Genomic DNA, 288358 nt, shown 5'->3' on the forward strand with positions numbered 1-288358 from the left:
CGACATAAATGAAAGTATAAATAGCATCGTTAAGCTTAAAAAAACAAATAAGCTCTCTGCTCAGACAAAATGCAGAGCTTAAAGATGACTGTCTAGAACATGATCGATACAAGACACATTGGGGTCTGAGGTTTATTGGAGTTACTGAAAAACCTGGAGAAAAGCTCAGGGAGACCGTCATTGAAATAATTTCCAAAATAATCCCTTAACCAGTTGCAAAACTGAAAAACATAATTTTGTCTTTCTAGACAAAGTTTGGAGAGAGTCAAAAGATGCGGACATCTGCAGGGAATTGGGCATTTGTTTTGCTGAAGATCTATGTAAACAGATAGAGAGAAGCGAGCAAGACTGTGGCCATTGCTGAAGCCAGGAAGAGGGGTAAAAAAGACTGATGATCATTAGATAACATCCTCCAGTAAGGTTCAACACTGAAGAACTCAGAAATACTCAAAAGATCTAAGATACAGTGGCTCTCAAAAGTATTCACCCCCCTTGGACTTTTACAAATGTTATTGTGTTACAACATGGAATCAAAATGGATTTAATTAGGAGTTTTTGCCACTGATCAACACAAAAAAAGTCAATAATGTCAAAGTGAAAAATAAAATCTACAAATTGTTCTAAATTAATTACAAATACAAAGCAGAAAATAATTGATTGCATAAGTATTCATCCCCTTGAGTCAATATTTGGTAGAGGCACCTTTGGCAGCAATTACAACCATGAGTCTATTTGGATAAGTCTCTACCAGATTTGCACATCTGGACACTACAATTTTTGCCCATTTTGCCAAATTGCTCAAACTCCGTCAAGTAGGATGGGGACTTTGGTGAACAGCAATTTTCAACTCTTTCCACGTATTCTCAATTGGATTGAGGTCCTTGCTTTGACTGGGCCACTCCAGGACATTGACCTTTTTGTTTTTAAGCCACTCCAATGTGGCTTTGGCTGTATGTTTGGAGTCATTGTCCTTCTGGAAGATTAATCTTCTCCCAAGTCCCAAGTCTCTTGCAGACTTCAGCAGGTTTTCCTTCAGGATTTCTCTGTACTTTGCTCCATCCATTTTGTCCTCTATCTTCACGAGCTTTCCAGGCCCTGACGCAGAGAAGCATCCCCATAGCATGATGATGCCACCACCATGCTTCATGGTAGGGATGGTGTTCTCAGGATGATGCTTGCGCCAAACATAGCGCTTAGTGTTGAGGCCAAAAAGCTCTATTTTGGTCTCATCAGATCATAGAATCTTCTTCCACTTGGTCTCAGAGTCTCCCACATGCCTTGTGACAAACTCTAGCCAAGATTTGATGTGAGTTTTTTTTTCAACAATGGCTTTCTTTTTGCCACTCTCCCATAGGGCTAGTTTTGTGAAGCACCCAGGCTATTGTTGCCGTATGCACAATGTCTCCCAGTTCAGCCGTGGAAGACTGTAACTCCTTTAGAGTTGCCATAGGCCTGTTGGTGGCCTTCTTGACTAGTGCCCTTCTCACCCGGATACTCAGTTTTTGAGGACGACCTGTTCTAGACAGATTCACAGTTGTCCCATATTCTCTCCATTTCTTAATAATGGACTTTACTGTGCTCTTGGGGCTATTCAATGCCTTGGAAATGTTCTTATATCCTACCCCTGATTGGTGCTTTTGAAGAACCTTATTCCCGTATTTGCTTTGGATGTTCCTTCGTCTTCATGATGTAGTTTTGTTAGGAAATGTACTAACCAACTGTGGGACCTCCCAGAGACAGGTGTATTCTACCTGAAATCATGTGAAACACCTTAATTGCACACAGGAGGACTCCATTCAACTAATTATGTGACTTCTAAAGACAGTTGGTTGCACCAGAGCTTACTTAGGTGTGTCATAGCAAAGGGGGTGAATACTTATGCAATCAATTATTTTTCGTTTTATATTTGTAATTAATTTAGAACAATTTGTAGATTTTATTTTTCACTGTGACATTATAGACTTTTTTGTGTTGATCAGTGGCAAAAACTCCTAATTAAATCCATTTTAATTCCATGTTGTAACACAATAAAATGTGAAAAAGTCCAAGGGGGGGTGAATACTTTTGAGAGCCACTGTATAAGAACTTTGAACTTCAATTTTTTTTGTTTGTTTGTTTACTTCAAAACGATAAAAATTAATTACTGCTTTGATTTCAAAAGAAAGGTATAATATACATACAGTATGTTTCACTTGCTGTTAAATATCATTTTAATTAGATCTTACATTCAAAAATATGGATCTAAGGGGCTAAATACTCATTCCCGAGGTCTACGTTAATACATTCTATTGAAATCTTATTGTTGGTAAAAATGTTCAATCTTAAATCCTCTTTATTTTCTATCTCTTAATACCAGGGGCCTTAGAAACAGCACTAAATGTAAGGTATTTTTTTTTTATTTTGTAAGGAGCATCAAAACTCAAATAGTTTTTTGTTACAAAAAACTAATTCTACTGTACTTATGTAAAATTCTGGAAGTCTCAATGGGGTGATCAAATTGTATTTAGCCATGGTACTTCTCATTCATTGGGACTTGCTATATTCTTTAAATGATTTTAAGGTACGATTATTACTAATAAATGTGATTGTCACTGGGAGGCAGTGGTCTTAGATGAAGATAGGATTAATCATATTCTGATTATTATTTATGGCTTTAATAACAGAACCAAAAATAGAAAGTTAATTTTCACTATAAACTCCTCAATAAAGGATTGGATAAATATTTATTCAACTAACTGTATTATAGTAGCTGCTGATTTCGATATTGCACCTGATGAATGGTTGGACCGCTTCCCTTCTAGATATGAGTCTCACTGTTGTAACCCTCAATAGGGTCTGTGATGAATTAGGTCTTGTAGACATTTGGAATCTTCTTCACCCCCACACAAAACAGCTTTCATGGTTCAACTCTATTAATAACTGTCATAAATCTAGAATAGACTACTGCCTTCTAGTTTGGTTAAATTAGTCTCTAAATGCTATATTTCAGCCTCTCCCATATCTAATCAGTCTAGTATTTATCTCCTTCTTATACCACATAGCCATAAAGAATCAACCTTCAAATCTTACTGGAAATTTAACTGCAATTTATTTAAGAATGAATCCTTCTGTGTTCATATAAAACACCATTTTAAGGGAGTTTGCACTGAACATAATTTGCTTTCAGCTGTTAAAAAATGAGATTTTTTTAAATATCAAATTCGAAATCTAGCTATCAAGTTTGGTCAAGAAATAGCTAAAAAAAGAAAAACTAAGCAAACTGATATTATTGTGAAAATCACCTATGCAATCAAATTGATCTAAACAATGGAGATAATTCCAAAAGAATGACGTTACAATCTCAACTAGATGCTTTCTCTAAGGAAAAAGCCAATCAGGCTTTTATTTGTTCAAGAACTAAGCGGATCAAAAAAGGGGAAAATAATTCTTCAAATTTCTTTAATTTAGAAAAACAAAGGCAAAATAAGAAATCCATAAATTCTCTCGTTATTGATAAAATAAATGATCAATTCAAAGTGGATAATGAAATCTTTAATTTTTATAAAAACTCATATAATTCAAATCTTTCTTAACCGATCCTGATTTTTTTGTTTTGTTTATGTCATCAGTGGTACTATACCACAAATCGATGAAAACTTAAAAAATCTAACCGAAGCAAATCTTGAAATTTGAGAATTAGATCAAGCAATTAAGCAGATCGCTATTGGTAAAACCTGGCCATGATAGGTTAACCCTTTACAGTCCTATGTTGGACCAGGTCCGACATTACAATTTTTCCTTTCCAGTCTGATGTCACGCTGAATAAGTGGGCTGCAAAGGGTTAAATACCGAATTTTATAAACATTTTTGGTTTGATATTAGATAACGTAAGGATGAGGATGCAATCCCAGTTCTCTAAAAGAGAAAATAACCATCAACTAATGGGTATCGCCGTCAGGTGATAGGATTATGCTGAGCTTAATATAAAAGCTGCCTTTAGGCCTCTGTAGCTCTGATGTCAGCGCCCCGCGCCTCGGTGCTGAATGACTATGCAGAGCGTAGGAAGATCAGCCTCTTTTGCTTTAGGCCGCAAGGGTTACTGAAGTGACCTTGCTGCTTGATGGCTATTTTCTCTTTCAGAGAACCAGGGTTGCATCTGCAACTGTACATTCTCTTTCAATTTGAAAATAGCCATCAACTAATGTGTACTGTGTACCAAAGCAGTCGCGAGGGAGACCATGCGGCAGTAGGACAGGATCAGACTACATGTTAAAAATATACACGGAACAGCTCCTCAGCGTGTGGTTCGAAACACATATGTCCTAACACTGTTCTATAAACAGAGGGTATTTAACAGTATGATATCATACCGGGATACTCTTACCACATGGGTAATGCTGGAGAGCGTACTCAAAGAATACAGCAGTCTAATCCAGACTAACACTAAGTGGTCTCTTCCACTGGTGTAATAGAGTCCAAGACTGAAGCTCCAAAGAGTGGAGCAGAGGAATCCAGCACATTCAGTCTGTAGAACCTCATCAAAGTGTCCAGCTAGCTGCAGCACATATTTCAGACACTGGGACACCTCGAAAAAGGGCCCATGACGTCGCCATACCCCTGGTAGAATGCACCAGCAGATTCATAAGCCAGAGCAATGTCTGACCCAGCCTCCTAGAACCATAGCACACAAACAACATTTTGTCTGACACCCCTTGTACGGTCAATATAGCACCTCAATGTCTGCACCGGGCAGAACATGTGCAACCATTGGTCCTCCAGAGAAGAGATGGAAGGATGGAATGCCATCAACTCCACAGAGTGGTTCACGTGAAATGGGGATATTACTTTTGGCAAAAATGCTGAGTTTGGTTGCATGAAGACTCTAGACCCATCTCCAGCGAAACGAGTGCAAGAAGGGTGCACTGAAAGTGCATGCAGCTCATTCATCTGTTTTGCTGAAGCAATAGCCAGCAAAAACACAGTCTTTAAGGACATGAGCTTTAGATCTGCAGTGTGGAGTGGCTCAAATGGGGCTTTTGTAAGGGCTTCCAGCACCACATCAAGGCGCCACGAGGGGAGGCTAGATGTTCTGGGAGGACACAGCCTCCTCGCACCTGTAAAGGACCAGGAGCCACGTGCTGGTGAATCTCCCTACTTTCACCCCGTCAACAGGCACCAACGCAGCAGATTTGCAGGCAAGTACGTTTATTTACAATATTCACAACCAATTCAAATAGTTTTCGCTAACTCTCACGCCCTGTCCGGGCCACTGACTAACTCACTTCTTTATCCCTCTCTAAGCTACTTCGTTATATGAAAGTCGATGTGAAGTCTCAGGCTCCCTTGGGTGAAGTGAGTCAATCTGTAGAAAAGGTTTGATTCTGCTCTCTTCACTGAAGCTGTCCTGAGTCACAGGTAAGGATTGGAAGGGCTCCCTCTCCTGGAGTTGTCCTGAAACACAGGTAGGTACCAGACCAGCTCCCCCTTCTGGAGTTATCCTGGAACACAGGTAAGTATAAGACAGACTCCCTCTGCTGGAGCTATCTTGGAACGCAGGTAGTATGAGATCAGCTCCCTCTGCTGGAACAGACCTGAAACACTGATAAATATAGAACAGGCTCCCTCTGCTGGAATTATTTTGAAACACGGGTAAGTATGAGACAAGCTCCCTCTCCTGGAGTTGTCCTGGAACACAGATAAACATTAAACAGACTCCTTTGCTGAAGATATCTTGGTACACAGGTAAATAGGAGACAGGCAGTTTATAAACAAATAAACTCATCCGGGTAATAAAGCAAATAATACCACACGCTTTTGTTGTGATGGCTCACAACCACACAGTGCCAAACAGCGCAAGTTTCTTTTTCGTTTGTTTAAGAAACCCAACTTCTTCAGACAACGTCCGACAAAAGAAAAATAACGTTTTATAATCAAAAATAAAGACTGCCTCAACGAGAGGAAAATCACACCTAGTTTTAAACTCAATATTATTGTCTATTTTTATCAAGCAGAACGTTTTACCTCCCGATGTTTTCAGCTCAACGTAGTTAACACTATTTCCTTCTGGAACCTCCGACCCGTGTTCCCCACCTTTATATAGCTCTGCCCTGCTTCCTTTTTAAACCCAGTAAACCCCACCCAACTAATTGGTGCTATTGTTTTTGGGTTGTGTCGTTTCTTCCCTAGCGTTGCTATTTCTTAAAGGTGCCGCTATCCTTTCCTCACACACTTTTAAGAAATTGGGACGCCAGGAAATTACTTCAAGGGAAGTAATGTTAAAACTGTACAATGCACTTGTAAGACCTCATCTTGAATATTGTGTGCAGTTCTGGTCACCTCGCTATAAAAAAGATATTGCTGCTCTAGAAAGAGTGCAAAGAAGAGCGACCAGAATTATTCCGGGCTTAAAAGGCATGTCATATGCAGACAGGCTAAAAGAATTGAATCTGTTCAGTCTTGAACAAAGAAGACTACGTGGCGACCTAATTCAAGCATTCAAAATTCTAAAAGGTATTGACAGTGTCGACCCAAGGGACTTTTTCAGCCTGAAAAAAGAAACAAGGACCAGGGGTCACAAATGGAGTTTAGAAAAAGGGGCATTCAGAACAGAAAATAGGAGACACTTTTTTACACAGAGAATTGTGAGGGTCTGGAATCAACTCCCCAGTAATGTTGTTGAAGCTGACACCCTGGGATCCTTCAAGAAGCTGCTTGATGAGATTTTGGGATCAATAAGCTACTAACAACCAAACGAGCAAGATGGGCCGAATGGCCTCCTCTCGTTTGTAAACTTTCTTATGTTCTTATGTTCTTAAATGGTTTCTAGGCGATAACCCATCTAAGCGTGTGTGACAAACAGATATGGCTGCCAGGTACACCTTCAATGTGGAAAGGGACCTACTGTCATTTAATAGTCTCTGGGGAAACTGTAAGATAACTGCCATGGGGCAGGTAACTGGGCCCTGGCCCTGGGCCAGACACCATTCCTGAAATAACTGCCACTTATACACATATTACGACCTGGTAGAGAGAGCTCTCACGCTCTGAATAGTGACAATAATTGCCGATGACAGCCCTAGAGCTGACAGCTGTTCCCATTCAGGGGCCAGACCCATAGCTGGGGGTTCGGGTGCCACAGATCTCCTTGGGCCTGAGAGAGGAGATCCGGCCCACATGGGGATCTGCCTTGGCTGGCCATGCAGGAGTTGCTCCAGGGTCGAAAACCAGGTCCTTCGGGGCCACCAAGGAGCTAACAGAAGCACTGTAGCTTTCTCTACCCTGACCTTCTCTAGGAAGGTGGGGAGCAGTGGTATCGGTGGGAAGGCATATAGGAGACAAGTGGGCCATTCGGGGGCCAGGGCGTCGACTCCAAAGGGACTGTCAAGGTCTCTCATTGAGAAACAAAGACGGCACGAACCACTTCCAGATGCGTTCCACCGCTCTGGGGTGGAGATGCCATTCCGAGGCCAGGGGACCTCCTCGGGAGAGAAGATCCACAGTGTGGTCGGCCCGGTAAGTGGACTGCTCGAAGAGAAGCCAGCCAGGACTGCGACCACAGTAACAGCCGAACCACCATGTGGTGAAGGCTCGGAGATCTCAGGCCGCCCTGGCAGTTGATATATGCACCGCCCGTGGTGTTGTCTGACCGCACCAGCACGTGTTTGTTCTGGAACACTAAAAGAAAGTGCTGTAGGGTGAGATCTACTGCCCTGAGTTCCATGACATTGATGTGGGCTGAGGCCCTAGGCCCCGTCCACACTCCTCGAGTCCCCAGACGGTTCCAGACTGCGCCCCAGCTGTGGTTGGAGGCGTCTCTGGTAATTACTTCCCTCCGGAAGATGGGACCCATGGTTGTCCCCTGACGAAGGTTGGAGGGGATCCTCCACCAGCGCAGGGTTCTCCAGCAGGACTGGGATATCACCAGCCTGCAATGTCTGTCAGTCGTCTAGATAATTCATAAGTTGAACGCCCTGAACCAGCAGAGGGGCCAGAATAGCGTCCATGCACTTGAAAAAGGTGTGAGGAGCAAGGGATAGGCCGAAGAGGAGTACGCAGTACTTGTAGAACCTGCCCTGAAATGAGAAGTGAAGGTATTTCCAGTGCCCGGGCATGATGGGTATGTAAAAGTATGCATCCTTCAGGTCCACGGTGGTAAACCAATCGCCTGGCCGAATGGCCTGGACATCATGGCGGCGCGTGAGCATCTTGAAACGTAACACCCGAAGGTGTTTGTTCTGGAGTCTCAGATCCTAGATAGGACGGAACCTGCTGTCCTTCTTGGGTACTAGGAAGTACTTTGAATAGAACCCCTCCCTGTAAGAAGAGGGAAATCTACTTCGCAAATGACACACTTCAAGAGAAGTGCCAGGATATCTGTGTTGAGAGTCGCATGTTGGATCTGGACCTACACTGCAGTTACTATCACCCCCCGAAACGGGGGTGGTTTTAACTGGAACTGAAGGCTGTAACCAGCCCGCATAGTCTTGAGCACCCAACTGTTGTTGGTGCTGGTTTGCCAGTATACTAACTGGGAGACAGGGGATGAAGGCTGCTGCGGCCCTTCAGGGATGCTGAGTCTTAGACCGCGTGGGGGGCGCAGTCGCGGGACCCTTGGGTCGCTGGCGATTGCTGCCCCCTCTAGGGCGGCAGTTGCCCCTCTTTGCAGGCCGAATGCACTGCGAGGCAGGTGCTGCCCGGCTTGCCGTAGGACCATGAGCAGGCCTGGGCATAGGCTGTCGCCCCCACAGCGGGGGAGCCCTAGCAGGCAAGGCAGGCTTCCGTGGAGTGATAGGGGCGTCCAGGAGAGAGGACTTGTCCAGCTCCTGAACTCTAGCCTGTGAAAGCCAGAGTTGCCGTCTGGTGACCACCAGCGCCACAGGGCATCGGCCCTCCACTCTGGCTGTGAGTTGGACCAGTCTGGTGACTGCCTCAGAGACCTGGTTCAGCTCTTGTCTGTGAGCCGTGGTAACCATATCAGGGAGCTCCTTAATAAGGATGGCCTGATAGACAGAGAGCATGCTCGACACATTGGAAATCCGGGCAGCTTGGGAGCAAGTGGCATATGCCTTCTTGAAGTGCATCTCTGTTGTCCGACACTGTCTGTTAGGACATTGTAGGTCCTTGGCCGATCCAATGCCCGGTGCCTGTACGAGGGCCGCAATGGTCCACCGGGGGGAAGGCTGCCAAGCTGGCACCCTCCGCTTCCTGCATGGAAGAAAAAAACCAAGCTCCAGCCACCGTGCTAGGTGCTGAAGCTGGGTTAGATCAGGAAGGCTGGATCTGCCTGACAAAGTTGGGGAAAGGGGGCAGTGTCCTGTCCTGTACTGGCTTAACCGAGGAGAACCAGGAGGCCTGGGGCTCCTTCTCTCTGGGACATTCCACCCGTAGACATTGAGCCGCCCACTCAACCAAAGCCTCAAACGCTGTCCCTGGAGATTCAACCGGTTCCTGTTGCTCAAGCTTGTCGTCACCAGACGCCCGCAGAGAGAGGATGTCCTCTTCATAGTCTGGGATGGCTTCAGGCTCAACAGTCGGAACATGCTGCCGGGGAACCGGCGCAGCCGTGGTGCCAGGGGCCGACAACATACTCATCATGAGTGACTGTTGTCCCATCACCACCTCCATAAAACGACCAATCTGGTCTGTTAGGGCCGAGATCCCACTAGACTGATTGTAGTCTGTGCTTGCACGCTTCCGCAGGAGGGGAGCGCCGAAGCTGCCCCACGCTCCTGGTAGGTGAGCGAGAGCGTCGCCCTAGAGGCAGGGAGGTTGACCTGGATAGTTGCAGGCGGGCAGGGGAAGGGGGAACAGACTCACAATGAGATCCCTGCTAGAAGGAGATCCCAGCCCCACTGCCCTGTTGGCTCTAGCCTTTAGGACCCACCTCTGGAACGTCCTGCAGATAACGCAGAATGCTATGTCAGACAGAGCCAAAGCAGCATGTTCTGGACCCAGGCATGAAACACAGAATTCATGCGGGTCCTCTGTGGGCATTTTTCAGCTACAAGAGCCGCATTCATGGAAACCATGTATAGCGCACAGCACTTGCCTGGGTTGCATGGCGGGTACAAATGTGCATGGGGCACAGGAGCGGGTATGCGCACGTGGTGCACGATAAGTGCACGGGCACAGAACAGATGTGCACCGATGAGTGCACGGGGTGCTCGGATGCGTGGGCACATGGGAACAAGCCACAGGTGCGTGTACTGTATGCACGGGCACGGATGTGTACGGGCATGGGTGTGCGCGGAGCACAGGTGTGCACGGGGTGCACAGCATGGATTTGCCATATATGTACAGGGTGCACAGGCACGGATGTGCACGGGAACAGGTGTACGTGGAGCACAGGTGTGCACTGGATGCACGGCACGGATGTGCCTTATATGCACGGGGTACACGGGCACGGGTGTGCACGGGCACAGGTGTGCATTGTGCATGGTTCACAGGAGTGCACGGGTGTGCACGGGGCACAGGTGTGCACCAGAGTGCACGGGGCACGAGTGTGCACGGGGCATGGGTGTGCATGTAGCTGGGAGGGTGTGGTGAGAAACACTGGGGGAATAATCCCTCAGAAAACCCCATTAAAATTTAGATCGGGAGATCTAAGCCAACACATGGAAAAAATTGTATTTGCAGCTAGTGTCTGGAGCAGGCTATTGTATAATAAAGACCACTGCTGAGTGTCTAGCAGGCTATGATCTAAAAAGACCGCTACTATAGTGTTCCGTCTGGCCTAATGCCAACACACACACCCCTTGTGTTTCTCTCTGAAAGAAAGAATAACAAATGTTAGTACAAGTAATAAAATATACAGGCAAACAATAAGCTCCCAAAGTAATAAATAATAATAGTAAGCGAGACAGACACAAAGAGTAAGCAAGCTGAAAAGAGCGAGAACGCTCGAATAAGCAACTCAGCCGAGTGCTTAAGGGGCAGTGCCAGCTGGCAAGTTGAATATGAGAGCTAAAGTCGGGCGCAAAATTCAATCGAGCCTGGTGAATTGCGATCCGCACTCAGCGAACGTAACTAGATTTTCAGTGAGGTAAACCCGGGGAAGGGGCAGCCACCAGCTTCCTGTGCACAATTAAGGCAACGAAGGGTACAAACACTGAATTTTATTTTTTATTTTTTAATAATCAGAGTGTTGTAGAACAACAAATAGATTACGCTCAATCCTGATCAGCAGCTGAAAACATAAGAGGCTGGTCTTCCTACGGTCTGCATAGTTATTCAGCACCCGAGGCCATTTTCAAATTGAAGAGAACTTTTAGTTTTGGACTTAAAGAATGTATCAATAATAATTCCTTGTCATGCAATAAGAAGTAAGGTCTTATAACTTTGCTTCCTAAGCCAGGTTAAGACCCTTTATTATTGGATAACTGGCATCCAGTCACATTATTATGTTCAGATTATAAGCTGTTAGCCCTTGTTTATGCTAACAGACTAAACAAAAGGCATACATAATATTATTAGTGAATCCCATTCAGCTTTTATAAAAGGTAGACAAATTTATAATCACATCAGACTAGTTCTGGATATTTTAAATTACAGTGATTTGATGAAGGAGGATGGTTTCATTTTACTTTTGAATTTTTTTAAAACCTTTGACTCATTGCAAATTTTTAAATCTTTTGGATTAGTACCAAAAATCTAAAAAATAGAGCGTTATGAAGTCTTGATTTAACAAAATTTTGAAGGTTTGCTCACAAGTGAGGTTTTTGGTTATAATTTGGCACTAGGGTAATTAGGTTTTTTTTTGTTTGTTTTGTTTTTACACTTACCTGTGTTGTTGTCAATATGTTTGTGGATCACTGGAATCGACTAATTTGAAATTTTATTTTGTGTTTGGTATGAGCACTTTCCTCACTTAGTGGTGGTGAATGGGAACACATGGGGGTAGGATAAAAAGGACAGGCAGGAAGCAGAAAGGGGAGAGAGCATCAATGGAGCAGCAGAGGGAGCAAGCAGGAGCAGGGAAAGGAGAGCGGATCTTGGAGGAGCAGAGAAAACAGACTCAAACGGAAAGAAAACTACGGATGAAAGGAAAAGGAAGAACTAGTAGCATTTGGAAAGGAAACAACATTGGACTCTTGTTGTAGGGTAACTACTGGTGATTGGTGGCTAACCTATTGATCGGGACTGAACTTGATATTTCACCATTGTGTTTTAATTCCTTGTCTTTTTAGTTCTTCCTGTTGCTTTAGATTATTTTTTTGTTACGCTCTTCTTGCGCACCCTTTACTTTTTTGGACACTTATTCTGTTGTGTTGGTTTTACAGAAACTACTTTTACAAACCACACGAGACTCATTGTAGGATTTTTAACAGTAATGTTTATTTTATTTTTTTAATTGTGTATATGAGTTAATTGCTGTACAAAATTACAGCCTACATGGCTGGCGTCAGGCGGAACAGAACGTGTTGGAGGGATTGTTTCAGGGTCGAGAGGTGGCGCCAGGAATCCTACAACCTGTGGAGAGAGAGAGAGAGTTCATACTCACCGGTTCCGTTGTCGAGGGTCCAGGTTCCAGTCCAGGTTGCGGCGTTGGGTTCTAAGTCCAGAGAGAAAGGAGGATATGCAAGTTTGAAGACAGGCCGAGGGGAAGTCCAGGCTCTTCATCTACGATTGCTTCCGGTGGTTCAGCAAGTCGCTGGGTCCCAGATACGGAGAAAGGGGAAGTAACCAACTGCAGCACTAAAGTATAAGAACTATCTTACTTACCGTTGTATGTGGTCCTGACGGCCTCCTTTATGTCTTCCTCTCTTTCTCCTAGACAGCTCCGGGATTCATCATCTGCAGTGGTGGCCAATTGTAGGCTTTTCATGGCAGGGAGGATTAACAGTGTTTCAGCACGTGGGACTGTTAGCAGCAGGACAGGTTTGGTTGCTTGCTCCGGGACAGTACCTGCCTTGGATTTCGCACCCTTCGCTTTTGGACTTGCTGGTTCAGCTAAGAACAAACATTTTTTTGTATTACATTTTACCCAGGGAAGGGGAATACCCTGATTTTAATTTGTGCAGTGTCGTGTGCTTGTTTTTTTTTTTTTATTTAAATACTTTACCCTGTGGAGAAACAAATAAAACTTGTTTTAACCTATTTGGTTTTCCTGAGTGTGTGTGTCGGATCCCTGGGAATCAAAAGAACCTGTCTAGGGAAGGTTATTATCATTTGGTCACAAAGGTCCTTGCCCTTTTCAAACACAAATTGGCATAGTCGGTACTTGCTAATTGTATATTTACCTACGGTTACCCCTTGTCATCCCACCCATGACACTTTTGGTTCCAGAGAGATATATCTGTCTTCGGTCATATTCTTTTATCAAAATTAGAAAGGCTAGCTAGATTAATTTACCCATCTCATTCCCCCCAGAATATTAAACATTGTTTTGTACTGTATATGTTATTATTCAGTAAAGTTTGCATAAAGTTAAACTATGCTTATGTTTTTGTTAATACTTACATTAATAATATATACAGCAGGGGTAGTCAATAGCCAGACCACGGTCCGAATCCAGACCGCAGGAACATTTGGACTGGACAAGTCATATGGCAATCTATGTTTTTACTTGCATGCACATTGGAAATCCTGCAGGCAAGGGTTTCTCACAGGCAGAGGTGGGACGTGAACCCGGGATCTCCCGCTAACAGAGATTGTTACAATACTATTATTATCGTTCTGTTTTGACTGGATCTTTGCGCCTCTACTCTTAGTGAGCTCACCTGTATCTCAAGCCTCTTGAAGTCCTACCAGTTCTTCCAATTAAGTTAATGTGAGTATTAGCCGATTTCACTGAATGTAAAAGTGCTATATCTTTTTAGTATTTCTAAAGGTTTTCATATTTTTATTTGAATTCACTTGAAAGAGAAATCGGTCATTTTTCGTTTTCTGCTTCACATTTGTTTACTGCAATAAGCTTTATTTTTGCAATGGTGAAACACAACGTTTGGTTCTACTAACACAAACACATAAAATAATACAGTAGTTATACACAATTCTGTAGTTTTAGCAGGGAAAGAACTCTTGTAGAAACAAGTCGGCAAAAAAAGAAAGGTAGACTTGTTAAAGGCAGTTGTTTTGATACCAAAAAGCAAAAATCTCAGTGACGAACCAACATGTGTAATAATTACACCATGTAACAATTATTATTATTTTTTTTTTGTTCCTGGGTAGTAAGTGTTATTTCCTAATTGTTTATGCCTCAGAAGTATAGAAAATGGATATTATTCCCCGCAAACTTTGCTTTTGTGACCAGGACAGGTACATTTCAAAATATCACTATTTCTAATGAGAAAACGGGCGAATTTGTGTCTTTTCGTTCACATAAAGTCCGAAAAAAACAACTTATGAATCCAAATTAACATGTATTTATACTAAAGTAATACAAAAATGACTACAAAAGATTTAGAAGTGAGTAGTTTTTCGAGATTTACGATTATACATTGTAAATCTCGAAAAACTACTCACTTCTAAATCTTCATATGTTGTTTTTTTCTGACTTTATGTGAACGAAAAGACACAAATTCACCCGTTTTCTCATTGGAAATAGTGATATTTTGAAATGTACCTGTCCTGGTCACAAAAGCAAAGTTTGTGGGGAATAATAGCTATTTTTTTATACTTTTGAGGCATAAACAATTAGGAAATAACACTTACTACCCAGGAACAAAATTTGTGTTACATATTGTTATGTGTGTGTAGTTAGTTATGTGTTTGTTTGTGGGTAGGTGTCAGAGTTAAAATGTGCTCTGGACCTTCACCTTGCTGTAACTAAGAATTTTGGACTGTCGCAGAAAGTAATTGAATACTCCTGCTATACAATTTACAAGTTCATACAGTTAAATTATATGTGTAAGTTTATATAGTAAAAATCTATTTTATGTAAACACAACACTTAAGTACTTACAACAAATAAAGATATTTCTGTTAAAGCAATTTGTGAATATTTATTCTTTTTGACGTGACACACAGTAGACGACATGAAACAGTCCAGAAAAGGTAATAAACATATCGGAATTTCATGTCAGCACTAAAATACTCCACAAGAGCTTTGCGTACAGCAGTCCCTTCATTCAACCCTCTTTCAGGTAACATATGTACAGGTTTTGCTAATTCCAGTGTGGCAGTCCAATCATCACTATAGTATTCCCCATGTTTTTTGCAGAGGATGTGTTCTGGGAGTATTTTGGTTACTGCCATGCAAAACTCTGTATACAGTTGCATTTCTGGCCCCAAACAGATGCTCAACACTTCTGTACTGTGAATTAGTTGAAAGCTTCCACAAAGCAAGAGCTACTCTTTTATGCACAGGAACACACAAGCAAATTTTTTTGTCTGATCTTTGGAGTGTGGGTGCCACTTTGGCATAAGTATTCAAAAGTTTCTCTTGACGTTCTGAAGTTTTTAAGCCACTGGGCATCTATGAAGTTGCCAACACAATTCTTTCCCCACCAATCTGTCAATCGAATGTGTGTCCATACTGAGAGTCGCTTTTTGTACTGGATCTGTTATTGCAGGATTCTCTAGAAGGGAAAAAAAAATGGTTAACAATTATAATTACATTCTGAAAACATGGAGCTTGTGAGAAATATCTGCATTGTTTATTAATCATTAATTTTACGAATATTCACTACCTGCACAAATATTCCAATAGACACACAGAAATCTCACATTATAAATAGAACATTGAAATGTTAACCCTTCTGTGTATTATGTTTACCTATGACTATTCTTACTATTGGTGTTTATGTCATAAACTGTTGCTTCAGTATTTTTTTCTGCTTGTGCTTCTTTTTTACATTTATAAACAGTGGTATGTATTTCTTGTTATACTAATCTTAACAGGTTTGAAGTGAGTGCGTTAATGCAGTAAAAGCAAAAAAAAAACTAGCTTGAACAAAAATCTTTTTTAGTCAAATGCTGACATAAGTTACTAACAAGGTAACTATGCTTGTTTCTAACAAAGCTGCTAGTATAACCGACTACATTTTCCATTTTAATTTATTGGTTTATTTTTCAAATTATAAATATATTTCTGCACACATCCTTCTTTTTCACATTTAACAAAAATACTTACTCGCTAGAAACTAACAAATCAAAAATGTTTAACTTGTGACATGTATTGACTGTAAACAAAATAACACCGAAAACGAAGGACCGTGTAGCTACAATAGTTAAGATTCATGTTTACTGAGGGCTCTCAATTTTTAAATGCGTTTATTTCATCCTATCCTTTCTATTATTAATATTGTTTTGCAAGGATAAGGATTACTCTTCGGCAGAAAGCATAACGTTAAGCATCAGACCAAAAAAAAAGCATACCTTTTTTGCCTTAAGTCATCTGACATATTCATCTTCATAAGACTCAAATTTTGACCTCTTCCAGATGTATTCTTCTCTTGTTTGCATATTCAATCCTTCGATGCATTTCAACCGTGTTATTCAGCTAATAAAACACAACAGGCCCAATCTTCAATCTTCACGCAATCCACTCGCTATTTGTGCCTCACCAAAAAATTGTGCTTTGGCACAAAATGAGAGATATGCCAAAAGAGCAGTTGCGATACATTAAAACATAGCAGTTTTTTGAGCAATTTGCAAATCTGTTTGTGCCTCACAAAACCAATATAGCAACTGCACACAACAGCCAAGCAGAATGCAGAATGTTGGACAGTCACCATTAGTAATGGCATTACCCCGACAAGCTGCTATCATTGGTGTCGCCACAGTATGTACCGATATGACAGCAGACGAGACCGCACAATATATCGTGCACACATACATACAGGACCATTCAAATACACAATTGGCTCCATAGCTAGACGCCAAGTTTTTAAATTAATGAACTGATAACGCCACTGTTTTATTGAATATGGACAGTATTGTATCACAAGGAAATACTATATAGGTTTCTTTAAAGGCCAGCTGATCCGACATAGCTGTATGTTTTTGAAGTAAAACTTTTAAAAAATGCTTTGGATACTGTCTGTTTTTTTTTTCTGAATGTTTTTTTTTTTTTTAATAAGTCATGCTGTGACAAAGTCCACTGTGGTAGCACACTCTCTGACTTGTAAATGTAATGAGTTAATTCACCTGCAAAGTAAACATCAGTTAAGCATTTTTATATACACAATACACAGAAATGCTTTACGTTATTCATTCTACTCACCCAGATGAACATCGTGATTAAGCCCAGTTTGTAAAGTTGAGTGTCGCCGGAATGGATTTTTTTCGTTATGACATTTTTTTTTTTGTAGGAATAATAATAATTCATTCTAAATGCTCTCCTAAAATGTTAGTTGTAGCCTACTATGATTTCTCAGTAAATGAACAGTCTCTGTACAATCAGCAACACCGACATTCAGCAAGCTGGACAGCTGCATAAAAACGGCCAGAAATTACAGTTAACAGAACTGTTTGTCTCGCCTCAGCTAATTTATGGTTGGACTGCAACTGAGAAAATACAGGTCTTTGATTGGTTGATTGTATCACCGGTCTGGCTTTAGGAAAACGTTAGCATGCCTTTCACAGCAAGAGTGCCCTGACGGTGATTGGCTCTCCAAACTGCAGCTGCCCACCCCTCACCCGTAATGCACAGCAACCTATGGAATAGCCAAATAAAGCAATGGGCCGCAAGATGGGTGTATGACGTATTTATACATTAATTTACAGATGTGTGGCAACACACAGCAAAGATAACAGGCAAGACCACCCTCCCCACTTCATCCTCCTCTCTACTTTCATTTCCATAATTTGATGGTACATGTTGGATGCCGATATGCCTGTGGAGCAGTGAACAACACATATAACTGTATATGTAAACACACTACCACTATCCATCATATCAACACAGAGCTATAACCCATAAGTGATCCGCCCATCCAGTGTGTGCGGATGTGGGGGGAGGGGTTCTGTACTATTGCACATTCAACATTGCATCGCAGTTGATGTGAATATCATCAATATCATAACGTAACACGGGCAAGCAGTTGATCAGAAAACCGTTGAAGCGTATTGAGCACAGCTTACGGTTCATCCCCCTCCCCGTAATGCATACGTAATCGGCTCCATCTGTGTCTGGCTGTGGTGTGCCATACCATCATTACCAATTATGATGACAGCTCAACACTAAGCAATTGTACTGCACATGGTACCAAGGTCTCCATGTAACGCTGGTTCTGCCTGGGCCAGGGCATTGGGGGAGCTGCCCCCCCATGCCTTGTATAGGTACCCAACTCCATAGTGGACTATTATTTGAGCTAGCAGTGCACAGTTATTGGAACTAGTGCATCACAATTATCGTGCAAATATTGGTATATTCAGACGAATTAGGGCTTTTGCCCAATTCAAATTTGATTGCGCTATGTGCGTATTGAATATCCACCTTGAATGCATTTTCATTAGATTTTTCTAATTACCATATGCTAATAGGACCGTATTAAAAGAACAGACCAGGCACCTGCACAACAAGGAAGGCAGTGTGCTGGACAGAGGTGAGTGTATGTTTCCATACTCGTCTGTTGGGCATGGGAATACGCTACAAACATCTGTGACAGGAAATGGCTGAGTGGTGACGTCAGGCCAGAAGCCGAAAGAATAACAAACAGGCAGGTAAGTACTGCAGTTCAAAAGAACGCGCTGTGCGTGCCATTTATTCAAACAACAAAAATAAATAAAATATTTAAACAAAAAACACTTGCTCACAGAGCACAAAAATAAAATAATAAACAAAACAAGTCACAAACACAAATAAACACTAAGGTCAGGCTGAGCAACTGCTTTCACTCATCTTTAGTTCTCTTCTTTTTTTTAAGTTTTGTTTTCTCTCCTCGCTCGATCTCGTTCCGCCTCTCGAACACCCCACCTTGAGTGCAGAAAGCTGCAGGTATTTATACAGGTGACCATCTCGCAATTAGCAACAAATTAATCACTTAGTTAATTCAGGAGATGGCCATTTTCTGAACAAGGTTTAATTCATTGCTGGTAGAAGATGAGTTACTCCCTCGCCTCTGCCAGAACACGTGAAGCAAAAGAGACAGCTCTCCCAGGCAAAGCAGTACAGCAGGCAGCCTCAGGTGATCTAGACGTGGCATCTCTGAGCGGAGTGGGTGTGGCATCCCTGGGTGGCAATGTGCTGGCTTCCCTGTGCAGCTGCGAGCAGGCGACCCTGGGAGGGGACGGCGAGCAGGTGATGCTGGGACAGGAGCCCCTGGCCAAGAAGGCTGCAACGGGAGCTCCATTTCTCCCTCTAGTAGTAGAGGTGGGAGGGGCAGACAGTCCTCCCATGGCAGTGGAGGTGGGATGAGCAGGCATTTTCCCTCTTGTGCTGGTAGATGTAGAAGCGACAAGCAGTCATTCCATGGCGGTGGAGGTAGAACCAGCAAGTATTCTACCTCTGCTGGTGGAGACGTGTGCTGTGGACGTTTGGTCTCCCCCCTTTTTGGGCTGGGACAGCACCAGCCCCTACAGGAACACCAGCAATGTCGGCACCAAAGGCTCAGGTGATGAAGATGTCGACGGAGGATGACCCAGAGGTGTATCTGGTCGCGTTTGTGGGGATGGTTACCACCCTGTCATGGATGCAGGAGTTCTGGACGAGCCAGCTGCGACCCTGCCTAATCGAGGAGGCTTAGGCAGCCTACCAGCCTACCCGCCAGTTATGACCTGTTCAATCTGGCCATTCTCCACCACCTCAATATTACGGCAGAGACTCACTGGGTACAGTTCAGGGAGAAGATCCACAGAGACACGCGCCAGGGTGGTTGCGGAGCGGTTGTGTGACCACATGGTACATTATCTAAACCCCAAGAAGAAAACCAACCTGCAAATGGGGGAAGTGGTGGTTGTGGCTCAGTTCTACCATGTTGTTGGTGCCGATACCCAAGCATGGATACAGTGCCACAACCCCGGCACCCTGGAAGATGCTGTCAAACTGGCCGAGGATTTTAAGAAATCCTGAGTCTCCACCTGGGATATTGTCGTTTCCCAACCTTCAGAGCAGCCGAGCCCCTCATCTATCTCTTCTCTGCCATCACCAACACCATCAGCCCTAGGACCTAGACCTCCAACCCCAATGGGCCCCCTTGCCCTCCCCTTCATGGAGACCAAGATTTGCCCCCAGTTGGGGTAGACGTGCTGCTCCTGCCCCGTTGCCATACCAGCAATGGGATAGTTCTCTAACCACTGCCCCTTCTGTCCCCCCTATTTGTTTTAGGTGCAACCAACCATGACATCTGGCCAGGTCATGCCCCGATGCCATGGATTGTGATGTGGCCAAGTGTACTTTGGCACCTGAAATAGGTTCGCATGGGACAAATGGTCGGGAGGGGCCTTGTGTGATTGATGTGGTTTTAGGAAATGTGAAAACCGGTAAGGTTGCCACACCCAGCTATTCTGGTCCAAGACTGGCTAAAATTTCAAGAATTAATGGAAATAATGGCAGTCTCAGCCGCCCACGTAAACGTAGCAGAAAAAAAGAAAAGGGAACGAATTGGTGATGTGTTTCCTTTTCAAGCTGAAATGTTTTCTCATTTTCCATCCTAGAAAAACAAATAAAGAGAGAAGGACCGCAAAATGGGATGGAGCATCACTGAAACAAGGCTGGGGTCTGGTGGGAGAGCGCTCAGATGGTAACAAACGCCAGTCAAAGGGAGTTGGAACGCTGTGTGTCTGAGAGGGTGAGGTTACTAGGCCATCTAGGGCACATGCTACTTCCCACCCCTCTCAATATACCAGACATGTGGCTCGCAAGCACAGACATAATTTGGGGCCAACATAATGATCCATCACTAGTGCATGCTTGGAGGAAGGTTCGGTCTATTGAAGGTAAGGATGTTGATGGCACTGGGGAGCTAGTATTGCCACACATCAGTATCAAGGGACAATTACTGTATAGGGTAAATCTAGCAGCAGGCACAGGACAGCCTGTAACACAATTATTGGTTCCCCGTCTTGTCGGGCCGAGGTCATGAGGTTGGTGCATGATATCCCTTTTCAGGGCACCTTGGAGCTGACAATACAAGGGAATAGATATTGGCTCGATTATTTTGGGTAGGTCTTCATACTGATGTGTCGAGATATGTATTCACACCCCCAGACTGCCAGCGAGTAGAGCCGGGTCAAGTACACCCCGCCTCTTTGGTTCCACTGCCAATTATTTCCACCCACCTTGAACGCATTGCAATGGACATAATGGGCTTTTGTTACCTTCTGACTCGGGGTATATGCATATATTAGTAGTGGTAGATTATGCAACGTGATACCCAAAGCAGTTCTATTGAGGTCCACTAGTGCCATGTAATAGTCACAGAGTTAGTGTAGATTATGGCTAGAGTAGGGATCCCCAAGGAGATTTTGACTGATAATGGAACCAACTTTTTGTCTAACACGTTACAGCAAGTATATAAAATATAAAAAAATCCGTCCCATCAGGGCATCTGTTTATCATCCACAGATGGACGGTTTGGCGGAATGATTTAATCAGACCGTGAAGCAGATGCTGAAATGATTTGTAACACAAGAACAAAAGCATTGGGCATCTTTTCTTCCCTAACTCCTTACTGCAGTGAGAGCAGCCACAGAGCTCGACAGGGTTCACCCCCTTCACGGCATCCTCGACCTGTTGAGAGAGCGATGGGAGGAGCACAAAGGCTTGTCCAAAAATGTACTGAAGCATGTGCTCCTACTTAGAGATTGCCTGGTTTTGGTCAGTCCTTTGGCACAGGACAACCTCAAACCGGGTTACCACCGGCAACAGCAGCATTACAATAAATATAAAAGAATTAGAACCTTCGACCTGGAGACAAGGTAATGCTGCTGCTGCTTCCCTCCTCAAATTATGTGTTAAATGGCAGGGGCCATATGAAGTGACTCGGGCTATAGAAAAGGTGAATTACAAAATTAGACAGCCTGATCTCCAGAATGAACAGGAAATTTATCATATAAATTTATTAAAGCCCTGGCAGACCAGGGAGATCTTATTTATAGGCACAGGCAAAGTAGAGGATGATTTAGACCCCTGTCTAGAAACTGATAGCACTAAAATCATTTCGATGGGGGAGCAATTGGTTCCAGATAAGTAACAGAAACTCTGTAAGCTTATTGATGAGCACAGCAATGTTTTTTCTGATGTGCCCAGCAGGACTAACTTGGTCGAATATGACATTGCCCCCCCCCCCCCTCAGTCATCACAGTATAATTGAGACCTTACCGGATCCCGAAAAGTTGACATTCGCAAAGAGGTATGGGACATGCTCGAACAAGTGATTGAGCCTTCCAAGAGCGAGTGGTGCAGTCCAATTGTCATAGTGACCAAGAAAGATGGCACCATCCGCTTCTGTGTGGACTTCCGAAAGGTAAATGCTATTGCCAAGTTTGATGCATACCCTATGTCTCAGGTTGACGAACTTCTAGATAGTCTGGGAAAGGTGAAGTGTATCTCTACCCTGGACCTGAAAAAGGGATACTGGCAGATCCCCTTAACTCACAGTTCTAGAGAAACCTGCCTTTTCAACACCAGAAGAGCATTTAAAATGTGCATTTGACAAGACAGAAACTCAGTATTTGTGATTTTGAATGTGAAATGGAAGGGACCTGTTGCCACCAAAATCCAGGCTCTGGTCAATGTGGCGATCCCCAAAAACAAAACTCAGGGGAGGTCACTACTGGGGTTAGTCTGTTATTACCACCTCTTTATCCCTGAGTATGCCACAATGGTTAACCCTTTAGCAGACCTCACCAAAAAGAGTGCCCCAAATTTAATTAAGTGGTCAGCTGAGTGTCAGGGGGCATTTGATACTATTAAGCGTAAACTTTGTCAGGTCCCCACCTGAGATAAATCCTCCACACCGATGCGTCGGATGTTGGTTTGGGTGCTGTCTTGCCTCAAAAGGTAGCTGGAGTAGAACACCTGATACAGTACATCAGTAAAAAGATGCTACCTCTGGATCGCAACTACTCTGTAATGAAAAAGGAGTGTTTGAACATTAAATAGGCTACTCACTCTTTACGATATTACCTGCTGGGACACTCATTCGATCTGGTCACAGACCACGCCCCACCCAAGTGGTTAAGCACAATGAAGGACAGCAATGCCCGGATAACTGATAACTTGGTGGTATCTGGCTTTGCAACCCTTCGTGTACCATATGGTACACTGTGCGGGGAAAGACCATCAAAATGCAGATTATAAGGTAGAAAGTACAGACGAATGCAGTTTGGATGATGATTTTGATCAATCCAGTGACGAGGAAGTAAATATTTCTCTTACTGAGGAATCTAAGAAAAGTGACCACGAACCAGACCCGCAGCCGGAGGGCGAATGGAGACACATATCAGTAAGTGCAGATGCTTTCACAAAACTCCCATTTACTGTGGTAAATAGGGGATAGCAAGGGAGTACTACTTTGAGGACTGCACTGGAGTTTTTTCAACTTTTTTTCACAAACGCTTTGTTTACTGAAATTGTAAATGAAACCAATATATATATGCGAATGTAAAACTAACAGGACCACTGCGTCATAGTTCTATTTGGAACTTTTGGAAACCTGCTACGTTACCAGAGATGAAAGCATTTTTTGGTGATCTGCTGAATATTGGACTGAAGGTAAAAATGGACATTAAAGAATATTTCTCGGAGGAATGGGCTGACAGAATACAGTTTTTCAAAGATGCATTCAAGAGATCACATTTCTTGTGGATCTGTTGGATGCTACATCTTTGCCCTCCCCCCACCCAGGTGCCTCAGGCTGCTTTTGTTAGCAGAGGACAACAGGTCAGGAATGTGGTCAGCTACATAGACACAAAATGTTGTGAGCTATTTATCCCAGGTACAGACATTTGCATTGATGAGAACACCAATGGCTTCAAAGGAAGGATTATCTTCAAGTGCTACAATCCTCAAAAGCTTACCAAGTGGGGGATGCGTGTGTTTGATTTAACTGACTCTGCTATTGTTCCTTACTTTGGTAGCCCAACAAAAGACTTCATGTTGAGACATGACATGCCATTTTCATCAAGAATTATTCTTCACCTGTGTGAAACATTGCTGCAGATAACAAATAGACATGGCTTTCATTTGTTCACAGACAGATTTTACACAGGTTAAGACCTGGCCATGGAACTGCTAAAAATAAAAATCCACCTTACTGGAACAGTAATGGCCAACAGAAGAGGATTTCCAGTACCAGTGAAGCAAGAGCTCAGACTAAACAAAAAAACAAGACAGTCTCATTCAGCAAGGACAACAAGGTCATGGTGCTAGGATGGAAGGACAAAAGACTTGTGCTCATGATGAGCACCTTCTGTGGCAGTGAGTGCGAGAAGGTACAGCACACTATCAAGAGAGGAGCAATTGAAGAGCTGGACAAGCCTTCAGTTATCTGTGATTACACCAGCAAGATGGGTGCTGTGGACCGCGCGGATCACTACTGTGCCAGCTATGCTTTCACAAGAAAGTCTCTGAAGTGGTGGAGGAAGATGTTCTTTTGGCTGCTGGAAGTAGCAACTGTGAACAGAGCTATCCTGTTCAATTTGATGAAGGTGGAATCAGGAGAGCTACCTGTTCTCCATAAAACCTTCAGGAAAGCCTTACTGATACAACTGATGGGAGCAACCCTAGCTCAAGAAAACGTGGTTGTCTATCATCAACAGACAGAGAAGAAAGGCTGAATGGAAAGCCACATTTCATTTCCAAAAATGAATTGAAGAGCACCAAAGACTGTGCAGTGACAGAAAGACAAAAAGGGGGGAGGAGAGAGACTCTATGGTTCTGCAAAACATACTCAAGTCAGTCAGGGCTACACCCCAGTGACTGTTTTGAAAGATACCATACCATGGACACATACAGATAATTTCTGTCAGTAAATGCCTTTTTTGTTTGCAAATCTCGCCTGGTGTAAATAGTTACAACATTGATGAAAAATTATTTACAGTATAATTGTAAATCTCGAACTACTCACTTCTAAATCTTTTGTAGTCATTTTTGTATTACTTTAGTATAAATACAAGTTCATTTGGATTCATATGTTGTTTTTTTCTGACTTTATGTGAACTAAAAGACACACATTTGCCTGTTTTCCCATTGGAAATAGTGATATTTTGAAATATCACTGTCCTGGTCACAAAAGCAAAGTTTGTGGGGAATAATAGCCATTTTCTATACTTTTGAGGCATAAGCAATTAGGAAATAACACTTACTACCCAGGAACAAAAATTGTGTTACATAGTGTAATTTGTGAGGATACTGGGCTGTGTATGACCCTCTAGACATATAGAACGTATTTATGCATGACAGAATTGGGGACTCGACCAGGATCTAATTTATTAATATTATGCAAATTAACAATATTGAAAAAAGAAACTCGGACTAGAGGTTTGAATTTTTGAAAATTTCTCTCGTGAAAAATTGTCTTTTAGCTCCAAAACATATAATACACTAGTGCCCTGAAAGCGCATGGGGCCGACGCTCCTCATTTGACTGGAATGGAGGAGGATGGAAAGCCTCCAATTCCACAGATTGATTGACATGGAAGGTCGATAAACATTTAGGCACAAAGGCTGGATTTGTATGGAGCATGACCTTAGTCCTAGACTCCGTAAAAAACAAACAAGCTTTTGCCGCTGAAGAGACCCAGAGCTGTAGGCTCAATGGGTTGGGGTGCCAAAATGTCCCCTGCACCTGGCTGAGCAGGTCGCGATGCGTGGGCAATTGTCAAGGCTGGTGGCGCAAGAGCTGCACCAGCGTGAAGGACCACGTTCTCCTGGGCCAATATGGGGCCACTAAAAGCACCCTAGCTCATTCCTGCCTGACATTTTCCAAGCACATGGGAAGCAATGCTACTGGTGGAAAGGCATAAAGAAGAGTCATCAGCCACTCATGTGCGAGGGCTTTGACTCCTAACGGACCTCTGGTCCCCAGAATGGAGAACCAGAGGGGACAATGGGCAGATTCCAGGGCGGCAAAGAGGTTGACCTTTGCTCTCCTGAGCCTGTTCCAAATCAGGCTCATCACCTCTGGGTGGAGCCTCCACTCTGAGCCGCATGGAATTCCCCTTGATAGTAGGTCTGCGGCGTGGTTTTCTGCTCCTGGCAGATGTATAGCTCTCAGGGAGAGCAGGTGCTCGTAAGCCCACAACAAGATTCTGTGGGCTAACCGATGGAGACAAGAGAGTGCAGACCACCCAGGTGGTTGATGTGTCGTCCGTACCGACCAATACGTGTCTCACCTGCACCTCCTGGAAGAAACTCTGCAATGCCAGAAAGACTGCCTGCAGCTCCAGGACATTTATGTGTAGCCCCACCCAAGGGGGCTGCAACACACCTTGGGCTCCCTGTCCATTTCACACCGCGCCCCAGCCTGAACAGGGGGTGTCTGTGGTGATCACCTCTCGCCTGGTGATACTGTCCAATGGCACACCTAGACAGTGTTGAGACACCAACAGATGGAGATGTGGTTGCAAGGGGAATTGACTCACCTTGCGATTGAACCATGCTTGAAGAGGACACATCCGGAGAAGACCCAATGGAAGGGTCTGAGATGCTGTTGCCATCAGACGCAGAAGCCTCTGGAAGGGGACGACCTCCCATGACATGCCAGACTGAAACAGCTTCAGCACGTGTGAAGCCTCTTGATTCTGTCCTCTGTCAAAATCGTGATCATGCTGCTCGAGTTCAAGCAGGTTCCCAGGTAGATGGTAGCCTGAGACCGTACTAGCTGGTTCTTTGACATGTTCACCATCAGGCCGAGCCTGTTGAGGTGCGCGGTCACCAGTTCTGTGTGGACTACTGTCTGTGCTGGAGACTGGGCACATATGAGCCACTCGTCCAGGTAGGTGAGCACTCTGATGCCTTGCAGCCTCAGAGGGGCCAGGCATTGAAAATGTGCAAGAAGCTAGATAGAAGCCAAACGGCAGAACACAGAACTCGTAAACGGTCATTTGAAAGGAGAACCGTAGATATTTTCTGTGTCAAGGTCTTATCCGGACATGGAAGTAGGCATCTTTCAGGTCCACTGTAGTGAACTAGTCGCACTGTCTGACCGACCGCAAGAGATGTTTTATTGTTAGTATCTTGAACCTCTTGCGCCTCAAGAACAGATTGAGCTGTCTGAGGTCAAGAATAGGCTGTAGGGCACTGTCCCTTTTTGGCACCAGGTAATACCTGGAATAAAACCCAGACTCCAGGTCGGAGGGGTCTACTACCTGAATAGCCCCCTTTTGTAACAGGGTCCTCACCTCTTGGGACACCATCAGGGCATCCTGAGGGTTGTTGACAGAAGTCGTAACCACTCCTGAAAAGGGGGGAGAGCACTGTGTGAACTGAAGCGAGTAGCCAAGCTTTATTGTAGTGCACACCCAGCTGTCTGTGGTGCTTGATCACCAGTAATCCAGGTGGCTCCTTGAATAAGGGCCCTGGACCTGTGGCAACAAACCCCTAGGGCTGCTGCTGAGCCGCCGGTGAGTTTGCCTTTGCTCTTTGTACATAAGGTGGTCGGTGGTGTTGATTGCGGTGCCCCCTTTGTCTCTGTCACCCTTCTGGTGTGGAGACCCAAGACCTGCAGGCACTGTAGGGTGCTGAGCCCTAGGGTGCCAAGACGTCATTTCCTTCCAGGCTTGAGGAGCCTTCCTGGGCAGCAAGTGAACCAACCCTTTGGTGGATTCGCACACCTTTTGGGAGCTCAGCAAAAGATTGTCCACCGCTGAACTGAATGTATGGCCCAGGGTGACCGGGGCATCCAAAAGAGAGGCCTTGTCCCCGTCAGGCACTCGTGCCTGGGACAGCCAAAGTTATTGTCGATCTATTAGTTCTGTGAGTCCTCAGCCAAGAGACTGTGATTCGCTGACAAACTGCGTACAAGCGTCATCTGGTAAGCCATCAGGATGCTTGTGTAGTTACCCATCCGGGTAGCTAGAGCTTGTGCCACATAGGCCTTTTTTAACATTGTGTCTGTGACCTTGCACTGCTTGTTTTAGCAAGACACATCCTTGGAAGGAACCGCCAGATGCATGCCCTGTACCAGAAAGGCAGTGGATGCTGTGAGAGGAGGAAAATGGGCAAGCCCCAAACCTTCCATGTCGTGTACCTGATATAACAGGTCAGCAGCCCTGGGGACAGCCGAAGCCGTCGCAGGGTGTCCCCAAGTTGATTGAACCTCATGCAGAAAATTTGGGTGGACAGGAGGCATCAAGCTCCTCTTAGGGGGAGCTGAGGGCCTGTCAAAAATGGAGCGCTTGGGCTCAGACTCCTCAGGCCAAGGCACTTCTAGTGCTGTGGTGGCCCTTTTCAATAAGGCTATGAGCTCTGCAGAGAAGGGGAGAGGCGCCAATGGCTAGTCCTCCTCTAGCTCCTCCAGTTGAGGTTCCTCTAGCTCCTCAGGAGTCCCCGAGGTAGCAAGGGACAAGGAGTCATCCTGCCCCCACTCTAGTGCTGCAACAGCCGCTTACACCACAGGGGGAGCAGGATCAGGTTGCACCAGGCACGCTTCCGTCAGTACTTTTAACATCTGGCTCTGGGCTGAGATGGCTTCCCACATGAAGACCGTGAGGGACTACTGCCTGTGTGCCGTCATCTCCCAACTGCCGCTGGCAGTGTTGCCCACCACGGTGAGGAAGACACATCTCTCTAAGAGGAGATTGAGGGAGCAGGTTCTGCAAAACGTTTGCTCCTGCACTCGACCGATTGTCTGGAAAGCAGTGCACAGAACTCACACGTGGAGTGATTGCGTAAAGCCTGCAGAGCATGCTCAGAACCAAGACATTGCATACATTCCTCATGCTTATCCTCTGAAGGAATAGGCTTCTTGCAGGTTGTGCAAGCATGGAAGCCAGGCATTGTTACAGCAAGACTGTAGTAATGCACACGGGTAGTAACGGGCACAGTATAAAATACAATACAATGCTACAGTGTGCTACAGTACGCGGTCTAGCGCTGTACACTAAAAAACACAAACCAACCTGGTGCGGGAGCACAGTAAGGTATACACTATGGTACTTTGCACGGTACGTTAAGGTACAGTGCGCGGTACGATGCACGTACGGTGCGGTACGGTACGGTGCATGGAGGCATGGTACGGTACACAATACTTTGCACTGTGCGGTATGGTATGGTACAGTGCATTACAATACAGTGCATAGAGGCATGGTACAGTGCACGGGGGCACACTGTTATACAGTACATGGATGCACGGTACAGTGCGGTGTACGGTTGGTACTGGCAGGGCTAAAAGCAAACTGTGCGTGACCAAGGCAGCAATACAGGGATGCAACACAAGAACCTGAGAGCATCTGCTTACAGTTTTTCTCCTACTGACAAGGAAAATGGGTTCAATTATAATCGGAGTCTGGCGACCAAATAATAAATCCTGGCAATACAACGATGTGTATTGTACGGACATGAAAACAGGGTTACAGTCCCAAACAATAATGACTGATGTATCGGCCCCACAATAATATGGCACACAGTCACCAGTCCTGGGTGCGTGCGGTCGTGCTCGTGGTGGGTGATTGTGGCAATTTGACCGGTGATTGTGAACAGGTGTAGAGGTGATGCGGTGCAAAAGGAATCGCAAACAATTGTAATCCAGTGGGAAAGTGGTTTTAATTGTAATCCAGGTCTGGCGACCAAATAATAAATCCTGGCAATACACAACAATGTGTATTGTACGGAGAAAACAACAGGGTTACAGTCCCAAACAATAATCACAGACGTATCTGCCCCACAATAATATGGCACACGGTCACCAGTCCTGGGTGCATGTGGTCGTGCTCGTGGTGGGTGATAAACAGTGTTATTTTGTGACTGTGCACTGATGATCCAGCTTGTGCTGGCCCAAGGCGACAGCTCCGGATACATGTTAGCTGTCTAGTGGTTCAATAAACACAGACAGTTACTAACAGACAAGACAAACAAACACAACACTCATGAATATTCTCTTTTTATTTCTCCTGCAGTTACTACTGTAGCTCTCTCAGTCCTTCCAGTTTTAAAGCACAAAACCTCAAGCGAAGGAAAAGATTAGCATTTCTCTGGTCCATTATGCTACCCCACATGATCCCTTGGTAAATGATTTCAGCTGCATCTATAGTTTGCAGCTGCTACCTCGTTTACCTTCTGGGTCAATATGTTCCTGCAACAGAGTCTCGCTTCCATCCAGACTGACCGACTTCCCAACCTTGGAAACGAACTGTCAGACCAGCCCGTCCAGATACTTTTCCTTTCGCTATTTAGCATCCTCACATGTTGAGAGGGAGATTTATAACCATAACTCATTGTATTTCTGTCACAGTGATAAACAATGTTATTTCATGACTATTGGTGCAGTGATGATCCGGTTTGTGCTGGCCCAAGGCGACAGCTCCGGATATGTGTTAGCTGTCTGGTGGTTCAATAAACACAGACAGTTACTAACAGACAATACAAACAAACACAAGACTCATGAATATTCTTTCACGTTCTCATGTAATCACTATTGCAGCTCTCTCAGTCTTTCCCAGTTAAAGCGCAAACCCAAGTTAAGGAAAAGATTAGCGTTTCTCTTGCCCCTTTTATGCTACTCGCATGATCCCTTGGTAAACGATTCCAGCTGCGTCTATTGCTTGCAGCTGCTACCTCGTTTACCTTCCGAGTCTCGCTTCCATCCAGTTCCCGACCTTGGAAATAAACTGTCAGGCCAGCCCATCCAGATACTTCTCCTTTCACTATTTAGCACCCGCATAGGTCGAGAGGAAGATTTATAACCAGAACTCATTGTATTTCTGTCACACATCGGCAGCAGAGCAAAACTCTGTAATTGTTGGGCTACATACCGCAAGATAGTCTGACAGCTAACATAGTGCCCATCCAGGAGCGCAGGCTTGTTAAGAAAGTCTGAGCCCAGACTGCTATGACTTCCTAAGCAGTAAAATACTATTGATGGTGGACCACCCAAAGAAAAAAAGAGTAATGATTATCACTTCATGGCTTCAATAATGATTCTGAACATGAAATGTAGAAAGAAAATACAAAATCTGGTTAGTCAATTGTTGTCTCTGAAAAGTGAGCATGAACAAGAAATCCAGGCAATGCAGGCGAAGGTAACTGATTTAGAAAACGAGGCTATCCCTTATAATTGTGCCAACGAGTATGATGATGTACAGATGTCTGATGTATCCATGTCTTCTCAACATCGTAGGTATGATGAGAAAAATTGTCACGATTTACCTAGAGTATTTGTAGATGCTTGTTCTTACAAAAAAGAAGATCAACTATCAGCTGGTATAGGGGTTGTGTGGTTGGACATATAGTTAGTGAACCTATAAAGTTGCAGATAGATAGTAAGACTAATCAATATGCAGAATTTGCCACAGTAATGGTAGCTATACAGAGTGCAGTTAAGCATAATTTGCTGCATATAGTGATATGTACTGATTCCAATTATGTAAAAGAGATCTTTTTGTCATGCTTACCTGTTTGGAGAGTAAATGGCATGCAAACTTCTAAACATAAACGTATGTCTAATTTAGAAATAATTTAAGCCATAGACAGTTTAGTTTCAGAATATGGTTTGAATATTTACTGGAAAAAGTCGTTCCATAAGTCCTGGAACAGACAAACAGGGTAATGATTTGGCTGATCTCCTAGCCAATGAAGGAGTAAATTCTAGTGAATTTTGGGAATGTCCTACTAGTAGAAATTCTGAAATAAGGTAACTACCCGACACCAAGCAGCCAAAACTAAGCAGGAAACAGTAACTCATTGTAACAGAATGAGCAGCCATGTACAGTATTTATTTTTAGAACGGGGTCTCCCCCTCTGCCCCTCTGTTATTTTGTATTTGTTTATTTGTTTTTCGTACTGTGTATTATATTTGTTTATATATAGATGACGACGAACCGCTGTGGGTTTTGTTTATTTATTATTTATTGTATGACAGCATAGCTGTGTTTAGTTTTGTTATTGTTTTGCAGCGTGGATGGGAAGCCCCATCCACATTATAAAACTTGTGCAGAAGGTGGCCATCTCCTGAATTAATTAAATGATTAATTTGTTGCTAATCGGGAGATGGCCACCTGCATAAATATCTGCAGCTCTCTACACTCCGGGTGTGTTGGAGAAGTGGAGAACATGAGAGCGAGAGGTGATGAAAGTGAAATGTACAGGTACAGTGAAGGCAATTTGTCCAGGCTGACCTGGAGTTTATTCTTTTGTTTGGTGTTTGTAATTTATTTTTTTAAAACCTTTTATTTTGCTCTATGAGCAAGTGTTTATTTTTGTTTAAATATTTTATTTATTTTTGTGTTAAAAATAAAACGGCGGAAGCACCATTGTACCGTACCTTTGTTTTTGTCTCTGCTTCCTTCTGGTCTGACGTCACCGCAATGCCATTTCCTGCCACACTCATCTATATACGGAGAGACTGGATTTTGATTCAATACAAATGCAACAGGATGATGCTACCAAACATAAAACATATAGGTTTATTTCTGATCCTGTGAATAACATTATTCCTGATGATGATCTACAACAAGATAATGATTTAAAATCATGTATAGTCAAAAAAGTAAGTTTCAATTACATAAAGACTTATTGGTCCAAATTGATAAAACTGGTACCCCAAAATAGGTTGTCCCTATAGGACATCGAGGAATAATGTTACAGCACACACATGATGAACCTTGTGGAGGTCATAAGGGAGATAAGAACACTTATGAATCTCTTAAACAGCTTATTTGCCAAACATGTAAGATGATATTGTAAATTATGTGAAAGGATGAATGATTTGTTGTCAGTTTCAACCCCCTACTGCCAGACATAGAGCAGCACTACAAACCAAAGGAATGGTCATTCAGATAGATTGGATTGGACCTATAACAGGGTCCTCCAGGGGAAACAAGTATTTACTAACAGTAACCTGTTTCACAAAATGGGTCGAATGTTTGCTAGCACGAAACAACACAGCAGAAACTACGGCACTACTGTTAGTAAATCATGTGTTTTCAAGATGGGGCTTATCTTTCAAGATTGCATCTGACAGGGGATCACACTTCACAGCTCAAGACATTGAGAATTTGTGGCTAACTTTAAGAGTAAAACAAAAAGTACATATTTCATATCACCCTGAAGGTAATGGGCAGGTTGAGAGATCTAACCAAACTATAGTATCTGTCCTAAAGAAGTTCATTTCTACTTCAGGCAAAGATTGGAATAGGAAATTGCCTTTAGTTTTAATGGCAATAAGGTCTAGACCTAATGTTCTACTAAAATTACACCCTTTGAAATGCTTTTGTTGTATACTGTACAAGGGGATGTCAATTTAGTAAATGCAATGTCTGTTTTTAAATATATTACACACTTGAAAGAGCATTTGCAAGAGACCTTTGCTTTAGCACAACAGAATTTGGAAAGGACTGTTGTAGGACACAAAACTTACTATGATAGGAAAGCTACATCTAAAGAACACCAAGTTGGTGATTTGGTGTATTAGTTCAGTTATACTAAACTAACTAAAAAGGTTAAGAAACTCTTGCCAAGTTGGAATGGATGTTACAAAATTACTGACAAGATTTCTCCTGTAGCCTATCGAGTAGACATCAAACGACCTTCCAAAGCTGTAATGTTCAAATGGGTACATCCAATATATATACAGTGACTATAGAAAGTCTACACCCCCTTTCAAAATGTTCATCTATTGTTGCCTTATAGCCTGGAATTAAAAAAAAAAAATGTATCTACCCCACAATTAATTAAAAATAAAAACTGAAATAGCTTGTGGGTGCGACTGGAGATAATATGCAGTGAAAATGCCAAGACTAAAACATAGGGTTCTTAGTTTGGTGCTATGAATTCCAGCCCGATAGGAATTCTCTGTAGTTTCAATAAAACAAACATTTTGAGAATTCACACCATCTCCCTGAGTACTACTTCCTAAACATGAAAACTTTACAATATTAATGTATCAATGCATGAGCCCCCACTCACCCCCCCCCCCATTTCAATAACAGTTAAAAATAACTAAGAATAACATACAGTAGAAGCCCGTTCATCCGAACAGCTGGGGGGAACATAGCAATGGTTTGTACTAATGAGCATTCAATGTTTACAAAAACAGTAATACATGTACATATATTGCAGTTTAGTTTATTTAAAAATGAGTATTTTTCTGATTGCCCGAAACCTGAGATTATTAAACTTGTCAAGAGTATTTATATTATTGCTGGAAGGGTACCTGACTGTTACCTCATATTGATTTGTCTGTCTGTGTTTATTTGCATATTCAGTAATATCTTGCTTTTGTTTAGTGTCAAACACATTGCATGTTGTTTCATTGCCATCCTTTTAAATATTTTGACTGGTGTTTTCTATGATACAGCAGTAAAAAAAAGTGAGTTTATGTACTCTGACTACTGGGTCTCACTAGATATACAAAAAGAAAAGAACAGACCATGTTTTTTTTACAAACACTTCCATCAAGTTTATTAAGGAATTTGTTATAAAAATTGGCAACAAAAAGAAACATTGGCACTTCTGTGCTCAAGTATAAAGTCCACAGGCAGAGTCTTGGAGTATCTGTGCCAGAAAACAGATGGCTACATACAAATGTCCAAGACAACATGCAACTTCAAGAATACATAAAAAATGTAGAGAATACTAGAATGCTAGGGTCCAGGATCACATCATTAAAATGGGTTTTAACTAATTTTAAGCCAACAACAAACAAATATAATAAACAGTTTCCACTGTATATTGTAGTTTTATTAAACCTTTAGATGTATAAAAAGGCATAGCTGGAACTCGATCTCTAACACAGAATCTAGGTAATTAAACATGGAATACATTTTCCCTTGTCGCATATTGAATATGATGGTCTTATAAACAGAAAGCTAGAAATCAGTTTTTGCTTATGGTGCTAATTTGTAAATAAAGGTTCTGAATGCAGAACTAAGTTGTAAAGACAAGTCTTTTATATGAAACAGCTTTAAGTCAGCTCTAAATCACTTATTTGATTTACCTTAGTGTTCAATTATCAACCACGTGGTTTGGTGCTTAGCACATGTGCTTCGAGCAAGAGGTTGATGTACACAAAAGCCTCTACATTGAGTAAGCATAGTAGCTGTGAGACTGAGACCAGATTAGGAAGGCAACATATTCAATTCTATATAAAAAAATATTTATACAGTATATATAATCACTGTATGACAGTTGCTGTTTCAGTAGGCTTGGGTTATAATGTGAGCTTCCTGTAAACAGTTTTTAATTTGTATTTACATAATCTACAGTATAAGAAACTGTAAATTATTGTCATATTAACTACATGTTGTCTGCACCTGTTGTTTCCTTGCTAAACAAAATTATTTTCCTGTTTTTTAGTTTGTCATCTCTATGTCTCCTCTTCCCCATTTCTGCCATACCACAATGTGCCCACTAAAAATTTAACATGAGCTAAAGTGCATAAAAGATCAAATCTTTGCACAGACCTCTAAAGGCCATGAGTTATTCATTTTAACTGGTTAGTTTTATGAAAATGCTAAATTACACCATAAACAATTCTATTCAAGCTTTGCGTGACATTGTATAACCCAAATTATTTACTTCATGGCTTGAGTTACAAATGTTCACGGGCAGTTCAAATCTTTCAGGAATTATAATTGTGTTCAGTGAAAAGTTGTTCATCATGTACTGTACATTGGGCTCTGATTTCCATTGATTCAAACTTGACAATATCAATTTTATACCAAAGCCAATGAGAATGCAATCTTGTTTTTTTCTTTTAAATGTTATTTCAAGATTTTACAGGCTTAAGGCGTGTGGTTTGTTTAATTCATAAAATTAAGTATTTCAGTCTGCTCAACTCCAAACTAACAAATCTACATTTTATTTAAATAAACTTTTTCATTCCAAAGGTCTGGTGTTTTTGATGAATTAGTTACAATGATAATTACATACTTTATTTTATGGCATACTTAAGTAATAACTATCTGCCGTTTCAGTGCCAATGGTAGCTAAAATCTTGGTAACCAGAAACTGCAGCCATGTTAACTCATTCCTAATAACTTTCAGATCATTCACATGTTAGTGATTCATAGTTACGCACATTAGATTTTCTAACCCTGTACAACACTATAATGCACTTAAACTGCAGAATAGCAGAATCTTAGGTGCCTTATTCCTGCAATAAAAGTCCAGATTAAATATTGTTTTTATTTTGTGTTGACCTGCATGATAAACAATTACATTACATTTATATAAAATATTTTCAGCTACAAATACTAAAAACAGTTTTTAACACTGTGATCTAGGGTAACACACAATGCTCCTGGAATCAAAAAGGGGTCTTTTGACTCTGGTGATCCATTCAAGACTGATCAAGCATAAATTTCAAATTGGGGAAGTGTCAGTCAACCCACATCAATTGCCAATACCATAAAATATACCCTAAATAAGAGGAGGTAGACTGTCCCAGCGGTAACACTGAGGGACTAGAAGAATGGCTATGATGTGAACAAAGCTGGGAACTTGGCAGATGTGGCAGCCCATATTTACAGATGGGAAATGAGAGTTAATTCAAGGCAGCCTTTGGCTCAATAGAATTGGATGCAGTGTAGTATGAGGAGCAGTTATGAAATCCCAAATTGTGTTTTATATGCAAATTTACCAGAATGTTGGTTGTTATGCATAAGTGGATCATAATATTGTTCAGTACCATGTTGAACTAGTTTAAATTGCTCAATTGTGCATTACTGTAAGCTCATTATTTACTACTTTGTTACTAGAAAATGTGTATGCAGAAATAAATATATTCTTCAATGTAATGATTATTTTGTTAATTGACAATTTATATGCAGTAATAAATAGATTCTTCGATTATATACCTACATTTACCAATATGCTTCGGAAAACCATAAAATTAACTGATAAATGTCCAAAAAGCTTTATTTCTTCATAATTTCGGTCATTTACCACCTCATTTGGTAAATGCTGACATTTACCGGTAAAACTTCAGATTGACCCCATTCTGACTTTTTCTGTAACATATGGTTCCTATAAGCACAGATCTAGCAGGGTGTGTTTCTTAAACAAGAGTTACATGACCTCCTTGTGGTTCCACAACCCTGATTATTATTTTTTATTATTGATTATGTTAGAAAACGTATTGCTTAGCCCTCTCCAAAGGGAGGAGACCAAAAGGCATCACGGAAGTCTATAGGATGTTGGAGTGGAGAGTTTTGTGATCCTTTTCACCTTTCAGATAAATAAATACTTTGAAGACTATAACTGAAGGACATTTCAGAATTGCCAAGTTGCATCACAGTAACAAACAACCTACTTTTTTCAGTTTTCACCAATGTATTATTTCCAAATGATCCTTTAACCTATCAGCTGCTTAAAAACTCTAGTGCAGCGCTTCATCATACAAGGGTAATTGTACATATCAAGTGCACAAAACATTACCCACCACTGAGTGCTGTCCATCAGTTAAGGCATCTTCCAGTTTTTTGTATACTGTACATGTGTGCTTGATTTTTATCTTATAAAAGTGTTAAGCACTGCTTTCAATTGCTTATTTCATAAGTTATGAATTCTATCCACTTTTTTCTATATGGTAAAATATTGTTTTTATCACTCTCTGCTCTTGTTTTGTAAGTAAAGTTGGCCCTGATATGGGAAAAAGTTAGGAAGTTTTGAGGTTTCTGCTTCCACGTATGAGAATAAAACTATATATTTCCACTCTTCTTTTTTGACAGTAAATGATAGTCAAAGCCAGAACTAGAGAGTACAAGACAAGAATCAAGGAGAGACAAAGAGAAAAGCAAAATCCCCACAAACACTGTGCAGAATATTAATATAAATCAAACACACATTACTGCAATGTTGTACTGCAACAACAACAAAAAGAAACTAACCAAAACTATACATACAATTATTTAGTAAGAAAAAGTCTATAAATTAAGTATGGTCAGCACTGCTGACAGACGTTATTGAACCTGAAGTCAGGACCAGAATGTAATTTCCTCTTCCAGTACCGCTGCCCCTTTCATAGCCAGGCTGTCATTTTCCCCTTTTACATGGCAGCCATATTGGTTTTGGATTGTCAGGGGTAAATAATCAAAACATTGTCTCCGAAGAGAGCAAGAGATTCCTGATACTTCCACATCTCAATAATTCCATTTGTTCATTCAGGTTTAGCGAGCAGTATTTTATAAATATTTATTAATGTAACAACAAAAAGGAGTTTTCTAATCATCCACAGACACAAACAACATCAGTCTCTGAATTAAACATATGCACGAATTGTTATTCTGGCTGTACAATACATTCATACCTTTATACTGTAACAAGACAATGGCCTCCCTTGACAAAAGGTGATGCCACACTGTAGTCTGAAACAAACGTCTTTTTAAAAATTAATAATAAAAAGCCTAAACAAAAGAGTATTTAGTTTTTAGGTGCTGCTCAGTATTTGATAGTTTCTGATATCTTCTGGCCTCTGTAGCACAGCTCTTCTTCTAAACTGTGATGTTGTAAAACAAAATGAGGTATGGAGAGCCATTAAGTTCTCCATAACAGCATTAAAGCTTAAACATTTTCCGACCTCCCAGCCTCTATTAAGAACCACATACTCTCAGCCTCCTGGCCAGCCAGTGAGGAACACACAAACTATACCTCACAACCAGCTTATATCCAGGGATTCAGATCAGTTTCAGGCTAAGTTTGGAAGGTATCCACAATGGGAAGCACCATAAACCTAGTAACACCCCTAAGAATCAGTTTGAGTTTAATTACCAAGTAAAATCTGTCACAGTTGAAAGGTCTAGTTGTTTGACATACAATAACATTCACACTTTCAGGTGGTCCAGGGGACCAAGCATTAAAACAAATACCATTACATAATACTTCCAACAATTGAAATACAGGTCAATTAAACACTGACAGGCCTAATTCTGGTTCAAAGTGCTGGCTGGCAGACATGGGCCATTTAACAACCTTTGTCCCTAACAAAATATTTGGCAGGCGCAGAACACTCACCAAACCAGTCATTTATGAATCCTTTTTGTTTTTGGGTGTACTGGCTTAGAGAATATATTGTCCAGTGCTGGTCAATATTGGTGAGGCAAAAGGAACCGGAGGAGAAATCCAGAGAAATACATTACACAGTCTTGTTCAAAGAAAGACTAGTATACCCTTACAAAAGGATCCTTAATATTAATGGGAAACTGACCACAGAATATCGGAATGTTTGACTTCTCAACACCAAACAATATTTACAGATTGAGTTTCAATACTACAAGGTTTTCAATTGTTTTTTTTTTTTTTGTATCCAAAGGCCTACTAATTAAAGTATGCCCTTGTTATCAAGCAGTTTCAACTTAACCCTCAAAGTTATCAGACTTGAGAGATAACTCCACTGTATGTCCATCCTCAAATGTACACTCAAAAAATGCATTTCACAGAAGGTTCCCCGTCAAGCAACAGCTGTGTTCAGTGAGTTAAATTCTCATCTCTGCTTCACTTGGGTGGTCTAGAGAGTGTTCAGTGGTACTAATCACGGAGGCTGAGGGCCCTTGGGTAACACCGAAGGGGGAGACAGCAGGTGATCGGGCTGCCAGTGGGGAGAGGGAGGGGGAGAAGCTAGGGGACATGGCTGCTGATGATATGGAGCCCTCATGGCTGATGGGGGAACGGCGGAGAGAAGCCAGGTGAGGAAAGGTCCGTCCAATGGCTGGTTTTGGAGGCACCGATTTGGCCCCCGGGTGTGCCACAGAAGTGATAAGAGGTGGCGGATCTATTCTTGGTTTGGGATCTGTCTTTGCTTTGGGCTGAAAGGGTCTTCTGGGGTTGGGGGGAGCAGTTTCATCCTTGAGCCGAGCTATCTCTGTAAAGACACTGGCCAGGGGTTGGAATTGCGGGCACCAGTCCAGCAGGTAGTCCCAGTTGTAGCTGCCCCTAAGCTCTTCGTCACTGGCCACAATAGCTGTGAGGGAGCCATCCACTGAAGGCTTGCCATCCTCAGGGAAGGCATAATCCTTAGGGTGTGAAATATTTAGTCCCCGCCCAACCCCCAGGTACCCCCCACCCTCATCTCTGTAAATGGGATGCTGTCCAGGTAATAGTGTTCCACTGAGGTTGCCAATTTTCTTCCCCTTGTACCACTGCCCTGCCTCCATTCCTGGTTCACAGGAGATGTCTGAAAGCTGGTCTGCATCCTGCTGGATCCCAGAATCAGGTCCCCGTGTTGAGAGGTGGTCCTGCATGGAGGAGGATATGCTAGATACCCGTGGATACTCGTTGATCATTCGTATTTCATCATCCTCTGCGGCTTCTGCTGAGCCACGTCCACTGGAGTGTGAGGGATCAAGGGATCCTCCCCTTGTGTATGCTCCTCCACCTGTGCCACCTATGCCTGAGGTTTGCTCGCTTGTATATCCGGGCAGAGCCTGGTGGTAAATCCTCTCTCTGCCTGTTAAGTGGGCTTCATCAAGTTTCTGCATGGCAGTGCCAGATGAGGCAATGTTGGCATTGTCATTTTCCTCCTTTTTCTTTTGCCTAGATCTTACCACAAACAAGGCCACAGCAATCACTGCTAGGATCACGATGGCCGCAAGGGAAGCTGCTATGACAATGACCAAAAAAAAGTTGAACTCAGGGGGCAGTCCGAAAGAAGTGTGCGTGACATCAATGTTGACTTGGGCAGTGGTAATGCGAGAAGTTGGTAACGGGCTATGGGCATCTATTTCAAGGTTCATCTGCCGTGTGTCTCTCTTTGATCGTACCCCACTATGGCGACTTTGACTGTCCATCTTCAGGTAGATCACCCCTGTGGTTTTATTGACACCAAAATAAGGTGAGCCATTAGAAAATGTGTAGAGCACAATTCCGTCTGCACCAGCATCTTCATCTTTAGCTAACACTTGCCCAATGCTCTGGCCTTTTGTGGCTCCCTCTGGCACTTCAAATGAGTAAGCTTGTGAGACAAAAACTGGATCATATTCATCCTCTCCAGTCACCAGCACTTGCACAGTCACAGTGGCTGAATAGTTGCCAGTGTCCAAAGCCAGTGCTACGAACTGGAAGGTGTTGTCCTTCTCGAAATCAAAGGTCAGCTTGGCTCTCACCTCTCCTGAGGCCTGATTAACTGAAAAGGAGTCCTTTCCCTGCCCGGTTTGGTCGACCATGTAGTAGCGTACCTGGCCATAGACACCAGCGTCAAAATCAATAGCATGCAGGACAGTGACCAGAGAATCAAGCGGCTGGTTTTCTCGTATGCTGGCTGTCAGTGTCTCCAAGGGGAAGTAGGGCTTATTGTCGTTAATGTCTTTGACTTCCACACTCACTGGAGCCAGGGCAAACTGCCCCTGCCCATCTGAAGCTTGGACAATAACTATGTGAGAAGCCTTGGCTTCACGATCCAGTGGCCGCAGGAGCCTGAGTGCTCCCGTCCACTCATCCATTCCAAACAGCTCATCTTCATCCCCTGAGCTGATGACATAGCGGATCACAGCATTGGGAGCGGAGTCTGGATCATTGGCAGATAATCGCAAGAGCTCGGTACCGGCTGCTGCTCCTTCGCTCAGCACCACGTTGTATTCTGTATGTCCAAAGGAGGGGGGATTGTCATTAGAGTCGGTAATGGTAATTACAGCAGGCACACTTGAGCTTCTTTGGGGGACCCCTCGGTCTGAGGCTACTATACTCAAATTGTACCTTGACATGGTCTCAAAATCCAGATGCTCCACCAGTATGAGTGTCCCCACTGTCTGAAAACCCTGTCCCTCCAGGAAGCGGACACTGCTCTCAATCTGGAAGGCATTCCCAGGGTTCCCGCTGGCAATGGCAAAGTCAAAGCCACAGTTCTCCCGTGAGAGGTCGCTGTCCACTGCCTCAATTGTCAGAATTGTGGAGCCTGGCAACAGGTCCTCCGAGATGGTGGCTTTGTACTCTGATTGTTTGAAGAGTGGTGCATTGTCATTGACATCTGAAACCTGCACTTGAACTGTAGTGTTGGATGACAGAGCTGGTGTTCCACCATCCCGTGCTTCGATCACCACACTCACGGAGGGCTTTTCAGGGTCAAATTCTGCCCTCTGAGATATAAACAGGGTACCTGCAGGTAAATAAATATAATTTTTATTATGATTTCAAAATGATTTGCAAGATAATTCAATGGACCCCCTTACAACAGAGGGAAGTCTCCAAATGATAGGGTACTGACAACCATTTGTATATTAACATGGCTGAAAGGTCTGGTAAAGATGGCAAGGCAGATCAGACTGTATGGATTTTAATTACATATCCATCTGAAAGGGTTTACAAAGAGGTTGTGTCCTTAGGCAAGGCTGTGTTGATTATTAAACATGGATATCCTTAACTAAAAATATATGCATTTGAGCTAATTTACATGGTTTCTCAATACAGTAATAGGGGCAAGACAACATGTTAAAAAGGGCACTCCTTCAACAACATATCTGGTCGACATTCTGTGTCGGAGAAGTAAAGCTGTTTATAAGTATGCATATTCCTGCATAACAGTGCTAAAAAAAAAAAGTAAAATGACACTCATAAATGTCTATATTGTTATCCCTGAGTAGACTGTCATCTAATTTTCAAATAAAGGCAAACATTTTAATGAGCAATATGTCTCTTGTGGCCTAATTAAAATACTTTTCATTTTTCTGGATGTGAACCTCATTGTTGCAATAATGCATGTTGAGTCTATTTTTTTTAAAATTGTATTCTTGTATAACAAATGTTGTTTGATGTTCTTTAAACTACGCTAGACGGATGTTGGCTTCTTTTACGGCAGTCTAAGAATGAACTGACTTAAAAATTACTAGTGTTAAAGCTTTGTGAATTCAAAACAGGAAGGGAGGGAGTTTGTGCATGAGCTGAAAGATGAAAGCTTTAGATTTATTATTTGAGGGGAAAAGGCAAGTGTGTTTAAGAGACAGCATAAATAAATAAATGTCCATACCATTACTCGGGTCTATGTAAAAGCCGCCCCTGGTTGATGACATCACCCTGTAGGTGATCTTCCCGTTGTTGCCAGAGTCTTGGTCAGTAGCGGTTACCGTGACAACTGAGTTGCCAGGTGGCGAGTGCTCAGGCAGTGTTACCTGGGAAATTAATAAGAAGAATTAAAATCTTTGTCATTCTGTTAATTAATGTTGCCTAAGTATTTTTTGACAGATGCAATTCAATGTCACCATCAGACAAGAGCAAGTGCAGTAGATGGGCCATATCCATGTTATTGAAGATTACAGAAGACTGCCAATATTACATGTTGGATGTACTGTGTAGATGAAAGCTCAGGTAGAGGCCACAGATGCAAGTGCCCTTTACCCAGGTTAGGTATACTTAGTGTTCCACATTTCCGGTTTATTTCTGAACTTTACCAAAGAATTACAGGTTTTTGTTTTTTTTAACTGAACCTCAGTTTTTACTGATTTACAGTGCTGAGAAAAAACTTTGTGAACCCCAATGATAATTATGGAAATTCCAGTTTTACCATGATACTCTTCTTGAACCAAAACCATTAAATATCCAATAGGGTTTATATTAACCAATTCCATGTCTTTTGAAACAAAATGATGTATAAATTAGACAAACAATGAGTAATTAAGATTAAAAAGTAAGTGAACCCCTGGTTTTATCAGCTCAATTAAGGGGATAATTAGAATCAGGTGTTTAAATAATTAGGTAAATCTTCAGGGATGAGTTTGGGAGGCCCCAACCTATAGAAAGATCAGAAACTTTGTGAGTTTGGGATTTACCACACAGGTATGTGGAAACACGTCATGCCACGATCAAAAGAAATCTCTGATGACCTCGTAAAAACAGTTAATGCTCATCAGTTTAGAAAGGGTTACAAAACCATTTCTAAGGATTTAGGGCCCCACCAATCCACTGTCAGACAGATCAGTAGACAGACAGTCTTCAAATGGAGAAAGTTCAAGACCACAGTCACTCTACCCCGGAGTGGTCGTCCTACCAAAATCTCTCCAAGAACAAACCAGAAAATTATCAAGGAAGTCACAAAGAGCCCCAGAGTAACATCCAAGTATCTGCAGGCCACTCTCACCTTGACTAATATGAGTGTTCGTGACTCAATTATCAGAATAAGACTGAACAAGAATGGTGTTCATGGAAGGATAGCCAGGAGGAAACCACTGCTCTCTAAAAAGAACATTGCTGCCTGTCTGAAGTTCACCAAAGAGTACATAGATGATCCACAAGACTTCTGAGACAATGTTCTCTGGACAGACGAGTCAAAGGTAGAACTTTTTGGCCTCAAAGAGAAATGTTATGTCTGGCGAAAACCAAACACTGTGTTTAAACAGAAGAACCTCATCCCAACCATCAAGCATGGTGGTGGGAGTGTGATGGTTTGGGGCTGCTTTACTGCCTCAGGACCTGGACGGAAATGAAACCTAAAGCGGGTCATGCAGCAAGACAGTCCTCAACATACAAGCAGATCTACAAAAGAATACTGCAGAAGAAGACATTGCATGTTTTAGAATGGCCTAGTCAAAGTCTGGACCTAAACCCCATTGAAATGTTGTGGCAGGACCTCAAGCGAGCTGTCCATGTAAGGAAGCCCTCAAATGTCAATGAGTTGAAGTAGTTCTGTAAGGTGGGATGGGTCAAAATTCCTCAAAACCGATGTGAGAGACTGAACAACAGTTACAAGAAATGCTTATTTGAAGTCACTGCTGCTCAAGGGGGTGCCAACAGTTACTGAATCTAAAGGTGCACATACTTTTTCAAACATAGATATTGAATGTTGAATCATTTGTGGATGAATAAATATTGAAAAAGTATCATATTTTTGTGTCATTGTTTAATCAGGTTTAATCAGGTTATATTTATCTATTGTTAGGACTTAGATTAAGATCTAACACTTTAGGTTGGAAACATGTGAAAATCCTTGGGGTTCACCAACTTTTTCTTAGCACTGTATACCCGATTTTTTGTTTACTATTCAGTATTTACCTAGTACTGTTTTTTTATTTTTTATTTTTTTAGGAAATACACAATATATATCCTAGGAAATACTGTATCCTAGGATACTGCACATATGTTTAGACAGGCTCAAATAACATTCAAACATCTCACACATTGGTTCTCTGTTGCTTCACAAACAGATTATCACCTGATTCTGATTATCGCCACTGTTTATTGCAGGGGGGTATGTATTGGTGACTTTGTGCAACAGTACTGTCCATCAGCTACACAGCGCCGACAATCTTAGTCATAAATATCTGACAGAAAATGATGATGCTTCAGTTGGTACTTGGTAAACTTATTAAATGCATTGATGGAAATGTCCAGTGTGATTTTTGACATGTCTCCTGATGCCTTGGACCATCCAGTTCTGTCAATTTTATTTTGTTTTTATGATTTCAAGGCAAACAAATCTGACCTGTTTGGTGCTGATGTCACGTTCATACCTTCTGTTAGCACAGCGATTGCCAAAACATTCGCAAAATACCAGGTAACTTGGGAAAATGTGACCTTGATTTGCACATCGTACATCCCAAGGACATTAAACTTAATCAGAAACCAGAACTGCTACTGTGATGGGGTGCTCACCCCTTGTGTGTTTATTGTATGTATGATTTTTGTTTTTATTTCTATCATTATTATTATTATTGATGTTTGTGCACGGGAGGTTGGGAATTGTCCGTCATTATTATTTATTATTTGAGACCGGTAAAAAGTGTAGTTGGCGTGGATGGGGTTAAATCTATGTAAAATAAATTAATAAAATAAATAAAAATTTGTTAAGATAAAAAACTAAAATGTGGAACAGTAGAATACTCAAAAAGAATATTTAAACGGCAAAATGAATGATTGAGTGAATGAATGAATGAGTCTGTTTGTGTTGTATGCGACGAGGACACTGATGATCAAAGCATCTGTGTTTCGTACATTATGTTCATCTCACAGAGCTTTATAACTGCTAATTCTGAGGAGCTTACTGCTTACTTAGTAGATACACTGCATCATTACACTTGTGGAGAATGGCATGGATTTCAATGGTGTGTCTGTCTTTGTAATAACAGACAATATAACAGAGGGAGAAACACTAGCCGTTTACGCCAATGCTTAGTCGTATACAATGTGTTTTTTTATTATTATTTATTTCTTTTTTTGGTTGATAGGCTCCAGGGCATATATGATGCTGTATAATTTACTAATATTTTGATGGTATCAGTGGTTTTAAAGCTTCTTTTTATAAGAAAACACTAAAGCTTTGGTTTTGTCATTTCAGGTTTGCAGTTAGCATTTCTCCTGTGTTTAATATTTTGCTATTAAAGGCCGAAAAATGCATGGTCATTGTAATTAATGTGCCAACATGAGTTTTAAAGGTTTACAAAACTGAAAATGTTGCTGAATATGTTTTTAAAAAATGTATTTTGTCTGCTTGTTACTTTTTTTTTGCTACCAACACAGACCATTTTAAATTACTCGTTTCCAGTAAGTTTGTTTCATTTTTAAAAATTTCATATTTTTCAATAGCGACTCGAGTTCCAATGTTACAATGCACTTGTACATCCTCAGACAGTCTGGGATATATGAAGATTATGAGGCAGGTGTATATGCAACACTTTTGGCTATGTTGATATATTTATATGGTCACCATGTACTTGTGATATTTAAGTAGGCTATGCTTAAAATGGCTTTTAAAAGCTTGCTTTATTTGTGCATATAATTAGCTTAGTGAATAGAGCTACCACTGATTCATTTTTTGGGAATAACGTGGCTTCCTTCCCCCTGTCATGTGGTAATTCTGGTCATTTACCGCCGTTAAGTGAATGAGGCCCATAACCTTTACCAAATCTGATTTGCGCCTACACTTGGTGATGGTGAGTTTTGTGTTGCTGAAAGAGCTGTTTTGTAAATGTGAGAGTTGTATCACACAGGGTAGAAGAGGATGATATGCACCTGGTAGAGGTCCTGGGTGAAAGCAGGTGCATTGTCATTCACATCTTCCACAAGCACGGTCAGGTTTGCCTCACTTTTGTGTTTGGAGTCAGAGGAGCAGATGGTAAGTGTGTGCCAGCTCCTCTCCTCAAAGTCAAGCGGGGCAGTCAGTGAGATCACGCCCCCATATCGATGGATTCCAAACTTTCCAATGGAGCTGCCATCCAGCAGAAGTGTGTATGAGAGAGCAGGGCCTGAGTCCACATCATTTCCTGTAACCTGGGTGATCTCTGTACCAATTAAGGTGTCTAAGGAGAACAAAGAAATACTTAATGCAATAACACTTCTAAAAGTGTACAGTGTAACTGGCATTTTTATGTCAAGAATCCACAACATAGGCAAGTTTTCCATGGAAAAATAAAAATAAGTCTCATTCTACTTTGGTAGTACCTTTCGTAATTTAGGTTTCCATGTAGTTTTCTTTTAGGGAGAGAAATTCTCCTTCCAAACGCAAATAAAATACAGTAGGGGCTATTTAAAAATGTTTCTGTCTGAGTTCCAATTTTGCCTTGCATGACTTATATCATGCAGCTTTCTTATAATCTGCGTTCCAACAAAGATTTTAGGTTGTGTTGAAGTACCTGATCCTTATGGTACTCTATGAACAGCGCTAAAATAGTAGCAACTTAGGCTAATGATATAAACATGATCCACTCAAAATCTACAATTGGTTACCCTACCCGCCCACATTTCCAATAATAATAATAATAATAATAATAATAATAATAATAATAATAAATAATAATATATAAAATTCCGCACAGTGCAATAATGTGGTTCTATATTAATTATTGTCATTGTTGTTGTTGTTGTTGTTGTTGTTGTTGTTATTGGGGATCCAGTATACTGGTAGTCCATATCAGTTCAACACATTTCTCAGTAGAAGCTAATCCACTGTCTGGAACTTCGTTATATAGGTTTTACTTATGCTGATGTTAAACTGATGTTAAGCACAGAATTTGTCTTTTTGAACAAATTCATGGAAACAACATTACTTCTTTGCAAAAACACATGGGAATGTGGTTGGAGCCAGAAATTCAATAATGGATTAAATGAGTAATTAAGGTTCCAGCAACAGGTGTACAAATAGGGTTATCACAGGTGTTAGAATGGTTAGTTTTTGGAGTTAATGCTGGTTTTGGAGAGAGGGTATGTGTTTTTGTGTTCTGTGTTGTACCGTTCGCCTGTGTTTGTTTACGTTCATGAGTTTACTATAAACCTTTTAATTTGGCCCTTGTGCCTTTTGTTCTGCTAAATGTGTTTTGTTTAGAGTTTCTGTCCATGTTGAAAGGAACAGTTGTAGCAACATGTGGGGACGAGTAACATTAGATATTTTGGAACCCCACTACTTAATAAAGAGCACCTGGCTTTTGTTGCAGAACACACTGAACAGTGCAGTCCTGGTTTATAAACATATTGTTAGAAATAAAGGCACTTAAGTCATCTGTACTCACTCTCAGGCACTCGAAGCTCTTGTGGCAGTGGGATTGTAGGACTGTTGTCATTCAGGTCCACGATGACCACGGTGAGAGTAGCTGTGCCAGCTAACTTTGGGCTTCCCCTGTCTGTCGCCGTAACAACCAGCCTGGTAATATAGAAAATTGATTAATCAAGACTAATCCTGTAACTGAACAAATTTAATTCCTGAACCAACAACTTTTTTGAGTTTATCTTATTTGTTTTTAGCCCTTTTGGCGACTGCAGGATGTACAGTTGTCCAGTGGTTAGGTCAAAAAAGTTATGATTCAGAAGCAGGAGATTTCAATTTTTTTCACCTGTTTACCCACTGTCTCACTGTGCGACCACATAATGGGAAATATCTCATATATTCAAGAATTGAACTACTAAAACTCACTTTGTGTGAGTCCAGATTTCTCTGTCCATTATGGCTGCTGTTGTTATACTTCCTGTCAGGGGGTCGATTTTGAAGAGCCCACTCATTGTAGACGACTTAATAGAATAGGTCACCTGACCATTCTGGCCCTGGTCTGGGTCGTCTGCCAATACCTGCAAAAAAAAAAAAAAGTCAAGCGTTTCCAACAAGTGTTTCCAACTAGTCTTCTGAGGGAATCTATTAATTAATTCATTTTAAAAAGTCTTTGCATATCAACTTTTTGAAAACAGAAGTCAGTCTGAAAATATGGAAAATGACCTTGTAGGAAAAAAACCCACAAAACTAGCAGATCATGAAAGAAAGTGTACTTTCATGGGCATGTGATAAAAACAGATTCTGCAGGTACGTATGGCAACGTCTGATTTTTTTTCATTCAATAGCCACGTCTGTTTTCACATTATGATCAATTTGGTGGATTTTTAAAGACATTCAAAACTCCAACTATTGCAGGCCTAACTGATCCTAAAAATTTGCAAGTGGTTTTAGAAAATACAGCTAATGTTTCTAAATATATTGACAGTTTCAGAAGTATACTTATATATATATATATATATATATATATATATATATATATATATATATATATAAAAGAAGTAGCTTTCAAGTTAGGGTGGAAGAAGACAGTAACTATAGTAACAATGGAATTGTGCATTCTGTGTAGACAGAGTAATGAGTGCTGCTGTTTGGGGAAGTGCTGATTTGAAGTGCACTCTCTCGCCCCAGAAGTGGTAGAACACTGTGGTTTTAAGCTCGTATAAAAAGGGGTTAACGTTGTGTAAAAATCATAATTGTTGTCTTGTTTTGTACAAGGGTTGCTGATCGTGTGCTATGGATGTATATACCGATCTGGAACTGGAATGTTTATCTACGTTGATTTAAATGTTTACTTGTGTGCATTGTAATCAGAGCTGTGTACAATCCAGGGTGGCGCATTTTCCTGACCAATATAATAAACGGTTGATTTAGTTATAAACTGTTTTTTCTTTCCATGTTTGTGCATTGCTAATAACACTATGTAACACAATTTTTGTTCCTGGGTAGTAAGTGTTATTTCCTAATTGCTTATGCCTCGAAAGTATAGAAAATGGCTATTATTCCCCACAAACTTTGCTTTTGTGACCAGGACAGTGATATTTCGAAATATCACTATTTCCAATGGGAAAACGGGCAAATGTGTGTCTTTTTGTTCACATAAAGTCAGAAAAAAACAAAATATGAATCCAAATTAACATGTATTTATACTAAAGGAATACAAAAATGACTACAAAAGATTTAGAAGTGAGTAGTTTTTCGAGATTTACGATTATACTGTATTTACAGTGTTTGTGGGGAATAATAGCCATTTTCTATACTTTTGAGGCATAAGCAATTAGGAAATAACACTTACTACCCAGGAACCAAAAAAAAAAAAAAAAAAAAAAAATTGTTACACGGTGTAATTTTGCTGTTTAGGGGTTACCCAGGAGTGGTTAAACAGTACGCGTAACTGTGCTGCTCTGGCCCTTGGTGACTGAGTTATCAAGTCCCTAAATCTTTTTTATTAGGGTAATAGGATGGAAAGGTAACATTTGTTACATTTACTAAAATAATAATAAAAATTGTTTTAAAAAGACCAAATTCCCTTTTTTTTTTTTTAGATTCTATTGATTTAAGCACAGTCAGCATCACTTTATCAGGACGCCTCGAGAGAAGGAAAAATATCCTGAATAAGAGGCCGTCCCAGATAAATGACAGGCAGTTGAGATGACCTTAGTCACACTTTTTGGATTCTTAATGAAAAGGAAAAGAATGAAATCACATCCCATTATGATTAAATGTTAAATAAATCATTTAAAATATGAGTCAATGTTTTTTTTTTTTTTACTTTTATTCATAAACAAAATTAATCGCAGCTGTAATGTTGTGACATGCCAACTTTCTTTGCAAAAGCAGCCTGAGAAACCACACAAGAAACTCCAGCAGCTCCTTCAAGAGTTCAACATGGTTTACTCAAGTCACAGCATAATCACATACTCACTGCACTGTGCTACGTGACTTCTGTTGCCCTTGAAAAGTGATCTCCCTTCACCATTTGAAAATACTGTATCCCAGTTAAACAAAGTGAGTCCCAAATAAACAATATTATATAAAGCTTGGATGGATAAGTGTCCACCCCTTTTGTAATAGCAATCCTAAATTACCTCAGGTGTAACCAATTGCATTCAAAATCACACATCAAGTTAAGTAGACTCCATCAGTGTTAAATTGTAGTGATTCACATGATTTCAGTATAAATTCAACATCCTGTAGGTTCCCTCTGCTGGGTAGTGCATTTCAAAGCAAAGACTCAACCACAAGCACCAAGGCACTTTCAAAAGAACTCCGGGATAAAGTTGTTGAAAGGCACAGATCAGGGGATGGGTATAAAGAAATATCAAAGGCCTTGAATATCCCTTGGAGCATGGTAGACGATTATTAAAAAGTGGCAGTGTATGGCACCACCAAGACCCTGCCATGATCAGGCCGTCCCTCCAAACTGGATGAACGAGCAACAAGGAGACTGATCAGAGAGGCTACCAAGAAGCCAATGGCAACTTTGCAAGAGCTACAGGCTTTTATCCCATAATATAATATCCCAAGACCTCCACAAATCGGGCCTGTATTGTAGGGTGGCAAGAAGGAAGCCATTACTCAAGAAAGCCCACCTTGAATCCCGTTTGAAGTAAGCAAAAGGACACTCAGGAGATTCTGTAGCCACGTGGCAAAAAGTTTCTTGGTCTGATGAAACTAAAATTGAACTTTTTGGCCTAAATGCAAAGCATTATGTAGGGCACAAACCCAACACAGTGCATCACCCAAAGAACAGCATCTCTACTGTGAAACATGGTGGTGGCAGCATCATGTTATGGGGATGTTTCTCATCGGCAGGGACTGAGGCATTTGTCAGGATAGAAGGGAAAATGAATGGAGCATAGTACAGAGAAGTCCTTGAGGAAACTGCTGCCCTCTGCAAGAAAGCTGAAACTGGGACGGAAGTTCACCTTTCAGCATGACAATGACCCAAGGCACACAGCCAAAGCTACACTGGAGTGGCTAAGGAACAAAAAGGTAAATGTCCTTGAGTGGCCCAGTCAGAGCCTCGACCTAAATCCAATCGAAAATTTGTGGCATGACTTGAAGATTGCTGTCCATCAATGCTCCCCCATGAACTTGACAAAGGTTGAACAGTTTTGTAAAGAACAATGGTCAAATATTGCCAAATCTAGGAGAGCAAAGTTGGTAGAGACCTATCCCAACCTACTCACAGCTGTAATTGCTGCCAAAGGTGCTTCCACCAAGTATTAACTCAGGGGGGTAGGGACTTATCCAATTATGATCTTTCAGTTTTGTATTTTTAATACATAATTTTTTTTCAATAAAAACTTTTTTCCCCTTAACAGTGTGGAGTATGGTGTGTAGATAAGTGGAAAAAAAATCCTAATTTAAATGCATGAATCTCTGAGGCACTGACACAACAAAATCTACAAAAAATTCAAAGGGGTGTAGACTTGCTATAGGTACTGTGTTACATGATATATCTATATATTATATATATATATTATAGATATATATTATATATATATATATAATCATATATATAATATATCTCTCTGATCTCTTAGAGACGAGAGAGAGAGAGAGAGAGATAAGTCGTCCAGTCAAATTTAAATTAAAGGCATGAAAATTTTGTACTTTAATAACTTTGACCCCATTCAACAGATGTATGGTCCCAATGGTTAAATCTCTTGATGTGGGCTACTTTGTTCTGCTGAGATATGAGGAATCCGAGATCCAGATATTGAATAAAAAAAAAAAAAAAAGCAGCCACATGTTGAAAGCTTACCTAGCTATGTTCAAGATACAACACATTTTCTGGCAAGGATTAATAATATAAAGGATACATTTCTAGAGCATGTAATTTTATTTTGCATGGATGTAAAAATCCCTGTACCCCAGTGTCCCCAGGCATGAAACTTTAAAAGCACATAAAAGGCTCTGGAAAATAGAGTAGATAAGAACATGATACCTACGGAAGAAATAGTAAATATCAAGATAGTTTTAGAAAACAGACACATGGAGAAGAATATCTTGTACCGTTTCATAAATTAGCAAATGATATCCACACTAATATTTCGGTGGATTTAAGGTGGACAAAATCTGAAATGTAATTGTTAGACACCTTGGTTAAACTTGATCAAGGATCTATTAAAACAGATCTTTACTCAAAACCTACTGATATGCATCAGTACCTACACATGTCATCTGCACCTCCTAGCTATACTAAAAGAGCAATTCCTAAAGGACTGGGTATAAGGATAAATATAATGTGTTGTGTTGAAAATTACTAAAACAATCAGAGAAAGGAATTACATAGATACATTAAGGGACATTGAGACCCGTAAAAGCACATAGAAAGTGTGCAAATATATTTTGGGAAAGAAATACAGAAAATAAATATTCAGTCTTAAAAAAATTGTCATGTATAGCAACCTTCTATATGGTATATTTTGCATAAAATGTAACAACAAAATATGTAGGAGAGACATGTACATCATTATATAAAAGAATACAGAACCACCTATCAAATATAAGAAATAAAAAAGGAAATGAACTAATAGTTCAGCACTTCACAAGAAACAGACACACCATGGATGATCTAAGGTTTGTGGTTTAAGAGCCAGTACAGAAGAATTAAATAAAATAAATGGATAAATAGCTAGATACCATGATGCCTGAAGGTTTAAATAGAAAGGAACAGCAGATCATTACATCATTAGCTATATAGTGAATGACATCACAAAGATATTCGATTTAAAGAGAAATACATGTGTGGTTACCATGGCATAAAAGCCTATAGATACCTCCAATGTTTGTTTTCAAAAACACTTTCCAAACACACATGCCAGAATGTTGGGAAGTTGGCTCTTTAAAACAATTCCTGGTTAATAAAACACAATAATACCTGCATCCCCTCTCCATCCCTCACACACATGTAAACAACTCTGTGCTATCCAGTTGGCACATCCCTTGGAAAACGTGAGAAATTCTGGATCTTGTACAGGAGACTCTATTATTGCCTTCAAAAACGCTTAAGGGGTCCCTTCGCTACAGCCTTCCTTGCATGCTATTGCCCTATTGGGAAGTTAAAAATGATCTGATTCAACCAATGCATCTAATCTGCTAAACCATATTCTTTAACAAGGTAATTTTGTTGTTTATTAATTAAATTCTAAAACAATGTTTTTAGCAGAGCGCTAAAAAAACAATGCAAAAGTTTAATGAGACTGTAAGAAAAAAAAAATGGATTTAAAAGTTTGAAGGAAGGTGCATTAGGCAGTTCAGCCATACAGCATGCTCAAACCATTGTTTCAAATCACGGATTTACATCTTTAGCCACAAAGCAGATTAACAGAGAATACTGATTTACTGAGTACAAGGCCACGTAGCATTTGGCTGTTCTGTGTGATCGGCTTAAATGGATTGTTTTTAAGGTGTGAGGAGAATTATCAGAAAATTAACAGGAAATGTAAACATATTTAACTCTTACAGCGGTGTATTTATTATGAAGTAAAAATGCTAACTTTTCAAATCATGTAAATCTCTGACAGTCTTTTTGCTAAGAAAAAAAAGCATGTTCTGTTTTTATTTGTTAAAAATGTATGATGCCCAAATCTGTGATACTCTGCTTTGCAATATACTTATTATTTATTTTTTACGTGGCAATTTTTTTTTTTTTTTTTTTTGCGTTAAGTAACTTAAATGCCTTTTAAAATACTGTTAATGTTATAAAATACATTTTAGTTTCTTCTCAAGGAAAGAATATTTGCCTATATACCACATTACATACAGAATGGCTATTCACATAGGACACTGAAGATGATAACTCTACACTCTCATCAAGCATTTAATGATGTTGTTTTGGTATGATTGATCACACAATGGACAGTAGCAATATGCATTGGAAATTGTAAATTTATAAATGGTAAAAAGTATAACCATGGGAAAAGCATGAAAAACTGCAACATTGCTGTGCAAATTTAACATGGTAAACTTTTATAAGGGCACAGCTGAAGAAAAATAAATCCAGTTAGTTCTATTTTAACAAACGACAGGAGTAGTTACTCTGCTCTCTTGTGGTCTACGGTTACCTGGATGATGGGGAAGTCATAGCCCTGTGCTTCCCAGATATAGGCGATGTAGTTCTGAAGCTGGAATCGTGGGAGGTTGTCGTTGACGTCCTGGAGGTTGAGATTGACAGCCATGAAAGAGAGAGAGGATGCAGAGTCTGCTTTCACCACTAAGCGGAGCCGTGGAGTCTTCTCAAAATCCAGGCCATCTGAGTTCTGTACCCAGATCTCACCTGTGTGCATTTAGCAACAGGGAACACAAGCAGATAAGTAACAGTACTCTACACTTAATAAATATTCTTAAATAAACAGATTAAACTGATGGGGGGGGGGGGGGGGGGGGGGGGGGGGGGGGGGGGAGTAAAAAAATATATAGCATTTTATTATAATATCGTATATAATAAAATAATAATAATAATAATAATAATAATAATAATAATAATACTGGGTTGTTACCTGTGGTGGGACGGATACTGAATGAACTGAGTTTATTTCCACTGAAGATGCTATAGCTGATTCCTCTTCTGGAGCCATCATGGTACTGCGCCTGGATCTGAACCACTGCAGTGCCTGGAAGGCAGTACAGAGGCAATGGTGGACCAGGTAGGCTACACAGAGCTGTTTCAGTGTGTTGCACATTGCATGTACAGCAGTATACATATACATTACATAGAGACTGCAATGGTATTGTTACACCCTGTGGTTTGCTTGAGATGTACTTGGCTGCTGAGTTCATGGTTCAGTCCCTTGAATGTATGTATTTATTACTTCTAAAAGTTTTTAAAAAATACAAGATGGGTGCCTTGTTTTGCATCAGTTTGTCTTAGTGTTGCACTGGGGGTATACGTCCCAAGTTCAAATTATATATATATATATATATATATATATATATATATAGAATATATATATATATATATATATATATATAAAAGTATATTTTTTCTGTAAAGACACTATATTTGAGCTTGATCGATGAACATAGACACAGGATTCACAATTTAATTGTCAAATTAATTCACCAAACTTACTGTTAAGGTTCGCAGGTGGTGAGCAGTAGGTGGGTACAAAAATAATACCTCATTCACAAATGATGATGTTTTCATAACATGATGATTGCGCATTGTAAAGCTAGTGGAAATAGAGGAAATAGAGGAAACAAAAATCAGGTTGTGTAGCCCTACATTACACCTTAAAACCACAAAAAATTAATTTGGGAAGACACTGTAATAATAAATAATAATAATAATAATAATCACACCCAGCCAACTTGGTGCAAGCAAGATATAAACCCAGTTATTCATTTAACTTACAGATTTGGCTGAAATATGTGCTGCTGATTGAATCAACATCTAAATAGATAAGTAGATACTTAATTTGATGTAACTACATGTCTTGCATGTAATAATTGTAATTAAGCTTTTTTAACCATGCTGGGCTGTGTTGAATTGCAAGATTGATAAGAATACTGTGTTATGTATACGGCTCTAGGCCTGCAGGATAGTATAACTTGGGAAACGGTGTCTAGAATGGCAGCCTTTCTAAGCAGCAGCCATTGAAGAGCCACACGTCCAAGGGCAGTCTCAGCTGTGGAAGTCAGAGCGAGGACAGTTGGAGTGAGGACTTCTTCCAAACCTCTTCAAATGTCTATTAGCGGCCTCATTCCAACTCTGACACCAAACGACAGGATCCCCTGGACAAAGCATGCTCACTCTTTCTCCCGTCCTAGAATGAACATTGCTAAGTACTTGTTTCAGATACTAACTCCCCCTCCCCCTGTACTGCCTGCTACAAACTGTAAATTTTCCTTCTAAATTGCCATTCTCTGACTAACAAATCTCTGCTTCTAAACAAACTTATAACTCCTGCTAATCTTGATCTTCTCTGTCTAGCAGAAACCCGGCACTCTGTAAATGATAAGCACTCACTACATCTATCCACCCCAAATGGCTACTCGCTCTTTGACAAGCCAACCTCACTGCTGCTATTGCTAACTCTGCTTGTCGCCTCAGTTCTCTCTATGCCAGCCTTCTCTTCGTTTGAGCATCTCACTATCAAGATCCCCTCTCCAATGTCCCTCACCCTTGCTGTTATCTATCATCCACCAAAGAATAACTATGCTTTTATTGCTGAGTTTTCGTAATTCCTCTCCCTAATCTGCACTACAACTGACAAAATTCTGTTCCTAGGTGATTTAAATATCCATGTTGATTTGCCTTCTTCCCCTCCAGTGACCGACTTTATCAAGCGCCTGGACTGTCTTGGGCTCTCTCAATCTGTCAGCATTCCCACTCACACCCATGGACATAACCTGGATCTGCTCATCACCAGGAGTGAGAGATTGACATCTGCAATCTCTCAATCTCAAATATCTCTCTCTCCGACCATTTCTTAATCACTGTCAATATTAATCTTCCCGCACCTTCAGCTGCTACTGATACTGTTATTTCCTTCCATCCCAAAAATCTGTTAATTTTACAATACTCTCAGAATGTGTCTCTGCTTGTCCTGCTTGTACTCTCCCGTCTTTGGTTGGTGATGCGGTGACCCTCTACAATGCCACCCTTACTCAGATCATCGACACAGTTGCCCCGCTTACAACCAGAATAATGAAGAAACATCGCAGCTGTCCATGGAATACCCTCGAACTTCGACTGCTTATGTCTGAGCGTAAATGGAGGATGTCTGGAGTAACAGTTCACAGAGAGATCTGGTCCAATCACCTCAGTAGCTCCAGGCGTGCGCTTGCTGCTGCCAGGGTGAAGTACTTCACAGAAATCATATCTATTGGACACGGTAAACCAAATATTGTCTTCAAAACCATTGATAAAATCCTGCAATCAGCCACCAATAAATCCATCTCCCATTCACCCTCCTCTTTTACCTGCCATGATTTATCCTCTTTCGGAAAAATATCAACACCATTTATTCTATGCTCTCCTGCCACAAACCCAATATAGTACTTGACTACCTTGACTCAACTCCGATTGCCCCTCCTGCTCTCTCTTCCTTCTCTCCTCACTTCATTATTGATGTCTCCGGCCTACTGTTGAAATCAACTACTGCCACGTGCCTCTTGGACCCCTGGCCAACAGATCTCATCCTCTGCTTCTTACCTTGATCCTTCCATTATGCACACTCTCAACCTGTCCTTGGTTCAGGCCTGGTTCCTGCTGCCCTCAAGACTGCCCAAGTAACACCAGTGCTCAAAAAACTCCTCCCTTGACCCGACTGTCTTATCAAACTTCGGTTCCATATAATATCTTCCTATTCTCTCCAAAACTCTTGAAAGGGCTGTAGCCAGCCAGTTGATAAAACATCTCACAGGTAACAATCAGCTTGAATCTCTGCTGTCTGGCTTCTGGCCACATCACAGTATTGAAACTGCTCTGCTTCGGATTGTAAATGATCTTCTGCTTAATGCTGCTGCTCCCTCTGTCCTTAACCTCTTTGTCCTCTTTGACCTAACTGCTGCTTTTGATACCGTAGATGATAACATTCTTCTTGACAATCCGACTTTGGCTTGCTTATTATACCCAAGTAAAAGTGCACCACACTCGGAGAGCACTCTTTTAGCTTTATGGCCCTGACTCTCTAGTACTCTCTCCCAGCTTTAGTGCGTGTAGCTTCCACAGTCGCTTGCTTCAAATCAACTCTCAAGACCCACTTGTTCTCTCTTGCTTTCAATGTTCTTTAAGCCTGACATCTGTTATTAGCTGCTGTCTAAATTGCTATTATTATTATAATTGCTACATCTTATTCATAGCAATCATCAGCAATGTTTAGAATTCACATCCTAGCCTTGTATTTAATCTGTATTGTTTGTATTTAATGTATTTGCATTGGGTTTTTTTATTTAATTGTTTTACTGTTTGTATTCAATGTATTTTGTCCTGTATTTCATTATATTTAATGTATTGGGCATTGTTCCTCACTAGCTTGTAAAGTGCTTTGTGATGGTGGTCCACTATGAAAGGCGCTATATAACATAAATATTGATTGATTGATTGATTGATTGATACACTGAATGTAATGCAAAGTCCATTTTATCGCTAACTTAAACGGCTAATGACTGTGTATATTTTATATTCTATACAATACAAAAGTTGTACTGTTTGCCCTTCATAGCACTTTATAGTTTGGTTAGCTAAAGTAGTAAAAGCCATGAGTAGATTTGTTAAGCACTGACCTGAGGCTGCATTTTCTTGCAGGGAGACATCTCTGGCACTGCGTGGAAAGCGGACTCCTCTGTAGTCCTCCTCCTTGACGTAAATGACCACCACCCCTGTGGATAACTGTGCAGGTGTGCCCTGGTCCGTGGCCACCACATACAAGGTCCTCTCCATTTGGGTCATAGAGGACAGCGGGGCCACTAGTTGTATTTCACCTGTGAAAGAGTTTATGCTAAACCCGGCCACCAGGGAAGCAAAGCGATAGAAAATGGATGCATTGGCCCCAAAGTCTTTGTCTTCTGCTCTCATGGTGGCCACCACCTGGTTGATTGAGATGCTGCTGGACATGTTGATGATCAGTGGGTCCTGGATGAAAAAGGGCGAGTTATCATTGACATCTTTGATATTGACTGTCACCCTTGCACTTGCATTTCGTGGTTTGGCAGGGGAGGAGTCCACAGCATTCACCAGGAAGCTGTACGCTGCTCGCTTCTCCCGGTCCAGCATACTAGCTGTAGTGATCTTCCCAGTCTCCTGATTCACATTGAACATGCCTAGTGATTCATTGCTCAGGTAGTACAGGACCATGCCATTAGTTCCATCGTCAGCATCTGTGGCGGTTATGTCAAGCACCAAAGTACCAATTGGGGCGTCTTCAGAGATATCAATAGCGTAAGTGCCTTCTTTGAATACGGGGTTGTTGTCATTGACATCCAGGACTGTAACAACCAAGCTGGCTGTGCTACTCAGCTGGGGTGTCCCATGATCCTGTGCTTCAATGGTCAAATAATAGCTGGCAACCCTTTCTCTGTCAAGGGGCTGGGAAGTGGAGAGGACACCAGAGTTGACATCAATATGGAAATCACCAGCTGGGTCCCCTGCTAGAACAGATCAAAGGAAGAGTAAGCACTTTGTAGATGATGTTATCAATAAAGTAAATAACCTATCACAAGGACATAAGCAGAAATAAAGACATTGCTCACAGTGTTCTTCCTGACATCTCAGTGAGTGAAAAATAAGTAATAAGACAGTGTGCTATAGGTATTTTGGAAAGCTTATGAGAACAGTTTATTTCAACACCTGAATGTATACTGTCAATATATTTTAACAAATAAGGATCAAATAAACAGTTCTTTCAGATGAGATGCTGAAATAGGATCTGTCTTCATTGTGGGGGCTTGAAAATTCTCATGCCACTGGCTCAAGGGTTTTTCTAGCTGTGTTGACATTTTGGGTATTATAGTAAAACTAGTGTTAGGCAGGATTTGAAGTCAGAAAGCTACATTACTACTAAATAAAACAAAAACATCATTATAAAGCAAACATAGGATGACATTTTTTTAATTAGGAGGTTTATACAAAAAACACTTAAAATAAATACTTGCAATCATAGTTGTCACGCTTCAACCGTTACCATAGACATGGTCTGAAGGGAGATGGAAGCTCTGACTAGCACTTGCGCAGATGTATAATTTGGAGTGAGTTGTTTGGGAATTCAAATTGTGATGGAAGAGAAGAGACATTTGTTTCTAAAATGCCTAAACTGCGCATAACAATTAAACAATGCTGCAAATAATTTGAGCATGAGGCGATGTAAGCAGCTGTCGGTGACAAAATAATGATGTGCAGATTTTGCAAATGTCGGCTGGATACTGTCGTTAAGCATCATTAGCTGTTTATTACTTTTCAGGAAAATATGTCTGTTTGCTTATGTTTTGTATTAGTATGCTAATTCTTTATTTTATTTGAAGTAGAGCAAACTTTGCATTGGAGCAGATGATGATTTGGTTTTGAATGATTTCAAAATGAATTAATCTGCTTTTCTTAGTGTTTAAATACTGAAAAACCCCAAGCTTGTGTACTGGAGCCCTGCTTCAGTGCAATGGGATTGGAATACAATTCCTATAATTTTTTTTACTGGGTAGATTACTGTATGTGCAATTATTATGACAGCCCCACAACAGTAGGGCAGTGTAAATGTATGTTTTTTATTTTATCTTATTGTATTCTTCTAGAGGGCATGGGCAGTATTTACTGTAAATAGGCAGTCAATGAAAGCGTGGGGAACTGTACGGTACCATTACTGCTGCCAATCAGAAATTATGGTAACTAAAAAAAAAAACATCTGTGCGAGGTATGTTTATGTCAAAATGTTTTTTTTTAAAAAGTGGATAAGTAAGCAATAAGACACGACAGGGTGTTGGTTGTCCTAGAATAACCACACACCCTGGGGCATAGCAAGCCGTAGTAAGGGTGATGTTGTCACATTTAAATGAAGACGATGTTTGCTGTTTTAAAGTAGGGATCTGAAATTAGGTTTATAGATCGTCCCACTGTGGGAAAATTAAAAAAAAAAAAAAACATTCAGGCCAGCTCGCAAGCTTGTGTAGCTATTAACTGAATATTGTGTACCAGCTGATGTTGTCAATTCAGCAAATACACTTCTTCAAACTGTTTATTTCCGTCTCATATGCAGTTTACCGTCCATATTATTTTTTGTTTGTGCTGATCAATCATTAAAAACTGACACAGCCCAAGCGCTTACTTTCTTAGTACTCCGCTCTTCTTTATTGGCTTCAGTTGTATTAATGTCAGCAGTACTGACAGAGAGGTGTCCTGTAGTACTCACGGTTTCCTTTTTTCCTGACCTTTTTTAAAAATGATTACTGGCGGTTTCATCACTGAACTGTTATGAAATAATTCAATGGCTTGGATGCCTATCAACCAATCAGGATGCAGATATCTCCCAACCCATTTTATAATGTTTAATAAAAAATATAGTATACTATACTATTATTGATAGACATCTATTCTAGTTGTTTTATTAATGTGCATTTGTGAAAAGTAAAACAAAAAATGATTAAAAAAAAAAAAAACATACTTATTATACAACTGCATTTTTTTATTTCAGCAACCTTCTCAACCTGGATGATTGCATGTGTCGTGAAAAGTATACAGTAAATTCAGAATATTCCTATTTGTGTGCACGGTAACACAACATTGTCACTGCAACAACCTTCTATTGTGTATGGGGAATATTAGAGCTTAATTGCGTCAGTTATCATGAACAATGAAGGAACAATAAATATGCAATGCCTGCATTACACTCCAATAGGGAAGGAGTATGGGATTCAAATAATTCACTGTTGCTATCTGTGTAACTGTGGCAAAGTGCCCAGCCCCTGGGCTATTTATTTGTATTGTATGTTACGTGTAGTGTGTTAATGTTGGTGTATAGTCATTGGTACACGGGATGTAATATGGGTTACGAGCACAAGTGTTTAAAATGTATATTTGTATTTAGGCACAAGGATTGCACAGCACTTCACATGCAGGTAAAATGTAATAATATGCAAGCATGGGGAATTGCACTTTTTCAATTCACGTGCAGTTGTACCGAGACTCCAATTGAATGATTGATTAGCAATCAAGTCACGGTACAGCTGCATAAAAGCAGCATGTTTTCACTCACTCAGGGTTGTGTGTTCGGTGAGTGGAGAACAGGATTAGAGACGGAGGTAATAATAGATATCATAATAGCAGCTCACCGTGTTTGTCTGTGTGGTCCTTTTTGTTTGTCTCTTTGTTTTGGCTGCCAGTGCCGTGTCCTGTGTTTTGTTTGTCTTTACAACCTTTTATTTTAATTATTAAATGCTAAGCACAGCTCAGCTTCACCAAAACTCCACCTCTCTGTTTATTTTGTGTTGGTTCCTATTTCTGGTCTGACATCACCCACTGCAACCGTCTTTGTGACAGTAACCAACACCAAATGAAAACTTGTACATTACTATATGTGGAATACAAGTAAATGTTTCACTGTAGAAGTTATACAAATACAGTAATCCATCATGTACTCGACTGCAGTGGGACCAGAGTAAGGGCGGATATGTAAAAGGCGGATAGCATTATAAACAGAGGTAACAATTACTATATTCACACAATTATTGTTTTGAGATCCAGTTTTTATTAGGGAGCTCCCCTAAATCCCTTGTTTAGAAAGATACAGGGTATTAATAATGCTTGTGACAGAGTAGCCATTTGCAGTGTGGGTACGTGCATTCGCAGCTGAGTGAAAGGCAGGAGATCAAGATGGAGGTTGAAGTTGATACACCCCACAGGTGAACAGGATTTATTTACATAACAACACACTGAACCTGTCATGTGACACTACCAGCAATGGTTGCACACGGAGCACATACAACACAGTGTATTCAAACTTTGGTGGGATCTACAATCTCTGAACTAATCTTCTCTGTTCAATAATAAACTAACGTTGCTGAAGAGATTGATCATGGAAGATAAATGCTTAGGGCGAATATGTGACAGGTGGATACGTGACAGATTATTGTAATAACTTCAAACTACAACTCTCACCAACAATCTTGTACGCCACCCTGCCATTCTCTCCAGCGTCGCGGTCCATGGCTTTCATGGTGAACAAGGCCACAGGCTCTTGGTTCTCTGGCACCTCTAGGTGGTACAGGTCTTTTTCAAAAGCAGGCGAGTTGTCATTCTCATCCAAGACTGTAATCCTCACTGACACTGTGGCAAAATTAGGAGGGAGTCCACCATCTTTAGCATAGACTGAAACAGAAGAACCAGTGAATTAAAATCCATCTTGAACATTTAGAAAAATTATAGCTGTTCTGCAGACATGGAACTGTCCAGGAATGGAAATATAACAAATTGGTCAAAGGTACACAGACTATCCCTTTTCAATTATCCCTCCCATTTTATCAGAGCTGCATAAAATACATTATAAAATGGCTTGGATAAATTAAGTGCTGTGATTGGCTGAACAAGATCACATGATCGTGCAGTAATAAGTGTCTTACCGCACGGCTATGACATCATAAACCAACTTACCTGATCTACTAATATTACTATGCCTTAATAGTAACAATTATCTAAACAGTGTTTCTGTAGGTAAAAATTTAAACAGCATTTAAATTACTCAATAACCTGTTTTTTTTCCATCTGTGTCACTAAGAATTACAGAAAAATTGGCAAATATACTGTGGTATTTATTTAGTCAGAGAACAGAACAAAGAAAACTCAGAGGCAAGCAGTAGCAGTAACACTATTCAAAAGTCATCTGAATAGTCTCACGCAGCACGTAATATACTGTACATGCAGCAGCTGCATCTACTTATTAAACTAAATGGTGCCTTGTAAAACTGAATAGCGAGTATGCAATATTTAAACTCGGCCCAACAGATACATCTCACCAATACCCTCTGATTTCAGAAACATATTTAAAACAAAATTAAAATCTCTACTGCTCTCTGCTGACACAACTGTTGGGCTTTTAAACAAGGTCGGGTTCGGCATAGAAATCTATTGTACTCGCCGCGGACGGGAAGGACTGCGGCACTGCCAAACTGCCTGCGGCCTTGTGCCTCACAACGCAGCCAGGACATGCGGTAAGAATTGTCTTACCGCACATCCTGCCGTGGGTTATTTCTTACTTAAATTATGCCTACAGTAATAACTTTCTATTGTTAACAATAGGTCAGTACTAGAATAAGAGAAGAAGTGTCCCATTCATTACCTGTGACAGTGTAGCGGTCTTGCACTTCACGATCAAGGGCTCGGGTTGCTGTTACGACTCCTGTTGCTTGATCAATGGTAAACCCGTCCTCCACTATCCCTCCATATGTCACAAAGCCATTTGAACCTGAATGAGGATACAAATGTTAGGCTACATGGAACTAATCTGAAAGTGTACACATGTAAACCTTAGCTGCAAACTATCAGAATAAAATGTGTCAAATGAAAAGGAAGAACGTTTTCAGTGGCATTATTAACAAAGTTGTGCAGTTACAATTAAAATTGCCACAACATTAACATATAAACCACATGCAGGTAAGGTACCAGAAGTAAGAAAAAAGCTTAGGTTGGAACAGGTATAATCCTATGTTATGATAAGTTTTTTTGTTCTTTCAGAAATTCCACCTTTGTCTTTGTAGAAAGGGCCATATAAGGATGGTAATTACAGAGCTACCTAAAAAAAAGAAAGCTATTACTGTACTCTCTTTTGTTTGAAAGATTTAACATCCACTCCGTGTGATAAAAAAGGTAATGATAAGTAACCATACGTAATCCTGAGATAAACAAGCTAAACCTGACAATTGTATTGTACTGAATAACTCATCGTACAGCTGTGGCATCCCAGAGTGCTATACAAAGTTAAATACAAAACAAAATAGCTCAAATATATAATATACTCCAGTTACAACCAGTTATATAAAAGCACATTAAAAAAGTAGATTTTTAATATAGACTTAAAAGAATCCAATGTTTTAACCAATGTTATAATGGTACCGGAACAGAGTTCTACAACCGAGGAGCACGGCAGCAAAAAGCTCTGGCTCCAGTTCATTTAAGATGACTTTTTGGAACAACTAAAGGTTCTGCATTTTCTGATCTCAAAGAATGAGTAGCAATATATAGAGCTAGTAGTTCTTGGAGATAGAATGTCCCTAATCCAAGAAGGACTTTATAAGTCATTAGAGCAACTTTAAAATCAATTTGGTAGATCAGAGGGGAAATGCCTGCTGGTTTCACCACCACCCTCACGAGGAGAGGAGCCAGAGCAGGAGCTGCTTCTGCCTGCATCCCTACCACGCGGGGAAGAGAACCAGCAGCAGCTGCCACAGAGCCAGCACTAGCGCTTGAGTACTATCTTCCCTGCACAACACAGCACAGACACAAGCACCACTGTCCCAGGATTAAAAGGAGAGCCGCACCAGTCCCCTGCTAAAGGGGAAGACTACACGCTGCTCCCACCTTCGTCGCCAGGAGACTACACATTGCTCCCACCTCCACCGCTTCCACCACCAGGAGTAGAGCAGCAGGAGTTGCCTCTGCCTCCGCCACCTCCACCAGCAGAGAGTGAATTCCTGCTAGTTCCGTCTCCACTGCCATGGGAGGACTGCTTGCCACTCCCACCTCCACCAGCAGAGGGTGAATTCCTGCTAGTTCCGTCTCCACTGCTTTGACTGGACTGCTTGCAGCTCCCATCTCCACCAGCAGAAGATGAATTCCTGCTGGTTCCGTCTCCACTGCCATGGCAGCTCCCACTTCCACCAGCAGAGGGTGTATTCCTGCTGGTTCCGCCTCTGCCGAAATGGGAGGACTGCTTGCAGCTCCCACCTCCACCAGCACAGGATGAATACCGCCCGCTTGCTCCGCCCAAGGATGCCCGCCTCGCATCACCTGGGGTTGCCTGCTGTTCCGCATCGCCTGGGGTTGCCTGCTGTTCCGCATGGCCTGGGGTTGCCTGCTGCTCCTCATCACCTGGGGTTGCCTGCTGTTCCGCATCGCCTGGGGAGCTACCAGTTACAGGGTATGAAGTGGAGCTCCCGCTGCCGCCTCTATGGCCAGGGGCTCCCCTCCTGAGTTCGCCTCCTGTGGGTCTACTGCTGCTGCTGTTGCCTCCTGAGGGTCCACTGCTGCTGCCATTGCCTCCCATGGGTCTACTGCTGCTGCCGTCGCCTCCCAAGGGTCCACTGCTGCCACCGCCTCCTGAGGGTCACCTGGGGTCGCTGGCTCTGTTTCGCCTGGGGTCGCTGCTGGCTTCGCTTTGCCTGGAGTTGCTGTCAGCCCTGCTTTTCCACAGGAAATACTGTGGCCTGAGCCCAACAAGGGGGAGCTGCCAGCTATGAAGAAGGGGGGAGAGGTCAGGAGACTCTTCCCCCGCAGTACTTTCGCTGCAGGGAATTTGACCGGAGCTCCACAAGAGGGAGCTGCCGTCTATAGAAGAGGGGGGGAAGGTCAGGAGACCATCCCCACAGACTGCCAGGCGGTTGCCAGGATTGCCTTGGCCACTACAGCTGTTGGGGTGGGAAGAGGACCTCCCACCGTGGCCGCCACCTTTGGCCCATTGCTGCCCCTGTTCCTGGGCCAGGACTACGACTGGGACTTTGGTACTGAGGGGGGAGGTGGCCACTGAGGGCAGGTGTGCAGCGCACAAGGGAGGGCATATGTGGCGGAGAGTTCTGTCCCTTTGTGTTTATTAGTGTTTTATGTTGTATGTAGTGTGTTAATGTTGGTGTTTATGTATAAAATAAACAGGATATAAATATGGGTTATGAGCACAAGTGTTATAAAGTGTAATTTGTATTTAGACACGAAGATAACAACTCACGCCACGTGCATGTTTAAGTGGGTATTGATATGTGAGTACGGGAGTACACAGATTAGTGCACGTGCTGGGATTCAAGTGAATAATTAATTGGTAATTGTATCCCAGCACAATTGTATATATAGGTGCACGAAGTACTCACTCTGTTGTGTGTTCAGGAAGTGGAGAACAGGTGAGAGAGAGAGGTGAGTTAATTTAAAATAATAACAATTGCTACAGCGTGTTGGAAGTGCCAGCACTGTACTGCTGGGTTCATCCACGGCTGTTTGGGGTGGCGGGGGTGGGGGGTAAAACTATACTATGACAAAGTACACGCAATAAATTGTCATTTTACTCACATAAACAGGTGCCTGTGTAATGTCATATAAGTACAATTAAATATAGGCCTAACTAATGTATCTTACCTTTAAAAAGAGAGCCTGGAGGACGTCCTGGCTCCTCCTCTTCAGAGTTTGACTGACTGCTTCCAGGTGAGCAACATGCCAGCATAGGGTGCACTCATAGCATTTCTTGCCAGCAGCTTGGAGGCCACATCAAATTAGGGTGGGCATTTTTTTTAAATTGAAACAAACAAAAAAAAATGTAACTGGATTTTACTATTTGATTTTAAGCTAACGTAAAGATATATGAAACAAAAACTTAAAAAAAAGTTTTAAAAGTTCTACAAGAGAGCCTGGATGACATCCTGGTAAGGGGCCTCCTCCTCTTCAGAGTTTGACTGAATGCTTCCAGATGAGTAGGATGCCATCGTGCCAATTGTAGTAAGCACACTGCGGGGTAGGACATACTCATAGCATTTCTTGCCAGCAGCTTGGAGGCCATATCAAATATGAAGAATCAAGTTAACAGAACACAGTAAGAGACGATTTCTTAATTTATTTTTAATTACATTAAACTGGCTGAAGACATGCTCCACATCTGCATTGCTGTGTGGCAGAGTAATAACAGTGAATGTCAGATTACACAGCTCATTGAAGGGGTTCTCTCCTGCAGCATCTTTGTAGGATTCCACTTCACACCAGAACTTTTCAGTGTCATCAACATTTTCCAACTGGGTGTAGCGTATGCTGCGCCACTGAAACTCAATTCTGTTGATTTCCTCTGGGGATGTCACAAACAATTCTGCCAGCTTTGTTGTTGGTTTCTTTGTATGTCGAAGAGCTTCACCAACACATAACATAGACATTTGCTGTAAGATTTTTCTATTGTCTGGTAAACGATTCTGAATCTCCTGTAACAGCAGCTCCGTGAAGTTAACACAGCGCCCTCGTATTGCTGCTTTTGCTGCTTCTGGCACAGAATCTTCCCTGATTGTCTTCTCAGTCTCATATCCAAGTTGTGGATGAGAAACCAGATGCTGGAGGATGTCATCTGTGAGAAAATCAACCTGTGCCCTAGGAAATGTTACACGGCATTCAAGTGATGTGGCAAGCCTGACAAGTCCGTCAATTAACTTTGTTGGATTAACGTTATTTCCCTGGAATGTTTTGTTGTGCACCTCTGACAGCACATTTTCTATAAATATTAAAAACGGCCGACTTAACTAAAAAATCTTAAAATTTAGGAAGCGACTGTTCATAAGCACGAGAGACTGCCAGTACTAAACTGTGACAAACACACCGCACCAGAACTAGGTGGAGAATTTCAGATTTTAGCTTTGCGTAAGCACCATTATTTATCCCTATCATTACTGAGGCATTTTCTGTCCTGATTCCAGTAAGATTTTTTAGGACTAGCCCCAACATTGAAACGCAGTTATTCAGAGGTGAAACTATTCCATTTACTGTGAAGTCTTCAAGTTCCACAGCACTTAAAAATCTTGAAACAATCTCTTTTTGTTTCACACTAAAATATCTTATGACAATGCCAAGAATCTTGAACCAGAGAAATGTCATTAGATTAGTCTATAAGTAAGCTGAATGGACCGCCACCAATGTCTGACACTAGCTAGCTAGCCCACTTTCAAGCACCTAATCCTGAAAGACATGTTATTGGGATTATGTCTGTCCTTGTACCTGGTTGTTTATTACTACCATTCAACCAAATGGGGGATATCAAAATTCAAACACACCAAAGTTGGGCCAAACCAAATAGATCAGTAACTGAGTATTCAGTATCTTGCTAGTCAACTTTTTTTTAACAGATGAGCTGTACTAATCATCATGCTTTATACCCATTTGTGTTAACAGTTTGACACATCAATCCATCAATACACTGATATTGTTTAAACCTGTTTGCATGTTGGTTAATGTCATCAAAATTACATATTAACAGTATCAGTGTCAACATCTGGTGTTGCTGTGTTAGCTCAGCCATTCTCTATTATAATGTAATGTTGTCTTCTGGGCATAAACAGTTTAATAACTTTAGTGGCACTAATTTTAATTCTGGGAAACCAGATTGCATTCCAGCACTAACAGTCTGGAACAATGACTTGTTTACTTCAATAACTGGTAATGGAGTGAAAGTTTGTAATCCCTGTTTTATGTGTTTCAGACTCAGAAAAAGAAAATGAAACACACTACTGTATCCAATACAATTCAAAACAGCTTCAGCTGTTTGTGTTTGGTTAGAATATGAAGAAGTCCTCTCACCAATTCCCCCCCAGTTTGATTACCTTGGTCACAGTCTGTAGCAGTGACTGTCAGTATGGAGGTGCCAGCAAGCTGGTTCTCTGAGATTTGCGCCTCAAATTCAACTTCCCGGAATTGAGGGGCCTCATCATTTACATCTATCACCTGAACAGACAGTAGCTGCAAGGTAGTGCGCTGGGGGAAACCATGATCCTCTGCAACAATAGTCAAATTGTAGAGTCCTTGCTCTTCCCGGTTTAAAGCCTTCACTATGGAGAGGGAACCTGTTTAAAAACAAAACTGTGAGAGCCTGGGAATGAAAGAGGCATATGGAGTCATATACCACTGGGTCACTAAACCACCCAGCTGCACAACCCTCTGGTTGGCCACTGGAACACACTTTGTCCTTATCCTTGTAGTTTTATCCATGAGTCCACACTGTATTCCAGCCTATCACCCAACTCTAATGATTTGGGGGCACTGTGTGGCTTTAAAGCCTGTTCTGGTGTAATAAGGATTTCTTCAACTGTTTGGAGTTTATTCTTATTTTTTTAAACCCTCGCCAACCTTTGCAAACACTGTTCCCACGTGTTTAGCTCTATTTTGCCTACCTGAGAGCCCCTACCTTACTCTAAACTAGAAACACTTGTCTGCTTTAATTAGTTTTCCATTGGAAAGGTGATACTCAGCAAGTTTTACAATAGGCACAGCACAGAAAGACACAGGCGAGACTAAAGCCTGCCATGTCCTAGAACAGTTTAACATCATACTTTAATAGGCTGGACCACAAAGGTTATGGTCATATTGATTCAATTTAATCCTAGCTGTTTTGGGGGGTGGGGGCTGTTTTATAAGAATTATTTTTGTTATTAAAATATCTTAATAACAAAGTACTGTAAGTCACTTTTCTATTTGTCTTTCCAAAACTCAAACACACAGCCTATCAGTCCTTTAACTAAAACCACAAGACAAGACCACACTGTTTTCCAGTCTCTGAGCTCGCTAGGCCAAGCACACTCCTATATTTTCCCGTTCTAACCAGTAGACCACACTAGCTAACCATTTACAAACTCAGTAGGTGAATATACCTCCCTCTTCTTCAGCGCTGGTCCAGCCAGTATACAGTCCCTTATTAGTGTTTAATTGTACACATTAATTGAACTTATAACTCATGTCACGGAATGCAGGAACCATCAATATAATCTTAATCATAAAACACACTGTGCTTTCATTCTGTAAGTTTTTACTTAAGTGAATCAAGTGCCAGGAACAGCTTGTCACTGGTAATATAAATATTAAGATTATTTTAAACAAACCACTATAAAAGCTTTACCATGTTTGCAACTGTTGAGAACCCAATGTTACTATATTTTTGTAACTTTTTAAACTGTATTCTTTCTGCTCGACTCACTGCTGTAATGTGTATATTCCCTTTAGTCTCAGTGGACCTGCTGTGTGAATAAATAAGTATAACTTGGGTGCTCTTTTCCCTGCACAGACGTTTAAAAGCACAAGGATCTTTTTGATAGCAAAGGGGCAGATAACCTACCAGAGTTGGGGTTCAGAGTGAACCTGCCGCCAGCATTCCCTGATTGAATTCGATATGCCACACGCCCGCTCTCCCCCAAATCAGAGTCTCTGGCAATCACATAGAGGACAACAAAGCCAATTGGCTGGTCCTCCATGACACTGACAGCGGTTGGGGAGCTAAAGATAGGTGCATTGTCGTTTTCATCGGTCACAAAGATTCGCGCTGTCACAGAGCTGGAGCGCCGCTGGCTAACGTTAAGTGCTTGGTCCGTTGCCTGCACAATGAGGAGGAGGGAGGGTGTAACCTCGCGGTCCAGGCTCTTTCCCAGAGTCACAACCCCAGTCACAGGGTCTAGTGCTAGGTTCTGATCCTTAGTGGGCCACTGCTGGAGGATGGAATACTGAATGTCACTGTTTGGGCCACTTCCATCTTTGTCCACAGCCTGGAAGGTATAGATGGAAGATCCAGCCACCATGTTCTCTGGAATGACAATGGTCACCGGGTCCTCTGGGAATTGCGGCACATGGTCATTGCTATCCTGCACGTCAATATCTACTAGGATGATCCGGCTGGTTGGGTAGGCTCTGGAGAAGTCGTCCACCTCAATCTGAAGGGTATAACGTGCCCCTTGCTCGTAATCTAGCTCTCGTGCAAGATAGATATCACCTGTCAATCTGTCCACCACAAATGTGCCGTCGTGGTCTGTGCTGCCCACTACTGTGTAAGTCACTTGACCCTCCTCTGGGTACCGCTGGAGGTCTTTTGAGCCCACAGAACCCACCACTGATCCTGGTTTGATACCCTCTAAAGAATTCAGGGTAAAAGTGGGCGAGCCTGGGCCGGGCAGGAACTTACTGTGATTCAGGACCTGTAGAGAGAAAAATGATTAAAATACTGACATAGAATACCCAAAACCCTTTTATTCCCAGGAATTTATCAGTGTTTATCACTGTAACCATTGGGTGTTGTTCGGGGGGCAGGTGCAAGGGCTTCTCCTTAATTAACCAAACAATATGTCAATTAACTAATCTATCAATTAACCCCATATTTAAGCCCTGGGTCAAACACTTATTCTCTGTCTGTTTTTGTTTGCATTTGCTTATTGACCCACAGTGCTGCAGACCCCACTAGTTGTTTTCATTTCTGCCATCCATGCTCCGTGCTCCATTATGTGTCCCTGGCTTTCGCTTGCATTTACATTTTCTGTGCTTTGGTTGTGAGTAAATTTGATAGGAGCGTTTTGCCCTAATTTGTTTTCATTTACATGCGTTTTTGTTTTTTGTTTACATTGTTTCTTTTTTTTGTGCTTTGGTTGTGAAGATATTTTATAGCAGCGGTTCCCGGATATACTGTACACTCTACCTTGCCCTGTGACAAATCGCACCCTGGTTGTACATGATACACCCACACACACAGCACTAGTAACAACCAGAGAGAGGAAGGACAGACATACACACACAGATCTAGAAGTGGCGCTCCTGATATGCTGCTCTCCATATACTGTATGTAAATATTTTCACTTGTAATAATTGCCATGAAAATAAATTGCTACAGTTCCTGTTAAAATGTGTAGTACTCCATTGTACCTTTTTAATTCATATATTTGTTTATTATTAATTTACTAATAATATTGTTATTCTTACATTTTGTTGTTTTTTTGTCTGGTTCTTTCACTTTTCTTTCTTTTGATTTCCTTTTTCTATGTCATACCACACTCCGAAATTTATGCCGACCCATAGAGATGGGGCAAGCGCTCTATAGTGGCGCAAGACAGCCTTCAGCATACCAAGCAACATGCTTTCCTTACACTACTGGCAATGAAAAAAAAAGGTTGTATTTTATCTTAAAAATAATAATAATACAATATTGTACAGATAGCTCAAACTCATATGTAAGCATTTTATTTGTATCATTACACACATATATGTCAATCTTCATGTTTTAATAGTTTTACAATTGATTGATTGTGCATGTCCAATAAATAACTACTAGTGCGTCTGTTCAAATCTAATTAAATATATTTCAAAGTAGCGTTCAAATCTAAAAAATATGTATAGATGGTAAATGGCAAACTAGGTTAGTAAAACTAAATCGAAAGAAACTAAATGTTTTTAAACAAACATTTTATAACTTACACACCATTTTTTCTAATCAGCTAATACCTTAGCGACTATGGTTGTTTTTGGTAACATTACTAGATTTATGCATTTAAATGTCAGGTTAATTTATTAAGAAAGCAGCACAACGTATTTTTTAAATTACAAAAAAAACGTAAATATTATCTTAAGGCACGAAGATGTGTAAAATAATAGTCTGTGCCTTGCCAGGCTCTCTTGGCAGTCCGTGCTGTTTTTTTTTTTTGTAAATAGAAGATTGGTTTTTGCCACAGCTAGCAAATCAGAAGTGATAGGGGTGGGGCATAAACACTTCCTAGGTTAGCTATCTCAGAAACAAGAAGACAAGTGAAACAAAGCACAGTGTAATATAATTTTTAGGAACGGGTCACATTCGGATTATTACGTTATTTAAAATAAAAAAATAAAGTCTTGAATGTTGAAAGTGTGGGCTGATATTTGTTTTGACCGGTTCACGTGAACCGATGTGAACTGGTCTGAATCCACATCTGCCACAGTTTTCTTTGTAAAAATGGGGGGTAATTTTGCAGGCCTGGAGAAATATTGGCTTTTGTAAAACCTGAAAACTGAAAATAAAAAGGCCTTGAGTATACCCGTCTCTACTGATAGACAAACAGAGGGCTTCAAATTACAATGCCAACCCTTTACACTTCACTAAATGTATACTGCAGTTGCCCTGTACAAAGGCATTACATATTAAGAAACACAGACATATATCACTTGTGTTCACTAACATTTGCACTCCAAACAGCCCATGCGTGACTCTAGGAGAAACAACTAAGCCCTCTTACCAAGAAAAATAACAGTAGATAAAAGTAAATAAAATTAAACAGGAAACTGCATTAAAAATGGACAATGTTTAGATTGCGCAGTCTAACATTCTGCAAAAAACTAGTAAGCATCTTCTTTTGCAGCAATTTTATAACTGCCCTACAGTAAACACATTTTTCTCTTATGAAGCAAGATTCTTATGTTAGTCATCAGAATTAGTGAGGAAGCAACTGGCAGCTGTGTTTTGCAGGTACAGTACCAGTTGGGGCTTTCTGATTCGCAGTAAATACGTTTGATAATTGCAGTTTAAACTGTTAACTACTACTCTATTTTGTTCTAATTGTTAGTAAATGAGAGTATTATAAAATATTCATACACTATTCGCTGTGACATTAGGACAGTAAATAAGTGATACAAATGTAATCATATTGGGGGGCTAGGTCGGCCAGGCTGTCCTCGGCTCACCGTGCACTGGCAGCCCGTGTAGACTACAGTGAAAAGAAGCGGACGGCTGACGGCACACATTTCGGAGGACGCGTGTGTCCGTCTTTGTCTCTCCCGAGTCAGCGCGGGGGTGGCAGCGGTGAGACGGGTTGAAATAAAAATAATTGGAGAGAAAACAAAAACGATAATTGCCGATTCCAAATGTAAATAAATAAATTAATAAATAAATAATTTGAAACTAGCTGAAACTGAAGAAATTCGCCTACTTTGAAGGAGACTTAGCTTTCATCATGCCCAGGCACACCAGAGTCATAGAGGTTAACCTTATGCCCTTGTGCCTGAGTTCTGTCTTTGTTAATAATTAATTTGATAATGGTCAATACACATATTTATTTTACAATTAGGCTTGTCTGCCTCTATTTGAATTGCAATTAAAAGTGTTTTGCAGATGTTTCAGTTACTGACTCCAACCATTAAGGGAATTATACAGCTGTAGATAATCATAGCCCAGCTGTGATTAATTGATCTAAAAGTAAATTTTCCATTTTGTATTGGAATTTTCTTTGAAAAATGCATAAAAGCAGCAGCATAACTTACATGTAAATGTGCACTACATATGCAGTTAGATCAATTAACTTTAATAAAAATGTTTCTCTCAGATTTGAATTACAATGTACTAGAAATGACTGTATAGAGCTGTTACACCATAGTTACACTTATTTTTGCATTACATAAGATTTTATGATTTTATTTTATGAGTGCTATACATGAAATATTGGACAATCATAAAGCAAGCTTTAGTAAAGATGTTTGTATTAATAAAACACAGGTTGATATGTGTTTGCTTTAGAAGTAATTATGCACTTGCCGGAGTGTAGCGCTAGAGGTCCCCATGTATTCTGCTGCAGGACCGACCAGACAGGATGTAAACAGACTGATGTGCTAGTTTTGAGTGTCATGAGGAAACAGCATAGCGCATAAAAGGTTCCCAGAGAAACTCAATAAATAGGAACTGCTCTCAGAAGTTCCTCAGAAGAGTTTTGCGAGCAGAGAGAGTACTGTCAGCTGCAGAGCTCCAGAGACGGAATATGTTTCCCCTGTGTCTAAGCCAGGCCCCAAGGCCTGTCTAGTTATGTAAACCCTTTTTTCTCTTGGTTTAAGAAAGTATATTATAATATGGCAGACAGACTGGAAGATTTGTTATTTTTTGTCCGAACGTATAGAAAACACGTTCTAAAAGACTAAAACATGGACTGTATTTTTGTGACATCAATATCATGTAGGAGTTTTGATATCGATAATATCGAATTCTTCCAAAACACAGAACCACATGGATGAAGGTTATATTTGCATCCTGAGCCAAAAAAGGCATAATATTGCAGTAGTGACGTCTAAATGGCATATTCCACTAGAAGATTATCCCTTCGACCCATATTTGACTCCTGTGCACCCTGAGACCACTTTCAAAACTAAATGTATAGTTTTCAATCACTCGACAACACCCACAATTCATGGCTTTTAGGTAGTTTTAACAAATTGGTCTCTTTGAAGATTTACAATCATCCTCCACCAATGGGTGCACCAAACCAGTGAGCGAGACGAATAATCTTTGACTCTGACAGCAACTAAGAAAAAATAAAAAGCAATAAAAAGCAGTTCATGATATACCCAGTTTAATTCACTGTTCCTGAATAATCAAAAAGAAAATTATATTTAAAATTTTTTAACATTGACTTAATTTACATTATTATAATTCATTAAATTCACTTGAAATTTAAACCTGTTTATTGTCTTTTTTATTACAGATACTAATATTCATGTATTATAAAAAATAATATATGCGTTTCAGTGAGTTTAAAGGAAAATAATTCCATCTCGGATTTCTGTGACAGTTTATAATCTACTTGACCTAACGGTCTCATAGTTTATGACATCACATAAATCCTAGATGGAATTATTTTTCAGTAACTCACTGAAGCCCATCTATTCTCTCATTCATTCTCCTCTCTCTCTCTCTCTCTCTCTCTCTCTCTCTCTCTCTCTCTCTCTCTGAGTTTAAGAAAGTATAATAATACAGCAAGACAGACTCTAGAAGAGTTTGTTATTTTCTGTCCGAATGTAGATTTTTTTTTCTGTTGTTTGAAAAATCTGAGTACCAGAGCAAAGGCAACATAGTGTCCTGATAACTACTCAGATGGAGGCTGCATAAGTTTAAAGAAATATAACTCAAAAATAAAGAAAAGTTCTTGGTTTGTGAAACCCCAAACCCATCAGTACAAATAAAAAACACGGGTATTGAGAACTATAGAAAATAACAGGTTCCAAAGACTAAAACATGAACTGTGTTTGTATGTGTGGGTTTAGAACCAAGAGCACACAGACAGTGTAAACACAGACTGTAAATAATAGAGTGTTTAGTTATGTGTGATCGTGTATGAATGTTTGACATCACTGTAAATAATATGAATTACTCATACAGTGAAGCTATTAGCATAGTGGCTCAGTTACAGATATTCCCCAGAATATTTTATTTGAGCGCACCCTCTTCTATCCAATGAAGAGTCAGGGTGGGGAACCTTCTTTCCCCTGGAAGCACCAAAGAAGCCATCAAGACAACGAATCACCCAAGGCTGCTTGAAACCCCCTGCAGTGACAGCAGGGACACTTGGTAAGGGGCTCCTGCAAACCAGCAGGTACGCGCAATCCCATCAACATTACAACACCAATAACTATATTTTAGAAAACCCCTTACATTCACAACAGACATACAAAAACATGAATTCATTTACTCATGGGTTAAGCTTTGTGAATGGCCCTAAATGAGTTTTTCATACACATATTTTGTGCCGTTGTTGGAGAGTATATCCTGTTCCTGTGTGTGTCTGTGTCTCACCTGTATGCGCAGGGCTGCAGAGGTGCTCTGTGGAGATGAACCCCCTCACCTGTATGTCCAGGGCTGCAGAGGTGCCCTGTGAAGATGAACCCTCTCACCTGTATGTCCAGGGCTGCAGAGGTGCTCTGTGGAGATGAACCCCCTCATCTGTATGCACAGGGCTGCAGAGGTGCTCTGTGGAGATGAACCCCCTCACCTGTATGTCCAGGGCTGCAGAGGTGCTCTGTGGAGATGAACCCCCTCATCTGTATGCGCAGGGCTGCAGAGGTGCTCTGTGGAGATGAACCCCCTCACCTGTATGTCCAGGGCTACAGAGGTGCTCTGTGGAGATGCACCCTCTCACCTGTATGCGCAGGGTTGCAGAGGTGCTCTGTGGAGATGAACCCTCTCACCTGTATGTGCAGGGCTGCAGAGGTGCTCTGTGGAGATGAACCCTCTCACCTGTATGCACAGAGCTGCAGAGGTGCTCTGTAGAGACGAACCCTCTCACTTGTATGTGCAGGGCTGCAGAGGTGCTCTGTGGAGATAAACCCTCTCACCTGTATGCGCAGGGTTGCAGAGGTGCTCTGTGGAGATGCACCCCTGTCTGTAGCTGTCACGGTGAAGGTATAGTCAGCCCTGTCGGTGCGGGTCAGGGGGGCAGCTAACCGTAGCTCTCCAGTGTTTGGATTTAGGGAAAAACGCTCTGCCCTGGGGCCTGGAGACATACAGCACATAACCATTACACAGAGAAAAAGCACAACAAAAAAATAAGACATTTCTGCAGTGTAATGACTGTGGTCTACTTTTGCTGCAACATACTGTATCTAGTGAAAGTAGAATGACATTGTGTTACTCAGTGAAGAACTGGATCTGTAAAGCCTGTGCATTTTAATGAATATGTCTTTTAAAAAAAACTGTACTGTATAACCGTAACAAAAGTAAAATATCAATATCAGACCAAAATGTTTTATAAGGACTGACTCCAAACTGAAAGGGACTGATAGAAAGTTGTCTTGGTGTGCTGCTTTTTATATCAACCTGGCATATCAACTGTGCATCTAAATCCTGAGTACTGTCTTACCAGATAGCAAGTAGTAGATTGTCCCATTTTCACCTTCATCAGGATCTTTGGCTTGAACTGAGCCGAGCAAGGTTCCAGGGGGCTTGTCTTCCAACACCTGCGGAGGAATACACAGAGTCTGTCATTCAAACACAAACCTAACATTGCTTCAAAAACTCTAAAACCAGTTATCCGTCTGTCCAGACAGAAATGAACAGGTGGAAACCTCTGATAGCAAGAGTGCTATGCAGTGCTGTCATAAGGGGGGAGCTCAGCCCTGTGTCCATTTATTTTTATTTGTCTTTTTTTTTCAACCCCACTTTAAAACAGAAATGTGCAAATCAGAGTTGTAGGCAGCATGTAGAGCAAGAGAATAAAGTGTTTTTTAAATTGTTATTAGTTCAAATATTTTACAAATTATTATTATTATTATTATTATTATTATTATTATTATTATTATTATTATTATTATTATTATTATATGATTGTCTGAATATGCTGGATAACAGAAACAAACTTATAGCAGGAACTTGTCATATTGATAGTTACCACATTCATAGATACATGCTTTTGGGATATTAATTTGCTATGTGTCTTCATATTGAATGCATTTGAGACATGTTTTTTTTTTTATATACAAACCTCTTCATACTGGCTTTTGTACTTGATAACATGCATTTAAAAAATCAATTGATTCCAATGATTAATATGTTTTTGTGACATTTAAAGTACTGAGTAATTTGATATAATGTTATCATATACTGTTACTTGATTGATTACTGTCTTGCTTTTTAAATGTTGCCACTGATGTATTTATTTCCGGCACTGAGGCTATGCTTTGGACAGGGCCTCCTTGTGCCAGGTATAGTATAACTAAGTGTGGGGGGGTGGGGTGTGGTAATTACACCAGTCTGATTACTCTGCTTTAAAGCATTGATTTGATCTGTGCATACCCTGTAGTGTGATATAAGGAAATCAATACATTTTTATCATGTTTCATGTTCATATTAATAAAGGAAGTGATTGTAGTGACAGTGCTATAATCAGTGTATGGTTAAATTGATTTTGTGTTTCCTCATCTTGTTTAAATTTTCGGTGTTAGGTGTTTGTCTTCCTGTTTTAAGAAAACATTTTACATCCTCTGGATAAGGTGAAACTGATAAGACATCTTCTGAGATGATAACTCTAATCAAGCTGACAGACATTTCTGATAAGACATCTTATGAGATGAAAACTCTGATCGAGCTGACAGACGGTTCTGATAAGACACCTTCTGAGATGAAAACTCTGATCGAGCTGACAGACGGTTCTGATAAGACATCTTCTGAGATGATAACTCTGATCAAGCTGACAGACATTTCTGATAAGACATCTTATGAGATGAAAACTCTGATCGAGCTGACAGACGGTTCTGATAAGTCATCTTCTGAGATGATAACTCTAATCAAGCTGACAGATGGTCCTATCCATAGGCAGCGGTACCGTGGGGGCAGAGGAGGCCGGGACCTTTTCTTGGTGGTAAATCTCCCTCCCGACCTGTGAGGGTGCTAAGTAACGGGAACAGAGCACCCTGGACTGTTTGGCCACATACTTCATTCCTAGGGTTAAAAGGAAGTTGATCATTTAGACAGGGTGTGGAGCTTCGGTGTATTAACGTATTAACAGATAGGAGGAGTGGCTGCAATCGTTTACCAGGGGGTCATGTGTGACGGTATAAATAGAGGACAAAGTGACATAGTCTGTTCCTTTGTTTTGTGTGGAGAAAATCGTGAGTGTTTTGTTTGTTTATTGTCATGTCGGAATAATACTGTTTGTGATTATGTAGACGGCTAAACACGATCCAGGACCTGTCGCTAAAGACCAGCACGAACCTGGACAACACTGCACTTTGTTTGCACTAAAGTACTGTATTTTCACCACAAGCACTAGAGCACACACTGTGGACGGGTGTTTGTGTTTGTGTTTGTTTTACGTGTGGGTGAATTAAAACAAGACTGTTATTATTTTGGGGCCAACCTGTGGATTACAGATAAGTAATACACGCCACTGTATTGCTTCTCATTGACATTGTTATTATTTACTGCTGTTCACCAACAGGTATTTGGATTACAAAATACAACCATTAAACAACATTGCACTATAATTGTCTGTCTGTTTATTGACTTTGCCACACGCTCATTTTGCATGGCGCAATACACATTGATGTGTAGAGAATGTGCTTATTATTTAAAGTGTTGTTGACACTCAGTCCAGCTGAAAATAAAGAGCTGTCAATTGCGTACAGTCTTGTGTGTGTGTGTTCTGGAGCACTGCATCATTCCTACACCTACGCACTGCAAACCACTCATTCACACTACCTCATTACCATTAAAGATTGTACAGTATTTACCTATTTTTTGAGCAGGCTTCAGATTCGGCCGAATACTTAGGATTCAGTGAACCGAATCCGAATCCTATATCCGCTCAGACGCACAATCATTTCATCCCTCCAATGTGTGCGGCTCTTCTTTAAATAAAAAACACGAATCCGGTATTGAATGTAATTTTTGTATTTAATAACAAGAACACATTTGATGTCGCGGCTTTCAACTCCCTACTGAAGGTGTACATACTAAACATGTCACGCAGCTGCTGAATGCAAACATACCCCTGTATGCAACAGCACACTCACATCACACTTTTCTGAAGTAAAGTTATGTAGTAAACCTGTAATACATAGTAATGGCAAACTGTTGTAGACTTTTGTGCTTTGTTGCTTTGTCTGAGATGTGTTCTAGAGATCATACTGAGAGAAAAAAAAATCGTGCATAGAAATATGTATTTTTTGCAACTTTACAACTTCACCTTGTGATAGCAGGTAAAGTTTCTATTTTGTTTAATATTTCTTGCTTCCCACAATCCTGCCCAGTCAGAGACTCATAAATCCAATCCGCTGCTGTATAGGTCTGATTGATGGAAGTGATCCTCACAGGCTAAGTAAAACAATTCAATTAATTTAGCGACAGCTGGCACAATTCACACTCACTTTACTGAATGCATTGCAGTTTAGAGAGGTGAGTTACAAAACCTGACTTTCCTTACAGTGTTCCGAGATTCTGGAGCCTGTTGGCAACATTACTGTCAAATCAGGTGACATGGGTTGAAATGTCATTAAAGAAAATAGTTGGTTTTGCAAAGATGCAGCTCTCCTTTCTTGTAAAGGTAAAGTAAACAGTTCTGTATTTTAACGTTTCTATTGTGGGGGGAGGCGGCTACAAGTAAATCATGTATGTTTCAAACTGAAATCTTATTCAGATATATATTTCCATTTGGTAATAAAAATACTATTAACTAAAAGGCTCAAAACTATAGATTGTTGCTGTCCCTTGTTAGTAGCTGCCAGTCTGTTTTTCATTGAGCAGTTTCCTTCAGTTTTCTTGACAGTTTTTGCAGATTCGGTATTTTCGGTTCGGGATTCGGCCAAATCTTTTGAGATGGATTCGGTATTTGGCCGAATCTCAAAAGCTTGGATTCGGTGCATCCGTACTACTTATACATGTATATAAAATTGCCATTAAAAAAGAATGCAAATTTTTTCACATTTCTGCCATTTTCAGATCTGTATTTTTGTGAACTAAGAACATTAATAATTAAGGGACTAAAACTATATTTCTGTGATTTTTCATGCTTTGGTCACAATTGAGCTGCATTTTTTGAAGGATTTATAGGGACTTAATTATTTTCAATATTAACTCATGAATTGTGTTTCAGCCCTGTCCTGTCTCTCACCTGCAGTACAAGCTCCCTCCCAGGGGGTGCGTGTGTGAAGGCAGGAGCATTGTCGTTCTCATCCAGTACAGTAATATGGGCGGTGCCTGTGGCACTACGTGGAGGGGTTCCCCCATCCTGGACCACCACAACCAACTGGTAACTGGACTGGTGCTCACGGTCCAGGGCCATCCGAGTGCTGATCTCACCTGGGAAAAGACAGAGGAAACTCTTAGTCCAGTTGGCCTAGTAGTTTGCTACTTTTACTGCTTATGACTCATTGATTCCCCTGTGGTAATATGTCAAGCTCATGGTGATTGGGAAGATGTGTGTAGGTAAAGAGGTTATTCTATCATCCTCATGAAGCTTCAGAAGAAGCTACCTAGTCATGTCCAAGGATAATGCTCTTTGTGTATTATGTCCTGCACATCCCACACATGCTCACATAATAGAAATACTTATTGCATAAAACAGTGATTGTTTGACTAAATAATTTAAAAAAATGATCACAACAGAGTCATTCTAAACTGGTTTATTAGTCTTACAGAAAATGGTTGAGAAAAGTAACACGAATTGCAAACAAGGTTAATATTTGTTTAAATAAAAGAAGGCCTTACCTGTCTGGGAGTTCATCTGAAAATTTCGGTCAGGATGCAGGAGTCTGAAGGTTAGACGACTGTTGAGACCTGCATCCCGATCTGTGGCAGCCACCCTCCCAAACCCAGTCCCTGGGGGCAGGTTCTCTCGCACGGCCAAGAAAGCACGCTCCTGGGTGAGCCGAGGAGAGTTGTCATTCTCGTCTGTCACTGAAATACGCACAGTGGCGCTGCCCGTTTTCTTCAGCTGCCCAGTACCCGAGGTGGCCAGGACAGTCAGCAGGTAAAGGTCCTTAGTTTCCCTGTCAAGTACACTCTTAACAAATAGCCATCCACTGTCAGGGGCAATCCCAAATCCAGCTGCGTCTCCATCTGGGCGGAGATGATATGCCAGTATGGTGGAAGAAGACCCTGTAGTGCTGCTGGAAGTAGTGGTCTCGCGATTCAACGCCCTCACCTGGAGAAAGCGAGTGTTGAGTGGGGTCCCTTCTTTCAGCTCCACGCGGTAGGTGAGAGTGTCAAAAACAGGGCCTTGGTCATTCTCTGCCTGCACATGTACAACCAGTGTGAAGGTGGTGCTCAGCTGGGGGACCCCACTGTCCTTAGCCACCACTTTAAGGTCATAACGGGGCATAGTCTCGTAGCTCAAGCCACCAATAAGCCGGATATCCCCTGTGCTGCGCTCAATGCCAAAGGTACGCTGCCCCCCACTGGAGAGTAGGTCAAAGTGCAGCTGCCCATTGGGTCCTGAGTCACGGTCCTCTGCCCTCACATGGTACACCAATGTGCCCATATCAGTGGACTCTGCCAGTAGCAAGGACTCGGAGGATGAGGGCAGGAAGGAGGGAGCATTGTCATTGATGTCTACAATGGTAATTTGGACTTGTGTTTGTCCAAATGCTGGTGGTGACCCACTCCGGGCCTGTACCTCTAACTCCAAAGAGGGCTGGGCTTCGTGGTCCAGTGGGCGGCTGGTTCGAAGGGCACCTGTCTCTGAGTCAACAGTGAAGTAACCATCGGAGTCTCCAGAAGATATAGTGTAGTAGACTCCCTCCGAACGACCTATGAGAAGGAGGCAATGAGAATGTAAGGCAGAGAGGCTTGTAATTCCGGACTATATATATATATATATATATATATATATATATATATATATATATATATATATATATATATATAATAATAAAAGGCAAGGCTAGGTGTGTATAATAAAATGATGAAGCACTGACCATGTCCACTGCTTGCTCGCACTATGCCTACTTGTGTCCCCCTCAGGACATCCTCGGACACCGTGAAGAAGTAGTGTGCTTGTTCAAACACTGGAGGCACCACTGAGCCTGCAACAACACTGATGTTGACATGGGCATTGACCTTTGCTGTTAGTCCGCCCCCATCCTGTGCTGAGATAACCAGCTGGATCACAGAGTTCACCTTCCCATGGAGAGAGCGAGACAACGAGATGACTCCTATAGAGAAAGAGAGAGAGAGGGGTTTAATATCTTATTTGTAATGTCTCAGATACAGCAATTGAAAAACCTTATTTCCAAAAATTTGTGCAAGCGGCAGGCTGCATTTGCTGTGTAAGAGCATTGTGAGCGAAATGTATGTATTCTAATATAAATCTATATTTTTCTTGTATGTGCTGAGTTAATCCTGCATTCTTTCTCTCATCTCCCTTCACCCAACTTAAAATGCAAGCTTCAAAAGAAACTAAGAAAGTAGTCAGTAAACCTTTAAAATGTTTAGATGAGTATACATAGTTTTCCTAAAACTTTCTAAATACAAAACTGACACTAACACTTTGTTCATAAATTTCTTAAACTGACAATACAAAACACTACACACAATGTGATGATTGCTGTCTGTCAGATTGTATTTTGATAACTGTCGGTTTGATATTAAGGATCGAAAATATTTGTTTTGTGCCTTACAATGACATTTGGCACATACATGGTTAAATCTGTAAATAATAAGTTACAATTTAAAATGAACAAATAGTGCTTTATAACCAAATATAATTTGTGTTACTTATACTCTGAGTAGCCATATATAATAAGGTATGGCGTTATTCGTCTTTTTGTGGGAAACGTGAATATGAAGGTTTTATAGACACAGGAAGGAGCACAGTGGAGTTATTCATTAAAGAGACTTTTCTTAAGTTACCTTTTAAGAAGATATTTGATGGACAGCCTTATCCAAGACGTGGACAAGAATTCTTTGAAGATCAAGGACACACCTTTTTCTAAGGACAACTGCCAATGAGGTTACATTTTGGGTGAATTCCAAATGATTGGCTGGTGTCTCAGAACACCCATCTCATGCCAGTTTTAAAAGACTGGAAATGGAATGTTTTCTGGGTCTTGATTTTTCCATCCATTCAAGATCTATTCTGCACCTATTCTTTGTATCTGGATATATTCTATATATCTGGAAGCTACAGAAGATGCTTTGTTAGAGAAAACCTTCAACTTAAAAACTTTGATCTGCCTTGGAACTAAACTTTGAATTGAACAGCAACCAAAAGACAATATCTTTGAAGATGATTAACTGCCATTGACTTTGATTTCAAAAGAAAACTTCACACATTGTTCTTAGAAATCTAACAATTTGCAACAAAACTCCAGGACTCTTAAATCAAGTTTTGCACATTAATGGACTCTTTTTACAACTGGACTTGCAAAACTTTGAAACATTCTTGCTCTTCAAACCTTCAAGCTCCACAAGGGTAACTATATCATTCTTAACCTATCAAGAGTTGCCTATAGCTGTTAGATTTAGAATATCTATTATGTGTTGTCTTTGTTTATCCATGTGTGCTATATAATAAACTGTTAAAAATCATTATTTCTTAAATTGTGTGTGGGGTTTTTGTTTGAAACAAGGTGCACTTTTACAGATAGTAAACACTCATGATTTAATCAATTAAAATTAAGCTAGAACTGTGAATTACTATTGGAGTAATGCATTGCTGTAGTTTATAGCATAATTGGTGAACTATAGTGACTAAGTTCTTTAATAGTAATTTGTGAGGAAACCACGTTGTGATATGACCTTAGATGTAAAAATGTAAATATACATGACAGCCCAGCTATAGCTGATTCAATTTCAGGTAGATTTTGTATCAGTTTCTCAATTCTGATACAGTTAGTTGCCTGGTAGTTTTTTATAAGGGTTATTTCTTTCAATATAATAATTCCCCGTTTGGATTGCACAATGCTGAGAGACTCGAAATGCACAGCTGGCTCCTGCAGCGCTGAAACAACAAAACAGCAAGAAAATCACAAAAGATTCCCTGTCCAAAACCAACAGAGGGGCTTATCTATAAGGCTGGTTTCCAAGGCAACCACCACAGACTAGGGCTTCACTTCCTGCTATAATGCTGAACAGGGGGTCTCACACGGAGGACTAAAAACACCCATCCCAAAAATATTGCTGTCTCCAGACAACCTGGAGAAGGTCACATGGCACCTGTGTTACTCACTTCCTGAGGAGCAACTCACAGAATCATGCTCTCTATCTGCTCATCTGTCTGTCTGCTTGTCTGCTTGTAAGCCTAAACTTTAAATAATCAATCACAAGATACAGTGCTATATTTTTTACAACGCTACATGATTTTTGATCATGTAGGCATATTTATTGTAGATAAAAGAGAAAATAAATAGAATTAAATAAAAGAACATTTTAAAAAAGTAAAAAAACAAAATGTGGCTACTGGTAATGGAAACTTTGTTGCTTTTTATATGGTGGTGTAATCTTGTCTATTCTACCTACTTGCTTGTTTATCATCTCCTGACAGTTCATCTTATGCTTCATAGGTAAAATTCGGCAATCTGTAATAACTTGGCCACTGTATCTATTACATATTCACAGCACATACACAATACTGCAGTCATGTTTAACCACGAGACTACACTGCCTACCAGTCCCTCCTGTTTAACCACGAGACCACACTAGTTCTCAGTTGTTGGGTCATATAGTAAGTCTGCTCACCTGTGTCTTTGTTGAGTGTGAAGTATGGGGAGCTGCCCCCAGGGGCTGTGCTGTATGTCACCCTCCCATTCTGCCCCTCGTCCTGATCGTGGGCGGTCACCTTAATGACGGAGGTTCCAGGTGCACTCTGCGTGCTGAGGCTGACTGCATAGTGGATCGGGTAGAAAACTGGACTATTATCATTTATATCAACCAGGAACACTTTCACATAGGCCATGGAGTTGAGCCCCCCCTGTTGGGATAAAAACAGAACTTTGCTGCATTGACCACATGATAGCCACAGACATGACTGGGTACAGTAAAACTGCTGAGAAACCAAAGAAAAGTAATTCAAGAACACTGCAGAATTAAACTAGTGCAACCACAGATGACACACAAATGCCTTTTTAATTACAGTGTAATTACAAGTGTATTATTTGCAGTTACAATATAGTGGTTGTACATTCAGTCAGTATCTTTGTTGGAAATTTAAAAAAAAAATCAATACAAACAAAGAATATGTAAAATGATTATCTATAGTAATACTGAATGAAGGAATACATGGGTATTATTATCTCAAACGTTTACCCCATCCACAGCAGTGACAGTGAAGTCGTAGCTGGAGGGCCCCTGGTCCCGGTCCAGGGATAAGCTGGTACAAATTTGACCCGTCTCTTTCCCGATGGTGAACTGGGTGGGGATCACGCTGCCGATCCCAGAGCCTATGGAGTAGAATATGGTGCCAAAAGATCCTCCATCTGCATCTGTTGCCGTCACCTGATCACAAAAGAAAATGTACTGTTTTATCTTCTGCTGTATTAATTTTTGTTTATTTAATCTATTATGCCTGGTAAATGTTATACTCTAAGGCAGGGCTTTCAACCATTTTTTTGAAACTGTACCTCTTCTGTCAGGAGGTTTTAGCTAAAGTACCCTTTATAATTTTTGCTCTATTGAATAGTACCACAGTTGCAATAAAAGGCAGAATAATCTGATTCAAACATTTTTTTCCCTGTTTTTTTAATATATCATTTTTCACAGAGGTGTGGGACTGACAAACAGTTTAGGACAGAATTCCAAACAGTTTCTTCAAACTTAATTTAATTGGACGCGCATGACTAAAATACATTATTTAGGAATCTCTTTGGAAACACTGGTATTCAATTCCTGTTTGGCAAAGTTGTTATAAATAATACAAAATAATCTCCACTGTAAATGTTTATGATGTTACCATTTACTTCCCATCTCAACATAATTCTGTGTGCCATTTAAAATGTTTACAACATCAGAAACATTAACTGTTTTTTTAAAAAAAAATAAAAACCAGCATAAAAAAAAATATCCAGAGGGACAAACTTTCTGTCTCTTTGCATTTTCTTTAGACTCTTGTGTTTTCTTCCTTTGTTTTCCTTTTGCAAGTAAGAAATGTATCCATTTCAACCACCGAAAACAAATTCAACATTAGCCGTTATGCTAAAATGCAGCCGTACTTAAAACAACTCAAGGTATGAGTATTGTGATTATTATTTATGTTTACTGGAGTATTCGTACTTTTAAAAAATGCAGAAATATTGTGCTTCACTGATAAGACAAGTTGAAAACAACAAAGATCATAGGCGCTCTCCATAGGCCCAATCGCCAAGGCGTCGGCTTCACCCACCCTAACAGAATGGAAATCTACCCAGTTGAAATCGAGCCTGCACACAGTTGAAATCGAGCCTGCACACAGCAGGAATCGAGCCTGCACACAGCGGGAATCGAGCCTGCACACAGTTGAAATCGAGCCTGCACACAGTTGAAATCGAGCCTGCACACAGCGGGAATCGAGCCTGCACACAGTTGAAATCGAGCCTGCACACAGTTGAAATCGAGCCTGCACACAGCAGGAATCGAGCCTGCACACAGCGGGAATCGAGCCTGCACACAGCGGGAATCGAGCCTGCACACAGTTGAAATCGAGCCTGCACACAGTTGAAATCGAGCCTGCACACAGCTGGAATCGAGCCTGCACACAGTTGAAATCGAGCCTGCACACAGTTGAAATCGAGCCTGCACACAGTTGAAATCGAGCCTGCACACAGCTGGAATCGAGCCTGCACACAGTTGAAATCGAGCCTGCACACAGCTGGAATTGAGCCTGCACACAGCTGAAATCGAGCCTGCACACAGCTGGAATCGTGCCTGCACACAGTTGAAATCGAGCCTGCACACAGCTGGAATCGAGCCTGCACACAGCTGGAATCGTGCCTGCACACAGTTGAAATCGCGCCTGCACACAGTTGAAAACGCGCCTGCACACAGTTGAAATCGCTTCTGCACACAGTTGAAATCGAGCCTGCACACAGCTGGAATCGCGCCTGCACACAGCTGGAATCGAGCCTGCACACAGTTGAAATCGCGCCTGCACACAGCTGGAATCGCGCCTGCACACAGCTGGAATCGTGCCTGCACACAGTTGAAATCGCGCCTGCACACAGTTGAAAACGCGCCTGCACACAGCTGGAATCGCGCCTGCACACAGCTGGAATCGAGCCTGCACACAGTTGAAATCGCGCCTGCACACAGCTGGAATCGCGCCTGCACACAGCTGGAATCGAGCCTGCACACAGTTGAAATCGCGCCTGCACACAGTTGAAATCGCGCCTGCACACAGCTGGAATCGAGCCTGCACACAGCTGGAATCGCGCCTGCACACAGTTGAAATCGAGCCTGCACACAGCTGGAATCGAGCCTGCACACAGCTGAAATCGAGCCTGCACACAGTTGAAATCGAGCCTGCACACAGTTGAAATCGAGCCTGCACACAGTTGAAATCGCTTCTGCACACAGTTGAAAACGCACCTGCACACAGCTGGAAAGTGCGGACATAAATTCTGTGTTTTTTTCCATCTGCAGTTCACTTTGAAATAGTGATTTACAGATATAAAATAATAATACTATAAAATAAATTCAAGATCATTATTATTATTTACTTTCATTTTTATTTGAACTTTTTTTTTGACGCACGGTAGACAATGCCACACCAGCATGTCTATACCCAAGCGTCAATTCCCTTTCCTGGGTAAAAAAAAAAAAAAATTATAGCATTCCATTTAATGTGAAAAATACCCTCCCTCCCCCCACTGTTGCTCTTACCTAATACAATGAAAATATGGCCTTGTTTTGGGAAGGCATGGAAAGTGTGACGTCGACAGAAGAGGAGGAAGAAGACATTCGTATTGTACATAAGTTTAAACATGCCTATGTCTTCTATTTATGTCAGCGACAGATAACTTATCTCATAGGTTCTAATTGGATTTAGATGTTTAAAGGTAAATGCAATTCTCAAAGATTTAGACTTCAGTCAGTCCTCCGTCTATTTAGTTGTACTATAATGTATGCAACTCAACAGGAAGTGATGTATTTTGTCTATAGTTAGACGTTTAGATGGCGGCTACCTGTTACCTATTTGAGAACAGCTCTATGCGCGTCTTTACTGCACAGAATGGTAAGCAGCAATGAGACTGAGACGCCTGGTACAGCATCCAAAAAAGTGGCTAAAATAGAAAACTAAACCACAAAAGTTGATTAAATTTTTGAAATATATTAATCATGTGGGACAGACACAAATATTACAAACCAGGGCTGGGAAACTGTGTTACAAAAGATAAATTTGGTTTCCCAGATACAAAGAAATAGTGAAAAAATAAAAAAAAGAGATGGAGAGACATTGGGCGAAATGTGAAATACAAAGCAGCTCAAATAGCCTCATCTACCAAAAAAAATGGCAGATGGACCCACTCAGACTGTAACATCTTTGACCCCTCTTGAAGAAAAAGCCCTTGGCACTATTCCTTGTATCAATTTGGAAGGAATTGTCGGAGTAGATAGATTTGCCGAAACACAAAATCAAAGTGGTAGTCTAGTTAAATGTCCACAAAATTAATCAGATTAATCAATGTATATCCTCCCATTACTATATTTGTGTCAGTAGGCTATTTGTTTTTAAATGCATTTTACAGGTGGTGCGATAACATAATGTTTAGTAGAAAGTAACAAAAATTAGAAATAAGCCACTAAATAAAGCAAAAGTAAATAACCGTGATAAAGTTTGCCTGATATACAACGGCATCTCATAGACGCATATAGCAATCCAACACGAATGTAGTAAACTTCATTTCCCAAACTAAATTAACTTTAATTGCACAACCTCAGTGAATTATATTCACTTTAATGTTATTTACGCGCCATTGTAGGCTACTAATTTATCAAGTGTACAGTTTTATTTATTTGCTGTGGACCAATTTATTTGATGCTTTTGTATTCTGGCATGGTGTGTATACGTTTATGAAAGCAAGTTAACTTCTGTGTAAACTCAAAACTAACCACAGATCTTAAACAATGCATTGATTTAGTTGCCTAAGTATAAGCGAGCTAACGAGTTTGAAACATTGTAAATGAAGTGAAGTGCTTTACTGAACAGCCTATGAAAAGAATGAGAACACTAACAGAACTAGTTTATGAGACCTCTTTATTATTTATTCCAAGGAATTTGTGAAGTCTGATAATTCTGATTCCCTTTCAATTCGAAGATGACCACCATGACATTAGGTATGGGATATGCCTGCCCTTCAGGTAGGTACTGCTGAGCTCTCTATACCAGAGCTACTGATAGGCCCCTTCCTGGGATGATGCACTTGGTCCCGCCCACCGAGGGGATAAAACTGCCATCCAAAGGCAGCCATTTCTCTTTTTCCTTCTCAAGACAGTATGGTAAGACCTCTTTGTTGAGCCGAGCGTGTTGATAGAAAAGAACTTCTCGAGTTAAATTGAGTCAATTGTATTTCCCTTGCAATCGTACTGAAAGCCAGCTTGCTGCTTTCCCGGAATCAACGACTTGAACAAGACAGAGCCTTTTTTGCCTCTCTGTCTTTCAGCGGCCTCCTCGCTTGTGTGGTAGGCCACTCTTTACTCGGTACACGCTATGCGCTGACCAGGTGTGTGTTGACCACACGGTTAGGGTCGGCACATTGTGTAGCGGCCTCCCTGGTGCTGTGGTACTGAACCGTTGGTGGCTTTTGAAGCCCACGACCTGTCCCAGGAACCCCTGCTACACATCCCTGATGCGCTGGTTGCCCACAGTCACTCCCCACAAGCGAGACAGGTGAAGCATTCCAAGCAGGCAAGGCTAAAAAGGCGACGGTAGCCCAGGACCCTGTCCAGGTCCCACTGCAGCCCCAATTGCCATACCCCCCCTCCCCCAGGGGAGTGCAGGGTGGGTGCGAAGATTCGTCTCAGCTGGCGCAGGAGGACACTCTCTCCATAGCGGCCTCTGGGGATGGAGCCTCCTTCTCCTCTGAAATGCAGGTGCTGCACATAACAGTATCCCTTGCTCTCCACCACTTTCTCCCAGTGCTTAGCGGTACGCACGTGTTGATCCAGATGGACAACATGACAATGGTGGCGTATGTCAACTACCAGCGAGGCCTACGGTCCCCGGGGTTGCATCGCATGGCCTTCAGCTATTGACATGGGCTCAAAGGAACTTGCTGTCCCTACAGCTAACGAACATTCCCGGAACAGTAAACTGGGCAGTGGACCTCCTCTCCAGGAGTGGCTCGCATCCATCAGAGTGGCGACTCTGCAACAGTTCGGGAAGATACAGGTCAATCTCTTTGTCTCGGCGGAGACGACACATTGTCCCCTATGGTACTCCCTCCACCGCTTAGGAGGACCACTTGGCATAGACGTCTTAGTGCACAAATGGCCCAAAGCATTTTTGTACGCTTTCCTGCCTATACAGTTGCTCTCGGCTTTTCTCAAAAAAGTCTGGTTAGAGAAAGCGTCAGTTCTCCTAGTGGCCTCCAAGTGCCCCAGGAGAGTATGGTTTTCGACCCTGTGCCAGCTGTTGCATGGCCAGCCCTGGGAGATTCCACTTCACTTGGATCTCCTCAGTCACACGAAAGGCTCTCTTTGGTACCTGGAAACGGGCAGGGTCTGGCTATGGGTCTGGACCCTGAAAGAGACTGCTGGTTAGCCCTAGGTTGTGGGTACTCTGCAGAGCGCTAGGGCGGACTCCACGTTGTCTTTGTATACCTGTAAGTGGAAGTATTTAAGACTTGGTGTCTGGCTAGAAGCCATCTTGCCCTATGCCAGTTGTCTTGCACTTTCTGCAAGAACTGCTCGATGCTGGAAGATCATCTTCCACTTTGAAGGTGTATTTAGTGACTATCTCTGCTTGCCATGCCCCCGTAATCTCTCTGGGTGCGCATTTTTTGGCTACCCATTTTCTTAAAGGTGCTTGGTGATTATGCCCTCCTAGGAGGACTGTTCACCCCGAATGTTTCTCCTCGAATGTCTGTGCAAAGCTTCTGCATGCATATTTGGGAGGATGGCAGCAGGGTGTCTCTGTGCACCAACCCTGCATTTCTCCCCAAGGTAATCATAGCTTTTCACATTAATCAGTCTGTGGAACTGGAGTCTACCCTAGGACAGCCCCTGGGCTGTGATGCATTCTTTCTAAAGATTCTACTGTCTTAATGTGGTAGACCCTGCCTTGCCTTCTGTAGGCACAAGGCTCCTTGAGGGTGTAAGTTCTCACCGCTAATCTCTGGGTTAGGCAGTGTTGTGCGTCCCTCATATGCTGCCGTTCCTTCTCCCTCGCGACAGCTTTGGTATACATTATCCCATACCTAATGTCGTGGTGGTCGTCTTCTAATTGAAAGTGAACATCAGGTTACTTACCGTAACCCTGGTTCCCTGAAAGAGAAGACGACCACCACCTGCGAGGTCACTTTAGCCGCTATCACAGGTTCGATGGAAAAAGAGAAATGCCTTCCTTTGGATGGCAGTTTTATTCCCGCAGTGGGCAGGACCAAGTGCATCATCCCAGGAAGGGACCTGTCAGCAGCTCTGGAATAGAGAGCTCAACAATACCTACCCGAAGGGCAGGCATATCCCATACCTAATGTCGTGGTGGTCGTCTTCTCTTTCAGGGAACTAGGGTTACGGTAAGTAACCTAACGTTCTTTACAAAGTAACTTTAAGAGCTGTGTTTTTAACAATGCTAAATATTGAGAACCAGAAACCCTCTCTGTGGTGCTGTAGGAAACCATTACAGATTAAGTAAAGGTTGTGAATAACGGCTTTATAAAAAATGTAAATGTTTGAAAAGTGATGTTGTGGATGGAAAACCAAGGGATTGTATATTTAACGATTCACAGATAAAACTGAGAAAGAACACGTATAGGAAGACATATGTGCTTTATAAAATATGTCATCACCCATAACCTTTGACCTCTGCTAAGGTTCAAAACCCACAAATTGGTCTATCTCCTCAGGGAACACAGTTAGGGTCATTCTTCATATTGAACACATTTAGGAAGACATACAATACTCTATGAAAATGATAGCCCCATTACTTTCAAATGTTTGTTGTGATGCATCCTTATAGAAAGTAATGGATGGCAACAGATCAACATTCATTATGCACTATAAAGTAATCACTGAACCAGCAATTGTTGTATTTACAGTATAATTGTAAATCTCAAAAAACTACTCACTTCTAAATCGTTTGTAGTCATTTTTGTATTACTTTAGTATAAATACATGTTAATTTGGATTCATATTTTGTTTTTTCTGACTTTATGTGAACGAAAAGACACACATTTGCCTGTTTTCCCATTGGAAATAGTGATATTTTGAAATATCACTGTCTTGGTCACAAAAGCAAAGTTTGTGGGGAATAATAGGCATTTTGTATACTTTTGAGGCATAAACAATTAGGAAATAACACTTACTACCCAGGAACAAAAATTGTGTTACATAGTGTTATTTGTGATGATTGAACCATGTTTTCTTTGGAAGCCTTTATAGGCTACAAAGGGGGGTGGACACTTATCCAACCAAGCTATTTCAGTTTTTATTTTTAATTAATTTTCTACAAATTTCTAGAATATTTTTTTCACTTGGAAGTTGTGGGTTAGGATGTGTAGATAAATGGGAAAAAAAAAAAAACTATTTCAATGCATTTTAATTCCAGGCTATAAGCCATCAAAAAGGTGAACATTTTGAAAGGGGTTGTAGACTTTCTATAGGCACTGTGTGTGTGTGTGTGTGTGTGTGTGTGTGTGTGTGTGTGTGTGTGTGTGTGTGTGTGTATATATATATATATATATATATATATATATATATATATATATATATATATATATATTACTGGTAAGTTACTGTTTTGCACAAATATATCTGTGTGATAGTTTAGAAATAATTCCGATGCTCATTGATTTGATGCCCACTGGTTCACATTATAGTAATATAAATCTTGAGTAATATAATGCATATTAAATACAATTGTTAATGTGTTGTTAAGGGATAATTAACCGTCTTAATATTTTCAGACAGTACTACTGTTTGTTCATTCCACAAACTTAAGATCTCTTGTGTATTAAGGCGAAAACATCCGATAACTCCATCCTCTGTAATTCTAAATAAGTCGGGGGCAGTAGACCCGTTCACTATATGCCCTAATTTTGAAATTGCGCCTTTAAACTGGCACGCAACTTCCCCATTTTATAAACGTCCTTTACACTGCGTTGCAGCAGTGTAACTGTCGACGACTAAACTACTGTTTTTAGACGCCTACATAGTCTGACAATCACACGTACAAATGTTAATGAGGTCAAAAAAGAATAGATGCTAATAGATGGTAAATGATGTCTAAGGGCATCAGATGGGAATATTAGATGATTTAGAAAATTGCTCTTACACTAGGCGCGAGACCAAACGTCTGAGTATATTACAATACTATAATATACTCACTGTATTTCAGATACTTTGAGTAAAAAAAAAAAAGATCTTATATGGAAAACGTAGTTTCTTTAAATGTTTTGGTTTTTACAATTTCATAACTCTGCAGTACAGTTATTGACTCAGGTATGTTTGTACAGGTACATGATCCTCTCTGTACCATAAATGGAAAGAGGAAAATGGCTTTAACATCAGAATTCATTTGAACCAGGATATATTATATATAATTTATGTTAAAAAAAAAAGTCAAATGTACAACAAATCATCAGCACACAGTATATGAATCAGACAGGGATGTCAGTAATTCACAGTAGTGACTGATTTTTTTATTTATTTATTTTTTTAATATACTCATCAGCAATGACTGATAGCAATTTTCAGTTTTAACATACATTTCAACTTCTCATTTCATAGTTGCAGTACAGAGTGTTTGACATTATTGACAGGCTTTAGTTTTAGCTGTGTTTATGAATTATAGTTTTATGAAAGCGGGAGAAAGCAGATGACATGACGAAACTCCATTACATTTCTCAAAGTAATTACAGACTTATAAATAGCACGCGTGGAATGTCCATCTAGGAAGCGATAAGCCTACAGTTTTTCATTTCTGATGACATCACTCACTAGTTGACTGCTATTGGTTGATTGCTTAGATTTGTTTAATGAGCAGACAACTGCAGCACTTCTCCAAGGGTTTATTATTTTCTGTTCATGTGTTAAAATTCTGCAGTGACACTGTCACAGGAAGAGACTCTGTGGAACTGTCTTATTGGATATACTTACTGTTTGCTACTTGAAAGAAGTGAGAAACAAAGCAGTGTTAATTTTACGTAATTGCAGAATGTTTTTTGCAATTGTTGGTGTCTTTTCTGTCAAGTCATAATTTTTGGCATTGCAATCCAATTCTGAATAAAGATTTTGCACATAATTGTTAGGCTACTTAATTGTTATTACTGTACATAACTATTTTCATTTAAAACAGTGGACACATCTAATTATATATTTTTAAAACAAAAATAAAAATGAAATAAATGAATAAATAAATGAGAAAATACAAATAAATAAAATAAATTCTATAGGGCCCTAGATAATTATATGTCACATGACAGAACAAATCTCCAATATTAAGCTCAGATTCTATTTTAAATTAAATGTGTTTGCCTATGAAATACTGCCAAATCCACTGAACCACCTGGGCCCCTCTGACAAGGAGACCTTTAAAAGAAAATGGAAATCTGGAAGACTTTCACAGAACCTGGGTTTATAAAGCAGCAGGAGGGCTGCCAGTTAGATTGCATTAAGTGGAGTGTGTTTACGAGAACGAGTGAGAAGACGATATATGTTTATGGATGGGTGTGTTTAATATATTAGCGATGGTTGCACTGCTCCCCTGTGACAGAGCTTGTGGCTGCTGAAAGACATTTCCAGGGATCCTTGGCTCCGCAGACGTTAGCCGACAAATGAACTCAATTACAGTTGGTCCCAGGCGAGAAAATGCAAATAAACCAATCAGGACGGGATGCTGGAAACTCTGTGAGATAATCGTTTACAAGTGTTGGCTGGACTCTGGAGGGGAGGGGGGGAGAATGACACACAGAACCTTCACTATTTAACCCCTTCCTTCCCATCAGCCACTTTTTTTGTCTTTTTCACATAAAAAAATAAAACCACAGAGAACTGGAATGAGCTTTGACTGCATAACAGTATAACTGCAGTAACAATTCTAATCTAGTGACTCCAAGTAGTTGCAGTGCAGTCCGTCCCATTCCAGTGTGAAAAACAACAGCTGAATGTACCTTAAACAGTACACTGGAACAAGGTACCTCCCAAGACTGGACAAATGGGAAACCACTAAGTTCACTGGCTATGAGTGAGAGAGCTTGGAAGCTAGGAGTTTGTTTAAGACCTGAAGCCTTCTTTTGACCATGGCCTCGAAAGGAAAAGACAGTAACATATAGTGACAGACACTATAAAGAAACAGTTACAAAATAATTATATCATTTTAATTGTTATATTTTAAAATCAAATCACTGAGAAAGACATAGAGAAGTAAACTACTGAACTAGCCTCAGAGAAATCAATTAAACCAAATAAATCCATGAAGGATTGTGATTTTGTTTATTTGTTATTGTGTTTTGTTATTTGTAAATAAACATGCACATTAGCACTTTCACTACAGCCTTCCAGCCTCTGAGTCTCCTTCCTGCCGGTAACAGCCTGGGCCATGATGTTATCCTGCTATACCATGCCATGTACTATAACAAATAAAATACATCAAAACTGGATATCAAAGGCCTAAAAGATGGTTAACAGTACATGGTATTGGTCATAACTGAGTTTTACTCGAGACAGCCACTGATGGGTGCTCAGAATAACAATGATACGTTTGATTTGTCTTGATAAATAAGGATTCAATCAAAAAATACAAAGCTGATTTCGAAGGTTTGACGAAGTGCCCGCCCCTGTGTGTATTTTCTGTTATATGTTGCGTGTGGTGTGTTAAATGTTGGTGTATGGTCATTGGTACATGGGATATAAATGGGTCTGTGTAACACGAGTGTTTAAAATGTATATTTGTATTTAGGCACAGCAAGTAAAGTTTATTTGCACAGCAAGTAAAATGTAATATGTGAGCACAGGGAATTGCACTTTATTAATTCACGTGCAGTTGTACTGCGACTCCAATTGAATGATTGATTAGCAATCGAGTCTTGGTACAGCAGCATAAAAGCAGCATGTTTTCACATACTCGGGGTTGTGTGTTCGGTGAGTGGAGAACGGGATTGGAGACGGAGGGAATAATCATATTTAAAATATCTGCTCACCGTGTTTTGTGTAGTGTTAGTCCGTTCTGTTTTGGCTAATGTGCCGTGTCCTTATATTTTTGTTTGTTACAACCTTTTTATTTTCTGTTCTGTTTATTTATTAAATGCTGAGCGAAAGCATTCGCTCAGCTCCACCAAACTCCATCTCTCTCTGTTGCTTATTTCCTGGCTCTGGTCTGATGTAACCCACTCCGGCCGTCTTTGTGACAGGAGGAAACAGCATTTTTTCTCTCTTTAAACTAATTTCAATAAGGCCCTTAATTCAGTACAAATATATTGCTTACCACTCCTCTTGAAAATCGGATAATGCAGCTCTGTATTTTTTAAATTAATCTACCGTATAGCTTTGAGGAACATTTGGTCATGTCCATAACCCTTGAGTAAAACAGACCATATAGATCAAAGACAGAGTAAGGTTGAACATATTCTCCATGAAAGCTGGACAACTTAAAAACAGGCAACTGTGGAGTCTCATGAGGTCCAGCAGACCTAGATTGAAAGCAAGTGTTGCACTGAGGGGTACAGATTAAGGGAGAATTTGGAAGATCAGTTGAAGTGTTACAATGAAATTCCAGGCTTCAGGCCTGTAGAAAAATCTTTGGCATCTGTTTATGAGTGAGTTCATCTTGAGTGCAGTACGATCACACCTCCTTTGTTGCCATTTAACTTTGACACTGAATAAGCTTTCAATAGAAATACTTAGACAAAAAACAGAGTCTGTTTCACTGCTGGCTCCAAGAAAACCAAGTGCAGGTATGACGTTGATCTGCTGGGGCACCTTTCACAAAAGCTACTATTTAATTTTAACTCTGAATTCCTGCATAATTCTGCTACTGTACAAGGTTGTATGTCTGGCGCAACTTAAATTGTCCGTGACCTGAGCAGAACTCTAGTCATGTTCCACAAAATGTGGACTACTACACTTTCTGTAGGGGTGTTATCTCTCGAAAGAGCTAAGCTGACAATCTCAGCTCACACAATTTTCATAAATTAAGTTTGCGAAATGTTTTTGGTTTCTTTTTAATCACTCGATTATTCACCCTTGACCATGACACACTTGAGTGACTATGACTGAAGCAGATGCACTTAATCACTAATTAGTGAGACAGTTGATTGGACACTGGATATTGAGTGATTTTAGCTGTTGAATTGCAAGCCTGAATAAAAGCAATAAAGAAAATCACAGAAAAAAAAACAATATGCCACGTCTGTCAAGACAGCAGCGCCTTCATGCAATCGGCACGTTGGAGGCTGGACTTGGGTAAAGGTAATATGAGTCTGTCAAACTGGGAGACCAAGAGTCACAACACCTGCCCAAGATCAACAGATCATTTTGCAGCATCTTCGTGATGTCAATTGTTAATCAGCAGAATAAAGTCTCTGCACCTGCTCTAAAACAGAGTTTAAAACAGAGTTTTATCCAAATATAATTGCTAAGTTTCTTTTGATGCTTAAATATAAGTGATAAGTTTCTTTTGATGTTCAAATATAAGTGTTATAAATATTGTTTGTTAAACTATACTTACACGACAATGATACCTCTTGTGAGCGTGTTGAGGGTACCAATATGTATGACTGTAACTTTATGAAAGTCAATGGAGTTAATTCATAAAGATATATCATTGCCATGTAAGTATAGTGTATCAAACAATATTTCTAACACTTAATACATTGGTAAATAACACTGTTGCAAATAGAGGGTATGTAAAGGGATGAAAGGAATATTTGCATCCTGAGCCATTTGAAAAAAAAGGCATAATACTGCAGTATTATGCCCATTGTCCTGTCTGAAAGTGTCCACTGGACTGCTTCTTGGCTTCAAGCTGCCGCCCCTTTAGGAAAGAGCTGGAGAATCCCAGACGGTCATTCCTTGGTAAGGAGTTTAACATCAACGGATAGCATGACCCTGAAATGAAGGTTACTCCCTGCTCATTTTTGTTTTATCGGAATGTTAAGTCAAACAAACAGATCTTAAACAGCCTGTGGTAACACCACCCAGCCAGGATTTCTCTGATCAGCTCACGTGTGTGCATCTGGGAGTTGGGATGTGTATGTACCTGTGTGTGTTTATGAATATGTGTATGTATACATTCATTAATTTTTTATATGTATGTTTGTCTAGTCTACCACCATACTTTTGATTGAGAGGTTGTAAACTGGAAATGCACACATTTATCACAGCTGTCTAAATTATTATTATTATTATTATTATTATTATTATATTATTATTATTATTATTATTATTAAATGTTTACTGATTACAAAAAACACATGCCTTTGCACACTGCTGACAAACAATTTGCGAATAACTTTAATGTGTATGTGTGAATGATTTCATTTTCTGACCTGTACAAAAATTGGAGAACAGTGAGAAAAAATCAAATGAGGTGACTAAACAGGCACTCAGTGATTCCAACATGTGTTCATGTTTGTGCCATGGTAAGAGGTCTATGATTTGACCCCAGATTTATTGTGGGCTTAATTTGGACATTAGACGGAAAGCACTTCTGCACTTCTGCACTGTAGCAAAAACTTTGGAAATAGGGACAAAGATGAAAGAGCCTGGAATTTTGTGCTTCGCTCAGCGATAAGAGTCAAGTGAGTTCCCAGCTGCTCCCCCTGCCCTCACTCTCATGAGAAACGCAGATCGGAGTAGAGCTTTAGAGGGCTGTCTGAGGCTTGGTGCACCATCCTCACAGGCACGGCAGGAAGACAACTGCATCCATCACTGGCTCCTCACAGCAGATTGAAAAAACAGCAGTGATATGTATAAAAATACCAAGGAACCTGGGCCTGTACAAGTTTATCATGGTATCCATTTCACCATACCAGTACTATGCTGATGTCATGCTTGTGTTTTTACTATGTTTTAATCATGCTTTACTTTCGGCTGACCCACGGTTTTACCATGCTTCACTGTGCTGTGCAGAGTTCATACCAATGATTTAGGGGGAAAACATTGCCTGTGCATTACTGCAGCGAACTAAAACAAAAGCCACATGGAAGGATGTAAAAATGACATTATTACACTTTTAAAATCACTTTCTGCTATCAGCTTATTTGCTGGAAAGGAAAAAGCTTTCTTAATGAGGCAGGATAGTGTTCTGCTGTTTTAAGTAATATAAAACAAACAGCTGGGCTGCACCAGAATCATATTCCAACATGGTCTTTCATTATACAGGGATCCTACACAGACCATCTGCACTACAGTAACTAATTAAAATTGTAGTTAGACTGACATAAAGTGTGTTGCTTATTCACCTGATTCCTTAGACATGTTGAAGTATTTTCCTATGAGGCAGATTTACCATGCTCCTCCTCCACTATAACAGTTTGTTATTTACATAATGAAGAAGAAGCATTTAGTAAGTCTAGTCCTATATCCTCTAGGCAAAGGGCTACAGATGGTTTCGGAGTTCACCTTTTTTGTTTTCATTCACTTTCCTTGTGTCTGCCTCTAATTCCACAGCTGGATGTTATTAAAACATCAAACCATTTTATGAGAAGAGAGAGGGTGGGAGGAGAGAGAGGCAGGGGAGGAATGAAAAAAAAGGGATGGGGTTAAAGAGAGCGGAGAAAAGAGGCAGGGGACAATGAGAGAGACAAGAAGGAAAAGCAAACTGGAGAAAGGTAAGAAGGGGAGAGAGGTTCAGTCCACACTGAAATGAGGGAGTGTGTGAGAGTAAAGTTCCTCCAATGTTAAATCTGCATTGACTACAAAAAAGAAACAATGCAGAGCTTTTTTTTCAAACCCACCCAAAAGTACTTTATCTCTTTAAAAATAATAATAATAATACAAATATATATATTTGAAACAAATAGCCACTAAAACGATGTGCATTGATGCTTAAGGAATATTAATTCGCCTACTACGCATTGCAATGTACAATGAACACACTGACATAACTCAAAATGGACACTATTGTCAGTGGTGTTCTCTATTTGGTGCTTTTTCTGGCCTCTTCACATACTAATATTTAACCAGTACAGCATACAGAGAAGTTACACTGATGATAGAGTTACATAACAGATCACAAGCACACTGCATTAGAAAACTCTCAAACATACACTGCAGAAAAGTGCGGCTTAAGACTCATATTACTCCCAATCTGAATATATATATATATATAAACAATCTAGCCATGCTTGTGGGTAGTGTTCATGTAAAAGCAGCAGTATGTAATTACTACATAATTGAAGTTGCTGTTTAATGTCACTGCAGTCAATTATCTATGCCTAACTAATTCAGCACTATAAAGTGGTTTGGTAAGCAATTATATAGCAATACTTGCTGAAAAAATATATCCTTAAAAGGGCCACCGTGCAATATAAAAAAAAAAAAAAATTGTTTCCATTGGTGGTAATGCTGTGGTCTGTTCATGGTTATGCTAGGGTTTCAATGCACTGGTATTATAATTGTATCCCAATTACATTTTAATTTTTTTCTTTGAGGGTTGACCTTCAGAGAGACCAGGGGTGCAGTGCTGGGGGGGGTCGCGGGGGAGCACCACTTCTGTACTTAATGTGTAGAATATTGAACAGTTCTGCTCCTATTAATATATGGAGATATACATGTGCATAACCCATACAAATAAGCAAAGAATACAGTACCCTTGAGAGATAAATAATGAAAAAAGTTTGAATACAGCGTGCCTGGTCTGGAACAACAGGTGTGAATAATGTAAAAAGGTGAAGGGAACCTGTATTAACGCTGTGCTAAGGTGTCAGCGTTTTACAATTAGATGGCATAATTGGAACGGTTCTTATTTTTAGACCCATTTATAAGAAATAATGTAGATAAAATAAGTTAAACATTTATTTAAAAGATAAAACTCAATCGCAACAAGCAAATAAAGGGTGCCTGTGGCCTGACACTTCTTTTTTTGCAAACAGATGCACTTCTGTTTCAAAACCTCAGTCTCATTCACTCTTAAGCGGCTGCATAGGATAGTGAGATGAGCTGATTCTGGACCAAACCTTTCCATATAAGAGAGGGGGGAGGGTGGGGGATAGGATTAATAACAATAATGACAGCGTTTTAATCGTGTGTATTCATGTATGAAACTGGTTGTGAAAATATGTACAGTATTTATTTATCTTTAATATAAATAGTGGTAAGTCTAGTTGCTTTACAATAATAGCCCAATACCTGGATTTGTAATCAGTTGGTACACTTGTTAGCCCTTTCAAAAACTGCGGTTCTGTTGAATATATGGGGAAAGAGGGATTGCCTGCAGACAAGAGTATATAGCTGCAGAACTAAGCCTCCCACAGCGTAGCCCTCGCAAGGTAGCTCTCGCAGGGTAGCTCACACAGGGAGCTCTCGCAGGGGAACTCACACAGGGAGCTCACACAGTGCAGCTCACACAGGGAGCTCACACAGTGCAGCTCACACAGGGTAGCTCACACAGGGAGCTCTCGCAGGGAGCTCACACAGGGTAGCTCACACAGGGAGCTCTCGCAGGGGAACTCACTCAGGGAGCTCACACAGGGTAGCTCACACAGGGAGCTCACACAGGGTAGCTCACACAGGGAGCTCTCGCAGGGGAACTCACACAGGGAGCTCACACAGCGTAGCTCACACAGGGTAGCTCACACAGGGTGCTCTTGCAGGGGAACTCACACCTACCTAAAGATATACATACCTAAATTCATCACCCTTATGTGTTCGGACTGTAGCATATAATGATGACGTCTATTACAAGAGAGCTACGTTGCGAGAGCGTTTCTCTGCAGCAATTCACCTCTCACTGCAAGCGCCGTGGTAGGGTTGAGAGAGCGGGGGGGGGGGGGGGGGGTAGATAATAGTGACCCCCCACTTCTAAATATAGCACTATACCACTGAAAGAGATTGAAAAATGAACGGCGGGTTCTATTTGACTAACTGTCTATTTCACTAACAGACTGACTTACAACTGTAGGTGCTGGGATTAAATATATATATATTAAATATATTATATAATATAATATATATAATAGCATTTCATATGATTTAATAAAATATTTATATATAAATATATTTATATATATATACACACCCACCCACCCAAAAACCCACCCAGGGTTGTGTTTCAAAGTGTTTCTATAGCATTTGTGTTATTCAACAGCTTATCAAATCTCACATGTAGTATAAGTTATTAATCTTGACATTAATCCTGTTCAGCTGTTCTTTGTGATACATTTTTTCAAAAGTCAAGAAATGTAAAGAAAAGCAATTTTCAAAAGTGTTTTTTTTAAATGCTTTTCTAAAGTGATTACATAATTTTAATACTTAATTTTGGAGTTTCAAATATAATTAGAAATAGTTAGAAAGTTGAAAGGTATTCATTTACCCACATTTGCCTTGTAACTATAGCATTAAGGCTCAGATTTACTAGCTTTTGTGACACAAAACTTGTGGTTAATGTTACAAAAACCAATGTTCTTTTTGATTGTAACAGGTGTATCCAAAGCATAACCAACGAATAAGGCCCTACAATTCTAAACTTTAGACAGCTGAGAAGTTATCTAATTGAATTCGAAGACGCTTTCTCGTAATTATTGGTTGGTACTGAAAACATGCGTACATTTCAAACATTGCATATGACTCGTATCAAATTAGCTTTATACAGGGCTTATTTGTAGCCGAGTATCTCATAGTGAGTCACACATGAGTGAGTCGACGGGACTGACGGACCACCCTGTAATAGTGGATGAACTATCCTTAATTTAAGAGTGCAGAAAATATAAACAACCGTGTTCACAGCGCTGTATGGTGCATAACCGTAGAACTGTATAAGAACAATAACCGATATGATACAAATGCACCTCCACAATATATATATATATAGACACACACACACACACACACACACACACACACACACACACACAGCGTCCGTCAGTTCTGGGAGATTTTTCTCCCACTGCTAATTAAAAAAAAATAGCCACCTAGCTAACAATTTCATCCTGACGGCTACAGTGAAACTTACTGTCTTTAAATTGGGACTTTTAGTGAAGACCGCATGTGATTATATTAGTTATTGTAGACAGTAATTCATATTCAGCCAGCCAAAATTATTGTAAACAGCAACATGTGCAGTGCACAATATAATAAACATTTAATTTGTGTCATCGGTGTCACTTTCAGGCAGAGCTTCATAAATAGTTCCACAATATAAATAGAGCGACCACAAGTAGTGCTGTGTGGGAAACGTGATAAAATACTGTATTTATTTTGTTCCAGGATAAACGAGTGTCCGTGTTCCACAGAACACTACAAATAAAATGTCAAATATAGGCTGCATAGGATGTATTTTGTTGATTTTGTGGATTAAAGGGGCAATATTTTAACATACTGTGTTGTAATACTGTACATAATGATATGATTCTGAAATGCAACTTACCAAAATATGACTGCACATTAACTGTATTACATAATTGTTTCATTATTCTGATTCCAAACGTGTATTTCTCAATGCAATATGCACCGTAGGAATAGACAGTGCTGTATAACACTTTTTTCCGTTATGACGTTGTATGCCGAAACAGCCAAGAGGCAGTTGGGCTCTTTTAACACATGAATTACACTTAATTATTTCGGCACTGAAAACATCGGCATTTTTGTTTTGGAAAAGACAACAGTGAGTAAGTACTGAACAAATTGTGACTAGCCTGTGCAGCATGTCGAAATCGACGAATAAGTAAGTAGGTGTAAGGTTAAAGTTTCTTAAAAGAAAAAAAGAAAGAAATTGCACAATTGCTATCCCTTTAACAGAAACATTTATATTTAGCCAACATTTCGGTACCGGAGTACCTTCAAAAGTAACCAGAGCGGGGTAAAGACGAACAAACACATATTTATCTTCAGTTAATTATTTTCTGTTTCTCCGCTTTGACCGTCTCAAAGCAAGACATTCCCGGTGTTACGCAGAATTCTGTATCCCCGCATGATTCCATGGCTGTGCAGAAGCAGTTTTGCAAAGCTGGACGTGGATGGGTGATATTCCTGTGCCCGAGTCCCGCTGTGTTCTCAAGCACTGCCATTGAGTTCTGCTGCAGTTTGCAACAAATATTGAAAACAAGACCAAATTAATTATGTAGCAAAATGAAACGGCACATTTGACACCACTGATTTTCTACAGTGCGCTCAGCCTCCTGCGTTGCTCAATACACAAAACCCTCGATTAAAAGTAACCTTATAAACTGTATTTCTTTTAAATACATTTTAATTTTATTACATGTAAATACTGTTCAGAAACATCAAGCGTTCACGTATAGCAATCTTCATCTACGCAGGCGTCAAATTTAAGGGGATACAGAATTCTATGGGGATACAAAACTCTGGGTAACACCGGCCGCCTCCCCTCATCCTACACAGACCCACTGAAGATGTATCTGGTGCCGGCTGCAGCCTCCTTGGTCGCTGTCATTCTGTCAAAGTGACTACCTGTCCTCTGGAGAGCCCATATACTAAAATAAATGGTGTGTACACATGCAGCATTTCATCCAATACGCCTAGTTCATCATAACACCTCTACAACAAGGAGAATTATGTTTTTTTTTTTTTTTTTCCCAGCATTAAAATGTGTTGGTAGACTACATTTTAGCACTGACAAGCAGTAATGACTTGGACTCTTTCAGCTGTTATTTGCCTCAAACTAAGTATTAATTTTTCAATGTTCAATTTTAACAGTAAAATAACCAAATAAACATTTAGTCATTAAATATCTTTTATAAGTTGAGACTTAATATGATTAGTGATAATAAACAGATACAAATATTAGTTGCAACCCTTTTTCTTTTGAGGGTGATCATGTCTTTAATTGACACCAATCAGAATTAAGAATGTTCTATGGCTTAATACATCAGATACATTAACCACTGTATAAGCATATACACATAAATGTGTTTTGTAATTTCATGTTCTCTATTCCTCCGTTTCCAGACAGTTATGAAGTTAACGCACCACAATTGGCTCTGTCGCCTGATTGAGTTGGCTTGCCCTGATCTTTCTCTCTCAGTGGATCGGCACCATTCCCTGGACACTGGACTCAACAAGGTTGATAGTTAGACATCCTCTTGGCCAGTAGGTCTTAGCCCTGATGCACAAAAAGCAAGCAATTACTAGCCGTTTTATTGTTGGGTTGGGACCATTTAATCTAAACAGAGCTTGATTAGCATCTCACTGACTTTGTGGTTAAAGAGACAGCAACACACTGCTGCGGTCTTCCTGCGTAAAAGATTGTTGTCATTACTTAGAGAAGCAATATTGGTTTAAACTCCAGATGTCCCGTATGAAATACAATTCCCACTGAACTGTAGGGAAAGTGGAGTTTAACAAACAACATTTTTAATCTTTTTACTGTACTTTACTGTAAAGGTTGGGTCACTGACCAGATACATAACTCATTGGTCTTGAATTGGATTGTGATCTATTGGTTCAGAGTACAATGCGTTGTTGTTGTTGTTTTGTTTTTAATTTATTTGGTAAGGTTAAGTACTATTCTCATGAAGTGTATCACCATTATGATGGGCACAACATCTTGACCAACAGTCAGGTAACCACAAGCTAATATTTAGAAGGGAAGGGCACCTGCTTATATTTTGTCAGATCAGAGTGACCCCTCTGCTATCCTGATAATTATTTACCCTTAAACATTTTCTTTTCACATTGACTCAAAAAAGTTTACTTTGGATATAACTATCTATACACACACAAACATAGGATATTATTATGACATAAAGCTTTAGGGAGCCCTTATGTCAGTGTCACTTTTTTCTAAACCATTTTTCCTACAAACATTCAAATCTATTGGAAGAATGTGTCTGATGATGAGGTGCCCTGATTAGACCTTATCCCAAACCTAAACAATCTTAAAGCTAAATTGCTACAGCTATTATAGTGCTGTTTTAAAATGTGTGCTGAGGAGCAGCTCGAATCAGTCCTCACTGCGTAGCTATATATCAGTTTAGATGTACCTCATTTAATGCAGTACATTATGTATGGGTTGGAACAAAAGAGAACATACAACAGAGAAAGCAGATTTTATTATTGTTGGATTGAACACAGTGTCACCAGTCTTCCAAATACTTCATTTATTTGAGGGTGAATCATGTTTTCAGTTCTGTACCAGTCTTCATTATCTCCAAAGAGTACGAAACAAACAGTTTTAATATGATAACTTAATCCTCCATTACGTGCCCTCTAATTTTGTGCTTCAGTTTCTCTTGAGGTCAAGGACTCTAAACGCAAAAATGATACCTTTGTGAAAGAACTCTGCTGGATGTAATTAAAGGGGCCAGTGTGTGCATTTGATTTGCACTGAATAAAAAGAGAAAGAAAAACCTGTGCAAGCTCAAAATGTAAGCTGCTTTTCTTTTTTCTTTTGCGCTCTGGAATCTCATGGTTCTGATCTTCTATCAATGACAGACTAAAGAAGAGGACACTGATAGGTCATGACCATGCCAGGGTTGACCAACAATCTAAGGTGATGCTTATGTATCTACATGATGCAATAAAATATGTACCTACAGTACATGTGCTCTGACACTCACAGCGGCAACAGAAACATGTGTACCTGTAGAGTCCTCCAGTTCTCTTTCTTAACAAATACTGTGTCATTTCAATATGCCAAAGGGTGGGGAAAGAGGCATTTTAAATGTTGATACCATTGTGTTCAAGAAGTTTCAATGCCATCTTGCAATCTCTACTTGGTTTAAAAAAATCTGCATCTGCTTGACATTGGGCAGCAGATATGCACTCACAGCCAAGAATGTCTACCTTCAAAGTTTTAACATCAAGCCCTCAAAACATATTTTAATATTTTGGCATATTCTCATGTTGCTCTTGGACTCTCTACAGTACTTTGTGATGTTATCTTGAAAACCTCTTTGTATGGTAAAATTGCACTGCAGTTGCCTGGTTATTTCATTGTAAACTGCAGGGGATGTAAATCAAGATTTGTGCTACAGCACAGTACTTGTGCAAAGTGTTTCTCAGGACAGACAAAGGAGCTTTCAGGTACCACTTGTATCACTGGATTTCAGACACATAAACTTAAAAACCATTACCAAACTGTCTTCAAATCCTAACCATCATGCACAACATAACAACTTGTCTTTGTTTTTCGCAGCTTGCCATAACGTTTTTGTACTGCTAGATGGAGCCGGTTCAAATACATTTCTGCCACAGCAGGGAGAGCACTAAGAATATCTTTGCAATGAGGTTTAGAGGAGGATTTTTTTAAAAAAAAATATGTGTAAAGAAAATGTCGTTTTATCAGTAAACATAATTGGAAAACACGTTTTCATTACCATGTCATTATTTAATGATAACTTGGCTTTCATGAAGCATACTATTTATGGTGCTGTAAGTCAAATTAGATTAAAGGAATCCAAAATGATTAATGATTAAAATGAGTCCTTGATAACCCATAATAAAATCAGTGTTGGGGAGCAACGGATTACAAGGAGGTGTGGCAGAGCAAAGCTCTGCCCTTTAAATTGGCAGGGATGGGGTTAACTTCCCCTACCTGCCTGGGTTTATTATGTTCAGGTGGCTGGGGTTGATTAGTTGATTAGGTTGATTAACGATCAATCAGCGCCCAGCCACCTGATATAAAAGGAGGCCTCTGCTTCTCATTTGGGGAGAGGGAGCTGAGGAAGCAGGTTGGTGTTTGTTTTGTGGTTTTTGAATTTTCTAAATCCAGTGAAGGCATTGCCCAGCCTGGAAACTTTATTTTTGTGAGTTTTGTTTTTGCTTTATTTGTGTTTGAGTATCTGTTATTTTGCCCTTGTGCACTTTATTTTTGTTTATTTATAATAAAATAGTTATTTTTTTGAACTGCAGTCTGTCTCTGGGCCTCTATCCACTCGCCAGCCTGCCACAGGAGGCATTTAGCATTTAGACAAGACTACAATGTACATTTTGTACTGGCAAACTTTTTATATAATAAAAATTTATAGTAAATAAAGAAGGGATATTTTTGGTATGATATACCATACCTGAAATATATGTTGACAGTTTAATTCAAATTCTTCTTTTTGCAAACATTGTGAGAGTCTGTACTTCAAGCATGTTTGTAGAAACAATCAGATTCATAACAGATTATCTAAAAACTAATGTGATTTGTAATTACACTAAAACATTTAATATATAATATATATATATATACTATATATGTATATATATGTATATATATAATTGTGTATTGTATATTAAATATATATATAATATATATTATATATGTGGTTACAATGTGTGTGTGTATATTAAACATTGCAGTGACTAATGTTGAATAAAGTTCCAGGGGTAGAATATCTGCTGAATACACTTTATCATATCTGTATATGTGATATCAATGTCTGTTGTTTATGGAGTACCAGTTACATTACCAGACCTAAAGCAAGGGCGTATTTAAAAAATGTAGCTGAGGTTGTATTTTACGTTTTTGCAGTGTTTACAGCAGCCTCCAGAACAAAGAAGTGTTAATCTAACATGTGATTACAAGCAAGAAAGTGGCTAAATGGCTCTGCTGTCACCTCTGACCTCATCTCTAGCCTCCACTCACCTATGTTCTTTCATCTCTGGCTCACTGGACATGTGTGTGTTTGTATATGTGCATCCATGTGTAGGAGGGGATCATTGGTCAGAGGTTATGAGGTCAAGAGGTGGAAAAGCTTTAGATAAATGGGTTAATAAAATAACATTCCCAGTAATTAAAACTATCAATGTGCGGACAAAATTTAAGAAAATGTCCTCACAAAGCTAGTAACTCCTGAGAAAATGACGTTGTGGGGATGTCCCCACTTTGTAAAACACCTTTTTAAGAATTAAATATGCCTTTAAAAAAAAAAAAAAAAAAAAAAAAAAAATGCCAAAATTTTTAGTTTGTTGTCGACTTTCACCCTGTGTGGAATTTTGTCTGATTGGAGTTAGAAATAGTAAATAAAATATAGTGAAAGTCAATGAGAAGTCCTCAAAATTAAGGAATACAAACGTGTGTGTGTGTGTATCAAGTGTCTAGGGCCTTGCCATGTCTTAAAGATCAGCCGTTTATTTTCATCTGGTAAAACTTTAGCTGACCCTACATTTTTAGGATGAAGGTATTCACTAATGCTGACAAATAGTTTTGATCCCAGTTCCCCTGTGAATTACAAGCTGGTCCTTACATAGAACAGAATTATAAATGAGCATTTGATTGCCAGGAAAAGATTAACTAACATGAGATATGCTCAACTGCAGAAAGTCAATCTGGGGGGAATATAAATGAGCATTTGAGAGATTTCAGGTTCTTGAGCAAGGGAAATCATAATAAGACAGGACTATTAACACCAATACACCCACACCTTCTTTCAACAAGCAGTTCTTGTTTGCCATGCTTTCCTCCTAGTGGGGTATCTCTTAAATTCTCACATGGCGATGAAGTTACCCCACAAGAGACGGTTAGCAGTGCTTGATTCAAGGCCTGACAATTCTAGATTGTTGATGAGTGAGGAAAAGTGTTCCCTCCATGTCTGACCCTGTTTCACTCATAGTGCAGTTTTTACACATCACCAGTTAGATTTCACAAGTGTGCAAATTGAAAGCTACAGTGACACACAATTTGTCACTAAAATAAAATAAAATGATAATACATCATCAGAAAGGAGTCCTTGTTGACAGTCCAGTTTGGTTTCCATTCCCTAAAGGACAAAATTCACTCAGTGACCATTTAGGAATTTGCAGATTAATTTACAGAAAAAAAATTAAAAAAAAATTAAAAGGCACCAAACCTTTAAACTGAAAGCATAGTAAAATTATGTCATACTCTGCCTGCAGTAACTCGGAAATCTGATTCTTAAAAATAAATTAGGCTATGTACCAACATTCAGTACCTATAAGCATAACACCTTCCAATATAATATTACTAGTCTTACAAACTAACAGCTTCAATTTGGTATGTTTTTCTTCTGTTTCAATTGGAGATTTGTTGAGATTAGGCAGGTCCACTTCCCTGAACACTTAGATAAACTACTGCATTCAGACACTGCAGCCTGTTAGAAAGCCCCACTGCTGTTCGGTCCCTATGCACCTTTTTGAAGAGTCTTTTTGCCTTACTGAGCTATCACTGGGTTTAAACAAGGTCACTTGACTCAGCAAACAGAAAGCCTGAAGGATCTGAAAGCCTGAAAGAAGATTAAAGAGAAAGCATTCAACTGCTTTAACTCTGAGGTAGCTGCTAGTGGAAAAAATGTCATAAATTACAAACTTAAAAAAAAAAAAAACCTCTCTCTCTCGGGTACCTTACCCACAAAACAGCCAAGAAAAACACACTTTCCAGAACCGGTCTGTTGCAGGTCACAAACTGCAGAGGGGGTGGGTGTTGGAGCTAAAACCAGGTGGTCACGCGACATATATTCCTGCTGAAACTCAAACCCCATTTAGATACAAGATAAAATAATGAAAATTACACCGCAGCCACCTGACCAAATATTTTGTTTAACTAACTGTATATTTGTACATTTGTCTATGGAATACTTAATCAGGATGAACTGCTACAATTTCTGTTGCTGGCCCAATATCAGGTTTCCAAACTATGGTGGCCAGTCAAACTTATAAGGTTGTGTCAAACTCTGTGTACCCAGCACTACACAACAACTACTCATCATGCAGCTACTAGTATAAGATTTTGATGTTAGTAAGTTTAGTGCCTATAAAAGGTTGATGTAGACTGTAGACTGATTTATGTCTCAGTTTAAATACATTCTAGGTTATGTGAAATTAGACCATCAGACCCATTTCTGTGGTCTAAGCCCAATTTGAACCCAGGTTTCCAGTAAAGTCTTAGGTATTAACCCATTTGGAATGCAAACTTTAAATAAAATGGGAAGAATCTCAGAACACACTGGAAGACTTAGATCACTTGTCAAAAACCAGAGTAAGATTGTACACTGCCGTAAAAGCCACCTGGAAATGAACATGTGAATGTCCTGGCCTCAATATTTGTGGCTGTTTAAATTAATTCTGAACCCTTAATGAAGTATTAACAACTGTATGAGGAAACTTGCCTTGTACGTCTCTGAAGTGTACCTGCAGATGAAGACCCAGCGGGTATGCGATATTCACACTTTTTGAACAGCATGGGGTGTAAGTGTTTAAAAAAAAAAAAAAAAGCGCTCTGTGAAAATTAAAAGCTGGCCTGAGGATTAGCGACAAATAATGAATCATGGGATCTCCTAAACTCTGACCTCTATGTAAAACTTAAGCTGATCTTATCGGGTAAAGCTTTGGGTATCACATGACAGGTTTAAATCTTTTGGAGAAAAGAGAAAAGTGGTCGGGACTGTAGCAAGTAAAGTTAAGGACGTTAAGCAGATCAAAGCCTCCAGGTACAAATCTTCATTAGTATTGGATTGGGGGAACAGAACCACCAGTTCAAACCAGCTGACGAACTCAGCAAAACACATTCCTGCTTTTCAACTCTTCTATGCTGCAGTTACTGTGCCAATGGGTGACTTATGAGCTCAATAACCTTGCATGCTAAGTTAATTAATTATAACTCTTGCAATATATTTATCACTGTTAGGTCATCCAAACATGTTGCTGACCCATTACAAAAGAAAATCAACCATTATTACAATATATTTTGGAAGCACAACAATAAGGAAAAATGTAAAGTCTGCTAGTTAAAAAGGTAAAAGGAATTCAAGTCAAGCTTACAAACAAATGCCATTGTCTGTTTAATGAATCAGTGTTACAAACAGGTTTGAAAAATGATATGCCTTGTTTTTTTGTTTTTTTTTTAGTAATTTTTCAACATTAGACTATATTACCAAGTAAACTAAAAACATCAACATAAACAAGCAGACATTAAACATTAGGGAACCTTAGGTAGGGTACTTTACTAGCTTTCAAAGGGGACAAAACTGTGTAAATGTAAAAGTTTAGGAACCCAGTTCCAACCTATGTGACACTACTCAACATGTAGTTTGGACTGCTGTGATAGTCTCAATCCAATAAGTTCTCATGGCAGTGAAATTGTGTTGACCACTACGGACTGACAAACAAGTGAGAGTAATTTTTTTGAGCACTATTTACTGTTGATTGCTGAATCTTAGCACGTTATATACTGAATTAAACCATTCTTTGCAGCAAAGAGTGGCTTGTATTGAATGCTTCATCGTGCACTCAGAAACAACAGCTTCACTGCTCTCTCCTTTCAAATATTTCCTGAAGTAAAGCATATGAGCCGAAACATACATTTTTACCTTCAGGCTATAAATCCTTTTCTCTATCATGTTCTTCAAAACTGACTCCTCGGGAAAATTCATAAACCCCTTTTTATTACTGTGTTTCTGTTGTAGCTGTAAAGGCTCTTAGATTGTGCCACATACTACAGGTTGTTATTGACACTAATATTGTAGTAAATTGTGTTACTCTTTGAAGGTCACACAATGAATTTTCATTTGGTAATTCTGTGTTATTTTTTTCATTAATAAAAACATACTACTGTAGCACTGATCATTTAGTGATACATTGAAGGTGTGGGGTTATTTTAAGGGACTCTTTAGTGTATTATAGCTTGCTACATTAGAAACTGCCTTGAATACCCTGGAAAACTGTTTTTTGCTGGAAACATGTCTTGTTTAGTTGCATCAGCCACATCTAACAACCTAGCATCTGTTTCAAATCAAATAGAGGGTAAAGATCTTGGGCAGTAGCTACTTACTCCAAGTTATTTTCCATAACCTCAGCACTCTGCAATGCAGTGACATCTTAATCTGTCAAGCAATGTGTGATGTTACGCTTTTTGGTTAAAGGTATGCACTGCAAACATGTAAGGAAGTTGGTAAATGAGACAGTGTCCACCATGGTGGGGCATTGTAGAATGTAGTTATGGTACTTAAACCTGTGACTGTATATTCTAAAGGGTAAGTGTGGCAAGACAGCTCAAGTGGTGACATACCCAGACCTAGAGGCTGACACAGAGACACAGGCAGGTACTTGCGGGTTGAAAGCGCAGATGCACCTTTTTTTTTATTACAACAAAAATAAATGAAAAGTATGTATAAAAACACTGCTCACAGTGCAAATGATAAAAGTTAAAACAAAAACAAATCTCAAACACTCATAGCAAACCAATACTGTGCTGGTCTGCAAGTAGCAATTGTTTAATTTCTTTTTAGTTTTTAATTTATTTTTCTCTTGTCTGTACCACACACAGTGCCTATAGAAAGTCTACACCCCCTTTCAAAATTTTCACCTTTTGTTGCCTTATAGCCTGGAATTAAAATGCAATAAAACAATTTTAAAAATCATTTATCTAAACATCCTACTCCACAACTTCCAAGTGAAAAAAATATTCTAGAAATCTGTACAGAATTAATTAAAAATAAAAACTGAAATATCTTGGTTGGATAAGTCTCCACCCCCCATGTAATAGCAATCCTAAATTAGCTCAGGTGTAACCAATCGCCTTCAAAATCACACACCAAGTTAAGTGGCCTCCACCTGTGTTAAATTGTAGTGAGTCACATGATTTCAGGAAAAATTCAGCAGTTCCTGTAGGTTGCGCTTTCAAAAGAACTCCGGGACAAAGTTGTTGAAAGGCACAGATCAGGACGGGTATAAAAAAAAATATCAAAGGACTTGAATATCCCTTGGAGCATGGTCAAGACAATTATAAAGAAGTGGAAGGTGTATTAGACCACCAAGACCTTGCCTAGATCAGGCCGTCCCTCCAAACTAGATGACCGAGCAAGAAGAGACTGATCAGAGAGGCTAGCAAGAGGCCAATGGCTACTTTGCAAGAGCTACAGGCTTTTATGGCCAAGACTGGTCAAAGTGCGCATGTGACAGTAATATCCCAAGCACTCCACAAATCTGGCCTGTATGGCAGGGTGGCAAGAAGGAAGCCATTACTCAAGAAAGCCCACCTTGAATCCCATTTGAAGTATGGAAAAAGACATTCAGGAGATTCTGTAGCCATGTGGCAAAAAGTTTTGTGGTCTGACGAAACTAAAATGGAAATTTTTGGCCTAAATGCAGCGTTATGTTTGGCGCAAACCAAACACAATGCATCACCCAAAGAACACCATCCCTACTGTGAAGCATGGTGGTGGCAGCATCATGTTATGGGGATGTTTTTCATTGGCACAGATTGGGGCACTTGTCAAAATAGAAGGGAAAATGAATGAAGCAAAGTACAGAGAAGTCCTTGAGGAAAACCTGCTACCCTCTGCAAGAAAGCTGAAACTGGGACGGACGTTCACCTTTCAGCATGACAACGACCCAAGGCACACAGCCAAAGCTACACTGGAGTGGCTAAGGAACAAAAAGGTAAATGTCCCTGAGTGGCCCAGTCAGGGCCACGACCTAAATCCAATCAAAAATTTGAGGCATGACTTGAAGATTGCTGTCCATCAGCACTCCCCAAGGAACTTGACAGAGCTTGAACAGTTTTGTAAAGAAGAATGGTCAAATATTGCCAAATCTAGGTGTGCAAAGTTGGTAGAGACCTATCCCAACAGACTCACAGCTGTAATTGCTGCCAAAGGTGCTTCCACCAAGTATTAACTCAGGGAGTGGAGGCTTATCCAATCATGATCTTTCAGTTTTGTATTTTTAAAATATACTTTTTCTCAATAAAAACTTTTTTCCCCTTAACAGTGTGGATTATAGTGTGTAGATATGTGGAAAAAAATCATCATTTAAATTCATGAAACTCTGAGACACTGACACAACAAAATGTGAAAAAAGTTCAATGTGGTGTAGACTTTCTATAGGTACTGTACCTCATCTATGTACACTCACATCCAACACAAACAAAGCCCAGTTTATATACCCAGGGCCATACCAATAATTACAACCACTCAAACAATAATTCAATTTACCATTCCCTCAAATGCACCCAGGTGTTTCCCATTCAGCCCTAGCGGCTTCTGGTAAATTTAGTTTTTAGGCCTTCGGCCATCACACCCCTCCTGTGGACTACAAAATCATAATACATCCAGTGAAACCATAATACACTCAGTGAAATCATAATACACCCAGTGAATCTACTGGCTCTCGCCCTGCCACGAGAGCATAGTAATTTCTGTGGTTTCTAACATCCTTACAAACTATGCTTTGAATATGACTGTTGCCATATTTGGTAACACTATTAGTTTTTACAGTAAACCCCACACAGTGTAGTTTTAAAATATGGTACATTTATAAATCTGGTAATAAAACTGCTAAACTGGTGGAAAAAATATTTTCAATCCCGCCCTTGCTCCAGACATGAAACATGCCCCTACACTAAATTTTGCAACTCTTACACCATTCCCCATTGGCTTATCAAAATGTCTGTCAGTGTGTTATTGCTGTAATCTCTGAACTGCAATCCTGTGTATTGGACTGGACTCAAAAACAAGCTGGCCACTCATAGTGTTCCCTTGACTTGGAGTTGACAGGGTAACCCAAGTGCAAACAAGGAAATTACATCCAAAAGGGATATCCTCTAAATAATGACATACAGTATTAAATAATAGACTCACTTCCACCAGGACTTAGGGCCAATTCCATTATATTATTAACTTTGTGTTCATGCCATACACTATTCAATTGTATTAAATCCATTTACACCATGCTGTGTTAAACTGTAATTTCATTGGACACATAAAATACCAAAAAAAAGAAAAGAAATTGGGAGTCATAAATTACTGACACAAAAGGGTTATGTTTTTTCTTGTAAGATACCCTTGGTCACCACTGTGTATCAAGTAATATCTCAAAGTCATAGCTCTTTAGAATCTTGAAACCAAAATACTATATGGCCCCATACTGTTGTATGGAAGTAAAGTGCAGATTAACCTTACATTAAAAACCAAGGGATTTACACATTTTAAATTGGTATCTAAAATGGTTTATGAGATTACCGGTTGAAGTAGTGGCAGTGGTGACAGATTTACAAAAACATATAAGCTAAGGTGAAAATAAATAAAATGACACAAAAGAACTTAAATGCTGCCTGCAGATGTTGTAATATAAACAGGCTCTGTTTTGCAAGGTAATAGTACTCTGTAATAGCGAGACTATAACTGGGGTCGGACAATTGTAATCTGTTCCTTCACACTGGTTTGCTTTGGATAGAACCGGGAAGATCTGTGAGAGACCGTAAAAGTAAGTATTGTGAGTGTTGTGTTTTGTTGGTTTGTAATTGTCCTGTTTTGTCTTGTCTTGTCTTGCACATTACCAGACAGCTACCACAGTTCCAGAGCTGTTGCCAATGGCCAGCACTAAGCCGTAACAGCACCACACCAATTGTCACAAAATAAACTGTATCACCCACCACGAGCACTACTGCACGCACAGGACTGTTGACCGTGTATGTATTATTGTGGGGCAGATATCATGTTTATTAGTTGGGACTGCAATCCCGTTATTGTTTACCCCGTGCAGTACACATTGTTGTGTATTGCCGGGGATTATTGTTTTGGTCACCAGACCTGGAATATGAATAAAAATCACTCTGTGTGTTTCATTACCGCACTGCACCACTCCTGCACCTGTTTCCACTCAGCCACTTTGCCACATAAATTGTGTTTAGAAGCCGTAAAGTCTGATTTTACTGGCCGCTAAAAATGCAGAGTATGTAAAGAATGGTGTTCACCTGGTGTTCTGCAGCCGCTATCAAATGTGCGTTGCTATCATTAATGCATTACAATTATATTGAAATGTATACAAATAAAGAAAAGGATTTGGGCAGGATCTGGGTACTAAGAGGACACAAACATTATAATGTGATGTAAGAATTTTGCCTTGCACTTGCTGACCCTCCAAAAACTTTATACTTCTTCTTAGAAGGTGCAAACCATTGTAGAAGCAAGTAACTAAGAGCTATATAGAAGCACATACCTGCAGATAAGAGTCCTGCCCTGGGTCGGGTTCGGGTCGGAATGTGAACTTTGTCACGGTTTGCTGTTCGGGTGCAGTTAAGAAAATGTCATTTTCAAGTCATGCTCGGGTTTCCTCTCAGTATGATCTCTAGAACACTTCTCAGACAAAGCAACAAAGCACAAAAATCTACAACAGTTTGCCATTACTATATATTACAGGTTTACTGCATAACTTTACTCCATGAATAGTGTGATGTGAATGTGCTGTTGCATACGGGGGTATGTTTGCATTCACCATCTGAGTGACGTGTTTAGTGCGTGCACCACCAGTAATTTAGGGAGTTGAGAGCCGTGCAAGAGTTCATCAAACTTGTTCTTGTTATTAAACACAAAAGTTACATTCAATACCGCATTTGTTTATTTTATTTAAAGAATAACCTCACACATTGGAAGGATATATTAAAATGGATGTGCACCTGGGCCGATAGGATTCAAATCCAAACCCTGCTCAAAAAGTAGGTATTCAGGCCGAATCCGAAACCGAATCCTGGATTCGGTGCATCCCCAATATGGTTGGAGGTACGCCCCTGTACATCATACATCTTCACTCTAACAGGGCAGGGGTCTGTAATGAGGATGTTGTGATTATCCAGGGCTTGTCATGCATATTCATAAACCTATTCCTGTATGTTTTTTCATGAGATCTCAATCTCTTGCTTTCAGGTAAAAAGTAGATTCTGTAAACTTCAGCTCAAAACTTTATGTGTGCCTACTGATAAAATTGGTCTGCAGCTGAAGTATATCATAATAACACACTGTTGCCCTTTATTTGATATAATAATGTACATCCTGTTAATAAAATGAGTCATTTTAAATAAGCTTTAGCGGACATGCTTATTCTTTTCAAGGGAGTTTATGTAACATGTACATGTAACATTTGTACATATACAGACATGCAAACCCTCTCATTCTGCAGCCCCTGAAAGCATGGCTTCAGCAGGGTGACTCCAGACATCTATAATCAAATACAGAAATGTTTGGTTAAAAAGGAAATTTAAACATAACAGGTTTGAGAAAAAGAAATCAGGTCTTGGTGTAAAATGGCAGAAAACTAAACATATTTACAACAAAGACTGACAACATTAAATGCCTGGGCTAGGATAGGTATAAACAATATGACATTTTGGCTTCCTGCCACACTGAAAGGAGCAAGATGATGACATCACAAGAGTATAGCAAGACCCCCGAGGTCTGGTTTACTTAGAGTTCAAATTTGGGGATATTGTGCTGAGGGTCAGAGAAAGTGGCTACCAAAGGACAAGCAGTAGAATTGTTTTAACTTGAGTTATTTGAGTGGCTGAACAACCTTACTTTAGCAGACAAAGAGACAAGGGAGGGGACAGGGAGATACTTAGTGTTCTGCTTTAAACCACCTATTCACCCATTCCCCAGTGCTTTTACCTCTCCAGTTTATTGCAAAGACACTGGAGTTGGAGTAATCTGGCTGTGATTATGTGGGAGTGAAGTTGACTGAATGTGTGTTTGTGAGTGAAACAAAACATCTGTATGTACAAGAATCACAGGTGTTTTTGCAAGTTCTTTAAAAACATGTATCTACTAGTCCTTTGCCATATTGCCATTTTGATTCATAGTATAATCTCTGTCTAGTTAAATGTATAGTTATTTTTCTTTATTGTAAAGTTTATGGTTACATACACTGTCTAGTTGTTTTCAAGAAAAGAGCAGCTGTTAAAGCTTTTCAGTCTCCCCACTGAGTAAAGGGATACTTGCCTTACAACCTCCCTCTACTCTCCTTGAGCCAAGGATTCCTTATGATAACCTATTGACTATGTTTTTTATTATACTTAAAAATAAAACATTTAATTCCCACCCTTGGTTTCTCCTGTTTTTTGTATTTCCCTATTGCCCCTGTCTCCTAGCAGCTGGATTTACACAAGGCCCATCACACAAAAGCTTTGAGAAGAAAGAAAAATAAATGCTTTTCCTCCATTCTTTTAATCAAAGCAAAATTACACAGCATTCCTGCGTCAGCCTAGGCTTTCATGAGCTCTGATTTCTGATTTTTTTTTTTTTTAATTGCTCCAAGATGTTTCTATTTTAGCGCACACACTCACACACACAAAACCACACACTCTCTCGCCTGGGCACATTTGGAGTCTGGGCACGCTGCCCAAACCTTGCAGCCCCTGATCTGTATCAAAAAGCTTTGTGTTATGCAGGCACTACTCCCATCTGTACAAAACACCTCCATAAGTCGAACATGCACTCACAAAAATTAATGAGTGAATCAATATGTATATTGAATAACATACATGGTGTTGATATCCACGAGGGGACGCTCTGACCTCGAATGGGCTGAAAATCAGATTTCGTCTTACACATCCTATATATCATCCTTTATAAACTCCTTTATAGACCCTAATATTGAGGGAATATAGCCATCTGAAATGTATTTGTGTCAGATATGTATTTGAAATGTATTTGTGTTAACTCTCAAGACCCATCTGTTCTCTCTTGCTTTCCATGCTCTTTAAGCCTGATATCTGCTATTAGCTGCTGTGTTGCTGCTACTATTTCACATATTATGTTACTATCATGTATTATGCACTTTCCACTGTATTTAATGTATTATGCTTTTTTTTTTTTTTTTTTTTTTTTTTACTGTATATCAGTAATATGCATTTCTCTGTATTTAAAGTATTATGGATTTTCTTGTTACTGCATCTTGTAAAGTGCTTTGTGATGGTGGTCCACTAGGACAGACGCGATATAAAATAAATTGATTGATTGATTGATAGTTTGTATCAGCTAGAAATCATATTAAGATTGGTTAAAGATGATACAGCAGACGACTATAGGAAGTCAAGGGTTTGAACACTAATTCCAATGAGATAGCAGGGGTTAGATCCTTTCTAAAACAGTTGTTTTAATTACCTAAGTTAGGCTTTGTTGTGACAACGCTTTACATTACCCTGTAGCATCTCAATCCTAACCTCCGCTCTAACTAACTTCAGGCCAAAAACAATCTAACTTTTACCTAGAAAAACCATAGAAACAATCAAAACTGGAGTTAAAACTGCAATCTAACTCCACTCTGCTGATGGTTATAGCCATTGATTTACTATGCTTCCACTTCAGTAAAACGAAATAGGTTACTGGTTTAAAAGTTGGGTTGTGCAGTTATTTAAATATTCAACAGCTGGTCAGTTATGCTCCAGCTATTTTTACCACTCACACAAAGAAATACCTTGCTTTTAGATACCAGATCTGATTTGGGCTAATACCAGGTAATCACTTCCAGAGCATACGGCTCACCTCTTTAACATGCAGAATGATCCTGAGCTTCAAGTGTCCTTTCCTGTTGCAATTTCGGCATCTTTCTCTAAATGATTCTCAATGAAAACCCCTTGTAAAAAATAGTTAAACAGCAATCAATTAGTACAAACAACAGCACAACAAAGGAGTATGTTTAGATAGCAGATTAAATACTCTGTACCTCAGTATCTGCAGTAGTGCTTTCAAAAAGCTTACAATGTACTCTGGACCTGCAGCCAAACTACTCAACTGTTATGTACTTAACAAATGTTCTCTTTTTATATTGCAATCTCCTTAAGGCCAGATTTTATAATACACAACATAAAGCCACTGCAACTAAATGACAATAAAGGACAGAAAAGGATGGGCTTGGTTTTGAGTGCAAGGGTTGTGCTTGTTTTGGGTTGGTTCTAAATGTGGCCTCCCATTTTCTATTGAGGCGTGACCATAGCTTGAACCTTCCCCGTCCGTCTAAAGACAAGGGCAATGCAAAACTGGATCTGAAAACCGCCTTTGTTGGTTGACCAGCTGGTTTGGCAGCGAATAGCGCAGTGGCAATTTGGGAAATGAAGGAATGCACTTCAAATCTCGTTCATACAGTATTCCCCCTAGTGCATCCCTTCAGTGCCAATACCCGTGTGTGGCGTGACCATAGCTTGATTGAGGCGTGACCATCCCCATATTGAGGCGTGACCATAGCTTTTTTTTTGTCGTTTAGTTAAATTCATGTTTGTGTCGTGTTGTTTCCTCATACAAACTATCGTCTAATTTATGGAATAATTTTAATCCTGGGTTTGCCCCCTGAAGGAACAATAAATACTGTTTTCTTATAGATACCCAACCAAACACACACTCACACAAATCCATTTGTGCATGGAGAATTAGTGTCAGTGGTTAGCAAAATCCGTGATGAAAGGGTGGAGTGACTTTGCGGATGTTTGTGCTTTTTTTTTTTTTTTTTTTTTTTTTTTTTTTTTTTTTTTTTTTTTTTTTTTTTTTTTTTTTTTTTTTTTTTTTTTTTTTTTTTTTTTTTTTTTTTTTTTTTTTTTTTTTTTTTTTTTTTTTTTTTTTTTTTTTTTTTTTTTTTTTTTTTTTTTTTTTTTTTTTTTTTTTTTTTTTTTTTTTTTTTTTTTTTTTTTTTTTTTTTTTTTTTTTTTTTTTTTTTTTTTTTTTTTTTTTTTTTTTTTTTTTTTTTTTTTTTTTTTTTTTTTTTTTTTTTTTTTTTTTTTTTTTTTTTTTTTTTTTTTTTTTTTTTTTTTTTTTTTTTTTTTTTTTTTTTTTTTTTTTTTTTTTTTTTTTTTTTTTTTTTTTTTTTTTTTTTTTTTTTTTTTTTTTTTTTTTTTTTTTTTTTTTTTTTTTTTTTTTTTTTTTTTTTTTTTTTTTTTTTTTTTTTTTTTTTTTTTTTTTTTTTTTTTTTTTTTTTTTTTTTTTTTTTTTTTTTTTTTTTTTTTTTTTTTTTTTTTTTTTTTTTTTTTTTTTTTTTTTTTTTTTTTTTTTTTTTTTTTTTTTTTTTTTTTTTTTTTTTTTTTTTTTTTTTTTTTTTTTTTTTTTTTTTTTTTTTTTTTTTTTTTTTTTTTTTTTTTTTTTTTTTTTTTTTTTTTTTTTTTTTTTTTTTTTTTTTTTTTTTTTTTTTTTTTTTTTTTTTTTTTTTTTTTTTTTTTTTTTTTTTTTTTTTTTTTTTTTTTTTTTTTTTTTTTTTTTTTTTTTTTTTTTTTTTTTTTTTTTTTTTTTTTTTTTTTTTTTTTTTTTTTTTTTTTTTTTTTTTTTTTTTTTTTTTTTTTTTTTTTTTTTTTTTTTTTTTTTTTTTTTTTTTTTTTTTTTTTTTTTTTTTTTTTTTTTTTTTTTTTTTTTTTTTTTTTTTTTTTTTTTTTTTTTTTTTTTTTTTTTTTTTTTTTTTTTTTTTTTTTTTTTTTTTTTTTTTTTTTTTTTTTTTTTTTTTTTTTTCTTTTTCCCCATATTGAGGCGTGACCATAGCTTGATTTTTTTTTTTTTTTTTTTTTTTTTTTTTTTTTTTTTTTTTTTTTTTTTTTTTTTTTTTTTTTTTTTTTTTTTTTTTTTTTTTTTTTTTTTTTTTTTTTTTTTTTTTTTTTTTTTTTTTTTTTTTTTTTTTTTTTTTTTTTTTTTTTTTTTTTTTTTTTTTTTTTTTTTTTTTTTTTTTTTTTTTTTTTTTTTTTTTTTTTTTTTTTTTTTTTTTTTTTTTTTTTTTTTTTTTTTTTTTTTTTTTTTTTTTTTTTTTTTTTTTTTTTTTTTTTTTTTTTTTTTTTTTTTTTTTTTTTTTTTTTTTTTTTTTTTTTTTTTTTTTTTTTTTTTTTTTTTTTTTTTTTTTTTTTTTTTTTTTTTTTTTTTTTTTTTTTTTTTTTTTTTTTTTTTTTTTTTTTTTTCCCCATATTGAGGCGTGACCATAGCTTGATGATTCTCTGTGGGAAGTAACTTTCTGTTCAAGACCGATCTAATGGCATTAAGGGCAAATAAGATTGTTTTCTAGTCAACATAATTACTTAATCTATAGTGTTGCATCTCTGGGCTTATAATAATATAGTCTTCATCACCCTTCATGGACCATAGATTTGTTTCGAGTTGTAACCACTAAGAAGATGAGATAGAGCAATATTTAACACAACAGTAAATCCAATGCAACTAAATGAAAGGACAGAAAGGACTGGGCTTGTTTTTTGAGTCGCAGGTTGTGCTTGTTTTGGGTTTGTTCTAAATGGGCCACATTTTTTTCTTGTGAGACTTGGCAACACTGGTAACCTTCCCCGTCTGTCTCAGACAGGCAGCAACTGATTCCTGAACACCTCATTTTGTTGTTGACAGCTGTTTGTGCAGGATATAGCAGGCAGTGGCAATTTTGGGAATGAATGAATGCACTTCAATCTGTTTCATCAGTATCCCCCACCTCCCTTTCAAGTGCCCACTACCCGTGTTTGCCCAAGTGTGGTATTAAATGCTTCCTCAGCAGCTGTTAGCTGCCTGGACAGGTAGGGCTTCTAAGCCAGAGTAGTATATGCAGCATCACCTGATCCCATATATGCTGTATTTCCTGAATATATATGAGAGAGAGTTTTCGAATGACGTTTCAAGTCGTTTCAGGGCACGGACGAGACAACGTTTCATTTTATAGATTGATGAGGCTTATACAATTGCAGGGAGAAAAAAAATATATATATAACATAACGAAGATTAGGCAAGTGGCTAACTAATATTATCAAGGGCAGACCTGAAGGAGTGTAGCTACATGTCCTCAAGAGTATGTTCATGACATTTTACCGCATTCTTAGTTGTAATCCTGGTGAAAAGGTTTGTTTTATTTATTTTTAAGTCCAGTCTGACTGTAAAACAAACAGTAAATAATAATGGAGGTGAGTAATACAGCGGCGTGTATTACTTAATTTATAATCCCTGTGTTGCCCCGCGAACAATAATCCTGTTTTTATTATAGACCCACACAAAACACGTACACAAATCCATTTGTGCATGAATTAGTGCTAGTGGTGCAAATACAGTGTTATACAGGTGGAGTGCTTTTCCGGATTTGTGCTGGCCTCTGGCGACAGCTCTGGAACATGTTAGCTGTCTAGTGATAACACATAACAAACAGGCAGAACAAAACAAACACTCACGATTTTTCAACAACAATACAGGTCCTTCCAGGTTACTTAATACCAACCAAAGCAAAGGAACAGATACTCTTGACCAGCATTCCCTCTAAGGCTAAAATGCGCACGTTCTTCGCAATAACAACTAACAACAACTTTCTCAAGTTATCAAAAATGTCAGCCTCAATCAAGACTCCAGCCACAACGAGGTAAACCTATTATTTTGAGACCATTCTTACAATAGATTTCCCTCTGTAAAAGTGAACTTCACATTAGTGCAGAGCTCGCTCGGGCACCAGCCAATCTACTGGTACCGCCGGTGAAGCAGGCGTCTGGTGATTCTGCATCTATAGAGAGTGCTGCTCGGTGTTGTGCATTAAATTGACTATCGAACAATTAGACATATTGTAGTAGAACTAATTGATAGCAATATAAAACGACATGAAATGTACATCGACTTCATTGAAAAAATGAAATTAAGTGACGGGAGTATAGATTCTTGGGCTACAGAGGCAGAAATTCTGGCAGCTGTAGACCTCTTAAATAGGCCCATACACGTATACATAGACTTAAAGAATAAGGATTGTTTTAAATATGAAGGCACAAAAGAAACTATTAAAAATAAGAACAATCAAATTAATATTTTATACAACAATAACCATTTCTGAGTTAATGTATTTAAAGACAATGAAACCAGAAAAAAATCGGAATACTGTTGCATAATTAAGAAAGATAATCAAAATAAATCTAAAACCGTAAAAAAAAAAATAAACCAGTTTAAAGTAAATAATAAAATGCAAAATAAAGAATTAAACATGACTAGGATAGAGAATTCAAAATAGAATGATAGGAGACCCAAAAATGGAAAACGTACCAAATAAAACAGGAGAAGTGCTGAACATGATCAACATAGTTTTAGGAAAGTTACTTTATATTTGTTGATAAGAATTACAAACAAAATGATGTACAGCAATAGGATCTAAATTAGGAATGCATTTTGCCGGTACATACATGGGGAAATGGGAAGAACAATTACTTAGAAAATCAGAACGAGAACCTTTAGAATACATTCGGTTTGTAGATTATATTTTTGGGGTTTGGACACATGGAGAAGAATCCATTTTCCAGTTTCATAAAATGGCAAATTAAATACACAGTAATATTAAGGTGGACCTTCGATGGACATAGAATTTTTAGATTCCATAGTAAAACTTGGAGAAGGTTTAATTGAGACTGACCTCTTCTGTAAACCTACTGACATGCACCAGTATTTACACATGTCCTCTGCACATCCAATACACACTAAAAGGGCAATCCCAAAGGATCTAGGAATAAGAATATGACTCTTTAAGCATATATATGCCCGCTAGTTTTCAGTCATGATGATCTGCAATACCTGTTGGTCAGTTTCATTTTATATCTCCCAAGATTTTTAATTAATGAGTCATAAGATCAATTAGTTGAAACAGTACTCACTACTAACAACACAACACCCCACTAATGACATTTGAAAAACAATCTGGGGAAGAGCAGTAAAACACATTATTAACCAACCAGGCACAAGGTATTTTGCTTTATTACAGCACCTTGGATTCACTCGAGTACCAGTTCTGTGCGCATGGAAACCATATTTTCACAGAATTTTACTAGTAAACTTCAAAAACAGCATGAGTACTTTACGCATAGCTAATTTACATATCAACCCCCACCTTTCCCATTAGTTTGCATGACATCGGGTGAAAATCCTGATTTACTCGAGTAAAATAGACTGATCGACTGGAAATCCATACAAAGCCCTTGTAAAGATGCACAGGGGAGGCTTGCCTGTAATTAAAAAGAGCACTTTTTCCGATAAATAAACTCCAGCTCCTCCCCCGTTTTTGTTCAGGGAGGAATTGCTTTTTCTTTTTCTCTTAGAAGCCTTTAATTTCTCCTGCTCAGCCTGTGCACCCCGCTAGAGTGGCAGGAATGTAAAGCAGTCAAGCCCTGCTTTTAAATGTGGAGATGGACACACCCTCATGTCCAGCTGGCTATTGCAGCCAGACCATGGTGTACATTTTGGTGTCCTCTTACAAGTATTTTTACTAAAATGTGTATTGTTAAGGCTATCTAATTTTCTTTGTCTTACTTCTTTTGTGTCTATATGCAGAGCTAGTAATACAGAGGCTATGTTTAGTATTATGTTTAGTGTAAATTACAATTCAATAAAAAGGTTAAGTTGGAATAAAAAAACTTAAAAATAGCCTCTTTATCTGTTTTCCATGCATGTAGAAATACATAATTTCTATGTACTGAAATTCTCCTCACCTACATTAGTGCCTTTATATTGATTTCCTTCAAATCTTTCAGGGTTGCAATAGAATCACATTGCTCTATTCTATCTGCCCCTTTCTCTACCATCAGTCGTATCTGTCCCAAAGCAGAGTCAATGGAAAGGAAATAAGCTTGTTACCTCAAGTTATCAACAAGTTTGATAGCATTTGAATATAACTTCAAATCACGTACATACAATACCATTGCTGTGTATTGCCTGGGATTATTCTTTGTGGTCGCCAGACTGGGATTATAAAAATAAACGGCATTTGATCGTGAACTTTGCTGTCTGTCTGTTGTTTCGTAATCACATCCCCTCTACACCTGCGCACTGCAAACCACTTTGCCACAATGGGTCAGTGGTTTTGTTAGTTCACCAGAAAGTCCAGCAGCTAATATATACAATAGTAGCAGAATATATATATATATATATATATATATATATATATATATATATATATATATATATATATAGAAGGCTGCAGAACATTCCACGTCTGTGAATTCCTTCAGCTTCCTGCATTGTACACGTTTACCTCTACCCACCTTTTATTTCTAAAATTCTCAAATTTAAAGAGGCATACTGTGCTCATTTAAAACAGGACAGGTTTTTAAATTGGCCCCAAAACTGAAATAAATGAATACGTAAATTGAGCCTGATTCATACCTGTATCTTATCCTGTAGAGTGTTACCTCTGCCATAGGCGGTATAGGGCATGGGGCATTTGGTATTGTGTACATTAGCAGGAAGCTGCTTGCATGACAGATCGGAGATCAGGTATGTTGTAATCGAGAAAGAAATGCCTAGTCTTCATACAAGAACAACACTTACTGAAAGCAAGCCTCTATGCACCTCTCTTCCAGTGTGTGTAGGCCTGGCCAGCCGCCCACATGTAGTTTTTGTAAAATGTCCCAAACAAACGGCGATGTTGCGTGGGCCCCAATTCTCCTGGGGGCCCTACGCTAGCGTAATATACGTATGGGTTAATCCGACCCTGCCTGACTCAGTTTAAATAACTACATTAAAAAAAAACATGAAAACCACAGCTTTAGTACTTTTCATTTTCAACAACATATGTGCTACAGTGTTGCCAGGCGTACAGAAATATGCCATTATTTCAATATGTTTTTGGAGAGGTTACCTGCATATAGTAACAGAAGTTAATGTGAAACAAAAAGAGGCTATGTTTGTAGCTTGACTTGAACTGTACCGTAATGTGAATGATCGATTTCAGCTCCATGTTATTATATGGGTTTATTTATCTCACATGACTATATGCCAAAAGGAAATCATATTACTATTTATGGGAAATCATGTGTAAAGTGTTCCTGAAAGCACACCAGGAGTGATCAGTAACATCCTATACGCTTCAGACATTTTGTAATTTTTCAAATTGCTTCCCACCTACCTCGTCTTTGTATTCCGGTGTTTATTATATGCACATCGAGTGAAGTTGGCGATTAGTGAGTGCACTAAATTGCATTAGAAATGGATAGATTAATTTGCTACACAAGGTAACAGTTGCGGGGACCAGCATGCATTTACATAAGGAGGATCTTTATCGCAAAGCATTCAGAGAGTGAAAAAAATAAATAATTTTAAAGAAAATAAACAGGAATTTTGCAATCAGCAACTTTCAGTGCACAAAATAACAACATTCCTTGCTGACCTGGTAGTGAAGATTCAAGCCCAGGAATCTCATTAAGTTCGGCACGTTATATAAATACTTTACTTTCTACATGTACTTATACATATACACATACAAATTAGTTTTGTGAAAAAATGCGTAGCAAGTGATCAGTGAGAAAAATATAAACACCAAGGTGGTTCCTACATTAAAAAAGGTTGGGACCCATGGCACTAATTCATTGTCACATATCTGGTAATATTTGAGAGTCCTTGAGACCACTGCTTCACCACTTCTCTCTTTCTTTCTCGTTCCTCTGTTACTTACCCTACCTCTCAACTCTGTTACTTACCCTGCCTCTCTCTCAGCTCTGCTACTGACCCTGCCTCTCTCAACTCTGTTACTGACCCTGCATCTCTCAGCTCTGCTACTTACCCTGCCTTTCTCTTAACATGCTACTGACCCTGCCTCTCTCTTAACTGTTACTGACCCTGCCTTTCTCTCAACTATGTTACTCTTTCTCAGCTCTGTTACTTACCCTGCCTCTCTTTCAACTCTGCTACTGAGCTTCTTTATTTCTGATGAATACCTGAAGACCAACTTAAAAGACTCAGTGAGCTTTCTGTATGACAACCTGTTTGTTTATTTTACTAAGAAGGGAGTTACACAGCTGACATCTTACCCAAGGTGCATGATGGGAGTCACAACACTTGTCTCTGCTTTGTTTCAGCTCTGGCTATCGGTTTTGGAAAAAAAAGTGGAAGATTATGCATTGCTAAATGAGGGTCACTGAGCTGAGTTCCATTATCAATGCTGAACATGCTGGTATTCAAGATAAATAAAGCAGACAGACACATATCTAACACCCTATGTGTCACAATCGTCAGGTCCTATCTTACTCATTGGTAACCCACCCACCCACTATCTTCTAGTCTAGCACTCTAATCAAAGAGTTACTGAAACACTGCTCTTACACAGCATATTCTGAGCAGATCTGAGCAAATCTAGCATAAGATTTAATGTTTCTTGAATGCAAGAAAATCACATACTTTAACCAACTAATATACTAAAATCCACCATCTCTTAAACATGCAACAGATCAACATTAACAGCTGAGAAAGAAATTGGTACAAATAGTTTCGGGGCGGTAGGGGGTTAAAAATAAACAGGCTAGAACTCGTCGTTTTTGAAGTGCTCCCGTCAATCGGTCAGCTGTCTCTTTCTGGCTGGCTGGGTGTGAAGCGGTGCAGAAAGGCCAATCTGTCTGCAGAGACAGGATTCCTTGAGCAGTGAGAGAAGTAACTGAGATACCCTGCATTGTAACCCAATCACCACCAGCACCGATCAGTCCTAACCCCACACGAATAATGGAGGAAACAGCAAAGACAACTTAAAAGAGACTTTCCATGGAATTCAGCACAAAAAAATCTACTAACATCCTTTCTCTCTCTTGTTTCCCTGACTGAAGCAGGTTTTTATTCAATCTCAGGGAGTTTAGTTTCATCCCCTCACATTCAAGGTTATTTATGTGCTTTAGGTCATTTTAAAATCACTCTTTACATGATGATATACTTTGATGAAATCTAAAATACTTTATTATAAACCCTCAGATTAGTTACACAGTAATCGTGTAATACTCTTACTTTTTGTGTAGCTCCTATTTCATGCAGACAGACACAATACCAGAGATGTGCAATTTTTGAAAAAAACTTGTCCAAGGGACAAAATGATAGATCTACTTAAAAATCTACTTGCCCCTGCCCATTGTACAAAACACACACAAAAAAGTGGAATATACCTTGTAGGGTTTTGGTTTTATTTAACAGTGAACTCAGTCAGTTAGCAACTAACTGGCATATCTAGCCTTGTAGCTTGATGGGTTCACTAAATTCTAATACATTAAAGGTTCCCTGTGACCTCACCTCACCGCAACAAATGTCCTTTCAATGCAGTTTGGAACACATTTGCTGGTAAATGTAAGTGACATACTAAGAGCACAACAATAACACGCAATGTTTGGGAGTTATTCAAATATAAAAATAGCCTGTCTGTTTTTTTTCCCAGTCTTTATCAACTGAATCCAACTCCTGATGTACAGGTGTTTTAATTTGTTGCATCACAGATATGAAATCATTGCCAACTACGGTGATCCTGTTTTTTTTTGTGGGGGGACGACATTCTTTCCTTGCACTATAGTCACTGAAAAATGAATACATAAATGAATTAATACATACACACATGAGAAATGCCATGAGATTTACAGTGTATTTTATTTTAAAATAATAATACAATATTGTACAGATAATCTCATATATAAGCATTTCATCTGTCATTGTAAACAAATTTGACAATCTTCATGTTTTAATAGTTTCACAAATTGAATAGCTTCTCTTCAAATCTTGTAAAAAAAAATGTAAAAGTTATTTTTCTTTTTTTTTTTTTGTTAATATTGCATTCAAATAAAATAAAAACATGTAAATATGGTAAATACCAAGCTAGGTTAGCAACACTAAAATCGAAGAAAAAAAAATTCTTACATTTTTTGCCAGGGAAAGTTTTTCTTGAAATTCTTCTTAACAGTAAACTCCACTTTTTTTTTTTTTTAAACATCCCAGCAAGTACTGTACACACTTGACCATGAAGTTGACTCAGAAAGTCAGCCAGAGGCTCTCTTGGCAGCCATTTATGGGTTTGTTTGTAACCAGTAAAACAGCAGCTTTTCCCACAGTAGCCAATCAAAAGTGGTAGGGGTGGGACGTAAACACTTTAAAATGTTTGTGTGTAGGTGCTAGATTTCCACAATTCAGTTTTCAGAAGCTTGCGTGGCTCTCTAGAAATATACTGCAGTGTCTTTCTAGCAACAGAACGAACATGGGCAAAGTATAACTGCACAACGTGTTGTCCCTCACGCAGATCTTGTTGTCCGGTGTGTTAGCGACATAAACTGCACACTCCTGCAATGCTTTTTAAACTAAAAATGAAAAATACCCAAATTAGTATTTTGTAACATACTCGGGAATCACAGGCTGAACATGGCTGAACACCAAGTTTACTGGCACTGACAAGGGCACGAAATGTACCAAATACAACAGCAAACAGCTACGTGCTGTCACAATAATTGCAAGGTTGTTGTTGGCCACAGCAAAACTGTAACTAATATTTTTATTTTGACTGTCTAATCCACACGGAACTCCTTCACAGTTTGTTTCTATTCGCCCACACCTAACAGCCACCCCCAGTCTTACAACCACCGCTAATGCCCTGCACCCCCCACCTCCCTTCTCCCTGAGTCTCTGACCAACCATCAGCAGCAGTCCTGTGTCTCAGTTCCGTCACTCCCCATAGAGCCCTACGGGGACCCATCAATCAGCGTTAGTGTAGGAGCACCCGTGCACATTACAGTACATTAAAAGGGGTAAATTTGGATTGAACTGAGGTGAAATGAACAACCACTGTAGGTGTCCAGTTGTTTATGGGGGGGATCAGATTATTGCAAATTAAAAAAAATAACTAGTAGTGCAGTTAAACTGCAGTTATAGTGATCTGCTAACCAAAGACTTGCTTACAATTGAATAATGTTGTCTGTCATATGGTTTAAGTTATAATGGATTGTAACTGGAATCACTGTTTGAAAAAGAATGCACCTAAATGAAAGATTATATGAATTCTGGATTGTTTTAACCTTCAGCCCTGCAAGATGTTCGTCCTATATAAGACAGTCTGATTTACTTGTCCTCTACACATTCCCCAGTTTCTCAGATTTGTCAGCACATCCCTGCCAGGTCTTAACTTGTGACCTCTGACCCCAGCCTAGGGCCACCCTAATGCACCAGGACCAGTGATGGTAATTTCATCAACCATACTTTTAACCTCTAAGGCTGAGCAGCCCAGGACATAAATTATAATACCATGTAAGCACCTGTGTACAATCTGTAGTTAACTTGTTACATATTACAATATTTTTCTGTCAGTCAAATTTATAAGCAGAGATTTCATTCAACATGTTTAATATATGCATCAAGATCCTATTTAACATTTATAAACATTTGTGAAATATAGCCTTCTGTTTTGTTAAAAATAATGCACTACTAATGAAAAAGGTAAAGGTGTGCAATCCAATCCTTCCACTATGAGCCTAAATACTGTAGTTCTGGTAACTGTCCATGGTGGTTAAATAGGGACAAGCTTTGGAACAATAAGAATCTTGTTCATTACATTATCTTGAAACAAGTAAACTATTGTTGAGAACACTACAGGGCTGATTACTGATCTTTTCATCAGCGGGTGGCAGCCTGGGCTGTAGTACTAGGTTATATTTATTAGATAGAAACATCTGTAATAATTGTGGCAGACTAGGGGGAGGAAGAGAGGAAGATGTAGTCAAGGAGGGGCCAAAAGACTACACCCCCCCAGAATGCCACGGAAAGGATCCAGGATGGGGTTCACCTTGTTCTGATGAACCAATGAAGGGTAGAAAGCAGGACAGAAATGTTTGTACAGGACAGTCTTGTGTCTGTGTGAAGCGAGGCTGTCACAGTGAAGAAACCTGTGTGGTTTTAGAAAGAGGTACTGTGTGAACCTTTGTGTTTTGTGTGTGTTTGCAAGTGTTTTGTTCTAATCAGTAAATGGCTTAGCCGTCCAATGATAGTTAGGAATTGAAATTTAAAAAGTTTAGTAAGTGCTCCAAGTGTGAGTTAGGTCATTTTTTTATTTCTATAAATATTAAAACTGCACGTAAGTGCTATTCAAACACTGCAAATCTTGTGTCTGTTTTAAAGGGGCTACCAACCTACAAAGCAGTTAAATATTTCACATAATGCAGAATCAAGTTGGGTGGATGTTACACTCCTTATCAGTGCAGTCAGATGGAAGACGGAAATCCCCCTCTAACTGGAGAGGCAACTGCAGGATTACTTTCCAGACTCTCCACATGCAGGGATGGCACATCAGAGATTAGCTGCCTCTTGATCTAGGATTCTGGTTTGTTTGTCCATCTGTTGGTGGCAGTTTTGTCTTAAGAACAAAGCTCACATGAATGAAAGTGCTGGAAAAACTGGATCTTAGCACTACCAAATTGATTCATGGAGTCAGATATCCACCTGGGACCGCTGAATTTGACATAACAGCTGCTCTGGAAGCCCACCCAAAGAAAAAACTAATAAAGAGAAATTGAATTATTACGGAAATGTTCACCTGCCTCTGTTCTGCCACTGCTACAGAGGTGGTTTGAAATATGATATGTGTGTTAGAGCCTGAACAAAATAGTTGTAGAGTGGGCAATGGTGTTATACAAAAAAAAAAAAAAATGTTTACACAGTCTCCAGTGGATAGCAGCTTTATAACAAAGACAGTGTTTTGGTAGGGATGACGGTGGGTGGGGAATGTAAACTAATATTATTGATAGCTTTATAGCTCCTTTGAGTGAACTGGATTGCTTTGAGGGCTTATATCTGACATTTTAGAAAATCTTAGAGTGAACAAGCAGCATTTTTAAAATAATACCAGCATTATACCACCTTATAGTAAGTTGGACTGGCCAGCAAGCGCTGGCAGTGACAGTGGGTGGATATCATGCTAAATCAGAGAATCTTGAAGTCAATTGTGAAGTAAATCAAATTCAGTATTAGAAAACAAAGTTTTAGACAGAGGGCCATATTCATAAAAGATGATGGCAATTTCCAGCCATTAAAAAAAATGACTGGGCAGTATTTAACATGTGATTAATAAAACTACTGCCTGTTTATTTAACTGGCCAGTGATGGTTTTAGATGTGATTTGCTATCACAGATTGTTACCGAGAGATTCTATCTAATCAATTGTCAGAGGTATGCAAATGAGCTGTGTATGCAAATGAGCTAGTTGAAATGAAACAATGTTAGCACATTTTCTTTTATCATAGCCTACTTAGTACACAAAACAGATCATGGTGCCACATTGACATGTTATAATACTATACAGTACCTTACATATACACACACTTTACAGAACTAAATCATTTAAAAATTGACATACAAAAACCGTGCAGCGTACGGGTGGCTACAAGTTGCACACAGCCTACATTCTACTTTTGTTCTCTTTTGGCATGAGTCAAACTTTCTTTTCTTTGCAAAAAGCAATTACAGACTTCACATTCAGAGTATTTTAGTCCACATTGAACCAGTTGAGTCCAGCAGTATGTCTGAAAGCTTCTTGCCCTTTTCCAAACGATCAATCTCAGTTTGTTTACACTCTGTAGAGTGTGTTTAAATGCCATCTTTTAATCATGTTCTTCATTTTAGTGAATTAGTAGAATTAGTTGGGATTATTTTCATCCAGTCAGTATAAGTTGTTTTTCAATGGGTCTCTTTAGATAATGGAATTCTTAGCATCACACTAAATTGGTTTAAATTATGTAATTATTGGAAAATTAAACATAGACTTTTTTATTGATACTATTGGCTTAAATACATATTCCTAAACACAGGAATTATGCTAGGAAATGATACCGTTAAGACGCATCTCATTCTCTGCCTGGTCTGAGGTACCTGTCAATTATGATGCCGGTAAGGGTCATTTAACGGCACAATACAAATTTATGAATCAGATGAATAATATCCTAATGGAAAAATTGGCCTCTATGTGCACGTTATTCTAACGTCGTGATGAGTAATGTTTTTTTTTACATTAATGTCTTTTATGCATCACAGATGAAATACTGTTATGCTAAGCATTATTACTGGCATGATAAAGAGACTGTAAGTTTTATGAATGTTGGTCAGAGTGTGGAATGTATAGTAACTCAACAACCTCTCACACTGCGGCTCTGCACTTCCAAGCAAACTTGTAAAAATATTGTTCCACAGTCTAGTATGAGATATATAACCTACTCCACTAACTCAGTGTGACAACCATCACTCAGAAATCCAACCACACGTTCAATAGAAACAAACCCTTTGCTATATTCTACAAGGCAGGGAGATGTTTTTCAAAATGGGATTGGAGTATCAAAAACCAAATGACCCTGCCATTTGAAATTTGGGTAAAAAACTTTGAATAAGTCAATTTTCTAGGCATTTTTGCAAGGCACTTAAAAGGGGGGAGCAACTAATATGCCAATGCGACATGCGCCGGTGTGTCTAATATTAAACTACTGCACCAGTGCCCCAATGGGGTTACTACAGCCACGATTATTATGGCTCACACAAACTTAACTGTCAACACCCAATTGATTTGTTCTGGATCTACAGCATTCAGGTCATGTTGCTAAGTAGAAACGATAAAACACTGTTCTAATTAAAAGTTTTAATTTCTTACTCTCAATACCTAACCAACATGTCCATGTGGGTCCCATAAGGGCTGTATGTGGGTTAGGCGGGGCTCAGTTGGGCTTGGGTTCTGAATGGGGTTTTTTCTGGGTTTTGAATGGGTCCCAGATATATTCTATTAATCTAAAAACCTGTGCTCCACGTGGGCCCCAATTAGGTTAGCCCAAATGGTCTAAAAGATTGGTTCCGCAAGGGCCCTATATGGGCTATGTATCATCTGGATTGTTGTTTTGTATCTTTGTGTAACGTTGTAACACTGTTTTAAAGTCTGAATAACCCTATAAATTGTCTGGATAAAGGTGTCGGAGAAATAAATGTATACATTAATTAATAAATACATGTTTAAATAGATAAATTAATAATTCAACAGAGGAATTAATCAATATTTTTTATTTTATTTTATAATAATAATTATTAATATTATAACTATTAGTAATAATAAAATAACAATAATATGCATTTTGCATGTTATTTGCAGTCTTGAACTGAAACTTTGCCTGCACAAAAAAAGCAGAATACATTATGCATTTGCATTGATACAAATGTTAAAAAGTTATAAAGTCGTTATGTAAATATATCCTTTGTAAATAAAAAAAAAGATACAATAAAAGGTTCACATTTTACATGTACATAGTTACAATCCATGTGTTAACTAAGCTGGGTCTGTGGGTGTTTTTAGATATAATCTTAAAACACATTTTTGTAAATGGCATTATTATTTTAATGCAACGTAATTGCTTTAATGATTGTTATTTTGATTGGTTTATTTATTTATTATTATTAATATTTGTATTGTTATTACTTGTTTATCTTATAGCCTGAAAATGTCTGTTAATCATTTTGAATGTTAAACGCAAGCTTTTAGATTACTGACTAACCTCCTCTCGAAAATGTCACAGCTACAGTGGCTCTCAAAAGTATTCACCCCCATTGGACTTTTCCACATTTTATTGTGTTACAAAATGGAATCAAAATGGATTTAGTTAGGAGTTTTTCACTGTTCAACACAAAACAAATCCTTAATGTCAAAGTGAAAAATAAATTCTACAAATTGTTCTAAATTAATTACAAATATAAAACAGAAAATAACTGATTGAATAAGTATTCACCCCCTTTGCTATGATACACCTATATAAGCTCTGGTGCAAACAATTGTCTTTAGAAGTCACATAATTAGTAGAATGGAGTCCACCTGTGTGCAATTAAGGTGTTTCACATGATTTCAAGTTAAATATACCTGTCTCTGGAAGCTCCCACAGTTGGTTAGTACATTTCCTAACACAAACTACATCATGAAGATGAAAGAACATTCAAAGCAATTCTGGAATAAGGTTCTTCAAAAGCACCATGTGGGAGACTCTGAGACCAAGTGGAAGAAGATTCCAGACCAAAATAGAGCTTTTTGGCCTCAACACTAAGCGCTATGTTTGGTGCAAGCTTAACACCGCACCACATCATCCTGAGAACGCCATTCCTACCGGTGGTGGCAGCATCATGCTATGGGGATGCTTCTCTGCGTCAGGGCCTGGAAAGCTCATGAAGATAGAGGGCAAAACGGATGTAGCAAAGTACAGAGAAATCCTGGAGGAAAACTTGGGAGAAGATACATCTTCAAGCAGGACAATGACCCCAAACATACAGCCAAAGCCACACTGGAGTGGCTTAAAAACAAAAAGGTCAATGTCCTGGAGTGGCCCAGTCAAAGCCCGGACCTCAATCCAATTGAGAATATGTGGAAAGAGTTGAAAATCGCTTTTCACCAAAGGTCCCATCCAACTTGACGGCGCTTGAGCAATTTTTCAAAGAATGGGCAAAAATTGCAGTGTCCAGATGTGCAAAGCTGGTAGAGAGTTATCCAAACAGACTCATGACTGTAATTATTTTCTGTTTTGTATTTGTAATTAATTTAGAAAAATTTGTAGATTTTATTTTTCACTTTGACATTATGGAATTTTGTGTTTATCAGTGGCAAAAAACTCCTAATTAAATCTACTTTGATTCCATGTTGTAACACAATAAAATGTGGAAAAGTCAAAGGGGGGTGAATACTTTTGAGAGCCGCTGTATACTGCTTCACTTAGTGTTAACCTGTCAGACTCTATAAATTTCCGTATTGCCACCCTCCTGAGCCACTGATTTGTCAATATTCAAATTGAACCCGTCCCTGGGATCCGTACTTTGAGAGCTGGATGCAGCAGCAGTATCTCCTTTGTCCAAGTTACCTCTGTGGTGCATGATACGCCCTTTTGAGTGGTGCAAAAACCTGCAAGTTTTACGAGAACTCTCGGAAATACTGAGCAGTAGGCCAGAGATAAACCCATCACAGATCTTGGATTCTATGGGACCTACGAGAGAGACCTTAAGAGACCACTGCAAAATTATCAGTTTCTCTGGGTTTACTGTTTATAGGTATGTGTTTGGGTAAAATGAACATTTTTGTTTTATTCTATAAACTACTGACAACATTTCTCCCAAATTCCAAATAAAAATATTCTCATTTAGAGCATTTATTCGCAGAAAATGACAACTGGTCAAAATAACAAAAAAGATGCAGTGTTGCTAGACCTCGAATTATGCAAAGAAAAGAAGTTCAGATTCATTTTTAAACAACACAATACTAATGTTTTAACTTAGGAAGAGTTCAGAAATCAATATTTGTTGGAATAACCCTGAATTTCAAGTACAGCTTTCAGTGTCTTGGCATGCTCTCCACCAGTCTTTCACATTGAAGTTGGGTGACTTTATGCCACTCCTGGCGCAAAAATTCAAGCAGCTTGGCTTTGTCTGATGGCTTGTGACCATCCATCTTCCTCTTGGTCACATTCCAGAGGTTTTCAATGGGGTTCAGGTCTGGAGATTGGGCTGGCCATGACAGGGTCTTGATCTGGTGGTCCTCCATCCACACCTTGATTGACCTGGTTGTGTGGCATGGAGCATTGTCCTGCCGGAAAAACAAATCCTCAGAGTTGGGCAACATTGTCAGAGCAGAAGGAAGCAAGTTTTCTTCCAGGACAACCTTGTACTTGGCTTGATTCATGCGCCCTTCACAAAGACAACTCTGCCTGATTCCAGCCTTGCTGAAGCACCCCCAGATGAGTCCAATTTTCAGCTTTGCCCAACACCTGGTCGTCTATTGGTTAGACGGAGACCTGGAGAGGCCTACAAGCCACAGTGTCTCGCACCCACTGTGAAATGTGGTGGAGGATCGGTGATGATCTGGGGGTGCTTCAGCAAGGCTGGAATCAGGCAGCTTTGGCATGGATCAAGCCAAGTACAAGGTTGTCCTGGAAGAAAACTTGCTTCCTTCTGCTCTGACAATGTTCCCCAACTCTGAGGATTGTTTTTCCAGCAGGACAATGCTCCATACCACACAACCAGGTCAATCAAGGTGTGGATGGAGGACCACCAGATCAAGACCCTGTCATGGCCAGCCCAATCTCCAGACCTGAACCCCATTGAAAACCTCTGGAATGTGATCAAGAGGCATAGTCACCCAACATCAATGTGAAAAACTGGTGGAGAGCATGCCAAGACGCATGAAAGCTGTGCTTCAAAATCAGAGTTATTCCACCAAATATTGATTTCTGAACTCTTTCTAAGTTAAAACATTAGTATTGTGTTGTTTAAAAATTAATCTGAACTTATTTTCTTTGCATTATTCGAGGTCTGACAACACTGCATCTTTTTTTTGTTATTTTGACCAGTTGTCATTTTCTGCAAATAAATGCTCTAAATGACAATATTTTTATTTGGAATTTGGGAAAAATGTTGTCAGTAGTTTATAGAATAAAACAAAAATGTTCATTTTACCCAAACACATACCTATAAATAGTAAAACCAGAGAAACTGATAATTTTGCAGTGGTCTCTTAATTTTTTCCAGAGCTGTATATATATATATATATATATATATATATATATATATATATATACACACACACACACACACACACACACACACACACACACACACACACATTTCAAAATGTAGCTAAGATTGTAAATCTCAATATTGATAAATAATGCATAAGACGTTTCTGCAACGTATATTAAGTAATAATTAACCCTATTTGTGGGACTAATGTAAAGGGTACTGGTTAATTTTGGTCCTTTAACACCAGTGAAAATTAATTTTAACACGATCACTTCTTTACACAGTAACCGACTTTGTCATATCTTATGCAATAAGTACAGTACCAACAGTGTTGCAAAAAATAAGATTGCCATATTTACATTTGCAAATTTCCCAGCTCACTCTCTTATGTTAACTTCTGGGAATGCAGTGTTACGTCACTGTTTACATTCTCGACAAGCACTTTGCCACAATTTAGACTTCCTAAATAAACGCACTTAGGCCCCCTAAAACCTCAACTGTGAACGGAAATTTGAGGCGGCCCAAGCCCGGTTCAGTAAGTGTGAACAGGGTCTTGTTCTACATGTCAGTGCAACTCAGTGTTACACTTGTAAAGTATGTGTGTGGTATGGTTCTGATTAACAAAACAAAATGAATGTATTTGCACAGCTGGAAATTGAATACCATTGCACTGCACCGTATGCAACACTAAAATGTTTTGTTTACTGGTTATTAAATGGTGCACGCTTTAGTTTATTGATTTTTTGCTTTTTAATTGATGAAGCAGCACTGTTTAATACTTTTCTTATACATTTGAATTAATATTTCCCTCTACATTGGCTTTAACAAATCTGTTGTATTGTCTAAGTATATTTTAGGAAAGAAGTGTTCAGTAAAGTAAAGAAGATATGTTCTTGAACTTGTTTGGGTACTTGAATCGCTAAATAAAACAATGGTAGGTTAATACAGATGTGATGCACGATGTATAACTTGACTTTACGCTGTGTTAATTATTACTTTTAAGATTTTGAAAAACAAATAGTTTTCAGCAGTTTAATTAAAAACAAAAAAATACACTGTCAAATTATTAATGGAATAAAATGTAGCAAACAAGGGTTATTTAGAAACTAAAGCTGTGTAACTTTATTTACATAGGGGAATCAACAGATGGGGAATATCAGAATCAACCCAAGGATACCTTCCTTATCACCAGTAGTTTTTGCATTTCTATCTCGCTCCCATCTCCACTTTTGCAGCAGGTGCCACCAATTGGTTCACAATCTTGAAATATGAGCTGTTCTTTCCCCACAATGTTAAACTCTAGTGATGCCTCTGCGCTGTATCTACTTTGAGCCCTTAACTCACACTTCAAACATAGGCACTGGGTTATATGCTCCTCCGATATTCTGGAAAGCAGGCCCAGCTCCACCCATGTTTGAGCTGATACGTACCTTTTGATGGTAACGCTGTCTTTAGACGTGATGTTTTTTAAAATTCCACCTCAACTGTAAAATACACAAGAAACAGCGTGCCTATCAAATAACAATTCACATTAGATTCGTTTAACAGGAAAATCAGCGTTATTTATCCTTCGTTAGAATTATTATATATCTTAATTTTGTATGTAATATTATGGTAGTGTGTTGTTTGTCTGCCTACCAAATCAAAACACTTACTTGTCAACCACTATGTATGAGCCAAGAAGGACTGAATCATTTGGCAGTTGTGCACATTCAAAAGACCCTTACCGATGAAATAGACACAATCTCCTTAATGACTTCATTTTGCGAACTGAACAGCATTGATATGATTTTGCTCTTTACTAAGCGGTAAGTTGTCTATGCACTAATCAGGAATTGCTTCTATCTTTGTATAAACACAAATGTATAATTAAGTTGACGAGTACACATTGTTTATTATGCACCAATTTAGTTTCTCCTGGTTTGCTGGTTTAATTATTTTGGTGTAGAAATTCAGCTGCATGTCCTGTCCATGACATACACAACAACAATAGCGTAGCAAATGTTACTGTTTTTAATTAATCAATTAATTCATTCATTCATTTTTTTTTTATTAAATTCAATTCAAGTTAAAAAGCATGACTGAAAGCCTTACTTCCCTATACCCCAAGTATAGGGAAATCTGCCCCCTGACCCTTGGGCACCACCAAACATTTTACAAACCCGGCACCTGTGACCAGAAATTCACACAGTCCATAATTATTATATAGCCAGTAGACACGGATATCAAAGTCACATTAGATGGTTTGCGGCAACAACAACTTAAATTAACATCATACAATGGACAATGAGTTTGACATTGAGTCAGTTGCAATTTAGCGACCAAATGTTTTTTTTGGCTAAGCCATTGACCTGTCTAGGCTGCTGGTTGACAAAAAAAAAACCCAGCATTTTCTGAATAAATTATTATTATTATTAAATTAAACTGTTTTTCTTTATGTGGCCAATAATTATATATGAATCCTAAGCAAAATTACACAACATCCCACACTTTGACTTTGACTTAAGTTTAGTGTCCTTGTGTCCTCTACAAATTTATTGAACTGAAGGCTAGTTTGGCCTTGCCCTTTCTATTGCCAATTTAGCCCATGTGCATCACACAGGGCGAGGCAATTCACACAAATAATACAGAATAAAAATAAAAAAAATTATTTAGTTGTATTTTTTCTAGCTAGATTATTCTATTTGCATGACTTTTTAAACTTGTCTGTCACTATCTTATTTTCTTTTGGAATTTGAATATTGTTTGAATGTACCTAAAGTTTATAGATAAGCTTCAAGTCTGTGGATGTTGTTTTTCACTTTGATAGAAGCCATCAGAATGCAGTACGCGTACCACAACTTGATCTGTCCAATGTCAGATTTTGGTACATGTGCAATCAATTGCGATCTGATGGGTGTTTTCTTATTGTCAAAAAGAGGTACATTTACCATTAATTATACTTTTTTTTTGTAAAAAGAAAACAATTTTGCGAGAAGTCCACCGCAAAGTTGCACACGTAAAATTGTTTTACAAGATTTCAGCCAGATGACAATGAACAGTCAAAATATCGAAAGTGTTTTAAAGAAGTCAAAAACAAAAGAGGAAATGCCACCAATTTATTGAAACATCTTTCAGATAGCCAACCCAATCTGTTTGCTGAAGTTTACTTTTTTCTTTTACTGTAGTTTCTTCAGTTCTTTTAGTTTAAGTGAATCCCCAGTGTGTATTACTTTTAAAAAAAGCACAGCAAAGATAACAAATAAAACAGGAATGTGTTAGAAGCTGATCAAAATGGAGTTCACTGTGTTTATTTCATCATTACAGTGCATTTGCTAGAAGCTGCAAAAAGTATAATTTTCCATTTGTCATTAAAACTCCTGCATGTCAAAAATGTTACCAGTGTTTTTATATTCTTTGGATTTTGTGGAGTCCATATTTTATGTGCATGTATTACGAAAGCCGTGTTTTGAATTGCATGCATGAGTGATGAAAAGACCAGAGTGAATACAGACTTCATTACCAGCATATCAGTTTCCCTACAGATAACAAACAGAATCGATGTGATGCTTCACCTGCAGAGGAAAGACCTATGAAGCTTCCGAGTCCCACTGCAAAATTCCGCCAGTGCAGACGGCTACAGGTTCAGCATGAAAGCAATAAAAAAAAAAAAAAAAAAAAAAAAAAACATGTACAGTTTATTATAGTAGCCAGAGTGGTTGTATTTTGTCTAATTTATTTTGTAAGATTTTTAATAACCAAACAAACACGATGGGCCAAATGGCCTCCTCTCACTAGTAAAATGTTATATTCTTATTTACGGTCCCCTGGGCATTGTTTTGACAGAGACATTTGGCTTGAATACACTTAAACAGAATACTGTTCTAATAGCACGTAAGAGGAAGGCATTATACATTAGTAGTCTGTTTGTTTTAGAAATGTAGGATTAAATCTAATACTTAACTTTAACTTGTTCACTACTGAATTGCGTTTTTAGTAAAGCAGTTCTTTGCCAGAATTATGTTGTTTTTTTGTTTTGTTTTGTTTTGTTTTTATCCGCTGAACTAATTATATTAAATTATTTGGAATGATTGGTGATTTTCAAAATATCTAACACCAAGTTGAGCTTTTGCTCGATGATATTTTAGCACATAAAACTATTTTCGGCAAAAGGTCCGGAGCCACTGTTGAATTTAAAATACGGAAGAATACAACGAAAAAAATAAACGCAACCTCTTCGATGAAAATGTCAAATAAATAAAAAAAAGATTCTGGGACATCCATAATAATACATTGACCATCACATAAAATTTGCACAGTTAAAGAATGATGATGTTTTCATTCCTTGAATGAAAACATCCTTCTGGGGATATTGCAATATGTGTACAATCTATGACACATTTGGGAAGCTGATAATATGTGTGTTTCATTCTATTTTGTTCCACAATCCCAATTGGAAATAGCACTACAGAAAAGTGCATCTGTGACATCAGTCAGTATCTTTGACATAGAAGACTGGCAGATGCCTGATCTGTCCACAGCTGTTGTGTGGATGGCACATGTTGCATGAAAATGAAGGGCTGCTGTACCCTTTACAGGTACAGGTAGGCATGACTGCGGGCTGTTTGTGATTCTAAATCAAACTTAAGCAGATCCTACAGCTCTGTTATAGTGCCTCTATCCAATCTGTATCTACACATAACTTGTACTGGAGTCAGATCTAGACAGAAAGATATGTTCTGGGTTTAGTGTAGGGTCGATTTCTCCTCCCTTCCCTGTTGTGTGGCAGTCGAAGTATTGGAAGCGCCCCAATATTCTCCATTGTAGATTACAGCTCAGTAGCCCTGTCAGTGCTCACAGTTTAAATAAGACACGAGAGGAGGCATGCCTTAAAGGTGTTTTGCACCTTTTGAAAATAAGGCTTTATTTGCAAACCAGAACAAATTAGGAATTTCAATTGTTTAACAAGCTGTAATGGGAGTCTATTGTCAAAAAAAAAAAAAACATTTTGCGACTTATCTGGAGTCGCAAAGTTATTTTGCGACCTGTTTTTTTTTCCTCTGCCACTTTTGACAGTCAGACTGATAGTGTTTAAAATTAAGGAATACAATGTTTGTATTTTAGCATTATACTGTGTTTACTTCTTTCATTTTCTAAAAGATTTGAACAGTATAGATTCCTGGAGGTGTTATGTTGTATATTAACATAAGAAATGCTACAAGCATGAGGAGGTCCATTTGGCACATCTTGCTCATTTGGTTGTTTATTGATCCAAGCAAGAACCTCATCAAGCCATTTCATGAAGTAACCGTATAAATCAGCTTCCAGAACACTGTTTCATTTTTTCACTCTTTGTTCACATTTGCAGGGCACTTCTAAGGCCCTGTCCATAATACATAACTGATCTCGAGAACCATGCTCAAAGAAATAATCCAACTCAAAGTGCCCACAGTCAGGCTTAATGCGTACACACACTATTAAATACAATAGTAATCCACCAAGCTATGAATTTTATTTTAAAATAAAGTGTTATGCTCCATATTAATAGAGGTCCATATTGCTAAAAATAAATAAAACAAGTATTTTGGAAAAAGTAAATGTGAACACACACAAGTAGGGTTTGAAGTTTTCAGATTTTATTTTTTAGAAATAAAAGAAAATGGTGTCTTTTACACTAACTGTTGTACTTTCTTACCAATTCTATTTGAATTTTATAGTCGGTGGCAAGGACCTTTGAATACATAGGAACTTGTTTTCAGCAGAATATATATATATATATATATATATATATATATATAATATGCGCTCCCTAAATGAGGTATCTAGTTAAACACTATTATGCATCTTAGCCTCCAGCAATGGTTTAAAGAAAATGATTCTTTGCACAGGACAGTTTCAATCCTCCTGCAGTAGCTTTTAGGGCTGCCAATTCTCTGCTTTGACATCAAGAGGGTCTCAACTTTACCCTTTGACTTGAACAGGGACTGTGGAAGGCTCTCTTGTTTATCTCACTTCAGGTTTTTTTTTTTTATTATTTCCTCCCCTTAACCATCAAGAGCAACCATCCAGTATCCCAAAGTCCCCTGGATCCTGGCCTGCTCTGACCTCATCTTTGCTGGTGTGATGCGCTCAGCTTGTGGCTGTGAGCTCTTGTTTGATTTTTAAAAAAAGAAAAAAACAGACAGAAAGAGGCCTTGACAGAGTGTGCACTTTGTTTTGTTCTATCACCTCTCCCCCATTGTACTGCAAGACAACATTCTTGTTTTTTTTTCTCTACATCCCTTACTTCCCTTCACTCACTCTCTTTCCTAGGATATTTCCTGGAATAGATAGATGGTTATAAAAGTTGTGGCTTGCCAATGAAATGAACCCCTTGTGGGTGCATTATTACTGTAGAGCAAATGTTTTGAGTCAAGAGACCCCCTAGATCTTGAGAAACCGTATCACGATATCACCACGAGTCCAAGACCGCGTAGACATCACCGCGAGGGACATTACAGCACAGACCATTACAGCGACTGCACAAACAGCACTACGACATTACCACAACAGACACTACAGCACAGACCATTAGAGCAACTGCACAAACAGCACTACGACATTACCACAACAGACACTACAGCACAGACCATTAGAGCGACTGCCAATAACAACGCTACAACATTACCACAACAGACACTACAGCACAGACCATTAGAGCAACTGCACAAACAGCGCTACGACATTACCACAACAGACACTACAGCACAGACCATTAGAGCGACTGCACATAACAACGCTACGACATTACCACAACAGACACTACAGCACAGACCATTAGAGTGACTGCACAAACAGCGCTACGATATTACCACAACAGAAACCTTTTATTTTCTATCTGTTTAATTATTAAATGCTGAGCGCAACCAAGGGCTCAGTTTCACCAAACTCCACGTCTCTGTCTGTTCTGTGTTGGTCCCTGTTTCTGGTCTGACGTCACCCACTACAGCCATCTTTGTGACATGGTGTCACAAAGAAGGCCGGAGTGGGGGACATCAGACCAGAAACAGGAACCAGAAAATAAACGACAGAGAGGTGGAGTTGGGTGGAGCTGAGCGCTTGCTTGCTTTCAGCGTTTAATGAAAGAATGGAACAGTAAATAAAAAGGTTGTAACAAACAAAAACACAGGACACGGTACTGGTGGCCGAAATAAACAGACAAACAAAACGGACTAACACTAAACAAACACGGTGAGCTGATATTTTACTTTACGTTATTACTTTATTATTATTACCTCTGTCTCCACACCCGTTCTCCACTCACCGAACACACAGCCCAGAGTGAGTGAAAACATGCTGCTTTTATGCAGCTGTAACGAGACTCAATTGCTAATCAATCATTCAATTGGAGTCGCGGTACAACTGCACGTGAATTAATAAAGTGCAATTCCCCTTGTTCACATATTATTACTTTTTACTTGCACGTGAAGTGCTGTGCAATCCTCATGCCTAAATACAAATATACATTTTAAACACTCGTGTTACACAGACCCGTTTATATCCCGTGTACCAATGACTATACACCAACATTAACATACAACATAAAACACAAAATACACACAGGGGCGGGCACTTTGCCACACATGGGTATAATAAAAAAATATAAACACTTTGCTATGTTTGTTTAACTTGAAAATCTTTCTACCCTGCACCTTGAAAGACTTTGGATGTGTGTATGTTTTCTCTTTGTTTACTAGCAGCCCCCATTCCATTTCTCATAGCGTCCATTTCTCAAGGAAGAAATAAACAGTGTTTACTGTTTCTGCTATTTTGGCCCCAAAACTGCCTTTGGTGTGTTTCTTTTGTCCGCCGTTGCCACAATATGTAGAAACGTTTGTTTGCCCATTTGTCAGGGCACCTAAAAATGTAATCCTGTGCGTGTGCATATACAGTGGTCGTTCAAAGTTTACAAACCCTCATTTATGGAAGTGTAACACCCTACAATTAATGTTGAATACATTTTTATAGTTCATTCCTATAAACACCCCTATTTTTGTATGGTAAATATATGTAGATGGTACATTCCTAAAATCCCCATATTCTTTTTTAATATAAAAAAGGTCCAAAACAAAAAACTGTCAGTTCAGCTTGTTACAGTTACTTACTGCTTTGTTTGTGTTGTGCTCTGTAGCCCTGAATAAGTATCTTTTCAAAGAAACAAGAAATCACCATTTAATGTGTGTAACAGAAGCATACATTGGGATACCTTTGACAAACAACTGGGGGTATTGGCCAATTGCAATATACGCTGAGACCTTGAGGGTGGAAGACTTACTCAAATAAATACATGAATGCACAATTAAATAATAATAATAATAATAATAATAATAATAATAATAATAATAATAATAATAGTAATAAAATACATGCCAAGCAAGTACATAAAGGGGAATTATCTGACTACAACATCTTAATTTCAAACAACAAAAGCGAACTCGCTCTGGAAAAAAGCATCATGGTAGAAAGAAAACAGTGGGTTCAGATACGATAGGGCAGAGAAGCAAGGACAACAACATAAAGTTAAACTGCCCTTGTATCGGTCCCCAATCCCGGATGTCCTGTGGAGGAGTAATCATATATATATATATATATATATATATATATATATATATATATATATATATAAAAAATCAATATGCAGCCCAAATACATAAAAAATGCTCGTGGAAACACGCTTTTATTGCATGGAGGTTTTACTTATCATATTTACCAGTCTAGTTATGATGGAGCTGGGAACAGTGAAAAAAAAAATCTGCAATCAGAATATCTGTGGTGAACCCCGCTTTGACTGCATCGTGTGTCTGAGTTCCTAAGAAACGCTTTTGTGAACTTACGGAAATTGTAGTTTGTTGCGGTAATGTTGTAGCGCTGTCACGGGCAGTCACTGTAATGTCCGTCGAGGTGATGTCGTAGCGCTGTTACGGGCAGTCTGCAGTGAAGGTTGTTTAATTCACCAGACTGCTTATTTCCCTGTGATTTAGAGATTTCAGGCGATGGACACACAGACCAATTCATCAATTCACATAGTGATATATTTTTTTTGATGATACGATTATCGAAACAGTGACCCGTATTGATAGTGTTTTTTGGTCTGCTAACATAAACATGAGCATGCATTAATTTGTTTATTTATTTATTTTTTTCCAGAATAAAACAGGTTTAAAAGGCACTGCATAGCAAAAGGACATCAGTACTGCATCTCCAGCCAAGCCCCACCCCTTTTTCGCTGTATTTTTCACATACCTCTTTATTATAGTCATGCATAAATCTGATAAATACTGATAAATCCTCTCCTGATCACTCGTTTTATTATTAAACTCCTGAATAATGCGATCCAAGTCAGTATTGTATTACTATAACATCTCAAAAAGCTCTGCAAATGTCTGTGATATTCTTTGAGTGCTGGATGTGGAAGCACCTTTGTTTGCGTCCGTGTTATCTCTGTGGTGCAGGGGCTATGTGTATTGCTCAGATACGCCCCTTTTTTTCAGTCTCACTCGGCCATTGAAAGGTTTTCTCTGCTTTTTCGGGAGAAAAAAAGCGACTAGAGACCTGTGCTTGACGTCTTTTTGATGATGTTGGGCAGGGTCCGGTATCGGACTGGAAAGGAAAAATTGTAATGTCGGACCTAATCCGACATAGGACCGCAAAGGGTTAAAGATGTTTTTGTCAAATCTGCAAGCAGCTGAGTGAAACGGATCTCCCTTTAAAAGGATGTGTCAATATTTATGAATGTATTATGATGTTGGTCTGTAAGGGGGAAAAAAATGCACATCACACATTTTAATAAACTGAAGTGCAAGAAGGACGGTAACAATTTCATTGAATACAAATGCTTGTAAGCACAGATAGGTACTGTACGGTATTAACACCAGCAGAATACAATAACCCCAATTTCACGCAACAGATGCGACGGTGACCAAACATGTTTGAGTGTTGTGTAAACATTTAGTATTTAATATCGTGCAAAGCAGAACCAACTCACTGCTATTTATAGTTGTTTTTACTGAAATTTAAAGGATAAGGTAATCTTAAGAGCCGTCTGTGTTACATGCTGTCAGATCAGGACTGACATAAGCATTGGAGCTGCAGCAAGCCATTTCCCACGTTACGCTGTATACAAGTATTTATTTATTTATTTATTTATTTATTTACTAGCATACGCTCTTAACCAGGGCCACTTACAATTGTTACAAAAGATCACAATACACAGTATTGCATTATAAAATATCACACTACAAGTCATCACATTATAAAATATCACATTACACAATACCATAATACAGGTAAGAGCAGTTATAAAAGTATGATAAGATCACATTCAAGTAAGAGCAAAATAAAGAATACAGTAAACCGATATTAAACTGCTGGCAAATGTATAGATCTCACGCATCACCCCATTTGTTAATAATGGCACAAGGAATTTATCACAAATGAATTAGAGGTGCCATCACCAATTCCAGACACTTGCATATTTGCATTTGCAATATTTAAAATATAAACATGCTGAGTTCACTGCAGTCATCAGCACCATAGATTAACCGCTCAGCAGAATGTAGGAACAAACAAGTGAGTACAAACATTAAGCTACTGTTACTGTATCTTTATTGTCTGAAGAAGTTGTTGTATTTTAAGCAGTTGGTAGCATGGTAGCAACTAACTTGCTCCTGAAGTGGCACCCAGCAATGGAATTTGGCGAAAAAATTTTCTTTGACCTGGAGCCATTGGCATTGCCATCAGAAAAAATCTTTGTCTAGAGCCCTGACTTGCAATTTTGTTTTAAAGAAATGTATTTTAAAGAATAAACAGGAAACAAAAGCAAAACAGGCCATGAAGCTTATTTGACCAAACCTGCTTCACCAGTGTTATTGCAAACACTTGCACCAGCAAATGAGACAATTGTGTGGCTTTCGTGTCATGGTTAATTTGCTGTATCGTGCTACGTATTGTATTGTGACCCTCGTATCGCGATACATATCATATCGTGAAGACACTGCCGATACCCAACCCTACACATGGCCATGCAAAGTTTCATCAAATCTGGCATGCGACTATACTGTAGCCAGCAATAACCCAGACAATAATGTGTCAGTACTGTGAACATGATTTACATTAATAGTAGAGTAATAACTTCTTGCAGTAAATGTCTGTTTAAATGTTACTGCAATTTGGGATAGCAGTTCTGAAGATATCTTCATTCACCCAACCATTGAGAAACTGAACATACTAGGTCACTAAGACCTCAAGAACTTGGAATACCAATTTTAATCAAAATAAGATGAGGGGTACTTATGATATAACACAAAATGCATGAATGACATATTGTACAGGCACCTCTACTTGAGGACGGGATGAAGTGCAGAAAGAAGCACAGATGGGAAGTGGTGTTCAAAAAGGAAAGACTGGTTATTTTCCTAAATGAGTTGTAGGGGGGAGGATTCTGGATATATTATTAAGTGTGCAATGCTGTGACTCTGACTGCGTGCCTGGCACTGCAAGACGCTCTAATCTCCACTAAAAGAAACTGGGAGGAAATTAATTTCTGCATCTGTATGACAGTGATACATTACACCCGCCTTACTATAGAGATGTCCTAACAGCCTTTTGTTAGAGATGCTGTGCTGTTAGTATTTGAAAACAGTGATGTAATCTGTTAACCACACAGCCCCTTAGTCTCTCAGATCTAAACACTCGGGCACACTGTTAGTTTATGGAGGGTCCTTGAGGAACCATACAAATAGAAACTTCCTAAATGTTTAATGACCCGTTTCTGATATTTTCTTCAATTACTATACTAGTCAACTAGTCCTCTGGGGATTGATTGAAAATTGAGCAACCAACAGCTACAATCAAATACAACTCAGTAATGGTACTTAAAACTGTAACATGTAGTTAGACTGCAGGGAAATCAAAATTAAACTTTAACTGTACTGAAACTTCCCCTTCTGATATATACTCACTTTTCACTACTTGTCAGTAAACATGGTCCCAATGAGATTTTTTTCATGGAAACGTATAGGTTATGTCATGATATTTGCATGAGGTCGAATCATACAGTCCCCTTACTTTTCTTACTTTCAACAAACCTTTCTTCAATGTTGCAATGATGACAAAGAAAAAGAACACATTCATTATAAAAGAGACGCATTTCAAAAAGTTAAACTAGTTAATATAAAGATTTTGGCTGGTTCAATACAGTTAGATCAGTTCCTAAACAGGGACCCCAGTTGTATCAATCACCAGTCGTTATGGTAAAGCATATCAAAAAAACATGGTATAATCACATGAAAAGCATGGAAAACACAAAAAACTGTGTAAATTAACCATGGTAATAAGGGTCAGTCAATTCTCATTAAGATGAACTCGGATAAAAGTATTTCCTGCTGTTATGAATTTTCTACATGGTCACGGACAAATTCAACAGTCGCTTATTGTGAATTATTTCTTTTAATAATACAAATTCACTAAACACAATCCCTTTGTGCAAATTATTCTGGAGTTCTGGGAAAAAAATGAATAAAATGGATTACCCTAGTTTGAACAGCTGAGTAAAGGATATTAGGAAAGGTATTAACTAGCTTCCACATTAGCGTCCCCTGTACTTTAGTGCTGTTTTGGGACAACTGATTCTATGTAGCATTTTGAGTTGCCCTAGTTCCATTACCATGAAGCATAGAAATGAGTGACCAGTGCAAGAAATTTGCAAGAAAAAGAAAGACACTTTGTCAACCATTCTGAAAAACTGGAATACAGTAATACCGCAAAGCTAACTGTCAGAGTTTCTGATTTGTGCAAAATCCTGATGTTTTCTTCGTGAACAATATTTTATTTGTGTATAAACATAAAATTAAAAAATTAAAAAATTAAAAACAATTATATAATAAATCATAAATACAGACAATGAAAATTATACAATAACACTAACATAAGTACACAAATAGAAATAAAACATAGGCATACAGATAGAAAACAATAACAAGAAAATATTAACAGCATAAATATCAGTTAAATAAAAGTTATGACATGGGGGGGGGGGGTGCCTCCTCAGAAAGTACTTGCTGCAGAAGACCAAGTATTAATTGTGGCTGAGCTGTCGAAGTGCAGCAATACCCTGATGTTGAGGACGTTTAGTTTTTTTGGTTTAAAAATGTACTTAATCAGAATGAGACATGCAGATTTCAAGTGCAGTTCATTTGTAATGCATACGTTTTAAAAGTTCACTTACATCAGCATTTTCAATAAAATGCACAGTAAATTTAAACGTGTAATACTTTGCGTTGTATTGTAATTGATATTTGAGTTTAGTGTTACCATAATGTCAATAAAAATTGACAATATGCATTTGGCTTAGAGTAATTCATATTAATGAAAGTTAACATGCTGTACCAATCAGAATAAAAATATAGATTGTTACCGAATGCTGCAATGAGAAATCCAGAGAAATGAAACACTACTCAGAGAACAATAACACAAACCAGATGTGCTTTTCATAAAGTTTTTGGAGAAAAAAAAATGCATACAGTCTCCTTAATCCACTTAAAATCTAAAATTTCAAACAGTTATGAAAATATTTTCCCTTGAAATGTGCTCCAGATGAAGGAGCCTGTTCGGCCCGTCTAGGCTTTTTTCTTTTTGCAGGCCTGTATTTCCACAGCAACCACGAGGGCAGATTTACAGACATTTCTCCCAGCCCCCTAAAGAAGCAAGCAGCCATCACAAATGACTGCCCTCTAATCCATTTAGGACACAAAGGCATGTCAACAGCTGAGATCTTCTGTGCACACTAGGGAAGGTGAATATACATTAGATGGAGGAAACGTGAAGGTGGAATGGCCTTTAAAAATATTTTTTCTTTATTTGTACGGGTCTTTGACACATCTAAATAGAACCTGCTGAATTAAATAAAGGAATACTTTTTAATTTCACATAGGTTTTTGAAACCTGTTAAGGTTGCAATTGAAATATTTTACTGATATTACATTAAGTCTATGCATAACACTTCTTACACTCACAGACCAATTGACTCTACAACTAGAGAAAGATAAATAAATCTGAACAGTGATAGATTGTGAGTGTTGTCAGCCTCGTTGCCCCACAGTTTAGTCTCCAGCACTCATCCTCACAGATTTCACAGTATAAACTCAGAGACAGACAGGCTCTTCCCCTCTGTAGCGTGCTGCTGGCCCCCACATGTGCTGCTGCAGCTGCTGCTCTTGCCGTGGCTGTGTCTGAGTCTGCGGTGCGTTGGCAGCCAGATGGATCTGCGGTGTGGCCCCTCCCGCTCGCAGTGCCGGGGTGAGTGAGTGAGTATGGCGCCGCTGTGGTTAGCAGGCGGCCTCACAGAGACGCTGGCTCTGTCCCGGCCCTATTTTTGACTCCAGCTTGCTCTCTGCACTAACAGAGGGAGGCGGCGGAGGCGGATGGGACCTTGCGTGACAAGGGGAAATGAAAAAGTGAACACAGCCTGTGGTTTATTTTGAACCCCTACTTGCCAAAACAGCAAGCCTTCTTTGTCATTTCCTTGCCAGTGTGGAAAACAAAGTTGATGTTTTACTCATATAAATATAGAGACATGTGTGTGTGCTTGCATTCATTTAATTCCCTGTCACTGTTTGGTATTTGTGATGAGGCACACCCCACACCTGTGTGTATTATATTATTTGTTGTATTGTTATTTAAAATTATATTAATTATATTAAAATAAAAGTTCAATGTTTGTTTCTGTTTTGTTTAAAGCTTTTATTTTTCAATAAATCTGCACACCATATTCATTAATACATCAGTGCTGTCTGTGTGTGCTGCTTCTTCTGCGTCTGACGTCCCCAAAAAAACTGGTCTCCTGAAGAAGTCTCCAGCACCCAAGAGAGGGGAGGCCGAGCATTCACAGCCCAATAAAGGGAAGCTCGCGTGTCCAGAGCCCAAGAAAGGGAAGCCTAAGTCTCCAGTGACCGAGGGAGAGCCACACCAGTCTCCAGTGACCGAGGGAGAGCCGCATCAGTCTCCAGCAACCAAGGGAGAGCCGCACCTGTCTCCAGTGACCGAGGGAGAGCCACACCAGTCTCCAGTGACCGAGGGAGAGTTGCACCAGTCTCCAGCGACCGAGAGAGAGCCGCATCAGTCTCCAGCAACCAAGGGAGAGCCGCACCTGTCTCCAATGACCGAGGGAGAGCCACACCAGTCTCCAGTGACCGAGGGAGAGCCGCATCAGTCTCCAGCAACCGAGAGAGAGCCACATCAGTCTCCAGCAACCGAGGGAGAGCCGCACCAGTCTCCAGCGATCGAGAGAGAGCCACATCAGTCTCCAGCAACTGAGGGAGAGCCGCACCAGTCTCCAGCGACCGAAAGAGAGCCGCATCAGTCTCCAGCAACCGAGGGAGAGCCGCACCAGTCTCCAGCGATCGAGGGAGAGCCGCACCAGTCTCCAGCGACCGAGGGAGAGCCGCACCAGTCTCCAGCAACTGAGGGAGAGTTGCACCAGTCTCCAGCGACCAAGGGAGAGCCGCACCAGTCTCCAGCAACTGAGGGAGAGTTGCACCAGTCTCCAGCGACCGAGAGAGAGCCGCATCAGTCTCCAGCAACCGATGGAGAGCCGCACCAGTCTCCAGCGACCGAGGGAGAGCAGCACCAGTCTCCAGCAACTGAGGGAGAGCCACACCAGAGACTACCAGCTGCTTATGCTTCCACCGCTAGAGGGAGACTACCTGATGCTCCCACCTCACCACCAAAGAGAGACTACTTGCAGCGCCCACCTCCACCACCACAGGGAGACCACTTGTTGCTCCTGCCTCCACCACCAGAGGGGAGACTACCTGCAGCTCCCGCCTCCATCACCAGAGGGGAGAACACTTGCTGCTCTCGCCTCCACCACCAGAGGAAGACTATCTGTTCTGCTCCCCGAGACCACCTAGGGCTGCCGATCCTGCATCCCCTGGGGAGGCTAGTTCACCACCGCCCGGGGATGCCTGCTTGTCATCACCCAGGGTTTTGTTGTTTCCAGCAGTATCATTTCTGCAGGAAATTCTGGGGCAGGAGCTCAAGAGAAGGGAGACCTACAGAAAAAAACCACCTGCAATAGTTGCACTGTCAGAGTACGCAGCACCATTGGCACCATGTCCGCTACTGCAACTGCCTTTGCTGTCTTTGTCAGCATTGCAGCTAACAGCGGTGCCACTAGCAGCAATTCCGCTGCCAGGACTGCTCCGGCTGGAGGAGCCTGCCTTGCCATCACCCACAAGCCTATCCGTGACACGTACATACACACATACATACATACATACATACATAGACAATAACATACACATCACTGTCATATTGTCTGAGCAGCTCAATGTGTCCAGTGCTGCCAAAAGGCTGTATGTATGCTTTACTACTGTCCTTGATAGTAGTGTGGTCTGCCTGTTTCAGATAATTCCCAGGATAAGTTTGAGTACAGAATCATAATTTTTCAGACAGGATTCCTGGTACTCCCATGATCAGGACCTTCATGCCTCTATTGCATTAACAGGGACTAAGTAAAGTTATTTTAACTTCACAACAAATATAACTGCCAGTGCACTGCTTGTATAATACCACTATTAAATTGCCTGGAGTCACTGTAATTCAACATACAGTCCAGTTTGTTGTGTCATTGCTTGTATAATAGCTCCACGGCAGGTACAGAAACACTGTTACTGCAATTAAACACTAATGCATTTGCCTGTGGCCTTCATTCTGCTAAGTAAGCTGATCTTTAAAGCACATCCCCATCCATAGTAGTAACCAAGGTTCACTAAAGAGATAGCTGCCTGTACCAAACACTGTCACAATCCAGATACTAAGGGAATAACAGATCCCTAGTTTAATAGCCTTTCCACTTGTCTGTAATGAAAAGATAATCCATTGCAGCACGGCACAGGGTTATAAGGTGTTGCAGTGGCTCATTCAGCACGAATGCTCTGAACCAGTCCTAAGAACTTTCTCTTCCCTTTTCAGATTGTTATGTTGTGTATCTAGCTCTTTGGGGTAAAATATTTCAGATGCTCTATATAGACAGCTGATTATATACATTCACTGTAGTCGATCAGAACCATAATATCATATCATGACCTGTGAAGGAAATTGTAATGTATCATTGTGGACCCTCAAACTGACATCACAATCACAGCCAGAGAGTCAGGTCTAGCTGATTTGCAACTATTTTACCCCCTCCTTAAATTCCCCTACCTGCCTGGGTTTATTGTGTTCAGATGGCTGGGATTGATTAGAGTAATTAATGATCAATCAGCACCCAGCCACCTGACATAAAAGGAGGCCTCAGCTTCCCATGAGGGAGAGGAGGGAGCTGAGGAAGCAAGCTGGTGTTTGTGCTTGCTGGGGTTTTTTGGTTGGCTGTTTTGTGTTTTCTGATCCAGTGAAGGCATCGCCCAGCCTGGAAATCTTTATTTTTGTAAATGTTGCTTTGTGTCTTTCAATTTGTGTTTAAATCCTGTTGTTTTGACCCTTGTACCCTTTTATTTTGTGTTTATTTGTAATAAAAGTATTATTTTTTTGAACTGCAGTCTGTCTCTGGGCCTCTATCCACTCGCCAGTCTGTCACAAATACATTTTCCACAACAGAGATAAAGGCTATCTTTAAATAAAATGCTTTCCTTTAAACATAGAATTTTGAGGAACCCTGCACAAAATTATGAAGAATTTTTGCTGTTTTATTAGGTTTTTTTCTGTTTTGTTTTATTTTATCTAGAATTGGTTAAAGAAAATTGACAGTCCTACAGTAAAATCTTATTGATGGTAAAATGAGATGGAGGACAGGCTAAAACAGGAAAAACACAGAAGAGATGTTCTACATAAGAAATATATTCCTGTCATATTCCTGTCATTACTAACGTTAGCACTGCTGTATTCCAATACCAGCATATAAAGCTGTAAGATGTTAGATTTTCATAACCAATGAATTGACAATCATATCTCCACAAGCAGTCCACACAGACAGGCAGGTCCTAGCAGGGGTGTGCCATGTCTTTCTTTTTCTGCTTTTCACTACATATGGCCTTTCTTTGGTTAAATAATGAAATTAATTAAATTGAGAGGATGGTTCCCTTCCCCCTGTGCTCTAGCTGGGGAGCCTGTTTGGGTGTGGTTGCTATGGAAGCGGCCTCAATGATATCCCAATCGCACTCTAATTGAATAGTTCTCGTGGGTTTGCCGTAGTGGGGGAGGGGTGGTGGGGGAGGGCCACCCCCACCTCCCACCTAAAACAATGCAATGGGGAGTCGTCTTCATTTCCTCAGCAACCTGCTTGAGCAGAGAGAACACCTTTGGATACATAGATGAAAGTTAGGAAGCCTCGAGTGCACATTGTATATGAGATGTATGCAGCAGACCAGCATCTTTCAGCTTCTGCACCCACCCAGTGGAGCCTGCAGTTATGAGGTCCTTATCAACAGTAATTGTGTAAAAAGTCACCTCAAACCCAGCAGTGCACTGTGATATCTATTGGAGTCGTCTGCATTCAGACCCGGTGCTAGACTGTGTCGTCCTAGCATGGCATCCTTATATCAGTCAGGTAATGATTTTTTTTTATAGATTTTAAAATTCAACAGGTTTTTGATTCAGCTTCTATTGTACAATCATAGTGTTCATATATAAGCTGGTTTCTGCTTTGAAAAATTGTACAGATCATGTAGAGATTTTAAATTGGGTTTCCCACTGTATATGGGATTTTGAAAGGACTGTTTCATAACTTCAATAATGTCATCATTTTAATCTATAATGTGAAACAAAATGTCATGTTTAAAAATTAATGTTCTGGCAAAAGCACTAACGTTTTCTTCTTATTGCTTAACAACTATTCTACAGAAGCAAACAACACTATAGGGAAATATCCAACCATTTTAAAAGGGTAGGTTGTGGGGCAGATACTAATGATAGAATAATAAACAGACCGGAATGGGGTGACAATAGCTTAACTAGTAGATAACAAATAAAAACCCGTGACGGGATCCATTTAAATAGTATTACTTGTCTATTTATAGGTCAGTATTTCATACATAGCTCCTGATAAGCATCTTTCCTGTATACAACTTGATACTGTTATCAATTCTTACAATTTTTTTATTTATTTTTTTATTATTATTTCTGCAGTTCACTACTATATTTACTAAATAGCTGGCTGTAAAATTATATATTTTCTAACACTTTAGTAGTACACTCTCAGTAATGTATTGTATGTAACTTTGCTAAGTTTTTCAAGGATGCAACATCGACAATGTATAATTGCAAAGCAGAAAGATTTCCAGAAAACTTTTGACAAAGTCCCACATAAAAGATTAATTCTCAAACTGAATGCAGTAGGGATTCAAGGAAATGCGTGCACATGGATTAGGGAGTGGTTAATATGTAGATTGGCCAGGGTGTCCGTGGCTCACCATGCAACAGCATTCTTGACAAGATCTTGACAGCATCCAGAACTGGGCAGACACATGGCAAATGACATTTAACACAGAAAAGTGTAAGGTACTGTATGCAGGCAATACAAATGTGCATTAGAAATAGCACATGGGAAATACTTAAAGAAGAAGGAATCTATGAAAAACACCTAGCAGTTTCTGTTGGCTCAGAAATGTGGGGAAGACAATGTGGAGAAGCTATAAAAAAAATAAAAAAAAGCCAACAAAATGCTTGGATATATAATGAAGAGTGTTGAATTTAAATCAAGGGAAGTAATGTTAAAACTGTACAATTAATTTGTTCAGTTCTGGTCACTACAAAAAGGATATTTCTGCTCTAGAAAGAGTGCAAAGAAGAGCGACCAGAATTATTCCGGGTTTAAAAGACATGTATGCAGACAGGATAAAATAATTGAATCTATTCAGTCTTGAACAAAGAAGACTACGCTGCGATCTGATTCAAGCATTCAAAATTCTATAAGGTATTGACAATGTCGACCCAAGGAACTTGTTCAACCTGAAAAAAGAAACAAGGACCAGGGGTCACAAATGGAGATTACATAAAGAGGCATTCAGAACAGAAAAAAGGAGACACTTTTTTACACAGAGAATTGTGGGAGTCTGGAACCATCTCCCAGTAATGTTGTTGAAGCTGACACCCTGGGATCCTTCAAGAAGCTGCTTGATGAGATTCTGGGATCAATAAGCTACTAACAACCAAACAAGCAAGAAGGGCCAAATGGCCTCCTCTTGTTTGTAAACTTTCTTATGTTCTTATGTTCTAAGTTGATCGCTCCTTTCACACATCCGCATATAGATGACAGAAAAACAACTGATAAACAAACCAGTGTTTTTATTTAGTATATTATATGGGGGTGTGGCAGAAATACAATGATTCTTGGTTGTAAGTCTCCCTCCCTACCTGTGAGCGCGTTAAGTAGCGAGAACAGAGTTCTTTGGACAGGCTGGTCTTTCCCAGGGTTGGGAAGTTGGTCAGTCTGAAACAAGACGAGACTCCGTTGCAAGAACCCGGAAGGGAAACGACGTAGCAGCTGCAGATTGGAGAGGCGTCTGCACTTGTTTACCAAGGGGTCATGTGTGACAGCATAAAAGGGGACAGAGAATCGTAATCTGTTCCTTCGCATTGGTTTACATGGAGAGAACAGAGAAGGTCTGTGAGAGAACTAGTGTTAAAGAACAGTGAAACAGTTTTGTGAGGGTTTTTTGTATGTTTGTCTGTGTGAATAACCGTCTTGTTTGTTACACTAGATGCCTAACAAGATTCCAGAGCTGTCGTCGAGGGCCAGCACTAAAACCAGATCACCACTGCACTAACTGTCACAAAACAATAAAGTGCATCACCCACCACCACTGCACTAACTGTCACAAAACAATAAAGTGCATCACCCACCACCACTGCCACTGCACTCACAAAACAAAAACAATAATCACCCACCACCACTGCACTAACTGTCACAAAACAATAAAGTGCATCACCCACCACCACTGCACTAACTGTCACAAAACAATAAAGAGCATCACCCACCACCACTGCACTAACTGTCACAAAACAATAAAGTGCATCACCCACCACTACTGCACCCACCCAGGACTGGTGACCGTGTATGTATTACTGTAGGGCAGATATGTCTGGTTTATTTTTGTTTGGGTCTGCAAAACCTGTTATTGTTTGGTATTATTGTTACTGGTCACCAGACCTGGAAAATACAAATAAAAGACCCCTTTCCAAACCGGATGAAGTCTCTGTTTGTTTCATTACCGCACTTCTGCACCTGCATCCACTCAGCCACTTTCTGACAGGGGGACATTACAGCTATAGACAAAAGTTTTGCATCACACCCTGTACAATTAAGAATGTAATGTTAGCATACAGAATTACATATCGCTTTGTAGTTTTCCATAAAAATGAAGTATTTTACATTTCCAAATCTAACATGAAATACTGTGCTTCTATTTTAGTTTCCAGGAGACTTCTGTGATATCATTTTGTAGTTTCTTTGATTGCATGATGCTAAATAAAATATCAAAATTATGTTCATATAGTTTTATTAATTTTTTTTTTTTTTTTTTTTTTTTTTTATTATGTCTGCAACCTAATATTCTACTAGGTGATGCAAAACTTTTGGCCATAAATAATATATATATATATATATATATATATATATATATATATATATATATATATATATATATATATATATATATATAATATTCAAGTACATAGCCTCCGGTGTGGTAAGGACAACTACAGTACTGTACCATTTAATTTTTCTACAATATTGTCAGAAAAGTCAGTCGCACAGCGCATACCGCTCATGTGTGCATGGGTGTGGACTAGCGGTACCACACTGTGAAAATAACCAGTGGTGCCATGTCATGCCTGTCTGTCCCAGGCTTTGTAGACATTATAAAATAGAAATTGCAGGCAAACTGCCACCATCTCCAAATCTTTCCCTTTTGTTTGCAGTGACACGCATATTGTAAATGCTCATTTGCAAATTTCTGAACTGAAAACAACAAAAAAATACTGTACTGAGAAAACCATGCCAAAAAATAAATAAAAATATTATGTACAATTTGTTGAATGAAATATTTTGAACTGCCTTAATTACAGTAGTGTTTATCTACGTCCATTCTTCAATAAATGCTTCCTTAGTAAAACTTCTAAAAGTCCATAGGATTTTAACCTTTTGTTTTACATTATCTCAATTACAACTACTACCACTAAAAATAATAATGTAATACTTTTCCAGCAGTATTCCACTTGCAGGATGTACAGTCTAAGAGTGTCATCTCCAGCTGGCTGCTTCTCTTCCAATTCACCCCTCTGCAGTAACAGCTGTCTTTCTCAGCTTATCTCGCGGGGAAGATATAAAAACTCTCATCACGTTCACATAGAGCCTGGATCAGCATCCATAGTCAGCAAAAGTTGATGGAATTAAACTAAAACAATTAGAGATGCTTGGCATACTGCTGTAGATATCGACGCCCTGCAAAGCTGAAGGGTGGAAATGAGATACGCAAGACAGAAAGAGACTGGGATACATGCTGTATGAATCCTTTACTTGTAATACACTTACACTTCATGCTCCAAAAAACACTGGGACCCCAATAACCCAGCAACGGGAACTCATCTGTCTGACAATAAACAACACCGTGATTTATGCATATAGATTGAGTGTGTTTGTTTCTCTCAGCGTGCAACAACATTGCTTAACCATGCCGATTTTAACAGCCTCTCAGTTAACCATATCCTAGTTTCTCCCAGTAGTGAAAGCTGTGTTGGCACTTTTTATTTCTACCAGCATAGGAAATGGGTCTTGCCAATTCTGGTTTGGACCAGTTTTCATTTATTAAAAAAAAAAGAAAAAGTAGAATAACATTTTTTCAAAAAGCACAAAATCCCATAAAACCAATTTTATTTACCTCACAGGAAATTGGTTCTAATATACTGCAGCTTTATTTTCTCCTGATTTAAACTGGAGAAAAGGCTTTATGAGGGGAGCTGCCATACAGATGCAAACAATTAACTGGCAAAAGATGGAGCTAATTACAGAAAGAAAACGTGTTAATCAAAACTCTGATCGCATGCAGGCCCTTGCAGCAAATCATGCCTTGTGCACAATTCAAACTAATTGAAAAACAGTGAAAATCTCTCTCACTTATGCAGATATAAGATCACATGGTTATATAAAATAGTTATTTTTTATTCACTGCTAAAACAACTGCAGTTAAAAACAATCCTTTACATTGACTGCAGATGTGTTCAGCTGCTGCAGTTAGAAGCACAATGTACCATCGCATTTCAGATCACTGGATCCCTGTTTTGATCCAACTGCAAAGCAATATTTCTGAGACGCAGAATTAACATTATAAGGATAATAAATAACAAGTTAGTTTATTCACAAGAAATATGGACTTACATCTACTGTCCCAATATTTATTGCTGTTAGTGTCGCGCAGCTAAACTACAGTTATTGCTGTAGCTCTAACCATGCCATTGTCGCCCCTTTAGAAACTTCGTGATGTGAACCACGCACACATCTGAAAAGCAGATCACAGTACATCGCAAAAACAGTCTGTGTACTTTTAAAATGATCTAATCACTGTGTGTATGTTTCTTCTAGGTTGCTATGAGAAGTGGTAAAGAGAGAGCCCTCAAAAATGTATGAAACTTCCAATTAAGAAACAGTGGCAATTCATTGTTCTTAGTTGTTCTTATAAACATTTATGATTGTATACTTTTTATTTATCATAATAACAATATAAATAAAATAAAAAATGCACTTTCTTAATTCCTAAGTTTCAACCTGTTATGCAACCTGTTACTAACTTGAATCCCAAAGTATTATTAATTTAATTTGTTAAAAAAAAAAAAAAAATGTTTTATGACAGTTGAGCAGGTCCATCTGAGTACAATCTATATTCATTATGAGTTAATGTGTGTTCCGAGCACACGATTAATCTGGTAAACAGATGCACATACACAATCCCTTGTTACATTCTTATGAATACCTACTGCTTTATCTGTTCCCTTCTCACCTCAGAAACAGCAGTGGCAAGAAAATAAGTTATACGGCACACAGTGAAGTCATAGGCCATAGAACAGAGCTATCTAAAACAAGCTAAACAATAACAAAAAAAGATTATCAACATGGGAAAATATTAAGTGAAATGTTTTGCACTCTATTTCTGTCTGTGGGAAGAATATAAAACCTCCAGAGTTTAAACTGCTTTCAAATGTTCAATCACAATTGTCACCATAACTGTGTACTCTGGCAACACTGGGTCATTTTCTTTTGATGGTTTTTAGGAAGCATTATGGTAATTTTGATTAGATTCAAAGAAGTCATGGGTATTCTTTATATGAACAAAATAAACATTTAAAATATATTTTAGTAACTTTGCAACGTTTTCAAAATCATACTTCCATCTCTAAAGTTTTCCCTGATATCTGTGTAAAAGTAGACATCCCCTTGTATGTTCCTTCACTTTGTCCTTTTAAACCATGTGCAAGACAGTTCAAATGCTGTCATTAACACAGAGGCGCCCTTCTGTCTTTTATTTTGAAACAAAACAAGCCCGACGTTGATTTGTAAAGTGTGTTTTGGTTTGAGTTTTGTGACCTCACTCTGTAACATCCTGGAGAGGCAGAAGGAGAGACACACTGGGGCTGTTGCCAGCGAGTAGCTAAGAAGCCCAACCTTTGGAAACAAATCAGCACAACTGCTTTGTAAATATGAAAAAAACACTTGCTTACTCACTCAGACACAACACTCAAACGCACGCACAGTCACTCACAATTAAACACATACACACGAATACACACTTCAACACTCACACACACGCACACCCTTACAAATATAGTATAAAAATAAACAAAAACACACAGTCCACGTCTACAATTTTAGTTGCTATCAGTATACAGTGAAAAAGCTATAGCGGAGATTAAACAGTTAAAAAACAAAAGAAACCTTTCCAAGCAGAAACGTGTGTGTTAAAAGATTAACTATTCTCAGCTAAGTTCATAACTCAGTCAACGTTGTATAATGTGTTATTTGTAGACTTTATTTTAGTGCAAAGAATTTTCATGTTTGGATATTCGTTCAATATTTAGATATCCGTTTGGACATTCATTCATTTTTAAAGTTAAAACTATCCCTGAAGAAAGAAAGACTTTACTTTATCCTCATGACTTAATACAGTTACGGTTAAAAAAAGAATCGTGTGACTGTGGATGGGAGTTCCCAGGAGGCGACGCTCAGGGGGGGGGGGGGGGGTCTAGATTGGCCAGGGTATCCTCGGCTCACAGCGCACCAGCGACCCCTGTAGTCTGGCCGGGCGCCTGTGGGCTTGCCTGTAAGCTGCCCAGGAGCTGCGTTGTCCTCCTACGCTGTAGCTCCTGGGTGACTGCATGGTGAATCCACAGTGTGTAAAGAAGCGGTCGGCTGACGGCACACGCTTCGGAGGACAGCGTGTGTTCGTCTTCACCGCTCCCGAGTCAGCACAGGGGTGGTAGAGGTGAGCCAAGCATAAATAAATAATAATTGGCCATTTCAAATTGGGAGAAAATAAAAAATAATTGGCAACAACTAAAACTAAAAAATCCCTCACATTATTGTGTCTTCGCAATAAACAAAGTGTCCCTAGACACATTTTCATTAATTACACCGGTTTTTAACTTGAATAAACACTTCAAATAAAATAAACGTGCAAAAAGGGGCATTGTACAATGAAAAAAACAATATTTACTTATGTTTTATTTCGCTTTCATTCATTTCATTTAACAAAAACTAGGATTACACCATGCAAGAAAATGTAAACACTGATTACACTATGTAACACAATTTTTGTTCCTGGGTAGTAAGTGTTATTTCCTAATTGTTTATGCCTCAAAAGTATACAAAATGGACACAAACTTTGCTTTTGTGACCAGGACAGTGATATTTCAAAATATCACTATCTCCAATGGGAAAACGGGCAAATGTGTGTCTTTTCGTTCACATAAAGTCAGAAAAACAACATATGAATCCAAATTAACATGTATTTATACTAAAGTAATACAAAAATACTACAAAAGATTTAGAAGTGAGTAGTTTTTCCAGATTTACGATCATACTGTAAATACAGTATAATCGTAAATCTCGAAAAACTACTCACTTCTAAATCTTTTGTAGCCATTTTTGTATTACTTTAGTATAAATACATGTTTACTTGGGCAGTGGTACCCAATTTTGACCCTCAAGATACAGTCCAGTCCAGGTTTTTACTCCAAGCTGGTTCTAAAATAGTTATTTGAATCAGCCACAGACCACCATACTTCACAAATAAAAGATGATGTGAATTTTACCCTCATACTGTAACTCCATAGTTCATTTTCCAGCCATCACTGACTAACTGAGGAGGAGCCAAGCCAGTGGTGTGAGTGCCAAGATGAAAAAGGCTGTAATCAGGTTCTAAAGCTCTGAAAACTGACAATTGTGAGCCTGGATATTTGGCGGCGGTTCTCCGTGATTTTCCCTCACTTTTTTCTACATCCTTTTCTGCTACGACCCTCGCCTTCTATTGTGTTCACAGTGTTTTCTGAGTTGTCATCATTTACAAAAATGTAGACATTGTTTTTTTTTAGCTTTTTGTTGTTGTCGTCATCACTTCCAAAAATGCTGGCATTGTTTTTATGGATGTGCGTCTTTCGTTTTTTGGATGTCACACTTTTTAAATTGTTGCATGCAGTGTTTGAATTCAAAGCCATCGTAACATACAGAGGGAATGGAAGAACATGGAGAAACAACAATCATTTGCTATGCACTGTTCACCTGAAGCAATACATTATATCAATCACAGCAAACAAAAAAGCTGAGGCCAGACATTTTGTAAAATTTTCTTGAAGAATGCTGTCACTTGTAAAACTGTCAGCCGCCTCCAAGACTCTTGAATTTACGACCTGTAAGGAAAATTGCTGACAACTGAAAGGGAGTGCTGAGTGCTGGAGTTGATTGAGCTTTGTTCTTGTCTAAGCATGACTCTGTGCTTTGATGCAGTACATTTCTTGTTATTTCTGCCTCTGCTGCTAGTTTCCCATTGGAGCATTTAGGAATCAATTCCTGTACTTCCTGTACGGACTCCAGACGTTGCTACTGTATACCTTATGCTAAACAATGTGATATTACTTCTTACCAACTTTCATTATAATCATGCCTCATATTTTACATGTTCAAATATAATTCATAGTTTGGTCTTTTTTTACAGTTTCCATGTGAAGCAAATGAACATGATGTAAACAGACTATAAACATTCTATATCCAATATCTGAACTGCACTTTAATATCAACTTCAACATTGATAAAGCTGAATTATACACTAAGCACTGTTTGCAGTTAGTGCTACACTCTGTATTACTCAGCAGGCTAAATCCGTTGCCCCAGTGTAATAGACCGCACTCCTTTGAATTAAAGACGCAACCCAAATTTCCCACCCTCAATTATAGGAAAAAATAAAACATCAAGTAAGGTCTCTAGTCGTTTTTCCTCCAGAAAAGGCAGAGAAAACCTTTCAATGGCCGAATGAGACCAATAGGAGCCGAATGAAACCGAAAAAAAAGGGGTGGATCTGAGCAATACACATAGCCGCAGCACCAAGACAAGACGGACATAAACAAACAAGATAGCTGCTTCCACATCCAGCGCTCAAAGAATATCACAGACATTTGCAGAGCTTTTTGAGATGTTATTGTAATAAAATGATGACTTGGATCACATTATTGAGGAGTTTGGTGATAAAACGAGTGACCAAGAGATGATTTATCAGTATGCACGACTATGAAGAGGTATGTGATAAATACAGCAAACAAGGGGTTGGGCAGGGCTAGAGATGCAGTACTGAGTGTCCTGTTGATATGCAGTGCCTTCTAAACCAGTTTTACTGTGAAAAACTTTTAAACAGTGTGTGTAAAATAAACAGTACGTGTGAAAATAAATTGGACCTTATCTGCCTCACGGGCACTGAATAAATGGACCGCAAAGGGTTAAAAATGTGTCTTAAATTCGAAGGAATATGGTACTTTAATATAACTGCAGATCTACTCATTTTGCCCTGTTTCAGATTAACCATAAACTGTTTTGGCATTCTCTAGAAATGATGCAGTCCTCCCATTTTACTTTAAAGCAGGTCAGGAATTAAACAGAATCCTGAGCAATCTCAGACCACCAGAAAAGCAAGCAAGAAAACAGATTTTAAGTGTGTGGTAACAACGTTGGAATTTAACTGGGTGCCGGGCAGTCTGAGATTAGTTTAAATTGCGCAGTGACACCACATGTTATTATAACGGAGATATAAAAAATATATATATAACTACTGCCTATTTGGCTTCTGATTTTTGGAGCAGCAGTACCCAGAAAGAGAAACAGCTGGGTACTGATATTAACAGGACTGGGCAATCAGGTTTTCACTTCCTGCTCCCCTTATAAAAACCAGAATTTTAAATGTGGGGATAAACATTTGTTAAATTATTATTGTACAATTCCTAAGTGGTAAAATCTAGTGTTTACCAACAAAAAAAAAATGTTTTTTGCCTGCAGCATTTCTTATTGTATTTGTGGAAAGGCATACCTTATATATAAAGTCTGCCAAATATTTAATAAAGCAGAAATCTGAGGAATTCCTAAATTAGGGTTGGTATAATCTAAATTAAAATTCAGTTTCAAATGTAAACAACGCAATATAAAGTTCCAAATCATGACAGAATATGAAAAATCCCACCAACCTAAGAATCAGTTTTTTGTCCATTTCTGTCACACAGTTAGTTATATGCTGCTTCTCATTTCCAGTCATGATTACTCACACCTGTGGTATTGCTTGGCATGTCGAAAAATGAGTGGGTCTGATCAGCATTTCCAGTCTGTCCAAGCTGGTACTGCTTGTTAGAACGGAGCCTAATAACGAAACGCTGAAATTGTAAAAGCCTCTCTTCGAATTCCTCAGGAAGCTAATGACGCTTCTTTGAAAATGGCTGCCTGTATGTCATGTATGATTTGAGAACGGGCAGTGACATCTTTGTTTGTCTTTTCTCAGGCAGTCAGTCACGTTCCTGTTGTGCATTCAGACAGTTACATCTTTTGTTGGCAATTTTAAAACACACATCACCATACTTTAAAAACCTCAAAAACCCATTGCGTTTCCCTGACCTCACAAGAGCAGAGGCACCTCGTAGCAACTGCCACTAATTAGATGGTTTAAAGCCTTGTGCTGATCCCCTTAACAGTAACAGTAACAGTTGCAAGCCCAGTATGCCTCCTTAGTGTTTAGTAGCATTCCTCCACTAATGAATGCCCTTTTTTACGCTCAAAGCTAGAATTATTGGATAGACTCTGGATCGTGTGACTATGAAAAGACAGGGTCTTAGACAAGAACATAAATGAAAGACCAGCCTATATTCAGCTAAAATCTGACAGTTTACTTAAGCCTGTCCCTTAGTAGGTTCAGGATTTGTCAGTGCTTAGACCAAAAAGATCAACCTGTGTTGTGGTGATTGTTTTGTACGGTATCCCTGTTAGACTGTGATACCTAATTTGCTAGAAAGATGCTCCAGGTATATCTGTAGATAGCCATGCAAGTTTCTGAAAATTGAATTGCAGAAGTCTAGCACTAAAGCACACATAGGCTGTGTTCCAATCCACGAAAATGCGCCCTACGAAGTGCACTTCGAAGGGCGGAAGTGGATTGTGGCCATCTTAAGGGGTGTTCCCATCTGTAGTGAACGTTAGTTTACCTACCGTAAACCTGGTTCCCTGAAAGAGAAGATAGCCACCAAACATCATTATGGGATACACTCCTGCCTATTGGTAGGTGTCACTGAGCTCCTATATCAAAGCTGCCGATAGCATATGAGGGACGCTAAGTCCTGTCTGACCAAGGTCAGCGGCGTGAGCGTGCAACCTCGAGGACCCTAGTGCCCACAGAGGGCAATGAGGAATCTACCACATTCAGGCGGTAGAACCTGACAAAAGTATGAGGGCCATGAGATAGCCACACCTCTCGTGGAATGTGCGGCCATCCGCCAAGGTGGGGGTTAGAGACTGTGTCCGCAATCCAATGCGACAGCCGCTGCTTGGAGAGGGGCTGACCCAGGGTCCGTGTTCCATGGCAGATGAAGAGCTGGTCAGACTGACGCAGCGCTCTTGTCTTATCTACATAACCTCTCAATGCCCGAACTGGGCAGAGAAGGTTCAACTTCTTATCCCCTTCTGTCGCAAATGGTGGAGGATGAAAGGACTCCAGTTCCATGGACTGATTCATGTGGAAGGCTGTAATCACCTTGGGGAGAAGTAGGGTTTGCACGCAGTGACACTCTGCTGCCATCATCCCAAATACACATACAGGAACTATGCACAGATCGCGCCTGCAGCTCACTGACCCGCTTTGCGGAGGTGATAGCCAAGAGGAAGGCTGTCTTCATGTAACCCTCCACCAGCGCAGGGACGGCAAGCAAGCAAGACACACTGTCAGCCTGCGTTGTCTGTCGCACTTGGAATTCAGATGGAACGCATTGAGCCATGCCTGCAGCGGGCGCATATGCAGTAAAGCCATCCAGAAGCTGATATTGCTATGGCACAAGACAAGAGGCACCCTCGATCCATGTCGAAACAGGGAGAGTTGGTGCTGAAGAGCTGCTACTCTGTCATCCGACAGGTGAGCTTACTATTAATCGGCTCAAGCATCGTTAAGGGGAGACCCAGTCTCAACCAGATGCTTCATCACAAATAGCTGTGTGGGCCATCTCTCCTTCCTGCGACTGGACAGATCAACCAGTTCTACAAGCAATTCATCACCCTGATCACTTGCCACCGCAAGGGAGCGAGGGTGGTATCCATGCACTTGAACGTGCATGGGTAAGGAGACACCATATGTCTCAGCCATGTATTGAAGCACTTAGGCCCCAAGGGATCAGACGCACCGAGGGCACAGAGTGAGGTAGAATACACTACTGTTGCATGGAGCATCTGGGACACAGAGTGTTATTAACATGCTGTGGCGCAAAGCACCGAGGAATTGACATGAAGTCAACACAACCCGGGGTAGCGCATAGCATACACCGGAGTGAATACATAGCTTGAGTGACTGCAGTATGCAATCAGGAGAGCAGTACAGGGGAGCGCATGGTGCTGCACCATGGTGCAGTGCGGCGATAACCTGGTCCTGGCGTATGCTAGAGTGGAGCACGGGCTCAAGGAGCTGCGGCGTGTTATGCAGGAAAAAAGTGACACATTCCCCATGACAGGCGGGTGACCAAGCACGCCAATAGGCGGGCTAAAATAAGCCTGCTGATTCAAATCAACAGTGGGACCCTGCAGAGCTGGGTCCCGGCAGAGGAATCACGCTGCTACTACTTTTTCTTTTCAAACTGCAAAGCAGTAAAGAAAAACACATATACACACACAATAGCAATTGTGAGGGATAAATAACAGTCACCATGGTAGCGCGCCGAGTGGGCAGGCTTGAACAAGCTGGCGGATTCAACTCAATGGGAACACAGAGCTGGGACCCAGTAGAAGAGTCACGTATACACAACAACAAATATGAATGTAAAATAACAGGTCATCACGGCAGCGCGTATGACAGTTCCGTTTTATTTTATAAACAGCCTGCCAAGTTGGCGGGCTGAAAAGGCTGGCCGATTAAACTCAACAACGGGAACACAGCAGAGCTGGGTCCCGGTAGAGGAGTCACGCCGCTACGTTTTCTCTTTAAACTGCAAGGCAGTAGGGAAAAACACATATACACAACAGCAATTGTGAGTGTAAAATCACAGTCACCACAGCAGACTGACACAAGCTGGTGGATTCAACTCAACAGCGATCCCGATAGAAATCATACGATATTTTCTCTTTAAACTGCAAGGCAGTAAAGAAAACACATATATACACACCCAATTAAAAACAGCACGCCAAGTAGGTGGCTGAGGCAGTCCAGCAGAGTCAGCTCTACAGCGGAACACGGAGGAGCCGGGGTCAGATGGAGGATCACACGTCTCTTTCTTTTAAACTGTAATAGCAGAGGAAACATCAAACAGTGAGCGCTGTAAGGTTTAAGAAGACTGCAATCGCAAAGCAATGCAGGCTGTTACACAGAAAAAGAGTAACACAGCATAGTGGCTGGACAGGGGTGTCTAACCTGGACTATGTGCAGTCACACGACCGGGACAGCGCGTAGCCTACAGCGGAGTGGAGCACCGTCTACAGGTAGAGACAATGAGGCACTGTTGCGCTAGGTCTAAAGCAATGGTCAAGCACTGTGTACCGTGCACTATGTGCAATATGTACCGTGTAGCAATGCGTTCCCACACTAGCGCAGGATACCGTGCGCACTGAGTACTGCTTGCACAGATGCACCAAGTACCATGCGGTGCCAGGCACCGACGTGTTAGCCTGTATCGGTACAGCGAGACAATGGGTACCGAAGTAGCACGGGCAGAGTCTTGCGCACCGCGGTATTAAAAACACCGGGGCAGCTGTGCGCGGTGCCTACCCTGACCGCGTGGTCACACACCTGAGCAGCACATAGCATACAACAGGGGGACAGGGCCGAAGCCGCGGCGGGTGATTGACTTACACACACAGTAATACAAAACAGTTTTTAAATACAAAAAACAGTTAAAACATTCCAGGATAGATGGGGGAGAGCACAGGTCCAGAGGTGAAGACTCGCGCAGCCTGCGTACGTCTCAACTCAACAACGAGGGAGCATCGGTGAGGAGTATGCAGCCGGGTTTCAGCTAGTCCCCTGCGCGAGTACGGGGACGCGTAGCTACAATCAAAACAAGGCCCAACCATGGCCCGCAGGCGGCTGGTGGGCAAGCTCGACAATGGGAACAAGGCAAGCCCTGTCCCGTGGAGTAATAGTGCTCTCCAAAGCAAGAAAGGGTGAAAAACACATACAATTCTTAACAGTATTTACTTACCGTACTAAAACGGACAGACAGAAAGAAGCAGCCTGACACGCTGAGCACACAGTGCGAAAATGGAACTGGAAATGGACAAGATGGAGTTTGTGTACAAATGTAATTAGCAATTATTAGTACTTATTAATGTATTATTAATTTATTTGGCTGATGCTTCTATCAAAACATATAACATAACAATATTATAATGCGTGTCAGAGAAATAACACTCATGTGATCCTTTTACGTGTCCCCGATAGATAGATAATTGAATAAAATTAATGTTCGAATCGACTTTTTTGCGTTATTGCTTTGGCCTAGCTTGCTATTGTCAATAAAAAAAATGAATAGCAAGCTACATTATTCCGTATAGATGAGACCTTGAGGGATATCTGTAACAAACTAGTTGGCTATTTGTACCGGTAGATAGCTTCCAGTGAAAATTATTCCAGTGAAACAGTTTTTTTTTTTTTTTTTTTCTCGCTCCTCATCAAAAAAGAGCAGAGAACTGGCACTTCATTGTTAAGCCTTGATTAACTCTGCAGGCTGCTAGATCTCTCAAAAGTGAATTGGATAAGGGGATTTAATTTAAAATCTATATTTTAAAATATTTATACTCACTTTTAAGTATTTGATTTTAAATGTATATTTACATATTTGTTTTATTGGTTAGAAATACGTTGTGTACGTAATTATATTGCTGTTAACGCAGAAGATAAATTGTATGTTGGCACAGTATTGCTGCCTTCTTGGCTGAGTCTCCCTTAAGAAAATAATAATTGGAATTACATTTTTAACTCTATATGGGGGTAATTCCGCCTGGTTTCACTGTTTTCAGTTTATTATCTCTAGGGGGCAACAAAATTAACTTTAGAATGGTATAAGAGACAGCGCTGTACATAGCATTCAATTACCATGTAACCGTATTCATTGTTATGATTATTACAGTGCTTGAAGTGAAGATCTATATGAAACAGTTGGATATTACTACGGTTTTGTTTTGTTTTGTTTTCAACTTTATTTTTTAGCTATAGGTCTATAACTTACTTCTCCGGCCACCCTCATCAATCCCAGTATGACTGCACGGTGACGATGGGCTCTCCTACGGATTGCAGACCCCATCCTCCGTTGGTCATTAATTAATAATAAAAAAATAGCAATGGCTATTACAGCTGCAACAAGTGCCTCAATTTTATTTCTCTCTTCTCCTCGCAGAGTCTTGGAGCTCAAAATGTAACTTGCTACCAACGTTTTGATTGTAGTTGTGCTAATAAACAACCCCACCCCCCCAAACATAAATAAAGATTTTAAAAAGACACGCACACATATAATGACAACACTAGAAACAAATGTTTTATTATTGCTTTATTATGAAAAGTTACTTTAAGCATAACAATATTTAAAAGAGTTGAATATCTTACACATACAAACAAATCTGTCAACCCCCTCCTGAGTTTCCAACATTGCACTTTGGACAGAGTAAGCTACACATTTCAAGCACTGACTAATGACGATGTCTTTGCCTGGCCATGAGTGATGACGCCAAAGTGTGTTCCCATTGAATCACCTTTGCACCCCCTACGCCCTACTTCCCTTCAAAATGACCACTTCCAGAAGTGGTCACTTTGAAGGGAGTAGGGTGTAGGGGGTGAGGTTTTGGATTGGAACACAGACATATTTTAAAAAGTGTTTACTTCCCACCCCTATCATTTCTGATTGGCTAGCTGTGGAAGAAGCTGATCTTCCATTGGTTACAAAGAAACCAAGAAGTGGCTGCAAAGCGAGCACCTGGCAATGCAGACTACTCTTTTAAACTTATGGTATTATTTATGTTTTTTGTAAATTAGCAAATAAGTGATACTGCTTTCTAATACAGGAACCTGACATTTAAATACTGCAATCTAATAAAGTAAAACAAAAAAAAAACAAAAAAAAAAAAAGCATAGTGGCTTAGGTATATGATTAGAAAAAAATCGTACTGTATAATTTATAACACTTCGTGGTCAATTTACTTGTTGGGATGTTTAAAAAAAAAAAAAAAAAAAAAAAAAAAAAAGGTAAAGTTTGCTGTTTATAAGCATTTCAAGACAAACTTTCACAGGGAAAAATATCATGCTTTTTTTTTTATTTTGAGTTTAGTGTTGCTAACCTAGTTTGCTATTTATCATATTAAAAAAAAAGTTTTAGATTTAAACGCTATATAAAAAAACAAACAAACAAAAAAAAACAACTTAGTTTGACCAGATTTGAACAGAAGCGATATTAGTTATTTATTGGACATCCACAATCCATTGATTCGTGAAACTATTAAAACATGTATATTTATATTTATAATGATAGAAATGAAATGCTTATATATATGTGTTTATGTATTAATTATAAATCTTTGCAGAATTTGATGGAACCTACTGTAAATATAGTGTGCATTTTGCTAGAAAAACAGTAAAACATGCAGAGAAACTTGAAAGGTTATACATAAGTCCTTTAAAAATCTGGGGTTCAGCAGGTACAAAACTCAAAGAACAGCAAGAAAAATCAGAATTCCACAAAGCAGCAGTAAAAGTTGGCAATGATTTTGTATCTGTGATGCAACAAACTAAAACACCTGTACATCAGGAGTTGGATTCAGTTGATAAAGACTGGGAAAAAAAAAATAGGCAGAAGCTATTTTTATATTTGAATAACTTTTTATAAAATATTGCGTGTTATTGTTGTGCTCTTAGTATGTTATACTAGCAAATGTGTTCCAAACTGCACTCCTTGAAGTATGTTATACATTGGTTGAGGTGAGGTGGGGTCACAGGGTTCCTTTGTGTATCTTGAAGAATTTAGTGAACCAGTCAAGCTACAAGGCTAGATCCGCCTCTGTTAATCACTGATTGATTGATTGATTGTTTTTAATGTTAAATAAAACCAAAAAATCCTACAAGTTATATTCTACTTTTTTTGCAAGTAGATATTTAAGAAGGACAAGCAGATTTTTCTAGCGCTTTGTCCCTCGGACAACAAGTTTATTTCAAAAACCGCACACCCCTGTAGACATTTATTTTACCTGAGGTATCAGCTGCCACAACTATGACTTTTCTTTGTAGTGTCAGATTTTTATTTATTTATATATATTTTTTTAATTTAGTCATTGCCAATTTATTATTATTTTTTTTAATTTTCTCCCAATTTTGAAATGGCCAATTATTATTTATTTGTGCTCAGCTTACCACTACCTCCCCTGCGCTGACTCAGAAGAGGCGAAGATGAACACAAGCTGTCCTCCAAAGTGTGTGCCGTCAGCCTACTGCTTCTATACGCACTGCGGATTCACCATGCAGCCACCCAGGAGCTACAGCGTAGGAGGACAACGCAGCTCCCGGGCAGCTAACAGGCAAGCCCACAGGCGCCCAGCAAGTCTACTGGGGTCGCTGGTGCGCTGTGAGCTGAGGATACCCTGGCCGACCTAGACCCCTCCCCCCCGGTGACGCTCAGCCAATTGAGCACCGCCTCCTGGGAACTCCCATCCATGGTCGGCTGTGGAATAGCCCAGACTCGAACCGGTGTAGTCCTGGCTATAGGGCACATCCTGCACTCATGCAGAGCGCCTTTACTGTATGCACCACTTTGGAGCCCCCCTGTAGTGTCAGATTTAATGAGAATAAATTAATTTCTATCAATACAGTTTTTCCAGTCACCGTATCTTAACCAATGCGATAGCCAATTAATGATTTGCATTTGACAGCTAATCATGACCCATGCGGTTACATTCTGAAGCTGTTCATCCTGGGACCTGTCTGATGGTGTTTCCCACTTCATCAGTTCCAAGATTATGTGACAGGATGACGCAAACCAAGAGCACAGAGTGTGTGTGTGTGTGTGGGGAGGGGGGCTAAGGTGTGTGGAAATTAAGGGAGAGAGCAACGGGAGAAACAAGGAGAAATGGGAAGAGATTGGTTTAATTAAGCAGTGAAAGAGGGAGCTACGCGACTAACAAGTAAAAAAAAAAAAAAAGCTGGGTATCTGTTTGGCCCCACACACAAAAACTAGTTTACTGGGCTCTCTGCTGCTACACAGCTGCACACAACTGTTATGTCTAGACAGCAACCTCTCTGAGCTGCAACGGTTCCTATGGGGAAAGGTTTCAGTTCAGAACTTACTGTCAGATTAAGGGAGAGAGGAATATCTAATTAAACTCAAATCCCTCAGCATACCATGTCTGAGTTTAGATCCCCACCCAAACCAGATGTTACAAACCGTAAGAAATCTAAAGTTAAACATCAAATGCCAGCCTTACCAAAGATCAGACTTGATAGAACATGCATTAAACAGCAACAATTAAAAAAATAATATTTCTATTGAAATTCTGGACCAGACTCTCGCTAATATCAGGCTCAGTGATGGTGATTCAACACAATAATAAGCAGTGAATATGTTGCCCTTTTACAGTTCTGTACAAGCAAGAATAGCCACAATAAGTCTTTTCAAATTGGGACATTTTGTAAGGAAGAAATGCTAAACAGAAAACATACCAAACTGTAACAGAAGGATGTTACATATGAGGGTCGTCACTGAATAATACTGAATCACATCATATACAGGTTGATTAGAAAGTAAGTGTACCACACAATGCACCTACCTATCTTCCACAGTTTCGGGTATGGGTGTGTATCGCTGTTATATGCATTATTATCTGTGAAGTGTACTTCATCAACAGAATAAATCGGTTCTTTACAACCATTTGTAAAATCAACAAAGAAAAAAATACCCTCATCTCATTCTCTAGTAAGCATCCATATTTTACTTAGCAAATGCGTCCATCCACTTTTTACTGCTCATGTATGGATGGGTCAGTCTGTCAAGCACATTTCTTAGGGTCTGCTGCCATCTGCCAGCGAAAAACAAAACTGCAGACTACAGTACCAAATATCCTGCTTATGAGATTTAGTGTAGCACGTCAAAAGACATGTTAAACTTTCAGATGCACATTTAACTCTATCCTGCAAGCTATTCTCACAGGAGTGACAAATTTGGACTCGCTTGCGCTCCACGTGGAGATTGCAGGATAAGCAGCTCAGTGGTTAATAAGGAAAAGAAAAGAAAACAAAGCTAGAAATAAAAGTGTGCCACGCAAGTGGTGAGCGCTAGTCCCACTTAAAGGAACGCCCCGCTTCAGGAACCTACTACAATATGCAGACCTTTTCTATACTGTTTCAGATGAACATCCCCTAAACTGAGAGACTTCTAGGCCCGGAATCCTCCGGTCTCTTCAAATGGCCTTTTCAAATGGCCTCAGCTGGACAATGGAACGGACTCTCTCCCCCTCGATGTCAACACAGCAAGCTTTCGCTCAGCGCCCGTCTGTATGGCTATGGCCTCGAGATGTGGCGCACTTTTTGAGCTGCGCACACAAGCTAACCTCCTGATCCACTCCTGATCCACTCAGCACCGGGCGAGCCTACCTGCTCAATTAGTTGCCTAGCAACGCATCTTCTGTGCATCCCAGCTGTTTCCATAAAGGCGCACATGCAGTAAAGAACCAGCAACAGGGTACTCCCTGTCACACAAACTAAAACATGTTCTTCTACATGGCTGTCCTGTATAAGACAAAGCCTGACCTGCTATTTTTTTTTTCTTTTTTATTAAATATTGTTTTAAAACATATAACTGGGTGAGACAGGGAGCTGAGAGGGCAGGGCTCAGAGGTGCACTCGGCTCCCCAGCCCGGCTCTCATCATCTGTCTGAAACTCATTCTACACTAGCTGTGGAGAATAAAATTAGCCAGCTGCTGTTTTCTCCAATTCAGTTTGCAACCTTTATGTATAACCAGCAAAAAAAAAATCACACTCTCATTTAACTATATCAGCAAGCATAGCTTAATCTCATTTCTAGGCTACACGGCCTCAATTAACTCATCTAACTAAATTCAAGTTAATATGACCACATTTCATAAGCAATTTACTGCTTTTTAAGGCTCCAAGCATATTCCCTGAAACCTTGTAAGTACGCGCTTATAACAAGAATGCTAAGTGGTCTCAGTCACCTAGGTGGCCTACTTTATGTGAAATAGTGTGTAGCAAGGTCATAGTGTATGAGTGCAGGTCAGTGGATTTTGCTGCAGGGACTGTTTATGGAAAATTGATTTGCACTGGGACTCAAGACTACTGGTGGTAAAGAAACCCTCCCCCCCAACACACACCAAATTGTATGAACTAAACATTTCAAAGGCAGCAATTCTTATAATGATTATACACTAGTTTCACATTTGAAGTTTTCAATTCTGCCACACAAAATATTTGTTTTTATAACGTTGCTGATCTAATCTGGGTATGTATGTCAGAGCAAATATGCAGAGTATCTGGGGAGGGATTTCGATTAGTCTTTCATCAGTGTGAGAAGACAGGATAAAGAGGTACAACTGGTCTCTCATGACAGGGAGAAGGCAGAATAAAATCTGTGATTGGCCTCTTAGGAGACAAAGCAACAAAGTGATTGAACAAGACAAAAAGTAAATTGAGCCACAGACTGAAAAGATGTGTTTCTTAGGCCCTGTAAAGAGCGTGAATTTGGCTGAAATCCTCTCAAATCAAATGCGGGCTCATTAGGGAAAGCACTGTTAGATGTGCTTGTGTCAGTGGCCTCAGCAACCTTATTCAAAGCTGGGCTGATAGTGGCTACTGAGTGAGTCGAATTCACAGCTTTCTATACTGCTCTAACTACAGGGTAGCCAACATCCCTGATAATTATAAATATAATGAATGAATCATTTTGTTTATAATTTAATGATAGTTAAATTATAACTACAGATAATTTTAATAGTAAGAAGACCATCATCTCCGTCAGTCGGCCTGCAAGGGGCCTGCTCTCACGTTACAGGAAAGGCCCCAGGCAGCTTCCTCCAGCACAAACACAAGCGCCTCCAGATGTGCGCCCAGCCTCAGATAATATTAAACATGATGAGTCTTTCCTTGAGGATTTAGAAAAAATATGACCTCACGGCCCAGCAAAGCAGTTTTCCGACTGCCAGCACCAGCACGATAATATTCACTAGGTGGACAGGGAGATCTATTGACACCACCTGTTTGGGATGGCAGCGTTGGTGAGACCTTTAGATTAGATTAAAGGAAGGCTAACCAAAACATTGTAAAATAAGCCCTTCAAAGAATGTTGTGATGCCCACCCTACACTCTTCAAAATCAGCTATTGAACCAAGCAGCAGAGCTAGCTCCGTGTAGGGTCTAACATTGTTATATCTAAAATATTTAAATTCTACTAGAAATAGATAATACATTGCAGGGACGAGGACGGGGACGGGACGGGGACGGGGGGTGTCACACTTTACCTAAACCATGTCCTTTATAAAAGTTTACCCTGGTAAATGTACACAGAATTTTTGCAGTTTTCCAATGCTTTTATCATGGTTATACTAAGCATTTACCATAGTTTACCATGATTACATCTCTGGGCTTTAGAATGCTTGCATATGCTTACCATGCTTTCACTATGCTTAAATATACTTTGCTATGCTTTTACTGTGGGAAAGTTGTACATGGGGGCAATACCAGTATAGGGACAAAAGACATACACACATAGCTTTATGTTACAGACTATTCTACAAGTACCAGTACTTTAGGTACTATTGTTAAGACAAAATTGTTCTCTGATCCGTAGGTAGTTGAGGTTGAGATGTTCTGTTTTGTGTTCAGACTTTATTAAACAAACCTGAAGTTGGATCAGATAAGAGGATGGACTGGGGCAGCCCTTAGGACAGAGAAGGAAGGAAACCCTCTCTCCCCACTGAGGGACTGACAGAGTTTAATTTCCCAGTCAGGAGCATTGAGCCGGCTTCTCCCTTTACTGCCAGTCTGCAGTCCATCAGACAGAAAGACGATTCTTATACCGCAACTCTCTCCTTCCTCATCACGAAAAGTTAGAAGTTACTGAATTTCACGCTGCATATGCAGAAGTTCAAACTGTGTGTGCTCCAGTTTTGAAAACCTAAATGCAAACCACAGTATCTGAGTGTCTGTGACAGTGCTCTGTTGCACTGTTTTAAATAAAAACTAAACAAAAAAATAACTAAAAGCTTAAAAGGTGTGTTTGGCAGTGTTCCGATATTGAGAATTATCGTTGGTGTTTAGGGCAGTTGTGAAGCCTGTTTTCCCTGTAAGCGGCGGCTCGGCTTGAAACCACTGTATTCAAAAGTGTGTGTGTGTGTGTGTGTGTGTGTGTGTGTGTGTGTGTGTGTGTGTGTATGTATATATATATATATATATATATATATATATATATATATATATATATATATTTTTTGTTTTTGTGCAATTGTTTGTTGTTGGCCATTGTGCCTATCTATTTGTTTTGTCTGTTATTTATTATTAAACATTTGCAAAAACACTTTAAATATGCAGCTTCTGTCTCTGGGTCTCCTTCCTGATTTCCACCAGCCTGACCTATGACGCTATCCTTACTACACATGGTGTCAAGATGGAATAGCGCCCCTAGAGACAGAGAGGAACTGCAGTTTTACAAAGAAATAAAAAGATGAGAAAAGAAAGTCTGGAGAAGCAACAGCGTGGGTTGCAGGCAGAATGGGCTCCTTTCTGTAAAGAGTGTGGGGACTTTGGGCACGGCTTCGAGGAGTGCCAATGGGTTGACCCCCTCTTCAGAGAGGCCTTTGGGAGGTTAAAGGTGGAACTTGGGCACTATACAGTGTGCTGCCCCCTTCAGGATAAAGAGGGGTCAGTATGGTCACTGCCGGAGTGCCCCATGCTGCTGCCAGCATTTCCACTGCCAGTGTTGCCACCATCAAACACACCTATGTTTTGACAAGGAGGAATTGAACCCCCTCCCTGTCAAAGCAATATTTCCCACATACACCTGTGCACTGGCAGGGCTTTCACCCTGCCATGCTGCCACAAAGAGCCACAAGCCCAAGCTACTGTCTACCAAGCATTCTTACCATGTTAGCATTGCTAGCTTTTACTGAGGAAACGTTATAACGATGAAGGATGTGTTCATTTATCTCACTTTTTCTCAACTCATTTTGGACAATTTTCCCACTGAACAAGCCCACTTCTGAGATCATAATTGCTTTTGGATAAAAAAACTGCCTTTCATTCTTTCTTTCTTCTAAGTGTCCATTTGTCACTACTTATGAAATTCACATATTTGGAGAACACAAACACAGGTGAACTCTGCAGGTAATTACTACTGTACATCATTCCAATATACCATGGTCATGTAACAACAACAGAATAGCAATTCAGTCTCCAGGATTTAATATAGGTAATCCTTTCTGACATTTTGGAAATACCATTACTGTGAGCAAAAACTGTAATATGGCTGTCATGTAGCCATTTTGAATAGGAGCTCAAGGACACTAAACAAATTCCACAAGGATGTATATTATACCTACATTCTTTAAAATGTGTGAAACAAATAGTCCAAGAAATGCCCGCAGAAACATGTGTGATTCATATAAACATTCCTCATGGGAATTCTTAATAATGTATGGCTGGGATTTGGTCTCCTCAGTTGTTCTTTAATTTAGCCCCATCCATTAAACATTGTTTCCATTCAAATACCAGCAGAAGATTCATCTTTACATGAACTAACAATAAAAAGACCAGACTTTGGATGGAAGCTATTTTAAGTCAACAATGAATTTAAAAGGTTTTCAGTTTTACTCCTGGTCATTAAACAAATGTGTAAGCTCTCAGTTTCCATGGCAATCTTTTACAGAGGTGAACTAGAGTACAGTCAATAGCAGACAACTCTCTTTAATTCTCAGAGAACAGGTGAATTCTCAATTAGCACTATTAACAAAAGCTTCACAAATGCTTAACAAGCTTCACTAAAAAGGTCAAATTAAAATTAAATTATTCACATTTCGCTGTCAGGATTTTTCAGAATAACATACCTAATTTTTTTTACAGAGAATATAAATTATATATCAGACTCCTTTAGGTAAGTTCCACGGAAGAAGCAATTATGTTAATAACATATAACTAACCACGTTTGTAAATCTGTATCAAATAAAAAGATCACTGTGATCTACACCCCCTGTATAACTAAGGTAATGTAAGTGACATATGTGCATACCTTCTGATGCACTTTTGACACTGTCCAAGTCTCAGCACAATTGGATAAGTAGTTCTTCAGATATGTGTACAAAACACAATAGTGCCGTTGTGTATAAAAGCAATATTTTAAAAAAGAAAACTGGTATACCAGCTCCTACCTGAAGAAAGCAAGTTCCAGCTGCTGTGTTTTCCTTGATTGAGACATTGTAGAAGTTACTATCGAAAACAGGCTCATTGTCATTTATATCCTGCAAGACTACATTGACCACAGCTGTGGAAGACAGAGCAGGTCGGCCTCCATCTGTAGCCACCACAGTGATTCTTGGCTTGGGGTCCATCTCGTAATCCAGCTCTGTTGCAGTGGTGATGATCCCGGTAACTGGGTCGATTGTAAACCAATCAGAATGTGTCCCACGGTCCTGCAGGATGCTATATTTGACGTCCCCATTGGGACCTTGGTCTTTATCCCTGGCTGTCACCTGAAGGACAAAACTGCCAGGGTAGACAACCTCAGGGATAGTTTGCTTGTATACCTGTTGGTCAAAAAGAGGGGGATTGTCATTGACATCAGTGACCTGAATTGTAAATGAGGACTCTGCCCTCAATGGAGGGGTCCCTGAGTCAGTGGCCATCACCCTCAGTTCATAGGAATCTCTTTCTTCCCTGTCTAAGATCTTGTCAACACAAATGAGGTAGATGATGTTATCCTTAGTGGTTAGACCAAACTTGCCATCTCCCCCTTCCAAAGAGACATTTACATTTGAGTACTCGCTATAATCTGGGTCAGATACCGAAATTCGTGCAACATACTGGCCTGGTTGGGCTCCCTCAGAGATCCGTGGGGACCCATCCTCACTGAGGAAAATGATGGTCATGGTAGGCTGGTTATCATTGTAATCACGCACATGGATGGACACGAAAGCATTGGTGATCTCCGGCTGGCTAGCATTGTCCCGAGCTTGGACAACCAGCTCATGGACTTTTCTCATCTCATAGTCAAGGGGCTTGCTGAGGGTTATTATGCCTGTGCGTGGGTCAATAAGAAAGTATCGCTCAGGGTCACTCTGCCTTCTGTTAATCTCATAAATGACTAATCCATTGTCTCCCTCATCGGCATCTGAGGCAAACACCTGCAGAATCGTGCTACCAGGCTTCATGTTTTCAGAGATCTGGGTGTGATAGCGGCTCTGATTAAAGACAGGGGCATTGTCATTAATATCTTGGACCAAGACATCCAGAATCATATGCCCTGTCTTCCTTGGAGAGCCACCATCAAAAGCTTCCAAGTACAAGGAATATGAAGAAATCTGCTCTCGATCCAGGATCCCATTTACCACAAGATCACAGTACAAGACCTCATTGGAGCCTCTCTTGGTCTGAAGTCGGAAAGCTTGTCCCATGTTGCCATCTTTTACTAGGTAACCCTGTGTACTGAGCTGGTCTTTATCAGCATCAGATGCTGGTTCTAAGGAAAACCTAGTCCCTATTGCTGTTTGTTCTGGGATCTTTAAAGTGGCCCTGCTCTTGGGGAAGCTGGGTGCATGGTCATTGATGTCATTGACCACAATTGTTACCTCCACTGTCACCCCCTGCATGGTGACAGCAATAAAGTTGTAGCGGTCCCTGGTCTCCCGGTCCAGGACTTTGGCTGTCTTAATAATGCCGGTGGTTTCATCAATGTGCAAGTCGCTGCCAACCCCAGTGCTTTCCAAGTCTGTGATGAAGTACAAGGAGGCAGTGGTTCCAGGGGGCAGCCCAGCACTGATGTCCCCCACGATAGTGCCAGCTGGCTGCTCCTCATCCAGCTGTAGGTCCAGGGTTCCCAACACCGTAGATGAGTTACCGGTTATAAGTCCGAAGGCCACGTAGAGAAGCAGCACCCGTTTGTTCCAGGTCCCTCGTCTGTTCAGTCGTTCCATTGCAAGCTCCCTCAATCCGATAAGCAGCGAACCAATCCTCATGTAAACAGTTTGAGTTAATCCTGAAAGAAATAGACAAGGAACACATGTATTATTAGTAGTAGTAGTCGTAGTAGTCGTAGCAGTGGTAGTAGTAGCACTAGTAGGATTACAGTTCAAAGGACAAGTACCTTCAAATGATATTTTCAAATTCAATGTTTTACCATCCCCTTGCCTTTTAGCTTGTTTGCAATCATTCTGAGTTATTATTATTCTGTGCATTGACCTGGTTCACCAGTTCTAGTTGTCAGATATCATAAACATCTGTAATCCAGGCTAGATCAGCATCTATAAAGGATCTTTATTGAAATTAGAGTCAATAAACACAAAGGACAGCTGCAAGGAGTGTGCACTGTTCATTCAGTCCCCCATTGTAAGATACACGTATTTTGCATATAGGCAATCTGTCTACCAGTCCCACAGCTCATTATGAAGGACGTTCTGTCTCCCAAGTACAAACTTCTAAACACTTTGCAACTTGTCACAACCCTAACACACTAACGGTATTGCCCTTTAGCATACAATATATCATTCACAACAATATCTGCACATATTTCTTACAAATACCTAATTAATCAATCTTGCATTCCTTTGAAGCAACCAGTAACCACATGCCCCCCATGACTTGAGGCTGGACTTCCTTTTCCAAATCATTGTGTGCATGCAGTTCAGTCCCTACATTTGCTTCTAATTAACTAGAGGCAGTTCCAATATTTTGATGGTCTAGACTTATATAATGTCTAATATACCCAAAGGTAACTGTTTTGTGAACCTATCTGATACATTAAAACTCTGGAATGTGTCAGGATGTTAACTTTTAATAAGAGACTTTAGTCTGTTGGAGTAGTCATTTTATAAAACTGTTTTTGATATTAAATGTGCCCCACAGCACAACACCCTGAGTTGCCAGCAGACAGAATGGCCATCAAAAATCATGATACTGAAACAATACTATAGCTGCAGCAGGTCCTGTTCATTCTGAAACAGCAGTGTCCCAGAACACCCTGCTGGAGTGCATGCAGTTAGCATAGGTTATCCCTGAAGATCCCTTGATATCCATGCAAGAATGTCTCTAAAGCTCAGAATGACCATACCCTGTTGGCTCAAAGCCTAGTTATGCTCTTCTTATTGTCCCATAAACGCCCTGAACCAACACTAATGACCACACTACATCCAACACTGCAACATAATAGCCAAAACTACCGACCAGAAACAAAAATCTATTTGTTTAAAGAAAAAAACAACAAAGGAGGAATCAAGCCCAAATGGAGCAAAAGAGGGCCCCTCCCGCTTGGGGGAAAGCGGTTTTGAGAGCAACCCCACAAGCATCTCGGCTCCAGCCTTTGCAAGTGTCAAAGCCATGAGTCATAGCTACTAAAGTCTTTGAAATGTATGGGCCTCAAAAGGAGGGAGTAATTAATGGCTTACAAGCTACTGCTGAGCCCTGAATATAAGGCAGTTCCAGATTTTTCCATGGTACAAGAGGCAGTTAAAAGCTTAGACATTTATTGACACCAGCATCCCCCTCCACTCCCTGTTAGCCTGATACAGGTGCCGACAAAGTGCATTGAGGGATACATTGCTAAGTGTCAGGTTGCTAAGCAGTTTGCACACTTAAATCTGGGTCGGTAACTAGGCCCCTAGTTCTAGACTCGCTTTGGATAGAATATGAGCAATTTGGACTTACCCAACACAGTGTATTAACTACAATAGACTGGAACCCAGGGCCTAGAAGCTTTGGATGACATGGAGCTTTTCCATATAGTATCACTAAGTATTGTTTGTCATAGTAGTGTACATTATTAGGTTTTAAAAGATCAATATTTTTGTATCTAACACAAATTAATATTAAACTGAAAACAAGAACTGCTAAAGGATTTGTCCGATTTGCCTCTTGTGCAGCAAGCATTTCTGTATATTGGCATAAATTTTGGAGATAAAGGAATTTAATTTGTTCAGGAATTATGCATTATTATCTCTTTTCAACAAACACCGTTGTGTTCCTGTGGCGGAGTGTCCTGCCCCTTTGTTTATTATTATGTATTGTTTGACCGGACGATCGAGACGCCGACTGCCAGGCTATTGTTTTTATTTTTAAAAAAGTCGTAAGGATGCGTGAATGATCAGCTACTGATTATTTAACTAGCTGACAGTCACGCATCCTTCTTTAATCTCGTGCAGACTATGGCCGAGGGGTAATAAGGTAATTTAATTAATAGCTAGTTAACCCCTCTGCCAGAATATAAAAGCCTGCAGCTGTCTGCGCTCAAAGTGGAGTGTAAGAGAAGAGACGTAAGTCTGTGTAAAAGGAATATAACAATTTCCTGCATGCTGGTTTATACACCAGCACAATACTTGTTTTGTTGCTATTTGTTATTTGTTTATTTGTTTGGCCAACTCGCCTTTTTGTTTGTGTTGTTGGTTTTGTTTAAGCCGGTGTGTCCGCAGCCCAAGAAGGGGGAGTCCTCAGGTCCGCATCCCAAGTCTCCAGCAGCAGAAGGAGAATGCCTGCTGGTTCCGCCTCCACTGCCTTGGGAGGAGTCCTTACCATTCCCGTCTCCACCAGCAGAGGGAGAATGCCTGCTGGTTTCACCTCCACCACCATCATCCGAGGGAGAGGAGCAGGAGCTGCCTCTGCTTCCTCCAAGGCGGACTGGTCCACTCTCCTCTAAAGGGATTTGGGACTGGCTGACGGAGCCTGAGAGGGATATTGAGGAGGCCCTCCCTGCTGTGATCAACCTCCTGTGGGCCCGAGATAGGGAGCGCTGGGAGGCCTAGGAACAGCAACAACACCCAGCATCCCTCCCAGACATCGCAGCCATGCTGTTCAACTATCTGGCTGCGGATGGGAGAATGTCTGCTGGTGACGTCTCAACAGCCTGAGGGGCAAGAGCATGAATGTCCACAGCCCAAGAGGGAGGACGCTGATTTTCCACGGCCAAAGAAAGGGAAGCCCCCAGGTCCACAGCCCAGGATGAGAACTGGGAAACTGAGGAAAAGGCCTGCAGTTCCCACTTCCACCAGAAGAGGGTGAATTCCTGCTGGTTTGGCCTCCACCGCTATGGGAGGACTGCTTGCAGCTCCCACCTCCACCAGCAGATGGTGAGTACATGCTGGTTCCACCTATACCGCCCAAGGATGTCTGCCTCGCTCTGCCCAAGGATGCCTGCCATGCATCGCCTGGGGTTGCCTGTTGCTCCGAATCGCCTGGGGTTGCCTGCTGCTCCGCATCTCCTGGGGTTGCCTGCTGATCTGCATCGTCTGGGGAGCTACCGGTTACAGGGTACGAGGGAGAAGTCGAGCTCCAGGTGCCGCCTTTATGGCGAGGGCTCCCCTCCCAAGTTTGCCTCCCGAGGGTCCGCTGCTGCCGTCGCCTGGGGCCACCAGCTCTGCTTCACCTGGGGTCGCTGGAACTGCTTCGCTTGGGGTTGCTGTCAGCCCTGCTTTTCCACAGGAAATACTGTGGCCGGAGCCCAACAAGGAGGAGCTGCCGGCTATGAAGAAGGGGGGAGTGGTCAGGAGACCACCTTACCCCACAGCACTTTCGCTGCAGGGAATTTGGTGGCCGGAGCCCTACAAGAGGGAGCTGCCAGCTACAGAGAAGGGGGAGAAAGTCAGGCGACCACCCCCACAGACAGCAGGGCGGCGGACAGGATTTCCGCCACCCGGGAGGAGCCGGCCTATGTACAGTCGTCCTGGCTGCTACAGCTGTTGGGGTGGGAGGAGGACCTCCCACCTTGGCCACCATCTTTGGCCCGTTGCTGCTCCTGTTCCTGGACTATAAACCGGGACTTTGGGGGGTAGGGGGGGGGGGGGGGGGGGGGGGGCATTTTAAGGCCATGAGTGCTGCACACAAGGGGGGGCATGTGTGAAGGAGTGACCCGCCCGTTTGTTTATTATTGTTTTGATTTATGTATTAATACGACGACGAAAGCCGTCCGATATTATTATTTGTTATTATTATTATTATGTATTGTTTGGCCAGACGAGTGAGACGCCGACCGCCAGGTTATTGTTTTTATTTTTAAAAATGTTATGACGATGAGTGACTGATCAGCTACTGATTATTTAACTAGCTGACAGTCACGCATCCTTATTTAATCTAGTGCAGACCGTGGCCGAGGGGTAATAAGGTAATTTAATTAATAGCTAGTTAACCCCTCGGCCAGTATATAAAAGCCTGCAGTTGTCTGCGCTCAAGGTGGAGTGTAAGAGGAGAGAACTAAGTCTGTGTAAAAGGAATATAACAATTGCTAGCATCCTAGTTTATACACCAGCACAATACTTGTTTTGTTGCTGTTTGTTATTTGTTTATTTGTTTGGCCAACACGCCTTTTTGTTTGTGTTGTTGGTTTTGTTTAAACCTTTATTTTGTTTATTATTTATTAATAAAATACTGAGAGCCATGGCTCAGTTTTCACTCGCCAATCATTGTTTGGAATATGTTTCTGGTCTGACCCCTGCAAAGCCATCCTGCTCACAGTTCCCCAAACAGATACTGTATTTCCTTTTCAAATCTGAATAACAGTTTACTGACTAGCTTAGTAACTTATTAATAAATGCTGTTCATAAACTGAATTTAAAAGATCCACACATTTGTAACATGGATTTTTCATTTTTACTATCTTCAGGTAGGTAACCAAAAACCAAAAAAAAAATTTGATGTGAAAAAATGTCTAAAAGCAAACCTAGTAGGCTAATAGCGGTAGCCTGGCATGATAATCTTTACTCCAATGCAAAATGTACACTATACAGAAAATCTAAAAAGATTACTAAACTTGAATATAGAAGCTTTTAAATTCTGAATTATTTATTTTACCTACTGACTTCTTACAAATAAAAATGTGTATGTACATAGTATACTTTAGCTTACTTTTCTAAGGGTTATGAAAAATGATACAAACTTTGCACTGACAAAAATGTTTTTCAAATAGAGATTGTACTATTCCTCTCAAAGAAAAAGTTTTCCTTAAATTCTTGTAAATATCAGAACATTCCACAGTTAAACTAAACTACGGTAAGAAGCAATTTTGAGCATTAAAAAATAGTATTATCTATCAATAGCAGTCCAACTGAAGCTCCGCCTAGTGGCACAAAAGTAAATTGTGTGTGTGCACTGTGTGAGACTGAGATATTCATGATAGACTGTAGCAGAAATGTCATTGGTGCCCAGCTACGTATAATGCGTTTACACTTAAGCCAGCGACACACTGCCCTATGTGATCAATAGCGACGCGATTTTTCAGTCGCAGTGTGTTATGCTTTGTGATGCGATTTTACAGGTTTGGCCAATCCATTTCAGGCAGTTTGCAAAGTTTAAACATGTTTAATATTTTGTGATGCGATTCCCACACATCGGGTCGTGTGTCATACCCATTCGCAAGTCTCAAAGTCAGCAACCAATGAGTTCACCGCGTTCCGTCGTATGACTGGAGACAAGAACCATGTATTCTCTCTCTATTAATACATTAATACACACACACACACACACACACACACACACACACGGTATTCCATTGGTTTGTATGTGATGTATACTATGATGATAACTATTAGATGAAATGTTTACAGAAAACAGTATTTAAAAACAGGTGCTATAACCATGATTTATTGACAGTTTTCCCAATGAAAGTATCTCTGTGTCGATTATATCATGTGTCGATTATTATAGCACGTGTTGATTATATCAGCATTAATTGCAGAGTTTAAGAAGCGCTTTAAAGATTTTTCAGTGATTGATTTCCATTACATGTTAAAACCTCATACTGATTTGAACACGGCTCTCGTCAGTATAAGCATCAGCTAAGATTTTAGCTTTACAGTAAACCAATTTGATCCATCTGCATCTCCATCCATTTGCGTTTCTTTCCATCTGATGACGTAGCTATCCTTCTGCCTGGTGTTGATGGTTGAAGTGTAATGTTGGCTCCAGGGATCAGCTTATTTTGCCTCCCCAGTGCATCAACACACACAACGACTGCGATGCTGGCTCCAGGGATTAACCACAGTGTGGTCTCCCCAGTGCATCAGCATGACAACCGTCTGGATAGAGCTGAGTAGGGTACGTCTCTGGGGTCTTCAAGTGGGCACCTTCCATCCTCTGTGTTTCGTCGACTAGCCCACAACACCTCAAGAGAGCTTGACAGTGATTCTGGCGTAACAGCATCACCCCCCTCCTGGACGGAGGAATATTGCCTTTTGTGTGTAATACTTTGATGGAACTGGTGGCAACTTATTGGTCAGGTTACGCTTGTCTTCCAATGCTAAAGGCCTTGGCTAAGACCCACCTTAATGTGCCTCAATATTGCAGGTGATGAACACAAAGGACATGAGGGATACTCACCCACCCAGAGGTTTAGGTTCTGTGGTGATAGGAGAACATCTTATGTTGATCTGAAGAGGAAACTGATCCTGCTCTGTTCCACTGTCCATAGGTCTTGCCAGCCGATCTTGCATTGTTCCACACTCTCCCATCTCAACCATTCTCCCTGCTTGGCCTGGGAAACTGTCTTTACACACCTCATCCTCTCCTCCTGCTTTTGCACCCCGTTGACTACCAGCTTAATCTATTGAGATGGGGTTGCCTTGTGCCATGAAGGAGGAGCTCAACAGGGATCAAGACCCTCCTCTTCCATGCTGAACTTACCTCATAATATCACCAATTCGAAGGGCAGCCTTAGCATCTTCTACAGCTTTCATAAAGTCCCACTCTGCTGAGGCAGCGTGGAACTCCCAACTATTTTCTGATGTATCAACTGATTTATGCCATTCAGATTTTCTGTTGCCCCTTGTCACAAAGACGGCTGCAGTGGGTGACGTCAGACCAGAAACAGGAAATAAACGACACAGAGAGGTGGAGTTTGGTGGAGCTGAGCGAATGTTTTCGCTCAGCATTTAATAAATGAACAGACAGTCAGAAAATAAACAGTTGTAACAAACACAAAAACACAGGACACGGCACACTCGCCAAAACAAGAGACAAACAAAACGGACTAACACTACATGGTGAGCAGATATTTTAACTTTACGTTATTATTTAATTATTTAGTACCTCCGTCTCCAATCCCGTTCTCCACTCACTGAACACCCAAAACCCCGAGTTGGTGAAAACATGCAGCTTTTATGCAGCTGTACCGCGACTCGATTGCGAATCAATCATTCAATTGGAGTCGCGGTTCAACTGCACATGAATTAATAAAGTGCAATTTCCCATGCTCACATATTATTACATTTTACTTGCACGTGAAGTGCTGTGCAATCCTCATGACAAAATATAAATATACATTTTAAACACTCATGTTACACAGACCCGTTTATATCCCGTGTGCCAATGACTATACACCAACATTAACACACAACATATAACAGAAAATACACACAGGGGGGGGCACTTTGTCACATATACCCACCCCTTGTGCAAAGCACAGATGGTCTCATTGGCCACCTCCCCCCTTAAAATCCCCAAAGTCTTGCTCAATGTCCTGGGCCAAGAACAGGGACTTTAAGGGGTTGATGGGCGGCAATGTGAGACGTGCTGACAGTGGGGCGAATCTCTCCTCCCGCTGTACCACTGGCAGCGGAAATGCTGCCAATGGTGCGGCTGTCAGAAGACGTGCTGACAGCTCCCAGACTGACTCCTTCAGCCGAGCAAGTCCAGCAGCAGAAAGGCTGCTGGGGTTGGTGGTCTCCAGACCTCCCCCAAGATCTCTGGCAGCAAAACTGCTGTGGGGGAAGGTGGTCTCCTGACCTCCCCCAAGATCCCTTCAGCAAAACTGCTGTGGGGGAAGGTGGTCTCCTGACCTCTCCCCCCTTTTGGTGGTCTCTTGACCTCTCCCCCCTTTATAGCCTGCAGCTCCCTCTGGGGGGACTCCAGCCCCCAGAACTCCTGCAGCGAAATTGACGCGGGGAAGGGTGGTCTCCTGACCTCTCCCCCCTTTTTCATAGCTGGGAGCTCCCTCTGGTGAGGCTCCGGCCACAGTGACCCCTACAGCCAAGCAGAGCTAACTGCAACCCGTGGCAAAGCAGTTCCAGCGACCCCAGGCGATGCGCAATGGCTGGCAACCCCAGGAGATGCGGAGCGGTTGGCAACCCCAGGCGATGCGGAGCAAAAGGCAACCCCAGGCAATCCGGAGCAAAAGGCAACCCCAAGGGGATGTGAAGCAACAGGCAACCCCAGGCAATGCGGAGCTGCTGGCAACCCCAGGCGACGCGGAACGGCTGGCAACCCCAGGCAATGCGGAGCAACAATTAACCCCAGGCAATGTCAGACAGGCTCTAGCTCCTCTCCTCGTGATGGTGGGGGAAGTGATACCAGCAAGCATTCATCCTCTGCTGGTGGGGGAAGTGATACCAGCAGGCAAACACCCTCTGGTGGTGGGGGAAGTGATACCAGCAGGCATTCATCCTCTGCTGGTGGGGGAAGTGATACCAGCAGGCATTCATCCTCTGCTGGTGGGGGAAGTGATACCAGCAGGCATTCATGCTCTGCTGATGGACGGGATACCAGCAGGCATTCACGCTCTGCTGATGGACGGGAACCCAGCAGGCATTCACCCTCTGTTGGTGGACGTGGCAGAGGCAGAGGCAGCTCCTGCTGCTCTGCTCCTGGCGGTGGAAGTGGCGGAGGCAGAGGCAGCTCCTGCTGCTCTGCTCCTGCTGATGGAGGTGGTGGAGGCGTGTAGTCTCCTGACGGCAGCGTGTAGTCTACCCTTGTTACAGGGGACTGGTGCGGCTCGCCTTCATTTGCAGGGGACTGGTGCGGTTCTCCCTCCTGCTCTGGAGACAACAGTGGGACCTCTCCATCTGGCGCTGGAGAGGGCAGCAAAGGCTCCTCTCCCTCTGGTGCTGGAGATGGCTCCTCTCTGGCTCTGAAGGCAAAACCAGCAGGCATTCTTCCTCTGCTGGTGAAGCCGGTGGACGCTCTGCCTTCCTCTTCCCCTTTTCCCTTCTCTGTCTCCTCCTCACCTTCCTCTCCTGGGACAGTTCCTCCTCTCCCTTTTGGTAGATGCAGTGCACCACCGGGTGCCCGAACTCCCCACGGGCAAATCACCAGCCTTGGTCCTCTAGACCACCGAGGAGGTCCTCCAGATCCTGGGAGCCATCTCTCCAGCTCCAGCATTCCATTTTTTTATTATTTTTTTTTTTGTTGTTGTTTTTGTTGTTGTTTTTTGTTTTTTAAAACGAGAAACTGCTGTCGGAGGAGGCAGAGGCAGCTCCTCCCTTTTTGGCTGTGGAGCTGGCATTCGCGTCTTCCCCTTTCTGTGGACTGGTCTCATGGCCTTCAGGCAAAGCCACTCCTCCACATCCTCCACCTTTCCCTGATCGAGTGCCTTCAAAAAGAGAGGGTCTTCATAGGGGCAAACTTCCCGGAGGTGCCCATACTCCATGCAGGAGACACACCATGGAGCCCCTCCTTCTTTCAACTACTCCTGACGATTACGCCATGACTGCCTTTCTTCCTCCCATCCCATTTTTATTTTTTTTATTTTTTTTAATGAATTTTCCACCCGCAGTATCCCTGGTCTGATGCTTGGAGGCGTTGTTATCCCACTCTAACACCACGTGTCACAAAGACTGCTGCAGTGGGTGACGTCAGACCAGAAACAGGAAATAAACGACAGAGGTGGAGTTTGGTGGAGCTGAGTGAATGGTTTCGCTCAGCATTTAATAAATGAACAGTCAGAAAATAAATGGTTGTGACAAACACAAAAACACAGGACACGGCACATTCGCCAAAACAAAAGAGCCAAACAAAACGGACTAACACTACATGGTGAGCAGATATTTAAACTTTATTATTTAATTATTTATTACCTCCGTAATGCAATTCCTCGTGCTCACATATTATTACGTTTTACTTGCACGTGAAGTGCTGTGCAATCCTCTTGACAAAATACAAATACACAATTTAAACACTCGTGTTACACAGACCCGTTTATATCCTGTGTACCAATGACTATACACCAACATTAACACACAACATATAACAGAAAATACACACGGGGTAGGCACTTTGCCACACCCCTTCACAGTGAATATTGATCAAACAGAGGGGCTGATTAAACAGCATTACCGAATGAAGTAGGGAAGGTAAGAGTCTAAGGCGCAGGTGAGGGCTTTACAGGAGAGACAAAGTCAACTATCAAGGTAATGCCTGAACATAGGGATGGGTCGGTATACCGGTTTTTCAGTTTATTGCGGTTTAGGTACATTACGGTATTAATACCATTATACCAAACCACAATCATCGTAATTTGGTTATATACCGGTTAACACATTTTTTCAACTGGAAACACGCTTCTTCTAAATCAAGCGATGGTACTTGCAACCTTAGCAAAGTGTTTGAGGAACATCTTTTTATGAACTGATACTGTATTTTGATAATGGATTTGAAGGAAACTGTCAACGACACAGAATACACGTTTCAATTGGTTCTGCGTTCTGTTACCCAGAGCTTGCTGTGCCGGCTGCTCTTGGCTGCTGTGTGACGTCTGTGACAGAGATCGAATGACGCTTGGTGTTAGATCTCCTTCCCGACCTTTGAGGGCACTAGAAAGAACGAATAGAGTTCTCTTAAGCACATGGCAAGACAATTTATTCTGTAGGGTAGGTGGAAGTCGTCCATTTAGGAAAGGGGCGGAACTACGGTACCAAAGCTCACTGACCTGGACGGTAGACGACGTGGCATCTGAGGATTGGAGGAGCGGATGCCCTTGTTGACCTATTGGTCATGGGCGAGGGTATAAATAGGGGGCGTAACTTCGGTGATCTGTTCCTTTGCAAATGGTTAAGCTAAATAACCGAGAAGGAGTGTGCATTGTGTATTTTGTGTTTTGTATGGGTGAAGGAATCGGACTTTGGGTTACGGGTCAGACACGCTGCTGTACCACGTCCAACATTATTATTATTTACAGGTTCGCTATAAGGCTCTGGACATTACAATCAGTTAATAAACACCCTTGCACCTGTAAATCATTGTCTGTGTCATTTATCTGTCCTGCACTGCACTCACCTTAACGTATTTACCACTTTGCCACACGTCACACGTTTTTTTTTTAATAATTGATTTATTTAATATAGCGTTGACAAGGTGGTTCACAGCTTCACTGTATAATGATAAATTGTCATTCGCCTCTTCTAACAAGTGGTTATTTCCATTACGATCAGCAAGTCACTCGTGATCTTTGCATCGTCCCTTTGGTTCACAGCCGCAGCCAGCCTCCCGCAGTAACATTTCAAAGCTGCGCTGGGCTAAGAAGAATCTGCACAGATTTCTGTGGGTGTTGAGTGACGTCTACAGCGCATCTCCGTGATTTTGTGCAGCGCTGTGCAGACCTGCGGAAATCTGCGCTACAACACGACCAACGTCTCAAATAAAACTAGCACAGACCCGCGACTGCAGCAGGATAGCCTACTTATTATCAACGTGGTTTTGTTTAAACAAGTTGTAACAGTATTCCAATTTATTTAGGTAGGTGAAGAATTTTTTATTTATTTTTTTTTTTTTTTACAAACTCCACATGTGTAATAATCATTGGAAGCTTGCTTGTGCAATGTCGTAAGTAAATCCAATAACACGTTTTAGTATTAAAATTTTACTATACATATTTTATTTATCTGGTTGAAAAAAATAAACGACCCCCAAATAATAACCTTTACGGGTATATGTTTGTGTTTTAAACAAAAGACCGATCATTTCCCAATTCTATTTGCCATCAGCGAAACAAAGTATTTCTTTATTTAATAAATAAATATGTTATCCTGATTATTATTATCCTGATTGTCTTTATAGAAAAGAAACGTACCAAGCTATTTGGCATAGTAAAATACTAAATACCAAATGTTTAAATCAATCCATGAAAGGAAGTGTGTTTTGTTGGTTTTATTTTTGTGAATTACGGTATTTTCAGTGATTTACATTAGTCTTTCTTCATTTGAGCCTTTATTTGATAACTTACATGATGTACTGCCGTGATATTAAGGTTATAGTATTGAGTCTGACTCGAAACTTGTTGGGGACGGGTCGTCATTCAAGCAGGCAGGCAGTGGATTGGCTAGTGCAGAAAGAACTGAAACATTGTTGGGAGTTTGACTGGCTGGATTTGAGGCAGGGGAGTGTTTGGATCCAGCCGATGACAGAATTGTGGTCCAATCGTGTCTTCCCTGTTGATCTGCTGTCCAGTAGTTGCGGATTCAGCCTTCTTTATGGTGTCCTATCACAGGCATGATTTCCCTTGTCTCCAGACCAGCGTCAGACAGTATGTTTAAGTAGCTTTTTATGTTATCAGATTCGTTGTAGATTAGAATGTTAAAGGAAAAAAACTGTATTTGTGCGCGGATTGATTATAAAATATAATTCACTGTTAAGCACTTCAACTTTCCAGCGGGCATCTATGCAAAATAAAAGCTGGCTAGATCTGGAAGCTGATTGGCTGTTCGCACTCAATCGTTTTCTAATCAGCAATTGCACATGTCCAGATAAATTATAAGAAGGAGTAAAACCCCAATAAATAAATATGTTAGCAATAATAATAATAATAATAATAATAATAATAATAATAATTAATAATAATAATAATGTTTTTCTCTACGCGTATTTTGTTATTTTTGGGACTATTTTCCTCAGAGGAATGTTAACTGGCGAAATATTCAAGGTAAATATAGGTTTTATAGTTTGTTTTTTTTAAAGAGAAAATAAAGAAATAAATCATTTTCTAATAACGATAGAGCCCTCTCAATGCGGGCTCTACCGTGTGGTAGGTGTCCTTGACTTTCCTTAGCACCCTCGCTTTCGGCTCGGGACGCATAACGATGGGCTGTATCGCTTAAGTATATATTGAAGAATGGAATCAATTGAAAAATCGTTTTTTTATTTAATTGTAGCAGCCCTACTTTTGGTTCTTGCTTTCTTGTTCTTTTCTTGCTGCGCTCCCAATGCCTTTTTATTACCAGCTCTTCTGTCCCTTTACCTAACCCTAATTTAGATGGCACAACGCAGAGCCTATTTTATAAAACACATTTTAAATTACAGAGTAGGACTCACATTTGTTTCTGCCAAGAGATCATGGCTTAGGTCAAACTTATTATTCACCTAGTTGTTTATACATTGACCCAATTTGCATCTGTCAGCAATGTTGTTGTTGTTGTTGATGGTTTAAAGCCTCATTGCCACCATTTGTATTAGTTTAAGGATGTGTTCATTTGCATTTGTTTAAGGAATTGTTCATTTGCATTAGTTTAAGGATGTGTTCGTTTGCATTAGTTTAAGGATGTGTTAATTTGCATTAGTTTAAGGATGTGTTCGTTTGCATTAGTTTAAGGATGTGTTAATTTGCATTAGTTTAAGGATGTGTTCGTTTGCATTAGTTTAAGGATGTGTTCGTTTGCATTAGTTTAAGGATGTGTTCGTTTGCATTACTTTAAGGATGTGTTCGTTTGTATTAGTTTAAGGATGTGTTCATTTGCATTTGTTTAAGGAATTGTTCATTTGCATTAGTTTAAGGATGTGCTCGTTTGCATTAGTTTAAGGATGTGTTAATTTGCATTAGTTTAAGGATGTGCTCGTTTGCATTAGTTTAAGGATGTGTTAATTTGCATTAGTTTAAGGATGTGTTCGTTTGCATTAGTTTAAGGATGTGTTCATTTGCATTAGTTTAAGGATGTGTTCGTTTGCATTAGTTTAAAGATGTGTTAATTTGCATTAGTTTAAGGATGTGTTCGTTTGCATTAGTTTAAAGATGTGTTAATTTGCATTAGTTTAAGGATGTGTTCGTTTGCATTAGTTTAAGGATGTGTTTGTTTGCATTAGTTTAAAGATGTGTTCATTTAAATGTTCCTTACACTACAGAGTGCATTTGGTGATAGGAAAAAAATATTCAAACACACAACTTTTTTTTTTTTTTTCACAAAAAATGTTTTTGTTTTTTTTTCTGTACAGAGCCCTATTTTTACTTTTTGTTGAGCAATAACATCCACCTGGTAGGTATTACTGCCTGAGATTATTTCATTGAGAGGGAAGCCCATTAGGTTTGCTTAAAACATTAAAACACAAAAAGACCATTATTTATAATCAATACATACATCTGAGGTTGTATTTGCTCCTACAAAAGCATTACGTTTCACAAATATGATGGGGATATTTCTTACTTGATGGAAATATAGACCAGATATTTGGAAATCTTATAAAGAACACAGAACAAAATTTCAGCAACTGTGTAAGGCAACGACAACAGAATTAATACCATTGCTCAAACATGGAGTCAATCAAGCGTTAATCTGCACTATGGGTAGCGTACCACGGAACAGGTTTCAAACACCTGGACAAGGCCTGTAATAGAGGGATGACCAAAGAATGTTGCACTCAAGATAAAGGACATTTAATGATGGACCATGGGAGTGACTGAATTATTCTTTGGGGTTTCCCAGTAGAAGACTGAGAATATCAAATAGTGGTATTCTAAGCCCCTTAGTTTAATCCATTCTTCCTCAATTCCAACCAGGCCCCAACTTCTCACTGCCTCCAATGTATGTATTATTTCAGCAATATGTCAGTACTGAGTTCTCTGTATTGACTATGTCGGCTTTAAGTTTCCTAGAACTGAGCTCTCTATGGAAAATCCTGGCAAAGTTGATCATTCCCAGTACAATGTGCTCTCTGCTTTACAGTATATTGAATTTGCTGTTTCTCGGGTACCTTCGTTCTGGGTCCTCTGTATTGAATTGGCTGGCTCTAGACTTAACATCCTAGTAATTATATTTTTGATATTGCTGGCTATAAAACAACCAACTACAGTACTGAAAATTCTGTCTGACTGTAACATCGCAGAGGTCCTCAACAAATCATTTGGCCTTAAATTGCAAGCTAAAAATGCCTTTAGAGCCAGGGGAAATTACACTTTCTGGATGTGACAACCACACCGACACTCAGAATATTTTTAATTTTTTTTTATAAACCCATTTAGCAAATGCACATGGAAACACCTTAATTCAGCAAGAATTTCACCAGATGGTTCCTATTAAAACTCGAGTTGATTTTCAACCAGTGCATGCCTCACAGCACCAGCAGAAACTGAATCTGCCTCCACCACCCCCCCACCCCCCATCCCCCTAAACCTTACCTCCCAACACTCAAACTCATACACACAACTACTGGTACATCTACACCGCTTCTTAAACAAACAGAAAAAAAAAAAACATTTATATTGATAATTTCCTTTTTACTCTATAGACATAAAACACCAAACATAATAGGACAAAAACAATTAAACAATCCATTTATAATTTAAACAGGACTACAGTGCCAACAACAGCAGTCAGCAATTTCTGTCCGAATTTATGTTCATATGTACTGCTCGATTGTTGAAGAATGCTAGTGTTCACTTTCATGATGTGTACAGTAACGGTGCCGCGCACAACAAATGAAAAGAAAATCATCAAGATCTGTTGGTAACTGATGAAAACAAACTTTTGTTAAACAGGGATATAAAAAAAAAAAAAGATATCACAATATGTGTTACAAATGTCGTCTATGTTACCTATAATTCAGTGCAGTATTTTTTTCCTGCTCAGAATAAATAAGTGACTTCAATACCTTATAAAGCTGCAGACATAAATCAGATTACCTTTGTATATTAAACTAAATATCATATGAATAACTTTACCATTAAACAGGTATTTTAAATACATATAGTTTAACCTGAACAGGAAAACCTTCCCTGCTATACTCAAGCCAGGCCTCCCAAATCTGGGAAAAAAAAGTGCAGAAGGTGGATTGGCTGCTACATGCCAACAAAATGAACAGAAACACAATTGTGTTTTATTGAAAAATGCAATTGTTTAAAAGCTATTACTTGAACAACCAAAACTACCATCTAATCACATGTGGATCTTCAACCAGACATTTATTATTATTATTATTATTATTATTATTATTATTATTATTATTATTATTATTATTATTATTATTATTCAGTCTACATGTGTATTTTTGTAGTTAGGCGTTTTTTTCAACTGTATGCAACATGTAATTTTAAGCTTCTATTTTAAAAGAAATGGCAAACCTAAGCAAATAATTAGTAAATTTGAAGCACAACTGGCCGCAGTCTTTGGTGTTTCATACTGCCTGGCAGTATAATTTGTACTGGTAATAAGGAAATCCAAAAGGCTGGTGCCAGTCGATTTTCTGGCTCTAGACCCACTCTGTAATTATAAACAATTTCCACTAACGTATTTTGAGTGCAATAGATATTAATCTGAAACACTCGCACACACGCACACAATGCAGGGTTTCTTGTAAGGATACCTGATACATTGGGAATAGCGTGTGCATAACTGAAAATCTTGCACACACATTCATTACCCGAATAGGTAAAACGACATTTCTGCACTTCACAATTATCCTATCCTTTCAAACATATAATAATAACGTATTATGTTAACAATCTAAAGGAAATCATCTCGACTGTTCACTTACATTCATCTGCCCCTCTTTCTCCTTTGCGTTTTGCCTCTTTTTGTGTCCGTGTGTATGAGTCTGTTACTCGGTTACCCCAAAATCCTATTTGTATGCAGATTTCCTTTGCAATTCCCTTGTCGTAGAAGAATCATAAAATGCAGAGTGGAAATGACAAAAACGAGGTTACATCCTATACACATCCATCCATTACCGGTACCCAGAAAAAATAAACAGAAGGAGAAATATTTAAAATAATTCGCAGGTTTCCTGTTATTTTCTGCAGAATGCAGTTTTTTTGTTAATTTCTGTCGTCTGGTGGACGTGGTTTTTCAGTTAAACCCTCGTTCTGACTCCTTATCCTATGCTGTATAACGGTACCTCTCGCTTTTCTCTCTCCTTGGTTACAGTGCTGCGGGGTATTGTGTTCTTAAGCTCCTCGGTATTAGACACGGTGTGCACTGTTTGGTCTGCCCGAGAGCTGAGAGATTGAACCCCAGCGAGTGAAATACGATACCGGCCAATGCCCTGCTAGTTTGGATTTGGGTAATGTATTCAACACGCGGAGGCGGGATAAGGCCAGTTAACCGTTCAGAAGCAGGGATAAGCTTGGAGATGCTGTTCTTTGGTGCCACCAAGCTCTGCTGTATGTGAATTATGAGTAAACAAAGGAAAACTGCAGTTATATCTATATTGTGCAAGGCCAAACCATGTTTAGGATTTTTTAAATGTTTAAGATCAAGCTTCATCTAGAGTGTGTATCAACCAAAAAGGCCAGGTGAACCCTCCTATGTCGGTAAAGCTGGTGGTTTGCTGGTATTCATGAGACTTGGTGCTGGTTGAAAAGCTGGTTAAGCTGGTCCATGAAAAAATCTGTAAATTAAAATGCCCTTAGTACTCATAATGTGAGGTCAGCAGCAGCATCTCTCAATGGCATCTTTGTGCAATTGGATTATTATTAGTGATTGCACCACAACATTATTTGGTGGGAATTTAAATATAATTGCTGTACAGGTGTTATTTAATTTCTAATTCAATGAAATTATAATCAAATTATAATGAATAATGAACTGAATGATTAGGAGGATGTTCCAGTTTACGCTTACATCTTTACATTTTTGTAAGGAGCGAACCACTTGTCTAATTATGACTTATTATTAGAGCTTCAGAGCCTGGGTTTGTGCAGCTGCATTGTTCCTTATTTGCACAGGAGTGCATAACAGTTCCCCTGCCCAGCTTCAAGTGATCTGAAGCAACGCAAGAGAAGTAACAGAAGAATCCAGGAAGTCTGTCCTGTTTTGGAACAGGACAAACTTGGAATAAATAATTAAATATTTACCATCAAATGATGAGAACCCTTTGCGCGTGTAGCTGCTAGTGCTTAGGATTACAACCATTCATACATGTAGCTAATAGTTCTAATGCCACACATTTCTACCTCAACTCACGGTAAGGATTAGCATTATCTGTAACATATATCAACTAAAGACCCGTAATAACCAATACAATAAACATATTTCAACTTTTAATACATTATTTGCATGAACTCTCCTCTATATAATCACAGTGAAACAGTTACTTCAAAGATTTTTTTAAAAATATTATTATTGTGCATAACCCCTAAATAGCAGTGAGAGAAGGTAGTACAATTTGAAAAAAATTAAATAAAATAAAGCCTAATATCCTTACCATGCTTCCAAAGAAAAAAGATTTTAAAAAAATAGTAGTCTATTTCAACTTGTGTGACTGGTCCACCAGCCTCTTGCTGATTACACTACGTTGAGGTACAGGGTTTTGACAAAAACACTTGCAATAGGTAGCAGCAGTGGTTAAATTGGGATGTTAAAAGAGATGGAATGGAAGCCTGAAGAGGCGGAACACTGTACCGCACCATTACCAGGCAGTTTAACCCCTGGGTGGCAGACCCTTTTGAATAAAAGGTAGGGTGACCAGTTTTTTAATGCTCAAAACCGGGATACGTTGTTAAATAATTGATAAGATTAATTAAACCATTTAAATATAGGCTATTTAATTGAGATTTAAATAGCCATCCTCTCACTCTTAGTATTCTGTTTTTTTTTTTTTTAAAGCAGCTAGCTAATTTCAGTACACTTCTGGGTGTATAATTTGTGGCTAATTAGTTTAACTTCAAATATTGTGTTTTATACGTATTGCTACTTTTTATTATTATTATTATTATTATTATATTATTATTATTATTATTATTATTATTATTATTAGTATTATTATTATTATAATAATAATAATAATAATAATAATAATAATAATAATAATATACTAAATTCTGTTGATTGTGGTTAAAAATACATGCATGTTTTGACATTTTTCTTGTGTTAAATCCCACCAGAACTGAACAGCTACAAAATTAAGGTATTACACATAATTGTAGATTCATATTTAATATAAACTAAATGAAAATGCATGGTGCACTGAGGAATACGCATTTATGTTAATCACTTTATAAAAATAATGTTCGGGATTACCCTAGTGGCTTTTATGGTGCTATAAACTAAGCTACAGTGGCTCTCAAAAGTATTCACCCCCTTTGGACTTTGCCACATTTTATTGTGTTACAACATGGAATCAAAATGGATTTAATTAGGAGTTTTTGCCACTGATCAACACAAAAAAAGTCCATAATGTCAAAGTGAAAATTGATCTAAATTACAAGTACAAAACAGAAAATAACTGATTCCATAAGTATTCACACCCCTGAGTCAATATTTGGTAGAGGCACCTTTGGCAGCAAGTACAGCCACTAGTCTATTTGAATAAGTCTCTACCAGCTTTGTACATCTGGACACTGCAATTTTTGCTCAAGCTCCATCAATTTGGATGGGGGCCTTTAGCATACAGCAATTTTCAACTCTTTCCACATATTCTCAATTGAATTGAGGTCCAGGCTTTGACTGGGCCACTCCAGATCATTGACCTTTTTATTTTTAAGCCACTCCAGTGTGGCTTTGGCTGTATGTTTGGGGTCATTGTCCTACTGGAAGATGAATCTTCTCCTCAGTCCCAGGTTTCTTGCAGACTTCAGGAGGTTTTCCTCCAGGATTTCTCTGTACTTTGCTGCATTCATTTTGCCCTCTATCTTCATGCACTTTCCAGGCCCTGACACAGAGAAGCATCCCCATAGCATGATGCTGCCACCACCATGCTTCACGGTAGAGATGGTGTTCTCAGGATGATGCGCGGTGTTAGCATAGCGCTTAGTGTTGAGGCCAAAAAGCTCTATTTTGGCTCATCAGACCATAGAATCTTCTTCCACTTGGTCTCAGAGTCTCCCACATGCCTTTTGGCAAACTCTAGCTGAGATTTTATGTGAGTTTTTCAACAATGGCTTTCTCTTTGCCACTCTCCCTTAAAGGCCATATGCAATGTCTCCCTGCTCAGCCGTGGAAGACTGTAACTCCTTTAGAGTTGCCATAGGCCTCTTGGTGGCCTCCCTGACTAGTGCCCTTCTCACCCGGATAATCAGTTTTTGAGGACAGCCTGTTCTAGACAGATTCACAGTTGTGCCATATTTTCTCCATTTCTTAATAATGGACTTTACTGTGCTCCGTGGGATATTCAATGCCTTGGAAATGTTCTTATATCCTGCCCCTGATTGATGCTTTTGAAGAACCTTATTCTGGATTTGCTTTGAATGTTCCTTCATCTTCATGATGTAGTTTTTCATGTCGAAATGCCTAGAAATAACACACTATTCAATACATACATTTTACTTAAATCATGCAATAATGTTTTCAAAGTAAGACAAACACAGCGTTTACTTGGTTCAGTGGTTCAGGTTATATTAGTTTAAAACACATTAACCAATATAACCTGAACACATAAACTGGGTAAGGTCTACTAAGAAAATTATTATTATTATTATTATTATTATTATTATTATTATTATTATTATTATTATTATTATTATTATTAATAATAATAATAATAATAATAATATATAAATATATTTATTTGTATTGTATTGTATGTATTATTGTGGGTAACAAATGTTATTACTTCCATAATAAAATTTACATATATATATAGGATATTTATATAATATATATATATATATATATATATATATATATATATATATATATATATATATATATATATATATATATATATATATATATATATATCCGTCATTCTATTTGTTAACATCCGCAACTGTGCAGAGTGGCACTGGGCTGTTGTAATCTGCAGAATTCTGCGGGTGAAGTTTAGTGACGTTTAGAAAAGTGCGCTACACGAAAGTGATCACATGTTTTGCTCTTCCTCTTGCGATGGCTGTTGTGGCTTTTCAGGTATCTGAAATAACGTGTTTAGCTGGTATTAACACACAGTTCTAAAACAGTTGCAAAACCTTGCAATTTAAAGGCTGGATAAAACCCGTTGAAGGCAACTCAGCTGAGGCCTATTGCAGTTATTGTAAAGCTGAATATATATATATATATATATATATATATATATATATATATATATATATATATATATATATATATATATCTCGAGTTGTTTTGCCTGGCTGAGTAAGTGCATTGTGGAGTAGTGGTGTGTGGGTGAGCGCTGCTGGCAGGTTTGTCAGTCTTCTTTTTTTTGTTTTGTTTCTATATTGTTTTGTATTTCTTGTTTAAAGTGTATTTGTGACCAGTTTTATGTGCTGAGCTGACGCTCTGTCCGCGACAGCGGGCAGGATGGCCGGCACAGAAGGAGGCAGTCGCCAAACTTTTCTTTTGAAAAGTTAACCCGCCGGCATGGAGTTAAAGTTTCCGACCGAGGGGTTTATCCCTTTGGAAGAATGTGTGCTCGCTATTGGAGAGGTAGTCGGTTGTGAAAACGTAAAATCGGCTTCTCGCATGAGCGGATCGATTGTGGTTTTTTAGGTACAGTGGAGTTAGTATCAATGGTTGTAGAAAAGGGGATTGTTGTTAATAATAATTTTCTCCCAGTAATTCCTTTAGCTGTCCCAGCTAGGAAAATCACCCTTTCTAATGTTCCCCCGTTCCTGAAAAATGAAGTGAGAGGGAGCTGGCTAGATATGGGCAGCTAGTGTCCGGGCTGAAGAGAATCGCTTTAGCCTGCAAGCCACCATATTTGAAACATGTTATATCGTTCAGAAGGCAGTTGTTTATGATTCTGAAAAACATCGATGAAGATCTTAAAATCACGCTTAAGTTTAAGGTGGATGGCAATGATTATGTCATTTATGCAACCTCCGACTCGATGAAATGTTTCAGATGTGGGACTGAAGGTCACCTTGTGAAGAACTGTCCCGAGAGGAGAGTGGGGAGCGGGAGGGAGTAAGGGAGACGAGACTGCTGATAAGCAGAAACCAGGACCGGACGGTGCTTGGCTCGCCGGAGGATCAGTACCTGCGGGCAGCATGGAGGGCGAGCAGGCTAGTGACAGGGGGGGGGCAGCTGAGGCCCAGGAGCCAGGCAGTGATGCTGTGTTGGGGGTGGAAAGCCAAATCAATGCACAAGATAAAGCAAAAGACAATGAGAGCGCGGAAACACACGGAACGGAGGGAGAGAGTGAGCAAATGGACACAGGGACGGTTGCTAGTGTGTGGGGTGATGTTCAGATACAGGTAGAGGGGGTAAAGTTCGTAGAGGATAGTGAGGTTTTTAGACTGCCGGGGGAAAAAAAGGTGAGCAAAACGGAGGGCAGTGCTGTCACAAAAAACGCAGCGGTTCGTCGGACGGCAGCAATGTTGGTATGGAGCTTGGGAGCTCTACAGAGACGTGCAGCGCGCAGGCTGTCAGCACAGTGACAGACAATCCAGCTGCAGACAGTGATGATGAAGGCAGTCTCACTGATTACTCTCAAGCATCGCAATCGCTGGGTGCGTATAAACCCTGGGAAGGGTACAGTGTTCAGAGCATCAAGGGTTTCCTGGAGCAGACGAAAGGGCGAAAGGGAATTGATGTTGAGGATTTTTTTTCCCGATATTGATTTGTTTCTGAGCTCAGTACCAGGTTTAAAGCAAATCGTGTCTGCTCAAGAAACGTTTAGTACTCAGGAGCTAGTGCACCTCAAATACATATCGAGCAAACTCCGTAGCAATGTTAAACACAGCCAGTCCTGATGGCCAGTACACGCCTAATAGTCTTTCTCTTTACTGTCTGCTTGTTTTTCTTTTCTGAATATCAATGTGTTTCCTTTTCAAACTCTGCAATGGCTAGCTTTAATACCGGGCGCCTTAATATTAATAGCTGTAGAAATGCTTTTAAAAGAGCCACATTGTTTGAATTATCTCGCAGAAAAGTCTGCATGTTACGTTTTTGCAGGAGACTCACATAGATGGGGGAAATCAGGTTGATTGGGAAAAGGATTGGAAAGGGGATGTTTTTTTCAGTAATGGAACTAATGTGAGTGCTGGGGTTAGCATTTTGTTTTCTGAGGGGTTTAAACCGAGCTCTGTAATTGCCTGTGAAGTCATACAAGGACGGCTACTGAGAGTCCAAGCGGTTGTTGAAGGCAGAGTCTTTGTTTTTGTTAATGTTTATGCACCTACAGGTGGTATGGAGAGAGTAGGCTTCCTCCAGAGGCTTGAAGGTATGTTGGTCGAATGTAAAACTGATGAGGTGTTAGTTTTAGGTGGGGGATTTTAATTGCACAGCTGATAGTAGATTAGACCGGAATCACATTGAGCCACATCCCCAGTCTGCCAGGGAACTGGTTAGGATTGAAAACTACATGGAACTAGTTGATGTGTGGAGAAACATTAATGCAAAGGATAGGCAATACACATGGGTTAAAACACATGAGACTTCTCCTCGTTGTGGCAATGGTGGGATGTAGGGAAGGTGCAGGTTCGATCTTTTTGTCAGCAGTATGCTAGAAACATCACAAAGAGCTTAAATAAAACCATGAGAGAGCTGGAGGAGGAGGACATCCTACAGCTCCAGAGAGCTCTGGAGTCCAGCCCAAACGAAAGGCTGATTGAGGGCTGTAAAAGATCCTCACACTCTCACGGTTCGTTGCCCCTTTCAGACAGACCCAGGACACAGAAATGGATTTTTAAAGCACTTACGCACACTTTTAGTGAACACAAATCAAATAAACAAAAACACAAACAAAACCTAACTCCGTTTTGGAGTTCTTACTATACACCACCAGGTCCCTGACTAACCCACAGGATGGCTAAGCCGTTTACCTGCTACACAAACAAAACACACAACGAAAGGTTTTCACACAATACCTTTTTTTCTTTGAAACGACTGATCACACACACCGTCGGGCTCTTCACTCAGCAGCACCGAACAAACTGACTGTATCCCTTAAATACCCTGCACCTAATTTGCAATTACCACCAGGTGCAGGGGATTAACTAAATCATTAAGCAATAAAACCGCCCATTCACCCAAATGTGCATTCTCACATGTTTTTAGCAGGGAGGATTTTTAACCTCCTCCCTGCTATCTTACAGGGCCTAAAATGTAAAAAAAAGGGGGTTGGAGGATCTGCTGGACGTAAAGGTGCAGGGGGCTCTGGTGAGATCGTATTTCCAGAGCTTAGTGGAGATGGATGCACCCACTCACTATTTCTTTGGGCTGGAGAAAAAGAGTGCACAGAGCAAAGTGCTTCGTTGCCTGAGGACAGCGGCTGGGCAGGAGCTCAGGGAGCACGCAGAGATCCGGAAGCTGGCTGTGGGTTTTTATAAGGACCTGTATACAGCAGAGGCGGTGGAGGAAACTGGGGAATCAGCGTTTCTTGCAGGACCTCCCTCAGCTGCCTGAGGAGAAAAACCAAGGGGCTGGAAAGTCCTCTGACATTGATTGAACTCTCTGATGCCCTGCAGGCTCTGAACAATGGAAAGACACCTGGACTTGATGGCCTCCTGGTGGAGTTTTATAAAAAGTTCTGGTCTCTGCTGGGAGAGGACTTGTTGGATGTTTTCAGGGAGAGTGTGCAGGATAAAGTTCTGCCTCAGAGTTGCAGAAGAGCGGTCATCACTCTCCTCCCTAAAAAGGGAGATTTGTGTAGTATTAAAAACTGGAGACCTGTGTCGTTGCTCCAGAGAACACGCAAACCGCCTCAGGACTGTGATAGGGCGGGTGGTGCAAGGAGACCAAACATACTGCGTTCCAGACAGATCAATTCGATAATGTCTTTCTAATTCGAGATATACTGGCAGCCTCCAAGCTTTTTGGTTTCAATGCAGGTGTAGTGTCGTTGGATCAGGAAAAGGCTTTTGACCGGGTAGATCACCTCTACCTGTGGAGGGCACTAAAAGCTTTTGGGTTTGGGACCGATTTCTTAGAGAAGGTTCAGCTGCTCTATGGTGACATTTCCGGTCTATTGAAAATCAATGGTGGCTTAAGCGCCCCTTTCCCCGTTCAGAGAGGTATTAGACAGGGGTGTTCCATGTCTAGTATGCTCTATGCTTTAGCAATAGAGCCTCTTATAAATGAGCTGAGGAGGGTATTGACTGGACTGTCCATTCCTCAGTGTCCCGGTAAACCAGTGAAGGTAACAGCTTATGCAGATGACATTGCTGTATTTGTTAACAACCAAACTGATGTTGACAGTTTAGGCACCTGTCAAAGACTGTTTGAGAAGCTGTCATCTGCTAAAGTAACCTGGGATAAGAGTAGTGCAGTGCTTCTGGATGACTGGAGGGGTTGTCGTCCTCCAATTTTACCTGCTGGATTGCAGTGGAGCAGGGGTGGGCTCCTTTATCTGGGTGTCCATCTCGGGGATGACAGCACAGTGCAGAGGAATTGGGAGGGGATGGTGGAGAAGGTGAAAGGCAGGTTACAGTGGTGGAAATGGCTGCTTCCCCAGATCTCCTATAGAGGTAGGGTACTTATTATTAATAACTTGGTGGCCTCTAGCTTGTGGCACAGGTTCATCTGCTTGGAGCCCCCACAGTCATTACTAAAACAGGTTCATGCTGTGATGCTGGAGTTTTTCTGGGATGGGGTGCATTGGATCAGACAGAGTGTGCTGTACCTGCCTCAGGCTGAGGGGGGGCAGGGACTCATAGACCTTTCTAGCAGGACGGAGGCTTTTAGGTTACCGGCCCTGCAGAGGCTGCTGTATTGCACTGAGGACCTCCCGTGGAGGCAGTTTGCCTGTGCCTTTCTGCAGCAGGTAGGGAGGCTGGGTCTGGATAGGGGTCTTTTTTTGCTAGAAGTGGGTAAACTGGAGATGGACCGACTGCCAGACTACTATAAGAGCCTACTGAGGGCATGACAGTGGGTGCGTATTGAGCAGAGGGGCAATGAAAACATTAGACTTGATTGGCTCCTAGAAGAGCCGTTAATATATAATACATTCTTAAAGTGTGATATTGTTCAGTCTGCTACTTTTATACATATGTTAGTGAAGGCAGGTGTTGTAAAGCTTAAAGCCCTTTTAGATTTTAACACCCACAGCTGGGTGACTCCTCAGTGGTTAGTCTGCTCTGGGGATGCGGTCTGTCCGCACTGCTGAGCATTTCCTTACCCAGGTGCATGCTGCTCTCCCCGGTGAGGGGCTGGAGCTCTTAAGACAGCTGTTTAGGGAACAGAGAGTTCTGCATACTGATTCCCCCTTTCCAATACTGTTAGTGTCCCCAGCAATCAGTCAGGCTTCTGATGAGCAGGGTTATTTACTGATTGTAGAGGGTCTGAGAGATCTCCCTCTCTGTACAGTAGAGGGTAAACAGCTCTATAGGGTGTGTGTAAAGGGCCGTTAGCAGCAGCAGCTCAGGGCAATACCAGACACACACTGGAGAGAGAAGCTGGGGGTGGCGGAACAGATAGTGCCAGCTTGGAGAACCCTGTATAAGCCACCACTGCCAAAAAGATTGGGGGATCTGCAGTGGAGGATCTTACAAACCATCATTGCCGTTAACTCCTTTGTGAGCATCATAAACCCCGAGGTGAAAGATTCCTGTCCATTTTGCTCACAGAGGGAGACTGTTTACCATTGTTTTGTGTTCTGCACCAGATTAAAACCTTTGTTTGCTGCTCTGACGGAATTGTTTGCTGGGTTGGGTTTTGTGTTCTCTGAGGTGTTTTTTATTTTTGGTTTGAAGTATTGTAAAAAGAGAAAGTACTCAATCCAGCTGGTGAATTTTATTATTGGACAGGCCAAATTAGCAATTTTAAAGAGCAGGAAAAACAAAATGAATGACGTTTTAAATACTGATCCTTTTGTCATTTTTAGAATGCTTGTATTAACACGGGTTAGACTGGATTTAAATTTTTATAAAGCAATGCATAATTTAGCAATGTTTGAGGAAGTCTGGTGTGTAGACAGTGTGCTGTGTGCTGTTAAGGATGGTGATCTGGAGGAGTATCTGTGATGTGAATTTTTATATGTCCATATTAGTTTATGTATTGTTTTGTTTACCTTGGGTGGATCTGAATTGATTTCATGATAATATCTGTTTTATAAATATTGATTGTGTGTATTCTATTTAATTGTTAAATAACGTTTTTTCAAAAGTAAAAAAGTATCTATCTATCTATCTATCTATCTATCTATCTATCTATCTATCTATCTATCTATCTATCTATCTATCTATCTATCTATCTATCTATCTATCTATCTATCTATCTATCTATCTATCTATCTATCTGTCTGTCTGTCTGTCTGTCTATCTACAGTTCCTTGCAAAAGTATTCAGACCCCTGACCAATTCTCTCATATTACCGAATTACAAATGGTACATTCAAATTTCGTTCTCTTTGATAGTTTATTTTAAAACACTTAAACTCAAAATCAGTTATTGTAAGGTGACATTGGTTTTGTGTTGGGAAATATTTTTAAGAAAAATAAAAAACTGAAATATCTTGCTTGCATAAGTATTCAACCCCCCCACATTAATATTTGGTAAAGACACCTTTCACTGCAATAACAGCTGTAAGTCTTTTGGGGTAAGTATGTACCAGCTTTGCACACAGTGTCGGAGTGATTTTGGCCCATTCTTCTTGGCAGATTTGCTCCAGTTGTTCAGGTTGGTTGGACGACGCTTGTGTTTTCAAAAGTGTTCTTAATGGGATATTTGTATTTAGGCACGAGGATTGCACAGCACTTCATATGTGTGCAACTTCACGTAAAATGTAATAATATGTGAGCACGGGGAATTGCACTTTATTAATTCACGTGCTGGGATTCAAGTGAATAATTAATTGGTAATTGAATCCCAGCACAATAGTATATATAGATGCACGTTGTCACATACTGGCGGTTGGGTGTTCGGTGAGCGGAGAACGGGATTGGAGACGGAGGAAATAAGGAAGTAGTAGTAGTAATAATAATAATAACAACAAAGTATCTGCTCACCGTGTTTGTCAGTGTCTGTCCGTGCACCGTTGTGTTAAGTTTAGTCTGTTTTCGTTTGTCTATTTATTTTGGCGTAGAGTGCCGTGTCCTGTGTTTTTTGTGTTTGTTAAACCTTTTATTTTGTATTAAACCGGCGCCAACAGGCGTCTTCATCATTTCATTTCATCCGTCCTGTGTTCTGTGTATTGCCTTACCTTTCCTGGTTCTGACGCCGCCCACTTCGGCCGTCTCTGTGACACGTGGTGTCCTGCGTGGGATAACAGCGCCTCCAAGCGTCAGACCAGGAGAGGTGTTTTGTCAAAAAAAAAAAAAAAAAAAAAAAAACAAAAAAAACCACAGCAACAACAAAAAAAAAAAAATAAACATGGAAGGCTGGGACTGGAGAGATGGCTGCCAGGACCTGGAGGAGTTCCTCGGTGGTCTGGAGGACCAGGGCTGGTGCCTTGCCTGTGGGGAGTTTGGGCACCCGGTGGTGCGCTGCCCCTACCAGGAAGGAGAGGAGGAACTGCCGCAGGAGAGGAAGGTGAGGAGGTGGCAGAGAAGGGGAAAGGGGAAGAGGAAGGCAGAGGTCCCACCACTGTCTCCACAGCAGCACCAGTCTCCTGCAAGGGAGGAAGAGCCGCACCAGTCCCCTGCAAGTGAGGGAGAGCCGCACCAGTCCCCTGTATCAAGGGGAGACTACACACCGCTCCCACCTCCACCACCAGGAGACTACACGCCGCTCCTACCTCCACCGGCAGGGGGAGAGCAGCAGGAGCTGCCTCTGCCTCCGCCACCTCCACCGGCAGGGGGAGAGCAGCAGGAGCTGCCTCTGCCTCCGCCACCTCCACCGGCAGGGGGAGAGCAGCAGGAGCTGCCTCTGCCTCCGCCACCTCCACCGGCAGGGGGAGAGCAGCAGGAGCTGCCTCTGCCTCCGCCACCTCCACCGGCAGGAGCAGAGCAGCAGGAGCTGCCTCTGCCTCCGCCACCAGCAGAGGGTGAATGCCTGCTGGGTCCCTGTCCACCAGCAGAGGGTGAATGCCTGCTGGGTCCACTTCCACCAGCAGAGGGTGAATGCCTGCTGGTATCACTTCCCCCACCAGCAGAGGGTGAATGCCTGCTGGGTCCCTGTCCACCAGCAGAGGGTGAATGCCTGCTGGGTCCCTGTCCACCAGCAGAGGGTGAATGCCTGCTGGGTCCCTGTCCACCAGCAGAGGGTGAATGCCTGCTGGTATCACTTCCACCAGCAGAGGGTGAATGCCTGCTGGTATCACTTCCCCCACCAGCAGAGGGTGAATGCCTGCTGGTATCACTTCCCCCACCAGCAGAGGGTGAATGCCTGCTGGTATCACTTCCCCCACCATCACGAGGAGAGGAGCTGGAGCTTCCTCTGCCTCCACCTCCATCAGGGGGAGAGGAGCAGGAGCTGCCTCTCCCTGCACCACAAGGGCCAGGACTAGATGCTGGCGGTCCTCAGCAGCCCTTGCATAGGCTGCTGAGGGAAGCACGGGGAAGAACCTCCCGGCTGCAGTGGCCGAAAAGAGGGCCAACACCCGCACCCCAGCTTGTCCTGACTCGCCGCCCAAGGATGCCAGCCTCGCTTCGCCCAAGGATGCCAGCCTCGCTTCGCCCAAGGATGCCAGCCTCGCTTCGCCCAAGGATGCCAGCCTCGCTTCGCCCAAGGATGCCAGCCTCGCTTCGCCCAAGGATGCCTCTGCATCGCCTGGGGTTGCCCGCCGCTCTGCATCGCCTGGGGTTGCCCGCCGCTCTGCATCGCCTGGGGTTGCCCGCCGCTCTGCATCGCCTGGGGTTGCCCGCCGCTCTGCATCGCCTGGGGTTGCCCGCCGCTCCGCATCACAGCCGGAAGTACTGTGGCCGGAACCCCACGAAGGGGAGCTGCCGGCCACGAAGAAGGGGGAGGAGGTCTGGAGACCGCCAACCCCAGCAGCAGTTTCGCTGCCAGAGGAGGGGGAGGAGGTCTGGAGACCGCCAACCCCAGCAGCAGTTTCGCTGCCGGAGGAGGGGGAGGAGGTCTGGAGACCGCCAACCCCAGCAGCAGTTTCGCTGCCGGAGGAGGGGGAGGAGGTCTGGAGACCGCCAACCCCAGCAGCAGTTTCGCTGCCGGGGGAGGAGGTCTGGAGACCGCCAACCCCAGCAGCAGTTTCGCTGCCGGAGGTGGGGGGGGAGGTCCGGAGACCTGCTCCCTCTGCAGTTTCTTCCCTGCAGGAAGAACGGTGGTTGAAGCCCCACCAAGGGGAGCTGCCGGCGCCGAAGGAGGGGGAAGGTCAGGAGACCACACCCCAAGCAGCCTTTCCGCTGCTAGGACTACCCTGGCAGGAGAATGCTACCCTGCTGACAGCATTACGACCTGTGGGCCCCTGGAAGCCTCTGGTCCTGGCCAAGGACTTTGGGCGGGACTTTTGGGCTTTTAAGGGGGGAGGTGGCCATTGAGGCCATGTGTGCTTTGCACAGGAGGGGGTATATGTAACAAAGTGCCCGCCCCTGTGTATTATCTGTTATGTGTTGCGTGTGGTGTGTTTAAATGTTGGTGTATAGACATTGGTACACGGGATATAAACGGGTCTGTAACACGAGTGTTTAAAATGTATATGTGTATTTAGGCACGAGGATTGCACAGCACTTCACGTGCAAGTAAAATGTAGTAATATGTGAGCACGGGGAATTGCACTTTATTAATTCACGTGCTGGGATTCAAGTGAATAATTAATTGGTAATTGAATCCCAGCACAATAGTATATATAGATGCACGTTGTCACATACTGGCGGTTGGGTGTTCGGTGAGCGGAGAACGGGATTGGAGACGGAGGAAATAAGGAAAGTAGTAGTAATAATAATAATAACAACAACAAAGTATCTGCTCACCGTGTTTGTCAGTGTCTGTCCGTGCACCGTTGTGTTAAGTTTAGTCTGTTTTCGTTTGTCTATTTATTTTGGCGTAGAGTGCCGTGTCCTGTGTTTTTTGTGTTTGTTAAACCTTTTATTTTGTATTAAACCGGCGCCAACAGGCGTCTTCATCATTTCATTTCATCCGTCCTGTGTTCTGTGTATTGCCTTACCTTTCCTGGTTCTGACGCCGCCCACTTCGGCCGTCTCTGTGACACTGGGTCACTGTAGGACATTCACCTTTTTGTTCTTGAGCCACTCCAATGTTGCTTTGGCGTTGTGCTTGGGATCATTGTCCTGCTGAAAGGTGAATTTCCTCCCAAGCTTCAGTTTTTTAGTGGACTGAAGCAGATTCTCTTGCAGTATTTTCCTGTATTTTGCTCCATCCATTCTTCCTTCAATTGTAACAAGATGCCCAGTCCCTGCTGATAAGAAGCATCACCACAGCATGATGCTGCCACCACCATACTTCACTGTAGGGATGGTGTGTCTTGAGGCATGGGCAGTGTTAGGTTTGCACCACACATAGCGCTTTGAGTTTTGACCAAAAAGCTCTATCTTCGTCTCATCTGACCACAAAACCTTTTTCCACATCGCAGCTGGGTCACTCTCATGCTTTCTGGCAAACTCCAGATGCTCTTTCAGATGGTACTTTTTGAGTAACGGCTTTTTTCTTGCCATCCTCCCATACAGGCCATTGTTATGCAGAGCTCTTGATATGATTGACCTGTGCACCATTACTCCACTCTCAGTCACTGAACTCTGTAGCTCCTTCAAAGTGATTGTTGGCCTCTCTTTGGCTTCTCTCACAAGTCTCCTTCTTGTTTGATCGCTGAGTTTTGAGGGACGGCCTTTTCTTGGCAGTGCCTGGGTGGTGTGATGCAGCCTCCGCTTCCTGATTATTGATCCAACTGTGCTCACTGGGATATACAAACACTTGGATATTATTTTGTACCCTTTCCCTAATCTATGAATTTGTATTACTTTATCTCTAACTTCTGTAGAATGCTCTTAGGTCTTCATTTTCCTTCAGATTCACAGCCTTACCAATGATCCTTCAACAGTGGGGTTCCAGAAAATGTGACAGCAACTTTAATGATTCACAGGTGGAGGCCAATGGTAAGGTAATTGTGTCCTCATTAGGGCAATTTCTTTCATCCACAGCACAGGGGTTGAATACTTATGCAAGCAAGATATTTCAGTTTTTTATTTTTCTTAAAAATATTTCCCAACATAAAACCAATGTCACCTTACAATAATTGATTCAGAGTTTCAGTGTTTAAAAATAAAATATCAAACAGAACAAAATTTCAATGTACCATTTGTAATTCGGTAATATGAGAAAATTGGTCAGGGGTCTGAATACTTTTGCAGGCACTGTGTGTGTGTGTGTGTGTGTGTGTGTGTGTGTGTGTGTGTGTGTGTATATATATATATATATATATATATATATATATATATATATATTATAACATTATATGTAATATTATAATTAAGTTATAATTGTTATTTATTTATTTTGTGTTATTGATGTAAGTGTAAATCAAATAACCAATATTATGGTCTAAAAATAAGTATTTGAGTATTGTTAATCATTGTAAATAAAGATAACTAAATTAAAAAAGGTTACAAAAGACCTATTTTTATTGGAGGGGAAAAAAAATACAACACAACAAAATAACAAAACTTAAACCCCCCTCTCCCCACACCCTGCAGTGGCTAAACCCCCTCTCCCCAAATAGATTTAATGTTCTAGATTTAACTCACTTTGTGAAACATGACAGATGGTCACCTCCTGAAAAGGTTTCTTGCCCTTTTTGCCTTTAAGGCTAAATTTGCCCAAACTACATTTGTTGCCAACATCTTCATTGCCCTCCTCACAGTTTCCCCCAAGTGTTGGCCTCCCAAAGCACTTAGATGGCAGAACTGGAAAATACAGATAAATATACTGATTACTACTAGATTTAAATTGCTAGCAATTTGATTAACTGATAAACAGTAGGTAAATGTTTGCTCAAATGAAATGTTATGAAAGAAATATTCATGAAAACAGCAATGGTTGGCTGATTTTCAATAATTGTGTCCAGTTTCAGGAAGGCAGTCCTTTTGTAATCTGTGAGAAATTATTTTCATGATTTCCATAAGTACTGTACATTAAATTACATAGTTTAAAGCTGGTAGTTAAAAAAAAAAAGTACTGCATATAAACTTTTATTTTATTAATTTTTGCACCTATGCACTACCAAAAGTAAACAATTATATATATATATATATATATATATATATATATATATATATATATATATATATATATATATATATAATATAGTATAAAGCTTTCAGTTTTTCATTAAAATATGCTTTGCTTTTCAGCAAGTACTTTTAAAGTTGTGAATTTTTTTAAATTAAAATAGAGACTTTAAGTCTCAGGAGGTATGATAGACAATGAGCCTGGGAGAGTTGGACAGGGAGCCTGAGAGAGAGAGCTGGACAGAGAGACAGAGCTGGACAGAGAGAGAACTCATATTGTAATGAGTTTGGTGTGATTTATATAACAAAAATTGTAAATTATCAGAGAAAATACTCACTTAAAAACAAGAGGCCCCTGGACCCCCCCCGCTTAAAGTCACCCCCCCCCCCCCCAACGTCAAATCTGCAATGATGCCCCTAGCATCTATAGAACTCTTGGTTGTTGTTGGCTTGCATTGTAATAATTTTGTAATTATTTTGACATACCATCTTCACTGTCAGTGACATGGTGCTTTGGTGGTCTTATTTGGCGTTTGGGCCTCTGTGTGTCCTCATCTGGCTCCAACTGATTACAGTCCACACTAGATTGTTCCTCTGCCAATTTTACCCATTGTTTTCCTTTATTGTAGTCAGTCCACTGAAAGATTGTAAGAAGGTGAAATATGTAAATAATTATTAAATAAAGTGGTAAAGTCAACATGAAATATAGGAATTATAAAATAATTATAACATTTAAAAAAATACCTGTTTTGGCAAACACTCTGACTTTGTAGATGGCCCACAGTGCTTTATCGGGCAGTTCACATTTTTTAATTCTCTTTGTGGTGTTGTTGGGGGGCCAATAGTTGTGTTGGACCTAAACATCCAAATAACATTGATATTAAAATAACACAAAACCTTTATGTTCAAATTGTGATATATAGCAAACAGTGTGTAATGTGTATTAACTGTAAAATGTACATTCGTAAGAACAGTAGTTGATAAAACCAGGACCTCATTTATTGTTGAGGGATAATTGACTGATTGATGAGGCATAATTCGGCTACCATTGCCACTGCCTTCTCTGCAATAAATTCTACTACTGCATACATCCTATAAACAAAGCAAAGCAAAAAAAGAAAAGATAAAGAACAGTTTGATTGATCATATCAAATCAGATCAAATCACAAATTGACTAAGAAATGGTTTGTAGAACCATTACGATGCCTCCTGAGTGGCGTAACTGGTAAAGGTCTCTGCTCGGAGTGCAGGATGCGCTCTGTGACTGAGGTTACCAGTTTGGCCTTGAGTCGTTCCTTTGCCGGCTGGGGATGGGAGTTGACAGGGGTGGCATGTAATTGGCCGATGACGCACGTTTCAGAGTGCGCATGCAGTGCGTCTTCATTCCTCCTGGATTGGCGCAGGGGTTTGCAGCGGTGAGCCGAGCTTATATAAATTTGTGTATTCAATTTGGGGGTGGAAAAAGGTGAAAATTGGTGGAGAATAATTTGGTAAAAAACTAAACAGGATTAGGTCTTCTACATTATGAAAAAAAAAAGTTAGCCATGTACACTGTTGGAGGATGTCAGTTAAAGAGGTCATCAAGAAGTACAAATACAACAATTTATAAATGATCTCTCAGCTTTCTCTTATTCTCCTTCGCACTACTAAGCTCTCTGACAGGTGCACGAGCATCTTCAGTTGATGCTCCTCGAGGCGTGTGCAATGGAACACTTTAGGACCAATTAGAATCAAGCTAGAAAACCAAACTAATGCTCTATTTTTCAAGAATAAGAGCTAGGCTTGAATGCTACAATAATAATAAAACTGAAAACACTAATGAATGTAATAAAATAGCAATTGCCACAACGTTTATTTAAACCAATATATCTAATATATCTTATGTTGTGACAATGTTGCGTTTTTCACTACCATACCACAATCTTACCACAACATTGTGTATAAGTTGTACAGAACATTTCTACAACGTTATCAAGTGTGGTTGTAGCAGCATTTCCACAACGTTTATTTGAACCAAGTATAATTTCTAACGTTGTCACAACGTTGTGTTTTTCACAACCAAACTACAACCATCCCACAACGTTGTGTATTAGTTGATACATGATGTTTCTACCATGTTATCATGTGTCGTTTTAGCAACGTTGCCACAACATTTTTTTTGGACCAAGTACATCTTTAACTTGGTCACAACGATTTATTGACTCAAACCAACCCACAACCTTACTGCAACTTTGTGACAATGTTGTGTGTTAGCTGGTTATGTACATAAACCTGTTCACACCTATTTACACACTAGTTTCTTTTGAAATGTGTGTTTTATTATAGTTTTTCATTTTTTGAAGTAGTGCTTTGTGTGGTAAATTAATAAATAACCACTTTTCTGTTTAATTGTTAATTGAAACAATCATTCACTTTAATATTAATGATGTTTAAAATGCACCGTGATAATGACTGCCTTCGGCGGTTGTAGGTATGAGTATAACGGCAGCGGTTATAGTGTTGAAGTAGTTTCTGCTGGAGATTACGTGAGATTAAGTCAGAAGAACAGGATCTTGACTGCTGAAACCTTGTGAGTCACAAGCACGATTCCTGCTCCGGTTTACATGGGTTTTTACAGCTATATCGTGAGAAAACAATTGACCTTGCCTTTAAAGTCGCGCTGCCATAAGGACGTCCTTTTGCTGTTTCACATGTATTTTTATTTTCAAACTGCTATCCGTTACTGTATAGAACATAGCTTTTTATGAATACTAATTGTAATTTGTTACTCATTCACGCATGCTTTCACTGTCATATATTAATTTAGCTGGATTGTATATTAACTATGTTAGTAAGAACATAGAGACAATAGGGTTAAAAAAATATTATAAAATGGGTATTTTAAATACTCTATCCTGATTGGTCAAAACAGGTAACATGACCTTGTGACTTACAAGGCACCGGGGCCTGGTGATATTGGAGTATGTCACACACCCTGTCCTACCTTATTGCTTACTTATCACCTTGCAACGACAGTATTATCACTTTATGTTCAGGGGTATTACAATTTTTTGTATGACACACATTAGTATTATTTATGTCTATCTATATATTACAACCTCTTTAATGACAATAGAACATTTACCTGCCTATTAGTTTCTTGAAAATATGAAGCACTAATCCTTTCAATTAGTTCCTTCTGAATAAGCTATTTATAAACAGCATGCAGTTCTATGTAAACCCATATTAAGCAGGTGTCTCCACAGCATATTTCCTGCCTTGTAAATAACAGCATTAGCTCAGCTTCAGCTCCATTATGTTGAAGAAGGAAAAGGGTGTTCGTTTCCAGTAACGAAGTCTGGCACTTTTCCAGAGTATTTGCTTACTTAAATGTGCAATGCTGAGGATAACAGCAGCACAGAGAAAGCAATTTTATGCAAGTGAAGAGTCTGTGGACATTTGGTTTAATCCAATACCAAATACTCAGACGTTTGAAGGAATGTATGCAGCAAGGATACTGAAAACTTACTGGAGATATATATATATATATATATATATATATATATATATATATATATATATATATATATATATATATATATATATATTTCCGTATAGAGTATCACACTGCCATTCTCAACAAGTATATAGCTGCGGGATAACCCTATCCTGTAAACAAAAGGACAAACATGCATTTTATGAGCAATCGTCAAAATTACCTCAGAAGCTGACTGGCAAGACTTAGAAGGGAACCGTTTGAGTGAGAAAGGGGGTTCCATCACGTTAATAGTCTGCATTTCATGTCACGGATATAATTGCCTTTGTTTTTTTTTAAAAATGTTTTTTTTTTTTTTTTTTCCAACAAGCAGCAAAGACAACAGTTCAGTGTCTCAAACTGCAGTATAATGCTGCATTTACTTTTTACCAAGTCTACTTTTCCATGGAAGACTCTTCTTCTAAGTACTAATGACCAGGTCCAAACTTGCTTAGCTTCCAAGACTTTACTTAGCTTTTACTATTGGAAACACTATGTTTTTATTTATGTTGTGTATTTTTTTTTTTTACTTTAAAAGCCTCTTGAAATGCAGTGAGTTGTTTGGTGGTTTTGTGATGTGAAAGCTAATCCACTGGGGGCTATACGTTGAACTTGTCAAACTATTTTAATTAATTTATAACCTGTGTTGGATTCGAACCCAGATCTCCAATTGAAAAGCATGAAATTCCCAGACATTTTATTTTTAAACCTGTGGCTATAACATTTTGGTAAACTACTGAAATTAATATTTTCTATCACACAGGAATGAATGACTTAGCCATTTTTATGTTGCAGCTGTCAATGTTGAGTTACAGGACCATTTCCTCTTCCTCAAGAAGCAATTGCTACATTTAACATCAGAGGACCCTAATGAACCATTTCTGTTTGTATATGATCACTCCTCCCTCTGGAGGCAGAAGCCCCTCCACTTCCACCTAGTAGACAGTTCTCAAGTAAAAGAACAAGGCTCAAGAGAAAGAAGATCCTGGTATTCAGATTTTTCTAAGAAACTTCTTTATTTTGTTTCATTCTTTGTCACCAAGGTTTTATGGTTTATCACAACATACAATCATGCATAATTAATTTAAATAAATGGCTATTGGCTGGATTTGGTTTTTAATTAGGTCCAAGGAATTTGTGTCATGTTTAGTACTGCTACATATCTTAGGATTGAATGTTTTGTAAACATCGCTAAAATACAGATACAAATAAAGTATCAGTGAAGTAGGGAAATATAGAGAAGTATGGTAAAAAATACATATAGTACAGTATATATGAGGAAAGAAAAACTAAGAGTATAGAGTATGATACAATAAGTCAGAATGAAGGGCTCAGATTTATTCACTGAAGCAGGTGTCACCTCAGACCAATACCTGCTGATCGGTATCAGCTCCATCTCTTCTTTTGCTCACTTCCGTTTCCTGCCAGACAATAATTGCCGTCTAAGGTTCCCTGAATATAGCCATGCTCTTGCCCTCTCTGTCATAAAAAATATATTTAAAGGGAAAGTATACAGATTTTAATAAAATCAGTATGTGTTTACTTTGCACTTGCTATGCCTGGTTTCTCCGGAATAATTTTAGGGATACGACTCATTATTTAGATCATTGTTTACCTGCTTACTAACTATTCCAGCACCTCTTCTGCAATTAAACTGAATTAAGGTACTTTTTTTTTTTTTTAGAAATGACCAAGAGGGGTGTACAACTGTAATTTCTGCCCTCTCTACAACAGTGGCAACTTTGAGTTAAAAAAAAAAAAGGAAATTCTCTATACAAATCCACAGGGGACAGATATTACTGCTGCATACCCCTATGGTCATTTGTCAAAGCACTTCACCTCTCAAAGCATGGTATATAATGATCTACTAATAATTATAAGTAACAATACTACACCCTGGACAGGACACCAGTCCATCGCAGGGAATCATACTAATATATGTCATATATAATATATATAATATATATATATAATATATTATTATATATGTATATAGACAATGTACATAATAACTATCAAATTTTAGTTTTATACCTGTTGTAGAAAAGTTAGATCAAATTGCTTTTACCTAAACTTCTACTTACAAAGCAACTCAAACCTGTTACAATACAGAGTAATTTAACTACTGAAATAATTAAACTTTCAATACGGCTGCCAAGTGCTCTTAGCAGTTAAGCTCTCCACACACCATAATACTGTTACAGACTGTAGGAACAGACTCTATTGTCTGCAGGTATACTGTATTGAAATCTGATGAATGTGTGCTTGTTGTATTTACTCTGCCACAATCAGTGGGACCCTCTCCTTCCAATGTATAGTTAAATGCTTTGGAAAACAGGATGCTCCCCATCGCTGAAACTTCCTGAAGCTCTTGTTACAGCACGGCTGGGAACTTAACATTGGAGAGACTTTCTTAACAATGCTTCCTTGACAGCTTCCTGCCACAGGAAGGTGCTGTACCAGATCCTGGCTGTAGACTAGGATTCATTCAAGAAATTAATTACAATCTTGTTTTTTTATTTATTTTTTTACTACTTTAAATGGACATTTGTCAAATATATATATATATATATATATATATATATATATATATATATATATACACACACACACACACACACACACACACACACACACACACACACACACACATTTAACATCACCAACTATAAATAATGATTACACTTGATTTAAGTATAAACGTTGTATTATATTTTTTTTGTTTGTTTTAATGTTAATAATTAAGAATAACATTTAAAAATACCTCTAATGAGGTTTACTTAATGTGAATATACAAAGGTCTGCTGTGTAACAATGCAGTACTCTATGAAAGCTTTCTGAACTGCTAAATTTCCACATACCCTGTCAGGCAGTGCAAGAGACTGAAAAACTAGAAGGGAAAGTTTTTTATGAGGCACTGTTAGGGACATAATTCACCCCATGGTACATACACTCTATACTGAGACGCATACTCTACTGAGATGCATACACTATATACTGAGACAGTTGTTTTCTCCGTCCATATTTTTGAAAGCTGCTTTCTATACATGTCATTTTGAAGATTACAGGCAAAAGCCCAGGTGTTTGTTTCAAACATGAAGTTTCTTGAATTGATTTTTATTTTTGTGTTAAGTTCTGCTATACCTTTAGTTCAATCCAACAATGGGGATATTGTTGAATATTTTATGGAAGTGAGAATGGGCCTTGGGGATATGTGTTGGTATGAATTTACAATGACTTCATCCTCCACCAGCATACATACAGGAACCTGGAGGATCGTTTACAAGTTATCAGTGCAATTATGTATGTGTGCTCTGAACATGATGGTTCTGGCATATAAAAGCTGCTTACAATTTTGGAAAATATGTACAGTTCAATGTTGCAATTGTACAGTAACTACCTCTCTTTGACAACTCAAAGAGTTTCCTGCCATAGTTCTTCAAGGCTAGCTTTAATAGCCAAATTAATATCATCAGACATGACAAGAGATATCATCATCATCATGTTGTGTCCACTGCACATAGTTTCTGTAACAAGTATCCGACAATTCTTGAGAATTAACATCCACAGGAAGAACCCTTTCTGGTTGTGGTGGTTCACTGCATGTATCACTGTCAACAGGTATGACTGGTATGGGGTTATCAACTAAACATGTACTTTGTAAGGCACCAACTTCTGAACAGAGAGAGAAGTTCAAGTTTTGTTAAGATGCACCTGATAAACTTGTATTGTGGAAAGTTAGATCAGGCAAGTTGCCACTACCATCTGCGACTAATGTCAAAGTGATACAATCCTGTGTTAAAGTTCCTTGAGGACTGCAGTCATCATCAAGGAATATTGACCATGTTATGTTGTCTTGCTTAAAACCCCAAGATTTGCTTTTACAATTCCGCTCTCTACTTGTGTATTGTCTACTTGTACTTGTGTGGTTGTGGACTTGTTGAGGCACCTTCATCTTCACTGTTTGTGTTACATTCCTGTGAACATTAAAAAATTAAATACAATTTATATTAATTTGAAGTAGGCTTCATGTTTCTAACTATTAAGAAATCCCACCCCTAGCATTGATATTTTATCATTTTACACTATCTTTTCAGCTTATCAATAATTATCATTACCGGTTAAGGGTCACTTACGTCAAAAGATTAATATACAGCACATTAAAAAAAAAAAATGCATTTAGATTATTTTATGTTAATGCATTTATATTTGTAAAAATGTAAAAATAGTAAATTGTTTAACTTTTTTTATATTTCCATACATCAAAACTAATTCCGCCAAAACATAGGACTGCAGTAAACTCAAAATACACCCCAGTATTGAAATGTGTTAATTTAATATGGAAAGTCATTTTTGAAATATCTTGGCAGCCACGGTGGCTAAAAGGCTAATTTACAAAGGATTACCTTTTGAGGTATATTACATTTTTCAACTTACAATCAAGTGTCCTTGATGGTTGTAGGTATACAGCTTTTTGACAAAATACTTTGTGAATCATCAAGCCAGTTAAGTCTTGTTTTTCTGATAACGTTGGCTCCACCAGTTTGTTGCCACAAGCCATCAACATCTGAAAACTTAAATTCAAAAACAATATGCACAACTGATTATTCTTAGAATATAATATGTAGTAGTCAAATTATTTATTACTCAATACTCCTCATCGCTAAAGGTTTTCAAAGTATTTTTGTTTTAAAAAATTCCCATTCATTTACTGAATATAACCTCACTCAATATCATACATTAGAATATTGGCTTCACTTTAGGTGCACCATCCTCATAAAGTATGTATGTTTCATGAAGTTGACTGTAGAACTGTCCCAATGTTTCAAAAACTGAAATGCGCTTACTATATAGTCTCTCCTACATAACTAAATTAAAGAGCGCCACCATTAAGGCCCACACACACCAGACGCGACACCACAAATTCGCTGTGAAAACAGTGTACACCAGAAGCGAACACAGAAACGACGTGACAGCACATTAACCAGCAAAGTTGAAATGCAATATACATTGTCCTGTGAGGATGAGGCTGTGAAGACACTTTTCAACTCAGACTGCTGTGGCAGTGATGTTACCAAATTATGGTGTACTTTGTTTAAGTAGTGAGGATGAATACAGTAAACTAGCAAGGCTAGTGACATCTGTTGCTGCGAAGGAGGCTTCAGCCACATGAACTCAATAAAAACATCCACAAGGAATCGCCTTGAGAACTGTCGTGTTGATGCATGTCTACCTATTGCAACTGCAACAACAAGCACAAATGACTTCGATGTAGCTGCGGCAGCAAAGTACATTCAAAAACACTAAGTGAGTTGAATTTATTATTATTATGCCTAGATAACTACTGTAGCTATATACAGTTGTGCTGCTCTTCATTGATACTCGTGTGCTTAGCTCCTATATATATATGGGAGAATGTGCTTTAAATCGGACTGTGCTCTGCTGTTTGCTATACACCCCCCATGTCAGTCACTGAGTCCGATAATTTTGTTAAGTGTCCGTCGCGCAACTTGGTGGTTCCAACCCCTGTGCCCACCCCTTGTGTGTATTTTATTTTTTATGTAGGTATTCATTTATTATTATTATTATAAATATATTGTGTTTATGTTCGGATGGACGAAGGCCGTCCAACATAATTATTTAACATGATGACGAAAAGCGTGCGTTTGTGTTTTGTTTAGTGTTTTTTGTGTTGCAGAAGGCGACCAGTGACCAGAGATGGTCATATGAATAAAAACCTGCTGCTTGCTGCGCTCCAGGAGAAGAGTGTCAGAGGCGATACGTGATTCTAAATTAATAGAGAAACCATTGCTATATCTAAAATATACTTATTTAGAATTGTTAATGTTTGTTTCACTTTGGCAAGAGTACCCTTTATACGGGTGAACATCTCCCAATTAGCAACAATTAATCAATGAATTAACTGGGGAGATGGTCACCTTCTGCACAAGGTTTTTAAATAAACAAACAAAACACAAACGCATGGCTTTTTGCCGCCATCTTAAATAATAATGTCAGACGGCTTTCATCTGTCCGCACAAACACAATATATTTATATACTACTACGAATAATAATAATAACAACAACAACTGAATACCTACATAAATAATAAAATACACCCAAGGTGTGGGCACCCCGTCACACACTTTCACTGACAATGGAGGTGAAGATCATACTTACAGTACTTAATTTCCCTGACCTATATTATTATTAATAATAATAATAATAATAATAATAATAATAATAATAATAATAATAATAATAATACTGACATTTTCTATTGCTTTTGTTAGTAATCATACTTTCTGAAAGATCTGGCACTGATGCGCACTATGTTTTCGAAGTGAATTTGTCGTGTCGCGTCTGGAGTGTGCGGGCCTTTACATGGGACAAATCGTTGGGCGTCGGCGACAAGTTCAAATACTGCACTCCTCTATTCGGCAACAAATAAAACGCCCAGTATGGTGGCCTCAATTAGTGCTTCTGAATATCCCTTTTGTAAATTAATATACTTTTAACGTTTTATTTTCTCCTGCTGTAAACCAGTACTGAAAATCCACCACAACTTTCTAAACAATATTACAAAGAACTTGTTGAAAAAATACAGTAGCGCTTTTTTTTTTTTTTTTTTTTTAAACAAAAAAGAGCGTTAAACGTCTGTCAACTGGTGAACTCCAAGCTCCAAATGTTTGGGATATAAAATGTGGCTTTTTCTTAGGCTAGTCGTAGTAATAGTCGTATTAAGCCACATACCATGTGTTTTTTTGTTAAGTTTTTCTCGTTACCCCTGAGACTGGCAGACCGAGATTTTCAAGAAGAGCAAGGAGATTAAAAAAAAAGCCAGTAAATAATATACGGTGCAAGTTAAATACAACATTAACCAATATATTGCCAGACAATAACTCAAATGTATTTTGAAAGAAAAAAACAGCCCAACATCTCACGCCAAGTCTTCAAAATGGCGTTTGACACGTGTGAGCGCGGCTGAATGCGTGTGGACTTTACCGTGCACATGACTGATGAGAGAAATCACTGTATACGGAAGTATCTCAGTGTAGTGCAGTGATCCTCAAAGAAATTTTGGCACGTGCAGAAATTGATCTTAATTGGCTGTTTGCGGTCACACTGACTACTTCATGGGTTCTTATCTTAAGCACAAAGTGTCAGTGTCAACCAAGAATAGAATTCGTGTTTATACTAAGTATATTGTATCATATATTCTATATATTACCATTACTATATATATATATATATATATGATATATATAAGTGATGATGGTGTGGTTTGTCACACCACAGCCAGTCAAAAGTTTGAGTACACTTGCTGGAAACTAGGTTTTTTTTCATAATTGACAATGTTTTATGTCATATATGTTTCTGTAAATACTTGAAAATGAAAACACATGTGTTACAATATACAAAACAAAACATAAGGCGTATCAAAGCAATGTTCAAGAAAGTTGAAAATTGTTTCTAAATTTTGGATTCCTCAAAATAACCACCCTCTGCCTTAATAACAGCCTCACAAACACAAGGCATTCAGTTAACAAGTTTCAGCAGGAAATCACCTAACATGTCTTCCCTTCTGCAGCAATTTTCAAAGATGTAGGGCACTTGTGGGTAGCTTTGCTTTGGCTCTGTCCAGTTCGTCCCATACAAGTTCTATGGGATTGAGGTCTGGTAGACTGGGCAGGCCAGGTCATTAGATTGAGTTGTCCTTCACTTTCCTTCTTCGCCAGATAGTTCTTGCACAACTTTGAGGTGTGTTTTGGGTCATTATTTTGCTGAAGAATGAAGGACTGCCCAACTAGCCGTAATCCTGATGGAATGGCATGCCTCTGAAGTATGCTATGATAGCCATGTTGGTTGAGCTTGCCATGGACTTGGTTAAGATCACCAACTCTATCACCAGTAAAGCAACCCCAAACCATGACACTGCCTCCTCCATGCTTGACAGTGGGAACCACACATGCAGAACTCATGCACTCACCCTCTCTGCGTCTTACAAATACTCGGCGGTTGGACACAAATATTTCAAATTTTGACTCATCAGCCCACAAGACCGATTTCCACTCCTCAAATGTCCACTTTCTGTGTTTTTTAGCCCAGGCAAGTCTCTTCCTCTTATTCTGCACTCTTAACAATGGTTTCTTTGCAACAATTCTTCCAGTTAGGCCAGCTTCACGCAATCTCCTCTGAACAGTTGATGTTGAAACATCTGTACTTCTGTAGCATTTAGCTGAGCTTGTATTTCAGGGGCAGTTAATCGCTGGTGTCGCGGACTTGTGACTCAAATGAACTTGTTCTTTTATTCTGAGATCACCCTTGGCCTGTCTGACCTTGTTTGGTCCTCATGAGTGCCAGTTTCTTCAAATTGTTTGATGGTCTTGGCCACAGCAGTTACAGACACTTGCAAAGTTCTTGTAGTTTGTCTTAAAGATTGACCTTCATTGCTTAAAGTAATTACAGATTGTCTTTTTTTTTTTTTTTCTTTGCTTAACTGAGCATATTTTGCCATTTTCTGCTCCCTTACATTCAGGAATGACAAACTTGTGCCTATGCTACCTATATTTATAGTAATCATGGAACCTCACCTGTTAACAATAATTGGTGACAAAAGGTTAATTAGGTAACATGCTAGTTAACTCAGAGAACATCTAACAAAGACACTTTTTTATACTTAGGCCAGTGTTGTGTTATACACATTTCAGACTTTTAACTGAGTTGGGCTTCAGAATGAAATCCCCTTGCTTTGGGTGACCATTTCATTGAAATTGACAAGATTTACATTTTCATTTAAAAATAAATTTTTTGAATGCAATCCACTTATGATTATCAGCTTATATAAGTACACGCATCATATAACGAAATGTTAAGTGTTTATAGACAAGTTTATACAGTTAAAAGCATAGATAATCATGAAAAACCTGGTTTCAAGCAGGTGTACTCAAACTTTTGATTGGTACTGTATATATCACTCTGATAAAGCCAAGTCTCAGGCAGTAATTGTGCGTGCTGCGCTTATTCTTTAAATAATTTACATAAAATATGCAATGCAAACATTTTTAAATAGCATGTTTACACAGATAACCATGAATAAACTAAAATAAAAGACAGTAGATCAATTTCAATTTGACAAATTTGTCAACACTACTGTTTTAAAGATCGCTCATCTTCAGTACAATTATTCACAGAAAAAGTGCATTAGTAACTAAATATACTACAGTGGTTTCCCTTGTCTGGTGAAATAAAAAAATAGAGATAGAAAATGTTATTCTACATACTGAAATTTATTATTTTTCTCAACAACAGTCGGCGAAATTCAGTGCTTACCCGGCATATTAACACCCACCTCTGCTCATTGGACAGCTGTCAGATCTTTCATTTCCCATTGGCTACTGACTCGCCTTCAATTTTCATGCAGAATACATGAACGGCCTCTGCTTGCTTATGATTGGACAGATTTGTAAAACTTGGCAGACATTTGACTCTCCTATTGGTTAAACTTACTGCTTGTAAATAGTGTGATTTTTGTATTGGTGGTGGTGGTTGTCTAGGGATGGGGTTAATTTCCTATCCCTGCCAAAGACATGTGAGAATGTGGCTGGAGCCTTAATTGAATGATTCATGGTTAATAAGGCTCCAGCCACATGGTATTTAAGGAGGGGAAAGTCTTTTGTTTGGGAGAAGGGAGTTTGGTGTGTGTTTACACTGAGTGTTTGCTGTTATTATTTTGAAACTTTGTAATGAAGGCTAATGCCCAGCCTACAACTGTTTAGTCTTTTGTTTAACCCTTTATAATTGGTCTGTAATTACTTCAAGAAATGAAGGTCAATCTTTAAGACAAATCGCAAGAACTTTGCAAGTGTCTCTAACTGCTGTGGCCAAGACCATCAAACGATTTGAAGAAACTTGCACTCATGAGGATCGAACAAGGTCAGGCAGGCCAAGGGTGACCTCAGAATCAGAGAACAAGTTCATTTGAGTCACGAGTCTGCAAAACCAGCTATTAACTGCCCCTGAAGTACAAGCTCAGCTAAATACTACTAGAAGTACAGATGTTTCAACATCAACTGTTCAGAGGAGATTGTGTGAAGCTGGCCTAACTGGAAGAATTGCTCCAAAGAAACCATTGTTAAGAGTGCAGAATAAGAGGAAGAGACTTGCCTGGGCTAAAAAACACAGAAAGTGGACGTTTGAGGAGTGGAAGTCGGTCTTGTGGACTGATGAGTCAAAATTTGAAATATTTGGGTCCAACCGCCGGGTATTTGTAAGACGCAGAGAGGGTGAGCGCATGAGTTCTGCATGTATGGTTCCCACTGTCAAGCATGGAGGAGGCAGTGTCATGGTCTGGGGTTGCTTTACTGGTGACAGAGTTGGTGATCTTAACTAAGTCCATGGCAAGCTCAACCAGCATGGCTGTCATAGCATACTTCAGAGGCATGCCATTCCATTAGGATTATGACTAGTTGGGCAGACCTTCATTCTTCAGCATGATAATGACCCGAAACACACTTCAAAGTTGTGCAAGAACTATCTGGTGAAGAAGGAAAGTGAAGGACAACTCAATCTAATCTGCCCAGTCTCCAGACCTCAATCCCATAGAACTTGTATGGGACGAACTGGACAGAAGACCCACAAGTGCCCTACATCTCTGGGAATTGCTGCAGAAGGGAAGACATGTTAGGTGATTTCCTGCTGAAACTTGTTAACTGAATGCCTCGTGTTTGTGAGGCTGTTATTAAGGCAAAGGGTGGCTATTTTGAGGAATCAAAGATTTAGAGATAATTTTCAACTTTCTTGAACATTGCTTTGATACTCCCTTATGTTTTGTTTTGTATATTGTAACACATTTTTCATTTTCAAGTATTTACAGAAACGTATATGACGTAGAACATTGTCAATTATGAAAAAAACCTAGTTTCCAGCAAGTGTACTCAAACTTTTGACTGGTACCGTATATATATATAAACAAACTCTGACTAAAAATTACCACATGGTTTTACTGATGTCAGCTTTAACAATTTCATCTGAAAACAATTTTTTATGTCATGGTAATATTTGTCACTGTTAACCTGCTTTTTAATTGGATTAAAATATACCATATACATTACTGAAATAATATATTCTGATAAATGTATTGTTGTTGAATGCCATCCCAGTAAGATACACACACATGATTGCCAATGTAACTGGGAAGACCCTGTCTCATTAGTTATTTATCTTCACATGTTATCACAGCCTTTGAAACCGGAGTACCATAAGGCACTTCGGTTTACCTGAAGTTACAGATTCTGAGGTAAATGATCACAATCTGAACAAGCTGCTATAAGTTTGATGTGTGGGGACATTCAAATGAAGTTTGTAAAATAATGACTGTGTGGCTACTACAGATTAGTTATGTTCTTAAGTCACAAATCCAGGGAAAGGACGTCTCCCAAGGTTTATTAGTGTTGCATAATTGTTAGATATTATTTCTATAATTGTTAGATATAATTTCTTTTCCTTTGTCTAGGTAGCTAGGTGCTCTGCCAACACCAGAAATCCCGTACACAGAGCTTCTGACAACACATGCTACAGGTATTAAAAACTGGTTCAGAATAATGAAGGTATTGCATGTGTGATGGCAAGCATCTCTTCATCTTGACCAGCATTTATGTTCTAGAACTTGCCTACTGTAAATAACTATGGGCATACTTTAAGCATGTAATAAAATATAAAATATATGTAGTTTATTGCTGAATCAAATATTAACTGTTGAAATGATAGTTAACTTCACCTTTTAACAGAGCTTATACTGAGGTATTTGCTCCACTTCATGACGACGACACCAGTGGAGCATCAGAAATGGTGGTGCAAGCAGTGATGTTTCCAGGGTATATCACTATCTCCTTTAAAATGTTAGAAAATATTTTTAAAATGGTATTTATTTTCTGTTAAACTTACCTTATTTCATTGATATTGTAGACATACAGAAGAGTACCTCTCAATTGGTAACATTGTACTGGAGTTGGCAGAACAAATCAAAACAGCAGAGTACAGTCGATTCAACATCAACAGAGGTGATAACTGGGATGGATGTGTGTGTGGTTTTCTGAGAAGCAGATATGATGCAAAGAACACAATAATTAAATTCACTGATGACCTTGGTTCCTTTGAAAATGGAATTGATACAGGGGGACCAAAGAATTAGTTCCTTTGTTTGCTTATGCAGCACCTCCAGAAACTACACATTTTTGAAGGACCTGAACATCAGAGGTTTCTGAAGCAGATGCAACAGGTAATGTGTGAGTCTGGGACACGGTCACAAAAATTATGGTTACTGCTCAAAAAAAAAAAAAAAAAAAAAAGCAGCATTAACCTGTTATCCGAACAATTTATAATTATTCATTGTTTTACTAACTTCAATATTGCACTCATCTGTTTTTCTTTTGTAGGCTGCTGACATAATTGTTCTATTATGTTTATTCTTTACTTTTTAGTGTTCACTGTATAGTGTGTGGCTGAATTTTACAGTGATGTTATGCTGTAGTCTTGTTTGTACAGTACATTGTATTTTATTGTTTGATAAACCTTGAAAGTCTCCTTGGATAAAAGGGTCTGCTAATTTTTTGTAGAAATACAAAGCGTTTTTTTTTTTTTTCTCCTCATTATTTCATAGGTTGCCAAAACGATGAATATTTCCTAGCAGGAAGAAGAATTGTTACCTGTTTAGTACATGGTGGTCCATCTCCCACATTTCTTTTTGCTAACTTACTAAAACGGATGTTGGGGCTTGATTCCACTTTCGATATAGAGGAGATTGATGATTAGGAAGTCAAAGCTATGCTGCATGAGATACATAACTGTCATTCTTTGATGATACACGACAGACTGTTCTGTTGTGCAGTTGTAGAGATTCAGTTTTTGTACAGGTTTCTTAAGGCATGCATTTCCAATTACAATGTTATTCAGTCTCTCAGTGTATAACTTGTGATTACTATGTTAATGGTTACTATACAGGTTACTTAGATTCAGTCAGCGGAGAGTACTGAGGAACGTGACTGTTGTGGAAAAGCATTCTGTCATCCTCCATCTGGCTGGTTGCTTGAGAGTAATAACAAAAATACAAAACAAGAAACCAATTGTTGAATTGTTACAATCAAAAATATTATGTAATCAAACCTATTGTTTTGGTAATAACTCTCCCATCTGTACTAACATATTAACATTTATTCAGGTTCATCATTCAACTATGATTCATCTGCCTCACGTGTAAATGTTTTTTAGATCATTCAACAACAGAAGCTTCCCTGTGCGATGTACTGCAGTTCTGTACAGGCGTTTCCTCCATTCCACCAGCAGGTTTTCACCCACAGCCTTCTGTAGAATTTCTTCATGACGGCTCACCATTCCCTATTGCCAGCACATGTGCTAATACAGTTAAGCTACCAATACCTTCAAAGAGAACGTGGACTTTGGTATTCTTAACTCAACAGGTTTCACTAAACTTTAGACTGTAACACAACAACAAAAAAAATCTGAATTTATTGTCAATTACTCCAATTAAAGGCAGACCTGATACAGGGTTGCCCAACTCCAGGCCTTGTGGGCTGCAGTGTCTTCTGGTTTTTATTCCAACTTCAGCTCTTAATTTCTCTAAATATTTGGCTATTTGAATATATTTAAGGTTTTAAGAGAAGTTTTGCAGGATATTTTGCATATTGATTATTTAAAAAATACACTAATGTCCAGTAAAACATTATTAAGTGAAAGTGTTAATTTTCCTAGTTTATCAAATAATTTGGCAGTTAACTAAATGACAGTTTGACTGTTACAAAAACAAGAAGACCACCAAGACTGGAGTTGGCCAATGTGATTTAAAATATAAGTGGATTTTTGTTTCCTGGAAAATGTTACAAACTTTTTTTCTGTTTGTTTTTAAATTGATGGGAACAGAAACAAACCCAAACAGAAAATGATTTGCCTTGTATACAAAATAAAAGTTGTTAGTTTGTTACACATGACTCAGTGGGATCCTTTAAGAAACAGGTGGAGTAACTCAAGGGTAAATATGAGTCTATAAACCAAACAAGAATATACTTTTGAAACCCACATACTTCCTTTTAAGGTCATGTAATTGTGAAGTTGCCTGGTCAACATTCTGTGGCATGTTCAAGGCATTTTCTCTGGCTTTAATATTAAACTGCATTTCTAGGTCTTCATCCCCAAACTGATTTACAGTTCCGTGCTGAAGTCTGCCCAGATTCACACTAAATCCACAATCTTGAAATCCAAACATGTGAGGGGCAAAGTCATACAAGACTGTTCAGTTGAAAAACTAGTACTGTACTAATAAAAAAAGTATTTTTACTGAACTTAAAGTAAAAGTAAAACAATTCTCAAAGTAATAGTAAGTGTTAAAGAAGCACATAGACAGTTATACAAAAGACAAATATTTTGAATTTAGAAAAAGCTGAGGAAACTTTATACTGTAAAAATATCTATAGTCAAACAGCTTATTTCAACCCCTCCCCCTTACAAAAAACTATTTGGTAGATAGCATACCTTTGGGATGTATTTGAGTTATGCTACATTTTTTATGAAATACATATTAACTTATTTGCAGTATGTGACTATAGAATAGTTTAGTGTAAATGCATTAATTTGTTTTGTGAGACCATGTTTCCGATGTGGAAGTCTGTAGAGTTCATTTGGTATTCCTCCTGGGCATTGTGAAAGTCGACATGGTCTAATCCGATGAAGATTCCACAGCAGTGAATATTCAACCAAGTCATCCGGAAGCAAAGCCATGAAACAATACTGCAACAGCACTGGTGTTCATGACTCCCATTGAAATGACCACAGTCCCGAAGATCTGCAGAAAGATCCATCCAAAATTGAGCTCTGCAAAAGAAAGAAAAAAATGATCTTGTAAGAAAAACATTCAAATAGAGGGAATATTACCTAATCATACTAAACTTTTGAAGTCCTACAGTTCCATGACTGTATAGCACAGATATTCACCCCAGTTAAACATCTGGATACAGTGGTAATTAAGACCAGTTAAGTTAATAACAAATTAAATTAAATCAGTGGGAGGGAAAGTGGAATGAAACCTGCAGACACTGTTGCCCTCTATGACAAGGTGTAAATATCAAGGTTGTATAGTGCAATTCATTATTATTTTTTACACAAATGTATATTTTTATACTTGGTTAATTCTAAAACTAAATGCAATTGTGTTAACAGAACTGTCATTATGTTATGTATATAATCAGCTACATAACACAAATGGAGATAGTTGTTTACCAAATATATAACAACATATGCCAAATTACATAGTTTTCTCATTGTCTTTAATATAAACACTTTTGGAAGAAATATTTTACACTGACAAACAATTTTATAAAGTGCACCTGCCTTTTCTAAATATTGCCTTTTCAACTTTCAATATGTTGGTTTAACTGTTATGAACCATATAAGTGACTAGCAGCTCCAGAATAGCAATCACTTTGATTTCACAGTGTGCAGTGCATAGCAGCCATTATACCATTTTCACTCCAGTCTGTTCTTAGTCTCAGGGGAAAACCTCCACAGACTGCAGACATTCTGCATAGGTGTGGGCAAGAACCTTTGGATTATTGTTTGTTGGGCCACAGGTTAGCCACATTATGAGTCGGGAAAATCCATCAGTGCACCCACAAATCCAAATGGTTTCAGTTTATCATAGCCATCTACATGCCAGGTGAAATTTGATCCAAGTGAGTGATATACTCTCCGAACCAACTTTCTTGTTCTTTGTGACTCATGTCCTCTGGGGCTCAGCTGCAGAAGCAGTCACATTACAGTGTCTCTTCTTACACAAAGCCTATACTTGTGTTTCAAGGCATGCCACATTGATCTATACCCAAATAATTGTCCAGGCCCTCTCAGCTAATTATTGATAGCCCAAACTACCTCTCTTTCAGAAGTATAATCATTGTATCTGCTTATCCCCAATTTTTTCAGCTTCGATTGTAAAGAACAAATGTTGAGGGTTATATTGTGGTACCGGGAAAGGAAATCTAAAATAACACTATGTGAATGTCCTTGGTGGAAATAATGTCCAATGAGACAGAAGATCATTTGAAAATACACCTGTGTTACTCTGATGCTGTTCTTCAGTTTCACTATTTTCAGTTACATTACTAAGAAATGTGATATAAGCACTAAAGAAAATTCACATGTTTGATAGGTGTCTGCTTCTAGTAGTTGGCCACAGAACGGACAAAACATGTATTTTCACAATAGAGAAACCTGCAGAGAACAGAAACAGAAATAATATATCTATCTATCTATAGGCTTGCAGCAAACAAAACAACAGGGGGGGGGGGGGGGGGGGGGGGACGATAACCAACACAAGTGACAGTTCTAGCACAAAAAAGTTACTTTAGAAAATGATAATACACACTGAAAAGGCAACCTTTTTATTTTGTAATTGACTCATTTTCAGCATGCTTCAAAACGCTACAAACATTCTATAAATCTATGCTTTTAACGGAATGAATTGCATGTACCTTAAATCAACACTCGATTTGTAAAAAAAAGATAAAGGGGAACGCTGACTTTTTCATGTATCTCAAGCGGCTGTCTGCCAAACTCCCTCATCTTTTGCATTATACTGTGTTGTATAGGCGCCTTTAGAAGCTCGAGCACCCAAAAATTTACTGGTCTGTTATCAAAGCAAGGTGAACGCACTTGGACCATCGGTATGCGCTTGCATCGAGTAAGTGTCTTAACTATGTATACCCATCCATCCATTAATTATCTGTAACCGCTTCATCCTAGCTCAGTAAAATATAAGGCAGGCAATGGAGGAAACATTTGACTGATTTCACAGTGTAAGTTTACAGGTTTGTACAGCAATACACTTGCAGAAAAACAATTATTAGCAATTCCAAAGGGTTACAGTAAAAGCTCTCTGAACTAGCCATTAGATTTGGGATAACAGCTAGAATTATTCGTAACATCTGTGAATGATCACAGAGCAATGATCAAATATATAAATAAATATGTAAATAAATAAGCTGTAATCCTCTTCGTGTTAGGGATGGCTGAGTTGAATGCTTTTGGTACAGCACCCTCAATCATTTCGAAAAGTTGCCAGCTGTAAGTATGATTACATGTAACCAGCGTTTAAAGAGACCCACCGTTTATTTAATATACCCAAAATTGCATATTTGTCTATGCTTCATTTAAGCAACACTTAGGCTTGAGAACATTTGACATGCATATGGCATTTATTTTATATTACCAAGCATTTATATCACGAATAAGCACTGAAGAGAGAACAATATAACTGTTCTACACAAGTAATATGCTCAAAAGAATATCCTATATACTTAATGGGCTATGATTGAACTACAAAACACACTGAAACTGTTTTTATTTCACCATTTAAAGGACACTGTAATATTCACATAATAACTATTACCGAGATAAAACTTACTGAATAACAGAGACTGGTACACTCAAACTTTAGTTTGATATTAGAAGCTAACTTACCTTATTGAAATTGTGCATGACAAACTAACCACGCTTTATTTTGAAATCCGTCATTTCTGTCACAAAATACAACTTCCATCATAGTTTTTCTAAATGACACCGCTGTTGTTTTCTCAGACATGCAGTGCCAGCTTTTTCTGATTTTTTAAGATGCTACAGCCCCCTTTCACTCCCTTGGCGGCAGCTGCATGTTGTCATAGATTTGCTACCGCTTTGCAGTTCTCGGCTTTCATAGAAATGCCTCCAGGGTATGAAGAATCAGAGAATGAAATGCCTCCAGGGTATGGAGAATCAGAGATTGAAATGCCTCCAGGCTATAGAGAATCAGAGATTGAAATGTCTCCAGGCTATAGAGAATCAGAGATTGAAATGCCTCCAGGCTATAGAGAATCAGAGATTGAAATGTCTCCAGGCTATAGAGAATCAGAGATTGAAATGCCTCCAGGCTATAGAGAATCAGAGATTGAAATGCCTCCAGGGCAGGGTATGAAGAATAACAGATTGAAATGCTTCCAGGATATGGAGAATCAGAGATTGAAATGCCTCCAGGGTATGAAGAATCAGAGATTGAAATGCCTCCAAGGTACAGAGAATCAGAGATTGAAATGCCTTCAGGGTACAAAGAATCAGAGATTGAATTGCCTCCAGGATACAGAGAATCATTGATTGAAATGCCTCCAGGGCAGGGAATGGAGAATCAGAGATTGAAATGCCTCCAGGATATGGAGAATCAGAGATTGAAATGCATCCAGGGTATGAAGAATCAAAGATTGAAATGCCTCCAGGCTATAGAGAATCAGAGATTGAAATGCCTCCAGGGTACGGAATATCAGATATTGAAATGCCTCCAGGCAATAGAGAATCAGAGATTGAAATGCCTCCAGGCATAGAGAATCAAAGATTGAAATGCCTCCAGGGTACAGAGAACACCGTGTAACAATTTATTTATTTTTTTGTTCCTGGGTAGTAAGTGTTATTTCCTAATTGCTTATGCCTCAAAAGTATAGAAAATGGCTATTATTCCCCACAAACTTTGCTTTTGTGACCAGGACAGTGATATTTTGAAATTTACCTATTTTCCAGAACATTCCAGATAGATTCAGTGCTGAGTAAACTTGGAGTAACTTCTAGAACTTTCTAGAACTTTCCAGTAATATAAATAGTAGTATAAATACAGGGGCCTTAAGCCCACCAGTTCAGTTTAGTTCCAGCTGCCTAAATGGACACATATCTGCCTTTTTCTGAGATGGCATCAAGAGGCTGCAATGGTGGCATTCCTGATGGGTCTCCAAGGCGGTTTTACCAAGTTTCCCTGCTATCTTTGCCTTTGGGACAGCAGGGACAACAAGGCGCATTACCACAGGCGGGACTGGCCACAGCGGACCGAGTTCTCTGTGGGGAGGAACAACGTCAAGTGGGAGCCACTGGTGGACCCCCTGAAGGTGCTGATGCCACCACTGCACATCAAATTGGGCCTTATGAAACAATTTGTCAGAGCTCTAGATAAGGAGTCGGCAGCCTTCAAGTACCTTCAAGACTTCTTCCCTAAGCTGTCTGAGGCAAAGGTCAAAGCCGGTGTCTTCGTCAGACCACAGATAAAGAAGATCCTGGAGTGCAATGAATTCCCCAAGAAGCTCACTAATAAGGAGAAAGCGACTTGGAACAGCTTTGTCGCAGTGGTTTGGGGCTTCCTGGGCAATCACAAGGCCGAAAACTATGTGGAGCTGGTTGAGACTCTGGTGAAGAACTACGGCACAATGGGCTGTAGGATGTCCCTTAAAGTCCATATCCTTGATGCTCATCTTGATAACAAGGAGAACATGGGAGCCTACTCGGTGGAGCAAGGCGAGCGCTTCCACCAGGATATATTGGACTTTGAACGCCGCTACCAAGGACAGTATAACGAGAACATGATGGGAGACTACATTTGGGGGCTAATTCGTGAAAGTGATTTACAGTATAATCCTAAATCTCGAAAAACTACTCACTTCTAAATCTTTTGTAGTCATTTTTGTATTACTTTAGTATAAATACATGTTAATTTGGATTCATATGTTGTTTTTTTCTGACTTTATGTGAACGAAAAGACCGTTTTCTCATTGGAAATAGGTAAATTTCAAAATATCACTGTCCTGGTCACAAAAGCAAAGTTTGTGGGGAATAATAGCCATTTTCTATATTTTTGAGGCATAAGCAATTAGGAAATAACACTTACTACCCAGGAACAAAAATTGTGTTACATAGTGGAATCAGAGATTGAAATGCCTCCAGGGTAAGGAGAATCAGAGATTGAAATGGCTCCAGGGTACAGAGAATCACAGATTGAAATGCCTCCTGGGTATGGAGAATCAAAGATTGAAATGCCTCCAGGGTACGGAGAATCAGAGATTGAAATGCCCCCAGGCAATAGAGAATCAGAGATTGAAATGCCTCCAGGGTACAGAGAATCAAAGATTGAAATGCCCCCAGGCAATAGAGAATCAGAGATTGAAATGCCTCCAGGGTACGGAGAATCAGGGTTTAGCAAGGGTTTAGCCATATGAAGCTAATAATATCACAACACGGTCAAGAATCCTCATCAGTCAGGTATCTGTGCTTATGTTTGTAAGATTGCATGGACCACCGCTGACACAGTGGGATCCTTATGTTACAACCTGGTTGCGCTGCCACTGCTCAGCTGAAGCCACAAGGACAAGATTGGCCACATCTACCATCAGTAACAGTAACACTGTGGAAATTGCTAGGATGTGTCTTTTTTGGTAAGTAATAACTTTTACAGTATAATAGTTCCAATGCAATGCTGAATTAATAAGCTGTTGCAAAAAACAAACAAACAAAAAAAAAAACTATACATTTTCTCTTTTGTTGTAAATACACAGTTCTGTCGAAAAACTGTGGTTTGTTGGAGACTAATGCGACCTAGTTTGTTTTTTTCTGGAGGGGGGTATTCTTAATTGTTAGATTAAATAAGGGTGAGTCTTACATTTTTGTTTCTTTTGGTAAAATGTGTGTATTTCTTTTATCACAATTTGTTGTAGTCTCAAATGGTCAGTGTCATTTTCTTTATTTAAAATTTGCCACTTTAAAACATTTTGCAATATACCTCTGCCACCTGGGGATGCGTTGTTTTGACAAGCCACAGTTTTGCTGCTGGAAATACCTCCTGACAGCTTTAGACACCCGGCTATCCTGTCACATGCTCAGTGTTTGGTATTTGAGTTAAAATAGGCAAAATGAGTTAAAGTTGCCAGAGAACGAAATGTTCTGTTTCAACAGTTAGCAGACTAGTCCAGAGAAACAAGGAAACCAGCTCTGTGAGTGACAGGCCATGACCTGGAAGGCAGAGGGTCACCACACCAGCCCAGGACCATCACACACGACTGATCCATCTGCGTAATCGTTTTCAGACTGCAGTGGCTACAGCATGAGAAATTCCAGAAGAAATAACCCGTTCATCAGCAGAGTGACTGTAGCTCGCCATCTGCATGAAAATGATTTGCATGCTCAGAGGCCATTCAGGGCTAACATGTTGACAGCTGAGAGACAAAATCACCATCTTCTGTGGGCCAGAGAACATCTGAGGTGGCAGCAGAGAGAGTGGTGGAGGGTTTTATTTACCTATGAATGCCGTTTTGCCCTTAGGAAACCTGAAGGAAGACAACGTGTGTGGAGACGTTGTGATGGGCGTTATGCTGACTGTTGCGTTGTTCAAGTCAACCAGTGGGGCAGTGGAAGTGTGATGATGTGGGGAGGAATCTCCTTTAACACAAGAATGCCTTTGGTGCAGATTGAGGGCAATCTTACTGCTCAGCATTAAATTGTTACATTGACGAGGTCCTTGAGGCAACAATTTTTCCATCCTGCAAGCCAATCCAGAAGTGTCCATTTTCCAGCAGGACAATGCAAGACCACACAATGCTTATAATGATTCTTTGACCTGTATTCCTGTTCACATTTTCTGTGATTTTGTTTTATATTTATGTTTAAAATATTTGATTAAATCCATTAGACCTGAGTGTTGCGCTTCTTTTGTGTATCAGTATATTTACAAATGTGTAACTAAAACATTTATCTTATCAGTGATACCTAAAATGAATTGTAGTTGGACTTCTGAAAATGTTGCTCTTTTTTAATCGTAACCTTATATTGTTGTAAAGAAAAGACACAAACTGACAAAAATAATACAGTCTGAATAAATATACAACATTTAGTAAAATAGAGGAAGATATGTTTGATAAATACCATTTTTCATGGCCAGGGCCACTTTATCATGGAATTGCCCATATCCAACAGGAAAGAAACCTTAGGTTACAGATCTAACCCTGGTTCCCTGAAAGAGAAGACATAAGAAAGTTTACAAATGAGAGGAGGCCATTCGGCCCATCTTGCTCATTTGGTTGTTAGTAGCTTACTGATTCCAGAATCTCATGAAGCAGCTTTTTGAAGGATCCCAGGGTGTCAGCTTCAACAGCATTACCCTCACAATTCTCTATGCAAAAAAAGTGCTTATTTTGCACTGAGCATTTTATATCAGAGCTACTTACCCTTCCGAGGAGTAACGTCCTTGGTCCTCCTTCTGAGAGAACAAATAGTCACTCCACGGAGCCCACTTCCTATTTTGCATTGAACCCGTGAAGGCAACCTCACAAGTTGGTGATCATATTCTCTTTCAGAGAACCAGGGTTATGTCCGTCACCTAACATTCCCTTTCAATTCGAAGACGACCACCAACAATACTTTTGGTAAAAGTATACCAAAGCTGTCACGAGGGAGCGAGATTGGAGACAGTTAACGGTGTGAGCCTGCATCCTCAAGGATCCTTGTGCCTAAAGCAGGCTTATAGGGATCTACCACATTAAGTCGGTAGAACCTGGTGAAAGTATGCAGGGTAGTCCAGCTAGCTGCAGTACATATGTCGGATAGTGAGGATCCTCTAAAGAAGGCCCACGATGTAGCTGCTCCTCTGGTAAATTGTGTGGCCACCTGCCCAGGTGGGGGTAAGCCAGCATTAGTATATGCAGTTGAAACTGTGCTCACAATCCAGTGAGACTCCACTCAGGGAAGATGTCCCTTCTAGGTGGACGTAACCACCGAGCACCCTTCAGAAACTGGGTCGCCAGGAAATGGGTGCCTGGTGACACAGAGTCAACAGTATGGCATGCAGATATGGCTGTCAGCTACACTTTAAGTGTACACTTTTTCTCACTTCCAGCAGTTCTTGCAGGAATTGTAGGATAATTGCTATAGGGCAAGAGATAAGGTCATGACCCTGGATCAGATACCAGTTTTGAAAGGAATACAACGACCTTGTGGAGGAGGCCCTAGAATTCTGTAGTGTACTTACGATTGTGTCTGAAAGCCCTAAAGCAGACAGACATAATTGGAGTCTGCCCAGTTCTGGGTGCCTGAGAGTGCCTCTCATCTGACCGAGGAGGTCCAGTCGAGTCGAAATCTCCCAAGGCTGGCCTTGCAGTAGTTGGTAGAGAGTCGAAAACAAGATTCTCCTGGGCCATCTGGTGGCCACCAGGAGAACTGTTGCCTTCTCTCTCGACCGTCTCTAGGAAGGCCGTGAGCTAAGGTGTTGACACCTAGTGGACTGCCACAGCGGTGGAGGGAGAAACATAGGGGGCAATGAGTTGTCTCTGTCGTGGCGGAGAGATCGACTCAGGCCTTCACAAAATGCTCCCAAACGTTCTCTACTACCTGAGGGTGGAGTCGCCTTTCTGACGGGTGAGGACCCTCCCTCGAGAGGAGGCCTGGCACCCAGTTCACCACTCTGGGAAGATGAACAGCCCGGAGAGATAGCAGTTTCTGTTTGAAAACTGTTTGTCCAACAAACTCCAAACTTGGTAGCTATCATTCCAGTAACAATGGGATACAAATATGTGAAAATGTTGATGTTTTATAAAACAAGATGGCCACCACCTATACGTTTACATTTGAAATTTAAACCTGCGTCAATTGACAAACGATTTACTTGACTAACTCCAAACTTTACAAGCATCTTCCCTGATACTGTATCAATACTGTCTTTTAAAAAATTGTGTTGACCGGAAACGAAAATGGCAGTTTGACGCATTTTTTTAAAAACCTTTTGAAATCTCCTTCTTGGGAACCGGTGAAGCGATCGATCTGACACTTGGCATATAACATCAGCATCCAAACCCGCATCAAGTTTTTGAGATAAATTTTAAAGTCAAAATGTCTGTCACAAATCTTATCGAAACACACCCCTAATAACAAACTGCTGCTATTTGAACACCGTTTAACCAACAAACTCCAAACTTGGAAGTTATTGTCCCAGTAACAAGGGAATACAAATAGGTGAAAATGGTGATGATTTATAAGACAAGATGGCGGCCAAGTGTACGTTTATGTTTGAAATTTAAAACTGTCTCAGTTGACAAACTGTTTACTTGACTAAATCCAAACTTCACAAGCATCATCCTTGACACTGTAGCAATACAACTGACTTTTAAGAAACTGGTGTTAAACCGAAATGGCCGTGTGATGCATTTCTTTTTGAAATCTCACAAAATCTTCTTTGGAACTGTTGAAGTGATTGATCTGATAGTTGGCATATATTGTCACCATTCAAGTCTCCTTGCAAAGCAGAAGTTACTGTGATTCAATAGTAAAATGGCTGCCACAAATTTCACTAAAACGCGCCCTTAACAGCAGACTGTTTTTATTTGAAAGCCGTCTGACCAACAGACTCCAAACTTGGTAGGCACCGTTCCGGTGACAGCGGAATACAAATATGTTAAAATGGTTATGTTTCATGAAACAATATGGCTGCCACTCCTACATTTTCCTCTTATATTTAAAACTGCTTCAGTTTAAAAACGTTTCACTGAACTCCAAACTTGAAAACCATCGTGCCTCTGTCTGTAAAATTTACGTTTTTAAAAAATGGCATTTGTGTGTAAACAAGATTTTTTTTCAAAATCTTCTGTGGAACTGTTGAAGTTCCTGATTTTAAACTTGGTATATTGAGAACTAAACACGCTTGGACTGGTACTGATACTGGAGCTTGGGAGCTGCAAAACTGCCTATATATACTGTTGTGCCGGGTTTCAATTACTAATTAATTGTTCATTTGAATCCCAGCATGTGAACTAATTTGTGCAATCCCATGCTTACATACTATTACATACTTTAAATGCCCGTGAAGTGTTTGTGCAAACCCCGTGCCTAAATACAACTATATATTTTAAATCACTCGTGCTACACAGACCCATTTATATCCCGTGCAGCAATATCAATAAACCTGCATTAACTCTTAGTGGTCCATTTATTCAGCGCTTGTCAGGTGCGTCAGTCCAGTTTATTTTCACACGCACTATTTATTTTACAAGTGCTGTTTAATTGTTTTCAAAAACAGGTTTAAAAGGCACTGAATCGCAAAAGGATAGTCAGTACTGTTTTGCTTTTTGCTTTATGTGTGTTTAAATATCTTTATTTTTTGCCATTGTGCCCTTTTATTTTGTGTTTATTTGTAATAAAAGTAGTATTTTCTTTGAACTGCAGTCTGTCTCTGGGCCTCTATCCACTTGTCAGCCTGTCACAACCTCTTTATAGACGTGCATACTGATAAATCCTCTCCTGATCACTAGTTTTATCACCAAACTCCTGAATAATGAGATCCAAGTCATTATTTTATTTCTATAACATCTAAAAAAGCTCTGCAAATGTCTGTGATAGTCTTTGAGCGCTGGACTCAGAAGCAGCTATCTCCTTTGTTAATGTCCGTGTTATCTCTGTGGTGCATGGGGCTATCAGATACGTCCTTTTTTCAGCTTCATTCGGCTCTTATCGGTCTCACTCGGCCATTGAAAGGTTTTCTCAGCTTTTTCCAGAGAAAAAATGACTATAGACTTGTGCTTTACGTCTTTTTGATGATGTCGGACAGGGTCCAACATTGGACTGGAAAGGGGGGCGACAACTTGGCCACATACTTCCCCCCTTTGTCGCAGCACACATGGCCTCAATGGCCACCTCCCCGCTTAAAATCCCCAAAGTCTCGCTGAAAGTCCTGGGCCAAGAACAGGTACTTCAAGGTGCTCATGGGCGGCAATGCTGCTGCTACTGGCAATGCTGTCAGCAGATCTATATGCTGAGAGCGGGGCAAGTTCCTCCTCTCGCCGAACCACTGTAGCGGAAATGCTGCCGGTGATAATGCTCCCAGAAGACGTGCTGACACCAGGGTGGTACACTCCAGCAGCGGAAAGGTACTGGGTACTGAATCTGGGTCCTGAATGATCGCACTCCCCCCATCTGAGTGCTGGAAGCTCGCACTCCCCCCTCTGGGCACTAGACGCTCATGTTGCCCCCATCTGGTTGCCAACTATCTGGCATAGGGGCATCCCAACCAGTCGTGTCCCCCTTCCTCACATCGGCCGCACCAGCCTGATGGCACCTGGGAGCAGTCCTTCCAGTGGTGAGCCTTCTTTCTGCACCAGGTGCACCAGGGGAACAGGTTGTCTGGCCACTGTTGCTGTTGGGGCGGTGGGAGCAGCAGTCTACCTCCCCCTGTTGGTGGTGGAGACGGAGGCAACCCCTGCTCCTTCCTCTCCTGATGGACAGGGCACTGGGTCATGCAGGGTAGCTGTCCGAGGGGGTACCAGGGACAGTTTGTGCTGGAATGCTCCGGCTCAGTGCAGGAGTAACACCCTGGTTGCTGTTCCTCTGGCTGGTGTTGTTGTTGCTGCCTTCTGCCGTTCTTTCCCATTTTTTTTTTTTTTTTTTTGCAAAACAAAAAATTGTCACCCGCAGTATCCCTGGTGTGATGCTTGGAGGTGCTGTTGTCCTACTTCTGACACCATATGTGAACAAGCAGTCTCTAGTGGTGACGTCAGACCTGGAAGAAATGCACAGTACTGCAAGGTGAAATGTGAATTGCGCTGTTGCACAGTTTAATAAATTAACAAAAGAAAAGGTTTAAACAAAAACGGCACATGGCACTTGAGGCCAAAATAAAATAGACAAACAAAACGAACAGACACTAACATACAGGGCACGAACACTAAACACAAAACAAGGACGGTGCTGGTGCCTCCAGCAGTCAGAGCAGTTGTTATTATTTATTATTATTATTTTAGTTTTTATCTCCTCACTCTCTCCCGTTCTTTCACCCTAGACATACAACCCTGAGTGAGTAAAACATGTATCTGTATATACTGTTGTGCAGGGATTCAATTACTAATTAATTATTCACCTGAATTCCAGCACGTGAACTAATTATGTGCAATTCCAGTGCTCAAATACTATTACATACTTTAATTGCATGTGAAGTGTTTGCGCAATCTCTGTGCCTAAATACAACTACATATTTTAAATCACTTGTGCTACACGGACCCATTTATATTTGGTGCAGCAATATCTATACACCATTATTAATAATCCAAACGCAACACAGAACACATAAATACGGACATGGAGACCACTTGGCCACAGTCTCCCTCAGAGCACCAGAAGAAAATGCTGGAGAGTGTGGTAAACCGCTCGCAGTTCCAACATATTTATGTGCAAGGAATTTCAGCGGCCCGACCAGGAGCCATGGACTCCTCTACCAACCCAGACTGCTCCCCGAGATAACCTGGATGCACCTGTCATCACCACCTGACGGCTGTAGATCACTCCCATCTGTACCCCTATTGTGTTTGGGATGTAGCTGGAAGGCATTAAGCCACATCTGAAGCAGGCACATATGGAGTAATCCCAGTTGAAAGGCTGATGAAGGTGCAGTCATAAGACCCAGCAACTTCTGATACAACACCAAAGGTACTATCAATCCAGGGATAGACAATTCTGTATGGCAGTTACTCTGTCTTCTGACAGATAAGCTTGCATTGTAAATGAGTCCAGCTGGAGTCCCAAGTAAACCATACTTTGCACTGGTACTAATTGGTTCTTGGCATCATTGAGGGTGAGACCCAGACTTGACAGATGTTGACATGATCGCAGTGTGGGCCACTGCTCCTTCCTGTGACTGGGAACAGACCAACCAGTTGTCCAAGATTTTCAACACCCTGATCCCTTGCAGGCGCAAGAGGGCCAGGATGGCATCCACACACATTGAAAATGTGCAGGGACCTAATGAGAGGCCGAATGGCAGCACAGAAAACTCAAAGACACTTCCCTGAAAGGAAAAGCGGAGATACTTTCTGTGCGTGGGATGAATTGGAACATGAAAATACTTGTCCTTTAAGTCCACGGTGGTAAACCAGTTGAACAGCCGGACAGACTCAGGATGTGATGGTTTGTGACCATCTGGAACCTCCATTCCATCAGGAACCCGTTGAGATGTCTCAGGTCCAGGATGGGGCGAAAGCCGGCACCAGAAAATGTCTTGACAAGAACCCACCTCCTCTTTGGAGGCGGGTTCTACGAGGCGAATGGTTCATTTGAGAAGTACAGTAGTTACTTCTTGTTTGAGGGATGAGACCTGGGAGGAGGACACACGTGTAACCGTTGTGTACAGTGCGGGCACCCAAATGTCTGAGGTGCAGTAGTGCCAATATCGCAGCTGGTGTTGTGTGAGAGGGTGGGTCTGAGGCAGCAAGCCTTCAGGGACCCAGCTTCAGGTGCTGAGGCTGTGGCTGAGCCTGCTGTGGGAGCTGCTCAGGGCTAAGGAAGCCAGCAGGGTTTCCCGTTTCACCACACTCGGTGCCGAGGCTGGGTGGTTCCAAGAGGACTGTACCTCTTCCAGGAAGTCAGGAAACACCAGGAAGTGCTGAAGACAGGACAATGCTGCCTGCGTCCTGAAGACCAACTGACGTGGTTCAGATGCTGTGGTCCAAGGTACCTGCAAGAACTTAACTGCAAGAATTAACCAATTTTGCTTAATAAAGTCAAATGAAACTTGCTGAATAATGTTAAATTAACATATTGAATTACATACCACTTTATAAATTGCCATATGCATAGGCATTGGGGTGTAGGATTTTCGAATGAACCGGTGGTGTCATTCTGAGGGGAAGGATATGTAGCAGGGGGAGATCTGTGCTGACTTTGCTGACGTGTTCACAGGGCTGCAGGAAGAGAGCGGCAGTCGTCCAACAACCGCTTGTGAGTCATGGCAGTGACACGGGGAGGTGGTAAAGTGGGTGTGTGGACTTTCCCCCTCTTTGAATGGCTGAGAGGCGATTCTTGGGAGATTGTTATCCCTATAAAATAATGATCTGCTGTTTCTTCAGGTCTGCCCCTTTTAACGCGCCGAGAGTGCGGAAGCGCTGGTCCACGACTGAGAACCAGTTGGAGAGAACGAAACAGAGTTTCAGAGCGCGACAGTGAGGTTGTGGAAACCTTGGGCAGATTCCTGAATATTATAGCTGAGCAGGCTAGTTAGCCGGCAGCGTAGGACGGTGATCCGGGTCGCACGGGTAGCGGCGACCGGGATATTGCTGCAAAGTGCAGCACCTTTTCTTTGTAGTTTTGTTACTGTTTTATTTTCCCTTTTTATTTTCGTCTTCTATTCTTGAATTATTGTTTGGAGCACCTGCGAGTGTGCTTGCACCTTGAACTGTTTTACCATTATTTGGTATTCCTGCGGTTCTGTTTACCATAGGTGGTAAGCAGACTACAGACCAACAGCGCCACCTGCGGGCTAAACAAAAAATAGCAACCCAAAATAAAACTGGGCACCTGTGCGGTGTTGCCAAATCCACCTGTCTGTCTCCTGTGTCAGTGAATTACCCACCACCCTTCCACATTAACATTTCGAAATAGTATGGCTTCCAGTAGACTTTTGTGATGCCATTGAGTTTCTTTGATGCTACATAAAGATCAAAATTTTTAACGAATCAGAGTAGTATCAGTACTACTTCAGTTTATTAATTGCTTCAAAACTTGAGTAGCTACAGACTACGTCAAATCTGAAATGACAGGCAATCTGGGAAGTCCAGTACTTTAACGATATGACACCAACAGCAATTAGCTCGATCAGAAATCTTCAGAGTATGACTCACATCAGCTTGTAGTTAACAAGTTGAGTGATACTTGACTAGGATTTTATCTTGGTTTTTGCTTTGCTTTTTATGTCATTTTCAAATACACCCAGTAACTCTTTCTAATGGGCCATCATCCCATAATCCACCTCCCCTACTTTTCTAAAATATGTGGGGCAAACTTCTGAACTGATGTTATTCTCTTTTGGTACCAGGGAGTTCCTGGGTTAAAAACATATTTCCCTTTTAACATCAAAAGACATCCTCCTTAATAGGTTGGCTTTATTACATGTATAGATGTGGTTTAACAATTAACTAAAACATATTGGATAGAGGCTGGTAGAAGGCTCATAGCAAACTTGAAGCCTGCAATTATATATCCAATTATTCTCACTTAAATCCAGTCTATCAAAATATTACAGTCCCATTTTAGCTATTCAATGCTTTAAACTAAATGTGACGTCTCTATGTTTTTCCAAAAATCCTGTTCAGCCAAGTTTCAGATCAGCTGCTTTTTGGCAAAGGTAATTCATCGTTAACTGTAAACATTTTTCCAGATGCTTGGCTTTCTTACTAAATCTAAATATGGTCCTATGTTATTGCTCTCCCTCACTTGTTTTACCAGGTCTTCATTAGTTTCTATGATTTAATGAAGCCATAGACAGTCCACCATATACTCCCTTTCATGTGCCAGAAGGTGTCTCTTAAAAAGATCAGCCATCATAGAAACCTTTGATGTAAAACTGCTGACCAGTAAGTCTAGCTACAATTGCCAGTAGTTATTTTCTCCAGTTACCCATGTGCCTGGTACCATTATCCTTTGACTGAAGTTTTTACTTTAAGTTAATTTCTGCAGTATATCCTCTTAGTTTCAAACTCTTACGGTTCTTCTGTTATAATAAAACATTTACACTTATATTCTGTTTGAATTACTCTAGAATACCTGTGTTTAACTTAAAGACTACTTTCAGATCAAGCTTACTTCTCTACATAAGAGACTTGACTTACAAAGATACAATAATATTTTTACTGTTATAACAGAATAAACAGGAATATATAATTCTCTACCATAACTATAGGTTAACATAGAGCAAATTATAACTTTTTGTATGAACAGCGTGTTTTAACAATTTCTTTAGTATTTCTGTGGCTTTATAGTCTTTAAAACTGTACAGTTATTACAACATGTTAACACACATGCAGTTTCACAAATGTTCAATTTGCATCCCAAAGATCAGCCTGCTTCCAGTAGCTGTCACAGTCTTGGGTCAGTTTCTGCTCTCGGTGAGTCTGTCAAAGCCACCACAGGTGCATTTTTAAAAGCCTGAAACCTGCAAAAACTTAAACCTTTAGCAGAGCTTCCATTTCTACAGTCCCATTCCCATTATCAGTGGGAAGACTTTTAAACAGTTTCTATCAAAGAGACATCTATCTCTGCCACATTCACCTTTCACTCAAAAAAGGTGATCACACCTTCTACAAGGGAAGACAGGTTCCCTTTCAATGGAATGACAACCGTTACCGAATGGATAGAGCCCTCTCTGACCATCAATAAAAAAGCTGCCCTATCAGGGCCCTGCTGTGAGGGGGAAGTCCCTCCCACCGCCTGCTGAAGAGGGACGTCCTCACAGTAACATATCGCCATTTACTCTCTCACTTCACTGAGACAGGTCACAGATTGCTTCGTGCTTTCTTGTCCGAATTTGGCTGATTTGTTGGTTTCAACATTCAAATTTATTAACATCCACAGTACAATTACGCTTTTGAGCGTTATTGAGAGTGCTCTTGCCTGATTCTCCCATCAGTTTACTGACTAGAGCTGGTTTCGACCTCTTTCTCACTACATGAGGCCTTGTGTAGTTTGATATACCGTGTTGGGAGCTGTTGTGGTGCTGTAAGGAGACCCCGTGGGCTTGCGGTGTCGTCCTCTACGCCGATTTAATTTGCCACAGCGACCGGGAAAAAAAAAAAAGCTTGGGACTAGTGCCCCTATCAAGCCTCGGGATCCCCTAGCGTGGCTGCGCTTGCCCTCGGTGACAACTCTGACTGAATCGGCTGCATAGCTCGGCATTGACCAAGGTTCTTCCCGTTGTCTTCAGGCTTTGGGACAGAGCCTACCCGGACCCAATTAACTCAGCACGGGTGAACATCTTCGGCGCTGTCAACAACCCGGCACATCGATTAACTCAGCAGCGAAAGCACTCTCCTCGGCGCCGATCCCAGCACCAATTGACTCGGTACCATCTATAGCCCGGCACCGACCGCGCTACCCATCGGCACCGACCTCGGCGCTGATTGACTCTGCACCTACCACTCGGCACTGACTGCTAGGCAAGGTTCACGGTTCCTTTCAGCACCGAGCGCAGCAGCCCGCCTACGCACACGCCATGTCAGTGCTGTCAACTGGGTCCTCCGCTGGTTTCCACCAGTGCTACCAGTGCGCAGCAAAGCTGCCAAGACAGGATGAGCACCTGTCCTACGCCAGATGCTTAGGGCCAGACCATGCGGCCAAAGCACTGGCGGGTGAGTTGGATTGCTCTCTGTGCAGGAAGTTCTCGAAAATAACTAAACGCAGGAGAGCAGCCCTATCCCCAGCAGAGTCTCTCTCCCCAAGCCATGGGAGAATGAGGTCAGTGGTCCAGAGTCCTCCGCCACAGTGACCAGGGAGTTCTCCCACACACTTGGGCCAACCTCCCCTTCTCCACCACCGGTAAAGAGGCTCAGACACCTCTCTGGGGAGGCGAGATGGTCACTGCCGAGGCGGTACCGCTCGAGGTTGCGTTCACCAGGGGACAGGTGGTCACCGCACAGGTACCGCTCTCCTTCCCCGCGCAGGCGCAGACGATCCCCCTCACAGTCGCCTCGGAGGTGTGCAAGCACGGCTAAGCGGCGCTTCCAGGAGTTGGCGGAGACTGTGAGGGCAGAACAAACTATGCTGGAGACCCTACTTAAGTCACAGGGCAGACTACCCCCTACCACCAGGCAGCCCCAACTTCCATAGTCTCGTTCCCCACCCCCGGCACCTAGACCTCCTAGCCCAGATGAGCTGTCCTTCACGGCGTCGAGGTCAGACGTCTCGGACCCAGCCACAATGGGGGGCTCCTTACCGTCCCTGCCGCATGTGTTGCAGAAGGAAGAGTTCCGAGCACTAATGCAGCGTGCAGCTGCAGTCACGGACATTCCCTGGCTGGCAGAACAGGAGGGAAAGGGGAACCGCTTTCTCCAACAAAAAGGGAACCCACAGCAAGCCCTCCCTTTGTGCCAGGATTTCCTGTAATTGGTGCGCTCCTCCTGGAGCAACCCAGCGTCTGCACCCTCAGCCTCCAGAACAGCAGAGACTCAGCTGCACATTGCAGGAGCCCAAGAAGTGGGCCTAGGCACATTCCGGTGGACATTATCGGGGACATGATGATGCTATTGAACGATGCTGGTTTGAATTCTATCTGGCCGATTGTGTGTCGTTTCCCGGGGCTGGCTGCCGGTTGTAATGATGGTTATATGCTAAGCAGACACAAATTTATGAAGCAAATCAAACAATACTTTTCTTCGTGAATCTATGGGAACGGGAAGCTCATTTTGATGTAGTGTTTTCAGTACTCTTGGAATTGGCCAGTGTTTCTATGGAAGAGTTGTTTTTTTCTTTCAAAAATTATGTTTTTGGAATGCGTATGCTTCTTTGGGAGTGTATTTTTTCCTGATGTTGCTGGGATTTTTTCACTAGTGCCTGGCTGGAGAGCAGCAGAAGCCTTGTGTGCTGGAAAGGTAGGCTTGTCTGGCACCAGATGAACCATCTTTTTTTCTCCATAGTGGATTTGAATTTTGGGTGGCTTCAGGATGCTGCTTGTTTTCTACATTTTGAAACTAGTTGTTAACCTTTAACACTACATACTACATACAAGTGATTGACCCGCAGAATGTGCGGCTCCATTTTAATATGGCTGCGATATGAAAAACAAACAGTTGGATACAACTTCATACTTTTATTTATGATCATGCATAACATTTTCAGGGCAGAAACTCTGTATTTACATTGAAAATTAAACTTTTTTATTTATTTCAAAAAGAGCACATATACATAAACATGAAAAACTGTAATAAAATAAACTTATATTGTAAGCAGTAAACTTCTGTGTAAACTAGTGTAGAAAGCTGTATGTGCATATTAAATTATAAAACATAAATCACCTGTTATAAAAATAGCATAAAACAAAAATATAACAAAACTTATGCAACCTGAAAGTGCTTTGTGTGAAACAGAGTTCAAAGGCTCTGTCTTTTCAGAGTTCTATTGCAGCTTTCTAAGTACACTCCAGGCCCGGCGCCACGAGGGGGCAAAAGTGGGCAATGCCCCCTCAGTTGGAATATTGTGCTTCCTCAGTTTTATATCCCTATTCTATCTGCATTCTGCCCCCTGAGTCATTCATGCAGCTCCCTTGCACGCATCATACGTAAGTCACACACATTTTACGAATTTTGATTGGCCTTCACAGTAGAAAGGGTGCGGTCAATTTAACCATTTAGGTTTACTTTCAAAGTTATGTACTATGGAAAAAAAAAAAGTTTCACAGAGCAGCTGAATGGAATTTAGCTATGTTAATAATTAGTTAAGCAATTGAAATAGTTTAGTTAAGTAGCAGATAGGTAGCATGATGGATTTCAGAAAGTGATTTTGCCAGGGCACAATGGCAGCATTGGATCAAAGTGGCAGGGAGGGGGAGAAGCCAGCCACAAAGACCAAGGCCGCTGATCCAATGCTAACCGCCGAGGCTGCCGAGCCCAGCAGCAAAGGCACCCGCGCTACCATCTTGGAATATTCCTGCAAGGCAGATGCAGCTTTCTGCTATCCATGTCGAAAATTTTACATTGGCTCCAACGCTAACGCCGATAAGGCATTCACCCAAGTAACTAATAACTAGTGACATGCCATTGATAGCAAAAAGGGACTGGGGAGGCAAGCATCAAGCAAAGAACGTTTGAAATGCATGGTACTTTAGACAGAAAGACAAGCAAGGAATGCACATGGAGCGGAGATTTCAACACCTGAATTCTGCACAGCTTGCAAGAAATCGTATGTATTTGTCATCGATTGTGGACATTGTGGAATTTCTTTCTGTCAACAAGAATTTTGGATGCAATGGATGCAAGGGGGAGGGGGGCAGTGGACTATTCCTGGCGATGTTAGATTATACACTCAGGAAATACAAGGAACTTGCTAGTGCCTTAAGCACAATTCCCTGCAATGCCACATACACATCTCACGACATCCAGAACAAAATAATTGGGCTCATGAGTGAAGCAATCACAGAGGAAACTGTCATGGAAATAAGTGATTCATGGTACACACTTAAAGTGGATAGGACTAAAGACCAAATCAGGTGCGAGAACATTTCAATTGTACTCCGTTACATGAGCGAAAACAACCATGTTTGTGAGCGGCTACTGTCAATGGCAACAAGTAAAGAATGTGATGCTTTATCGCTGACTAACTTGATCCTGTCAGAGCTAACAAATGTAGCACCGAGAAGATTCTTAGTCAATGTTATGATGGGACCAGTGTGATGTCTGGTAAACATGGGGGCATGCAAAAGGTAGCGCAGGACAAGCTGAATCGGGAAGTGCCATATGCGCATTGCTTTAACCACCAGCTTCATTTAGTCGTAGTGCACTCTGTGTCCTCAGAAGGTGCATTGGATGACTTTTTTAATGTGTACAATTTCCTTTACAAGTTTCTCAGGAAACCAACTGTGGCTGCGCAATACACGGGAAAGAAACTGAAATGGCTGCTTGAGCAGCGATGGACTGGTTCACCTGGCCAAGGTGAGTGTCATTATGAAATTTCTTGACGGCATCATCCACCTGCTCAAGGGAAATCGAGAGTACCTGCACCTATGGTACACCTAAGGTGTGACTTGAGGCTGTGGGTCTATTGAAAGCTGTTTCCGAGCCGAGCTTCAGATTCATTGCCTTCATGGTCCACAAAGTCCTCAGCCTGCTCGACCCCCCTAACAAGTTACTTCAGGCTGAAGCAACTGATCTGTACACTGGCATTCGAGTCGTCCGCAGTGCCCAGAGTTGCGTGAAAAAACTGCGATGTGACAGTGAGTTTGAGTTATGGGAGAAATACAAGGCCATGGACACCCCCGCTCCAAGCAAATGGCAAAGAATAGTGAGTAGTAATCTGAAAGAATATGTGGTCGAAACAACAGTGGGCCAACAAGAAGAGGGTAATGAGAAGTGCAAAAGACGAAACAGCCAACTTGTTGAGGCCCTGTGTGCCTTGCAGAAGAATGAAACCTTTATGGATGCGGAAAAGGTGAAGCCACTGCTGGACTTAATCTCAGGAAACTTTGCGGAAGCTGAGTTTAGTGTCGCACGCCAGTTTCTACAGACTGAAATTGCCCGATGTGGAGAAGAAAAATGGACGACGCAGAGCATTATGGATAGATACTCCGGGCCTCTAACAGTAATGCTTAATGTAATGATGGCATTGAAGCTGGGATTAACATTTGGAGCATCCACAGCAACTTGCGAGAACTCTTTATCAACATTGAAAAACGTATTTAGCGAGCACAGATGGATGAATGTTGCACATGAGGAAAGCACAGCTGATTCAACTGGCATTTGAGAGGGATCTTACAAGCAAATTCCGTGGGGAGTGGAACGAGACACTGCTGAGGAGGTTAAACACAGCATCAAGCCGACTACAACTCTTCTGAATCAGGGTAAGAAAAGGCAAGGCAGCCTGGTTGGGCTTGTATTATTTTGTTATTTGCTAGCTTTTGGAAATGCGTGGCAAATGTCAGAAATAGGCCTAGACGTGATTTTCTTCATTGGTGTAGCTGCCTAGTCTACTGCTTGATTTCTGTGGTGTGATTGGATTGGAAATGTTTGGTTTATAATATAATCGGATTGTTTTAATGTTGTTTTATAAGGTAGAATAGGTGCTTTGCATTACATTGATGAGGGTGGGCAGACATTGGCCAATGGTTGAGTAACGATGTAGCTATAGTGTTGCCATAAACAACTTGTTGCTATGGAATACTAATTCCTCTGAATTACGCAGCGTAGTAACGCACTCTTGTGGCATGACAGCTTGGTAATTGCATCCAAGCTGCATTGTACCGATAAGTACAGAGCATTAAAAAAGGACCAAAAAGAAAGTATGCAGAAAGAGTACACCGAACTGCAAACGCAAGTCAAAAAGGAAGTTAGAAAGGCCAAGAGAGAAATAGAAATGAACTGAACTGAACATTGCTAAGGGACCTAAAACCAATTCCAAAATGTTTTTCCAATATTACAACAGCAAGCGAACATTCAAAGAGGAGATTAAATGTTTAAGAGATACAAGTGGCAAAATCGTAGATGAAGAAAAAAAATAGCAAATGTATTAAATGATTACTTTTCACAAGTTTTTACAAAGGAAGATACTGGCAACATGCCCCACATGTCATCCAGTTCCTAGCCAGTTTTAAATAACTTTAGCATAACTGAGGCAGAAGTGTTAAAGGGACTAGGAGCTCTTAAAATAAACAAATCCCCTGGGCCGGATAAGATCCTCCCAGTAGTACTCAAAGAAATGAAAGAAGTAATTTACAAACCGCTAACCAAGATCATACAGCAGTCTCTTGACACAGGGGTGGTACCGACAGACTGGAAAATTGCAAACGTAACACCGATTCACAAAAAGGGAAACAAAACTGAACCAGGTAACTACAGACCAGTAAGCCTGACTTCTATTATATGCAAACTATAATAAGATCCAAAATGGAAAATTACCTATATGGTAACAGGGTCCTGGGAGACAGTCAACATGGTTTTAGGAAAGGGAGATCGTGTCTAACTAACTTGCTTGATTTTTTTGAGGATGCAACATCGATAATGGATAATTGCAAAGAATATGACATGGTTTATTTAGATTTCCAGAAAGCTTTTGACAAAGTCCCGCACAAAAGATTAATTCTCAAACTGAACGCAGTTGGGATTCAAGGAAACACATGTACATGGATTAGGGAGTGGTTAACGTGTAGAAAACAGAAAGTACTGATTAGAGGAAAAACCTCAGAATGGAGTGTGGTAACCAGCGGTGTACCACAGGGATCAGTATTAGGTCCTCTGCTATTCCTAATCTACATTAATGATTTAGATTCTGGTATAGTAAGCAAACTTGTTAAATTTGCAGACGACACAAAAGTAGGAGGAGTGGCAAACACTGTTGCAGCAGCAAAGGTCATTCAAAATGATCTAGACAAGATTCAGAACTGGGCAGACACATGGCAAATGACATTTAATAGAGAAAAGTGTAAGGTACTGCACGCAGGAAATAAAAATGTACATTATAAATATCATATGGGAGATATTGAAATTGGAGAAGGAATCTATGAAAAAGACCTAGGAGTTTTTGTTGACTCAGAAATGTCTTCATCTAGACAATGTGGGGAAGCTATAAAAAAGGCTAACAAGATGCTCGGATACATTGTGAAAAGTGTTGAATTTAAATCAAGGGAAATAATGTTAAAACTGTACAATGCACTAGTAAGACCTCATCTTGAATATTGTGTGCAGTTCTGGTCACCTCGCTATAAAAAAGATATTGCTGCTCTAGAAAGAGTGCAAAGAAGAGCTACTAGAATTATTGTCATATGTCATATGCAGACAGGCTAAAAGAATTGAATCTGTTCAGTCTTGAACAAAGAAGACTACGTGGCGACCTAATTCAAGCATTCAAAATTCTAAAAGGTATTGACAGTGTCGACCCAAGGGACTTTTTCAGCCTGAAAAAAGAAACAAGGACCAGGGGTCACAAATGGAGTTTAGACAAAGGGGCATTCAGAACAGAAAATAGGAGGCACTTTTTTACACAGAGAATTGTGAGGGTCTGGAATCAACTCCCCAGTAATGTTGTTGAAGCTGACACCCTGGGATCCTTCAAGAAGCTGCTTGATGAGATTTTGGGATCAATAAGCTACTAACAACCAAACGAGCAAGATGGGCCGAATGGCCTCCTCTCGTTTGTAAACTTTCTCATGTTCTTATGTTCTTATGTTTGCTTTCCGCGATTGGAAGTGGATTGTATTGGCATGGGGAAGTGTTGTTATGGTAATTAGAAACTGTTTTGCGTTGCATTGATGGGTAAAGTGCATGTAGCTGTGTAGTGTTCTCATAACAATTTTTCGAGCCGGTTATGAATTGTCCATGTTTGTAAAGCGGTGCAGTAGCCTGTATTATTGTGTGTAATTGTACTATCGATTATTATCCATCTTGTGTTATCATCGAGCGAAAATAGTTGTACCCCCTTAGTCATTTCTGATGCCCCTTTGCCGAGTTAATCCTGCTGCCTTGCCTGGCTGTCTACCCCTTCCAAGAGGAGGGGGAGGAACTGGCCCAGGAGAGGAAGGTGAGGAGAAGGAGAGGGAGAAGAAAGCTGAAGCCGCAACCGCAGCAACAGCAGGAGGAGGTCGAGGATGACAGTTGGGAGGTTTTTTTAAAGAACCTCGTGAGGGAGTTGTGCCCTGGCTGTGAGGCGTATGGGCACACTTTGGCCCTCTGCCCCACGCAATATGCAGAGGCGGAAGTAATGCCTGAGTGGGAGGAGCCTGTGCGTCCAGCGCCCAGATGGGGGGACCACGAGAATCCAAAGCCTGAGGGACTGCTGTTTCCATTCCCGACAGCAGAGGACAAATTCCTGCTGTTTCCATCTCCACCAGCAGAGGAAGAATGCCTACTGGTTTCACCCCCTGCAAGTGAGGGAGAGCAGCACCAGTCCTCTGCAAGTGAGGGAGAGCCGCACCAGTCCCCTGTAACAAGGGTAGACTACACGCCACTCCTACCTCCGTTGACAGAAGACTTACATGCCTCTGCCACCTCCACCGCCAGGGGCAGAGCAGCAGGAGCTGCCTCTGCCCCCGCCACCTCCACCACTAGGAGCACAGCAGCAGGAGCTGCCTCTGCCCCCACCACCTCCATCGCCAGGAGCAGAGCAGCAGGAGCTGACTCTGCCCCCGCCACTTCTACCGCCAGGAGCAGGGCAGCAGGAGCTGTCTCTGCCCCCGCCACCTCCGCCACCAGGAGCAGGGCAGCAGGAGCTGTCTCTGCCCCCGCCACCTCCGCCACCAGGAGCAGAGCAGCAGGAGCTGCCTCTGCCCCTGCCACCTCCACCGCCAGGAGGAGGTGACTGCCCAACTCCTGCCGATCCAACTCCATCGGCAGGAGCAGAGCAGCAGGAGCTGCCTCTGCCTCCGCCACCTCCACCAGCAGAGGGTGACTGCCTGTTGGGTCTCTTTCCACCAGCCGAGGGTGACTGCCTGCTGGGTCATTTTCCACCAGCAGAGGGTGAATGCCTGCTGGTATCACTTCCACCATCCACCTCCACCATCAAGAGAAGAGGAACTGGAGCTGTCTCTGCCTCCATCACGGGGAGAGAAGCAGGAACTGCGCATCCCTTCACCAGAAGGACCAGGACTGGATGCTGACGGTCCTCAGCAGCCCTAGCATAGGCTGCTGAGGGAAGTACAGGGAAGAAACGCCTGGCCGCAGTGGCCGAGAAGAGGGCCAAAACCTGCACCCCAGCTTGTCCTGACTCCCCGCACATCATCACTCGGATGCCTGCCTCGCTTTGCCCAAGGATGCCTGCCTCGCTTTGCCCAAGGTTGCCTGCCTCGCTTTGCCCAAGGTTGCCTGCCTCGCTTCGTCCAAGGATGCCTGCCTCGCTTTGCCCAAGGATGCCTGCCTCACTTCGCCCAAGGATGCCTGCCTGGCATTGCCTGGGGTTGCCTACTGCTCTACTTCACCTGAGGCTGCCGACTCTGCTTCGTCTGAGGTCTCTGGAACTGCTTCGCCAGGGGTCGCCATCAGCTCTGCTGCATTTCCGCTGCCAGTGGTACAGCGGGAGGAAAGACTGTCCCCACTGTCAGCACGTCTGCTGACAGCAAGGCCAGTAGCAGCCTGGCTACTGGCAACATTGCTGCCTATGAACCCCTTAAAGTCCCTGTTCTTGGCCCGGGACTTTGAGCAAGACTTTTGGGAATTTAAGGGGGAGGTGGCCATTGAGGCCATATGTGCTACACACAAGGTGGGTGGGGGGGTGGGTGGGAATATGTGGCAATGTTGCCCTGCCCCTGTGTATTTCTGTGTTGTATGTTGCATGTGGTGTGTTAATGTTGGTGTATAGTCATTGGTACACGGGATATAATATAGGTTATGCGCACAAGTGTTTAAAATGTATATTTGTATCTAGGCATGAGAATTGCAAAGCATTTCACGTGCAGGTAAAATGTAGTAATATGCGAACATGGCAATTGCACTTTATTAATTCACTTGCAGTTGTACCGAGACTCCAATTGAATGATTGACTAGCAATCAAGTCTCGGTACAGCTGCATAAAAGCAGCATGTTTTCACTCACTCGGGGTTGTGTGTTCGGTGAGTGCAAAACAGGATTGGAGATGGCGGTAATAATCTTAGTAATAGTTAAAGTAAGAACTTCTCACCATGTTTGTCTGTGTAATCCATTTTGTTTGACTCTATTTTGGCGAAAGTGCTGTGTCCTTTTGTTTGTCTTACAATCTTTTATTTTCTGTCTGTTCATTTATTAAATGCTGAGTGCAAGCAAGCGCTCAGCTTCACCAAACTCCACCTCTGTTTATTTTTGTGTTGGTTCCTGTTTCTGGTCTGACGTCACCCACTACAGCCACCTTTGTGACAGTTATAGATCAAGATGTACTACATATTAACACTTAAGTATTATGCTACTGTAACTGTACATGTTTACTTTTACCATTAACAAGAATAAGCATCACTTAGTGATCCCACTAAATGAAATCCTAAAGGAAACAGTCAACTGCAATGAGACTTGTTTTCTGTGTTCCATTGGACTGTATCGCGTGTCTTTGAGACATAAAGAAATCTATCAGTTGTAGAGAAAAATCTAGGAAGACAGTTGTAGAGACAATCTTCTCTCTGTTGTTCAACTGAGAAACTCAAGTGTTTTACCTTCTGGGGTTCATGACCTTGCGTGCTTTCCTCTTCCTGCAACTGCACTCATGACACTGAGACCTGTTTAAGGCCTTTTGCTACAGAGCAAAACGTGTAATATTTTAAACCAAAGGAAGGAACTTTCTAAAGGTAAGTTTGTGTTTTTGATGTGAGTCTTATGCGTGACTTTAAAATTGTTCTTACTTTGTATTTTAAAAGGTCTAGGGTCTGACTTAAAAAGAAATGATATCAACATGAAATGAAATAAAATGTACAATGTATTTCATGTAAGCAATAACATATGAGACATAGCCGAGCGCCTTCAACCACTTGTGTTATTGCTATATTGCTTATCATTGTTTAGGAACTGTGATTTTCTTGATTGGAATGAAATGAAATGAAAACCATTGGCTGTATTCTTAACTATATGGCTTTGGAATGTCAGCAGTCAATCAGATTATACCTACTTTCCAGGCCATTGGTTATGTCCCAGAGGCCCTTTTGGAACGGCCTCTTGCTTACTAGTCTTGACACCCTTGGCCTACTTCTTGTGGGGATATCTGAAGTTGGTAGCATACACTGAAAAACACAAGAACATTGTCCTAATTTTGTTCTGTAATTTGACAATCATATAATGAAACAACACTTTCGGCATTTTGAACTAATTTATCTAACTGTAAATTACCATGTACTTGGCCAATGGCAGAGCTCAATTAAAACATGTGCTGTGCTGAGGATTTTTCCATATGGTATGTTGTATATGAATCACCCTAAACCACAACAACCTTCAAACATGCTTAACTATTTTCTCAAGATAATGACAATACAGCTGCTAAAAAATATTTTCATGATTATCAAACTTTTATTTATGTCCAGCAATATGAGGCACGTTGAGGGGAGGTGACCCCTAAGCCACCTTGAAAAAGGCCTCCCAGTTTTTAATGTTTATAATTTTATTGCTATCTGACTCCATTAAAGCCATTTTCTTCTGCTACAATAATTGTACTTCATGTATTACAGATAATAGGACCCCACCTTATGTCTTACATTGCATTTACTGCTGCCAGCTGGAAATTGTGTCTGGTCTGACTGCCTGATAACTAAGTACTTCTTATGCCATTTCATCATATGAATTTCTCAAGTGCAAGCAGGTCTCATGGCAGAAAACATCCTCCAATAAGGTGTCCATTGAAAGGTAGTGCATATATTGTTTACTGCCTGTTTCCTTTATGTAGTGATTTATTTGGCAAAGTGCCATCATTGTATAAGCAAATAGGCTTCTGAATTAAATTGATTGTCTAGAGAATATTACATAGCTGAAAATTACGATACCAAAGCAAAATGCAACCTGTCATCAGGAAATAAGAAGCATGTTTTACGATATTTTAATACAGTCAGCACTCACATACCTGACTCTATAAAATTTTTACTTCAGTGACAGTTAAACAAGTGTATTTCATTTTGGCCCTTTCCAAATCTTGTCCATTTTTCAGGAAACACAAAAAAAGATACAATGTCAAATACATAGCTGAAAGGACTGTGCTTCAAAATAAATAGGCTTCCATTTAGATGTACTGTAGTTGGTTACAGTACTATATTTTCAACAGAAGTATTTTAATTCAGAACAATATGATTCTGAAAATATCACTTACCAAAAGAGATCGCTATAGACACATGGACTGTCCATCACATTATTTTAAATCCGGTACGTATTAATTTGTCACAGTATGTAAAATTCTACATTTACAACCCAATAGCAAAATTAAATCACAATGCTACACATGCACAGAATTGCATAACATGTAAAAGGCAATGCAGTTTATTAAAAGATTTAAAAAAAAAAACACATTATAAAGAATTGAAACAGATTTAAAAAATGCATGTGCTGCTCAATAAGGCTCTGTGACAGATAATGAAACACTTTTTTGCATTGAGGAGATGGGCTTTGTATCAGAAAACACATGTGATGGGTAAGTGCAATATAATTAATTTCCCCTTGGCTAATATGACCCACACTCCTCCACTGCTTGCTTTCCTATTATTAACCAACCAGATGCTTACTTTGCTAATTACATAATAATTACAGCTAGATAGCTAGATAGATAGATAGATAGATAGATAGATAGATAGATAGATAGATAGATAGATAAAATTACACCCAGTTCACACTTGCTGTTTAGGCCGGGCCAGAGCAGCTTTATCTCTTGTGTGAACACTTGTAAAATGAAAAGACGGCCCTGGGCTTGGTGAAATCATGCGGCCTAAAGTAAGCAATGCCGCCTAAGGGCCAGCCTATCTGTATGAGTGAACCAAATGCAGGCCCTGGGCCGGACTTATCGCGTCAGTGTGGTGACATAGCTCAAACCACTCCCCTACTTGGTCGAGCGAGTAACAGAGCTACGGTTGCTAAGCATAACTGTAGTAGATCAAACACTGTTGGTTTTAAGAGGTAGCAAATGGGACGATGCAGAAATTAACCCTTAGAGGTCCATTTATTCAGCGCTTGTCAGGCGTGTCAGGTCCAATTTATTTTCACACACACTGTTTATTTTACACGTGCTGTTTAATTTTCAGAGTAAAACAGGTTTAAAAGGCATCAAATCTCAAGCCAAGCTTGCTATATTTTTCACATACCTCTTTATAGACGGCAATACTGATAAATCCTCTCCTGATAAATATAATAAATATAGATATACACACATTTCAGATTGTAGCTAAGATTGTAATCTCATACTGATAAATGCATACAACGTGTATATTTAGTCCCCATTAATATAATAATCTGTATTGTGATTAAAGTAATGTAGACGTCCTTGTTTGCTGCATTTACACATGTGCCAACCCTGATCACTTCTTTCTACAGTAACCGATTGCACTGTCAACATACGTCTTTATCGTATCTTATGCAATAAATATAGTACCAACAGTGTTGCAAAAAATAAGATGGCCATATTTACATTTGCAAATTTTGCAGCTTACTCTCTTATGTTAACGTCTGGGAATGCGGTGGTTACGTCACTGTTTACATTCTCGGCAAGCACTTCGCTGCAATTTAGGCAACTGTGAATGGAAATTTGAGGGGGCCCAGAGACGGCCCAAGGCCGGCTCAGTAAGTGTGAACGGGGTCTTGTAGTGATGAAAATATTTGTTGGTGAGGTGTTTTTTATTTTCATCGACGACGACAACATTGCGCGCCTCTTGCACTCAAGCTTTCTGACTGAAGTATCACAACAAGACCAAATCATATCGCGAAGCATCTTGCTTACAAGTGGAAGAAAAACTGAAGTTTGGCAGTACTTCTCTTATGATGCTAATACAAGCAAAACTATTTGCAAAATAAAGTCTGACGAAGAAAAGAATGAAGAATGATGCCTATTAGGGAAAAACACTGGAAACCTGAACTAAGCAAATGCAGGCCCTGAGCCGGACTTATCGCGTCAGTGCGATGACATAGCTCAAACCACTCCCCTACTTGGTCAAACGCGTAAAAGAGCTACGGTTGCTAAGCATAACTGTAGTAGATCAAACAATGTCGGTTTTAAGAGGTAGCAAATGGGACGATGCAGAAATTAACCCTTAGCGGTCCATTTATTCAGCGCTTGTCAGGCACGTCGGGTCCAATTTATTTTCACAAAGCAAAACAGAAAATATTACTGAAATAATTAAAGAACACATACAGGGGATTGTATGTTTCCTTGATATTATACATTTTTACAATCATACCGTGTTACACACACTAGATAATTTTTCACATAGACAAAGGCCAGTAAAAATCATAACGTTGGCCCAACGTTGGTGTGATGAGAAAAAGGTTTGTAATGAGCTAAATACCTACATAGAGGGACCAGAAACTACAGTTCCCAATGACCATCAGGAAACCAGGCAGTGCATGACGGGGAAAGGCGGTGACTTTAAAAGGCTGCTAGGGAGGAGAGAGGGAGGGGGAGAGAACAGGTGGAACAATCCATAATACAGCAGGTGAAATTAAAATAGAAGATGAGAACGAGATGCTGCACTCTGCTCTAGTTTTCAACCTGGTAAAGTGGGGAGCAATAAGGATTACAAACAAAAATATCAGACGAGAGCGGGACGCTTTGCTCATGTCTGCTGCATTGCACGGAGGATTACTGAGGATTACAAATACCACCCGACAGAGGACCAACGCGGTGGAACAAAGCATACAACACAGATTTGGTCACAGTGAATACATCGTGTTGTGTTTTGTTCCTGGATGTGTTGTGGTACGGGACTGGTGTGTGTTTCTATAAAAACCCTGGCTGAAGCCAAGGGGGTAGCGGGACAGTAACGAAAAGCTCACAACCTATGGGGCCTTTTAAGTGGGGCTTTCCACTACAGGATTTTATATCCATAGAGAAAGAACCTTGTAAGAATCCATATTTTGGTGTGACCACCCTTTGTCTTCAAAACAGCATCAATTCTTCTACGTACACTTGCACAAAGTCAGGGATTTTGTAGGCATATAGTCAGGTGTATGATTAAACAATTATACCAAACAGGTGCTAATGATCATCAATTCAATAAGTAGGTTGAAACACAATCATTAACTGAAACAGAAACGGCTGTGTAGGAGTGTCACAGAGACGGCCGAAGTGAGCGGCGTCAGAACCAGGAAAAGGAATGAAATACACAAAACACAGGACGGATGAAATGAAATGATGATGGCGCTGGCTGGCGCTGGTTTATTATAAAATAAAAGGGTTTAACAAACAAAAGACAGGACACGGCACTTCGCGCCAAAATAAACAGACAAACAAAATGAATAGACACGGACAAAACACAGAGTGGACGAACGCTACACAAACAATTGAAATCTATATTTACACTTATTTATCTCTTTCTCTCTCTCTCCTGTTCTCCACTCCCGAACACCCAACCGCGAGTATGTGACAACATGTTGGCCCTCTTTTCGGCCACTGCAGCCGGGAGGTTCTTCCCCGTGCTTCCCTCAGCAGCCTATGCAAGGGCTGCTGAGGACCGCCAGCATCTAGTCCTGGTTCTTCTGGTGCAGGGAGAGGCAGCTCCTGCTCCTCTCCCCCTGATGGAGGTGGAGGCAGAGGAAGCTCCAGCTCCTCTCCTCGTGATGGTGGGGGAAGTGATACCAGCAGGCATTCACCCTCTGCTGGTGGGGGAAGTGATACCAGCAGGCATTCACCCTCTGCTGGTGGACAGGGACCCAGCAGGCATTCACCCTCTGCTGGTGGACAGAGACCCAGCAGGCATTCACCCTCTGCTGGTGGACAGGGACCCAGCAGGCATTCACCCTCTGCTGGGGGACGGGGACACAGCAGGCATTCACCCTCTGCTGGTGGAGGAGGCAGAGGCAGCTCCTGCTGCTCTGCGCCTGCCGGTGGAGGTGGCGGAGGCAGAGGCAGCTCCTGCTGCTCTGCGCCTGCCGGTGGAGGTGGCGGAGGCAGAGGCAGCTCCTGCTGCTCTGCTCCTGCCCATGGAGGTGGGAGCGGCGTGTAGTCTCCTGGTGGTGGAGGTGGGAGCGGCATGTAGTCTCCCCTTGTTACAGGGGACTGGTGCGGCTCTCCCTCACTTGCAGGAGACTGGTGCGGCTCTGGAGACAGCGGTGGGACCTCTGCCTTCCTCTTCTGCGGCAGTTCCTCCTCTCCCTCTTGGTAGGGGCAGCGGAAGGGACAGTTGGCAAAGAGATGGTCCTGGTTGCAGAGGAGGCACCCCGGCAAGGACTGGTTACATCGCCGGGGATGTCTGGCCCTTAGGCGGCACCCCTCCTCCCTGTCCCTCACCTCTTTATCCTCTTTCCTGCTTCTCCCCATTTCTTTCTTTCTTTTTTTTTTTTGTAATCCAAAGACGCCCTTTTTTTTTTTTTTTTTCCACACAAAAAAACCTCTCCTGGTCTGACGCTTGGAGGCGCTGTTAAATCCCACGCAGGACACCACGTGTCACAGAGAAGGCCGAAGTGGGCGGCGTCAGAACCAGGAAAAGGAATGAAATACACAAAACAGAGGACGGATGAAATGAAATGATGATGGCGCTGGCTGGCGCCGGTTTATTATAAAATAAAAGGGTTTAACAAACAAAAGACAGGACACGGCACTTCGCGCCAAAATAAACAGACAAACAAAACAAATAGACAAGGACAAAACACAGAGTGGACGAACGCTACACAAACAATTGAAATCTATATTTACACTTATTTATCTCTTTCTCTCTCTCTCTCTCCCGTTCTCCACTCCCGAACACCCAACCGCGAGTATGTGACAACGTGCATCTATATACACTGTTGTGCTGGGATTCAATTACCAATTAATTATTCACTTGAATCCCAGCACGTGAATTAAAAAGTGCAATTCCCCATGCTCACATATTACTACATTTTACTTGCACGTGAAGTGCTGTGCAATCCTCGTGCCTAAATACACATATACATTTTTAAACACTCGTGTTACACAGACCCGTTTATATCCCGTGTACCAATGTCTATACACCAACATTTAAACACACCACACGCAACACATAACAGATAATATACACAGGGGCGGGCACTTTGTCACAAGGAGGAATAAAACTGGGTGAGGAACAGCCAAACTCACCTAACAAGGTGAGGTTGCTAAAGACAGTTTACCGTCAAAAGTCATACACCATGGCAAGACTGAGCACAGCAACAAAACACAAGGTAGTTATACTGCATCAGCAAGGTCTCTCCCAGGCAGAAATTTCAAGGCAGACAGGGGATTCCAAAGAAATGGGCAACGTTGAGGACCGTAGGCGCAGTGGTCATCCAAGGAAACTTACTGCAGCAGATGAAAGACACATCATGCTTACTTCCCTTTGCAATCGGAAGATGTCCAGCAGTGCCATCAGCTCAGAATTGGCAGAAAACAGTGGGACCCTGGTACACCCATCTACTGTCCGGAGAAGTCTGGTCAGAAGTGGCCTTCACGAAGACCAAGGCCAAGCGACTCAACTATGCATGAAAACACAGGAACTGGGGGGCAGAAAAATGGCAGCAGGTGCTCTGGACTGATGAGTCAAAATTTGAAATATTTGGCTGTAGCAGAACGCAGTTTGTTCGCCATAGGGCTGGAGAGCGGTAGCGAGTGTCTGCAGGCAACAGTGAAGCATGGTGGAGGTTCCTTGCAAGTTTGGGGCTGCATTTCTGCAAATGGAGTTGGGGATTTGGTCAGAATTAATGGTCTCCTCAATGCTGAGAAGTACAGGCATATACTTATCCATCATGCAATACCATCAGGGAGGCATCCGATTGGCCCCAAATTTATTCTGCAGCATGACAATGACCTGTGGCAAAGTGGCTAGTGGAGGGGAACAGGTATAGCGGTGATGCGATGCAGGAGTGACAGGCAGACAACAGTTTCCAGTGAAAAGGTGCTTTTATTTATAATCCAGGTCTGGTGACCGTTAAATAATAAATCCCCGGCTATACACAACAATGTGTAAAGCACGGGGATAGCAATAATAGGGCACAGTCCCGAACAAAACCAAACACACGGTCACCAGTCCTGGGTGAGTGCAGACGTGCTTGTGGTGGGTGAAGACACTGTATTTTGTGACGGTTCCGTGCAGTGGTGATCCGGATTGTGCTGACCCTGGTCGACAGCTCCGGATAGGTGAGTTAACTGTCTGGTGGTGCAAAACGCAGACAATTACAAACAAACACACACAACACGTAATTCCTCTTTACAATGAGAGCTCCTCTCTCGATCCTTCTCTCTCCAAGCGTTAACCCAAACGAAGGAGAAGACCAGCGTTACCCTGGCCCCTATATGTAATCCCGCATGATATCGAGATAAACGGTTGCAGCTGCCTTATTACTTGCAGCTGCCTCTCGTTTACCTCTCAAATCAATACGGTCTTACAACAGAGTCGCGCTTCCCTCCAGGCTGACCCACTTCCCTGACCCGGAAACGCCAGGCCAGCCCTTCCAGATACTTCTCCTCTCGTTCTTTAGCGCCCTCACAGGTTGGGAGGAAGATTCATCACCAGAACTCATCTTTCCGTCACATGACCCCAAACATACAGCGAAAGTCATTAAGAACTATCTTCAGTGTAAAGAAGAACAAGGAGTCCTGGAAGTGATGATATGGCCCCCACAGAGCCCTGATCTCAACATCATCGAGTCTGTCTGGGATTACATGAAGAGAGAGAAGCAATTGAGGCTGCCTAAATCCACAGAAGAACTGTGGTTAGTTCTCCAAGATGTTTGGGCCAACCTACCTGCCGAGTTCCTTCAAAAACTGCGTGCAAGTGTACCTAGAAGAATTGATGCTGTTTTGAAAGCAAATATTATTTTGATGTAGATTTTTCTTCTGTTCACTCACTTTGCATTTAGTTAATTGATAAATATAAACTATTAACATGTCTATTTTTGAAAGCATTCTTACTTTACAGCATTTTTTCACACCTGCCTAAAACATTTGTACAGTACTGTGTGTAATATATATATATACTACTTACTTTCTCAGTGGGCAAGAAATGAAATCTCCCTGGTTGTTTTTAAAAAGATAAATTCTGGAAAACACCGACCACGGACCGAAGATGCACAAAGTTGGCGTGACGTCACTAGAGGAAAATGTGCCGCGAAGAGAAGATACCGGTATACAATCGCTTCAGAGTGTGAAAGCGCTAATTAATAGATTTCTCTGACAATTTTAAACAACCTCTATACAGCGAGAGCGAATAAATAAAATAAATTGTGGGGAAGAAGTGGTGGCCTGATTCCTTGCCAATTTGAACCTCCAGCAAGGGAAAACAGCGGTCCTGGCATCAGGAATGCGAGGGATACAGTGGCTTTCAAAAGTATTCACCCCCCTTGGAGTTTTTCACATTTTATTGTGTTATAACATGGAATAAAATGGATTTAATGAGGATTTTTTGCCACTGATCAACACAAGAGTCTATAATGTCAAAGTGAAAAATAAAATCTACAAATTGTTCTAAATCACAAATATAAAACAGAAATACTTCTGACAGCCACTGTATGCCCCCATGCCAGCGGGTTGGCAATGCTGATTGGTAGGATACATTCTGTACAGTTCCTCCAGCTATTGCAGTTAACTTATGTGTATTTGGTCTGTTGTATCACCGGTTGTAGCTGGCAATAGCACAGATTTCCAAAATGAAAGCACTGTTTATATACCAGAGCCAAATTAAATAACTTCCTTGTTAACTGCACGTAATGTGAAAAGCTCTTCATTACTTATTGTAGTGTGTATGTTTATGAAACCCATGACTACTAGCATTATTACTAGCAGTGGTTTGTAAGTGGTGACTGGTGGTAGGCATGTTTTTGGGGGAACTTTATACCGTACCACCAAGCTGAGAGAAAAGCAATAATAATGTTCTGAGAAGTTAACCTTGATCGAATACTTGATTAAAATTGACACAGCATTTAAACTTTAGAAAGTAAAATTAAGAAAACATAAGCAACATTAGACAATTTTTTCAACATTTAAGAAAAGTTTAATCGAATAAAACTTAATGTGTTGATAGTCCCCTCTTTCAGACGTGTCCGAAGCTAGGGCATGAATAGAACTACGTCAAACATTTCTAAATAGACTACATAATTAGTTTTAGACAAACTTCATTGACACAGTCATGTTTTATAAATGTAGGCGATGCAGAATTTTTCTACATAGGCCTAGAGCTAGCAATTTATGTAAAAGTTGAAATGTTCTACATAGCTAGTAAATTCTATTCTATGCACCAACGTCAGAAACAACAGAGGAGGTTGGCAACACATTTATTCGCTCATACTTTTCTGTTATGATCAAATTATTATGATGTACATCAGTAAGTCGCTCACAGCAGCCTGCAATGATGTTGAAATTGTGCTGAATGCACAACCTGATTTTGCTGTACCAAGAAACAGAAAAGCATATGGCTGACCACAAACTCAAAGGCATAATGATAATAATGAAAGCATTAACATTCTTACAGCCCAATGAAGACACACATTTGGCCAATTAATTGACACACTCTTCAAAAGATAAAACATATACAGCACAATATAACAAAATAATTGAAAGTTTAACTTTTTTATTGTAATAAAAATATGAAGGGACACAAAATAAAATACTTTCTACATGAACTAGCAGTTTTATTACTTATTATAGCCAACTATATAATTAATACACTTTTGTGACATTTTTTTTTTACAGTATACATAACACATTGTGTTTCTCTAATGGTATATAACATTTATAGACAAATAAAATAATAGCAGCCAGGTTCTTGTCATCCTATTTTACAGATATTTCTGTTTGCAGCACAGTTGTCAGTTGAAAGGTGTGTTTTTTTATTTGCTTTTTTTATTTAAGAAGTATACAACTGTATGTATTTGACAAACTGACTGCTATAATGAGTCATTCAAAACTACAATCCTACTGGACAAATTGTAGAAAAATCATTGCTAGGGTAGATCAGCATTTCACAGACATTCAAATGGAAGGCTTACATTCTGACATTGGAGATGCAGCCAGAGACTCTGACATTGATCAGGAAATGTACGGTAACGTTGAAATGGGAATTTGTGATCTGCATGCCCCTGTAACACCGTTAACTGAAACTCAAACAGTAGTGATGAATACATTCATGACTGTGATTATAATGACACAGGCAATGATGATGTAAGCTTTTCGAGTTGTGACAGTGAGTCTGATTTAGGGTTGTTTGTGAAACTGGCTGAATGGGCTACAAAACATAACAATAAATGCTCTGTCTGAGCTACTCAAAATTTTGTATATACACCACCCCACATTAAAAAGAGATCCAAGAACCTTGCTCAACACATCACCAGTTCAAAATGTTTTAGCTGTGGCTAGGGAGAGGGAGGGGGAGGGGCGGTATTACCACTTTGGTTTATTGCGAAACTTGCTTTCCAAATTTGTGCAGTATCCATTGCAGAGAACAACTGCTATATTACTGTACAAGTGAATATTGATGGTCTTCCCCTTTTCAAAAGCTCCAGTGTTGAGTTTTGGCCAATTTTAGGAATGCTAGACCAAAATGAAAAAAAATGATCCATTTATTATTGTTTTTTTTGTGGAAATCATAAGCCCACATCAGCATCTGATTTCCTGGAGACATTGTAAAAGAAAGCAACACATTACAGAAGGAGGGATTTATGCACAAAGAAGTCCATTACAATTTTAGAATTTCATCAGTTATATGTAATGCTCCAGCCCGTGCATTTGTCAAGAATGCGAAATCGCACTCAGGGTACTCAGGGTGTGATAAATGTACACAGCATGGGAAATGGGACGGGAAAATAACATTCCCTGAAAGTAAAGCATCATTAAGGGATGATCAAAGTTTTGATCAACTGCTTGATGAAGACCTCCACCTAGGTCCTTCACCATTCTCAGGCATGTGCATTGGCATGTTGTCACAGTTCCCTGTCGACTATATGCACCTGTGTTTGCCTAGGGGTGACAAGTCACTTCGAATTTTCACTTCGAACTGTGAATTTGGCTCAAAGGACCCCTTACATTTAGAAGTTTCACTACAGTTAGGGAAATTTCTGAGGGACTAATTAATTTGCAAGGGTATGTTCCAAAGGAGTTTGCTCGCAAGCCTCGACACTTACATGAGCTGAAGCTCTGGAAAGTCACAGATTTGCGTTTTATTTTTTTTTCTGTATGCTGGACCTGTTGTCCTTAAAGAGAACATATGTGATGAGATTTATGGCCATTTTATGCTATTCTCTCTGGGCCTATTAATTCTGCTGTCTCCCTTCAATGGTCAAAACACACACTGACTATGCACAGATACTGTTGTTCTTGTTTGTTGAGCATTTCACTGAATTGTATGGGAAGGAAATGGTTGTGTATAATGTGCACGCTGTGCTTCATTTAGCTCAGTATACTAAAACCTTTGGCCACCTAAACAAAATCTCTTCTTTCCCATTTGAAAATTATCTTGGTCAAATAAAGAAAATGGTAAGGAAGTTATCATACCCCCTCCAACAAGTGGTATGCAGGATTTCTGAAATGAGTCAAAGGACTCCTGAAAATCAAAAAAGGGAGGTCCTAAAGAAAAGAGCATTCAGGTCCTGTCACAGAAGAATTTCCATGTTCCTTGCAATCAGTGTTCCCCCTAAGCTTTTTAGATACTGAGAAAGTGTTCAGCCACGCTTTAACCCTTTTAATACATTCTGAAACAATATTCCAAAACAAGTAACTCAACAATTTTACAATTTATTTTAAATTTAAACAAGACATTTATGTGTATCATCCTCTAATCCTGCATGCTTAACTGGTGGCCTACATAAAATTGCTTTATACTACTGCATAAAAAACTGGCATCTGCACTGCCTTCGATTGTAACTATCTTTAGGGCTACTAATTGTTCCATTCTTGGGATGGCCAATTCCATTTGTTGCCACTTTTTATCAAGGTATGAATCATTAAATAGGGCATTTGAACATAAATGCAGCGCTCTGGCCCCTCGGGCCACTGAACTAGTGTTTTTACTGGCCCGGATGCAATTTTATCTGGCCCAATATTTATATGTTTTTTCATGATTTTTATTTTCAGTACGTTTCTAACTGTGTATGGTAACCAAAGAGAGCCCACGTCTCAAAAGAATGTGGCTAAACAAAGCCTTTCAATATATGTTACTTCAGCCATTTAACATGTATATAACAAGTGCTAAAAGAAGTACGGTAATCCAAACTTGGGTAACATTGAAATTAGAAAGGTAATTTAATGTTATGATGAATATGAAGGCATACTAAATGTTAAGCACAACAATGCAGGAACTATAAGAAAAGGCAAGATACTTGGATTTGGAAAATAGTTTTTTTTTTATTATTATTTTTTTTAACTCTGGGCTGCTGTTCAATGTAAAACATCTACTGTTGACTTTCTGTGAATGGATGGAGTAAAGGCAACATTTGCACTGACCATTAAAAGTACAACCAGGTATCCTTGTTTTGAATTATTTACAGGTTATTGAATAAACAAAGTAACTTGACTTCAATGTCAGTACTTGATGGCTAGTTGTAATTATTAATGTTAAACTATTGTAATGTTGGAATGTATTTTCTATTGTTTTGGCCAGGTTACAATATTTACACTATTAAGATTATTTTATAAATATTATTTCTTAGAATTTAAACAGATGTAGAATATTTAGGTTGCTATATGATAGGTGTTATTTTATTCTGAATACACTACAGCAAAAATTGTTATTTGGTGGTTTGCGCGATATTATGTTACTGATGCTTTAATTGGAAGAGATACGTGCTGTGACGTTGCTGCTCATTGAGTTCTGTGTATTTTAATTGAGTAAACAAAAGAAAAAACTTGTGCCCAAGGAAATAGGGTACAGAGCGAAGAAATTTCATCTTGCACATTGTTTGAACACTTTGTGAACCCGGCTAAACTTTACCGGCTTACACTTGGTAGCGTAAGGGGCCAGACTTCGGGTAATCGAATACACAAAAAGGTTGCACCCTGTGTATTCAGATAGGAAACTATTCAAAATTCCCACCTCCAATCTTAATAATAAACACTATTAAAACAATATTCATAATACAAAATAACAATCCTACTCAGAGCGTTGTCGCTTGTGTAGCCTCTCCCAAGTCAGTGCCAGTCTTGCTGAGTGATACCAGCGAGTCCTGGAAAGATTCTGAACGGCATTTTTGACCAGAACACAATCGGATCCCAAATCAGAAAGTTAGACAATTTGATTGCGTATCTGGGTATCCATCGGGACATCTTTACTGTGAGACTGGATATGATGTAAACGAAATGTTGAATTCACAACAAATAAAGCTGCTGTTTTATCTGCAAGTCTGGGAAACGGATGCCAAACAACGCAAAACGTTACTTTTTTTTCTCTGTCAAATTGAAGCGTCCACTCAATGTTCGTCTTCATTTTTTTTTCATAATTACATTCTTTATGATTTATTGATTTCAGCGCTTATTTTCTTTTGTCTTATTGGTAGCTTAGTTGTAGAAAACCCGATTTGTAAAAGATTTGCCGCTGAACGAGCACCAACACAGCACTTCGGTACGCAGTCTCAGATTCTGACTGTACAACAAATATAACGCGTGGCGGGAAAGTTAGGATTAGTTCGTAGTTATGTTTTTAAAAAATAGTGTGTAAATTAATTTTCAGCTTTCTGACACAATGGACCGTTTTCCTGGATTCATGAAACGGAAGCCATATGCACTATATATATATATATATATATATATATATATATATATATATATATATATATATATATATATATATATATATATATATATATATATAAAAATACTAGTTAGATGTAACCGGCCCAGTCGGGCCTGTGGTGCTTTATAACTACCGGCCAAACTGCTCTCTCTACCGGCCCCCGGCCACCGGACCATGGTTAATGTCGAACACTGAAATGTAATGTTGGTAGTTAAAAATAAGTACATTTAATAAATATTACCACAATTTATTTTTTTTCAATCAGACTCATGCTATTATAATAGTAAGTAAAGCACCTGAAGACACCTGTCATTATGTTTATGGACATCACTTGGCTCATTGCTGGCATTAAAATAAGCAGGGGAACCTAAGAATTATATTACAACAGTTCAGACAAACCAAATGTCCAGCACAATTGTGAGAATCATATTACAGTCTTCCACTGACACTGTAGTTCAGTCTAGAAATAGAGGTGTTTTGAAAAGACCTGTTTAGTTTATTGCTGGCATTTACAATAAAAAATAAATATGAGTTTAGCAACAGTCCAGCAATGTCATGTGAGAGTAATCAATCCTATGTACATTACTCCACAAATTAAGTTTAAGTTTAGCATTTTAGTGGCATTATAGTAATAACCAGGATAAAATATTAACACTGATAACGGCATGCATTTACACAGTACAATGATCAATTTCCTTTAAGGATTGTATAGCTAGAAATTAGTTTTTGAGCTGATTTCGATTTCTTCGTCGTCGGAAAATATAATTTAATGGCCATGGTTTTAAATGGCTAATTACAGCTTCATTAAAGGCAGGTGGCGTGGAAAGAAATAAACTAAACAATAATGAAATACACAATTAATTTAGCTTACTTCAGGAAACTGCGCTCAAGGAGGAGATATATTAGGTCTTAGTTTTTCAGCATAGAATGCAGTGCTTTGCCATTGTTGCCGTCTTATTTGCTTTCTTATTCTCTGCATGTTTACGAGTTGCATTATGATATTTAATGGTATCGACTCGTACATGATCACGCAAATTACAGCAAAACTTTAAGAATACTATCGTACCATCCTCATATAATACAATATATAATATACAGTGCCAATAAAACGTTTGTGAACCCCAATGGTAATTATGGAAATTCCGGGTAGCCTTCTTGAATCAAAACCAGTCATTTCTTAAATATCCAATAGGGTTTCTATTAACCAATTCCATGCCTTTTGAAACAAAATGATGTATCAAGTAGACAAACAATGAATAACTAAGATTCAAGGTATGTGAAAAATTAAGTTAACCCCTGGTTTTATCAGCTCAATGAAGGGGATAATTAGAATCAGGTGTTTAAACAATTAGGTAGATCTTCAGGGGTGAGTTTGGGAGGCCCCACCCTATATATAGATCAGAAACTTTGCGAGTTTGGTCTTCACCATACAGGTGTGTGGAAACACGTCATGCCACGATCAAAATAAATCACTGAGGACTTCAGAAGAACAGTTGTTAATGCTCATCAGTCTAGAAAGGATAACAAAACCATTTCTAAGGATGTGCGGCTCCACCAATCCACTGTCAGACAGATCTGCAAATGGAGAAAATTCTAGACCACAGTCACTCTATCTAAAATCTCTAAGAACAAACCAGAAAATCATCAAGGAAGTCACAAAGAACCCCAGCGTAACATCCAAGGATCTGCAGGCCACTCTCTCCTTGGCTAATGTGAGTGTTTGATTCAACTATCAGAAAAAGACTGAAGAAGAATGGTGTTCATGAAAGGATTGCCAGAAGGAAACCACTGCTCTCTAAAAGTTCACCAAAGAGCACATAGATGATCCACAAGGCTTCTGGAACAATATAGAACTTTTTGGCCTCAATGAGAAACGCTATGCTTGAGTACTAAAGGCATCACATCCCTCCCCCCTCAAGATGTTTGATTGATTTATGACCCTGAAGCCCCCCCCGGGGGGGAGGGGAAGGCCCCCCCCACCTTTTTTGATAGGTGTCAAAAAGGTCTTCCCTTATGACCCACCCCTTTTTGACAGTTGTCAAAAAGTACCACGTATTTTTTTTTTCCTGACATTAACAGGATATCCGTCAAAATATACCAACCCTAAAAATGGCATCTGTTTCGACATGAATCCTAGTTCATATAAATTGCACAGGAGATCCTCTGAAATAATAGCTTTAAGCCATTACAGAAAAACATAATTTGACACAAGTGTCTTGAGTGCAATATGTAATATTATGGGCTATTACATAGAAAAATAAAAATAAAAGGAAGAATAAAGAGGGGCAGTGTGTGTGCATTTATCTTTTGATAAGGCAAGGAGCCCTCTAAAATAACAACCAGAGCTGTTACTATTCAGAAATCCCCCAAACTGGTCAAAAGAGCTTGGTCGTCAGTATGTAATATTGTAGGCTATTACATAGAAAACTGTATTTATCTTTTGACATCTCACAGAAGTTCTATGGCAATAGCTTGAACCATTATCATGCAGAACACCCCCTATTTACATCATGGTTTCATAATCAGAAATAGACTGAAAATTAACCTTAATTGAATGAAGAAAGTCCACTAGATGTCCCCTATTAATTAGGAGATGTGGCCCCGTGGTGGGCATTAGAGCCTTCCCATAATCCCTGACCTAGTGAATTAGCATACGTCCCCCTAGCGGTCGATTTTGGTATGGCAGCGTTCTCATTATTTTCAAAATAAAATCTAAAAACTTATTTAATGTTCATTTAGAAGATAACAAATGTTACCACTTCATTCTTTGGCTTAATAGGGTTATTTTAAGACGAAATAAGACATCATTATGAAAAGGGTTGTTTGTTCTGGTAAACTGAATATATGGTGGTTAAACGCTGTATCAGAAAGAAAAGCACAGCCGATCGTCTCTGTTATATCAGATGAGGAGATGCCTGATTATCACTGCTTATAAGGATATATTTTTAAAATAAAAATGTTCTAATTGAGAGGAACGGTAGTTCCTCGTACAAGTTAGAAAAACTTATTTTGAAACTACCTTGAGTCTCTATGCAGCTCCAAGAGTTTTGCTGTTTTCACCATTTTGCAGCGGCAAAACTAAATCACTTAGAATTACCATCTGTACCAGTACCAAAAGACTGAAACTTTCTTACATCAAATGTGATAATAACGTAAATACCTGTTTTACACAATGAGCTATAAGTCGTCAAACTAAGGTAAAATTGTAAAAATTGTAAAACTCCTACATCTTCCGTTTATTATTTATAAGAGTGTGTAGCGACTATTCCAACAGAAAAGCAAATAACTGGACATCTACCAATGATGTGATTCCACATGTTGGTCAACGTCAAAATAAAGCAGGGAATGCAAGCAGTTTGACATCCACACCATTTATATTAAACAATGATTTATGTTTTAAAACAGCACATATGACAGAAAAAAAATAAATTAAAATAAATAAATAAATAAATAAATAAAATAAATAAATAAATAAATAAATGACGTGGTTTGAATTTGCAGTATGCCATGCTTGACGAGCACACCGCAGTAGCCCACTGCACCACCTGGCAGTTGTTGAAATGCGTTAATTTTCGAAGCTTACATCCATGCCTGACCAGCTTTTGCTGAAAACCTAGGTTTCTGCTCGATTTCTGCCCCATTCTAGAAATGCTCTATTTTCTGAAAATTTCTGGTTTCCTGTTTAGTAGAATCTAGTGCTCCGGTCAGATTGTTCCCCCAAGAACTGATCTAGAATCAGTGAGAAAAACGAAAAATACCTTCTCATTTAGTCCTGATAGCTGGAAGGCAAACTGTACCTAACCGTACCTAACCGTACCCTAACCTTAGCCTTAGCCAAAACCTTGTACTATTATATTCTGAAAATCGTTTACTCTGTTTTTCTCTCACTGATTCTGGATCAGTACTGCATTTATAGTTCCTCATTTAACACTAGAACTGTCGGGTTTATGTCAGCAGTAGTCATTTTGAGGGGTACATTTTAAACAGCTTTGATATAAAAATGAAACGCAAACTATCACATACAACTCAAAATATTTATTTATGAACATTATATCTAACATTTGCTTAGCAGAAATAATAAAAAATAAACATAAAAGTCTTTATTTTCGAAATTCTCGCATATAATGCATGACGTAAAAACTTAAAAACTAATAAAATAAACATTTCAAAAGAAGACATTGTGTAAACAGATGTAAACTGATATGTACATACAAAATTATAAAAACGAAGTAATTATTTACAAAAATAACAAGGCTTTTTTACACATTAGTCTACTGTACGACTTCGAAAAATGAAAACTACTAAAAAATACATTTCAAAAGAAAATATTGTGTAACCAGCTGTAGACTGGTTATATGTAGTCCTACATACAGAACTGTAAAATCAAAATCATTACTTATAAAAAAGAAAATAACTCTGTTCACATTGTGTAACAGGAATATGCATTCAAGGAAACATACTTCAAAATAGCCCCCATATTAGCACAATCCACACAGATGTAATGCTTATCAACTTGTTGTGTGCATTTACCACATACTGTTCTTTCACACTGGGCACAGATATCATACGTTTTATTTTTATTGCATTAGTTACTTGTCATTGTTTTCTGTTGCGTGTGTCACTTGATGCACACTGTATCCAGGTTGAGCTGCGTTTCTCTGCCGTTTTGCAGCTTTCTGCCAAAGCTCAGTGGCTACCATCATTTTTCCCTGTGCATACATTGTACAAAATGAAGAAATTGACAGCTGCCATATCCAGTACATTGTAAGATACAGCAACTGGAAACCGGTGATTGCTTTCACAGAGTACTAAGTTTTGCGCAGATGGTGGAAACTCTCTTCGGGCTTTGTTTACTGTTCCAATCAGGCTGTGTTTTTTTTGTTTTGCTAATTACAGTGAAATAAAAATTGTCATTGGTAAAATTCATCCCTTTTCCTAAGCAGGGCTAACTCAGCCTAAGTAACACATTGCCACCCAGTCTCTGACCAGCTGGACGAGTTTCATCTTTGCACAGCTAGGAGTAGGGTCTGCTGCCAGCCAAAACCTGATCCCAAATTTGACAGGCTTGTTTGACATGTATTGTGCCCACTGACACATTGCTTTTGTCAGAAACAGCTGCTTGTCCATGTATTGTTTTATGTTTAGCTTGAAACAGGCAATGCTATTTTCAGTGAAGTTGTTACAAATTCCTGCTGCCAATGCAAATACATCTGTAGCTGCTCTCAAATCAAAACGCAAAAATATCAAGATTTCTCAAAAAATTTGTTATATTTTAAGACAGCAGATTATATGCTCACAGTAGACAGCCAGGCGGCAGTTCTCCAAGGAATTGATAAGATTACAATAGAGATTTGGATAACACATATCTAGACTTCAAGAGCAATATTTTATATAAATACATACTGCTGTAAACTTAGCAGAGATAGAGATAACAAACGGACTTGTATACATATACAACATAGCGTATTGTAGGTTATATTGACAAAAGAATGTATTGTAACATTGCCATTCTGACTTTCAAATGGCGTGGAGTGATAAAGTGGAGCGAAGCGATCAAAAAAAGGTTCCAAGTTAGAAGCAAGAATTATGTGAATCTTGGGCCCCAGCACCTTTCCAATTGTGCCTATTTGCTTGATGCTTGACAAGATTGGTCTAATTGCTTCTCCTAACTTGGATTTTTATGTTTGATATCACCCCTTTAAATGGCTGTTATGTTTTTCTAACTTGTTTTTTTTACATCATCCGTTAGATCTTAAGTCTAATGCCATAACCACTTGGACCCAATGGTATCCCTCTGAAGCCGGCTTAAGGCTTTAGAGTAGGAAAGTGTTTTGTATTTTTTTAAATTATCAAACCTTTTTTGAAAAACTTCTATTTTGGGTTGGTTATAAATGACATATGTATATTAAAATATAATTTAGAAAAATGTGAAAATAAAAAATGTTTGCTAGAGGAGGGCTTCAATCCCTCATACTCATTGCTGAGAACTGGCACACTCTGGAGCCCCGGCCGCCTATAGGATGTAGATTTATTTGAATTTATGTAGGGAGCTAGTTTAAAAGATTTATGGTCAAAATCATCCCCATCTTTTTTGTCAGCAGTCATTCAAAAGAAGAATGTCAGTCAAAATAGACCCACCCCTGAAAAAAAGGGGTCTTCTGAGGCATGTTCTGTGTCGACGTGTTTTTTGATTTTCCAGAGAGCAGGCATGTTTGCGCATGTTATAGGGGTATGACATTATCGACGGAGGGCGTTCTTCAGGGTTCTAAAAATAGGAGTCTCTTATTTAAGGTTCATAATGTTTAAAAGAGAAGAACCGTCAGCATGGATTCTACAATGCATGGATACTTTTCAGACGATTCTTCTGATGAGTGGTTTGATTTCAATTACGTTCCAGAGAAAAGGGATGCTGAAGATCCAGAGGCACCGTGGTATTGGTGTGAATCTGAAAAGGTGTGTTTTTTACTTTCTTACAAGCTGCCGTGCCAGAGTCTTCCTACTGACCAACCTGTGGAATCAGATGTTCCCGACAAACCTGTTTTTATACCGCTGGCTCAGGATCTTCCTACAACCCCTCTAGAGGATCAGGATGACCCCGACAGCCTTAACAGAGTGAAATTCACAAGAATCCTCAAGATTGTTCAGGGACTCCTGGCCTCTTTACTGGAAGTTATCATAGTCCGTGATCTGAAGAAAAAGTGTGCTGGTTACGCTGTGGACCAACCCAGCCAAAAAAGACACAGCTGTCTTTTTGAAGTAGACTATGGTTATTTCAACACAGAGGGTCTGTCTGTCTAAACTATCAAATTCCTTTTCAAAGTCAATAAAGTTGACATAGAGGGGAGAGTTCCACTCCAGTGACTGTTCCTAGATGATGTGCAGCATCTGGTCAGTGCAGGATCTATCCTTGCCAAAGCCAGCCTGCTGATCTCGGAGCTGGGGATTGACAGCGTCCTTCATCCTGTTCAGTAGGACTCGGTTGAACACCTTTCCTGGGATGAACAGCAGCGTTATCCCTCTGTAGCTGGAGCAAGAGCTGAGGTCGCCTTTTTTCAGGAGCTTGATGAGGTAGCCCTCTTTCCACTCTGAAGGAACTTGCTCCTCTTCCCAGCTCTGGCTGAAGATTGGGTAAAGCATCTCCACGCTGGTCTCTGTCAGTCTTCAGCGCCTCTGCCGAAATGCTGTCTGGTCCTGCAGACTTGCCGTTCCTTAGTTGCTTGATGGCCATGCGGATCTCCTCCTTAGTAGGTATACTGCAGTCGATTGGCAGGTTGCTATCAGCCGGCTGGATATCCGGTGGTTCCTGTGGAGCTGGTCTGTTCAGCAAATCCTCAAAATGCTCCATGCATCTGTTCTTCTGGACCTCTTCATCTGGTATTGTCCTCCCTTCCTTGTCCTTCACGGGTCTTTCTGGTTTGCTGAACTTTCCTGACAGCTTCTTGATAGTGGCATACAGGTTCTGCATGTTTCCCTGGTGAGCTGCTTCCTCTGCTTTTGTTGCCAGCGACTCCATGTAGTTGCTCTTGTCTTTCTTGTTGCTTCTCTTGATGCTCCTGTTCACTTCATAATACTCTTCCTGTGCCTTGGCTTTTCCGCGTGCGACTGTTGTTGATTGCTGCCTTCTTCATTTTCCTCTTCTCTGTCATCTTCAACGCTTCTACAGACATCCATTCCTTTTGGTTGTGTTTCTTGATGCTCAGGACTTCTTGACAGGTTGATGATAGTGCCTCCTTTACTCCTTGCCATTTCTCGTCGATGGTCTCTTCCTCTAGCAGCTCTTGTAGGACCTGAAACTTGTTGGAGAGTGAGATGGTGAACTCTTCTAGCTTGGTTGGGTCTTTCAGGAGCATGGTGTTGTAACGCTGTCGTTGGTTGGTCCCTCCTATCCAATTCCTCTCAACTTAACCTGCAACTGGGCAACAAGGAAATGATGGTCCGAAGCAATGTCTGCTCCTCTTTTGACACGTACATCCTGAAGAGATCTTCTGAACTTCTTCCCGATGCACACATGTTCAGTCTGGTTCTCCGTCGACAGGTCTGGTGATACCCAGGTCACCTTGTGTATCCTTCTGTTATGGAAGAAGCTTCCTCCGATGACCAGGTTGCCTGTGGTGCATAGGTTGGCGAATCGCTTCCCATTTTCATTCATCTCACACAGCCCCTGCTGCCCCATGACGTCCATGTTGATCCTCCTCTTTTTGGTACGGAAGGAGGCTGTGACGATCTGTGGGCCATGTGCCTCCCACCCAATGAGCGCTCCCTGGGCCATCTTGGATAACATCAAGGCGACTCCCTGGGTGTGCGGCGCATCTTCTTCCTCATGCCCCGAGAACAGCAGCAACTCCCCTGTGGCAAGCCTCCTCTGACCGGAACCAGTCCATCTTGACTCGTTGATTCCAAGAATAGCAAGGTTGTAATTCCTCATCTCGGCAGCCACTTGTGCAGTCTTTCCTGCTTCGTACATGGTGCGCACATTCCATGTTCCGATGATGATGGTGGTCCTGGTGGAGATGATGGTCATCGGCCTTGCAGCTTCCAGAGACTGGCTTTCACTACCCGGTGTCATAAAACCTCCAGCTGGAGATCCATCCTCTCCCATTACCAAAATGCTTGTTGATGTATCTGCTGGCGTTTCTGTAGCAGTGGGTTTTTCTACGGGGAGGGGTCGCTAGCCCCTCGCCCAACCCTACTCCTTTCTCATCATGGGCTTGGGACCTGCAATGGTGGAGTTAAGGGGTCTCCAGGATTGTAAATTTCATTACACAAAGGGAGCTGTCAAGAGGGATCAAAACTCTTTTTACGTGACTCTACCCAGTAATGCCTCAAAGGATATATTTCCAAAGAACACTGTAGCCGATTTTACTATATGATTATCAAAATCTGTGAATCTACAAGGAAAATGGGAAGTCGGATTATCAGAGATCCAATACCCTTATACATGGGAAAATATAAATCTTACGAGAATAGATTTTTTTTACCCGCCATGTAGATACTTATCTTAAAACATTATGTAAAATAGCCACTGGTTATTATGAGTCCGTAAAGGAATAAATAGCCTCAACAAATAATGCTTTAAAAGAAAGAACGGTTGACCTAGAGTTAATATATAAAGCTATAGAAAGAAAAGTTTATATATTTGGAGATAACAAATTGGAACTGTATACAGAGGGCCAATTAGGAAGGATATTGGGACTATACTTGACTCATAAGAGGGGTATTTATCCAGCTGACATCAGAGCCAGGTTTTACACATTGTTTGTATATACAGACATAATAACCCAGCAAGCAGTGGGGGATAGCTACATCCCTCTTCTAACGTGTGTTTATTTTTACATAAACCTTGTACTTTTTATATATATTTTATACATGTCAATTGCTGTGGATAAACTTATCAGCCAAATCAATCAATATGATGTGTATTTTTCTAGCTTACTACTTCTTAATTTATTTTCTACATTTACAATACCTTAGTGAGCACGAATATTATTGGGGACCAACACAAAAGATCTAACTTTAATGCAGTTTATTATGCAGCTAATAACAAATCTGCACCATCCACACACAACCACACAAATACAGACAGCCCTTCCCCACCCCAGAGCACTACTCTCCCTCTCAAGGTGACAGCCACATATTACACAAATAACACCGGAAGGGTAGTAACAGTTACAGGGTAATGCATTTAACAATATTGGAACATTACAATAACCAATAATGAAACACAACGATAATAATTCAGCTTTCCCCTACCATATTTCTCACTGTCAGCATCGTCAGCTACACATTAACCTCTGTAGAAACTGGCTCTGCGTACTGCACTCCATTCGCCAACAGGTGGCAACGGCAAGTCAGTCCAGCCATGCCCGTCAATACTCTGCGTGTGTTAAAGATCAGCGGTT

At 40.2% G+C, this 288358-nt stretch overlaps 1 protein-coding gene and 1 pseudogene across 1 annotated transcript; both read right to left on the minus strand.

Moving 5' to 3' along the window:
• Positions 1 to 34415: 34415 nt before the first annotated feature.
• Positions 34416 to 203333, minus strand: LOC121327739 (protocadherin-16-like). The gene is made up of 21 exons (XM_041271922.1): positions 202893 to 203333; positions 184622 to 186444; positions 87574 to 87762; positions 87007 to 87238; positions 84246 to 84482; positions 83038 to 84078; positions 82442 to 82629; positions 78695 to 78791; positions 78171 to 78328; positions 71407 to 72256; positions 69902 to 70141; positions 64690 to 64815; positions 63513 to 63722; positions 59156 to 60019; positions 55426 to 55539; positions 54991 to 55202; positions 48785 to 48936; positions 48384 to 48514; positions 46891 to 47177; positions 42917 to 43058; positions 34416 to 42049 (listed from the first exon to the last, which is right to left on the minus strand). Exons 2-21 carry the CDS (start codon positions 186422 to 186424, stop codon positions 39435 to 39437), a joined length of 9888 nt encoding a protein of 3295 aa, XP_041127856.1. The 5' UTR covers positions 186425 to 186444; positions 202893 to 203333; the 3' UTR covers positions 34416 to 39434.
• Positions 203334 to 285119: 81786 nt separating this feature from the next.
• LOC121327795 lies at positions 285120 to 287058 on the minus strand (annotated as a pseudogene).
• Positions 287059 to 288358: the final 1300 nt, after the last annotated feature.

This window comes from Polyodon spathula, chromosome 15 (genome assembly GCF_017654505.1).
Source record: "Polyodon spathula isolate WHYD16114869_AA chromosome 15, ASM1765450v1, whole genome shotgun sequence".
Taxonomy (NCBI): domain Eukaryota; kingdom Metazoa; phylum Chordata; class Actinopteri; order Acipenseriformes; family Polyodontidae; genus Polyodon; species Polyodon spathula.

Excerpts from the sequence above, each read along its gene's own strand:
- LOC121327739 (XM_041271922.1), bottom strand. The coding sequence starts at position 186,424 with ATGAGGATTGGTTCGCTGCTTATCGGATTGAGGGAGCTTGCAATGGAA. Across the intron at positions 48,937-54,990 it reads ATGACTTCCCCATCATCCAG|GTATTGGCAGACGACCCAGA; the intron begins GTAACCGTAGAC and ends TTTTTTTTGCAG. Across the intron at positions 48,515-48,784 it reads GAAATCTGGACTCACACAAA|GCTGGTTGTTACGGCGACAG; the intron begins GTGAGTTTTAGT and ends CTATATTACCAG.